Here is a 269,049-nt window from a genome sequence, read left to right on the forward strand (position 1 = left end):
TTAAGCCCTGCTTCCTGACCCCAAGCCCCCCAGACCAGCTCCAGGACCAAGTGGATACCTGCTCGACCAGAGGTCTTTGCTATAGCAGGAGCTCCTGCGTCAGCAGGGGTGGGCTAGTTGACCCTGAAGGTCCCTTCCAAGTCGCAAGAGTTGCTTTGGGAATGCAGGAGGATGCATCCGGCCAGGGGGCTGGAACAGGATTCCTGATGGGGAAATCTCCCGTGACCCTCTGCCCACAACGACCCTGTGAGGCAGAGCCCTTAGTCCAGGCCCCCCCCCAGTGCCAGGCCAGGCCCACCAGCAGAATCCGCCTGCCCCCCTCCCCTCAGGCTGCCAGCCCTGGGAGAAGGACCCCCTCCCAGGGGTTGCTGGCCAGGCAGCGAAGAGGGGAGGGGTTCCAGCTGCCTCTAGCAGGATCCGCACCAAGGGCAATTTCTCCAGGGGCACAGGGGGCACGGAAATCTTTCCGTTCCTTCTGCAACCAGAAGAAGAAGCTGAACTTTCAGGGTCAAAGAAAACGTTTTCAACCCCCCCCCCCAATCAGAAAAGAACGACATGTTTAGGGCCCTGCAAATTTAGTGCATTTTGCTTAAAGGGGGCGGGGGGGGGGGGTGCGAAGTATTCGAAGCTAGATCAGAAACCGCGGTGGGAGGCCCGGGGCGGCCCTGACGGGGGGGGGGGCTTTCGGGAGCGCGCTCGCCTCTCCCCTCCTGCCTGCGGCCTCTCTGCTGCCGTCGGGGGGGGCGGGGCCGCCGCTGCCTCACCTGGGGGCGGGGCCTCCCTGGGGGCGGGGCTCCTCACCTGCCAAACCCGACGGCCGCCTGGCTGGCCAGAAAAGTCCCGGGCGGCAGCGGCGGCGGCTGCTTCTTCTTCTTCTCGTGTCTCTTCGCTTCGCCTGCCTCGGAGGATGGCAACGCCGTGGGGGCTCTGCCTGCTGCTGCTGCTGCTGCAGGTAAGCCGGGAGGGGCGCTTGGTGCATGCTCAGAGGCACTCTTCTCTGCTGCCACTGCGCCCAGGCCGAGCTAACTGGCACACTCTCCCCTCGGGCTGCCTCGCGGGGAGTCTCCTTCTCCTCTTCCTCGCGGGGAGTCCTTTCCCGCCCCCCGAGGTCCGCTCGCCTGTCTGAGAGAGCCGTCCTTTCCCCGGGGCGGGGGGGGGGTCTTTGGCTCGGCCCCCCCTGGGGCGGCTGTGGAGGGTGGGGGTGGAGGGCCGTCGAGGTGGCCGCCTCCCCCCCCCGTGGTGTCCGAGGGCCAGAGAGGTTCAGGGGGGGGTGCGGCGGCCCCCGGCCTTCCCTTCCGTGGGGGGGGGGGGGGGGTCTCTCCAGGCAGGGCTTCCGTGGCGCCCCTGCAGGTGCAGGCTGGCTCCGTCCCGTCCGGGGAACGAAGGCTCCCCTCGCTGGAGGCGGGAATTGGGGCCTAGGGAGACCCCAGGCGCCCCCGAGAGGATCCCGGCCCGTCGGTTCCCAAGGCGCGGCTCGATGGGGCGGGGGAGGGAGGAGCTTTAGCCTGGCTGCTGCTGGGGGGGGGGGCTGCCCCCCCAGAGGCCCCTTGCCTGAGTGCTGCTTGCAGGGTGGGGCAGGCCCCATGGGGGGGAGGGGGGAAGAACTTGTGACCCTCATTCATCGGTTCTGGGGAGGGGTCAGCAAGTTTGGAAAGCTTTTCTGTCAAATACCAAGACGCTGGCTCCAGAGGGAGACTAGAGCCAGGCGGTGAATGCCTGTTGTCTACAACAGAACTGCCATGTTCCAAGGCAGTCTACCTGGCTGGTGGTGAAGATAGGCCAGGCCCTCATTGGAGGCCTTCTGGGGGCTGCGTTCGATGGTCTGAGCCAGACGGCTGCTCTTAACCTTCACTCCTCTCTTCCTTTGGGGGATGCCAGGCTGGAAGGTGGCTTTGTGAGGAGAGGGCCCCGTGCCAACCAGGCTTCAGCTCGGAGACGTACACCTTCACCGTGCGGGGACAGGAACTGAAGAGAGGCCAGAGGCTGGGAGAAGGTAAGAGGCGTTCCATTCCCGTCCTTCCGGCTTCCTCGGGGTGTTCTTCTAAAGCAGGGCGGCACGTTACTCTGGCCGGGCTCATTGATTTCCTGGAACTGGGATAAACTGCACCTGAGGCTGGAGGAAGCGTTCTGCAAAACCAGTGGGAGAGCAGAGCCCCTTCCCTGCCCCCAGTCATTCTACTGGAACTGCCAAACAAGCTCTGCTTTCGCACAAGATTCCTCCAGCCTGAGAAGAAAGCGCTTGGCTTAGACTGGGTTCCAGATCCCTGGCTGGTGGGTTCAGGTGGAAGAGGGCAAGTGACAACCTTCGGGGGGTCGGTCCCCTCTTGTAAAACAGGCACAGTAACAACTTGCTGATGCAAATGACTCTCCTGCAGAGCTCAGCAAGTGCAGATCCTCGATAGGGGGGATTCCTGGTTTGTGGGTTTGGGTTTCCTCCCACTCCCCCAAGGTGATTGGGTGCCAAGCCATGTGCATGCGCCGTAGCTATATGGAGGGACAGCCTGAAATTGAAATTGCGGAGGGCTGGTGACTCAGTGACAGAGCATCTGCTTGGGAAGCAGAAGGTCCCAGGTTCAATCCCCGGCATCTCCAACTAAAAAGGGTCCAGGCAAGTAGGCGTGGAAAATCTCAGCTTGAGACCCTGGAGAGCTGCTGCTAGTCTGAGTAGACAAGACTGACTTTGATGGACCAAAGAGGGTCTGATTCAGTAGAAGGCAGCTTCATATGTTCAGTTATTAGGGGAGGCATGGTGCCTCAGTAGTAGAGCATCTGCTTGGTAAGCAGAAGGTCCCAGGTTCAATCTCCAGCATCTCCAACTAAAAAGGGTCCAGGCAAATAGGCGTGGAAAACCTCAGCTTGAGACCCTGGAGAGCCTCTGCCAGTCTGAGTAGACAATACTGACTGTGATGGACCAAGGGGGGTCTGATTCAGTAGAAGGCAGCTTCATATGTTCATATGAAATGGGCTTTGACTTTGAATGCCAGGAAACATCACACAACCTAGGAGTGCCAAAGAAAAACCTCTTCTGCTTGGGAGAAATGGGGGCTCCTGAGAGGCCTGGAGCTTGAAGGGGCCGGGGGGGGGGCTTTTTCTGCCCCCTAAGAGGCCACTTGGCAGTTGGTTGTTCTTCCCAGGCGGACCCTCAGCTTCTCCTACCAGACGTTCAGCTCCTTCCAAGGCTGCCTCCCTCCAGCAGCTATGCAGGGTGGAGCCTGGGGGGGAGGGGAACCGGACTTGCTCCAGCTTGCAGCTGTCGGGCGTGTTGTTTGCATTTGGTGCGTTTGTGAACTTTGACAAGCTCCCTGCCTCCCAAGCGCCGGCCTCTGTTCTGCCTGCTTATCGCAGTTTCGCCGGAGGGGGGTGGGGAGGTGGCCCCAGTCACCTTGTGTCAATAAGCTTCGTGAATCATTGACTTGGTTTTACCTGGGCTTAGCATGGAATCTTGTTTTTGGTTCTGCTCTGAGCAGGGCTGAATGTTGACGGTTGCTCTTTTCTCGTTAAGTTATCCCAGAGGAAAGTTTGTCCTGGGGAGTCTTGATCTCCCAGGCAGGTCATGGACATGGGCATCACTGTGCTCTCTCTGGGCTGACCCAGTTAACATCAAAAGAGCCCTGCTGGGTCAGACCAGGGAGGGTCCATCTAGTCCAGCCTCCTGTCTCACTCAGTAGCCAACCAGTTCCTCTGGAGGGCCAACAATAGAGCATAGGAACCTAAGAAGAGCCCTCCTGGATCAGACCAGTAGGGTTCATCTTGTCCAGCCTCCTGTCTCAAACGATAGCCAACCCTGAGAAGAACAGCAGAAGAGCCCTGCTGGATCAGACCAGGGAGGGTCCATCTAGTCCAGCCTCCTGTCTCACACAGTGGCCAACCAGTTCCTCTGGAGGGCCAACAACAGGGCAGAGAGGCCGAGGCCTTCCCCTGAGAAGAATATCAGAAGAGCCCTGCTGGGTCAGACCAGTGAGGGTCCACCTAGTTCAGCCTCCTGTCTCACACAGTGGCCAACCAGTTCCTCTGGAGGGCCAACAACAGGGCAGAGAGGCTGAGGCCTTCCCCTGAGAAGAGCATCAGAAGAGCCCTGCTGGGTCAGACCAGTGAGGGTCCACCTAGTTCAGCCTCCTGTCTCACACAGTGGCCAACCAGTTCCTCTGGAGGGCCAACAACAGGGCAGAGAGGCTGAGGCCTTCCCCTGAGAAGAGCATCAGAAGAGCCCTGCTGGGTCAGACCAGTGAGGGTCCACCTAGTTCAGCCTCCTGTCTCACACAGTGGCCAACCAGTTCCTCTGGAGGGCCAACAACAGGGCAGAGAGGCTGAGGCCTTCCCCTGAGAAGAGCATCAGAAGAGCCCTGCTGGGTCAGACCAGTGAGGGTCCACCTAGTTCAGCCTCCTGTCTCACACAGTGGCCAACCAGTTCCTCTGGAGGGCCAACAACAGGGCAGAGAGGCCGAGGCCTTAATTAGAACATCAGAAGAGCCCTGTTGGATCAGACCAGTGAGGGTCCATCTAGTCCAGCCTCTTGTCTCACACAGGGGCCAACCAGTTCCTCTGGAGGTCCAACCACAGGGCAGAGAGGCCGAGGCCTTCATAAGAATATCAGAAGAGCCCTGCTGGATCAGACCAGGGAGGGGCCATCTAGTCCAGCCTCCTGCCTCACACAGGGCCAGCCAGTTTCTTTGGAGGCACAAGAACAGGGCAGAGAGGCCGAGGCCTTCCCCTGATGGTGCCTCCTGGCACTGGGATTCAGAGGATGAGTGCCTCTGAATGTGGAGGTTCCCCTCAGCCACCAGGGCTAACATAGAATCATAGAGTTGGAAGGGACCTCCAGGGTCATCTAGTCCAGCACCCTGTACGAAGTAGGGACTTCACAATCCCGCCCCCCACTTCCCCAGTGACTCCCTTCATGCCCAGAAGATGGCAAAAGGAAAAAACAACCTTCCAGGATCTCTGGCTAGAGTGGCCTGGAGAAAAATTGTTGCCTGACGCCAGAGTGGCCATCAGCATTTCCCTGGGCGTGTAAGAAAAGGCCACGAGAACTAAGCCCTGATGCAACCCCTCCTGCCCTCCTTCTCAGGATCTGCCTCATTCACAGATCGTGATAGACGTATCCTCCATTGATAGACTTATCCTCCATGAATCTATCTAATCCTCCCTTAAAGCTGTCTATGCTTGTGCCCATCACCACATCCTCTGGCAGTGAATTCCGTATTTTAATCACTCTCTGTGTAAAGTCCATCCTGAACTTACTGCACATTGGGTTTACTGGATGTCCTTGAGTGCTAGAAAAAGTTCTCTTTGTCAACTGTATAATTTTATAAACCTCTGTCAGGTCTCCTTAGTTGTCTCTTTTCTAAACTGACAAGTCCCTGGGCCTTCAGCCTTTCCTCACAGGGAAGATGCTCCACTCCCCCTATCATCATGGAGGCCCCTTCCTGTCCTTTCCCCAGCTTTGCAATGTCCATTTTGAGATATGGTGACCAGAACTGGACACAGGATTCCAAATGAGGCCGCACCAAAGATCTATACAGCGGCATTACAAAACTGGCTGTTTTGTTCTCAGTCCCTTTCCTCAGAACTCCTAACGCGGACTTTGCCTTTCTCACTACTGCAGCACTCTGGGTTGACACTTTCACCACAATGTCAAGATCGTTTTCCCTTTCAGTCTCAGCAAGTTCAGACCTCATTCGCCTAGACTTGGAGTTGGGATTTTTTTGTCCCATTGTGCATCACCTTACAGTTGGGGCTCTTTGCATTTTTATTTCACATAATAGTCATGGCAACATTTCATCACTAAATCACAAATAACAGGAACACGTCACAAAATAGCTGTCCTGACCCTGAGCCGAGGCTTCCCTAGCCCCTGTCTGGCAGGAGGGGGGCACCCTGTGACATCTCTTTGGGAGAGGCAGTGTGGAACCTGTGGGGCAAATGTGGGGGGGGGGGGGCTGTGGCCCAGGAGGTCTTGGGTTCAATACTTGGCATCTCCAGTTCAGAGGAGATCTTTCATCTTAAAATGTTTTTTATTGTTTTTATATGTTGTGCTCCATCCTGAGCCCTAAGGAGAACAGGGGGAATAGAAATATACTAAAATAAAGTTAAATTAAGGGCCAGCAGTGGGCACTGTGAAAGACCTGCACCGAGACCCTGGAGAGCGTCTGACTGTCAGAGTAGATCATAGGGCTGGCCTTGATGGATCCAGGGTCCGGTTTACTTCATGTGTTTTGTGGCAAGGCTGAATTATAGATTAGTCTGGGAAGTGGATCATACTGGAATTGTTTTCTTTAGTAGATTACAAAGGAATTAATGTTTAGGAGAGGGTTTTTTCCCCAACATAAACATTTTTATCTCACTTTTCAGTTTTCAAAACAATTGCCAAAACAGCTAACAACATCCTGTTAGAACTCAGAAGTCTACACAACAGTTAACAATTTTTAAAAAAAAAGTAGTAAAACTAATTTAAAATTTCAATAAATTTTAAAATGATGGAGGAGGAAGAAAGGTAAAAACTGCCTCTAGCCAACACATACACATTTTCCAAAAGGTTTCCCACCCTTTTTAAATGACAAAGTCTTTGCTGCTCAGTGGAGGCTATGAGCCGATTTCCCCAAGAAGGGGAAGCCTTCTGCAGCACGAGTTCCAAGCTGCCAGAGAACTTTCACTGGGTGAGTCCTAGAACAAAATAGGAGTCAATTGCACCTTTAAGACCAACGTAAAAGAGGACAGAATTGCAGGCCTGGAGAGATACTACAGCAGTTTAATGTGTGCAGATTCTGGAGCTGGCTGGCAAAAAAATGAATTAATAGTTAATGAAATAAGAAATTACAGGAATGCGCGAACCTGCCTACTATAGATTGTATGTTGTGATTTGAAAGTTCTGTTTAATTATTACAAGCTGGGTGAGAGACCTTTCTGGAATTAGGTGAATGTGCTATACGTTACTGAAAAGAGAAAGATCAGAAGCCCTGAAATATTTAGCATTTACCCTGTATCAACCCCAGAAATGACCTGTTTGTCTGTGTGCCTTGGGACCAAAAGCTTGTCAAGAATGCACAGTTCTTCAGTTTCTGGCAAGTACTAGGGACCTTCTCTGGAGCAGCCCATGTTGAAAGGGCAGGTGTCTCCACGCCCCCATCTTGCAAACTGGGTAGGCCGGAGAAGCAGGTGAAAGAAATGCGTTTCCCCCACGGTTAAAGTTGACTCAGATGCATGGGAAGAACTTTGCATGCACCCAGCATGTTTGGGAAGAACTTTGCATGCACCCACTTCTTAACTCTCCAAGTGATGTAGATTTCTCCTCGAGGCTAAAAGGCACACCTGTCCATTCTCTGGCTGGAGATGCTGGCTGCTCTTTACACTCCGTGCCAAACAGAAGTGAACTGGTGTCATTCCTGCCCGTGCCTCTCTAGATGGTTCTGGTGGGCAGCCCCACGCAGCCAGATCCCCTAGGCCTTGCAAGGCTCTTGGGAAGATGAAAAGGGAATGCCCCATTTGTGCCACGCTGGTAGTGGTGTAAGGTGGCATGCATGCCAACAGAATCCAGTGCTGGGTCAGGGAGAAGGGTGAGGGGAGGAATAGCGAATGCTTAAACATTTCTGTACTGTACAAAAAGGTGCTTCAGAGCCACAGAAGGAATGAAATGCAGTGTGAAGGGCTCAGCTAAAGGGGGTGCCTTCTGTGGCTCTCTGGGTATGGGGAGGGAGGGAGCCATCCTCGGGCAAGATGTCAGCGTGTGCTTCTCAGACTGGCCGTGTCTCCTTTATACTTAGCAAGGCAGAAACGATGACACTGTGTTTTCTATTCTGAAGCTGAAGTCAGGCTGCCAACTTTGTTCTGCCAGGGCTTCTGTGATTATAGAGGCACAGCTCCCCCCCCAACCTCTCCCCCCACTCTTGTCAGTTGTTGTCAGGTTGTGAAGAGAAATCCAGGAGTTGAAGATCATCCTGCTGGTACATGAAGTGACAGGAAAATCTTTGTCTCCTGAATTTCCTCTGGCCATGCATCCTTAAAAGGCACAGGAGCCCTTGAGGAAGAAAAGCTGGCAAAGCAAACCCAGCGTGTAGCGCAGGGGTATCAGACATGTAGCCCGGAAGCCAAATCAGGCCCCCAGAGGGCTCCTATCAGCTCCCTAAGCAACTGGCTGTCATCTGCTTCCTTCTCCCTATATCTTGCTTCCTTCTGCATAACAGCTTGCTTTGCCAGGCTTGCTCAATCGCACAGGAGCTACAGAGCAAAGCCTCTATTTTCTCCATTGGCTGAGGCTCCTCCCTTGGAGAGGAAGGGGGAGAGGCTGAGCTTGCTTTGCCAGGCTATCTCAATCACACAGCAGAGCTACTGAGCCAAGCCTCTCTTCCTTCTATTGGCTGAGGCTCCACCCCCTCTTGGTCCCCTGGGGAAGGGAGGAAAGAGCCAGAGCTTCCTTTGCCCAGTTCCCTGGATCCCATGGGAGAGATACAAAGAAAGCACCTTCAAGACCAACGAGTGCTAATGTTTTAAGCATGTTTTATTTTAAGGGTTTTTTAAAAAAATCTTTGTTTGTGTCCTTTGTAAAGTTTATATCTCTGCTACCTAATCTGGAGAGTTACCTAATCTCTGCTACCTAATCTGGAGAGTAACAAATGAGTTTGGTGTAGTGGTTAAGTGTGCGGACTCTTATCTGGGAGAACCGGGTTTGATTCCCCACTCCTCCACTTGCACCTGCTAGCATGGCCTTGGGTCAGCCATAGCCCTGGCAGAGGTTGTCCTTGAAAGGGCAGCTGCTGTGAGAGCCCTCTCCAGCCCCACCCACCTCACATGGTGTCTGTTGTGGGGGGGGGGGGGAAGGGAAAGGAGATTGTGAGCCGCTCTGAGACTCTTCGGAGTGGAGGGCGGGATATAAATCCAATATCTTCATCTACCTCACAGGGTGTCTGTTGTGGGGGAGGAAGGGAAAGGAGATTGTGAGCTGCTCTGAGTCTCTTCGGAGTGGAGGGCAGGATATAAATCCAATATCTTCATCTACCTCACAGGGTGTCTGTTGTGGGGGGGGGGAGGTAAAGGAGATTGTGAGCCGGTCTGAGACTCTTTGGCGTGGAGGGCGGGATATAAATCCAATATCTTCATCTACCTCACAGGGTATCTTTTGTGGGGGAGAAAGGGAAAGGAGATTGTGAGCTGCTCTGAGTCTCTTCAGAGTGGAGGGCGGGATATAAATCCAATATCTTCATCTACCTCACAGGGTGTCTGTTGTGGGGGAGGAAGATAAAGGAGATTGTGAGCTGCTCTGAGTCTCTTCGGAGTGGAGGGCGGGATATAAATCCAATATCTTCATCTACCTCACAGGGTGTCTGTTGTGGGGGAGGAAGATAAAGGAGATTGTGAGCTGCTCTGAGTCTCTTCGGAGTGGAGGGCGGGATATAAATCCAATATCTTCATCTACCTCTCAGGGTGTCTGTTGTGGGGGGAGAAGATAGAGGAGATTATGAGCTGCTCTGAGACTCTTCGGAGTGGAGGGTGGGATATAAATCCAATATCTTAAATAGGAACACACATGGCATGGCCCGGCCTAACATTTATGTCAGATCTGGCCCTCATAACAAAAGAGTTTGACACCCCTGGTGTAGCGCATATACCATTGGAGCCGCTTCCTGTGGTTACAGGAGTTGGGGTTCTCCAGTGTGGTTTAGGGCCCAGTGAAGGCCATGCTCCGTTTTGTCCCAAGGACCAGCAGAGCCACTGCCAGCCGGAGCCCTACAAGGGCTGCTTATTCCGAGGGCGTCGCCTTACTGAGCTGGCTGCAGGAGGTGGAGGATTGTGCAAATTTTGAATTACACAGAACTCTTCATCAAGCCAAGAAAGGACATGGTTGTGCTTATTGCAGCTCTTTGGTGTGCGTCAGACCACTCTTTCAGGTGTTTTTCGCCCAAAGAGGCCAGCTGGGCTCCTACCCGTGACACAATCCCTCTGTGTTGGCGACGATTCTTGGTCATTCTTGCATTGCAAAACCGGAGGAAAGCTGAGTCAGGTTGCCTTGAAGGGTGTGTGTGCATCCCATGCACTTGTGCCTCCTACGGGTGCATCTGGGGCCATGTCTGCTGCAACCCCTCTGAGGGACCTTGTGGCTGAGTCAGAGCTGCTGGTTTCGCAGGCCCAGGCTTGAAGGACTGACAGCATATGAACATCTGAAGCTGCCTTCTACTGAATCAGACCCTCTTTGGTCCATACAAGTCAGTCTTGTCTACTCAAAGTGGCAGTGGCTCTCCAGGGTCTCAAGCTGAGGTTTTTCATGCCTACTTGCCTGGATCCTTTTCAGTTGGAGATGCCAGGGATTGAACCTGGGACCTTCTGCTTACCAGATGCTCTACCACTGAGCCACCGTCCCTCCCCTAATAACATAACATATGAAGCTGCCTTCTACTGAATCAGACCCCCATGGGTCCATCAAAGTCAGTCTTGTCTACTCAGACTGGCAGCGGCTCTCCAGGGTCTCCAGCTGAGGTTTTGCACGCCTACTTGTCTGGACCCTTTTTTGTTGGAGATGCCGGGAGATTGAACCTGGGACCTTCTGCTTCCCAAGCAGATGCTCTACCACTGAGCCACCATCCCTCCCCTAAAGGTTTTGGGAGATCCATTGTTCATATGAGCATCTGAAGCTGCCTTCTACTGAATCAGACCCCCCCTCGGTCCATCAAAGTCAGTCTTGTCTGCTCAGACTTGCAGCGGCTCTCCAGGGTCTCAAGCTGAGGTTTTTCACACCTATTTGCCTGGACCCTTTTTAATTGGAGATGCCAGGGATTGAACCTGGGACCTTCTGCTTCCCAAGCAGATGCTCTACCACTGAGCCACTGCCCCTCCCACAACTTCGTTGTTGTGAAACAAAGCAGGAGTCAAGTAGCACCTTTAAGACCAACAAACTTCTATTCAGAATGTCAGCTTTCGAGTGCATGCACACTTCTTCAGATGAGGAATGAGGTACAGTAAGCAGAGCTGCATATAGCTGGTGGGGTTTAGAATGCAACGTGGTACAAAGTTCAAATCCAAGCGGGCAGACATGTTGGTCTGAAGCAGTTGAACAAAGCAGGAGTCAAGTGGCACCTTTAAGACCAACCTTTTTTTATTTCGAACGTAAGCTCATCTGATGAAGTGTGCTTAAGAGCACACGAAAGCTTACGTTCTAAATAAAAATTGGTTGGTCTTAAAGGTGCCACTTGACTCCTGCTTTGTTCAGAAGTTAAAATCCATTTGCAGAATAGTAAAATTAACAAATTCAGAAAACGTTTAATCTGTTGTTCTGAATTTGTTAATTTTACTATTCTGCTGTTGGATTTTGATTTTGTACCACTTTGCATTCTAAAGCCCACCAGCTTCCTGTATTTCATTCAGCCTCTGAAGAAGTCTGCATGCGCATGAAAGCTTACATTCTGAATAAAAGTTTGTTGGTCTTAAAGGTGTTACTTGACTCCTGCTTTGTTCTACTGCTTCAGACCAACATGGCTCCCCCTGGATCTATTTATATAGTTGTGAGTTCTCGCTATGGACTGCACAATGTCCAATGCTGTGTTTGTGCAGCATTGTGATGCCATTTGCCATCCCCTACAAGGCTTGAAATGCATGGAGCTGCTTCGCCTGCCTTTTCCACATGCTGTGGGGCACCCATAGTAGCCCCCCCCCTCTAAATGATCAAGAGATTTCAAGCTGGAGCCTGTTGCCCCCCCCCCCCCCCCAGGCTGGAGAATGGCTTAACAGAGTGGCCCTGAAGGCAGGGAAGGAAGGGTGGGGACCAAGGGTGGCTAATCTGCAGAGGAGATGCACTTCAAAGGCTTGCTGGGAGTGGAGGGGCCTGGCCTGTAATTATGGCAGTGGGACCGGCAGCTGGGAGGGGGGGTCCTAGCAGTGCATCTGCAGCTCTTAATACGAAGGGCACGCCAGCTGCTTTGGTCACCCAGTCAGAGAAAGACTGCTGCGTGTGGTGTGAAACCCCTTTCTGAAGGTGTGCTGGCTGGGAGTATGTGCGGACTGAAAGAACCAGGTTCGATTCCCCACTCCTCCGCTTACAGCTGCTGGAATGGCCTGGGGTTAGCCATAGCTACCGCAGGAATTGTCCTTGAAAGGGCAGCTGCTGTGAGAGCCCTCTCAGCCCCACCCACCTCACAGGGTATCTGTTGTAGGGAGAGAAGATATAGGAGATTGTAAACCGCTCTGAGTCTCTGTTTCAGAGAGAAGGGCGGGGTATAAATCTGCAGTCGTCGTCTGAAACTGAAACTCAGGGTTCTCTTCTCTCCCCCACAATCTTACTCCCAAGTAAATGCAGTGTTCCAATGGGCTAATGCCTCTTTGATGTCTGTTCATCTTATCTACAGCTTTGGGTGGAGCCCTCCTGTATTCAGCTGTAAAAACGAATTCCAAAGGAGAGAGTAAGAGACTGCACTCCTAGGACTTTCCCTTGGTTTTGTAGACAAACAGACATCATAGAGGCATTCACCCACTGGAATAGTGCATTTACTTTGGAGTAAGACTCTGTGGGGGAGAGAAGAGAACCTGAGTTTCAGTTTTCAGTAGCTGCATTTGAGGGAAGAAAGGCATGATTGGGTTTAATGAATGTTTATTTGCATTGCACTTCATAGAATATATGTACGCACTGAGTGTGTGAAAGTGTTGTTATTTTTCCGGTGATTATTATTGCAGTTTTTCCCACATGCATCAGAACCTGTTGTGTATTCTTATTACCACCTAGAGTTGGCAGCCCTAGGTGGAGGCAGCCACAAAATGGCTGCCGTGGCTTCCCTGCAATCACGCCGTGCAGATCCTTGGGCTGCTGCAGAAGCAAAGTTTTGAAAAATCTGAGCAGCCAGTCAGAATCCCTGCTGGCCCCACCCACTTTATAACAACACTGGACAGGCGCCAAGAAGGTTGTTGGCAGGAGTCAGCACACTGCGGGGGGGGGGCTGTTCTAGAGGAGAGGTTTTGACCTGGGGCCAAATCCTGCTGCTCTGAGTTCGAGGGCAGCACGAGGACACAGGCTGCTGGGCCGCCTTGGATTGTAGAGCAGGGGTTTCAGGGTCTTTCTTTGCCTGGGGCTTCGCTTGTGTTTTCCTGCTTGTGGCTTGAGAAAGGAGTGACTTGACTTATGACTCCAAAGCAGTGCTGGGAGTGCAACATGTCTGGTGCACAACTCTTCTGGAGTGGGTCATCTAGGATGGCAGCGCCACCTGCGCCAGGGCGGTGTTGCCACCCCCTCCCCCCAGTGTCTGGAACTTCCTCTGGAATGTGAGCCGGCTCTGCCTGTGTCCAGGGCTGTGTGGGAAAGGCTTCTGCCCAGCTTTCTGAGGTCGGAGTCCCCTGCATGCCAGCCCCTGTGGCTGCGCTGGCTGAAGTGAATTGTTCACTGTGCGAAACTACGTGACTGCCATCTGAATCAACTTTCAGGTGAAACTCTGGTTCTGCAAGCTTTTGAGACATGCTGAAACTCCCAGGTGATGTCACTGCTGAAAGAAAGAGCCTGCGTGAGATGCCCGAGGCGGAAGTGGAGCAGAGCCTGATGTGGCGAGGGAGGGAGGGAGGTGACCCATCCCGTTCTGCTTTCTCCTTCTTTGGACAGTGGTGTGTGTGTCGTGGCTACGGTTGCCAAGTCCAATTCAAGAAATATCTGGGGACTTTGGGGGTGGAGCCAGGAGCATAGTTGTGACAAGCATAACTGAACTCCAAAGGGAGTTCTGGCCATCACATTTAAAGGGACCCGCACACCTTTTAAATGCCTTCCCTCCATTGGAAATAATGAAGGATGTGGCACCTTCTTTGGGGGCTCATCAAATTGGACCCCCTGGTCCAATCCTTTTGAAACTCGGAGGGTGTTTTGGGGTGAAACACTGGATGCAATGCTGAAAATTTGGTGCCTCTACTTCAAACAACAGGCCCCCAAGAGCCTCAGATACCTATGGATCAATTCTTCATACTATGGGAATCTGTCTCCACAGGGAATAATGGAGTGCCCAGGAGCCATTTCCCTCCCCCCTCCCACTTTCTGATGACCCTGAAGTGGGGGAGGGCCTCCAAAATGGGGGATCCCCTGCCCCCACCTGGGGATTGGCAACCCTAGTTGGGCCTTCACGGAGAGTAGCATTTCATCCCAAGCAACACACCATTCCGAGGCAGCATCCAAAGAGTCCAGCTGATCGCTTTTGTTGGTGTCTCGTGCTCCTTTGCTTTGCCTTCAAACATGCTTTGACAAGTGTGGGAGGCAGGAGGAGGCAAGCTCCTGCCCGCTGGCTTTTTGCCGCCTTGTTTGCAAGCACATAGTTGGGGTTTCTGCGCTCTGGAAAGATGGCGTCTTCCTGGCTGCCGGAATGGCCCCCCTGCACCTGGGCCAGGCCTGCTTGGGGCCTCTGCATGCGGAAGTGGAGTCGGATTGGTGTTGCCACTCACGGGTGCCCCACCCAGGCTGGGGTGTGGGAGGATGACTCTCTGGGAAAGGCCCAAAAGGGCAGGAAGTATGATGCTCGAGGATGGCGCTGCCCATATTTGGTGTTGTGAGAAGGGTTGTTGGGTTCTTCCTGTGTCTCTGCAGTTGGGAGCAGAGATAAAGGCTTCTTGGGAACCAGCAAACAGCACATCATCTGTGTTCTCTCAGGATGCTGAAGCTTAATTTCTGTTGCTTCATTCTCCCTTCCCCTTTGCTCAGATATCCCAAGCATGATTAGTCATGTCAGCTCTCAGTGGTCCAAGGGAAGATCTTGCTGTGATGAGTGGGTGGACATGGGGTCCAAAGATTCTGTCCTGAGGTTAGGTCACTGCCTTTTCCTCACCCCAACAGGTGAAGGAACAGGGGGGCCAAGCAAATCCAGGGGTGGTTTGGGAAACTCGCATGTGAGAAGCAAGCATCTCTATAGTACTGAGAGCCAGTTTGGTGTCGTGGTTAAGTGTGCGGACTCTTATCTGGGAGAACTGGGTTTGATTCCCCACTCTTCCACTTGCAGCTGCTGGAATGGCCTTAGGTCAGCCTTAGTTCTCGCAGGAGCTGTCCTTGAAAGGGCAGCTTCTGTCAGAGCTCTCTCAGCCCCACCCATCTCACAGGGTGTCTATCTCCTGAGAGCCAGTTTGGTGTCGTGGTTAAGTGTGCGGACTCCTATCTGGGAGAACTGGGTTTGATTCCCCACTCCTCCACTTGCAGCTCCTGGAATGGCCTTGGGTCAGCCTTAGTTCTCGCAGGAGCTGTCCTTGAAAGGGCAGCTTCTGTCAGAGCTCTCTCAGCCCCACCCATCTCACAGGGTGTCTATCTCCTGAGAGCCAGTTTGGTGTCGTGGTTAAGTGAGCGGACTCTTATCTGGGAGAACTGGGTTTGATTCCCCACTCCTCCACTTGCAGCTCCTGGAATGGCCTTGGGTCAGCCATAGTGGTTAAGTGAGCGGACTCTTATCTGGGAGAACTGGGTTTGATTCCCCTCTCCTCCACTTGCAGCTGCTGCAATGGCCTTGGGTCAGCCTAAGTTCTCGCAGGAGCTGTCCTTGAAAGGGCAGCTTCTGTCAGAGCTCTCTCAGCCCCACCCATCTCACAGGGTGTCTGTCTCCTGAGAGCCAGTTTGGTGTTGTGGTTAAGTGAGCGGACTCTTATCTGGGAGAACCGGGTTTGATTCCCCACTCCTCCACTTGCAGCTGCTGGAATGGCCTTGGGTCAGCCAGAGCTCTTGCAGAGGTTGTCCTTGAAAGGGCAGCTGCTGTGAGAGCCCTCTCAGCCCCACCCACCTCACAGGGTGTCTCTTGTGGGGGGAGAAGATAGAGGAGATTGTAAGCCGCCTTGAAGTCTCTGATTCAGAGAGAAGGGTGGGGTATAAGTCTGCAGTCTTCTTCTTCTACTACTGCAAAGGATCATGAGGCACCTCTGTCTGGTGTGGAAAGACATGGCTCGTTGGGCCTTTTGGGTGTTGTGTACTCTTCAGGTTTTGAAGAGTACATGTGTCTTTGATGAGGCGGCTAAGGAATTTGGGGGCGAAGTGAGCCTACTGAAGGAGTCTCTTGCATGGGCCCCAGTGGCCTGAGGACTGCACAAAAGTGACCCTGAACATTCTGCTTTACGAAGTGGGGAGCTGGGATTTGATGTTGGCTGCATCTGCATTGATCTGTGATTGAATTCATTGTACTGTGGCTCCAGTTAAAACAGCATTGAGAGAAGACTGACAAAGGGTAAAACCAACGAAACGTAGGAAATCCAGGAAATACGGTCTTTTGAACTCTTTGCAAGAAGTTGTACAGAGCGACGCCCCTGTCTCCACCCAGATTCCGAACGGCAAGAAGCGGCTGAAGGCAGCGCACCTGAGACGTGACTTTAGAAAACAGTCTGGGGGAGTGTGGTGTGGGTGTGCGTTCTGTTATTTTGCTGTGTGAGTGCACTTAATGTTTGTTTACACACTTTTTGTGTGAGAGTGATAATTCAACCGGTGAGGTTTTGAAGGATACCGTATATTGTGCTTAATACGCCGGTACTTGTGCTATTGCATTACGGTTGACAGCCAGCTTGGCCTCCTTCATCCTTCATCTCTCCACCCCACTTGGGGTCACAATTGTTCCCCAAGTGGCAGCAGGGGAATCCCCTGTCTTGAGAACCCTGCCCTCACTTTGGAAGAATGGTCTAGCGGCCCTAGAAGCTGTTGCCTTGGCAGGCCCCATGCAGCTCCAGTGGGACTAGGAAGGACAGGCAGGGCTAATTTGTGGGCAACGGTTGAGGGGAAGGGGGGAGGCCAAGGCCCACTTGCTTGCATCTTCTCCCTTGGCGGGATGGCTGTTTGCAGCTCAACTCGAGCAACTGTCAGCAGTTTGCAGAGGAAAAATAGCCTCTGTCGGTGTGTGGTTGTGTGTTTTGAGGCGGTAGGCAAAGCCCTCCCCTGATTCTGCTGGCGGCGCTTGAAGAGGCAAACCAGTTGAGGCTTTGGACTCCCCCCACCCCCCAGTGCTGTCTGGGAAACTTGCAAAGAACCTCTTTCCTTTCTGCCCTATCCTGTAAATGAACTCCCTAGGTTCCCGCCTATGCAAAATCTTTAGTCAGTAACTCAAAGGCTAATGGGTCTTCTGTCCCCTGGAAGTGTGAGGGGAAACCCCGTAGAAAGTTCTGTGCACTTTATGTAAAGACTGTTCTTGTTAGTGTGGAGGGTTGTTCCAAATACAGATGTGGGGAGCAGAAATCTTGTTAAAACTACAGGCGGGGGGTGGGGGTGGGGGTGGGAATGGAAGATGTTCAGAGGTGTTGAATTCATTGGTTATGAGGGCCGGATCTGACATAGATGCCACTTTGTTGAGCTGGGCCTTGCATGCCGTTCAATGTAGCAGGAGGTGCCAGAGATATAAACTTTATAAAGGTGATTTCAGATGCTGAATGGCAGCAGCGGATGAATGTCAATAGTAGGCTTGACTGGATTAGGTGTGATCTGCCGAGGGGCAGTAGGCATGGAGATACCAGCGTTGGTAACGAAACAAGAAACCCAGGTCTCAGTTCCGTCCAGGAGGAAGCAAAGAATAAATGGTCATAAGTCTGACCTTATAAACCACAACATTCAGTTGCTGACCTGAGAGCAGAAGTGCTCTTACAAAGACTTTCAAAGGGAGATTAGAAAGAGACGTAGATGAATTGCGATTGATAATGAAGCTCAAGACAAGGCATCCTCCTGAACTGAACTGAACTGAGAGCTGGTTTTCCTCTCTCTTTACCAATATGTGCTATTAACATTTGGGTTCAGAAATCACTCCAGTCCCCAAGAAGTAAGGACCAGTCCAAGTGTTCTAATTCCAAATGGGGGCATGACATCACAAAAGTGATGTCACATCCTTGCTAGGCTCCACCCCCAAAGTCCCCAGGTATTCCCGGTGTTGGACCTGGCAACACTACAACCCCTCAAAGGGATAAGATACAAATATTTTATTGCAATCTGGTGTAGTGTGATTATTCTTGTTTCCACTTGTTTTTAATTTGGTTTAATTTGTTTTCCATGATTTATTTATTTATTGAAATCAATAGAGTGCATTTATTGAATGTTATGAACCACCAAGGCCGTCTAAAAATCTCATTAAGTAAATATTTTTTGAAGTTTCCATGTTTATCAGACTCTTCTCCCTGTGGCTCCCCCCCCCCCCCGCCCCTGCGAGTACGCTTCTGTTGATGCTTTCCCTTAGTTTCTAAGGGATGCCCTTGTCTATTTAAAAGGAAGAAACATTCCTCTTGTCAAGCTCCGACTGGCAGGGTGTCACCGCCAGGAAAACTCTGCAGTTGATAGATGCACCCTGCCTTTGTTCTTGGCTCCAGGTGGATTCCATGCAAAGTCCCTTCTGGGGTGGGTGGGGGCCTGACACAGTCTCTGCCCCGAGGAATTTGCCTCCCCCAGGTTGAGAGGTGGGGCAGGCAGGAGATGGAGAAGGGATGTGAACAGGGGCAGAATCTGCATTCATTCCAGGCATATGAATTCGGCTTGGTTTGGGGAGAGGCTGAGACCACCTCCTTGGACGGTTTGCTTTGGCCAGCCCAAAGGGCCAGTGGCATTCGCAGGGCAGAAAGGGGCTCTGAGGAGGATGGGCAGGTTGGGGAGCGCTGGTTCACTGAGCCCACTGTGGTCTCTTTTGGCTGGGAGTGGCTTGGCTGAGGTTCAAGGAGAGAAGGGCTTTTCCGACTGTGCTCCATGCAGTCCTTTTTTGCATGGGGGGCCTTCTGCATGTGAATCCAAGCCTTTGTCTGCCTGCTGGGAGAGTCAGGAAAATGGTGGGCTGGGCGGGGGGGAGCTGTTTCTTGCTGCCTCGCTTGTTGTGCCTTGGTTGCCGGTGCTCAGTGTGTGTTGTGTGTGTATGAGTGACACAGCTGGGGCTCCCAGAGAGCCTCCTCAAAGGGACAGGTGAGGACTGTGGATCTGCTGGGTCCTGCCTAGACATGGCTGAGTCAAAATGCGCATTCCCTTCAAAGTGGGCCAGCAGGAAGAACAGGCTGGGTGCTTCCTTCCCTCCCCCACAGGCGGAGTCCAGGCCGAGCCCTTCTCTGCTGCTGGCTTCTGGGGCCAGGGCTGTCTTCACCAGACTGTCCTCTCCCCACTCCGGGGGGTGGGGTGGGGGAGGGCAGTGCAGGAAAAGGCATGTTGTGCATGCTGGCCACCCCTGTGCTAGACTGAAAGTGTTTAGCCTTCCAGGTGCCAGAAAGAATCCTGTTTAGTTTTGCTGCAGGGATCTCCAGCCCTGGGGTTGTGGGGAGGCAAACAGGAGCTGCGTCCAGCTCTGTGCAGGAAGAATGCAGCGGAGAGGGGAATGCTACAGACCTCCCCAGGCTGAGCCCCCATTACTCTCCCCCAGGACAGTTGAGTCCAGACACCTTCCCCTGGATCAGACCTTGGTGCTGCTGACCTGTCGTGAGTGACGCTTCTGTGGCAGCCCCTGAGACAGCCAAGCCCTCCGTCGTTGTGCTGCGGATCAGGTAAAGCTGGGTCAGCAGAGTGGAACAAAAGGGCACGTTGGCCACACCCTGGAGACAGACTCTGTGGCTGCAGCGGCCAAACAGAAAGGCTGGAGGCAGAGCAGGATGCCAGGGGGGTCCAACTCATTTGTTATGAGGGCCGGATCTGACATAAAGGAGACCTTGTCGGGCTGGGCCACGCCAGGCCGGGTGTGTACCTAGTTAAGATTAGGAAGCCGAGATATAAAGGACACAAACATGACTAAAGATTTTTTTAAAAAACTTAAAATAAAACATGCTTAAAACATTAGCACTTTTCGGTTTTAAAGGAGCTTTCTTTGTATCTCTCCCATGGGATCCAGGGAACTGGGCAAAGGAAGCTCTGGCTCTTTCCCTCCTTCCCCAGGGGACCAGGTTTTGCTCTGAAACTCGTGCGATTGAGCAAGCCTTGCAAAACAAGTTGAGATGTGGAAGGAAGCAAGAGAGAGGGAGAAGGAAGCAGACAAGAGCCAGTTGTTTGGGGGCCTGAGAGGAGCCCTCCTGGGGCCTGGTTCGGCCCTCGGGCCACTTGTTTGACACCCCTGGGCTAGTCTGTCTGGCGCAGCGGTGAAGGACAAGAGTCCAGAGGCACCTTGGATGGGAGACCACCAAGAAAGCCCAGGGTCACTACGCAGAGGCAGGCAGAGGCAAACCTGGGCGGTCCAGGCTAGCCCTATCTTGTTGCTAAGCACTGGTTGCTACCTGGATGGGGAGAGCACACCAAGGAAGCCCAGGGTCATGAGGCAGGCAGCGGCCAGCCGCCTCTGAACGTCTCTTGCCTTGAAAACTCCATGGCCTGCCACCCTTCATCCTGCAGGTCCTTGCTGCTTTTGAGTCTGCCCGCCAGTGGCTGGGTTCAGTGTTGCTCACGTGCCAGTCTGTTTATAACCCACAGATGATGGGGAACAACTTCCTGAAGAGGAAGTGAAAGCCCAGCAGCTCTTGGTTGCACAACGCTGGCTGCCTGTGGGTTGCTCATCCCACCTCCGCCTTGTTTCCTTGAAGAGATACTGATCCTCTAGCTGCATCTGTTACGCAGCCCAGCCAGATCTCCCGGAGTGTGGTGTGTCTCTGGTGGTTTTGTTGCCCAACAGCCTGAACAAGCTTCCTCTCCCCCCGCCCCCCCCCCCCCCCAATATTTTGTCATCTTCTAAAGATGTTGCTGCTTGTGGCTTGTGCAAACTCGTCAATCAGAACAGCTCAGTGGCTGTGTGGGCTTTTGGCTTGGCATCGTTGCCCTAGCATCTCCAGTGGCACTTTGAAATGTAGGTGCGCTGAGTCTTCTGAACCTCACCTACCAGGAATGAGGCTGGGCTCCTTTCACATCTGGCCTTGGCTGCTTGGACAGCCAGAAGGACTGAACTCGGTTCTCCTTCTCCAGCACTGTGTGGATTGGCCAAGTGCCCTCTATTTATTCACTGCCACAGGAGGTGGCGGCAGCTACAAGCACAGGCAGCTTCAAGAGGGGCTTGGATAAACATCTGGAGCAGAGATCCATCAGTGACTCTTAGCCACAGTGTATTGTTGGAACTCTCTGTCTGGGGCAAATGATGCTCTGTATTCTTGGTGCTTTGTGAGGAGGGCAGTGGGAGGATTTCAAATGTCCTGGCCCCACTGATGGACCTCCTGAGGGCACTTGGGGGGGGGGGGGGTTGGCCACTGTGTGGCATAGAATGTTGGACTGGTGGGGCCACTGGCCTGATCCAACATGGCTTCTCTTATGTTCTTATGTCTGGGGCAGTGATGCTCTGTATTCTTGGTGCTTGGGAGGGGCAGCAGTGGGAGGGCTTCTAGTGTTCTGGCCCCACTGATGGACCTCCTGATGGCACCTGGGTTTTTATTTTGTTTTGTTTTTGGCCTCTGTGTGACACAGAGTGTTGGACTGGATGGGCCATTGGCCTGGCCCAACAGGACTTCTCTTGTGTTCTTATGTTTGGGGCAGTAATGCTCTGTATTTCTGGTGCTTGGGAGGGGCAACAATGTGAGGGCGTCTAGTGTCCTGGCCCCACTGGTGGACCTCCTGATGGCATCTGTGGTTTTATTTTGTTTTTGGCCTCTGTATGACAGAGTGTTGGAATGGATGGGCCACTGGCCTGATCCAACATGGCTTCTCTTATGTTCTTACGTGACACAGAGTGTTGGACTGGAGGGGCCACTGGCCTGATCCAACATGGCTTCTCTTATGTTCTTATGTGACACAGAGTGTTGGACTGCAGCGGCCACTGGCCTGATCCAACATGGCTTCTCTTATGTTCTTATGTGACACAGAGTGTTGGACTGGATGGGCCACTGGCCTGATCCAACAGGGCTTCTCTTATGTTCTTATGTGACACAGAGTGTTGGACTGGAGCGGACACTGGCCTGATCCAACAGGGCTTCTCTTCTGTTCTTCTGTGACACAGAGTGTTGGACTGGAGGGGCCATTGGCCTGATCCAACAGGGTTTCTCTTCTGTTCTTCTGTGACACAGAGTGTTGGACTGGATGGGCCATAGGCCTGATCCAACAGGGCTTCTCTTATGTTCTTATGTGACACAGAGTGTTGGACTGGAGGGGCCACTGGCCTGATCCTACAGGGCTTCTCTTATGTTCTTCTGTGACACAGAGTGTTGGACTGGATGGGCCACTGGCCTGATCCAACAGGGCTTCTCTTATGTTCTTCTGTGACACAGAGTGTTGGACTGGAGGGGCCACTGGCCTGATCCTACAGGGCTTCTCTTATGTTCTTCTGTGACACAGAGTGTTGGACTGGATGGGCCACTGGCCTGATCCAACAGGGCTTCTCTTATGTTCTTATGTGACACAGAGTGTTGGACTGGATGGGCCACTGGCCTGATCCAACAGGGCTTCTCTTATGTTCTTATGTGACACAGAGTGTTGGACTGGATGGGCCACTGGCCTGATCCAACAGGGCTTCTCTTATGTTCTTATGTGACACAGAGTGTTGGACTGGAGGGGCCACTGGCCTGATCCAACAGGGCTTCTCTTATGTTCTTCTGTGACACAGAGTGTTGGACTGGATGGGCCACTGGCCTGATCCAACAGGGCTTCTCTTATGTTCTCTAGGACCGCCTTCTGATGGCAAGGGTGACCAGCTGGCTGCCTCCTCCTTGCTCTTCCCATTTTTGATCCTACCTCCTGAGTGTTTCCACAAACTGAATTTTCACCTTCCCCGTCCCTTCCTAATCGGCTCCCAAGGGTCTGTTTGCCAGGAGTCAGGCGAGCACATACCTGCCTGCTGGTATGAAGTGTGTGCTTTGATGTAGGGCCTCCTGCCCTGGGAGCTGATGGTTCTGGCCTGGCTGATGCTGGAAACAGGGATGCTCAAGGAAAGGGCAGCCTGATCTGTAAGGCAATTCTGGGATGCCTGCCTGCTTCAGTTCTGCTCAAGGAGGAGGGAAATAGAAGCCCTCAGTGCCTGCCCCTGCCAGAGCTGAACATGCCACCAAGGCACCTGGTAGGGTTGCCAAGTCTGTGTTGGAAAATACCTTCAGGCTTTGGGGGTGGAGCTGGAAGAGGGCGGGGTTTGGGGAGGGAGGGGCCTCCAGTGCACTGGAGTCCACCCTTCCAAGCAGCCCTTTTCTCCAGGGGAGCTGAGCTCTGCCAGCTGGAAATGATCAGTTGTAAAAGCAGGAGATCTCCAGGTCCCCCCTGGAGGATGAGAAAAAACGTAGGCGGCTGTGAACATTTACCGTGCAAAGAGCAATTACAACTTGTGTAACAGCTGGATACAAGGATTACACACTCTCCACAAACATTATATCAGTCTTAATCGCACTCTGCAAAATATTGAGTATTTATGTTAACGGCGTTTAAAGGGAAAACACCACAATCAACTTTTTAACAACAATACTTCTAAGGGAAACATGCACGGTTTGCCAGGTTCAAACAGCAGTCACTTCTGTATGCAACATGCAAAGTTTGCAGTACACTCGACCAACAACATTTACATAGGTAAAATGGTTCTTCTGTTGGAACTGATTTCCTTATAATGCTATGAGCTTTGGTTCCAGAGACATAATCACGCGGTCAAAGAAGAAGACGTTCAAAACACGTGAAGATAAGAAAACCTAGGAAGCATGTTACCATGTTATTGAACCTATAGGTGTGAACAATCAACAGAAAAACCACCTTTGATTCATTCTTCTAAGCCTACGCCTTATTTAAGGACTTGTCTTTGTCGGTGGAGTATTCTGCAAACTTTGCATGTTGCATACAGAACTAACTGCTGTCTGAACCTGGCAAAACGTGCATGTTTTCCTTAGAAGTATTGTTGTCAAAAAGTTGATTGTGGTGTTTTCCCTTTAAATGCCGTTAACATAAATACTCAGTGTATTGCAGAGTGCGATTAAGACTGATATAATGTTTGTGAAGAGTGTGTAATCCTTGTATTCAGCTGTGCTACACAAGTTGCAATTGTTCTTTGCACAGTGATTTTTTCACAGCCTCCTACCTTTTTCTCAACCTCGGCTGTGTTTCCTTTGTTTAGTTGCCCACCTGGAGGCCGGCAAGCCTGGCCTTTGGCTGCTCCACTGATCCTCTGTACTTAGAGGAAAGGCCGAAGGCTTTTCCAAGCAGGGCTTAAAAGCTGCTCAAGGCCCCTGGCTGGCTGCTATCAATAGAAGGGCTGCCTCTGAGTTTCCTGCTGACCTTGGTTCTTGGGCTGATATTGACTAAAGGGTTGCTGCCTCAGGGGATGCTGGGCTGGGCCAGAGTGTGATGCCGCCTTCAGGCCCTCGGCCTCCCTTCCCGATGCCTGCTGTGTTCGAAGGACCTTCCTTCAGCTGGTTGAGCTGGCAGAGTCTGGGTCACAACATGGTGGCAGGAGGCTGCAGAGGCAGCTGGATGCAGGGCGGAGAGAGGAGCTTCTGAAGCAAGCGAGTGGCCTTTGGCCTGATGCAGAGAGCTTCAGTGGCAGCAAAAAAGAGAGATCTCCTCCGACTGTCCTGTGGCTGGAAAGCGGTGTTGGGGGGAGGGCCGTAGTTCCATGCACCCCCCCCCCCCCAATCTGCTCTGCGGGCCAAGGGAGCCACCACAGAGGAGGTTCAGGGCTGGAGGGAGAAAAACTTGTTGCTTGCCTGTTGAAGTAGGGCTCCCAATCGACAGGTGGGGCCTAGAGATCTCCAATTGATCTCCAGAGGACAGAGTTCAATTCCCCCGGAGAAAATGACTGCATTGGAAGGCGGACACCACGGCATCACTTCCTGCTGAGGTCCTGCCTTCACAAGAGCCAGTCTGGTGTCGTGGGTAAGTGTGTGGAGTCTTATCTGGGAGAACCGGGTTTGATTCCCCACTCGTCCACTTGTAGCTGCTGGAATGGCATTGGGTCAGCCAGAGCTCTCTTATCTGGGAGAACCGGGTTTGATTCCCCACTCGTCCACTTGTAGCTGCTGGAATGGCATTGGGTCAGCCATAGCTCTCTTATCTGGCAGAACCGGGTTTGATTCCCCACCCCTCCACTTTCAGCTGCTGGAATGGCCTTGGGTCAGCCAGAGCTCTCTTATCTGGGAGAACCAGGTTTGATTCCCCACTCCTCCACTTGCACCTGCTGGAATGGCCTTGGGTCAGCCACAGCTATCACAGGAGTTGTCCTTGAAAGGGCAGCTGCTGTGGGAGCCCTCTCTGCCCGCACCTACCTCACAGGGTGTCTGTTGTGGGGGGAGAAGATATAGGCGATTGTGAGCCACTCTGGTTCAGAGAGAAGGACAGGGTATAAATCTGCAGTCTTCTTCTTCTACAAACCCCGCCCTCCCCAGGCCCCACCCCCAAATCTCCAGGAATTTCCCAACCTGGAACTGGCAAATCTAAGGTCAGTCACCACTTATTTATTTATTACTGTCAATTTTTATACCACCCGTTCTCTGCAAGCAGGGCTCAGGGCGGTGTACCAACAACTCATTAAACAACATACTGCAGAAAATACAGCATTAACACTCACAGCAAAATTTCAACCAACAATCCAGTGTAAACAGACGGCGGTCAAAATTCCCCAGAAGCGGCAGCGCCTGGCAGAGGGAGGGAGGGAGGGAGCGCGCCAGCCAGGGATGGATCCCGCAACCAAACGCCTGGCGGAAGGAACATCTCTGCCTTGCAGGCGCTGCGGAGCATCAGGTCCCCCAGGGCACGGATGTGCTACTGGCAGAGAGTTCCCCCAGGGTGGGGCCAGGGTGCATAAGGCCCTGGCCGAGGACAGCTGCATATCTCTTGGGCCGGGGACCACAAGCAGGTGGAGGCAGAAGGGACTGATGTGCAACTGTGGCCTCAGAACAGAGAGAGCCTGGAAGTGAAGCGAGGTTTCTTCACAGCCATCTGCTGTTTGCATTGGCGAGGACAGGCAACAACACCAAAACTATGGCTGTGGGACATAAACGTCTGCTATTAAACACAAGCAACAAGGCTTTACTTCAGTAGGCCTCGGATTCAGCAGGAGCTCACAGGAGCACAGCTCCTGAACCTTTCTGAGGGTTCCGCCTCTTCCTCCCCACCTACCTTGTCCATTGAATAGTAGGTGCAGCTGCATAACAATCCCTCGATTAGGAGAGCAGGCAGACGGCCAGCCACCAGGGGCTTTGCCCCAGCAGCCCTCATTAACCTCTGGAGAAGCCCACGCCACCCTTTCTCCACTTCTTATGTGATTCTGGGTGGTGGGTGGCTTGCTGGCCTTTTGACTGGGTGGGGAGGGCAGCTCAGGAGAGCCCCAGGCGAGTGAGGCCTGCTTGGGCTGGCTGGCTCTCTAGCCAGCCCAAGCAGGCCTCACTCACCTGGGGCTCTCTTTCTTGTGTTGGGTCACCTTTGGCAAGTGGCGGGGGGGTGGCCCAAGAGTGTTTCTCGCTCACCTGGGGCTCTCCTATCTTGTGTCAGGTTGCTTTTGGATGTTGGGGGGGGGGCAGCATATGCTAATACGTTATGCTAATGAGCTCCACCACCCATTTTTCTACAAAACGACCCCTGTCAATTCACTAACTTACGCCAAGTGGGATATAGTCCATTGTAAGTAATATAAAAATATGGAAAATCTTATTGCTGTGTGAATGTTATGCTTAAAAGTTCATCTCAGGAATAGTTGCTAGTTGCACAGTGCAAGAGGAGCACAGGTGGCACAGCTGAGCGGAGCAGACGCCATGGAGGCCCCTGAGTTCAGAGACACAACTTGTGGCTCTCCTCCTCCCCCTGCCCCCCCCAAAGCTGTCTGCCAATAATGGCCACATCTGCAAAAAACCCAAAGCCGCTTCAAAGATGGGAGTTGTGTGGTTGGAGAGTCTGGGCCGAAATGTGCCTGTTTGCGTGAGGGCGCTTTAGGTGGAGTGCTGCTGCCCCCTGGTGGCAGCAGCAGTGGCGAGTTCCGATCCTGTAATCTCCCCTGCTGCTTCTTTCCTTGGCTCTTCTGACCTTTGCCCTCTACCCTCCTCCTCCTGCAGTGAGCTTCCAGAGCTGCACAGGAAGGACCCATGCCCCCTACGTGTTGGACGACAGCCACTTCGAGGTGCGTGGAGGCGTGGTCTCGGTCAAACGGCGCCTGCACCTCCATGGCCGTGAATGGAGCTTTGGCATCTTTGCCCCAGACTCGGCTGGCAAGCAGCACTCTGCCAGAGTTGTCATCAGAAGTCGCCACCATCACCACCTGCATCAGCACCACGCTCAGGAGGTAGGTGTGCCGGCTCCTGCTTGCCAGCTGGGCAGGGAGCCACTGGGCCCTGGAGCCTCCCCTGGGTCGCTGAGCCAGCTGTCGGCGTTGTTGTCTCTCCAGGAGCCCCACCACCAGCGGAGTCCAAGAGAAGTGCTGATCTTCCCGGAGGCTCGTCCTGGCCTGAAGCGGCAGAAGAGGGACTGGGTCATTCCCCCCATTAATTGTCCGGAGAATGAGAAGGGGCCCTTCCCCAAGCCACTGGTGCAGGTAAAACTCTGGGGCTTCTCTTCTCTCTGCCTCTTCCAGGAAAGGAAGGGGGGGAGGTGGTGATCCTGCCATATGGTGGCCATCTTGAGATGACGCCATCCTGAGCCGTGGGTTGGCAGTACCTTAAGTTGCAATTCTGGGTCTCCAGAAAACTCCATCAAACTCTTCCTGGCTTCCCACTGAGATCTTAAGGAGATAGGGCAAGATGGAGGTATTATAAACCATCCACTCTTCAGCTGAAGTCCAAATCCTTGGCAAGTGGGTGCTTGGGGGCAGGGAGGGTGAGTTCATCCCTCAGGGCAGTAGGACCCAGTACTTAAGAATGTCAGAAGAGCCCTGCTGGGTCAGACCAGGGAGGGTCCATCTAGTCCAGCCTCCTGTCTCACACAGGGGCCAACCAGTTCCTCTGGAGGGCCAACAACAGGGCAGAGAGGCCGAGGCCTTCATATGAACCTCAGAAGAGCCCTGCTGGATCAGACCAGGGAGGGTCCATCTAATCCAGCCTCCTGTCTCACACAGTGGCCAGCCAGTTCCTCTGGAGGGCCAACAACAGGGCAGAGAGGCCGAGGCCTTCCCCTGAGGAGAGCATCAGAAGAGCCCTGCTGGATCAGACCAGAGAGGGTCCATCTAGTCCAGCCTCCTGTCTCACACAGGGGCCAACCAGTTCCTCTGGAGGGCCAACAACAGGGCAGAGAGGCCGAGGCCTTCCCCTGAGGAGAGCATCAGAAGAGCCCTGCTGGATCAGACCAGAGAGGGTCCATCTAGTCCAGCCTCCTGTCTCACACAGGGGCCAACCAGTTCCTCTGGAGGGCCAACAACAGGGCAGAGAGGCCGAGGCCTTCCCCTGAGAAACACCTCAGAAGAGCCCTGCTGGGTCAGACCAGGGAGGGTCCATCTTGTCCAGCCTCCTGCCTCATCCCTGATGTTGCCTCCTGGCGCTTGAAATCAGAGGCTTAGTGCCTCTGCAAGTGGAGGTTCCCCTCGGTTGTCATGGCTAGGGACCACTGATAGACCTCCCCTTCATGAATCTATCTTATCCCTTTTCAAGCTGTTTGTTCCTGTGGCCCTCACTACATCCTTTGGCAGCAAATGCTACACTTTAACCATTGCCTGTAGTTCCAAGAGCCCCTGTGGAGTGGCTGAGTGGCTTTGAGGAACATGGGTTCTCCTTCATGTATTTATTTTAGTCCATTTATACTCAGCCCTTCCTTTGCACTAGGGGTTCCATAATGGCTTCCATCATTCTCCTGTTCTCCACGTCATCTTCACAACAGCCTTGTGCAGTAGGCTAGGCTGGGCGGGTGTGACTGGCCCAGGGCCTCCGTGGCAAAGTCGGGCTTCCAACTGGAGTCTCCCGGCTCCTAGTCCCACACTCTGAACAACTCTAAGCCACCATGTTGGCTTGCGGGGGCCTCTGTCCAGAACTGCGGGGCCATCACAAACAAGGCGGCACCCAGCATCAACTGTCTTCTAGTCTGGAAAAGGCCCCTTGAGAGCTGCTGACTGTCACTGTGCTTCTTTAGGGCCTCTGTTTGCTCTGCAGCTGCCCGTTCCGGCAGCTTTCTTGGAGGTTCAATAGGGCAGAAAGCTTAGCCTGGCACTCCCTTCATGCCATAGGGAGACTGGGCCCCCTTCTGAAGTCACCTTGACCTTCCCCACCTTAACTGACTCCCCATTTCTCACCAGATCAAATCCAATAAGGACAAAGAGACCACCGTTTTCTACAGCATCACCGGGCCAGGAGCGGACGCACCGCCTGTGGGCACCTTTATTGTGGAGAGAGCGACTGGCTGGCTGGAGGTGACCCGCCCGCTGGACAGAGAGGCCATCAACAAATACGTCGTGAGTCCCCTTGGCACAGGTGGCATGTGGGGCCCATAGTCCCACCTCCAGAGGCTGCCCTTGGCAGGGAGCAGGGAGCCTCCCTGGGGGTCTTTAGCTGCACCCCAGAGCCCCCGAGGTGAGCTCTGCTTGTCCCTCCCCTTTGTGGGCTTCCCTGAGCATCTCTTGCTGTGAGCATGGAAGTAGCAGGCAAGCATCTGGCTGCATCACCAGACAGGGCTCATGGGTTTGGTTTTTGTCCTGCCCTCCCTCAGGAATCAGAGTGCAGCAGAAGTTGTTTTCTCCCTCCCGCTTCCCGTTTATGCTCACAACCCCCTGGGGGAATTAGTTAGGTTGACACTGGATGGGGCTGATGCCAGGTTGCCTGGTGAGCCTCAGGGCCAAGGGGGTTTGAACCCACGTCCCTGCTTTCCATCCTCTGCTCCTTGAAAATATTTCCCACCTGGCAGCTTCCTGATGAGTGATGGTCATCACCTCCCCCCCCCCCCGCCCCAGCTCTTCTCCCACGCAGTCTCTGCCAACGGAGAAGCCGTGGAGGACCCCATGGAAGTGATCATCAAGGTGAGCGACCAGAACGACAACCGGCCCCAGTTCACCGAGCCCGTCTTCTATGGAGCAGTGCCAGAAGGAGCCACGCCAGGTAGGCCGAGGGGCGTCTGGGGGAAGGATGGCAGGCAGTGCCAGAGTGTTCTTCAGGAGGGTCTTCCTGACTTGGACATAGATGTAATGGAGGAAAGGGGGTCGGGTGGTACCAGCTGAGGCTTCCCAGCCAGGTGTGCAGCATTTCACAGCACCCTAAACACAGTGTTTCCAAGGCATGTGGCTCTGAAGTTGGGTCCCTGTAGGTGCTGAGCCAGAGAGAGGTGCGAACTGTGCACGGATCCTGCCTGGCTCAAGTTCACTCAAGGGCAGAAGGGTCTTTTGCTGCCGTCCTAGGCAGACTCGCTTCTGTGTCCTTGTTTGTGTGATCTGCTTATAGAATCATAGTTGGCTTGAAAGGTACCTCCAGGGCCATCTAGTCCAACCCCCTGCACAATGCAGGAACTTCACAAGTACTTTCTCATACACACCCAGTGGCTTCTGTTCCATGTCCAGAAGATGGCTAAAACCCTCCAGGATCTCTGGTCTAAGTGGCCTGGAAAAAATTTGCTGTCTGACCCCAAAGTGACCATCAGCATTTCCCTGGGCATGTAAGAAGGGGCCACGCGAACTAAGCATTGAGAGAGCCCTTCCTGCCCTCCTTCCCTTGATCTGCCTAAATTCACAGCATTTAATTTAATAATTAAGATAAATTATGCAGATGCCTTTCTTTGGAAGCTGAGATGTGACCCTTTGGATCTGTGTCCCCAGGGACCAACGTGGTGCAGGTCACGGCCACTGACGCAGACGACGATGTGGACTCCTACAACGGGGTCGTCTCCTATTCCATCCTGAGCCAAGACCCTCCACAGCCCCAGCCCCAAATGTTCACCATCAACAGGGATACGGGCATGATCAGCGTGGTCGTCTCTGGGCTGGACAGAGAGGTGAATGCCTGGCAAAAGTGTGTGTGTGTGTGTTTGCACATGTGGCGGGGGGGGGGGGGCTGTGCTGAGAGAGGGAGGGGCAGCCTTCTTCATCCGTAACTGTAATGAAATCTGGTGGGAAGGAATGAGGACCAAGGGCCCAACTGGGCACAGGATGGCTGCCTCTTACCTCGGCCCTTCAGGAGAGGCTGCAGTCCTGCACTCAGCGAAAGCTGCCTTCGGCTACATTCCTCACCCCTGGACTGTGGAAAGAATTTGAGACAAACAGAGAAGAGTCTGAGCTGCGTACTAGACTTAATACCCTTAAGAAGTTAATCCCCCCCCGGGATGTTACTCTATGGCAATTTACATTTTTTTTAATGGGGAGCTACTGTACTGAAGGTCATAGTGTAAGTTTCTGCTTCTTTATTTGGATGTTGTATTCTGTTGTTAGTTGTGGTCTTTGATTGTTGCAAGGAAGCCTGTCTGTGTATCTGAAGTTCAGTAGCCCTGGACTCCTGAAAGGATGTGGCCCTCAGCCAAGACGGCGGTGTCCTTCTCTTTCCTGGGGAGGCTCACCAACTCCCACAATGCCATGCATCTTTTTTGCTTGCAGCAAATCCCCAAATACACGCTGGTCCTCCAAGCTGCAGACATGGAGGGACAAGGCTTAACCACCACAGGGACAGCTGTGATCACTGTCAGTGACGCAAATGACAACCCTCCGATTTTCAAACCAACCACGGTAAAGTAGCTCCTCCTCTTCCCGCTTCCACCTGCATGGGCTGCTGCCCATTCCCCATGGATGCTGTTTACTCTCCCCCACCAGCCTGACCTTTTGGCTTGGTGACTCCAGCGGAAGATGTTGGAGAGCAGGGGGGAGACTATTATGGGCTGTACAGCCAGTCGAGGGGATGGTATTAGACACTTTCCCTTTGTGTTTCAGTATGATGTCACCGTGCCAGAGAATGCGGCAGGGCTCCTGGTTGCCAAACTGCATGTGGAAGACTTAGATCAAGAAAAGACTGATGCTTGGAAAGCCAGATACCAAATCGTCTCGGGGAATGAGGGAGGGAATTTCGATATCACTACCGATCCTCAAAGCAACGAGGGCCTCTTGAGAACAGCTAAGGTGAACAATAATAATACTTTTATTTATATCCCGCCCTCCCCGCCGGGGCAGGCTCAGGGCGGCTCACAACACATAGCTACAATGTACAATAAAAACCATACATGATCATTACAATTACAATTATATAAAATCATTAAATCATTAAAACAACTTGTATTAAAATGAACATTATGGTGCTATAACTTAGGTCTTCTATAAAATTCAGTGATTAAAATATATCACAAGGAGTCATAAGAACAGAAGAGAAGCCATGTTGGATCAGGCCAGTGGCCCATCCAGTCCAACACTCTGTGTCACATAAGAACATAAGAGAAGCCATGTTGGATCAGGCCAGTGGCCCCTCCAGTCCAACACTCTGTGTCACAGAAGAACATAAGAGAAGCCCTGTTGGATCAGGCCAGTGGCCCATCCAGTTCAACACTCTGTGTCACATAAGAACATAAGAGAAGCCATGTTGGATCAGGCCAGTGGCCCACCCAGTCGAACACTCTGTGTCACAGAAGAACATAAGAGAAGCCCTGTTGGATCAGGCCAGTGGCCCATCCAGTTCAACACTCTGTGTCACATAAGAACATAAGAGAAGCCCTGTTGGATCAGGCCAGTGGCCCATCCAGTCCAACACTCTGTGTCACATAAGAACATAAGAGAAGCCCTGTTGGATCAGGCCAGTGGCCCATCCAGTCCAACACTCTGTGTCACATAAGAACATAAGAGAAGCCCTGTTGGATCAGGCCAGTGGCCCATCCAGTCCAACACTGTGTCACATAAGAACATAAGAGAAGCCCTGTTGGATCAGGCCAGTGCCCCCTCCAGTCCAACACTCTGTGTCACAGAAGAACATAAGAGAAGCCCTGTTGGATCAGGCCAGTGGCCCATCCAGTCCAACACTCTGTGTCACAGAAGAACATAAGAGAAGCCCTGTTGGATCAGGCCAGTGCCCCCTCCAGTCCAACACTCTGTGTCACAGAAGAACATAAGAGAAGTCCTGTTTGATCAGGCCAGTGGTCCATTCGGTCCAACACAGTGGCCAAGAGCCAGGGGCATCAGGAGGTCCATCAGTGGGGCCAGAACACCAGAGGCCAGAACCTCCCACTGTAGCCCCCTCCCAAGCACCCAGAAGGGCCCTTCTCCCTTGGGCTTGCTGGTCTCCTCAGCTGTTTTGCCTTCAGGCTGGCACTTACCTGGTTGTTTCTGGAATCCCCTAATTGCTCTCCCCTGCCCCCCTGCCTTGTGTCCTCTCCAGGGCCTGGACTACGAGCAAAGAAATAAGTTTGTCCTCAAAGTCTCCGTGACAAACGTCGCCAGCTTCTCAGTGGCCCTGCCGACATCCACAGCCACCGTGACCGTCCATGTGGCAGATATAAACGAGGCCCCTGTCTTTGTGCCACCTGTAAAGGTTGTGCGGCACTCGGAAGATCTCCCTGTGGGACAGGTGGTGACCACCTACACAGCTCGGGATCCAGACACGGATATGAAGCAGACCATCCGGTATGGGGCGGGAGGGGCAGCAACGAGCCACGGGGGGGGGGGGAGCATGGTCCCGTCTGCCATCACCTTCTCCACAGGGGGTGGCTTCCAACCCAAGGCGGGGACAGTCCCACCTCTGCAGGAGAGCTGGTCAGGAAGCGACTTGGGCATGGGGGGACTTTGGAGGTGCCAGCAAGCCTAGCTACTGCTGCTCCGAGATGCTGCTGAAAGGCCCTGGCTCCGGACACCTCCTAGTAGGTGCCTCAGGAATAACAGAGCATCCACATGGCTTGTGCTGTTCACGGGTGCAGGGCAAAGCTGCCCTGGGTTGCACAGGCTGGAGAAGAGAAGCCAAGGCTGAAACATCTTGGGACAGGGAGCTCCAGGTGGATGCCTGCTGGCCTAAGCAGAGTGGCTGTCTCCTCCCCTCCCCTCCCCTCCGGGGCATCAGCTGTGGGGAAAGCTGGTGCTGACCCCCCTCCCTTCCGCCCACCTGGAGCACCGAAACCACCTGGCTTATGCAGAAGCAGCCCCACTCGGGAAAGCTGGGAGCTCCGTGTCTGGCTTGCAAAGAACGCTGAGGGTTTGATGCTCCTGCTGGCTGGAAGATCTCTGGCAACGGCCCCCGTTTCTCTTCCAGGTATTCCATCGGGAAAGACCCGGCCAAGTGGCTGATGATTAACCAGGACACTGGTGTCATAGAGACTAAAGCCGCTCTAGACAGGGAGTCATTCTATGTGAAGAACAACACTTATGAGGCCCTCATCTACGCCACTGACAATGGTAAGTGGGCAGTGCCAGCTTCCCCCTGGGCAGGAAGAGGATCGTGCTGGGGGCTCTTGGATGGTGCCCGGGCCCAGGACTCCGCTGCAGTGAGCTGGGCTCCAAACGGATCAGGGCTCCCTGGGCAGTGGATGAATGATTGGGCACTCCCCACCCTGCACCAAGAACGCGGAGCAACAGATGTTGATGGGGAGGGAGGGCTGAATACAAATGTGGCACCTGCTCGTTTTGCTGAACCATCTTGCCCTTTTCTCCCAGGGGAGCCATCGTCCACTGGCACAGGAACCCTGCTTTTGAACCTCGACGACGTGAATGACAACGCACCGGAGCCGGACCCGCGGAACTTCGAAATCTGCAACCGGAACCCAGTGGCCCAACGGCTGAACATTGTGGACAAGGATCTCCCTCCACACACCTTTTCAGCAGACCTGACGATGGGCGCGAGGGCCAACTGGACAGTCCAGATGGATGAGGGTAAGCTACGTTCTGTGGTACCCAGGGGGAAACATGTGCTCCTGTCCTGGAGGCAGGCATGGGATGTTTGCCCATTCCTTTCCGTCTTGCCTTAAAAGTCCTTTGTTCTTGTCAACCAACAAAATTTAATTCTGGGTACCAGCTTTCCTGTGCGTGCAGAATTAAACTTCGTTGGTCTTAAAGGTGCCACTGGACTCAGACTTTGTTTCCATCTGACAAGACACTCTTAAATGTGCAAGGGAGCTCTGACTCTGGAAACCTCTTTCCCCCAAAATCTTGATGGCCTCTCGGGTGCAACCGGACTGTCATCTAGGCCTGCTACCGCAGACCAGCACAGCAGATCACCCTCTGGAACTCTCTTGTGTTTGGTTTTCCTTTCCCCTGAAAACTTGTATCGACACGATGGCAAAATGCATCTCAGTATAGAACCTTGCATTGGTGGTTTCAGAAGAGCTTAATGCACGCCCTAACTTCCAGCCCCCTTGTTTCCCCTCCCCCGCTTTCCTCTTGCAGGTGGGGAGAGCCTGATCCTGAGGCTGACGAAGATGCTGGAGCCCGGGGAATACAGCATTCCTCTGCAGCTGAGTGACGGCTCAGGGCAGAAACAGACCACGACGGTCAAAGCCCAAGTGTGTGACTGTGAAGGGGAAGCCAAGAACTGTGAGCGGAGGGGATACATAGCCGGCGGCTTGGAGGTCCCAGCCATTCTGGGAATCCTCGGAGGCATCTTGGCCTTCTTGAGTGAGTACCACGCTGATCTCCCACTTGCCAGCCACAGGGGAAAACAGAGGAGCCCGTGGGGGGAGCGCAGTCTGACCGATTTGGGTCCGTCTGTAGGTGCTGTAGTTATGGAAGCCCGGAATGGAGCTTGGCGATCATTGTGATCCCGTGAGACTGCCCCCACCCACGTGGCACCTGTCAAGCATCGATATTTCCCAATAATCAGCCTTTTGTTATTGAATCAAAAGGTGCTTTATTGTAAAAAACTCCGTAGCTTTGCCAAGGACCGAATCCTTGAAAGTAATGACGTATACAGATTCAAATAGTTACTTTATAGGTTAACTTCAAAGGATAACATGCAGATGCAATTTGAGTCACGGGTTCAAAGGCTACTACATAGTATCTCTTTTATTGCTAAGGAATGCAGGCTAATGACAACATCTCCCTTTCTCACACTTTCTCTGAGAGCAGATAAGACCTGGCTGTGTGAATCTGGGGGAGAGGCACATTACACCGTTCACAGCAAGGCTAACCTAAACATCCTCGGGCCAGATCGATTTATTATGCACCCTTCGGTTGTAAAGGCGGGGGGGGGAGCAGGCCAGAGTGGTGTTCTGCTCTATGTCTTGTGGGCCTTCATGGCACACAGAAATATGCATGCCTGACAGCACCTCGGGTCACCAGCCCAAAGATTACTGCTGGTTCTCCCACCAAAGCCTGTGAGAAGGGCTGGTGCGCCATTGGCTGTTTTCCTGTGGCTGTCCCTGCACTGTGAAATGGGCTTCCCGAGAATGCGAGGAAGACCCTGACCCTGTGAAGCCAGAGGTTTGCGCTAGCCCAAGTGATAGCAGCTCCTTGCTCATTCTTATATGTACCTTCTGCCTGCGCTCTGTTGCCAGTACCTTTGAACTGATGTGACCCGCCCAGAGTGCCAATGATGGGGAGAAAAGCAGGCTGTGACGTGGTTGCCACTTTCAGGAAAGTCAGGGAAATTGGTCTGAGGTCAGGGAAATTTTGATTAAACTATACGCAAGCAGTGGATTTTTGACCTGCTACTGCAAGAGCAGAAGTAGCAGAATGCAAGTAAAACTTAATGATGTCCTTTCCCAGCTGCAAGAGCAGAAGTAGCAGAATACAAGTAAAACTTAATGATGTCCTTTCCCAGCTCCACCTTTTTCTCAGCTCCACCCGCCCCCCTCCCAAAAAAAACAGCCTAATGTGTTTGTTGAGCATGATTTCCAGGGTCTGCCTGTAGCATTTGCAAAGCAAGGCTAGTTTAAATGTTTAGCAATAGACAAACTTTAACCATCTAACTGTTTTCATCCCTACCTGCTAGTATTGCATTTATCTTACATATAAAAATGAGCATGTTTTTGGGTCATGCTTGTGCATGGAATGGACATTTTGTCTCCTGCTAAAACCCAGCACTGAGTTGCAAATGAGTTTTGCTACTGTTGGATTTCCGAGACAACTGGCACTTTCTACTCTGCACCATGCAAAGTAAATGTTGCGAATGTGATTGCCTGTTCCTGCTGGAGTTTACAGAGGCCAGCTCCCTCACCCTCTTTCCTGACTTCTCCCATGCATAAGGGCTGCAAAGGAGGGTTGGGACAAATGTCAGTCAGGGAAAGGAAAAATAAAATTTTAGTGGCAACCCTGTATGATCCCTTGAGACTGAGAGTTTTAGTTCCACCGGATGTCCAGGGGGTGTTGCTGTCGCTCTTTTGTTGCCTCTCTCACTCCCCTCCCCCCACCTTCTTGGGTCTACAGTCCTCCTCCTGCTGCTGCTGCTGTTTGTGAGGAAGAGGAAGGTGGTGAAGGAGCCGCTGCTGCCCCCAGACGATGACACCCGGGACAACGTCTATTACTACGACGAAGAAGGTGGTGGGGAAGAGGATCAGGTGAGCCTTGAGTGGCCGGCTCACTCCCCGAGGGGGGGGGCTACCTCTCTCCTTCCCCCTTGAAGCCTTGGGTGCCCTTTTCTCAAGCTGAGTCACACCTTCCTTGCCCTTTGCTTTTGTGCCTCATCTTGCCTCTGAACTCACCCTGGTGTGCCAGGCAGGCAGCCCCTCGTTGCGGCCAGGCCCACACTGGGTTACTTCCTCTGACCCAGGAAGTAAAATCACTTGGTCCAGAAAACAGTGAAATGTTTTTGAAGCATGGCTAAGGCCATGGGGCTTCAAGCTATGGTCCCTGCAAGGATGTTCCTTCTTCCCTGGAAACTCTTTGTTTTCCTGCCTGCTCCTCTCCACGGTCCTCTCAGCTGTGGGTCTTCTGCTCTCTGAATCTCTGCACACGAAAGCCAAGCTGAGCGATGGCCCCATGTCTCTTTGACTCTGCACAGGACTATGACATGAGCCAGCTGCACCGTGGCTTGGATGCTCGTCCCGAGATCACCCGCAATGATGTTGCCCCGACACTTATGCCAGCCCCGCAGTATCGCCCGCGCCCGGCCAATCCGGATGAGATAGGCAATTTCATTGACGAGGTGAGTGGCACAGAGAGCTGTCAGTCCAGCAACTCGTAATGGGATTGGCTCTTCTGAAGGCTTCCTGAAACCTGTTCACAGCTGGCTAGACGATGGACCATTTTTTTTCTTTTTCTGAGTAGTTTTCTTTATCAGAATTCCTATCAGCCAGGTCTGTTGGGGGCAATATTCCAGGGGCCAGTAAGATTGGGAGAGTTATGTGATTTGCTTTTGTAAGGCGTTTGGGGACCCCAGAGGGAATCGACCTCAGCACTCCCAGTAGCAGACAGCAGGGCTGGTGCAAGCGGGGAAGGGGTGGTGAGAGGGGAGGCTGGAAACTCTGGAAGCACCCACGTTGCACTGGCCCCAGAACAGCCCAGAGACTGCTCCTGCACCATTCTTCTGACAGTCCATCATTGGATTGGAGCGGAGCTGGAATTGGAAACTGCGTCATGATGAGTTTTGCCTTGAATTCTCCTTCCCTTAGTGAAGGAGGGTCACTGTGTTCCTCATCAGTTTATTCCGGCATTGTGTAAACTGAGTCATTGCTCCTTTTCCCTTCCACAGAACCTGAAGGCGGCAGACACAGACCCCACCGCACCCCCTTACGACTCCCTGCTGGTGTTTGACTATGAGGGCAGTGGGTCGGAGGCCGCCTCCCTCAGCTCCATCAACTCCTCCACTGGAGACCAGGACCAAGACTATGACTATCTCAACGACTGGGGGAACCGCTTCCGAAAGCTAGCGGACATGTACGGAGGAGGTGAAGAGGAGGACTAGGCATGGGTGGGCAGAGCTCCGTGTGCATGTTGCGGGGGAGAGAAAGAGAAAGCTCTCACAGGCATGGCCAGAGACCCAGATGTCCTCCACTTTCTAACAGCTGATGGATAATCAAAGACCAGCTTGTTCCATAAATTGCCAAGACACTGCAAACTTTCCTACCTTACCACACTGGTCCCTCTTGGGGTGGATTCAGGCAACCGCATTTTTTGATATGATATTTTAAATCAGCAGGTGGTGGTCATTTTCTTTTGAAAATACTAACTTGTGTTGTTGCCGCAGTCTCTTCCGTTTACGCTGTAAATAGGAAAAGAGCTCAAATGGAACGAGATTATAGGCACCTCAGGCACCGTTAAGTAGTTGTCTGAATCCATTCCTGTTTGCCAAAGACATGATTTTCTAAACGTTTTAAGCTCATCAGTCGTCTTGATCAACCCAAGACCCCACCCAGCCTGGGAACTTGTTGCCCCGGGAACAATCCCTGGAGCTGCATCATGGCCCATCTCAGCGCTTTCCTTTCATCTTGGATCCTGGTCCACCTTCCACTTAACCTCTTGGGATCCCACTACTCTGACACCACTCCTCAAAAAGGCAGCCTGAAAACTTGCAAAAACAAGTGTTTTGATGAGAACAAAGCATATGAAGGGAGAAAAGATTGGCGAAGAGGCTGGCTGGCTGGGGCTAATGATGCTGTTCTCTGATGCATAAAGTCAATAGTTGGGGATGTTTAGAGAGGTTGTGTTCTGCCAGTATGGCTTCAAGACCATCTAGTGACTGGAATTCCCAGGTAGGGGAAATGGTGTTATTGTGAACCCTTTGGGTGTTGCCTCCTGCTGATCCATTTAGCACTCTGGCCCTAAAGCAACATCCCAAGACAACAGTCGATCCTACATGCACTCAGCAATCCTGCAAAGCTATCAGATGTGGTGCCGACTGCAGAATGTAGCTGGCTTTTCATCTTTAAAACACAAAACACAAATGTTTTCGGTTCCTAAGACAAGCAACGCCTGCTGTCCTCTCAGAAGGGTGGGAGGGTGAGATTCTCTCACTCCCCACAGCTCTTTGCTATGACCAATAGAAGCACAACAGGCTATGCAGAGACTTACTTGGATAAAATGTTTCTTGCCAAAATCATAGTTTCTGGATGTAGAATTGGCTGGTAGGGGAGTGTCCATAATGGGAAGGACAGAGCTGGCTATTGCTATCCCCTAAAGGGGCCAGGTTTTAGAGGAAGCAGCTGGCAAGAAAGGTCTGAGGGGGAATTAGCCAATCGTACCCTTCCTGGGGAGGAAGCTCAGTGCCTGGGGGGGGGGAGTGTGGGAGGGTCCAGATTCACCTGGTTACAAGGGCTTGAATAGGTAACATCTACAATGCAATTGTGCCATTTTTCTTATGATGAAATTTCTGCCAAGAAATCTGTAATTATAGATGTCTCTTCTGGTGAAAATGCCAGTGATATGCTTTTGACTACTGTTAAGAGTTGAATGTTGATATAATTGCTGTCCATGTGATGGACGGGCTCTTTTTTTGCAATAATAAGTGGCTTTGCTGTTTTTTGATCTGTGTGTTTCATTGTTCTTTTTATATGCACAAAATTCAGAAGCCATACCGTGTAATGCCTTATTAAGCTGATGTGTTTTAAAGTATTTTAATAAAGTTTTTCTTTTTAAAAAGTGCCTTTTCCCATTCAATTATGGATGAATTTCTGCACTAAAAGGTTGCCTCTGTCAAGCATCTCCTGATCTGCTGCAAAGGGCATGGTTTAGTAGCAGCAGCTTTTGTCTGCCTGATCTGACAGAATTTGAAATTCTAATTTAATTCTGCCACCCTTTGTTCTCTGCGGTGGTTGTTTTCCCCCACATCAAAAGGGGGAGGGAGCCGACATGATCCAAGGTAGGGCTCTGGTCTGGGCAAGCCCTAAACCATGTTGGAACAAAACTATTGTAAGATGAGGACTGCTAAACAACTTACAAAAATGATGAACTTGCACCAAGGGGAGCTGGGGCCAATTATGATTTTAAGAACGTGCATAATTACATCTCACGCTGTACTTCTAACGGCCATTTGACCCTGCTCTCTCTCTGTCTTCCTGATGTAAAAGATCCACTCTTTATATCTGAAGGAGGCTCTAAACGACAAATGTGTCTGCTGGAAGAAGGACGCTCTAGGCACCTGTTCATTTTTGCTGTCTCAGACCTGCCATGGCTTCCTCTCCGGAACAAGATGTTTGCATCTATATGGAATGGGGTTCTCTGTACAAAGAATTTGGTAAATATGCAGTCAGTTTGCCAGTCCACTCTGGGGGCAGCTGGAAGGATTTGCAGCTGGAGAATGAAGGGAAGTTAAAATCCTTTCCTGCGAAAAGGCCAGCAAATCTTCTCCTGGCTCCCACCCCTCATGCACACACTAGGTTTTTTCATTTACACGATCTGAAGTTCCAAAGCAACCAATATTGGTGACTTACATAAGAACATAAGAGAACATAAGAGAAGCCATGTTAGATCCGGCCAATGGCCCATCCAGTCCAACATTCTGTGTCACACAGCGGCCAAATATATATATATATATATATACACACACACACACTGTGGCTAATAGCCACTGATGGACCTCTGCTCCATATTTTTATCTAAGCCCTTCTTGAAGGTGGCTATGCTTGTGGACGCCACCACCTCCTGTGGCAGTGAATTCCACATGTTAATCACCCTTTGGGTGAAGAAGTACTTCCTTTTATCCGTTTTAACCTGTCTGCTCAGCAATTTCATCGAATGCCCACGAGTTCTTGTATTGTGAGAAAGGGAGAAAAGTACTTCTTTCTCTACTTTCTCCATCCCATGCATTATCTTGTAAACTTCTATCATGTCACCCCTCAGTCGACGTTTCTCCAAGCTAAAGAGCCCTAAGCGTTTCAACCTTTCTTCATAGGGAAGGTGTTCCAGCCCTTTAATCATTTTAGTTGCCCTTTTCTGAACTTTCTCCAATGCTATAATATCCTTTTTGAGGTGCGGCGACCAGAACTGCACACAGTACTCCAAATGAGACCGCACCATCGATTTATACAGAGGCATTATGATACTGGCTGATTTGTTTTCAATTCCCTTCCTAATAATTCCCAGCATGGCGTTGGCCTTTTTTATTGCAAACGCACACTGTCTTGACATTTTCAGTGAATTATCTACCACGACCCCAAGATCTCTCTCTTGGTCAGTCTCTGCCAGTTCACACCCCATCAACTTGTATTTGTAGCTGGGATTCTTGGCCCCAATGTGCATTACTTTGCACTTGGCCACATTGAACCGCATCTGCCACGTTGACGCCCACTCACCCAGCCTCAACAGATCCCTTTGGAGTTCCTCACAATCTTCTCTGGTTCTCACCACCCTGAACAATTTAGTGTCATCCGCAAACTTGGCCACTTCACTGCTCACTCCCAACTCTAAATCATTTATGATTATTTATGAATTACACTTGTGTGACACATCATTCTATTTTATTTTATAGCAAGTTACCCCATAGCAACAGGCGCTTGCTTTGAGAATGTGTGCAATAAACCCAGAGGAAAAGTGGGACATAAATGTTGTAACAAGTGCTTTTCCCCCCAAAAATGCCAAAAGTGCTCACCACCACTTCAATGAGGTGAGGATCCCTGTCTGCTCTGACTGGTAGGGGCAGGTGGAGACCTTTCTCTTTATCCTCTACCTGCTCATTTTAACTGGGGATGCTGCAACTGAGCCTGGGATCTTTTGGCAACAGAGCAGCTGTTCAGAAGTAGCTGGCTGAGCCCAGCTAGAATGTTCTCCTGCTCTGAGCTCCCTCTTCCCCTTCCAGTAGTCCCCAAAAGGCAGCCTGCTGGGGTGCTCGGATGCTGTTGCTGTTCATAAAGAGGAGCTGCCTGTGGGGATTTTGTGGGGCCATGGAAAAAGCCTTTGAGGGATCTTTCACCTCCACACCCAGAAGCAGCACCTGTGGGCAGGAGGCGCCATCAAGATGTGAGGAACTTTTGTACACCTTTAAGTGCAGGGCCAACTTCTGTTTGCCCCCCAGATTCTGGAGGGATGGGCAGGCTCATGTGGGTATGTTGGTTGCTGTGTGTGTGTGAGAGAGAGGGAGAATACAGAGTTCTCCATCTACAAGCATTCTCTCTCGGATGGTGTGTGCACCAATCCAGCCCCTGGCCAGCATCCTCTGGGTGCTGGTGGCCACAGAACAAGCCCTGAAGGGTGAACGAAAGTCATGTCACTCCACCTGCACCCCCAACACTGGGTCTTTTGCCCTCCTCCCTGCCCACCTGCCAATTGGCTGGCTGCTGCCCCTGGGGCAGGATCTGGCTGGATGAGCAGGTCTGCTCCTGCTGCTTGGGGCACACACGGGGTTGCCAGCCTCCAGGTGGGGCCTAGAGATCTCCTGACTTTTACAACTGACCTCCAGCTGGCAGAGATCAGCTCCCCTGGAGAAAATGGCTGTTTTGGAGGGTGGACTCTCTGGCATTGGACCCTGCGGAGGCCCCTCCCCTCCCCAAACCCTGCCCTCTCCCGGATCCACCCCCCAGAGTCTTTTGCACCCCAGGCCTGGCAACCCTAGGCACAGATGGCTCATACTGTGTTGCCAACTCTGGGTTGGGGAATTCCTGGAGATCTGAGGACAGGGTTTGGAGAGGGGCAGGGTCCAATGCTAGAGAGTCCGGGGAAGTGATCTGTGTCATCTGTGATTCTGGGGGATTTCCACGCTCCACCTGGAGGATGGCAACTCCGGACTCTTGCTAGGTTGTCCTGATTGCCCAGGCCCTTCCTCCCACAAGTGAGGATGATGGTTGAGGCTGGCTTCCCAGTCCCTTTGCACGAGGGCAGCCCCGCTTATCTGGAGGTGCCTTCCAAGACCTCCCAGGGCTGCCTCCCTCCCACCATGCTGACCTTTTCAGCAGGATCCACTACAGAGGACTCGGTCCCCACTGAGATGGTCACAGAGTGTCCGCCTGGAACAAAACCTAATCCGATTTGTTATTTTTATTATTATGATTCTCTTCTTTAAAATTAAACTTTTAAAAACGATATACAAGTGCAGTCAAGTATTCACAAAATACTTAACCCTTTAAATCTTGCCTCCCCCCCAGACAAAAACCTATACTAACACATCTAAAATACCCTTCTCCTAGGATTAGGGAGATACAACAGGTAGATACAACAAGAAGCCAGGTGTCAGAGTCCTGTCAGGCCAGAAATCCCATGGTTACCTCTGCTACCCCTGGGCTTTGGAAACCAAACGAAAAATATTTTGATTGCAACTTTGTTAGCCCTCGCTAGGATTGTAATTGCTATAAAATGGGGAGACAACAGCTCACCTTCTTTATTATCCTGGCAAAATAGGGTGTGGGAATGTTTTGTCCATTGCAAAATTACCAGCTGTTATCTCATTCCAAACTTGCAAAATTATCAAGAAAAATTTACAGCAGTATGGTTTCCAGTAGTATCCTATTTGACTCAGCAGATCTAATAAGGTGAAATATCGGGACTTGCTATTCTTCTAATGCATTCCTTATTTACATCTTATCTGTAGCACATCTGGTTCTCTGTATTCTATTATCAACCCTTGTATTTGTCATTCCGTAAACTGTTTCAATGTATTGACATATTGTTGTGGTGTATGTTAAAATAAAGCTTATTTCAAAATTAAAATAAATAAATAAATAGCTCCATAATAAACATCCTACACAGAGAATACACACTGACAAGAGTTCAAGAGTGAGAAAGCATGTGGGAAACATGTTTGGAATAGGCTAGCATTCACCTCAGAGAGAGAAGGAAAATCTGTACGGTGAAGGGGAAATTCTCCAGGTCTAAAATCGAACATTTAAGGAGTTGCTCCTAATAGCGTGACTTGGACCTACTCTGCTCCTTCTTTATGTCTTTTAGGGTTGCCAAGTCCAATTCAAGAAATATCTGAGAACTTTGGGGGTGGAGCCAGAAGATATTGGGGGTGGAGCCAGGCATAACTGACAAGCATCATTGAACTCCAAAGGGAGTTCCGGCCATCACACTGAAAGGGGCCACTGCACACCTTTTCAATGCCTTCCCTCTATTGGAAATAATGAAGGATAGGGGCTCCTTCTTTGGGGCTCACAGAACTGGACCCCCTGGTTCAATCCTTTTGGAACTTGGAGGGTATTTTGGGGCGAGGCTCTGGATGCCATGCTAAAAATTTGGTGCCTCTGCCTCCAAAAACAGCCCCAGCCCTAGATACACACGGATCTATTCTCCATTATACCCTATGGGAATCGGTCTCCGTAGGGAATAATGGAGTGCCCAGCAAACACTTCCCTCCCCCCTCCCACTTTCTGATGAGCCTGAAGCAGGGGGGGGGAGGCCTCCAAACCGGGGGATCCCCCGCCCCCACCTGGGGATTGGCAACCCTTCCTTTGAAGAAGAAAATCTGCGCATTTGTCTGTACGGCAGGGTCTTTTGGAACACACAGAATCGCGCTGTACATTAATTTGTTTGCATTAACGGAATAATTTGGGTCTTAGGAGCAGCGCAGGTGCCCAGACAGCGCTTCCGGCGGCTGCGCCGACCTTCCCCTCATGGCGGCGCCCTTCGCTCCGCCTCCCCAAGATGGCGGCGGCCTCCGGGCCGGACCTCCCCAAGATGGCGGCGCCCTTCGCTCCGCCTCCCCAAGATGGCGGCGGCCTCCGGGCCGGACCTCCCCAAGATGGCGGGCGGCAGCGGCGGCGACGCGCCCAAGATGGCGGGCGGCGCTCCTGAGGGGAGACCAGGCGGCGCCATGGCCGAGGGGAGCGGGGCGCTGAGGCGGGCCACGGAGGCGCTGGAGCTGCTGCTGGGCAGAACCGGAGCCGCGGGTGAGAGGGGGGGCCCTGCGGAACTCACTGCCACGAGAAGGGCCGCCAGCGGCTTTGGGGGAGCCTGAGGCCCTTCTGCCTGGCCAGAGCGCTTCAGCGGCCGCCTTCCCGGGTTTGGGCCGGAGGAGATCCGGGGAACTGCAGGCCGCTCAGTCTGACTGTTGGTAGAAACCATTATCAAGGACAGAATGAGTAGGCACATTGATGAACACGGGTTATTGAGGAAGACTCAGCATGGGTTCTGCAAGGGAAGATCTTGCCTCACTAACCTGTTGCATTTCTTTGAGGGGGTGAACAAACATGTGGACAAAGGAGACCCGATAGATGTTGTTTACCTTGACTTCCAGAAAGCTTTTGATAAAGTTCCTCATCAAAGGCTCCTTAGAAAGCTGGAGAGTCATGGAGTAAAAGGACAGGCCCTCTTGTGGATCAAAAACTGGCTAATTAACAGGAAGCAGAGAGTGAGTATAAATGGGCAGTCTTCGCAGTGGAGGACGGTAAGCAGTGGGGTGCCGCAGGGCTCGGTACTGGGTCCCATGCTCTTTAAGTTGTTCATAAATGATTTAGAGTTGGGAGTGAGCAGTGAAGTGGCCAAGTTTGCGGATGACACTAAATTGTTCAGGGTGGTGAGAACCAGAGAGGATTGTGAGGAACTCCAAAGGGATCTGTTGAGGCTGGGTGAGTGGGCGTCAACGTGGCAGACGAGGTTCAATGTGGCCAAGTGCAAAGTAATGCACATTGGGGCCAAGAATCCCAGCTACAAATACAAGTTGATGGGGTGTGAACTGGCAGAGACTGACCAAGAGAGAGATCTCGGGGTCGTGGTAGATAACTCACTGAAAATGTCAAGACAGTGTGCAATTGAAAACAAATCAGCCGGTATCATAATGCCCCTGTATAAATCGATGGTGCGGTCTCATTTGGAGTACTGTGTGCAATTCTGGTCACCGCACCTCAAAAAGGATATTATAGCATTGGAAAAAGTGCAGAAAAGGGCAACTAGAATGATTAAAGGGTTGGAACACTTCCCGTATGAAGAATGGTTAAAACACTTGGGGCTCTTTAGCTTGGAGAAACATCGACTGTGGGGTGACATGATAGAGGTATACAAGATAATGCATGGGATGGAGAGGGTAGAGAAAGAAGTCCTTTTCTCCCTTTCTCACAATACAAGAACTCGTGGGCATTCAATGAAATTGCTGAGCAGTCAAGGTTAAAACGGATAAAAGGAAGTACTTCTTCACCCATAGGGTGATTAACATGTGGTTACTGCCACAGGAGGTGGCAGCTACAAGCATAGACAGCTTCAAGAGGGGATTGGATCAACATCTGGAGTAGAGGTCCATCAGTGGCTGTTAGCCACAGTGTGTGTATATATATATGTGTGTGTGTGTGTGTATATATATATATATGTATGTATAATTTTTTTGGCCACTGTGTGACACAGAGTGCTGGATTGCATGGGCCATTGGCCTGATCCAACATGGCTTCTCTTATGTTCGTATGTTCCCGCTTTGACAACGGATCTCCAGGTGGTAGAGATCTGCTCCCCTGGAGAAAGTGGCTCCTTTGGAGGCTGGACTCTAGGGCAGGGGTGTCAAACATCCAGTCCACCCCCGAGTCACTGGCTGTCACCTGCTTCCTTCTCCCTCTCTCTTGCTTCCTTCTGCATCACAGCTTGCTTTGCCAGGCTTGCTCAATTGCACAGGAGATACAGAACAAAGCCTCTGTTTTCTCAATTGGCTGAGGTTCCTGTCTTGGAAAGAAGAGCTTGTTTTTCCAGGCTCTCTCAATCGCACACCAAAGCTATTGAGCCAAGCCTCTCTTCCTTCTGTTGGCTGAGGCTCTTCTTCCCCCCTCCCCCACAGGCCTGTTGTTTTGGAGGGCCAACAAACAGGCCTTCCCCTCATGATGCCTCCTCGCACTGGCCGTTCCAAAGTGAACTGCCTCTGGAGGTGGAGGCTCCCTTTAGTCACCCCGACTAGTAGCCATGGATTGACCTCTTCTCCCTAAATGGGCCTCATCTGCTTTTAAAACTCTCTGTGCATAAGGCCATCAGCCCGTCTGTTGGCAGCAAATTCCACAATTTAATTAGTTGTTGATTCAAGAAGTACTTCCTTTTGTCCCTCCTGAATCTAGCAGACCCTCAAGGTCAGCATGTGCCCCTGAGTTCTGCCCTTATGGGAGAACCCCCTGCTCGCTTTCTCTGCCCCACGCCTTTCTCTTCTCCCCGTTTGCAAAACTGAAGAGTGTTCAGTCTGTGCTCATTTTGCCTCCGCATTAATTATCTTGCTTTACATCTTCTGCAATATCCAGTCCCACAGTGCTCCTCTTGAGGTGCAGCAACCAGAACTTTACACCGTATTCTAAAACTCTTTATAAGGGCATAACAACATGGGCCATTCTGTTTTCATTCCTAATAATCCCCAGTCTGGAGAACCCCTTTGAGACTACCTTGGAGTCGAACCCGTTTGACTAGATGCAAGCAAGGAGGGGGCTCAGTGACAAACTTTGAGCCCCTGAGTGGGCAGTGACACGGAAGGCAGAATGTGTGATGCTTGCAGCGATCTTTTCTGCCTTGTTTTCCTTTGCCCAGCCCCCCAACAAGCTCCATGGCCAAGTGGGGGCTTGAACATGGGGCTCGAGAGCCAGTTTGGTGTAGTGGTTAAGAGTGGAAGATTCTTAATTTGGAGAGCTGGGTTTGATTCCCCACTCCTCTACGTGCAGCTGCTGGGTGGTCTTGAGTCAGTCACAAGTTCTCTCTCCTCAGCCCCACCCACCTCACAGGGTGTCTGTTGTGGGGAGGGAAAGGGAAAGGCGATTGTAAGCTGCTTTGAGACTTTGAGAGAAGGGCGGGGTATGAATCTAGCCTCTTCTTCTCCCCAGTCCCAACCCATCTCTCACATCCCGGTGGTTTTCTGTCTAGGAACAGCTTCTGGCTCCCTGCAGGCTACCCAGAGTGCCGCACTGCTGGAATCCCTGAGCTCCCGTCTGGCTGCTTTGGAGGAGAAGTTCAGCCAGGACCCTCACTGGGGTGAGCTGCGCAGACTGAGAGCGGAGATCGGCAAGGATGTGGGGTGGGCTGCCCCTTGCCCGGATCCACCCTGGAGTTTCACTGCCCAAGTCTTGCTCCTACTGCTGTGTCTGAAGCGCTGCATGACTCTCTTAGCGGCTGGCTACTGCCCACCTCCGCCAGGCTCCAAGGTGGCTGAAGCGGCCCCCCCGCTGAGCCCCGACACCCTCAGCATCTCTCAGGAGAAAACTGTGCGGGCAGCACTGCAGCTGGTGGCCACCCTGGGCCTTTGCCCGTATCTTTTGCCAGGTGTTGGGCTTCCCTTGAGACACAGGACAGAGTTCAGCACGCTGGTTCAACATGTGGTCTCACCGGGCAGCACTTCTGGTGCCACACGCAGGCTACATGCCACTTGCACCGCCCTGCTAGAGATCGCACAGCACCCGTCTCTGGGCAGCATCCTTCTCACACGCCATCTTGGTGATCTCCTGGCGGGGCTGTGCCAGCTGGCCTTCGGTCCTACCAAGAGAAAGGGCGACCAAGCAAAGCTGCAGGAGGACTGGACGGTGAGTTCTTGCCCAGGCCTCCCCTCGAGGGGGTGCATCTCTCAGCCCCCGCAACCGCTCTGGAGTGGCTGAGTCCGAATGGGGCCTTCCGAATAGGGAGGGGGCTTTCTCCAACTGGAGAAGTTTATTTATTTATTTATTTATTTTATTACTTTCAATTTATATCCCACCCTCTCCGCAAGCGTACTCAGGGCGACTTACAACATCATAAAATACAATCAATCCAATAAAACATATAAAACCATAATTTACTTATATCAATTTTAAAACCATTCTATAGCGCTGTTTCAGTACAGTATAGGCGGTACTGAATTCTCGGCTGTGATCGCCAGCATTCTATAAGATGTCCGGTGGCAGCCCTTTTCCAGTCAAACAGCAAAGACCTGTTTAAACAGTTCGGTCTTACAGGCCCTGCGGAACGCAGACAAATCTCACAGGGCCCTTATGGTTTCTGGGAGGGTGTTCCAAAGTTCTGGTGCTGCCACCGAGAAAGCCCTGGATCTTGTTGTACATAGCCTGGCTTCTTTTGGGCCAGGGGCAGACAGCAGATTTTTTGTCCCTGATCGCAGTGCTCTCTGGGGGATATATGGGGAAAGGCGGTCCCGTAGATAGGCAGGTCCCTGACCATAAAGAAGTTGCACATGTTTTGTTTCTGGCAAGTGTTGCACACGTTGATTGTACTATATACATTTCGAACACTAATTACAAGTGAACGGGGAGAAGAAAACTTTCCTCCCCTGTCCTCAAGAGAGCTCCTTAATTGTGGAGATGGGCTTGCCCCTCTGTTGCCTAACCTGCTGAGGTGGCACATTCCAGCAATCATTTGCAAGTGGATTCTGTTGTTCCACACAGTAAAATCCAGTTCCAAAGTACATTATTCCGCATGTGTGGTGGTGCCCTTTAAGAACGCTGACCGGGGCTACCACATTTGCCCAGCTCGGTTCATAGAGTGAATCAGTTAACAATATTTTGACTGATTAAATGGGCAGCAGTTATTTCAGATATTCCTCATATTTATTTCTTATTCTTAAAAAATCTCCAGATGGCCGTGTAGAATCCTAGAGTTGGAAGGCACCTCCAGAGTCATCTAGTCCAACCCTCTGCACAAGGCAGGAAATTCACAAATACCTCCCCCGAGACATGCATCCCTTTCCTCGTAGGGCTTGGTCTCCAGACCCCTCATCATCTCCATCGTCCTCCTCTGGACACATTCCAGCTTGGCTAGATCCTTCTTAAAGCGTGGTGCCCAAAACTGAACACTCTAGGTGAGGTCTAACCAGAGCAGAGTAAAGCAATACCATCACTTTGTGTGATCGGGACACTATGCTTCTTTTCCTTCTCTTCCTTGTGACAGAGGCCGTCCCTTCGGGAGGAAAAAGGAAGAACGCCTCTTTTTCTATGACGCATTTGTGTGTTGTATTAAAAAAATCTTTTATTGTAGAACTGTTGTTTCTCTGTGCAAATTTAATCATAACTCAGTAGTCTGCAGTCTATTTAATTAGGTGCTGGCTGTGCTAAGAACATTGACTGGGATGACAAATGGGGGACTTAACTGAGTGCCACAGAAGCCTGGTCACTTTCAGAATTAGGGGACATGGTGGAGTTTGCAGAAGAGTGGCTGGAGTGAAAGGCAAGAGGGAGGGAGGGAGAGGGGAGGAGGAGGAGGAGGAGGAGGCAGACCTTGGTGACCAGAGACCAGCAGGGAAAGGGCTACAGGCAAACTGGATGTTTGTGCAGAGTTGGAGAAAAGAAGTGTGCCTTTAGTGTTGCCAGTCCTTGCCAACAGGGCGCTGAGGCAGTGTTGCAACCACAAAACATGGCCAGTGAGCACCTGACTGGTTGCGAAAGCATGCAGGCCAAGTGGCCCCCAGATGTTAGCTGGTTGAACAAAGCAAGAGTCAAGTTGCACCTTTAAGACCAACAAAGGTTACTCAGAATGTAAGCTTTCATGTGCTAGAAGCACACTTCATCAGACAATAGGATGGAATGGCAAGCAGTCCTAAATCTAGAGAAAGTGGGCAGTGAGTTAGTATGCAGAGTCATGGAAATGTTTTTTAGCAGATCCAAAGAATCACAAGTTGGGGTTTGGTGACTGCTAGTTTGGGTTGACTGGGCTAAAACAACAACGAAGGGTAATTAAGTTGGAATAGTAGATTGATGTCCATGTACTAAACCCGTTAAGTATCCTGGGTGTGAAGTACAATAAATGAGAGTCTGTTGTAATGTTAGCTCTTGGTTAAAATGAGGGCATAGAGTTAGCTGGTTGAGTCAGTGTAGATGCAGAGGCTGGTGCTGCCCGGGCATCAGGCAGATCTAGTGCCAATTGGAGGGCCAGGGTGGGATCCTGTAATTGGCCACCTAACTGTGTAAGGGGAGGCTGTGACGGGGAGCAGTGCAGTGGTCAGAAAGGAAGCGGCTGCTTTACCCTTTCTGTTCCTTCCATTCTCCTATTGAAAATCCAGATTTCCCCCCTGCAGAGGGGAAATCTGGGGGATCTGTATCTTTCCTCCATTGGGAGAAAAGCAGCTTGGGGAGGGTGGACAGATGGCATGGAGGGAAAGCGTTATTTGTTTTGCTACTGCAAATCTCAGTCGCTTTGCCTTTGAAGAAAATCAGTGTGATGCCAAAAGACCTGAACACAACTTCCTGGCAACCCTATGGTAGGTTGTGGCTAATGGCCAAGAGCCCACTCGAGGGAGCCAGAGCCCCCAAACAGGCTTGGCTGCCTTGCTTTGGTCTTGTGCAAACTATCCTCTCCCTGACAGAGACTTTTCTGTGGGACTTTTCAGGGCCTGACAGAAGAGGAGCGAACCTGCTGCAGAGAGGCGTTGCGGGGCCTTTTGGACCGGGTTTACCAGCCCCTGGTGGTTCGAGAGCTGCTGATTCTTCAAGGAGGATCCAAACAGGTACCAGGCTGCCATCGTGTTCTTCCCTGAGGAGGCCCCTGCCTCTGCTGCATTCTTGGGGAGCTGCTGCATTCCGTGTTGTTAAAGCACCTCAGGAGAGCAAGGAGGTTCACTTTTTACAGTAGGGAGTCAAAGGGTCTCTACTGGAAGACTGTGCTGGTGGGGATGAAAATCCCTTGCAGAGAGTTAGGTGTAAGACATAAGAGAAGCCATGTTGAATCAGGCCAATGGTCCATGCAGTCCAACACTTTGCATCTCATAGTGCCCCAAACCCAGGTGCCTTCAGGAGGGCCAGAATTCCAGAAGCCCTCCCACTGTGGGCCACCCAAGCACCAAGAAGACAAGAGTACCACTGCCCCAGGCAGAGTGTTCCCTCTAGATCAGGGGTGGCCAAATTGTAGCTGGGGAGCCACACGCCGCTCGTTCACACATATTGTGCAGCACTCAAAGCCCCCGCTGCTGGCCAGCTCGGAAAAGGCAGTGGTCTCTTTAAAACACTTCTCTCTCTTTTTTTTAATTTAAGTTTTATTAGCGTACAAAAAAAAAATTAAACAAGGACGGAGAATGCGGTTAAAGCGCTTAATGCATTATACAACTAACACATTCTTATTAATAATCAGTTTCACCTCAATATTGCTTTCGTTTTGTTCTCACTTACAAATCAAGTCTTCCGTATCCACTCAGATAACATTGTCCACTGTTTAAAACACTTCTTCAAGCCAAGCCAGCCAGCACTTTGGAGAATGCATTTAAAGTTAACTTGCTTTCTTTCCACATCTCCCTCCCTCATCTGATGTTTATTCTCTGTGGCTCTTCAAGTAAGCCAGCTTGGCAACCCGTGTAGCTGAGAGCCACTGATGGACTTTGCCTTTCTTGTTTGGGAGCCTCCTAATATCAAGAGAAGAGACCCTTGCAGGTCCTGATCTACCACACAAGCTGCGAGACGTCTCTGGCTGTCTCTTTCTTCATTCTGAAAGCTGTTAAATTCACTCTGTGTATCTTTTTCAGGCCTCTTATTCCAGTGGGCGTGAGGGTGAGCATCGCCTGGCTCCGGCTCCAGCCTGGCTCCGACGTCTCTGCGGGCAGCTGCTCTCCGAGAGGCTGATAAGGCCTGGGGGGGTTCAGGCTGTGATCCGTGGCATCCTGGAGGGAGCAGGAGGTGGGTAAGCTTACCGGTACCCTCGCCCACCCAGCTGCCCCTCCTCATCTGCTGGTAGGAGAGGAGAGGTGTTTGCTTCTCTCTGCCACTTGGGAGGTCTTGGGCAGTCCATGGCCTTTTTTCACCCAGAAGGATTTTTTTAGACAGCTCTGCGTCTCACTGGCAGAGATCACTAGAAGAAACCGGCTGTGCTGGTTCTGAATGGCAGGAGCTGTGGAGAGTGTAGGATGTTGCCTTTGCCTCTGTGGCTGTAGGAAGATGCCCAAGGAATTGCAGAACTGCATCTCAGGATTTCTGCCTGGTTCGGAGGGTTGTGGAGCTTGAGGTGCCACTGAAAGATGCCAAGTGGGCAGCCCTGTTGGTCCGAAGCAGTAGAACAAAAGTGGAGTCAAGTTTAAGACCAACAAAGTTTTATTCAGAACATAAGCTTTTGTGTGCTCCAAGCACACTTCATCAGACGAGGAATCCGGCACAGTGAGCAGAGCTTCATAGAGCTGGTGGGAAGCGGTTTAGAATGCAAAATGGTACAAATTTAAAGTCCAAAGACAGAATAGTAAAATTTGCTCAATTTGTTAATTTTACTGTTCTGTCATAGACTTTAAATTTGTACCATTTTGCATTCTAAACTGCTGTCTACCAGCTATATGTATTTCTGCTCACTGTACCTGATTCCTCGTCTGATGAAGTGTGCTTAGAGCACACGAAAGCTTTGTTGGTCTTAAAGGTGCCACTTGACTCCTACTTTGTTCTACTGAAAGATTCCCCTTGACTTGCTTTGGGTCAGCTGATGGGGAGGGGGCATTTGAGCCACCCACTTCCTGTCAGGGCTGTTTCCCCTTTGCCCAGAGGTTACTGGTGTGGGAGTGATCTGATAAGCACCCCTGTCCTCTTAGCCTGAAGATAAGAGGGAGTTGTTGGAGTGTGGAGGAAGTGGACAGACCTACCCCTGAGATCCTCATGTTGTAACATGCTCTCTCTGCTGCTTTCAAGCTGGGGCAGTGGGGGGCAGAGATGCCGAAGCAGCGGCAGCTGACTGGCGGAAGTGTGACTCAGTCGCCAGGATCCTGTCTTCTTGTCCTCAGCAGTCCCTGTCTTTGGAAGATTACTACCGGCAAGTGTGTCCCCAGGTATGCCCATCACTTCTCTCTGTGTGCAGACTGTTATCTGGCAGAACCAGGTTTGATTCCCCACTCCTTTACTTGCAGCTGCTGGAATGGCCTTGGGTCAGCCAGAGCTCTCTTATCTGGGAGATCTGGGTTTGATTCCCCACTCTTCCACTTGCAGCTGCTGGAATGGCCTTGGGTCAGCCAAAGCTCTCTTATCTGGGAGAACCGGGTTTGATTCCCCACTCCTCCACTTGCAGCTACTGGAATGGCCTTGGGTCAGCCAGAGCTCTCTTATCTGGGAGAACCGGGTTTGATTCCCCACTCCTCCACTTGCGCCTGCTGGGATGGCTTTGGGTCAGCCAGAGCTCTCTTATCTGGGAGAACCGGGTTTGATTCCCCCCTCCTCCACTTGCAGCTGCTGGAATGGTCTTGGGTCAGCCAGAGCTCTCTTATCTGGGAGAACCGGGTTTGATTTCCCCCTCCTCCACTTACACCTGCTGGAATGGCCTTGGGCCAGCCAGAGCTCTTGTACGAGTTGTCCTTGAAAGGGCAGCTTCTGGGAGAGCTCTCAGCCGCACCCACCTCACAGGGCGTCTTTTGTGGGGGGGGGGTAAAGGAGATTGTGACCGCTCTGAGACTCTGAGATTCAGAATATAGGGTGGGATATAAATCCAACATCATCTTCTTCTCTCCAACGGGCAGTGATTTGAGGTGCCTGCAAGGCAGGGGAAGGGCTGCTTCTGTTCTGCAGCCAGATGGGGAATTGGGTAGCCGCCTTGTGCAGTTCCAGCTTGGAGGAATGGCCTTTCCTTCTTATCCCGCATAAGGAAAGCGGGGTGCTGTACTTGGTTTCCCTCTCCTCCATGTTCTCCACACAATAGCCCTATGAGAGAGGTTTGGCTGCAGGAGAGTGACTGGCCCAAGTTCATCCAACCAAGGAAGGATTTGAGCCCTGGTTTGCCTCGCCCTTGTCTAACAACCTAAGCTCTACGCTACAGTGGCCTCTGGGAGGCTCATGGTGAAAAGAGTTGGGGGCTGGGCCTGCCTGCCAGACACATACTTTGCTTACTTGCTTGTGGGGAGCAAGGATTGCTGCTTGGAGACCAAAGAAGAAGGTTCTCTGGCTGAGCTGGGAGCTGGTTCTGTGCTCTGCAAGTGCTGCCAATGGGCTGTATCCTTCCAGCCTGTTTCACTAGTGAAAGTGTTTTTCTCTAGCCGAAAAAGTATTCTCCTGACAGGAGGGGGTGCAGTTTGCATCAAGCAGAAATTCTTGCTGTCCCTGAAAAAAAAACAGATTGTCAGGATCCAACCCATTGCATGAAATGAGTTGGTGGGCTAGTAAAAACCATTGGAGGCTGCTAATTGTTTCTTAAGAACAAGTCATGTCAGACTAACTTTATCTTCTTTTTTGAGAAAGTTACTACCTTACTGGATCATGGGAGTACTGTAGATATAGTTTATCTTGATTTCAGAAAGGCTTTTGATAAGGTTCCACATGTTATTCTTGTTGAGAAGTAAAATGTGGTTTGGATCCTGTTACCGTTAGGTGGATCTGTAACTGGTTGACAGATCGCACCCAAAGTGTGCTTGTGAATGGTTCCTCATCCTCTTGGAGAGGAGTGACAAGTGGAGTGCCTCAAGGGTCTGTGCTGGGACCTGTTTTCTTCAACATCTTTATAAATGATTTGGATGAAGGAATAGAGGGAATGCTTATTAAATTTGCAGATGATACTAAATTGGGAGGGGTCGCAAATAAAACAGAAGACAGAAACAGGATACGGGATGATCTTGACAGGCTGGAAGACTGGGCTGAAACAAATAAAATGAATTTTAACAGGGATCTTCATTTAGGTAGGACAAATCAAATGCATCATTAGAGGATGGGGGAGACTTGTCTTGGCAGTAGTTTGTGTGAAAAGGATCTAGCGGTCTTAGTAGATCATACACTGAACATGAGTCAACAGTGTGATGTAGTGACTAAAACGGGAAATGCAGTTTTGGGCTGTGTCAACAGAAGTGTCCAGATGACGCAAAGTGATGATATCGCTTTACTGTGCTCTGGTTAGACCTCACCTAGAGTATTGTGTTCAGTTTTGGGCACCACAATTTAAGAAGGATCTAGACAAGCTGGAATGTGTCCAGAGGAGGACGACAAAGATGGTGAGGGGTCTAAGAGACCAAGTCCTATGAAGAAAGGTTGAAGAAGCTGGGTATGTTTAGCCTGGAGAGGAGGTGGTTGAGAGGTGATAGGATCACCATCTTCAAGTACTTGAAGGGCTGTCATCTACAGGATGGGGTGGAATTGTTTTCTGTGGCCCTAGAAGGTAGGAACCGAACCAGTGGATTGAAATTAAATCAAAAGAGTTTCTGGCTCAACATTAGGAAGGACTTCCTGACTGTTAGAGCGGTTCCTCAGACGAACAGGCTTCCTCCTTGGGAGGTGGTGGGCTCTCCTTCCTTGGAGGTTTTTCAACAGAGGCTAGATGGCCATCTGACAGCAATGCTGATTGTGTGAACTTGGGCAGATCAAGGGAAGGAGGGCAGGATGGGTTGCATCGGTGCTTAGTTCCCGTGGCCCTTCCTTACATGCCCAGAGAAATGCTGATTCTCATTGGCAGAGTTTGGAGGCGCTGTCTGGGACAACGAAGGGGGCTTCTTGATGGTCACTGGTGCACAAATCCTCTTTCAGATTCTGCAGCTGCTTCTCATTCAGGATCAGCTCATCGCACGGCAGTTCCAGAGAGTTGCTGTCACAACGGCGCTCACCATGGCCAGAGAACACCCGCAGCAGGCCGAGAAGTATCTGCTGACCCCTCTGCTGGAACCGCTCCTGCGCTGCTTGGAAGGGGCAGGTAAGGGCTGCTCATCCTCCGGGAAAGGGACCACACCTGGGCTCTGGAGCTCTTTGTGCCGTCTTCATGTGCCGGGAACAGGGCTTTGTTCAAAAACCTTCTAATATGGCATGTTTTGCCTCGTGATTTTTTCATGTCTCCTTCCTATGTTGGGAGTTCTGCTGGCTCAGCCTTTTCTTAGCTGGTTTCTCAAGGACTAGTGTTTGCGATGGACTGTTCTGGTGGAAAAGTGTGTGTGTGTGCAGTGTGCTGTGAAGTTGCACCTGACTTATGGTGACTCTGTAGGATTTTCAAGGCAAGAGACGGACAGGGGTGGTTGGCCACTGCCTGCCTCAGCATAGCAGCCCTGGGCTTCCTTCCAAATACTAACCAGGGCTGACCCAACTTAGCTTCTGAGATGTGTTCTCATCCAGCCATCCTGGGCCAAACAGGTCAAGGGGACAGAAAATGGAATGGCCCACTAGTAAACTGCTCCCGGGTGGGGGGTTTCTTTCCCTCCTGAGGGCCTGGCTAGCTGAAGCCCAAGAGTTCTGACATCCTCCTGCTCTGTTCCCTTCAGAGCTGCCTCTGGAAGACCTACCAGCAGGGGCTGTGCTGGTGAAGGAGGAAGAGCTCACCGGGTGTGTGGAAAACGTCTTTAAGGTACAGAAGAAGATGATACTGGATTTATATCCCACCCTATACTCTGAATCTCAGAGCGGTCACAATCTCCTTTACCTTCCTCCGCCCCCCACCAACAGACACCCTGTGAGGAGGGTGGGGCTGAGAGGGCTCTCCCAGAAGCTGCCCTTTCAAAGACAACTCCTGCGGTTGCTCTGGCTGACCCAAGGCCATTCCAGCAGGTGCAAGTGGAGGAGTGGGGAATGAAACCTGGTTCTCCCTGATAAGAGTCTGCACACTTAACTACTACACCGAACTGGCTCTCAGCCTCTAACATCAGAGACCGCAGGCGGGGGAAGGACATGGAAGCACACGGAGCTGCCATAGTATGAGTTAGACCCTGGGTCTGTCCTGGTCAGTCTGGTCTGTTCCGACTAGCAGCCCCTCTCCAGGGTCTCGGGTGGAGCCTTTCGTGTCACTCAGCACCTGAGCCTTTTACCTGGAGAAGTCGGGGATTGAACTTGGGGCACTTTGTGTGCCAAGCAGATGCTCTCCCACTGAGCCACAGCTTTGGCTGTGATGTGGCATGTCAGGGCACTGGTGGCTCAGCATCTCCCTGTGAGCCCTCAGGTGCTCCAAGGTCTTGAAGACGCACCTGCCTGTGGGCCTGAGTCTCTCCTTCCAAACCAGGCATGTTGCCTTGGCTGTCTGGAGAGGCCTGGAAGCATTAGAGGCCCTTCCCGGGCTGCTTGTGCTGGCTTTCTATCCACGGAGGGCCCTCGGGCCAAATGTTGGGAGGGTACCCTGCTGCCAGTGCCTCTGCCTCGTGCTCTTCCCTGCTTGGGCTGAGACAGGCTTTCGTCTGGCCCCCTTCAGCAGGCCTGGGCCTAGGGTTTCTGGTGCCCCACGCCGCGCCCTGCACCAGCACGCCATTCTGTGCTCTTCTTGTATGTGCAAAATGCACAGGGCTCGATGACATCACCAGAAGTGATGTCATATGGGCTGCGTGCGCTTCATGTGAACACTCGGCCCGGTCCTCCCCCTCTTCAGACCACGACCAGCACAACCACGTTTAACTTTAAAAGGGGTAAATTCTCTGAGATGAGGAGGCATGTGAAGAGGAAACTGAAAGGAAAGGTAAATACAGTCAGAACCCTTGGGGAAGCTTGGAGGCTATTTAAAACTACAATCCTAGAAGCTCAGATAAAATATATACCACAAGTTAGGAAAGGCACAAACAGGTATAAGAAAAGGCCTGCATGGTTAACAAACAAAGTAATGGAAGCTGTAAAAGGTAAGGAGGACTCCTTTAAGCAGTGGAAAGCTAGTCCAAATGAGATTAATAAAAGGGAACACAGACTGTGGCAAATCAAATGCAAGACTGTGATCAGGCAGGCAAAAAGGGACTATGAGGAGCATATTGCAAAAAACGTAATGACCAACATTAAAAATTTCTTCAAATATATTAGAAGCAGGAAACCAGCCAGGGAGGCAGTGAGGCCCTTAGATGACCAAGGGGTAAAACGATTACTGAAGGAGGATAGGGAAATGGCTGAGAAACTGAATGCATTTTTTGTCTCCATCTTCACTGTGGAAGATGAGAAGTGTTTGCCCGCCCCAGAACCACTAATTTTGGAAGGGGTGTTGAAAGACCTGAGTCAGATTGAGGCGACAAGAGAGGAGGTCCTATAACTGATTGATGAATTGAAAACCAATAAGTCATGAGGTCCGGGTGGCATACATCCAAGAGTTCTGAAAGAACTCAAAGTTGAACTTGTGGATCTCCTGACAAAAATATGTAATCTTTCATTGAAATCTGCCTCCGTTCCTGAGGACTGGAAGGTAGCAAATGTCACCCCCATCTTTAAAAAAGGTTCCAGAGGAGATCCGGGAAATTACAGGCCAGTCAGTCTGACTTCAATACCTGAAAAGTTGGTAGAAACCATTATCAAGGACAGAATGAGTAGGCACACTGATGAACACAAGTTCTTGGGGAAGACTCAGCATGGGTTCTGTAAGGGAAGATCTTGCCTCACTAACCTGTTACAGTTCTTTGAGGGGGTGAACAAACATGTGGACAAAGGGGACCCAATAGATATTGTTTACCTTGACTTCCAGAAAGCTTTTGATAAAGTTCCTCATCAAAGGCTCCTTAGTAAGCTCGAGAGTCATTGAGTAAAAGGACGGGTCCTCTTGTGGATCAAAAACTGGCTAATTAATAGGAAGCAGAGGCTGATTATAAATGGGCAGTCTTCGCAATGGAGGACGGTAAGCAGTGGAGTGCTGCAGGGCTCGGTACTGGGTCCCATGCTCTTTAACTTATTCATTAATGATTTGGAGTTGGGAGTAAGCAGTGAAGTGGCCAAGTTTGCAGATGACACTAAATTGTTCAGGATGGTGAGAACCAGAGAGGATTGTGAGGCACTCCAAAGGGATCTGTTGAGGCTGGGTGAGTGGGCGTCAACGTAGCAGATGAGGTTCAGTGTGGTCAAGTGCAAAGTAATGCACATTGGGGCCAAGAATCCCAGCTACAAATACAAGTTGATGGTGTGTGAACTGGCAGAGACTGACCAAGAGAGAGATCTTGGGGTTGTAGATAACTCACTGAAAATGTCAAGACAGTGTGCGATTGCAATAAAAAAAGGCCAACGCCATGCTGGGAATTATTAGGAAGGGAATTGAAAACAAATGAGCCAGTATGATAATGCCCCTGTATAAATCGATGGTGCGGTCTCATTTGGAATACTGTGTGCAATTCTGGTGACTGCATCTCAAAAAGGATATTATAGCATTGGGAAAAGTCCAGAAAAGGGCAACTAGAATGATTAAAGGGTTGGAACACTTTCCCTATGAAGAAAGGTTGAAATGCTTGGGGCTCTTTAGCTTGGAGAAACGTCGACTGCGGGGTGACATGATGGAGGTTTACAAGATTATGCATGGGATGGAGAAAGTAGAGAAAGAAGTCCTTTTCTCCCTTTCTCACCGTACAAGAACTCGTGGGCATTCAATGAAATTGCTGAGCAGTCAGATTAAAACGGATAAAAGGAGGTACTTCTTCACGCAAAGGGTGATTAACCTGTGGAATTCACTGCCACAGGAGGTGGTGGTGGCTACAAGCATAGCCAGCTTCGAGGGGGTTGGATAAAAATATGGAGCAGAGGTCCATCAGTGGCTATTAGCCACAGTGTGTGTGTGTATTTGGCCACTGTGTGACACAGAGCGTTGGACTGCATGGGCCACTGGCCTGATCCAACATGGCTTCTCTTATGTTCAAAGGGAGCCAGGAAGATGGCCTCTTCCTAGCTCCCCCTGAAGAGGGAGAGGGATGGGCTGAGGGGTGGAGGCCGGGGCCCCAGAGCCCACCTCCCCCCCAAGAGCGACCCAAAGTTGCTCCTGCTGCTGCCCAGCAAGTGACGAGGTCGAGCTGCATTCAGGAGGGGCGGAGGCCGGGGCCCCGGAGGCTGCCTCCCTCCCCTCAAGAGCAGCTGAAAGTCGCTCCTGCTGCCACCCAGCAAGAGATGGCTGAGCCAGGTTTGGGTCGGCATGAGTGGGGAGGGGGCGCCTGCCCCTGCTGTGAAGTTGCGCCCTAGGTGGCCACCTACTTCACCGACTCCCACTCGCCGGCCCTGCCCTTCAGAAGTTGCCTTGCTTGCTTGGAAGCCAATGTGGCTCCTTTCCGTGGTGCTTTTGCCTTGGAGCTGAGTGCCGAGGATCATTGCTGCTGTGGTGTGTGTTCAGCTTTGCCTTCACGGGTGGACGCTGCCCTTCATGGTTTGCTCCGCTGGGAGTCATGCCTTGCCTTGAGTAGCACTGCTTGCCCAGCACTCTGGGATTTTAATCTCAGAAGAGGGGGCGGTGGGCTGGAAACCTTTCAAGTGGACTGATTTGCAAGCTTGCTTTCGGAAGCTGCTGGCTGGCAGCGCAGGGGAGATGGATGGCTCCTGTCTGGAGGAGGGGGGCTGTGGCTTAGTGGTGGAGAGTCTGCTTTGCATCCCGAAGGTCCCAGGTTCAATCCCTGGCAGCATCTCCCAAGGAAAAAGGACCAAGCAAGAGGTGCCTGATGGCCGGAAGAGCTGCTGCCGGCCCCTGATGGACGCTGGTCTGGTTTGGCATAAGGCGGCTGCGTGTGTTCAAGAGTGCCTGTTCTGCCTTCTGGCCCTGGGAACTGGGAGTGGGAAGGGAGAGGCAAGCAGACGCCACTCTCAGGCAGATCTTTGCCTGGCTAGTATCAGGGGGGGAGGGGAATGGTTATGTGCGGTAGGGAGAGGGTGCAACATTAGCAGCTCTCTGCAAAGCAAGAGCCCTTGACCAGAAGGGGCGTTAAGAAAACCTACCAAATCTTCCATGATAGAGCTGGTAGCTGTAAGGGCCCTTGCCCTTCTTTTAAGCATGAGGGGCGAGAGGATGGCCCTTCAGCAGCTGCCAGAACAGACAAGGCAGGTGGAAGCCAGTCCCGGGGGCAGCTGGGTGGCTGCAGAGTAGATCCCTTGCTAGGGGCTTCACCAGGGAGGGAGGGAGGGAGGCCGGTCCCCAGGGGCATGAGGCCATCTCAGGAAGATCTTCTTCCTCCCCCTTGTGGGATCTGCTTCCTGGCCCAGGGCATGGCTGCTGCTCTGTGTTCGCTGAAAGCCTCCTCTCCTGAGATGGGGCCTGCTGTGCTACTGGGAGACATGACCCTTGTGGCCTGGCAAGGGAGGGGCCTGTGGGCTTCCTGCTCTCCCCCTCGCTTCATACGTGTGCATTCTCGCCACTCTTCCCAGGTGTATCTTGCTGATCACGAGCCTTCGGCCATGTTGCTGGGCTCCTTGCAGCCAGCACTAGGAGCCATCTTCTCCCTCTGCTGCTTCACCAAGCAAAATGTGTCTTTCTTACGGTAAGGAGTCTGACTGGAAAGGGGGCGGGCTCTGCCGGTGAGTTCTTCTGATCGTAACTTTTTGGGGTGGCCTGGGAGGAACCTTCCTGCAGGGAGGTGCAGGACGTGGCTTGCAGCTGCTGCTGCTGAAAGTATCTTGTTTGGAGTGCGGTTTCTGCTTTGCAAGAAGCAGGGCAGTGCTTGGCTCTGGACAAAGGCAGACTGCCTACCCCAAGGAGCCGATTGGCGGTGCCTTCGTTGTGGCCGGGCCATGCTTGGGGGAAAAGAGCTCACTTGCTCCAGGGAAAGGAAGACTTGTTTAAGAAACAGGAGTACATGCATGCTGCGTAGTGCCCCTAAATGAGCTGGCAGGGAGGGGTTCCCAACCTTTTAGAGCAGGGGTGTCAGACATGCAGCCCAGGGGTCAAATCAGGCCCCCGAGCAACTGGCTGTCATCTGCTTCCTTCTCCCTCTCTCTTGCTTCCTTCTGCATAACAGCTTCCTTTGCAAGGATTGCTCAATCACGCAGCAGAGCTACTGAGGCAAGCCTCTCTTTCTTCTATTGGCTCAGGCTCCTCCCCCTCCTGGTCCTCTGGGGAAGGAAGGAGCCTTTAAGCTTAATGAGTGCTAATGTTTTAAGCATGTTTTAAGGTGTTTTTTAAAAAAAACAAAAACCTTTAATTACGTTTGTCTTTGTCCTTTATAAAGTTTATATCTCTGCTACCTGGCATTACATTTTATGACATTCATGGCCCAGCTCAACAAGGTCTCATTAACGTCAGATCCGGTCCTCCTAACAAATGAATTCGACATCCGTTTTAGAGCCTCTGGGGATCTTTGGAACTTTTAAGCAGCATTGTGGGTGCTTTCACAAAATGGCTGCTGCAGGTGGCGGAGCCACTCACAAAGCGGCTGCTGCAAAGGCGGAGCCACTCACAAAACGGCTGATGCAGGAGGCGGAGCCACTCACAAAATGCCTGCTGCAGGAGGCGGAGCCACTCACAAAGCGGCTGCTGCAGGAGGCGGAGCCACTCACAAAGCGGCTGATGCAGGAGGCGGAGCCACTCACAAAGCGGCTGCTGCAGGAGGCGGAGCCACTCACAAAACGGCTGCTGCAGGAGGCGGAGCCACTCACAAAGCGGCTGCTGCAGGAGGCGGAGCCACTCACAAAGCGGCTGATGCAGGAGGCGGAGCCACTCACAAAGCGGCTGCTGCAGGAGGCGGAGCCACTCACAAAGCGGCTGCTGCAGGAGGCGGAGCCACTCACAAAGCGGCTGCCGTGGCTCTCCTTCCATCACAGTGGGGATCCTTGTGCCATGGTGGCAGCTGCTGCTGAAGCATTGTTTTTTAAAAACAGCACAGCTGAGCAAAGCAGAAGCCTTGTGGGGCAGGAGGAACACCTGACCCTGCCCATGTCCTGAAGACACTTGGGGGGCACCAGGAGAGGTGTCAGCGGGTGCTGTGGCACCAACGGGCAGCTTGCTGGGAATCCCAGCCGAGTGTTTCTGCCCAGCCCGCAGGTGGCTCAGCAGTGCTGCCCTGTTCAGGTGCAGAGAAGAGCCAGAGTCCCGGAGCACCTCAAAGACTAACAAAATCTGTGGCAGGGGAGGAGCTTTTGTGCTGGGCAGTGCCTCTCGAAAGCTCCTCCCCGCCACACATGTTGTGAGTCTTCCATGTGCTCCTGGACTGGTTCTTTTCCTGTTGCTACAGACGGACCAGCAGGGCTCCTGATCTGGATGTGTTCAGATTTTTCTCTGCCGGCTGGTGTGGCTGACCCTTCCCTGTGGCTCTTCTCTTTTGCAGCGCCCCGTGCCAGGAGATCCTGCGGTGGTTCTTGGAGAAGCACAAGCGAGAGGCAGCGCTGTCCTTTCTGGAAGGCCTGGCGAGGCTGGGAGGGGGCATCCGCTTTCTCCACCCGCTTTGCCAGTTTCGAGCCGCCAGCGAAGGGGGTGCTGTGATCGCCGTCAGAGAGGCTGTCGGGTGAGGAGCCGAGTGAGGCTGGGTGATGCTGCAGCCAAAGGCCTTTGGGGGCATGAGCCTGAGTGGGGTAGGAGAGAGACTGGTGGACAGTACCCAGGTTTGAATCCCTTCTTTGACCACGGAAGCTCGCCAGGTGACCTGGGGCCCGTCACAAACTCTCAGTCCAGGAGAACCTTAGAGACCAACAAGATTTTGGGGGTCAATCTCTACTGGAGTGGCCAAACTTGCTTAATGTAAGAGCCACAAAGAATAAACGTCAGACGTTTGAGAGCCACAAAATGTCAGAGGTTTGAGAGCTGCGAAGAAGGGAGGGAGGGAGGGAGGAAAAGAGGAGGAGGGGAAAAGAAAGGAAATTTAACTTTAAATGCTTTCTCTAAGCTGCCACCTGGCTTGGCTTGGAGAAGTGCTGTAAAGAGACAAGTGCCTTCTCCAAGCCAGCTGATGGGGTGGTGGGGGCTTTGAGAGCCACACAATCTGTGTGGAAGAGCCACATGTGGCTTCCAAGCCACAGTCTGCCTATCCCTGATCTATACCTTATGACTAACAGCCACAGATGGACCTCTGCTCCATGTGTTTATCCAATCCCCGCTTGAAGCTAAGCTTTTAGCTGTCTCTACTTCCGGCCGCAGTGAAATCCATGTGTGAATGACTCTTTGGGCGAACAAGGACTTCCTTTGATCTGTCCTGAGCCTGCTGCTCATTCTCTTGGATGTCTGGCAACATACAAATGATTCTTCCGTTTGCCTTAGAATCACTCCTGATTTTTGACTCACGTTTCCCTACAGCATCTTTATTTCAGTATTTATTAGACCAGTATTACTACTTTGTAATTGAACTTTTTTTCTTCTTTACAATGCATCGCTTTACTTATATTTTGTGGTGGTCTTGGGGTTTGGGGCTTCAGTCTGAGCCAAGTACTTCAGCCCTTATCGGCTAACTACCAGAAGAACTGTTTTCTGGGATTCCCCTTGTAAGTATCCTGCCTTCCATGGTCTACTTCCTTATTACAAGGCCTGGAACGGCTGGAGGCTTTTCTCTTGCTCTCTGGCAAAGCTCCCTGGGCCCCTGCTGCATCCCAACATGCTGTCCTCAGACACTCCATTAGGGGGATGGTCTGCAGCCTGCCTGGCCCAAGAGACTGGCCTTTGCCTGGCCCAAGAGACTGGCCTTTGCCTGGCCCAAGAGACTGGCCTTTGCCTGGTCCAAGAGACTGGCCTTTGCCTGGCCTGGCTGTGGCTGTGGAGAGCCAGAGGCTTGGGCACCATGGGAGAGGGCCCTCGTTGCTTCCACAGATGGAGGCCAGCTGGGTTTCGGGCTGCTCTTGGAGCCCTTTACTTACTTGATGCAGAACTACTCCCTGTGGTATGCCGAAAGAGCCCCAACCCCACAAGTGGCTGGAGCACATATCTGCTCCTGGAGAGCTCTGCACAAGGCCACTCTGGCCTTTGCGTTTCCACTGGAAGGAGTGCATGGAGTTGCCACAGATGTTTCTCTTGTGACTGCGTGTCCAGTCCCTGTTTGGGTGGGAGGGAGTTGTCGCAACAGGGCAACTGTTGCTTTGGCAGGGCTTGGGGTTTGCTGCCGACAGGAGGGGCCACCTTGGGTTTGCAGGCTGGGAAGAGAGCCGGTTTGGTGTGGTGGTGAAGTGTGCAGACTCTTATCTGGGAGAACCGGGTTGGACTCCCCACTCCTCCACTTGCAGCTGCTGGAATGGCCTTGGGTCAGCCAGAGCTCTCTTATCTGGAAGAACCGGGTTTGATTCCCCACTCCTCCACTTGCACCTGCTGGAATGGCCTTGGGTCAGCCAGAGCTCTCTTATCTGGGAGAACCGGGTTTGATTCCCCACTCCTCCACTTGCAGCTGCTGGAATGGCCCTGGGTCAGCCAGAGCTCTCTTATCTGGGAGAACCAGGTTTGATTCCCCACTCCTCCACTTGCAGCTGCTGAAATGGCCTTGGGTCAGCCAGAGCTCTCTTATCTGGGAGAACCGGGTTTGATTCCCCACTCCTCCACTTGCACCTGCTGGAATGGCCTTGGGTCAGCCAGAGCTCTCTTATCTGGGAGAACCGGGTTTGACTCCCCACTCCTCCACTTGCACCTGCTGGAATGGTCTTGGGTCAGCCAGAGCTCTCTTATCTGGGAGAACTGGGTTTGATTCCCCACTCCTCCACTTGCACCTGCTGGAATGGCCTTGGGTCAGCCAGAGCTCTCACAGGAGGTGTCCTTGAAAGGGCAACTTCTGTCAGATCTCTCTCAGCCGCACACATCTCACAGGGTGTCTGTCTCCTGAGAGCCGGTTTGGTGTGGTGGTGAAGTGTGCAGGCTCTTATCTGGGAGAACTGGGTTTGACTCCCCACTCCTCCACTTGCACCTGCTGGAATGGCCTTGGGTCAGCCAGAGGTCTGGCAGAGGTTGTCCTTGAAAGGGCAGCTTCTGGGAGAGCTCTCTCAGCCCCACCCACCTTACAGGGTGTCTGTTGTGGGGGAAGAAGATATTTTTAAAAAGGTAGTCCCCTGTGCAAGCACTAGTCGTTTCTGACTCTGGGGTGACGTTGCTTTCACAACATTTTCATGGCAGACTTTTTTACAGGGTGGTTTGCCATTGCCTTCCCAGTCATCTACACTTCCCCACTAGCAAGCTGGGGACTCATTTTACTGACCTCGGAAGGATGGAAGTCTGTGTCAACCTGAGCCAGCTACCTGAACCCAGCTTCTGCCGGGATCGAACTCAGGTCTTGAGCAGAGAGTTCAGACTGCAGCTTTACCATTCTGCACCACGGGGCTTATATAGGAGACTGTAAGCCGTTCTGAGACTCTGATTCAGAGAGAAGGGCGGGGAATAAATGTGCGGTCTTCTTGTGGCTGGCTTCCCTCTCGGAGCAGCCTCTGTGGCAGGCAGCAGTGCCAGAGGGTTGTCTCTGTCCAGGTACAGGGCTGTGTGGTGTTTGGGCTGGCTTGTTGTGTAGCAGCCCAGTGACTTGCTCTCAGTGGATCAGAGGAGCCCTCTTTGGTCAGGCAGCAGCAAGGAAGGGAAGGGAAGGGGCACTCTGGATTGTGCCCCAGCCTCCCTCTGAGGAAAGCTTTTGCCTCTTGTCTTCCCAGGGATGATGAGGAAGAAGAGCTCTATCAGAAGGTTTCCTCGGAACAGTGGCAGCTGGAACAGCTGGTGGACTTGTTGTCTCTCTGCCAAGGCAGCGGCCTGGCTGGGGACCTCTTCCTCCATTGCTTGAAGGTAAGGCAACAGCACAGGAAGTGACAGAAAGTGTTTGTGGGGGGGGGGGGCAGGCAGGGTCGGCTTCCCCAGAAGCTGCTACTTAATCAGTGCAGACAGATGTGTCATTCGCAGCCCTGGATCTGATTTCCGCCCCCCACAAAGGCTCATTCCAGGATGCAGGGAGGTGGAACGATGCAATCCCAGGGGAAGGGCTTGGGGTCTGAGAGAGACAGCCTTTACGGATGGAGGAATCCGGGGAGAAGAAGCGTGAAATTGTTTGTTCCGATTCAGGAGCCCCCTCTCCCACATTTCTCAGGTGTGCGGATTCTTCTTTCATGAGGCTCCTTTGATGTGAAGAAATCTCACAGTGTAGAGCCCGGCTGGGTCTCAGAGGTGGCTGGTCCATTAAAATAGAAGAGACATTTGATTTCAGGGGCTTTCTTGCATGGCTATTGGTAAAGAAGAAGAAGACCGCAGATTTACACCCCGCCCTTCTCTCTGCGTCAGAGTCTCAGAGCAGCTTACAATCTCATCCTATGAGGTGGGTGCGGCTGAGAGAGCTCTTACAGAAGCTGCCCTTTCAAGGACAGCTCTGCGAGAGCTATGGCTGACCCAAGGCCATTCCAGCAGCTGCAAGTGGAGGAGGAAGAGAAGAAGACTGCAGATTTATACCCCGCCCTTCTCTCTGCATCAGAGGCTCAGAGCAGCTTACAATCTCGTTTATCTCCTTCCCCCACAACAGACACCCTGTGAGGTGGGTGCGGCTGAGAGAGCTCTTACAGAAGCTGCCCTTTCAAGGACAGCTCTGCAAGATCTATGGCTGACCCAAGGCCATTCCAGCAGCTGCAAGTGGAGGAGGAAGAGAAGAAGACTGCAGATTTATACCCCGCCCTTCTCTCTGCATCAGAGTCTCAGAGCAGCTTACAATCTCCTTTATCTCCTTCCCCCACAACAGACACCCTGTGAGGTGGGTGCGGCTGAGAGAGCTCTTACAGAAGCTGCCCTTTCAAGGACAGCTCTGCAAGATCTATGGCTGACCCAAGGCCATTCCAGCAGCTGCAAGTGGAGGAGGAAGAGAAGAAGACTGCAGATTTATACCCCGCCCTTCTCTCTGCATCAGAGTCTCAGAGCAGCTTACAATCTCCTTTATCTCCCTCCCCCACAACAGACACCCTGTGAGGTGGGTGGGGCTGTGAGGGCTCTCACAGCAGCTGCCCTTTCAAGGACAGCTCTGCTAGAGCTATGGCTGACCCAAGGCCATTCCAGCAGCTGCAAGTGGAAGAAGGGGGAATCAAGCCTGGTTCTCCCAGATAAGAGTCCACACACATAACCACCACACCAAACGGAGTGTTTGAAAACCTTGCCCCGATCCTAAGAATTGGTATGCCTGTGAGTTCACAGCAGGTAGCTGCAGGTGGGCAGCCCTGCTGGTCTGAAGCAGGAGAACAAAGTTTGAGCCCAGGGACACCTTGAAGACCGACAAAGTTTTATTCAAGGGACAAGCTTTTGCGTTCAGGCACACTTCTTCAGACACATTGAAATGGAAGTTACCAGTCCCATTGAGGGTGAGCAGCAAATTAGCATGTAACCTGATGCAGATGTTTAACATGTGCAAGGACCAAACAAGAATAGCAAGCTTAGTTTATGTGGTCACCATTTGTTTGGATTTAATTTCAGGTGGGAAACATAGTGAAGCAAATACCTCAGAATTGGCGATTGATGGGCAGCAGAATACTTAAGAACATAAGAGAAGCCATGTTGGATCAGGTTGATGGCCCATCCAGTCCAACATTCTGTGCCACACAGTGACCAGAAACCTGGTGCCATTCTGTGCCACCAGTAGGACCAGAACTCCAGAAGCCCCCCCACTGTTGCCCCCCCAGCACCAAGAGTGCAGAACATCACTACCTCAGACAGAGGGTTCCATCTATGCCTTGTGGCAGCCACTGATGGACCTCTGCTCCTTATGTTGATCTAGTCCCCTTTTGAAGCTAAGCTTGTAGCCACCACCACTTCACCAAGGGCAGCTGCTGTGAGAGTCCTCTCAGCCCCACCCTTCTCACAGGGTGTCTGTTGTGGGGGAGGGAGATAAAGGAGATCGTGAGCTGCTCTGAGACTCTTGAGTGGAGGGCGGAATATAAATCCAATGTCGTCGTCTTCTTGCAGCAATGAATTCCATGTGCTAATGACTCTTTGGGTGAAGAAGTACTTCCTTTTATCTGTTCTAAACCTACTGCTCATTAATTTCATTGAGTGCTCATGAGTTCTTGTTTTCTGAGAAAGGGAGAAGAGTACTTTTTTATCTTCTCTATCCCATGCATAATTTTGTAAATCTCTATCATGTCACCCCTCAGTTGGCATTTCTCCAAGCTCAAGAGCCCTAACCTCTTTAACCTTTCTTCATAGGGAAGGTGTTCCATTCCCTTAATAATTTTAGTTGCCCTATTTTTCCAATGTTTCCAATGCTATTACATCTTTTTTGAGGCACAATGACCAGAACTGTACACAGTATTTCAAATAAAGCCGCCCCGTTGGTTTAGATGTGGGCGTTATGATACTGGCTGATTTGTTTTCACTTCCCTTCCCAATAATTCCCAGCATAACCTTTGCCTTGTTTATTGCCATTGCACACTGAGTTGACATTTTCAGTGAGTTATCTGCCATGACCCAAGATCTCTCCCCTGGTCAGTTACTGCCAGTTTGGACCTCATTGGCGTATATTTATAGTTAGGATTTTTGGCTCCAACGTGCATTACTTTGCACTCACCCATGTTGAACCTCATTTGTCACGTTGACACCCACTCGCTCAGTCTTGACAGATCCCTCTGGAGTGCCTCACAGTCCTGTCTGGTTCTCACCACCCGAAACATCTTAGTGTCATCCAGAAACTTTGCCACTTCACTGCTTACTCCCAAGTCCAAGTCATTAATGAACAAGTTAGGAAGCCCTGGACCTAGCAGTGAGCCCATTGCTTGCCACCCGCCACTGTGAAAACTGTCCATTTAAAATAACTCTCTGTTTCCTATTAATTAACCAGAATTTTAATCCCCAAGAGGACTTGTCCTCTAGGCTTCCACCGCTTAAAGGAATCCTTCTTACCTTTACCGCTTCCGCTTCCAAGAATGCCTATTTGTATCTTTTCTAACCTGTGGTATATGTTTTATCTGAACTTCCAGTATTGCAGTTTGAAATCGTCTCCAAACTTCCCAAAGGGATTTGATCCTCCTTACCTTTCCTTTCAGTTTCTTCTTCACAGGCCGCTTAATTTTAGAGAAGTTCCCCCTTCTAAAGTTAAATGAACAAAGCAGGAGTCAAATTGCACCTTTAAGACCAACCAGGTTTTATTCAGAACGTACGCTTTCGTGTGCTCTCTAAGCACACTTCATCAGGCGAGGGGATCAGATATGCCTTTCAGTAGCATGTCAGCAGAGCATTCTGTTTGGGGGAGGGGGAGGAAGGGGGCCCAGGGAGGCCCTGATTGGTTGCTTGGCTCCAGAGCACCAGAAGAGCAGCCGGGATGAGAAAGAGTTAACCTTGGTTTCTCCTTGGGGCTGTTTTGACACCTGCCCTGTGTTTGAGATGTAATGAGGGGGGGTCTAGCTGTGAATCACCCCTCAGTGGGGAAGTCAGGCTTCCTGTTCTCCTTATCCTGTAATTACTTCCAGCCTTTTCTCCTGTCAGCAGCATATTAGCTGGGTTTTTTTACATAGTAAAAAGTCCTTTTTAAAAAAAATAAAAATATTATTAACGCCTGTGTGTTTGTGCGCATGTTGGTTGTTTGTATAATCTCCGTGCAGGAACAAAGCCAGACACAGAACATTCATGTGCATGCAGCTAGCAACACTCTTATGAGATAATCATCTTTGCTTCTTAATTAATTGTCCCAGACTGCTGGGATTGCTAAGTAAAAACATATTTACTTAATATTTCCAGACAGATTTCATTCTGAAAGCTGAACATATAAAACGTTTCACCAGAACCCCTTTCAAATCCTACCCAAATGTGCTGGTTTATCCCACCGCTGTTGCCCGTTCTGTATGGGAAAAGGAGCACAACCACAGGAAACGTCCCACTCATTCTTCTGCCGCTGTTTCTTCCTCCCTTCCTTGGCAGGAGTTGACGCATGTGGCAGGGCAAGGGGGTCCCAAGATGGAGTCTGTCTTGCCCTCTGACAAGAGTTCTCTGAACCTGGAGCAGTGCTGCAACCCTTCCCTCGAACCCCAAGAGAGAGAGCTGTGCGTGCTGCGCTTGGTGGCCATGTTGTGTGAGACCATCTCAGATGCGCTGTTCACGGACATTTCACAGGTACGTGGAGGCGTGGGCTCTTGGCCCACCCAGCGACTGGTAGTGAGCCTGCTCTGAGAGAAAGCACAAGTGAAAGAGCTCTCTGGGTGGCCCAGTGTTACCGGAAATGCTTGGGTCTCCCCTTTTGGATGGGGAAATTAGCAAGAGGGAGACTTAAGTATGATACAGAGGTCCGGTCTCATAAAGAAAAACTCCAGATCAAATATATTTATATAGTTTATTGGAAAATCATGTAAAAAGGTACATTCACGCACAGAAGCAGTGAAATGCACAGGAACTAGGAAGGATAGAGGTGATTGATAGGGATTTTCAGGGATTGTTGAAGGCAATACTATCCGTCCAGATGTGCAAAGGTCCATGGATCCATGAAGCAGAAGACATAAATGTGGAAAGTGGCCCAAAGAGTTTGGGGGTCCAAGTCTGCGGTAGGGTAAGATAAGACACACTGAACTGGCCTTATATTACCAAATTTGTGTCTCCAGGCAATGGTATAATGTGATCCATGACACAGAGGCCAGGTGACCTGTGACACTACATGACACTATTCCATGTGATCTCTGATGTCACAGAAGGGCCGGAAGGGGGAGAATTGAGTATTAATGGTTTAATCGATTGAGCTGTGATACCCTGAGGAGGAGTAAGTGTAGAAGACGAAGGGTTTGTCCAAGTGTCAGATGTTGCCATAGCAGTAAACAAAGGAAACGCTGAGTTGCAGTAAGGAGGCAAGGAGATGGCCACTTAATCAGTTGGCCGAGGATTCGGACAGAAACAATACTTACCGGTTGATCCCATAATAATCTCATCATTCAGTTGGGAGGAGGGAGTAGCCAGACCGGAGGGGTGGGGGGAGCCTGTGTTGCAAGCAGAGCCAGGTCCCTGCATGTTCCTCTGCTGTTTTGCACAGAGAGTGTTTCCTTGGCCGGATCTCTGACCAGAATCCATTTTGTTTCCTTAGCTTGGGAAGCAGCCGGGAGGGCCTTGCCTGCAGGATGGAGCGGAGGGGTGCCGAGGAGGGTGGCGAGGGCTGCCTGGGCTTCCAGCTTCCTTTGGATGCTGGGGGAGGGAAGATCTTGCTGCTTCAAGGCCTCCCACGGTCTCCTGGAGAGCAGGCATGTTGAGTGCACGGAGCCCTAATCCCTCCTGGCTTTGTCTTTCCCGTGGATAATTAGAGAGTTTGTTGAAAAGCTGAAGAAAGTCGAGGAAAGGAATTGTCATTGGGGTTGGGCACCTGTCAGAGTTTGTTTTCCAGCAGGTGGTTCTTGCGGTATATTTAGTTACCGAGCACTCCCTGATGCCGCTGCTTTGTCTGTCTTCCAGCGACGCAGGGGACTGGTGGGCAGGCCTGGCATGAGGTATCACTGGGACATCAGCTTTTCTCTCTGCTCCCCCCCACCCCTATTTGGGCCCCCTCAGAGGCAAGCGCATGGGGGCTTTGGGGAGAGTGGTGCCCCAGAGGTTGCTTGTTGGAGTTCAAGGGGAGCCACGCCTTGGGCACTGCTTCTGTGGGGTCATCCACATCCCTCTGAATGCCAAGCTGCAGGGAAAGGCTCATGCCTGCAGCATCCTGCTGGTGTGTGTGTGGGGTGGGGTGGGGGGGTGGGGAATGGCTTCCTGCAGGTCTCTGTCTGGCCCCTGCACGAGGCAGCCCGTTGAGCTGATCCAGCAGCAGGGCTGCTTTTAGGCTCTGCAGTCCTTCTGAGTTGAGTGCTGCTCCTGTCTGCCTGGTGCTGCCAACAGCCAGAGGTGCCTTGAGATCTTGGTTGCTGCCGCTCTGCCTCATTATCTGGCATTGTCCCCTGGAGCTTCAGGGTTGCTGCTGGTGCTCTCCAGCAGCTGTGGTTTGGAGCCTGTGGGCAGGGTCAGCTCCCTTCAGCCTCTTGTCTCCTTTCTGCAGGGGGCTGGATCCCTTGTCTCCTACTTGGCCAGGGAGCCCCTGGGTGGGTGGGTGGTTGTGGCCTGAGAGCTTGACTTTATTTCACAAAGTTTGGGGGAGGGGGAGGAAGGTCAAGATAAAAATGGAGGAGGGAATGACGGGTCTGGCTTGAAGGGAACCTCTGTCTTCCATGGCCATATGATCCCTCTGCATTCCAGTCGCTGGGGGGCAGCCTGTGAAAGAGGACTGTAGCCCCATCTGATGGGCCTTCAGGGTTGTCGGGCTGGCCACTGTGAGAAACAGAATCCTGCACTGGGAGGGTCACTGTCCTAATTCCTTGGGGCTGCTCTTAGGAATCAGGGTCTGGAGGTGAGTTGTAAATCCATGGCAAGGACAAAGCATCTCTTTTCTCCCCCAGGTCATGGGGTAGCAGCCTGTCATTTCTGGTAGGTGCATTGCACAGCGCCCCAGAAGCAGTCTGTGGTCTGCAAAATGACCCAGGCTCTTTGGGGAGTGTGGCTGAAACACCCCAGGATAATCTGTATCTTTGTCATCCTGAAATAAGAATCCTTCGTATTGAGTGCATGTGCCAGCCTTTGTGACTCTCTCTGGCATGCTTGGAAAAGCCTGCCTTGCATTGATCGCCAGGGGCTCTGTGTGGCCTGGCCAGATAATCTCTCTGTTTTTCTCTGCTCAGGTTGTGGAGTTTGTTGCAGCAACCCTGCAGCGGGCCTGTGTGAGCGGAGGCGTGGTGGAGGCCCAGACGCTGAGCATGGCCATGGGACTAGTGGCTGCCATCCTTGGAGGGGCTGTGCAGGTGAGCTGGGGACAGGAAGAGGGCGTTACTCCTAGATACGGCTGGGCATGCTCTGGAATTGGGGACTCTTGGCCTTTGTGACTTGATGCTGCCCCTTGCTGGCCACAAGCCCAGCTTCTTTCGAGAAGCCATGCCGTGAACACATGAAGCTGCCTGCTCTGAAATTAGACCATCAGTCTGTCAAGGTCAGCCTTGTTTACTCAGACTGGCAGGGACTCTCCAGGTCTTTCCCATCATCTCCTTCCTGGTCCTTTGAACTGGAGATGCCGGATCAGGCCCCCAGAGGGCTCATAGCCCTGTGAGCAGGTCTGCTTCCTTTCCCTCTCTCTTGCTTCCTTCTGCATCACATTTCGCTTTGTCAGGCCTGACCAATCATACAGGAACTACAAAGCCTCTATTTTCTCCATTGGTTGAGGCTCCTCAAGACAAACACATAGCCCTCGGTCTGCGTCATGGTGCTTTCACATGTTCTTGACCAGCACATGAAGCAACTCATGTACAGAAGCTTGCAATGCCCAGCCATTTCATACTTTCCTCAGGATCTTAGGCTCAAAACATTGACCATGAGATTTCTGTAATAAATGTCAATAAATCAGAAGTAGGTTTGCAACTTACGCAGATACACCCCTGAACAACACCTGAACAGCATACTCAGGATTGCTACTGCACAGAAATTGTCTCCAGATTTATGGCACACATGGCCCGGCCCGACATAACAAATGAGTTTGACACCTCTGCTCTTGGAGATTGAAGCGGAGACCTTCTGCAGGCCAAGTGGAGGCTCTTCCCCTGAGGCCCTCTGAGCCTCCAAGCAGTGGCTTCAGCAGGTGCCCCCCCTGGAGGACAGGTGGCAGCTTTCTTGGGGCACAGCAGCTGCCTAGATTTGTCCTCCTTCGGGAGGGGAGGGAGGGAGAGAACTTCATGGGGAGCAACCCTGCCATGTCAGGAGATGGGGGCAGCACCAGTACTAGGCTGGGACCAGCTGTGGGCATAAGACTGTGTCACACAGGTCGGGCCTTCTACTGGCTGCCACCACTCTGGTAAGGGTCTGCATGGAGGGCCCAACCACCCTTGTCTTCCTTATGAATAAATACCTCTTAACTGTGACCAAGGAGATGTGAAGACCCAAGGAGTATAACAACTACAGTTTATTTACAGTGCTCAAATAATGTGGGTAAAATAGTGAAATATATATACAGTAAAGGTTGGTGCAAATAAACAAAAGCCCTGGTGCATTTAACGCAGTTCCTGCTCTTAATAACCAACACTCACCCCCATGGGTAAGGGATCTTTCCCCTGCTGCAAGCTCTCCAGGCTACAGCCTGCCACCAGCTCAGCCCTCCAGGAAAAGAACACACCTTGCCTGGGCTTGGCCCTTTTATGTTCACCCCCCAGGCCCCACCCCTCTCTGGGCCAGTTTCCCTCCAAAACCTTGCCACCCAATCAGAGGGACATAGGGGATCCTGGGAAATGTAGGCTTTCCCCAGTACTCTCTAGGCCCAGGATCATGACAGACTGTGAGATCTCTCCTGGCCTATACTGTGAATAGGTCCTGTGCCCTTCAGGTCACTCATGAGACTGGCGTGGAGCTCAGTTCAAACCAGAGGGTGCTTTTGGGGTGCTCAGCTTCCCTCCGCTGCTGTGTGCCGGCTGCTGATTGGCTGGCTGTGGCTCCAGTCCTCGCCCAGAAGTCAGGCTGCTTGGGGCCAGCGTTGTGGGATTCTGCTGGGACGTGGGGGGTGCATGCGTGCAGTGGGCTCTTCTGAGGTTCCTTTGGTTTCTGACCACAACCGAACAGCAACAACAAAGAGGCTCCCAGGCCCCGCTGGCGTCCCCGTGGGTCAAGTCTCAGCTTGCAGGCTCGGGTCTCCTTCCTTCCTGCCCTGAGCTCGCTGCCAGCAAAACCTGCACAGTCGTCTGCTGATGTCTGATGTGGTTACCAGAAGAATCGTGTGGGAACTCCAGAGTGCTTCGTGCATAGAGTCGTCCCCCCCCCCCCAAGTGTGTGGTAGAAAGAAGCAGACGCTAAGGAAGACCAGTTGAAGGCCTGGGGGGTGGGTTGTTGTCCTTGGGGCAGCAGCAGCACTGGGGGGGTTGGGGGTCCCAGAGGTGTCTTTGAGCACTTGTAAAAGTGAAGCAGAAGTGTGGGGGAGGGAGGGTGACACTCCAGTAAGAGTGGGAAAGGAGCCACCAAATGTCTGAATTTCAGCAGCTGGCAGGAGGAGTGTCCAGGAGGCCTGAATCCCTGGAGGGGCTACATTGCTTTGTCACCCACGGCCTGAGGTGTGAGCAGAGAGCCCCCAGCAGTGGCCTCTCTCCTGGCAGGCCGTTGGTGAGGCCCAATCATACCCTCCCCACCCTTTGCACCTGCCAGCTTGGGGCATGATGTGTTATCTCCACTCTCAGATCAACATCCGCCCTTAACGGAAACCACAGCAAAGGCTCTTCCTCCTTGCTGCCCAGGGGGAGTTCTTGGGAGGAGCTCCGGCTCCCTCGGCCTCTGTGGTGCTACTGATGGGCTTTGGGGGTTCTCTCTCTCTCTGTCTCCTCCTCTAGTTGAAATCGGCTGACTTTGCGGCCTTGAAGCAGCTGGTGCCTCTGCTGGAGGAGGTCTCCCGTGTGCACCCGGAGCCCGTCATCCAGGAACTGGCCGCCGACCTGCGCATTACCATCTGCACCCATGGAGCCTTTTCCCCTGAGAGTGTCTGCTTGGCGGCTCGGAGCTCTCTGGGCAAGAGAGAGGCGAGGGAGGCAGCAGCTGATGTGGGCCCTGCAGAGAGACCCCAAGGCAAGGCGCCGGAGCCCACCGGGACTCTGTCCCAGACGCACCCAGAGGAGCGCAACGCAGCCACTGGCCCTGCTGCCACAGCTTCTGGAAAGCTGGACAGTCTCCCAGGCGCCCAGGCCCTGCGGGAGCTCCTCTTGGCAGTTTATGACTCGGACATTCCATCACGAGCCGCTGCCTTGCGCAGCCTTTCTCACTTGATCGAGCAGAGGGACCCCGAGGTGCTGAAGATCCGGGACAAGCTGCTCAAGGTAGAGAGGCAGAGAGGCCTGGGGCTCTGCTGGGCAGATGGTCCGTCTCCTCTCCACTGTGCCTCAGCCAGGCCAGCCCTAGACTGTCTGGCACTTCAGGCAAGGCTAACTTCTGGCACACACCCCCCCCCCCCGCACAGATAACGTCACCTAGTCACATGGGGGGCGCTCAATGTGGTGCCCCCACAAGGCCAGCACCCTCGGCAGTCAGCTAGTTTGCCTAGTGGCAGGGCCAGCCGTGGCCTCAGCCCCAGAAGCACCTGCAGCTCTGGGAACAGATTCCTAGCTCCTCAGGTGGCGCAGGGAAGATGGGTGAGGCAGAGTTCGCGGGTCAAGGGAGCCCCAGAGGTCTTCTGTCGCCTTGCAGAAAGGGGAGATGTTGCGGCCTTTGGTGGAGTGTGGATCCCTCTCCTCTCTCTCTTTTGGCTTTATTTTTTTCCTTTCCCACTTTGAGACTGAACTGGCTGGTATGCCGAGGCTCAGTTTCCAGGTCACTTGCATCGTCCGCTGCCTCTTGACTCAGGGAGCTGGTTCTCCTCCTGAATGAGAAAGCCTTGACCAAACCCTGCTGAATCCCCCTGCTTTGTCTTTCTCAGCCTCCACCGAAGCAACGGCTCCCTGCTGGCAAGGGCTCTGGTGCCCAGTGGCCTTTCTCATTAGCAGCAATGGGGCTTGTGGGTCCCAGGGGTGCACTCAAGGAAGTCTTAGAGGGGGCAGGGGGAGGATGCTGGCCCGGGGGAATGCAGCCAACCCATGCAAGCCTCTCAGAACGTGGTGATTCTTGGTCATTATTATTCTTGCAGGTATTTCTGGAAAGCTTGGACCACGAAGACTCCTTTGTCTATCTTTCGGCTATCCAAGGTAAGCAAGTTTGCCTTGAGATCAATGGAGAGTTAGAATCAGAAGTTGTTTGCTGTCTAGCCAGCCTCCTTAGGTGGCTGCTTGCAGGGAACACCGTCAAGACCCCAACAGTTCAGTGATCAGAAGCAGTCCATTACAAGAACAGCTGTTTATTGATACGTGACAGGTCAGAGCAAGACGGTCATTGTGAAAACTGGCTTTGGCCCCTTACTTATCGATCAGGCTTAGACTGTTACAAAATCAAACTTAAGGTGTGAAGCGAGCAGTCCCTCCCCCCAGAGTTCTTTCCCAGGCCTCTTGCAGGTGGGAGCGACCTTGGCCATCCCTGAGACGAGGCAGAAGGAATGCTTCACTTGTTGCATAGAGATAGGAGCAGTGCAGAGTGGAGACAGAGCAAAGTGAAAGTCCTCCTCTTGACAGACACCTTCCAGGGACGTGGTTTGGCTGGACAAGACTTGGGTCCCCTCCCACCCTTCTTGGGCCTCAGAGCACTGCTGGGATTCTGGCAGGAGTTGGTGGGCGTGGCCATAAAATGGCTGCCACCAGAGGCAGAGCTGACCTTCGGTCACACAGCAAAGGTGCTGTGGGGGCAGCTGCTGCCAAAGTAATGTTTTTAAACCTCTGCAGAGCCAACAAAATCTCCAGTGGTGAGTCAGAAGCCTTGCTGGCCGAAAGCCCCACCTGGCCTCTCCTGACATTTGGCTGGCACTCGTGGCCATTGCCATGTTTGGCAAGAAGATCAATAAATACAGGTCAGCCCCCCTGGATCCACCCCAGAAACAGGCAGCCTTGTGTGTTGAGGCCCAGAGCGGCTTGCAGTCCAGGGGCTCTTCCAGGCCAGGGCAATGCCCGTTCCCCAGCCCTGGCTGGGCACCCTGAAGGCTGGCCCAGGGAGAGCTGGCCGAAGACAGCAGGCAGGCGGCCTCAGCCAGGGTTGGCACCTGATGCTTTGGTTGGCCGTCTGGAGACTACAGCCGGTGTGCCTGGTCCCAAGGAGCACCTGCCCACGCAGCCGTGTTGGCACTCCCAAGGCCTTGCCTGCTTCCCTGCCCCTTGACAACCTGACTTCTGGAGGAACCACAGCTAAATCCTGAGACAAAGGAGGCCTTCTTTGGCTTTCATGGAGGAACTGCAAGGTGATCCATTATAAGCTGGGTAGATCTGCTGTGCAAACACCCAGTTGGCACCTGTGCCGCTCCAGAGGAGGAAGCTCCTGTCTGCCCGCTTACAGGCTGGGTAGCAGCACCACACAGCCCTCGGGCATCAAGTTGGAGCTGCTGCTGGCGGGGGCGGTGATGCAGGAAGGGCGCTGGGATGGAGGTCCTCGCAAGCAGCGAGTCTGTAAGCAAAGAGGGTCCTTCCAGGATTCCTTTGGGGCTCACCTTCTTGCTTCCAGGGAGGACAAATAAGTCCCAGAGTAGCCCCCAAACCCTTTGAAGCAGAGCAAGGGAGGTGGAGGAAAGGCCTGTGAATGGCCATTTCCCATTTTTTGGGAGGGGGGGCACCTTTGAGAATTGCTGGATAGCTGGGAGGCTCTGAAGGGCCCTGCTGGGCACGAACTGGGTCTGTGTACGTGACGGCCTGAATAGGAATACTGATCTTTGCGGAGCTGGAAAAAGTAGAGTTGGGCAACTCTTACAACGAGGGGGTTGGAGCACCTTCCCTGGGAGAGAAGGCTGGGGCTTTTCACACAAAGACAAGCAGCTGTCTTCTACTGGATCAGGCTCCCCCCCCCCGGGTCCATCACAGTCGGTTTTGTCTGCTCAGACTGGCAGTGGCTCTCCAGGGTCTCAGGCTGAGGTTTTCCACACCCTCTAATCCTCACTGGAGATGTCAGGGATTGAACCCTGGCCCTTCTGCATGCCAGGCAGATGCATGGTTAACAAACAAAGTAATGGAAGCTGTAAAAGGTAAGAAGGACTCCTTTAAGCGGTGGAAAACCAGTCCAAGTGAGATTAATAAAAGGGAACACAGGCAGTGGCAAATCAAATGCAAGACTGTGATCAGGCAGGCAAAAAGGGACTATGAGGAGCATACTGCAAAAAACATAAGGACCAACAATAAAAATTTCTTCAAATATATTAGAAGTAGGAAACCAGCCAGGGAAGCAGTGGGGCCCTTGGATGACCATGGGGTAAAAGGATTACTGAAGGAGGATGGGGAAATGGCTGAGAAGCTGAATGCATTTTTTGCCTCCGTCTTCACCGTGGAAGATGAGAAGTGTTTGCCCGCCCCAGAACCACTAATATTGGAAGGGGTGTTGAAAGACCTGAGTCAGATTGAGGTGACAAAAGAGGAGGTCCTACAACTAATAGACAAATTAAAAACTAATAAGTCACCGGGTCCGGATGGCATACATCCAAGAGTTCTGAAAGAACTCAAAGTTGAACTTGTGGATCTTCTAACAAAAATCTGTAATCTTTCATTGAAATCTGCCTCCGTTCCTGAGGACTGGAAGGTAGCAAATGTCACCCCCATCTTTAAAAAGGGTTCCAGAGGAGATCCGGGAAATTACAGGCCAGTCAGTCTGACTTCAATACCGGGAAAGTTGGTAGAAACCATTATCAAGGACAGAATGAGTAGGCACATTGATGAACACGGGTTATTGAGGAAGACTCAGCATGGGTTCTGCAAGGGAAGATCTTGCCTCACTAACCGGTTACATTTCTTTGAGGGGGTGAACAAACATGTGGACAAAGGAGACCCGATAGATGTTGTTTACCTTGACTTCCAGAAAGCTTTTGATAAAGTTCCTCATCAAAAGCTCCTTAGAAAGCTTGAGAGTCATGGAGTAAAAGGACAGGTCCTCTTGTGGATCAAAAACTGGCTGAGTAATAGGAAGCAGAGAGTGAGTATAAATGGGCAGTCTTCGCAGTGGAGGACGGTAAGCAGTGGGGTGCCGCAGGGCTCGGTACTGGGTCCCATCCTCTTTAACTTGTTCATAAATGATTTAGAGTTGGGAGTGAGCAGTGAAGTGGCCAAATTTGCGGATGACACTAAATTGTTCAGGGTGGTGAGAACCAGAGAGGATTGTGAGGAACTCCAAAGGGATCTGTTGAGGCTGGGTGAGTGGGCGTCAACGTGGCAGATGCGGTTCAATGTGGCCAAGTGCAAAGTAATGCACATTGGGGCCAAGAATCCCAGCTACAAATACAAGTTGATGGGGTGTGAACTGGCAGAGACAGACCAAGAGAGAGATCTTGGGGTCATGGTAGATAATTCACTGAAAATGTCAAGACAGTGTGCGTTTGCAATAAAAAAGGCCAACGCCATGCTGGGAATTATTAGGAAGGGAATTGAAAACAAATCAGCCAGTATCATAATGCCTCTGTATAAATCGATGGTGCGGTCTCATTTGGAGTACTGTGTGCAGTTCTGGTCGCCGCACCTCAAAAAGGATATTATAGCATTGGAGAAAGTTCAGAAAAGGGCAACTAAAATGATTAAAGGGCTGGAACACCTTCCCCATGAAGAAAGGTTGAAACGCTTAGGGCTCTTTAGCTTGGAGAAACGTCGACTGAGGGGTGACATGATAGAAGTTTACAAGATAATGCATGGGATGGAGAAAGTAGAGAAAGAAGTACTTTTCTCCCTTACTCACAATACAAGAACTCGTGGGCATTCGATGAAATTGCTGAGCAGACAGGTTAAAACGGATAAAAGGAAGTACTTCTTCACCCAAAGGGTGATTAACATGTGGAATTCACTGCCACAGGAGGTGGTGGCGTCCACAAGCATAGCCACCTTCAAGAAGGGGTTAGATAAAAATATGGAGCACAGGTCCATCAGTGGCTATTAGCCACAGTGTGTGTGTGTGTGTGTGATATATATATATATATATATATATATATATATATATATATATTTGGCCGCTGTGTGACACACAATGTTGGACTGGATGGGCCATTGGCCTGATCTAACATGGCTTCTCTTATGTTCTTATGCTCCACCACTGAGCCACCCCCCCCTTCAGTTTAGAAAAGAGACAACTAAGGGGAGGGACATGATTGAGGTTTATACAATTATGCAGTTGGCAAAGAGAGATTTTTCTCCCTCTTCCAAAATACTAGTGTCAGGGGCATCCAGTGAAGCTGATGGACCCGTAGATTCAGGCCAGATGAAAGGAGAGACTTCATAAAGAAAGGAGAATGTGGATTTATTGCTAGAGACTAGTGGTGTGGCCACAGGCATAGACAGCTTCTAAGGGAGGGAGGGGTAGACACATCTGTCAGTGGAGACAAAAGGGAACCTCCACCTTCAGGGACAGTAAATCCCAGTGACCGGAGGGGTGGCAACCTCGTGTTTGGGGGTGGGGAGAGGCCTTGGCTTCTACCCACTGCTTGTTTGGCCCTCCAGGCCACTGACCGGCCCTTGCGTGAGACAGGATGCTGGACCTGATCCAGCAAGGCTCTTGGCATGTTTTATTTTTATCCTGCTCTGAAGGTTCAGGGGTGGGTCATGAAGCTTTTAGAAAAAACAAAAAACAAGTTTATTTCAATAAACAGATTAACATTCAGGATCATAGTCAAAATAATAATCAAAATTATGATCCAACAAAGTCAGCCAGCCACCAATAAGCATCCAAATGAACCACAAGTACAAACAGTGCAAAATAAAATTAAAAACAAATTAATGCCAGACCAGTATATTATGTGCAGTTGAACCAAAATTCCCACAAGAAAAGTAATCCAGAAAAGACGACCACTTTGCTAAAATAGTTGACCTTCGATGTGGAGTATACCTCCCTTCTAAATTATGTGCAACTGTCCAAAACAAAATACTCCCAACGTTTGCTTAACCAGGCCACCAATGAAGGAGTCGAATTCTGTCTCCAGTGTAATGCAATAGCATGCTGAGCTGCATTGAGCAGCAAAGAAATCAACTCCTTTTTTAAATTCAGAAAGTCTAAAATCGATGAGGCTTCTTGCAAGGAGGGTGCGGGTTCCACAAGCAGGATGCTCAGCAGGTGATATCAACACCCAGGAACGTGGCAGTGCTGTGCTTCTCCCTTGCAGAGGTGTTGCTGCTGCACAGCTGTGCAAATGGCACCTCAGAAACCCCCCCCATCCAGCTGTGCCAGCAAGAAGCCCTGTGAGCTGACAGAAGGGAAGGGAGAGGAGAGGCAGCCGTGGCCTTTCAGAGCTTGCCCTGGCTGGAGTGAGTGAAGGGAGGCCATCTCTGTGTCCTCTGGGAGAAACACACCTCCCTTCCTGTCTTTTGCAAGTGGCTCCCACTTCATCTAGCAACAGATTATTCTTTTCCGGAGAAGGGAAGGGTGCAAAGTGCAAAGCTAGGCTTGCTCATGCTGCCCTCCTGGGCCCAGAGGCATCTGGGGCAGAGGTGAAGGCGGAGGAGGGAATGTCTTCTGCTTCTCTTTCTGTTTCTCTTCCTGCTCCAGGGTGAAGTGCCTTTTGTTTCCAGCAAGGAGCCAGTCTTGCTTGGGCACTTCCTGCCACTGACTCACTGCCCCGTGGCCAGAGCCCCCCCACCACGCAGTCCTTCCCTCCCTGCAAGCCAGAAAGGAGGAGCATCTCAGCTGCTCTCAGAAAATGGCGAGATTCTGGCCAGTCTGACAGTGCACAGCGAGCACTTGTGCTTCATGTTCAGTGCAGGAGGTGCCTCGCTCTTTGCTGGTTGTGCCCTGCACAAGCGGAGAAGGCTTCTCCATGCTGCTTTCTAGTGCCTGCGTGGCCCTTTGGCAGCCTGCGTTCAGGTCTGGGTGTACTTGAGCCAAATCGATCTGTGTGTCAGTCTCAAAAGGGGAATTCCATGTCAAGGAAGGACCTGGGGCTTGGAAAACGCCCTCGAGCTGAGGTTGATGTGATGGTGTGGCAGTTGTGCCCCCTCCTCTCTCCCTCCCAAGCACTCTGCTGCTCTGCCTCTTTTCCAGTGAGGAGCAAAAACAGCTTCCTTCATAAAGCCTGCCTCACTTTGGGCAAGGAGAGGGACGCAAAGCAGGCCCTGAGAGCTTCTCTCCATTCCCCTCTGTTTGTCACTCCCTTTCTGGCCAGCTGGCCTCTGCTTCTCCTGGAGAGACTGGAAAGGTGCTGGAGAAATGTGGACTGCGGGGTGACATGAGAGAGGTTGACAAGATGATGCCTGGGATGGAGAAAGTAGAGAAAGAAGTCCTTTTCTCCCTTTCTCACAATACAAGAACTCGTGGGCATTTAATGAAATTGCTGAGCAGTCGGGTTAGAACGGATAAAAGGAAGTCCTTCTTCACCCAAAGGGTGATTAACACATGGAATTCACTGCCACAGGAGGTGGTGGCGGCCACAAGCATAGCCAGCTTCAAGAGGGGTTTGGATAAAAATATGGAGCAGAGGGCCATCAGTGGCTATTAGCCACAGTGTGTGTGTATGCGTGTGTGTATGTATATATGTGTGTGTGTGTGTGTGTATATGTATGTATGTATATACACACACACATATTGGCCACTGTGTGATACAGTGTTGGACTAGATGGGCCATTGGCCTGATCCAACATGGCTTCTCTTATGTGACACAGAGTGTTGGACTGGAGGGGCCATTGGCCTGATCCAGCAGGGCTTCTCTTCTGTTCTTATGCGACACAGAGTGCTGGACTGGAGGGGCCATTGGCCTGATCCAACATGGCTTCTCTTATATTCTTCTGTGACACAGAGTTTTGGACTGGAGGGGCCATTGGCCTGATCCAACAGGGCTTCTCGTATGTTCTTATGAATTCAAGTTAATGACGTTTTCTACTGAGAAATATAGGATGAAGCCATTATAGAGTTAATGGCTTCATCCTCTTTCTTCTCCATAGGAAATATATTTGACTGCACCCAGTAAGAGGGTTCCAGCGCCTGCTGGTGCCTTGCAGTCAGTCTGGCAAACAATGCCTCTTTCTCTCGGCCTCCAGGTGTTGCCCTGCTGTCGGACGCTTTCCCTGAAGAGGTTCTGCCCTCCCTGCTGGCCCGGTATGAGGGCAGCCCCCAAGGCACAAGGGAAGCATGGCCAGTGGAGACCAGGATGAAAGTCGGGGAGGCGCTCATGCGCAGCACACGGGCTCTGGGTGAGTGCGTGGTTCCTTCCAAGGGCCTGGAGTCGAGCCGTTTCAACAGCGGGCCTCAGGGGGCGTATCGTGTCGAGGGCGTCCATTCCAGAGAGGATGTTCTGCCAGTACTGCGAGCCCTTGATTGGCATGTTCAGGGGGCCCAGCATTGCGAAAGACTGGCAGCTTCCCGTGGCAGGCCAGGGTGGTGTTGTGACTTCAGTGCTGGACGAGGATCCGGGAGGCCCTGCTTCAGTTCCCTGCTCTGCTGTAGAAGCTGGCTGGGTGACCCTAGGCTAGAAGCACTCACTCAGCCTAGCCTACCTCATTGGGGGGTAAAGCGGAGGAGAGGAGAGGAGAATGATTTGAGTTGCTTCCGGTCCCGTTGGAGGATACGCAGGGCAGAAGTGTGATGAAATATGAGGGGGTTGGAAGTGCCAAAGATGCCTTGAAGGAGGCTTCAGCTCCCCTCTTTGTTGGCAAAGAGTAGGAGGAGAAGGAGAAGAAGACGACCACCACCATAGATTTATACCCCGCCCTTCTCTCTGAATCAGAACCTCAGAGCAGCTTACAATCTCCTTTATCTTCTTCCCCCGCAACAGACACCCTGTGAGATGGGTGGGGATGAGAGGGCTCTCCCAGCAGCTGCCTTTCAAGGACACACCTATGAGAGCTCTAGCTGACCCAAGGCCATTCCAGCAGCTGCAAGTGGAGGAGTGGAGAATCCAACCCGGTTCTCCCAGATAAGAGAGCTCTGGCTGACCCAAGGCCATTCCAGCAGCTGCAAGTGGAGAAGTGGGGAATCCAATCCGGTTCTCCCAGTTAAGAGAGCTCTGGCTGACCCAAGGCCATTCCAGCAGCTGCAAGTGGAGGAGTGGGGAATCAACCCCGGTTCTCCCAGATAAGAGCTCTCGCTGACCCAAGGCCATTCCAGCAGCTGCAAGTGGAGGAGTGGGGAATCAAACCCGGTTCCCTCCAGATAAGAGAGCTCTTGCTGACCCAAGGCCATTCCAGCAGCTGCAAGTGGAGGAGTGGGGAATCAAACCCGGTTCTCCGAGATGAGAGAGCTCTGGCTGACCCAAGGTCATTCCAGCAGATGCAAGTGGAGGAGTGGGGAATCAACCCCGGTTCTCCCAGATAAGAGTCCGCACACTTAACCACTACACCAAACTGACTGTCCAACAGCTATTGGCAGCTGTCTCCCCCTGGCTCCAGCCCTGCTCTTTGGAAGGGGCAGGGCTGACACCCCCAAGTCCTCTCCTCCCCCCCCCCCCCATAGCATCCTCTCTGCTCCCCACACTTTGGGGGCACATGCGCATGTGCCAGATTGGAAACCTGCCATGTGATCGTGCCCTGGAGCCAGGCCAAAGGGAGGCTGGGCAGGAGTTCAGGAATGTGTCCCGGGAGCCTGTAGTTGGAGGGGTGTGGGTGCACCCCACTGCTTTCCCCTCGGCTCCATTTCCCATAATTTGGGGATTCAGGAATTGCCCCACTTGTTTCCAAAAGACGCCCTTTGCAGACTGAGTTGCGCAGCCGGAGCTTCCCAGGCACCTGTGGCTCGTCTGGGCAAGAGGGTGTCCAAGTGCTCCAGGGGTCTGCTCTTCTTTCAGCTCCCTCCCTCCTCCCACACGGCCCCATCCTGCCAAGCCAGAGTCCCTTTCCAGTGTTTCCTGGGCACTGAGCCCAGCGCCGGATGAGCAGCGTCTCCATCTGGGCACCCTGCTTGCCTGTTTGCAGGAAAAAAAGCCAATTTGCCCAGTTTTCCCTCTTCTAGTTTTGCGTGAGAAGAGTGCCCTGTGGCTTGGGTTTGTGGGGAAGGGTTGCTGGCTCCACAGGTGATGGTCAAGTGGGTAAGGAGCCCTACGGCAGAGCAGCGGCTGCGGGACTCTTGCCTTCAGAGCGACCCTCCCTGCGCCAGTCAGGGAAGGAACCCCAGGCTCTTTCTGTGCACTCACTGTCTGCCTTCAAGAGCACATTCCCCTGTGGATGAACATGGCTGGAGAGTGACCCACAAGCTGCCTTCAAAGGAAGCCTTGGAGGAACCCCTGATGCCCACGGCGTCTCCTCCACCACCGGAGGCCAAGCTGCACTGCAGCCCTGCAGTGTAGAGGCCGGGGGTGTCTTTTGGAAGCCTCTTCATGGCTGCCTCGTGCCCCCTTCCACTGCTGTTGAAGGAAAGACAGACAGACAGACTGATCTTTCTGATCAGAGAGCCAGTTTGGTGTAGTGGTGAAGTGTGCGGACTCTTATCTGGGAGAACCAGGTGTGATTCCCCACTCCTCCACTTGCAGCTGCTGCAATGGCCTTGGGTCAGCCATAGCTCTCTTATCTGGAAAAACCAGGTTTGATTCCCCAGTCCTCCACTTGCACCTGCTGGAATAGCCTTGGGTCAGCCACAGCTCTCTTATCTGGGAGAACCGGGTTTGATTCCCCACTCTTCCACTTGGAGCTGATGGAATGGCCTTGGGTCAGCCACAGCTCTCTTATCTGGGCGAACCAGGTTTGATTCCCCACTCCTCCACTTGCAGCTGCTGGAATGGCCTTGGGACAGCCAGAGCTCTCTTATCTGGGAGAACTGGTTTGGATTCCCCACTCCTCCACTTGCAGCTGCTGGAATGGCCTTGGGTCAGCCAGAGCTCTCTTATCTGGGAGAACTGGTTTGGATTCCCCACTCCTCCACTTGCAGCTGCTGGAATGGCCTTGGGTCAGCCAGAGCTCTGTTAACTGGGAGAACTGGGTTTGATTCCCCACTCCTCCACTCGCACCTGCTAGAATGGCCTTGGGACAACCGTGGCTCTGGCAGAGGTTGTCCTTGAAAGGGCAGGTGCTGTGAGAGCCCTCTCAGCCCCACCCACCTCACAAGGGTGTCTGTTGTGGGGGAGGAAGAGGTGATTGTAAGAGAGCCAGTTTGGTGTAGTGGTGGTGTGCAGACTCTTATCTGGGAGAACCAGGTTTGATTCCCCACTCCTCCACTTGCAGCTGCTGGAATGGCCTTGGGTCAGCCATAGCTTTGGCAGAGGTTGTCCTTGAAAGGGCAGCTGCTGTGAGAGCCCTCTCAGCCCCACCCACCTCACAAGGGTGTCTGTTGTGGGGGGAGAAGATATAGGAGATTGTAAGCTGCTCTGAGTCTCTGATTCAGAGAGAAGGGCGGGGTATAAATCTGCAATTCTTCTTCTTCTTCAAGGAGAACCAGTTTGGTGTATTGGTTATATGTGTGGACTCTTATCTGAGAGAACTGGGTTTGATTCCCCACTCCTCCACTTGCACCTGCTGGAATGGCCTTGGGTCAGCCATAGCTCTAACAGAACTTTTTCTTAAAAGGGCAGCCACTGTAAAAGCTCTCTCAGCCCCACCCACCTCACAGGGTGTCTGTTGTGGGGGAGGAAGAGAAAGGAGATTGTAAGCTGCTCTGAGTCTCTGATTCAGAGAGAAGGGCGGGGTATAAATCTGCAGTCTTCTTCTTTTCTACCCAAAATTTGGAGGGGGGGAGGGGAGCTCTGGGGTGACAAAGATGCGGCTTCTGGTGCTTGGCAGTCAATATGATCCCCCACCCCAATGCTGAAGCTTTTTCTTTCATGAGCTCCTGCCAGATCCTGTGTCACAGAGATGCCGCTCTGCCTGCTCACCGTGAGGGCTCTGGCCCAGCGAAGGTGGCAGCAAGGGCAGCCGCTGGAGCCCTGCCCTGCCCAAGCTGGTGCGGAGCCTTCGGGGCAGAGCCGAGGACACCAGTTCGTTGGGTTCCTCCAGCAAGAGCCTGCCTTTGTTCCTTGCCTCCCCAGGGAGGGGGGAGGGGGGTGAGCCTGTCCCATTCAAGTCACCTGCCTTGGGGGGGAGGGGGCTTTAACCCTCCATGTTCCAGTTCCCCCTCTACCCTACCTGTCTTTGCAGGTAAATTGCACACTTGGCTGCTCTTGCCAAACCACCATCCGCTGGCAAGCTCTGTGCTCTCAGGAGGGAACTGCTGCTGGCAGAGGGCCCTTGCTGCTCCTGCTGTGGGGAAGATAATAGCATAATTGCTCCCCTTTATCCCCCCTCCCTCCCCCCCATTTCCTGCTCCTCCCCTCCCCCAAAGCAGGAGTGCCTCTCAGAGTGGAGAGAGGAGGCTGGTGCTGTCTGGCCTTTCCTGCCCTGCAGTTGGGGGGCTCTGGGCAGCCTGGCTGCTTCCTCATTCTGCTGGGGGCTGGCGGGGGGGGGGGGGGGATGTGTGTGATGGCCCTGCCTGCCATGAGACAGGGGCTTTTGGGAGGGGGGGGGCTGAAGAAGCTCCTGGGCTTCGCTCCTGGGATGTGGGTTCTTGTGCTGCCACCACAGTCCCCAGTTTGGTGTAGTGGTTGAGTGCGTGGACTCTTATCTGAGAGAACCGGGTTTGATCCCCCACTCTTCCACTTGCAGCTGCTGGAATGGCCTTGGGTTAGCTCTTGCATGAGTTTTCCTTGAAAGGGCAGCTTCTGGGAGAGCTCTCTCAGTCCCACCCACCTCACAGGGTGTCTGTTGTGGGGTGGGGGCGGTGGGGAGAAAATATAGGAAATTGGAAGCCACTCTGAGTCTCTGATTTAGAGAGAAGGGCGGGGTATAAATTTGCAGTCTTCTTCTTTGCGGGCACTGGCTAATCTGTATATTTATGGATTAAATGAAACTATTTGTACCTTTCATACAGTTCCTCTCGATGGCTGTACTGAAGAACGTGCCCAAAACTCACTCCCCCCCCCCCCGCAGTCCCTGGGCTGGTTTGGCCCATTGAGCATTCAGGAGGTTGTCTGGATCTTCTTTCCATCCCTGTGTGCCCCATGGCAGAGCCCAGATTCCTGCTAAGGAGCTGGGAGGGGGGACTGCTTTGGTGTTCTTGGGCCCTTTCAGAACTTCAGGGCTCTGTCAGCAGCAAAAAACTGTCCTGGCCTTTTGGGATGAATGCCAAAGCCCGTGTGTGTGTGTGCGCTTTGTCTAATACCTCCCCCCCACATTCTGTTTTGTGGCCAGTGTCTGGGCTTTTGCTGTTGGCTGCCTTAGGAAGCAGCTGCTCCTCTTTGGGCAGCAGGATGCCAAAGGCAAGTCGAAATCTTGTCTTGACATGATAGAAGTTTACAAGATTATACATGGAGATAGATCCAAGTGGGCAGCCGTGTTGGTCTGAAGCAGTAGAACAAAGTAGGAGTCAAGTTTCACCTTTAAGACCAACAATGTTTTATTCAGAATGTCAGCTTTCGTGTGCTCCAAGCACACTTCATCAGACAAGGAATCAGGTACAGTGAGCAGAGCTACATAGAGCTGGTAGACAGTGGTTTAGAATGCAAAATGCTGCAAATTTAAGATCCAATGACAGAATAGTAAAATTAACAAATTGAGCAAACCTTTGATCTGGGTAACATGAGCTTGAGAAACCGATAAAACAGTAACATGTCAAATTGTGAGAATTATGCATGGGATAGAGAAGGCAGAGAAGGAAGTCCTTTTCTCTCTTTCTCACAATACGAGAACTTGTGGACACTCCATGAAATTGCTGAGCAGTCGAGTTAGAATGGATAAAAGGAAGTCCTTCTTCACCCAAAGAGTGATTAACACGTGGAATTCACTGCCACAGGAGGTGGTGGTGGCTACAAGCATAGCCAGCTTCAAGAGGGGATTGGATGAACATATGGAGCAGAGGTCCATCAGTGGCTGTTAGCTACAGTATTGTTGGAACTCTGTCTGGGGCAGTGATGCTCTGTATTCTTGGTGCTGGGGGGCACAGTGGGAGGGCTTCTAGTGGCCCCACTGATGGACCTCCTGATGGCACCTGGGTTTTTTGGCCACTGTGTGACACAGAGTGTTGGACTGGATGGACCACTGGCCTGATCCAACAGGGCTTCTCTTATGTTCTTATGTGACACAGAGTGTTGGACTGGAGGGGCCACTGGCCTGATCCAACATGGCTTCTCTTATGTTCTTATGTGACACAGAGTGATGGACTGGAGGGGCCACTGGCCTGGTCCAACATGGCTTCTCTTATGTTCTTATGTGACACAGAGTGAAGTATAAGCCATGTTCTTATGTGACACAGAGTGTTGGACCGGATGGGCCACTGGCCTGATCCAACATGGCTTCTCTTATGTTCTTCTGTGACACAGAGTGTTGGACCGGAAGGGCCATTGGCCTGATCCAACAGGGCTTCTCTTATGTTCTTATGTGACACAGAGTGTTGGACTGGAGGGGCCACTGGCCTGATCCAACATGGCTTCTCTTATGTTCTTATGTGACACAGAGTGTTGGACCGGAAGGGCCATTGGCCTGATCCAACATGGCTTCTCTTATGTTCTTATGTGACACAGAGTGTTGGACTGGAGGGGCCACTGGCCTGATCCAACATGGCTTCTCTTATGTTCTTATGTGACACAGAGTGTTGGACTGGAAGGGCCATTGGCCTGATCCAACATGGCTTCTCTTATGTTCTTATGTGACACAGAGTGTTGGACCGGATGGGCCACTGGCCTGATCCAACATGGCTTCTCTTATGTTCTTCTGTGACACAGTGTTGGACTGGAGGGGCCACTGGCCTGATCCAACAGGGCTTCTCTTATGTTCTTCTGTGACACAGAGTGTTGGACTGGAGGGGCCACTGGCCTGATCCAACAGGGCTTCTCTTATGTTCTTATGTGACACAGAGTGTTGGACTGAAGGGGCCATTGGCCTGATCCAACATGGCTTCTCTCCTGTTCTTATGTTCTTAATCTGTTGGAAGGGAGGGAGTCCTGCAGCTCTCCCCCTCTCCCAGTTGGATGTATTGTGGGGGCAGCTGGCACCTCTGGCCCAGCTGGCTGTGCTTTCCCGTAGCTGCCACCTCGTACCTGCTTGGGAAGACCCACACAGACCACCCATTGCAGAAAGGTTCACGTTTTCCCTGTGAGCTTCTTCATTCAATCTGCTTGTGCTTCTTTGCTCAGCTCCACGGCGGGGGGGCAAGTGGTGAGGGAACCGACTGTTCCTGCAGGGTGTGATCCACACCAAGTGGGAAGCAGGAACTCTGCTCCTGGGCAGGAGGTGTGCTGAGACCAGGCCGTGCATTTGAACCCCAGGCCCCGGAATAGAGTTGCCCTGGCCGCTTTCCTCAAAAAGGCAGCAGTGGCCTGAGTCGTGGTGGCTGTAATCGTGGAGGGCAACGTGGGACTTCTGCCATCCCTCTCAGGACCAACCCTGCTGTCCTTGACCAGCATCTCCCTCCCCAACCCTCTTCAGAGAGGAGCCACTGCCTCATTCATGGACAATTCTTGCTGCAACAAAAGGGAGGCCTGTCAGGCACCTCGGGACACCTTGTGGGGCTTGCTGTCATCGCCTCCTGTGGCTGCTGTTCCCGTGGCAACCTCTGTGAATCTTCCCCACCTGAGCAGAAGGACGATGGCTCAGTGGTAGAGCATCTGCTTGGTAAGCAGGTGGTCCCAGGTTCAATCCCCAGCATCTCCAACTAAAAAGGGTCCCAGTTAAATTGGTGTGAGAAACCTCAGCTTGAGACCCTGGAGAGCCACTGCCAGTCTGAGTGGACAATACTGACTTTGATGGACCGAGGGTCTGATTCAGTAGAAGGCAGCTTCAGATGTTCATAGTAACTCACAGCTTTGCGGAGGGATGGTGGCTCAGCGGTAGAGCATCTGCTTGGTAAGCAGAAGGTCCCAGGTTCAATCCCCGGCATCTCCAACTAAAAAGGGTCCAGGCAAGTAGGCATGGAAAACCTCAGCTGGAGACCTGGAGAGCTGCTGCCAGTCTGAGCAGACAACACTGACTTTGATAGACAGAGGGGAGTCTGAGTCAGTAGAAGGCAGCTTCATGTGAGCTGATCTCTGCATTTCCTCTCTCACAGCCTGTGCCAGGTCATGGGATGGCTTGGCTTCAAGTGTGTGAACTGCAGAGCCAAAGCAAGGTTGCGGCTGCATGCAGGCACAGTTGGGGGTGGGCTGCCATTCTGCACCCCTCCACCCCCCATTTCAGGCCAGGGGATGGAGGCGCTAGGAGCCCTTCCCATTCTGTTGACCTGCTTGGTGGGGGGGGGAGAAGGCCTCTGGGGTATTGTGCTTCAGGTGGGGGGAGACCGGTTGTGGCCCCAAGGCCATGGGAGGATTAGAATCCTGTCCTGAGCCCAGGTGATTGAGTGGGCGGCAGGAAGCCTGCCGTGTGGCCAGGGGCGGTGGAGCGCTTGCAGGAGCTGTTCAACGCAGCTGCCTGTCTGGCCAGAACAATTCTTCCAAGGAGCTCAGGACATACGTGGCTTTCCCATGTTTATCCTTGAAAACCGCCCTGTGAGGTAGACGAGTCTGAGAGGGGGTGACGTCAGGCAGCCCTGCAAGCTCCAGGGCAGAGTCCCTGTGGAATCCTGCTGCGTCTTGTGATCTTGTGGCAACAGGTTCCCAGCTGGTGGGCTCTGCTGACTGGGCCGGCTCTAGACTGTCTGGTGCCCTGGGCAAAGCTCACTTCTGGTGCATTTCCCACCCCCACCGATAACCAATTTTCAGAAACTTGAAATGCTCTGGCAAGTATTTCGATGGGAGAACTCCTTGGAATAACAAAGTTGGAAGGGCGGGGGGAACGGGAATGTGTGTGTGAAAATTAAAGCAAACTCCAGGAAGGTCACCTGAAGCAATGGGAAGCAGAACTACCTTCAGTCCTCTTATTCAGTGGGTTTACTCCCAGTGCTGCCAACCTCCTGGTGGGGCCTGGAGATCACCCAGAATTAAAACTGTTCTCTGGACTACAAAGGTCATTTCCCCTGGACAGAATGGCTTTTGGGGGGAGGGGGGGATGTGGACTTTACGTGCCACTGAGCTCCCTGCCCTCCTCAGGATCCACCCCAAATATCCAGGAATTGACCAGACAGAGTGATCAGCTCTATGAATTGAAGCCCGTATGTCACAGTTCTGCTGCCCAAATACAAGGATGACTGTATTGAAAGCATCTTGCCAGCCTCCCCCCGCCAACACACATGCACACACACAAGTCCTGTTCACAAGTTACAGTGAATACACATACAGGGTGTCTTGTTATTTAAATATTAAATATTTAAGTAAATTAAATATTGAGTCATCCTCTTGGTAGGAAGTTGTAGAACCAGCGTGGTGGAGCTGGAGCTGAATAAATGGCTTGCTAGAGAGACCGAGGAAGGAATGGGAAGGGGGGGGGGCTTAAAAGAGGAAATGCTCTTTCCCTGTGTGTATGTGGGGAGGGGAGCAGGTTTTACCTTGTGAATTACAAAAAACACAAAGAGCTTCAGATATGCAGCAGACAGGGAAAGTTCTGCAGTTAGCTGGGAACATTTACTTACCAGAATGTGTGTGTGCATGGCAGGGAAGCTTTTAGATATTATAGAATCAGAGTTGGAAGGAACCTCCAGGGTCATCTAGTCCAACCCCCTGCACAATGCAGGAAACATAAATACTTCCCCCTAAATTCACAGGATCTTAATTGCTGTCAGGTGGCCATCTAGCCTCTGTTTAAAAACCTCTGAGGAAGGAGAGCCCACCACCTCCCAAGGAGGAAGCCTGTTCCACTGAGAAATTGCTCTAAACTCACAAATACCTCCCCTTAAATTCACAGGATCTTCATTGCTGTCAGGCGGCCATCTAGCCTCTGTTTAAAAACTTCCAAGGAAGGAGAGCCCACCACCTCCTGAGGAAGCCTGTGGGAACTTAGAATTACAGAATTTAGAGTTGGAAAGGACCTTCAGGGTCATCTAGTCCAACCCCCTGCACAATGCAGGAAACTCACAAACACCTCCCCCTAATTTCACAGGATCTTCATTGCTGTCAGAGGGCCATCTAGCCTCTGTTTAAAAGCCTCCAAAGAAGGAGAGCCCACCACCTCTCAGGGAGGAAGCCTGTTCCACTGAGGAACTGCTCCAACTGTCAGGAAGTTCTTCCTCACGTTGAGCCGGAAACTCTTTTGATTTAATTTCAACCCATTGGTTCTGGTCCAACCTTCTGGGGCCACAGAAAACAATTCCGCACCATCCTCTCTAGGACAGCCCTTCAAGTACTTGAAGATGGTGATCTCTCACCTCTCAGCCGCCTCCTCTCCAGGCTAAACATACCCAGCTCCTTCAACCTTTCTTCATTGATATTGAAATGCTGCTAAAATGTATAAAGGCTCCCAGCTGCCTGGAGAGTCACAGCTGACAACAGGCAGCCGGCAGGTTCTGCTCCACAGGGTCCTAGTGCACCCTCTCTCCTGGTCCCCAGGAACGCCATGGCCAGCTAGACGTGGGGGAGCATGGCAGGCTCAGACAGGCGCCCAGCCCACAAGTGCTCTAAACGCAGCACCCAACCCACGAGTGGCTGGCCCTTTTCTTCTGTGCCAGGTGTAAGTGGCCCACCTGGAAGCTGGCTAGCTGGTGGGGTGTGCCTGCAGCTGGCCAAGGCTTGGCCGTGTCTCCCTCCTTCTCCCAATAGCTACTGAGCAACAGAATCCCCTGCAGGCTTGTGCACATTTTAAAAAATTGGTGAGGGCCATTTCCCATTTGTGGCGCCACTCGGCAGCGTGTATGACTGGAGTCCAGACCAGCCAACGAGCAGCCCATGGCTCTTCTCAACATGCAGCTGCCTGAGTGGAGGGGTGCAGCAGCGCAAGCGCAGGGGGAAGCCCAGCTAGGAGCGAAGCAGGCAGCCAGTGGCTGCAAACGAGGTCGCGGTCACACACATGTTGCTTCTCCCGCGATCAGTGATGGGCACCCAAATCAGCACCCCCTAGACATGGCAGCCGCCTAAAATGCCCAGTGAAAGGGCCGGCCCTGTCTGCTGAATGGCTGTGAGAGCAACACCCCAGAAGGACAGCACAAGTCCTGTTGCTGCCCCTTGTCTTGTGGTCTAGGGGAAGGACAGTGGCTCAGTGGTAGAGCACCTGCTTGGTAAGCAGAAGATCTTAGGTTCAACCCCCCGCATCTCCAACTAAGAAGGGTCCAGGCAAGTAGGCGTGAAAAACCTCAGCTTGAGACCCTGGAGAGCCGCTGCCAGTCTGAGTAGATAAGACTGACTTTGATGGACCAAAGAGGGTCTGATTCAGTATAAGGCAGCTTCATATGTTCAGTTATTAGGGGAGGCATGGTGCCTCAGTGGTAGAGCACCTGCTTGGTAAGCAGATGGTCCCAGGTTCAATCCCCGGCATCTCCAACTGAAAAGGGTCCAGGCAAGTAGGCGTGAAAAACCTCAGCTTGAGACCCTGGAGAGCCGCTGCCAGTCTGAGTAGATAAGACTGACTTTGATGGACCAAAGAGGGTCTGATTCAGTAGAAGGCAGCTTCATATGTTCAGTTATTAGGGGAGGCATGGTGCCTCAGTGGTAGAGCACCTGCTTGGTAAGCAGATGGTCCCAGGTTCAATCCCCGGCATCTCCAACTGAAAAGGGTCCAGGCAAGTAGGCGTGAAAAACCTCTGCTTGAGACCCTGGAGAGGCACTGCCAGTCTGAGTAGATAAGACTGACTTTGATGGACAGAGGGTCTGATTCAGTATAAGGTAGCTTCATAGGTTCAATCTTTGTGGGGGGACGGTGCCTCAGTGTCAGAGCATCTGCTTGGTAAGCAGACAGTCCCAGGTTCAATCCCTGGCATCTCCAACTAAAAAGGGTCCAGGCAAGTATTTATTTTTTTATCTTATTTTATTTTATTTATATCCCGCCCTACCCCACCGAAGTGGGCTCAGGGTGGCTCACAGCATAAAAGTTCTAACAATAAAATTCAGAATTAAAATACAATAGTAATTTACATAATTAAAACACTAATATATCAATACATCAATCCATGTCAGTGTGCTATCTATATGACTTCCTTCAGAGTATTTCAGTACCGGTCAGTTATAAGCCAACCGGAAGAGGACTGTCTTATCGGCCCTGCGGAACTGTCCAATATCCCGCAGGGCCCTGACCTCTTCCGGTAACTGGTTCCACCAGCAAGGGGCTGTGATTGAGAAGGCCCTGTCCCTGGTTGACTTCAACGGGGCCTCCTTTGGCCCGGGGATTACAAGCAGATTTCGAGAGCCAGTAGGCGTGAAAAACCTCTGCTTGAGACCCTGGAGAGCCACTGCTAGTCTGAGTAGATAAGACTAGCTTTGATGGACCCAGGGGGGTCTGATTCAGTAGAAGGCAACTTCATATGTTCATGTATGTCCCTGCTTGCTCCTTAAGGAAGCCCCACCAGCAGGTGGATCTGGTTCTTGTTGGTGGCAAGAGGTTCTTGTTGGGGCAAGAGGAACGTGGCTGCATTCTTTCCCTCCCCATTCTGCCTGATTCTGAGGACCACTGCGCCAGAGGAGGACGCAAGAGGATTACAGACAGCTGCAGGCTGCCGAAAGTGTATGGCAGAAAGCAGCTTCTCTGGTTGTGCTGTTCGGGTGGAAGGTGGAGGCAGAAGCGGGGCAGCTTCCTCTGCTCCGCAAGGTCATGGCCATTTTGGGCCTCCTCGTGTGGGCAGCGGGCAAACGTCAGGCCTGAATGGAGCAGACTCGGAGAGGCCAGTTGTGGGGCGGTGGGGGCTGGAGGGCGAGAGAACAGGGCTCCGTCTGACTTCCGCTCCCTGCTTGTCGGGAGCCGGTGAGCAGCGCTGCCCCTCCGGGGGAACTGGCGGGTGCTCTGTAGCAACTTGCTCCGTGGGAGAGAAACCGGCTCCAGAGTGGGTGAGAACCTGCTCCAGGGCCTGATCCGCCTTGCCCGACCGTTGGAGCACTTGGCGTGCGGCAGCTGCTCCCCTCGGAGGAGGGGGATGTGGGGGGGGGCTTGGGTGGAGGAGGTTCTGGACATGGGGGAAGGGTGTCCCCCACAGAGGGGTAAAGCTGCAGTATGCGGTCTGAACTCTGCTCACGACCTGAGTTTGATCCCAGCAGAAGCTGAGTTCAGGTAGCCGGTTCAGGGTTGACTCAGCCTTCCATCCTTCGGAGGCCGGTCAAATGAGCTCCCAGCTTGCTGGGGGGAAAGCCTAGAGGACTGGGGAAGGCAAGGGCAAACCACCTCATCAAAAGTCTGCCGTGAAAATGTCATGATGCGACATCACCCCAGAGTCAGAAACGACTGGTGCTTGCACAGGGAACCTTTCCTTTCCCTCCTTTCTTAAGAGCCTCGTGGCGCAGAGTGTTAAAGCTGCAGTACTGCAGTCCTAAGCTCTCCTCACGACCTGAGTTCGATTCCCAGCGGAAGCTGCGTTTTCAAGTAGCTGGCTCAAGGTTGACTCAGCCTTCCATCCTTCCGAGGTCAGTAAAATGAGTCCCCAGCTTGAAGGGGGGAAAGCGGAAATGACTGGGGAAGACAATGGCAAACCAGCCTGTAAAAAGTCTGCCGGGAAAATGACGTGATGCGATGTCACCCCAGAGTCGGAAACGACTGATACTTGCACATGAAGCTGCCCTCTACAGAAGTCCATCAAGGCCAGTGCCCTCGACTCCGATGGGCAGCTGCTCTCCAGGCCTCGGAAGGGCCTTCACATCACTCTTAAACTGGAGATGCTAAAACGGGAGGAGGGGGAGAAGTTTGGCTTATTTTAGCTGAGATGTCATCCTTTGGTCTCTCTCCAGTTTGGTGTAGTGGTTAAGTGTGCAGGCTCTTATCTGGGAGAACCGGGTTTGATTCCCCCCTCCTCCACTTGCACCTGCTGGAATGGCCTTGAGTCAGCCACAGCTCTCGTAGGAGTTGTCCTTGAAAGGGCAGCTGCTGTGAGAGCCCTCTCAGCCCCACCTACTGCACAGGGTGTCTGTTGTGGGGGAGGAAGATAAAGGAGATTGTAGGCCCCTCTGAGACTTTGATTCATAGAGAAGGGCAGGGTGTAAATCTGCAGTCTTCTCCTCTCTCTGCCTCAAGCATTACTTGGTTTCCAGCAATGGCTGCTAAGGTCACCAGACTAATGTGTGCATGCGTCCTTGTCCTACTGGCCCATGGGGATGCTGCCGCTCTGCAACATCTGCCAAAAAATGTGGGTTTTACACAGCAGTTATGTCTTGGGACTGGCGGACTGACAAACCAATAGTCCTGTCCTGGCAGGGAGATACATATATACAGTCAGTGGCTTATTTTCATTTGAAATCAGTGTTTGGCTGCTCAGGTACTTGCATAGCCTGCCCACAAATGGGGGTGTCAAATCTTGCAGTCAGTTCTTGTGATCATGCCTTCTATTTTAATTTGCTGCTTTGGGTTTTGTATGTGTATTTTAGTTGTCCTTTCAACTTTTTGTTACCGTGCATTTTGTATTACGCTTAATTTAATTTTCCAATTTATACCCCGCCCTATCCCGCAAGCTTGCGTTCTCATGGTTAGCTGCCTTGGTGCTCCTGTTCAAGCCAAAAGACGGCCAAAGCAGGTGACCCTGTGAAGGGTTAGTCACCGAGTGCTGTGAGCAAAGGTGACTTCTAAGTTGCTGCTGCTGCAGTCTGCTCCTCTCTGCTCAACACAATGCTGTTTCCTTCCCTGGAGTCTCCAGAGGCAGGCCAGCACTGTCTGACCCCACAGGGCAACTCCTGCTCGCTGAGTACTCTTCCCCCATTGGCTGGGCTGCAGTGCACCCCTTCCTCAAGAGGTTCTGTGTTGCCTGTCCAGAAGAACGTCCAGACACATTTTGGAGCCTCTCCTGCCTGGCCTGCGCTCTGCTTGGGGGAGGACTTGCAACCAACTAGGCCAGGGTCCCCCATTGTGGCACCTGCGGACACTTTTCCTGGCCCCCACCAAATGATTTTAGAAAGTGGGTGGGGCTTTTGCTTAGCAGGACTTCTGATTGGCTGTTGAAGTAAGGAAAGGCACAAACAGGTATAAGAAAAGGCCTGCATGGTTAACAAACAAAGTAATGGAAGCTGTAAAAGGTAAGAAGGACTCCCTTAAGCAGTGGAAAGCTAGTCCAAATGAGATTAATAAAAGGGAACACAGGATGTGGCAAATCAAATGCAAGACTGTGATCAGGTGGGCAAAAAGGGACTATGAGGAGCATATTGCAAAAAACATAAAGACCAACAATAAAAATTTCTTCAAATATATTAGAAGCAGGAAGCCAGCCAGGGAGGCTGTGGGGCCCTTGGATGACCAAGGGATAAAAGGATTACTGAAGGAGGATAGGGAAATGGCTGAGAAGCTGAATGCATTTTTTGCCTCCGTCCTCACTGTGGAAGATGAGAAGTGTTTGCCTGTTCCAGAACCATTTATTTTGGAAGGGGTGTTGAAAGACCTGAGTCAGATTGAGGCGACAAGAGAGGAGGTCCTACAACTGATCGACGAATTAAAAACTAATGTCACCAGGTCCGGATGGCATACATCCAAGAGTTCTGAAAGAACTCAAAGTTGAACTTGTGGATCTCCTGACAAAAATATGTAATCTTTCATTGAAATCTGCCTCCGTTCCTGAGGACTGGAAGGTAGCTAATGTCACCCCCATCTTTTAAAAGGGTTCCAGAGGAGATCTGGGAAATTAGAGGCCGGTCAGTCTGACTTCAATACTGGGAAAGTTGGTAGAAAGCATTATCAAGGACAGAATGAGTAGGCACATTGATGAACACGGGTTATTGAGGAAGACTCAGCATGGGTTCTGTAAGGGAAGATCTTGCCTCACTAACCTGTTACAGTTCTTTGAGGGGGTGAACAAACATGTGGACAAAGGGGACCCAATAGAGGTTGTTTACCTTGACTTCCAGAAAGCTTTTGATAAAGTTCCTCATCAAAGTCTTCTTAGAAAGCTGGAGAGTCATGGAGTAAAAGGACAGGTCCTCTTGTGGATCAAAAACTGGCTAATTAATAGGAAGCAGAAAGTGAGTATAAATGGGCAGTCTTTGCAGTGGAAGACGGTAAGCAGTGGGGTGCCGCAGGGCTCAGTACTGGGTCCCATGCTCTTTAACTTGTTCATAAATGATTTGGAGTTGGGAGTGAGCAGTGAAGTGGCCAAGTTTGCAGATGACACTAAATTGTTCAGGGTAGTGAGAACCAGAGAGAATTGTGAGGCACCCCAAAGGGATCTGTTGAGGCTGGGTGAGTGGGCGTCAACATGGCAGATGAGGTTCAATGTGGCCAAGTGCAAAGTAATGCACATTGGGGCCAAGAATCCCAGCTACAAATACAAGTTGATGGCGTGTGAACTGGCAGAGACTAAGCAAGAGAGAGTTCTCCCTAAGAGGCGGAGGACATCTTGGGGTGTTTCCCACCGTCCAATCAGGGAGGCAGGATCAAAAATCTTCCTCTTCCTGTTGCTGTGGGAACCACCCTCTTGCTCAGTTCATTTCCTGCCTCGACAGGGAGAGCAAGTTTCCAGGATAGGCTCCTATCCCTTTTTCCCTATTCTTACTCTTAACTTACAAAAGAAAATAATAATAACACCTTCCTCTTCTTCTTATATTTAACCCTTCTACCTCCTACCTTCATTTCACCTCTCTTGAAGAATTTTCCTTTTACCTCAACTCTGAGGGAAGGGAGCGCTGAACAGGCTCAGGCCCCTTTAAGGGACAGCCGCGGCGCGAAGAAAAGGCGCGATGCAACGCCGTCCCAGGGACGACTTTATGGATGATCCCGACTTCGATGCCTGGCATGGGGCTGAAGAACGGGGATCCTCCGGAGCCGGCATGACCCACGGGCTTGCGGCGGCTACCGGCAACGTGCCCTGTAGGGGCGGGCCGCCGGCGAGCGGCAGAAAGCGGCGCTGGTCGTCCTCGGCCACAGAAGAAGCGCGCGCTGCGTTCTCTTCCCCCGTCGGCCATTTTGAAGCGCGAAAAACAGCGCGAAGCGGGCCCGGGCAGCGGCAACCCTTTGCTGAGCAGCAAGGGCTTCCAGAGGCCAACCTCCAGCCAGGAGACTCCAATCACGGCCTCCAAGAGAACGCACAGACATCTCAGCCCCTGGTGGGGCAGGGTAACGTACCCTCAATGGGAACTTCTTCTTCTTTTACATTTGATTTTTTAGAATGCATTAAGCAAACAGTAGACAGTGCAGTCAGAGCTGCAACTCTTAAAAGACCTTATGCTGCGAGCTTTGTCTCTTCCTCCAGGTCTCCCTCCCCAAAGAGGTCCAAAAGCTGTACCTGGCGCAGCAAAGCTCAGAAAAAGACCCTAGCAAGTGAATGTGCAGGGAGAGCGGGATCACCTGAAGTGGATCACTCTGAGGATTCTGGGAGGGAGGACCGGGAGGAGGGCGAGTTTATCTCAGATGAAGAAATAGAATGCAGTGCAGACCCAGAGCCTTCTTTAAGATTTTTTAAAGCAGAGGAGTATCAACCACTCCTAGCCAAGGTACTGGCAGCCTTAGACCTCTATGAATCACCTGAAGAGCAGGAGGCTAGTTGTCCCCTAGCAAATCCTAAGAACAAACCTAAGGGGAACACAGAGTTCTTCCCTCGGTACCGTGACACGGATAAGGTTTTTCCTTTTCCTGAGTTTTTTGAACGCCAGTTGAAGGCGGAGTGGGCCAAACCCAATTCTAATCGCCAGGTGCCAGGTTCCCTTAAAAAATTGTATGCATTGCCTTCTTTTGCAAATGACATGCTGCAGGTACCGCTGGTTGATGCGCCAGTGTCTGCCCTGCAGTCACAAGGACTCTTGTCGGAGGACGGACATGGATCGGTTCGAGACAGCTGGGACAGAAAGATCGACCTAGCGCTGAAAAGAAACCATGAGGCCACGGCCTTGGCAATTAAGGCAGCGGCTACAAACTCTATCGTGTCTCGTGCAGCAATCGTTTGGGTTCGACGCTTAACCCAACTACTTCCCAACACAGATAGGAGGATCCTCGAGGGCACCAATAGACTTCTGAGAGCGGCTGAGTTTTCTGCGGATGCTTCTTTGGATACTCTTACCTTCGCCGCCAGAGCAATGGCGTCATCGGCAGTAGCGAGAAGGGGGCTGTGGCTTCGGGCCTGGCCGGCAGACATTCATTCCAAATCAATAGTGTCTTCCTATCCCTTCCAAGGTGAGAAGCTGTTTGGAGACGCTCTGGACAAGATACTCGTGGAGACACGTGATAAAAAGAAGGCTATGCCTAAGTACCTCAGACGTCCAGAAAGGAAGGGCTTCGGCTCCAGTTCCTTTCGAGCTTCAAACAACAACAACTCCAAGCCAAAACAGGACTATCGAAAGTCACCCTGGGGGCAGCCCAGACAAGGGTTTCGCAAGAACTTCGGTAACCAGAGATTCCAGAGGCACCAGTCCGACAGATCGAATAAGCCAGACAGGGACTCTAAGCCCAATAAGGCCTGACTGGACTTCCATTCCCGTTGGGGGTCGCCTTCTTCATTTCCAGCAGATCTGGGCGACTTCACTAGCCGACTCTTGGACTTTAGAAATTGTCTCCCAGGGATACGCCATAGAGTTTCAAAGAACCCCTCCAAATCGTTTTCTTGTATCCCCTCTTCGTTCAGATCCAACCAGGAGAGACATCACTTTCAAGGCAATTCATCACCTATTGGAATGCGCAGCGATAGAACCAGTTCCACAGAATCAGAGATGTCAAGGTGTCTATTCGATTTTTTTTACGGTTCCCAAGAAAAACGGGGACTGGAGAGCAATCCTGGATTTGAAATTTCTGAACAGGGCGATCAAACTCCGTCACTTTCGTATGGAGTCCCTCAAGTCCATAACGGAAGCTCTCCATCGTCAGGACTACATGACATCTCTAGATTTGACAGAAGCATATCTGCACATACCGATTCTTCTGGCACATCGCAAGTTTCTGCGTTTCTGCGTGAACGGGTCGCACTTCCAATTCAGGGCTCTACCATTCGGCCTAGCGACAGCACCCAGGGTGTTCACCAAAGTACTGGTGAACATAATAGCTCTGCTCAGACAACAGGGGATACATGTACACCCGTACCTCGACGACCTGTTAATAAGGTCATCGTCCAGGAGGAGTGCCCTACAAGATGTACAACACACCATCAGTTGTCTGCAACAACACGGTTTTCTGGTCAACCTCTCCAAGAGTCATTTGCGCCCGACTCAGAGGCTGGAGCATCTGGGTATGGTCATAGACACGAACCGGAACGCCCTCTTCCTACCAGAGGACAAGGTGCTGAGAACCAAGACTATGGTAAATCAGGTGATCAAGGAAAGTTCATCATCCCTCCAGTCCCTGGCAAGACTCATGGGGCTGTTGGTCTCGAATCTCGAGGCGGTCCAGTGGGGACGATTCCATACCAGGTCATTGCAGATGTTTTTACGACCTTACCAGCTCCAGATTATGGAAAAGCGTACCCTGTCTCTGACAGTACCTCTAGAAGTGAAGAAGAGTCTAAGATGGTGGACAATAGATACCAACCTACGGCAAGGGAAGATCTTCTGGGTGGAGAAGGAGATGCAGATCTTCTCAGACGCCAGCCTTTCAGGTTGGGGGGCGACCCTCGACGAGAAGCCCACGCAGGGTCAGTGGTCCACCAGGGAAGCAAAGCTCCCGATCAACCTATTGGAGCTCCGGGCCATTCGATTAGCACTACTCCACTTCCAGGACCAGATCATCGGTCAACATGTCTTAATCCGGACAGACAACATAGCGGCCAAAGCATATTTGAACAACCAAGGGGGATCCAGGTCCTCAGCTCTGTACAAGGAGGCCGTGAAGTTGTTCAGCTGGGCGGAAGACCATGTGAAATCAATCAGAGCAGAGCACATTCAGGGAATCTGCAACATCAAGGCGGACTGGCTCAGCAGAGAGAGCATTCAATCCGGGGAGTGGTCGCTCAACAAATTGTTGTTTCAGAAAATAGTGGATCACTTCGGTCTACCGATCCTGGACCTCTTTGCATCAGGTCAAAATCACCAACTTCCAAGATTCTTCACAAGATTCTTCCACAGCCAGGCAGAGTCCACAGACGCTCTAACATCCCCGTGGCCTCAAGGTCTTCTCTACGCCTTTCCTCCGATACCTGTCATTCCAAAACTGCTCAGAAGAGTCAAGCTTCTGAGAGCCGAGATTTTGCTGGTTGCTCCCTGGTGGCCGCGACGTCCGTGGTTCTCCTCAATTCACCAGATGTCGACAACAGAACCACTCCACCTGCCTGTGTGGCCAGACGCGCTATTACAGGGACCGGTGTGGCACCCACATCCCGACTGGCTGCGATTGACCGCGTGGAGGTTGAGAGGAGATCGTTGCTAAATCTGGGATATTCAACAGAGGTAGCTAGCACTATCTTAGCATCCAGAAAAGACTCCACCACACGTATATATAACGCCTCATGGAAAGCCTTCCACAGATGGTGTCGGAGAAAGGGGGTGGACCCTTTACAGCCTTCTATTCCGAAGATCTTGCAATTCCTCCAGGATGGCTTACGCACAGGTCTTAAACCGGCCACCCTTAGACGTCAGCTGGCAGCACTTTCATCAGTACTTCACCAGGTGGAGGGGTACAAGTTGTCAGCTCACCCTCATATTCGCCGTTTCCTAAGAGGAGCCTCACTAACATCTCCTCCTCAATCTCATCGTTTTCCTACGTGGCGACTAAATCCAGTGCTGTCAGCCTTAACCAACCCCCCATTCGAGCCTTTAATGTCGGTTCCTTTGAGGATGCTGCGTATGAAGGTCATCTTTCTGGTGGCAATAACATCGGCCAGAAGAGTTTCCGAACTCGGGGCTCTATCCGTCAAGCGGGAACTATGTGTATTTCACAAAGATAAGGTGGTCCTCTACACAGACCCCACCTTCCAGCCGAAGGTTTCCTCTAAATTTCATAAAAGCCAGGAAATCAACTTACCATCGTTTTGCCCGAATCCCAAACATCACAAGGAGAAGGTATGGCATACACTGGATGTGCGTAGAGCACTAAAGGTCTATCTGGCCAGAACTGAACAGATTCTCCAGTCAGAGTCCATGTTCATCAATATAACATCGCCCAGACTGGGCCAGAAAATGTCCAAAGCGGCAATAAGTTATGCCATCAAACAATGCATAGCAGAGGCTTATAAAGCGTTGCATCTCAAAGTGCCCGAGGGGATTACCGCTCATTCAACAAGAAGTGCAGCAACCAACGCCGCACTTGAGAAGAACGCTTCGGTCGAAGAAGTTTGCAAAGCAGCCACGTGGTCATCTGTCTCCACATTTGTCAGACATTACAAGATCAACACTTATGCCTCTGCGGACGCAGCCTTTGGCAGACGGATATTGCAGCACGTGCTGCCCGATTAGGGCGATCCCTCCCTGACTAACACTGCTCTGGGAGCACCCAAGATGTCCTCCGCCTCTTAGGGAGAACGACCCTTGGCACTTACCGTGAGGGGTCCTTCTCCTAAGAGGATAGGAGGACATCTTGCCCTCCCGTCTATCGCCCTATCTGTGGATTGTTATATCTCTCTTTTCCTTCTGGCTAGCACCAAATTTCCAATGTTTATTAGGTCAAGTACTACGACCTGTCTTTTTCTCTTTATACCAGTTGTTTTTTCACAGCAATATCCTTTGGATTAAAGTTGCAGTTTTGAGGTTTATATATAGGTTAAGTTATTCATACTGCTGCTCGGAGTCACCCGAACTGAGCAAGAGGGTGGTTCCCACAGCAACAGGAAGAGGAAGATTTTTGATCCTGCCTCCCTGATTGGACGGTGGGAAACACCCCAAGATGTCCTCCTATCCTCTTAGGAGAAGGACCCCTCACGGTAAGTGCCAAGGGTCGATCTTGGGGTCGTGGTAGATAACTCACTGAAAATGTCAAGACAGTGTGCGATTGCAATAAAAAAGGCCAACGCCATGCTGGGAATTATTAGGAAGGGAATTGAAAACAAATCAGCCAGTATGATAATGCCCCTGTATAAATCGATGTTGCGGTCTCATTTGGAATACTGTGTGCAATTCTGGTCACCACACCTCAAAAAGGATATTATAGCATTGGAGAAAGTCCAGAAAAGGGCAACTAGAATGATTAAAGGTTTGGAACACTTTCCCTATGAAGAAAGGTTAAAACGCTTGGGGCTCTTTAGCTTGGAGAAATGTCGACTGCGGGGTGACACAATAGAGGTTTACAAGATTATGCATGTGATGGAGAAGGTAGAGAAAGAAGTCCTTTTCTCCCTTTCTCACAATACAAGAACTTGTGGGCATTCGATGAAATTGCTAAGCAGTCAGGTTAGAACGGATAAAAGGAGGTACTTCTTCACCCAAAGGGTGATTAACGTGTGGAATTCACTGCCACAGGAGGTGGTAGTAGCTGCAAACATAGCCAAATTCAAGAGGGGGTTAGATAAAAATATGGAGCAGAGGTCCATCAGTGGCTATTAGCCACAGTGTGTATATATATGTGTGTTTTTGTGTGTGTATATATATATATATATAAATTTTGGCCCCTGTGTGACACAGAGTGTTGGACTGGATGGGCCATTGGCCTGATCCAATATGGCTTCTCTTTTGTTCTTATTAAGATTTGATTGGCTGCTTAGGTTTATAAATCTAGCTGCCCCCGCAACACTAGGATCTTGAGTGTATGACTGCAGCAAAGCTGTGGTGGCCATTTTGTGGCTGGCTCTGCCTCCTGGAGCAGCCATTTTGTGGCTGTCCTTCCTAGGCTGTGACAGAACGCCCCTTGGCTGGAACAGGCTGGGGCCCCTATCTGATCTCGGCCTTCCTCTCTCTCTTTCCCTCTCTTGCAGGAGACTTGGTTTTCTCCTATCGAGATCGTTTGGTTCACGTTTTCCTGCGAGGAGCCAGAGATCCTGATGTCTCCCTCCGAGCCAGCAGCCTGTCCAACCTAGGAGAGCTGTGCCAGATCCTTCGCTTTCAGCTGGGCTCTGTGATCCATGAGGTACAGATCCGAGCCAGGTGCTCCCAGTCTCAGGGCTGCTGCAGCTGGGGTTGGGCTCCTGGCTGGGCTCCCTAAGGGAGGGATGGTGGCTCAGTGGTCAAGCATCTGCTTGGTAAGCAAAAGGTCCCAAGTTCAATTCCCGGCATCTCCGACTAAAAAGTGTCCAGGCAAGTAGGGGTGAAAAACCTCCGCTGGAGACCCTCGAGAAAGAGCCGCTGCCAGTCTAAGTGGACAAGACTGACTTGGATGGATCGAGGGTCTTACTCATGAGGCAGCTTCATATGTCCTCCTCCCATTTGGAAATCTGGAGCCTCTGAAGCAAAGCAAAGCCATGATTCAGGGTTTCCTTGGAGGCACCTCAATTTTGGGAGTCTCTGTTCCTTCTCTTTATATCCTGCATTTCTCGTTGTGGATTGAGACCGATTACACAATGCAAAAAACAACAGAATCAGACAAGGCATCAAGTAGTGCAGAAAATGGAATAATAAAAGTAGCAAGAGCAAGACAGTACATACGCTGAATAGTGGATTAGATTACAGCCCTCTTGCCTTTACCGAAATGCCATCCTGAACACTTCTGTTCTGCATGATCTGTGGAATGAGAGAACAGGGCAGAAGAATTCCTGACCTTTTCAAAAAGGCAGGCCATTCCGCTTGTGGACCTACACCAGAGGACGTGTACGGGCAGCCATTCATCCTCCTATTTGCAGGGTCTTCTCTGTATGGCCCCCAAGAATCCCTCATGCTGAGTTTTCGCAGGAGACCTACGGGGCCCTGCGTGCTGCCACAGTTTTCCATCTCTATTATTTTCCCCATCGATCAGACCTACAACACTGACCATGTCCTGAGGGGGCCCCCTCTCCCTTTCTTTTTTGGGGGAGCTGAGGTATGGCTTTGGCTGAGCAGACACTTCTGGCCTGAAAGCCTGTGTTCCCTTTGCCTGCGTGAGTCTAGTGATGCACTTGGGTGCTATGGAGATGGGTGCTATGGAGACACGCATCCCCCAGGCAAGGGCACCTTGGTGCTGGCAGGCAGCTCAGTTTTGTGGGCTTCTGCGTGGAGGTGTTGGAGTGGGGGCTGTTGTGGCATCTGCAGGCAGCCCTGGGTTTGGGGAGCAGAGTCAGGCTTTCCGTTCCAGGGTCTTGCTAGGGCGCAGCTGCTCTGTCCAGGGCTGGAGTCTGCTCTGTCCGTTGGACTTCACGCTTTCATTCCTGTGCCTGGGGTTTGCTAACATGAAAGGACTCCTGTCCTGCTAGCTGCCTGTTCATGGTTGCGGGCAGAGTCGAGTCGGCTTGTATGCATTCATTCCCTCTGAGAGATGCGCCTCTGGCTACACCAAAGGGTGTCTGAATGCAGGAGCCTTCTGAAGTCTGTGTGGCCCTTGAGGGTGGTTGTGCCTTGCCATGTACGCGCATCCTGGGATTCATGCAGCGGAGGGGCAGACCTACCCTGCCCTGCTGGTGGCAGAAGGGAGCCAGAAGCAGCCCAGCTTGCATTGTGTCCCTCCCGGGTTTCAAGGGCCTGCTGCTTGCCTCAGGAGCCAGTGTGGTGCAGTGGTTAGGAGGAGGAGGAGGAGAACCGGGTTTGATTCCCCACACCTCCATTTGCAGCTGCTGGGATGGCCTTGGGTCAGCCATAACCCTCGCAGAGCTGTCCTTGAAAGTGCTGCTCTCTCAGCCCCACCTTCCTCACAGGGTGTCTGTTGTGGAGCAAGAACATAAAGGAGATTGTGAGCCGCTTTGAGACTCATTCAGAGAGAAAGGCGGGGTATAAATCTGCAATTCTCCTCCTCCTGCTGCTCTGCTGGTGCAAGAGGTGTGAATGCCACCCTTGTGAAGAGTGGGCCTCAAGAGCTGTGGGCCTCTTTCCCCCTAAAGACACCCCCCTTCTCCTGCCCCACTGGCTTGGTGCAGAACTGCAGTCGCTTGTGTGTGAAGGCAGCTGCGGGTGGGGGGGGGAAGCTTCTGGCTCTGCAGCAGGCCCGGAGCCAGCTGAGTCAGCAGCAGCTGCTGCAGTAGCTGCAGAGGGGGAGGGAAGAGGAGGGGGAGCCGGAGAATGGATGCCCTGGTGGGAGGTGGCAGCGGCAGAGTTTGCAGGGGGGCAGAAGAGGCCCCCCTCCCCAGAAGCAAACCTGCAGGAGCGGTTCCCACTAGCTGGCCGTGGCTGAGAGGGGGACAAGACATTCCCCGTGCGGCTTTTGTGCCTGATTCTGCACTGGAGCATGACGCGAGCAGGCAGTGGTTCTGACTTCTTCAGTGTCCTTCCCGTTCTCTGGGCTGTGCTCACACAGAGCTTCACGGTGCCAGGGACCCCCGCAGAAGGGCAGCCTGTTCTGCCTCCACTGACAGGGCCCTCCTCCCCTCTCTCCCTCTGCCCGGCAGGTGACCTTGTGTTTGGCAGCCATCGTGAAGTGCGACCGCCAGGCAGAAGTGCGGAGAGCAGCAGTCCATGTGGTGGTGCTTCTGCTGCGTGGGCTCGGTGAGAGCGCCACAGAGGTGAGGCTTTCTCCTTTACGCCCAGCAGAAGAGAGTGGCCTCCTTGCTCCGACTGCAGACATCTGGCCCTCTTCTCCCCAGGGCAGTGCTCTCTCTCTCTGGGAGCCGGCCCTGTCCTGCCCTGCCGGTGCTGTGCCCATGCAGTGTCTTCCCAGCAGGACCTAAAAGGGAACTGCTGCAGGAACCAGCCAAGGCCTTCTGGACAGCACGAGCTCGGCTTGGGATTGTGGCCGTTGACTCATCGCCTCCAGAAGCGCCTCCCCAAGAGATCTTCCTCCGGTGGTTACTGCAGGCAGTAAGAGGCCAGGTGTGGCCCAGTTGGTGCCCTTTCAAGGTGAACTGCCCGGGCAAGGCCGAAGAGATGGCTGCTAGCTGGGGTTTCTCTCTGGCTCCGCTTCAGGCTCTGTGGAGGGAGGTGGAGGGGGCACAGCGGGAGGTGCAGAACTTCTTTTGAGGCCCGGGAAATATTTCCGGGCTGTTTTTAAGGGGAAAAGACACGCTAAGCGATTCTGAGCATCTGCTGGGCAAGGATGATCTTATTGGGGTTCAAGGCACCTGCCCAGAGAACCTCTGACTCCGTGACGCAACGGCTGCTTCAGCAGAACTTGTGGAACTGAAACCTTCACTGGCAAGAAGGCTTCTTGGATGCTTCTTCTCATTGGTTCTCAACAGGCCGTGGGGAGGGGGGGTGGCGGGGAAGAGATCATTTGCATGTCTGGAAGGGTTTGTCAGCTCTCTGAAGATGCAGCCACCATTCTCTGCCCCCCCCCAGCAATTCTGCTGCTGTGGCCATCCTTGCCTGCATGGGTTTTGCTGCCCAAAGTTTGTAGGCGCCTTTGTCTTCTGCTTCATCCTCTTGCCAAGGAGAGTCAGTTTGGTGTAGTGGTGAAGTGAGTGGACTCTTATCTGGGAGAGCCGGGTTTGATTCCCCACTCCTCCAATTGCACCTGCTGGCATGGCCTTGGGTCAGCCATCGCTCCCGCTGGAGTTGTCCTTGAAAGGGCAGCTGCTGTGAGAGCCCTCTCAGCCCCACCCACCTCACAGGGTGTCTGTTGTCGGGGAAGAAGATAAAGGAGATTGTAAAGCCAGTTTGGTGCAGTGGTTAAGTGTGCGGACTCTTATCTGGGAGAGCCGGGTTTGATTCCCCACTCCTCCACTTGCAGCTGCTGGAATGGCCTTGGGTCAGCCATAGCTCCCGCTGGAGTTGTCCTTGAAAGGGCAGCTGCTGTGAGAGCCCTCTCAGCCCCACCCACCTCACAGGGTGTCTGTTGTGGGGGAGGAAAGGAAAGGAGATTGTGAGCCGCTCTGAGACTCTTCGGAGTGGAGGGCGGGATATAAATCCAATATCTTCATCTACCTCACAGGGTGTCTGTTGTGGGGGAGGAAAGGAAAGGAGATTATGAGCCGCTCTGAGACTCTTCGGAGTGGAGGGCGGGATATAAATCCAATATCTTCATCTACCTCACAGGGTGTCTGTTGTGGGGGAGGAAAGGAAAGGAGCTTGTGAGCCGCTCTGAGAGTCTTCGGAGTGGAGGGCGGGATATAAATCCAATATCTTCATCTACCTCACAGGGTGTCTGTTGTGGGGGAGGAAGGGAAAGGAGATTGTGAGTCGCTCTGAGACTCTTCAGAGTGGAGGGCGGGATATAAATCCAATATCTTCATCTACCTCACAGGGTGTCTGTTGTGGGAGAGGAAGGTAAAGGAGATTGTGAGCCGCTGTGAGAGTCTTCGGAGTGGAGGGCAGAGTATAAATCCAATATCTTCATCTACCTCACAGGGGGTCTGTTGTGGGGGAGGAAAGGAAAGGAGATTGTGAGCCGCTCTGAGACTCTTCGGAGTGGAGGGCAGGATATAAATCCAATATCTTCATCTACCTCACAGGGTGTCTGTTGTGGGGGAGGAAGGGAAAGGAGATTGGGAGCCGCTCTGAGACTCTTCGGAGTGGAGGGCGGGATATAAATCCAATATCTTCATCTACCTCACAGGGTGTCTGTTGTGGGGGAGGAAGGGAAAGGTGATTGTGAGTCGCTCTGAGACTCTTCAGAGTGGAGGGCGGGATATAAATCCAATATCTTCATCTACCTCACAGGGTGTCTGTTGTGGGAGAGGAAGGTAAAGGAGATTGTGAGCCGCTGTGAGAGTCTTCGGAGTGGAGGGCAGAGTATAAATCCAATATCTTCATCTACCTCACAGGGGGTCTGTTGTGGGGGAGGAAAGGAAAGGAGATTGTGAGCCGCTCTGAGACTCTTTGGAGTGGAGGGCGGGATATAAATCCAATATCTTCATCTACCTCACAGGGTGTCTGTTGTGGGGGAGGAAGGGAAAGGAGATTGGGAGCCGCTCTGAGACTCTTCGGAGTGGAGGGCGGGGTATATATCCAATATCCAAGGGGGGAAGCTTGGAAGAAAGCCAAGACAGGAGGCTCATGCCAGGCTGTGCCCAGCTCCTCCTGGCACTTGCTTACCCATTCCTGGGTAGTCCACCCTGAGTCCAAGCAAGAGAGGTGGACCATCAAGGGTGTCAAGAAAGACAGTTTGGGGCCTGGTCGTAAGAGGGCACATGCGGGCAGCCCTGCCAGCGGCAGCAGTAGCAGCACCCCTCTCACACCAGGTTCTTTGCCAGCGCTTCATCCCCTTCAGCACCAGCAGCAGAAGAGACCCTGCTCCTCTGGAAGCCCCGAGGGTCTGGCTGTGAAAAATGCAACAGCGGAGCTTTGCCCCTGTCCCCTCCTCTGTTGCCACACTGCCCCTTTTGCTGGGGCTGCTGCAGCGCCTCGCTTTCTGCAGGAGCGGCACAGGGGCCTCTGGGGTCTTCAAGCGCTTTCTCTGGGCTTCCCGGTCCCCAGGTGTGTGTAGCTGTGGGGAGAAGGAGTGACCCAGGCGTAAGGCAGCTGGAGAAGTCATACCCTCCCTTGGTGGGGCTTTGGCAGGGTCGCTAACTGCTGTAGATGAGGGAGGGGTTGAGAGCAAATGGATCCCCTGCGCTGGCCCTTGTCCCCGTCTCCGATAACTCCCCCCCCCCCTCATCTGGATCCATCCCATTCCAACCCTGAAGCCCCGGACTGGCCCCGGGAACTCCTCCATGCCTCCCTCCTTGCAAGAGAGGGCTTTCTTCAGGCTCCAGGGGGTGCTGGTGGCCTCAGGGCTGCCTCAGACTCTGCCTCTCTGGAACTGGAGCTCCTGGGGTGGGGGTGGGGGAGATCAGCCTCCTGCCCTCTTCTGAAATGAGCACACTTTAGAGAGCCTGCTTGTCCTAAGAAGCAGAGCTCAGAAACGGACCAGGCGTCTCTTTGCAGAAGGAGCTGATGGAGGGTGTGAGGAGGAGGAAGCCCCACCGATCTCTCCCCTCCCCTCCCCTCGGAGCCCTGCCTTTTGTCTTACCACTGGGAGGGAGGGAGGGAGGGCCATCTGCAATCAGAGATGCCTCCGATCCTGGGAGCGCTTCCCAGAGAAGCTTTTGAGATGCCTGGTGGCCCCACTGGGAAGGGGCAGCTGTTGGCCCTGGCTGCTTTGAGGGGGGGCTGGGAAGACAAAGCCCCCCCGCCCTTCAGCCTCTGGCTGTCCAGTCCCTGGGAGAGGACGGTGCAGAAACTGCCGCGGAGGTGCGATGGAGCTACAGCCGCCTGGTAGCCCCGGCCCAAAGTTTTGCCAGGGGGGGCTTGGTCCTCCCCTCCTGATCCCCGCCTTGCCTCCCTAGGTGCTCCGGGACGTTCTGCTGGAGCTGTACCGCCTGCTGAAGTTTGTGGCGCGGGGTGAGCGAGACGAGGTCACCGTGCTGCAGGCGCAGCTGGCGCTGGAGGAGCTGGACGCCATCGTCAGGCGGTTCCTGTTTCCCCCTCAGTCCCTGGAGAAAAAGATTGTGGTTCTGCCCTAGGGAGGAGAGTGGGGAGGCTAGGAGCCCTTCTGGTCACCACCTTGGCCCCCGACTCGGCCAAGGGCTGCAGGCTGAGGCTCCCGTGGGGAGGGGGAGGGCTGGCGGCCCTGGGTTGAAGAGGGCAACGGAGAGGCTGCTTCTGGGGTGCAGCAATAAAGGTGGAAAACTTCTTTGTGGCCTCCCTGTGTCTCTGGCTGTCCCGGTGGGGGCAGGAAGCCCTCCTGGCTGGGGCGGGAGGCAGTGCGGCCCAGTGGGTGGAGGCGTGTGGCCGGGCCATGGTGCTTGGAGGCCTGGCTGGCTGGCCGGCTTCTGGGGCTTCTCTTTGCCCCACCAGAAGGAGCTGGGAGGGGTCTTCTTGGGCTGTGGCTCTCTGGGGTGGGGGCTTCTGGCTCAGAGCCTCCCTGGGGGTGGGGGGGAGAGAGGCAGGAGGCAGGCCTCTGTCTGAGGCCAGGAGCCGCTCGGAGGCCCCTCCGGCAAGAGCTTTGGGGGTGGGGGGGCTGGGCACCAGCGGCGCTCCCCCCTCTCCCCTCCCGTTGCAGCCGCTGGAAGGAAGAGCGTGCTGGGGCTGCTTCCCTGCCTGCCTTCCCCGGCTGCGCTGCGCCTCGGAGGGGGGGGGGGCGCATTGTCTTGGGCTGGCGGGGCCGGGCTGCGGCCTCCTCCTCCTCCTCCCCTGCCGCGGCCGTGCATGGCAAGCGCTGCCTGGCCTGCGACGCGGCCCTAAGCAGCCCGCAAGCCTCGCCGGGGCCCGGCCCCCGCCGCCCAAGGTAAGCCCCGCACAAGGGCCGGCCGCCTGCCCACCCCGCCCCGACGGCAGCCGCCCGGGGACAAGGGGGGGGGGCTCAGCCGGCCCGGGGGGGGGGGGAGGCGGGTCACGGCGGCCCAGACTGGCTGGCCGCTTCCTCCGCAGGGGGGGGGGGATCCCGAGGAAGTGTCTGCTCTGGAGGCGGCACTGGGGGGGGCGACACACACAGGCTCTGCTCCGCCGGAGCTGGGCGGGGGGGGGGGGGTTGGGGGGCCAGGGCTGCTTTTCTCCCTTGAGACACCGACTCGCCGCCTCCTGCCTGCCACTGAAGCCCGACGGCCTCTCCGGGGGGAGAAAGGGAGGCTCCGGGCGATCTGGGGCCCCCGCAGCCCCTCCCGGCCTCCTTCCCCGCCGGTCCGGTTCCGCGCAGAGCGCTCCAAGAGGCCCCCGACGTGGCGTCCCGCGCCCGGCCCGCTGCCCCCTGGTCTGGGGCTCCGGCCTTGGCCTCTGGGGCGACGTCCCTTTGAAGGAGGGGGAGGGGCGGCCTGGGCATTCGTGCAGGCAGCACCCGGGGGCGGGGGGGGGGGTCAGGCGGAGAGAGGGGGGCCAAAGGGGCCGCCGGGCCACCCGCCCCGATCTGCTGGGAAGAGGGAGGAGGGGCGGGATCCCAGGCCAGGAGCGCCTTCCAGACCAAGGGGGGGGCGGGTGGGTGGGAATTCAAGGGAGCCGCCTGGCCTCAGGCCCCAGAACTCTGGCGCTCCGGGACTCGAACCCAGCTCTCCTGCGGCAGGCCCCTGACACTTGACGCCCAGCCGGACTGGAGCAGCAGCGCCCGCAACAAGCCGGCGCTCCCGGGCACAGGCGGCCTCCTTGGGCAGGGCCACGAAGCGCAGCAAACACCCAGTCCCCCCAAGGCCGTCGAACTTGAGTCGGGGGCATGAGAAGGAGACGGCCGGCCGGCCGGGCCAGTGGCTGCCCGCTCCCCATGGAGCCGCCTCGGGTGTGCAGCGGAGCTGGGGCGGAGGGAGGCGGCGGGGCACCAGAGCCCCGTGCGCGCCTGTGGCGGCGGCCCTTCCCTTCCCTTCCCTTCCCTCGCTCCCTCCTCCCGCTCTGGCCCGCCCCGGGCTGCTGCTGCTGCCGCTGCTGAGACTCGCCGGCGCAGAGAGGAGCCGGCCGGCGGCCGTTCATCTTTTATTCAGCCGCTGCCGGCATGGAAAATCCGCGCCGGGGAACTTGAGCGCCCGGCCCCCCCCCCCGCCCCGCCCCGCCAGGCTCCTGGCCTCGCCCAAGGGGAGCCCCCCCCCCCCCCCGCTACCCGCGGTCCTTACCTGCCGGCCGCCGCGCGCTCAGGTGCTGGGGGGCGGGTCCCCGGCCTGTGCGCCCCTGGCCTGCTGGCTCCTCCCCTCGTGGCGGGGGGCTCCCCTCCCTCCCCTCCCCGTCGGGGCTGGGCTGGGCTGGGGCCTTAAAAGCGCCGCGGCGTCCAGCGGAGCCAGCCAGCCAGCCAGCGGGACGGCGCGGCGCGGGGAGTGCGAGCTGCGGGGCGGCGGCGGCGGCGGCGTCGAGGGGGTGTCTCCGTGGGCTGCTTCTCGTTCTCGTTGCAGATGCCCGGCGGGGGGCGCGTGGCGGCGGGGCTGCGGGCGGCGGGGACGAGCCTCTTCGCGGGGGCGGTGCTGGGCGGGCTGGCGGCGGCCTACGTGACGGGCTACCAGTTCATCCACACGGAGCAGCACTACCTGTCCTTCGGGCTGTACGGCGCGGCGCTGGGCCTGCACCTGGGCCTCCAGAGCCTCTTCGCCTGCCTCGAGCACCGCCGCATGCGCCGCCCGCCGCCCCCCGCCCGCCCCCGCCGCCGCCGCCCCTCGGTGGCCCTGTGCATCGCCGCCTTCCAGGAGGACCCCCACTACCTGCGCCAGTGCCTGCGCTCCGTGCGCCGCCTCGCCTGCCCGGGCCTCCGCGTGCTGCTGGTGGTGGACGGCAACGGGCCCGGCGACGCCTACATGCGCGACATCTTCCACGAGGTGCTCGCCCCCGACGCCGACGCCTCCTACCTGTGGGCCGGCAACTTCCACGCGCCCGCCCCGGGCCACGAGGAGGCCGCCCGCGCCGTGCGCCACGTCCATGCCCTGGTGCGCCGCCAGCCCTACGCCTGCATCCTGCAGCGCTGGGGCGGCAAGCGCGAGGTCATGTACACCGCCTTCCGCGCCCTCGGGGACTCCGTCGACTACGTGCAGGTCAGTGGCCGCCCGACGGGGTCCCTGCAGCCCTCGGGCTCTGGGGCGCACCTGCCGCCCGCTGGGAGTCTTCAGCCTGGGGGTGTGGAGATGCTGCCCCGGGGCTGTGCGGTGGGAGGGGGCCTCGCCCTGGCTTGCTGGGCCCAGGGGAATCCCGGCTCCCTGCTGGACTCACTCCCCGCCATGGGCTGCCTGGGGCTGATTCCCAGGAGGGAGTCCTTCTTCTTGGGGGGGCAGGGCAGGGCAGGCAGCCTCTCCTTCACCTGTGGGCAGCACAGGTGTCCGATGGGGAAGGGACCTCCGGCTCTTGTCCCCGCATTGTCTGGACTTGTTCCCTCAGGAGGGAGGGACACCACTGGCGCGAGCTGAGACGGTGTCTCCCTCCCCGTGTCCCCGGCAGGTGTGTGACTCTGACACGGTCCTGGACCCGGCCTGCACGATGGAGATGCTGAGCATCCTGGAGGAGGACCCCCACGTGGGCGGAGTCGGTGGAGACGTGCAGGTGAGGCTGGAGAAAGGTGCCGCTGAGGTCTGCAGGAGCAGCTCTTGGGCATCGGAAGGGCTGAGAGGGGAATGGAGAGGGGATATGGAATCCTAGAATCATTGCGTGGGAAGGGACCTCTAGGGTCATCTAGTCCAACCTCTTGCACAATGCAGGAAACCCAGAAATACCTCCCCCTAAATTGACAGCATCCTCATTGCTGTCAGGTGGCCATCTAGCCTCTGTTGAAAAACCTCCAAGGAAGGAGAGCCCCCCACCTCCCCAGGAGGAAGCCTGTTAGAATCATAGAGGGAAGGGACCTCCAGGGTCATCTAGTGCAACCCCCTGCACAATGCAGGAAACCCACAAGTACCTACCCAAAATTCACAGGATCCTCATTGTTGTCAGATAGCCATCTAGCCTCTGTTGAAAAACCTCCAAGGAAGGAGAGCCCACCACCTCCTGGATATTTATATTTTATTATTAACTGACAAGTAACCAACAATAATGAATACAGACAAACAGAAAATACAAATTTTAACAAAATGGAGATAGGGGATACGGTAAAACTCCCTGTAAACCTTTTTACATACAACTTCACAATCTTAAGTAAATATAAACCTTAATATCAGAAAATAAATTGCTACCTCTCCCTTAGCGTATATATATCATCTCCTATTTTGGCAACCTTCTTTTATCTCTCTCAATTTTAGCAACTCAACCCTTTGTTAACCACTCAGAAAATAAATTCCAATATTCATCAACATACTTTTTAGGTTTAGTTCTTAAGCCTGTTCCACGGTCAGGAAGTTCTTCCAAATGTTGAGCCAGAAACTCTTTTGAGTTAATTTCAACCCATTGGTTCTGGTCCGACCTTCTGGGGCCACAGAAAACCATTCCACACCATCCTCTATGTGATCCCCATCTTCAAGTCCTTGAAGGGCTGCTATCCCACAGAGGATGGGGCAGAGTTGTTTTCTGTGGCCCCAGAAGGCAGGATCAGAACCAACAGGTTGAAATTACATCAAAAGAGTTTCTGGCTCAACATTAGGAAGAACTTCCTGACAGTTAGAGCGGTTCATCAGAAGAATGGGCTTCCTCGGGAGGTGGTGGGCTCTCCTTCCTTGGAGCTTTTTGAACAGAGGCTGGATGGCCACCTGACAGCAATGAAGAGCCTGTGAATTTAGGGGGAGGTGTTCGTGAGTTTAGAGCGGTTCCTCAGTGGAACAGGCTTCCTCCTCGGGAGGTGGTGGGCTCTCCTTCCTCTGAGGTTTTTCAACAGAGGCTAGATGGCCACCTGACAGCAATGAAGAGCCTGTGAATTTAGGGGGAGGGGTTTGTGAGTTCCCTGCATTGTGCAGGGGCTGGACTAGATGGCCCTAGAGGTCCCTTCCCACTTGGATTCTCCAACTCTATGGCGCATGCAGAGGCCCTGCTCCAAGCAGCCTCCTCTCCTCCCTGCAGATCCTGAACAAGTACGACTCGTGGATCTCCTTCCTGAGCAGCGTGCGCTACTGGATGGCCTTCAACGTGGAGCGGGCCTGCCAGTCGTACTTCGGCTGCGTCCAGTGCATCAGCGGCCCCCTGGGCATGTACCGCAACGCCCTGCTGCAGCACTTCCTGGAGGACTGGTACAACCAGACCTTCTTGGGCAGCAAGTGCAGCTTTGGGGATGACCGGCACCTCACCAACCGGGTCCTGAGCTTGGGCTACCGGACCAAGTACACGGCCCGCTCCAAGTGCCTGACGGAGACGCCCACCAGCTACCTGCGCTGGCTCAACCAGCAGACCCGCTGGAGCAAGTCCTACTTCCGGGAGTGGCTCTACAACGCCCTGTGGTTCCACAAGCACCACCTCTGGATGACCTACGAGTCGGTGGTGACCGGCTTCTTCCCCTTCTTCCTCATCGCCACGGTCGTCCAGCTCTTCTACCGCGGGCGGGTGTGGAACATCCTCCTCTTCCTACTGACCGTCCAGCTGGTGGGCATCCTCAAGGCCACCTACGCCTGCTTCCTGCGCGGCAACGCCGAGATGATCTTCATGTCGCTCTACTCCCTGCTGTACATGTCCAGCCTGCTGCCCGCCAAGATGTTCGCCATTGCCACCATCACCAAGGCCGGCTGGGGCACCTCCGGGCGCAAGACCATCGTGGTCAACTTCATCGGCCTCATCCCGGTCTCCATCTGGGTGGCCGTGCTGCTGGGCGGGCTGGCCTACACCGCCTACTGCCAGGACCTCTTTACCGACACGGAGCTGGCCTTCCTTATCTCAGGAGCCATCCTGTATGCCTGCTACTGGGTGGCGCTGCTCACCCTCTACCTGGCGGTCGTGGCCCGGCGCTGCAGCAAGCCCCAGGAGCAGTACAGCTTGGCCTTCATGGAGGTGTGAGAGGAGGGAGGGGGGGCTGCTGGCAGGGCTTCCCTGCCTCGGGGAGGGGCTCCAGGAGGGCTGGTCCTTCCTGCCCCCCCAGGAAGCATGCTGGTGTGCTTGGAAGCCTGAAGGTCAGAAGGCGGTCTCCGCTTCCTTGCCCCTGTTGGGCAGCTGGCTGGCCAGTGTGTGAAACAGGATGCTGGACCTAACAGACCGTTGGTCTGACCCAGCGGGGCTCTTCTAACCCTGACTTCTTTCTGGCCTTGCTCCAGAAAAAGGGAACGGAGAAATCAGGCCGGTGCTTGGGAAAACATGGGTCTAGCAGTAGCGATCCCTCTATGCAAACACCCCAACCCCCAGGCCAACCCCAACCCAGCCAGGGCAAGACGGGGCCACCTCTAGGGGGCGCCAGGAGCCTCCCTCCCTTTCCTAGCACAATAACGTCCTTCTGGTGGCCTGTTGAGGCCAGGGCCCTTCTGCCCCTCTCAGCCTCTCTGCCCGGTCCAGGGCCAGCTCAGGGATCTGCTCTCCCCCAAAATGGCTGTGAGCAACACAGGAAGCCTCTTTCTGCTCACACAACAGGACGAGCTTCAGGGGAAGGGCTGAGCCCTTGTACCTTCTGCTGGTGGTTCAGCTGCAGGGAAGCAGGCCCAGAGAGGCTGGGGGCACAGAGCAGCAGCAGAAGATAATATGGGATTTATATCCTGCCCTCCACTCTGAATCTCAAGCGGCTCACAGTCTCCTTTGCCTTCCTCCCCGCTACAACAGACACCCTGTGAGCTGGGTGGGGCTGAGAGAGCCAGTTTGGTGTAGTGGTTAAGTGCGCAGACTATTATCTGGGAGAACCAGGTTTGATTCCCCACTCCTCCACTTGCAGCTGCTGGAATGGCCTTGGGTCAGCCAGAGCTCTTGCAGAACTGTCCTTGAAAGGGCAGCTGCTGTGAGAGCCCTGTCAGCCCCACCCACCTCACAGGGTGTCTGTTGTGGGGGAGGAAGGTAAAGGAGATTGTAAGCCACTCTGAGTTTCATAGTGGAGGGCAGGATATAAATCCAATATCATCATCAGCTCTTACAGCAGCTGCCCATTCAAGGACAACGTCTGCCAGAGTTATGGCTGACCCAAGGCCATTCCAGCAAGTGGAGGAGTGGAGAATCAAACTCGCTTCTCCCACATAAGAGTCTACATACATAACCACTACACTCAACTGGCTCTCTCAGCCCCACCCACCTCAAAGGGTGTCTGTTGTGGGGGGGGGGGGAGGTAAAGGAGACCGAGTTTCAGAGTGGAGGGCGGGATATAAATCCAATACCGCCATCAGCTCTTAAAGCAGCTGTTCTTTCAAGAGCAACTCCTACGAGAGCTCTGGCTGACCCAAGGCCATTCCAGCAGCTGCAAGTGGAGGAGTGGGGAATCAAACCCAGTTCTCCCAGATAAGAGAGCTCTGGCTGACCCAAGGCCAGTCCAGCAGCTGCAAGTGGAGGAGTGGGGAATCAAACCCGCTTCTCCCACATAAGAGTCTGTGCGCTTAATCAGGACACCAAGCTGGGATCTCCTGGTGGCTAAAGGGTATTTCCCAATCCCCCAAATACAGAAAAGACTCGGAAGTTGAACCCAGAATGGCCCAGTGGGATTGCTGGTAGGGCTCCTGATGTGATGTGTGAATTTGATTAACAACTGCTGCAATGGAGTAGCTGAAGAGTTTGGCAAGTGGGCACCCGGTTTCTTCCTTGCCACACATCTACTGAGGAGGAGAGGAGGGGAGGCAGCGTGGCAACCAGGCTTTTCCTGCCTCCAAGGACAAATTTAATGCTGTGGGTAGGCGGGTGCTGTTTCCCATCTCTCTCCGGTCCCTGCTCAGCATGGGGCCTTCCGGTGCTTCTCCCACAGACAGCCCCTCAGTGCTGTTCCCCGTGGCTGCACCACTTTGGATGGAGGGGTGCTGCAGCTGCTGGGCTTTTGAAAGGCATTCCAGGGGCTCTTCCAGGAAGGGACGCCTCTGGCACCAAGCCTTCATGTCGCCCGCTTTTTGGCTTTCTGCTGACAGGGCTGGCATGCTAATCTAGTCCGCTTATTTCCCCTGGGGGGACAGGATATCTTCCGTGGAATCAGATATTTGGTGCAAAGATTGGGTTCCTGCTAATCCCAACCTTCAGCCTGACAGGAGGTGGGTGGGGGGAGAAAGTTTCTAAACTTCCCCTTTCCCTGCAAGGCTAGTGCCCCCCCCCCCCATTTTGAAAGAGCTCTAGAGAGCCATGTGGCCCTTGGTCTTCTGCCTGGGCTCTCATTCCTCGTGGCAGAAACAGAATTCCAAAGTCAAAGATTGGTGGTTCCAACTAAGGTACGCAGATGAAACATTTGGGACATTAATGTTGGTGTAATTTTATAGGTGTGCGAGCTTTAAGTTCTTAGTGCTGAATGTGCTCAGGATTTTTTTATGCTCCAGATTTAGGGCTTTTGCGCTTTCCAAGGAATGCAACTTACAGCTGTCTTGGAGTTCACTACTTGTGTCCCATGGCACGTTGACTGCAGCTTCCCTGCATTTGTTTCTTTCCTTCTCCAGTCACATTTTCAGATTGTGTCTGTGGAGGGAGGGGAAGAGAAATCCATGGGCTGGTCCTGTGCAATTCAAAGGGGTGGTGTGCCCCCCCCAAGTTTCTGTACTTCTGTCCCCCCTCCCCCATTTGGAAGTGCCCTCCAGTATGGCAGGTCTGAGCTGGGAGCAACTCCCATGGAGTGAAAAAAGCCCTGCTGTGGGCTGCTGCAGACAGAGGGCGTCATTCCTCCATTTTGCTGCTCAACCCAAGAGGCTGCAACTGGCAGCTACAATTAGACACTCTTTGAACACACACACAATTGGGCAACTTCCCTCCACTGCATTTCTCTTGCTTTAAAAAACCCAACACCAGCAACCAAATAACCTCAGGCATTCTAGAAAGTCCGCAGTTCTGTAGGTGGCACAAATTGTGCACAATTGGTGGGTTTGCATTTTTTGCTTAAAATACGGAATTGGGAGAGAAGCTGTCGGGGAGGAGGAGGGGGAGGACTGGGACGTGTTCAAATTCAAATTGCCATCTGGGAGCTGTGACAGAAACCCTGCCCCGCCACCCCACCTCAGGATTCCATCAGTGGCACACGTGTTGCAGTCTGGTATCCTGTACCTTATTTTCCTGCCTCTTCTTGAGGGTCTAGCAAGCTGAAGATTCTTTGAGATCAAAGGTCTGAGCGATTGACTTGACCACCACTTTCCCCCTCTTTAGGTGAAAGCTGTCAATATCACATCTTTTGATCCTGCCCACATCCTGAAATTTCTCAGAAGAGGCCCAGGATAGGACAGCCAGAGGGCAGCCTGGTTTGAGCCAAGTCAGGCCACAGCCCATCCTACTAGCTCAGGATCATTCCTCCAGAGGCTGTGCTCCCCGCTCCCACCCCTCCGTTGCTAGCAGGGGCAGAAATGACTCCAAGAAAGAAGGCTCCCTCCACCTAAACGCAGCCAGAGCCATCCAGTCAACCTTCTCCTACCTCAGGGAATGCCTGCACAAGCTGGAAAGTTCAGATGTCCCTTCTCCCATAGAATCTCTTAGCAAAAGTTGGTTTCTTTTGAGAGCCTGCAGCTCAGGCCAGTGGTACTCAGACCTTAGGCTGCCAGGCAGGGGGAAATGGCCAGAGCTGCTCTGTGCCCTGCAGCCATCTGGACAAATCCCACTGGTCATTTTGAAGGCAGGTCCCTCTCCCACCAGACTGAATGGTGCACACTCGAGAAGCTGCGTGTATGCATGGGCACATGCATGCCAGAGCAGGTGCATTTGACAGCTCTTGTAGCCAGCCCGCCTGCCCGCCCCCCAGCACTGTGACACAAGGTGGGACTCCCACCCGCATTCCTTTTCCCGGCTGCACTTCCTTCCCCCTCGCAACCGCCTGGAAATGCTGCTTTTGCTGCTGCTTCCTCTGCAGCCTGTGCTGGTCCCAGGCACGAGAAGGGCGGGGCTGAAGCCCGGGGACCAGAACTCCCTCTTTCTTCTACACTGAGCCATTCAGGTTTCTCTTATTTAAGACAGGATTTGTAGGGATTTTTGTACTCTTCAGCAATGACATTGAAATGGTTTGTAAACGTATTTATTTTTTACCTTTTCACATTTTTTGAAAATGTCAAAGCTTGTTTTTTTACTCTGAGTTTGTTACAATAAAAAAATACCTTGTCAGGCCAGCTGTGTTTGAGTCCTTTGAAGCACCTCCCCTATCCAGAACAGAGAGCAGCCAGGGCTGTTGGGAAGAAGATGAAGGGTGAAGAAGATGCCAACAGGAGTTCGGGGGGAGAGGAGAGAAGCTGTGCTGCCAGCTGGTTCCCTCCTTGCCAAAGACAGCACAGAGCAATGGACTCCAGCATCCTCCTGCATTTCTCATGAAAGGAGCAGGAAAGCAGGACAAATAGAGCTGTCTTAGCCCAGTCCAAGCCAAGAGAATCGGTTCCCCAGCAGTTCCTTGGGATGCTTCAGAGGTTTAGGCCCTGCTTGGTGGCCACATGAGGCCCTAAGAGGATGGCCTCTAGATAACAGGCCGGGTGCAACTTTGTCAAGACAAGAATTGTCTCCACTTTGCCAAAGAGGCAGTCAAACGCAGGCAAACAATCTGCAGTGTTAAGGCTCCAGAGCGGGTCCTCTGGCCGCCAGTCTCTTCAAGCCAAGTGCCTCAGGGTGCTGGAGGCTCTGTCCTGGGGAGCCTAATCTCTGGGTGAGAGGAGCCATCATGGGGGGGGGGGGGCTGTGAGGGCAGGGATTCTCTTGGACAGCACGGCAGGGCAGCCTCCTCAGGCCTTCTTGGGCAGGTTGGTGATGATGGGCTTTGGGCGGGTCTTGAAGAGCAGTTTCTTCTTGATGAGGGCCACGGCTGAGTAATGGCTGGAGGCAGGGGGAGCCTCACTTGCAGCGCCTGCCTTGGTCAGGACAGCCAAAGGTTTCTCCAGCCGCACCACCTTCCCATAGAGGATATGGTGGCCCACCAGCAGCACTGGGGTGCCCTGCAAGGAAAGAGGCAGGGTGGAGAAGAAGAGATTGGATTTATACCCCACCCTTCAGTACCCAAAGGAGTCTCAGAGCGGCTTACAATCTCCTTTCCCTTCCTTTCCCCACAAGAGACACCCTATGAGGCAAGTGGGGCTGAGAGAGCTCTGACAGAACTGCTCTTGAGCAGAACAGCTCTGAGAGAACTTGTGACTGACCCAGGACTGCCCAGCAGCTGTAGGTGGAGGAGGAGTGTGGAATCGAATCCAGTCATCCCAGATGAGAGTCCACCCAACTGGGTGTGGAGGCCCAGGGCTGGCTGGCCGAGCCCTCATGCCCAGTGAAGGCTGGGTGGTGGCGGAGGAGGACAGGCTGCTGGGAAGGGTGGGCTCACCTGGCGGGTGAAGTGGAGGTCCCCCAGCAGGCGTCCCGCCAGGCCGGCCCCGTTCCGGGCCTCCACCTCGCCCTGCAGCTCCAGCAGCAGCCACTCGGCCAGGTCTCCATCGCTCGCCCTGCAAGGCAAGGTAAGGCAAGGCAGGGTCAGGCCAGCGGGAAGACTTGCCCCCCACATGCCCTTTTTAAAAAAATAAAAATTATTTTATTTAGAATATATTTCTGATACATTAAAGCAATCAAGAGAATAGAGTAACCTGGAACAAATTAAAGCATACCACAGATACAACAAATAACAGATAACATTTTACAATTGGTAAATGTGGATAATAGTATAAATGCTTTTACAAAAAACAAACAAAGAATTTACATTAATAACTAGCTGATACATCAAAGATATAAGTAAGCACTAATTCCAACTGGAGATCACAAAAGGTAAGTAGACCACAAATCTGTTCTAATAAATAGAACAAGAAAAATTATAACGTAATTAAGGATTGTGGTACAATTCCATTCTCTTCCATATAAGCTATCACAGGAAACCATTTTACATCAAAAGAGCTTCGATCAGCACAATTTTGAGACATTTCCAATCTGCTAGTAATTTCTTCAAGCATCAAGAGATTCCAAACTTTTTTTGGGTGCCCAAGTGCCAGGTATGAGCTCTTTTCATCCTTCCATTTTGCAGCTAAAGCCATCTTTGCAGTTATTAGTAGGGTGGTGATAAGTTTTCTAGTTGCGCTTGGGATGTCCTCAACAGCCCAGAAATCTAGAAATATGATTTCTGGTTTTAGGGGGAATCTTATAACCAATTATGGTCTGAATTTCGTTTAGAACATCCAGAACGTCTTAATTACTGGGCAGGTCAACACCACACCCTTCCCAGCCCGTGCACTTCACAAACAGCACATGAGACTGTGCTATATTGCACATCCATCTGTGTACAATATAGGAAGTACTTCTTCACCCAAAGGGTGATTAACACATGGAATTCACTGCCACAGAAGGTGGTGGCAGCTACAGGCATAGCCAGCTTCAAGAGGGGATTCGATAAGCATCTGGAGCAGAGGTCCATCAGTGGCTATTAGCCGCAGGGTATTGTTGGAACGCTCTGTCTGGGGCAGTGATGCTCTGTATTCCGGGAGCTTGGAATACACTGATGGAACTCCTGATGGCACCTGGGTTTTTGCTCACTGTGTGACAGAGTGCTGGATTGGAGGGGCCACTGGCCTGATCCAACATGGCTTCTCTTATGTTCTTATGTCTGGAGCAGAGATGTTCTGTATTCTTGGTGCTGGGGGGGGGGGGGGGCTTCTAGCATCCTGGCCCTACTGATGGACCTCCTGATGGCACCTGGGTTTTGGCCAGTGTGTAACACAAAGTGTTGGACTGGAGGGGCCACTGGCCTGATCCAACATGGCTTCTCTGGTGTTCTTATGTCTGGGACAAGTGATGCTCTGTATTCTTGGTGCTTGGGAGGGCACAGTGGGAGGGCTTCTAGTGTCCTGGCCCCACTGATGGACCTCCTGATGGCGCCTTTTTTTTTGGCCACTGTGTGACACAGAGTGTTGGGCTGGATGGGCCACTGACCTGACCCAACATGGCTTCTCTTATGTCCTTATGTCTGGGGCAGGGATGCTCTGTATTCTGGGTGCTTGGGGGGGGGGCAACAGTGGGAGGGGTTCTGGTGTCCTGGCCCCACCGATGGACCTCCTGATGGCACCTGGGTTTTGGCCCCTGTGTGACCCAGAGTGTTGGACTGGATGGGCCATTGGCCTGATCCAACAGGGCTTCTCTTATGTTCTTCGGTGACACAGAGTGTTGGACTGGATGGGCCATTGGCCTGATCCAACAGGGCTTCTCTTATGTTCTTCTGTGACACAGAGTGTTGGACTGGAGGGGGCACTGGCCTGATCCAACAGGGCTTCTCTTATGTTCTTATGTGACACAGAGTGTTGGACTGGAGGGGCCACTGGCCTGATCCAACAGGGCTTCTCTTATGTTCTTATGTGACACAAAGTGTTGGACTGGAGGGGCCATTGGCCTGATCCAACAGGGCTTCTCTTATGTTCTTATGTGACACAGAGTGTTGGACTGGATGGGCCAGTGGCCTGATCCAACAGGGCTTCTCTTATGTTCTTATGTGACACAGAGTGTTGGACTGGAGGGGCCAACGGCCTGATCCAACAGGGCTTCTCTTATGTTCTTATGTGACACAGAGTGTTGGACTGGAGGGGGCACTGGCCTGATCCAACAGGGCTTCTCTTATGCTCTTATGTGACACAGAGTGTTGGACTGGAGGGGCCATTGGCCTGATCCAACATGGCTTCTCTTATGTTCTTATGTGACACAGAGTGTTGGACTGGAGGGGCCACTGGCCTGATCCAACAGGGCTTCTCTTATGCTCTTATGTGACACAGAGTGTTGGACTGGATGGGCCAGTGGCCTGATCCAACAGGGCTTCTCTTATGTTCTTATGTGACACAGAGTGTTGGACTGGAGGGGCCAACGGCCTGATCCAGCAGGGCTTCTCTTATGTTCTTATGTGACACAGAGTGTTGGCCTGGAGGGGCCACTGGCCTGATCTAACAGGGCTTCTCTTATGTTCTTCTGTGACACAGAGTGTTGGACTGGAGGGGCCACTGGCCTGATCTAACAGGGCTTCTCTTATGTTCTTATGTGACACAGAGTGTTGGACTGGAAGGGCCACTGGCCTGATCCAACAGGGCTTCTCTTATGTTCTTATGTGACACAGAGTGTTGGACTGGAGGGGCCATTGGCCTGATCCAACAGGGCTTCTCTTATGTTCTTCTGTGACACAGAGTGTTGGACTGGAGGGGCCACTGGCCTGATCTAACAGGGCTTCTCTTATGTTCTTCTGTGACACAGAGTGTTGGACTGGAGGGGCCACTGGCCTGATCTAACAGGGCTTCTCTTATGTTCTTATGTGACACAGAGTGTTGGACTGGAAGGGCCACTGGCCTGATCCAACAGGGCTTCTCTTATGTTCTTATGTGACACAGAGTGTTGGACTGGAGGGGCCATTGGCCTGATCCAACAGGGCTTCTCTTATGTTCTTCTGTGACACAGAGTGTTGGACTGGAGGGGCCACTGGCCTGATCTAACAGGGCTTCTCTTATGTTCTTCTGTGACACAGAGTGTTGGACTGGAGGGGCCACTGGCCTGATCTAACAGGGCTTCTCTTATGTTCTTATGTGACACAGAGTGTTGGACTGGAAGGGCCACTGGCCTGATCCAACAGGGCTTCTCTTATGTTCTTATGTGACACAGAGTGTTGGACTGGAGGGGCCATTGGCCTGATCCAACAGGGCTTCTCTTATGTTCTTATGTGACACAGAGTGTTGGCCTGGAGGGGCCACTGGCCTGATCTAACAGGGCTTCTCTTATGTTCTTCTGTGACACAGAGTGTTGGACTGGAGGGGCCACTGGCCTGATCTAACAGGGCTTCTCTTATGTTCTTATGTGACACAGAGTGTTGGACTGGAAGGGCCACTGGCCTGATCCAACAGGGCTTCTCTTATGTTCTTATGTGACACAGAGTGTTGGACTGGAGGGGCCATTGGCCTGATCCAACAGGGCTTCTCTTATGTTCTTCTGTGACACAGAGTGTTGGACTGGAGGGGCCACTGGCCTGATCTAACAGGGCTTCTCTTATGTTCTTCTGTGACACAGAGTGTTGGACTGGAGGGGCCACTGGCCTGATCTAACAGGGCTTCTCTTATGTTCTTCTGTGACACAGAGTGTTGGACTGGAGGGGCCACTGGCCTGATCCAACAGGGCTTCTCTTATGTTCTTATGTGACACAGAGTGTTGGACTGGAAGGGCCACTGGCCTGATCCAACAGGGCTTCTCTTATGTTCTTATGTGACACAGAGTGTTGGACTGGAGGGGCCATTGGCCTGATCCAACAGGGCTTCTCTTATGTTCTTCTGTGACACAGAGTGTTGGACTGGAGGGGCCACTGGCCTGATCTAACAGGGCTTCTCTTATGTTCTTCTGTGACACAGAGTGTTGGACTGGAGGGGCCACTGGCCTGATCTAACAGGGCTTCTCTTATGTTCTTATGTGACACAGAGTGTTGGACTGGAAGGGCCACTGGCCTGATCCAACAGGGCTTCTCTTATGTTCTTATGTGACACAGAGTGTTGGACTGGAGGGGCCATTGGCCTGATCCAACAGGGCTTCTCTTATGTTCTTATGTGACACAGAGTGTTGGCCTGGAGGGGCCACTGGCCTGATCTAACAGGGCTTCTCTTATGTTCTTCTGTGACACAGAGTGTTGGACTGGAGGGGCCACTGGCCTGATCTAACAGGGCTTCTCTTATGTTCTTATGTGACACAGAGTGTTGGACTGGAAGGGCCACTGGCCTGATCCAACAGGGCTTCTCTTATGTTCTTATGTGACACAGAGTGTTGGACTGGAGGGGCCATTGGCCTGATCCAACAGGGCTTCTCTTATGTTCTTCTGTGACACAGAGTGTTGGACTGGAGGGGCCACTGGCCTGATCTAACAGGGCTTCTCTTATGTTCTTCTGTGACACAGAGTGTTGGACTGGAGGGGCCACTGGCCTGATCTAACAGGGCTTCTCTTATGTTCTTATGTGACACAGAGTGTTGGACTGGAGGGGCCACTGGCCTGATCCAACAGGGCTTCTCTTATGTTCTTATGTGACACAGAGTGTTGGACTGGATGGGCCACTGGCCTGATCCAACAGGGCTTCTCTTATGTTCTTCTGTGACACAGAGTGTTGGACTGGAGGGGCCACTGGCCTGATCCAACAGGGCTTCTCTTATGTTCTTATGTGACACAGAGTGTTGGACTGGATGGGCCACTGGCCTGATCCAACAGGGCTTCTCTTATGTTCTTCTGTGACACAGAGTGTTGGACTGGAGGGGCCACTGGCCTGATCCAACAGGGCTTCTCTTATGTTCTTATGTGACACAGAGTGTTGGACTGGAGGGGCCACTGGCCTGATCTAACAGGGCTTCTCTTATGTTCTTATGTGACACAGAGTGTTGGACTGGAGGGGCCACTGGCCTGATCCAACAGGGCTTCTCTTATGTTCTTATGTGACCCAGAGTGTTGGACTGGAGGGGCCATTGGCCTGATCCAACATGGCTTCTCTTATGTGACACAGAGTGTTGGACTGGATGGGCCATTGGCCTGATCCAACATGGCTTTTCTTATGTTCTTATGTGACACAGAGTGTTGGACTGGAGGGGCCATTGGCCTGATCCAACAGGGCTTCTCTGATGTTGTTATGTCTGGGGCAGGGATGCTCTGTCTTCTTGGTGCTTGTGGGGGGGCAAAGTGGGAGGGCTTCTGGAGTTCTAGCCCCACCGATGGCCCTCCTGATGGCACCCGGGTTTTGGCCCCTGTGTGACCCAGAGTGTGGGACGGGAGGGGCCACTGTCCTGATTTAACATGTCTGGGCAAGTGATGCCACCGACGTGGCCCAGCGTGGCTTCTGGCTTAGTCGGTCCAGCCCCCTCCCTTCCCGGCCTCTCACCTGCAGAGCCGCAGCTGCACCATGGCCACGGAGGAGGAGGAGAAAGCCGGGCCGCCGGAACCTCCCGTGAGCCCGCCGAGTGACACCCGAACTTCCCGCCACTCCGCTGCCACCACTTCCGCCCCTCCCGGAAGTCCCGCCCCCTGGCTTCCGCTTCCGGGGCAGGCGGCGGGCGCACGTGTGAGAGTCCGAGCCCGAGGTGGGGGCGCTTCTGCTTCGCGGCGGCCAGGGCAGGGGCGGGGGCCACCTCCCGGCGGGAGCTCCCGGGGGGAGGGGCTGCTCTTGCTGGGCCGAGGAGAGTCCGGGTGGCTCCGCGGGGGGTCCCGCAAGGGGAGCGAAGCGGGGGGAAGGGGCAGTGGCGGACTGGGTCTAAAAATACTGGAGATAAAGAACTGCTGTTATATTTTCAAGCTATGAAAAGGTCATCAACATTTCGAACATATTTTTAAGGGGGGGCACTTCATCGGGGACCCTGGCGGGGGAGCCCTTCCCGCGGGGCCCTGACGAAGATGCCCCCTCCGGTTTGGTGTAGTGGTGAAGAGTGCGGACTCGTTGTCTGGAGGAACCGGGTTTGATCCCCCACTCCTCCACGTGCACCTGCTGGAATGGCCTTGGGTTAGCCATAGTTTTTTCAAGTGTTGTCCTTGAAAGGGCAGCTGGTGTGAGAGCTCTCTCAGCCCCACCTCCCTCACAAGGTGTCTGTTGTGGGGGGGGGGGAGATAGAGATTGTGAGCCGCTCTGAGACGCTGAGATTCAGAGTGAGGGGTGGGGCATAAATCCAATATTTTCTTCTCCTCCTCTCTCTCACACTTCCTCGCAGGGCTGCTGCTGCTGTCGCCATGGGGGAGTTCCAGGTGCACCGTGTGCGGCTCTTTAACTTCCTGCCAGCCGGGATCCGCTGCCTAGCTGCTCACTCCTCCAGCTGCCTGGCCGTCGGCCACATCGATGGCTCTGTTGAGATATACAATCTGCAAGCAAACAGCTTCCAGGAAAAGGTACCACTTCTTTCCCCCACATAGGCAGACACACTTCCCCGGACTTTGCTGTTCCCCTGGGTGGACGCCACACTGCGCCCTTCCCCCCCAGCAGCCCTATCCTGGTTTGTGGGCAACACCGACTCTTTCTTTCCCTGGAGAAGATGATGCTTCTTATCAGAGGGGATTGACAAAGGGGGAAAAGCTGTCACAGACTGTTCTCCCTGTCAAAGATGGAAAGCCCCTGAATTGCTTTCCTGACGTTCAGGGCTCCCTGGCCCATGTACAGCAGACTGGCAATGTTCCCTCAGTGGTGTTCTGGAAGAGCCCTGCCCTCAGACTAGCAAGTTCTGTTGAAGACTTCCCATCTTGCATCTTCCCCCATTTGTTCATTTTCCTCAGGTTATTCCAGGCCATGAGATGAAGATCCCGGAGTCTCTCTGCTGGGCTGGAGAAAATCGGCTCTTTGGCGCAGGCCTCAGTGGAGAGATCATTGAATATGACTTGGAGAAGCTGTGTGTCAAATATACATTGGATGCCTTTGGAGGTCCTCTTTGGAGCATGGTGGCTGATCCAACTGGGACTCAGTTAGCGGTGAGTGCCTCTTGTCCCACCCCCTTAGCAAAAGATGCCTCCTGAGCAGGGCATAAGCAGCTGTGGTCTGTTGTCCACCGGATGTCCTGCAGGTGACTGTGAGGAGGCAGAAGAAGCCTGGCTCCCAGCTCTGCTTTGGAAAGGCTTGTGATTGGTGAGCAGCAGGTGCTTTTGTGACTGCTCCCTAGGAACTGTCTCCACTTGTAGCGATGGCATCCTCCCCTCCCCCGTGCCGTTTGGTAGAGGGGAGAAAGCTGATTCGTGTTCTCTTTCGTACAGGTTGGATGTGAGGATGGATCCATTAAGCTCTTCCATGTCTTACCAGAAAGGATCCAGTTTGAGAGGAGTTTGGATCGGCAAAAAGGTTGTGTATAGGGGTACGGGTGGACAACTGGACCAATAGCCAGTGTTGTTACTGCGGCCATCCAGCTGACCAGAGAAGGCCTACATGCAGGGCTGCAGAGGTCCAAACCATCTCTGGTTATTTGTCTCTAGCAACGGGCACCAGAGACGCCTTGCATCCTGGAGGCTCCACTTCGTCTTCTAATCTAACTGATCATAGAATCACAGAGCTGAAAGGGGCCATACTGGCCATCTAGTTCAATCGCCTGCTGAATGCGGGATCAGCCTAGGGGGCAGTATTCCTCAGTGGGCTTCCCCAGGCTTTTGTTGTTGTTGTTCCTTTTTGCAGTTACCTGGCCTAGTGGTTATCCCTGCACTCGCAGTGGAGTTCTTCAAGTTAATTTGTTTGAAGATAGACCTTTTTTTGATCCTTTATAATTTTGCAGCCCGCATATGTAATCGAATGTGCTAATTTTCAGTATTACAGAAACATGAAAAAAAAACTCTTTTCCCTTTTTTTCTCTTAATCTTTTCCTCTCATATCTTGTCTATAATGTTATAAACCTCTATCATGTTTTCTTTTAGTTATCTTGCCCCTAAACTGTACATTTTAGGGATTTCCTTCATACAGAAGTTTTTGTCAATTTCTATGGTATTTTGTCTTTTTTTTTGCCCCCTTTCCAGCCCTGTGGTTCCTCTTTGGAGGTGGAATGACTCAAGCTGTACACATAGAACCACAGAGTTGGAAAGGACCTCCTGGGTTATCTAGCCCAGTCCATCTTGGGAAAGATATTGCACTGCTGGAAAAGCTGCAGAAAGGGGCATCCAGTTCAAAGGACTCCAGAACACAAGGGGGAGAGTCTGCCATTGTCCTGGCCACTTCCCTCTTGGGAGCTGCTTTGAAAAAGAGTGTGTGGAAAAATATTTTGCATGGGGTGCACGTAGGTGCCAGGGCTTCAGAGCGGCTCTGTGTGCTTTGAGGTTCGCTGGCCCACAAGAAGAGACTGTGCTCATTGGGGCTGTTTGAAGCTCCTAGAGGGGCCTCTCTCACTCCACCAGTCTTGCCTCTAAGAGTTTCATCTTGCCTGCAGGCCGCATCGTGTCCCTCTTCTGGCACGCCTCCGGGGCCAAGATTGCTGCTGGCTCCATTGATGTCATCCGGGTTTTTAATGTCCAGTCAGGTGAGTCAGAATCAGGATGGCTAGAGCTGCCATGGATGGCCAGGGAAATGGGGTGGGAGAGGAGAATCCCCATGGGTCAAGTTTACGTCCTTTAGTTTGGGAACTGAAGCTAGAGACCTCCTCTCCCTTTGTGGTCCACTGTGATCTTTAACACCCAAGGGTGGCAGTTCTGGTCTGTGTTGGCACAGGTCCAGCTGGCACAACAGGTCACAGATGTGGGCGTTCTGGGTGGCTGCACTGTGGCCATGTGCTTCCTCCCTTAGCGGTTTATCAGAATCCGGGAAGGAGCATTTTGCTTGAGCAGGCCACCAAAGAGGATCCATACAGATTACTCTCAGACAACAGATGCATTTCTGCTTGCTGATGATGGTGTTTGGATAGGTCATGTTGGCAATCCCCTTGTCTTTCCTTCTCCCTCTGTAAAGGGTCTGCTGCCTTAGAACTGGTTATGTCGGTGGGAAGAAAGACCATGCAGGCTCTTTGCTTCTGTCCTGCCAGGTCCTGGGGGTCCACATTGCTCTTTTCCCCCTTGCAGTCTCTGTTGTCTTGTTTGCAGGCCGTGCAGTCCATCGGCTTCTTGTGGACAGACGCCTGACAGGCGCCCACAACCGGGAGTGCGTAGTGTGGAGTGTGGTCTTCCTGTCAGACGGCACCATAGTCAGTGCGGATTCCTCCGGGAGGGTGCAGTTCTGGGATTCGGAGATGGAGACGCTGCTCCAGACGTCTGTTGTCAGCAGCTCTGCCGTGCTGTCCTTGGCTGCCTCTGAGGTAGGGGACTGGAACCCCGAAGGCTTTAGCCAAGGGGTGGGGATATGCATTGAAGCTGGAGAAAGAAGAACAACAACATGAGGAGCTCCTGATGCATCCTGTGGGAGGACTGACGTACAGGGTGGTATATTGATAGTTTTCTTACTCACAAGTCGTTCCATGAACCAGTGGAGTAGTCAGGTGAGCCATGGGGGGAAATGCCAGAACATTCTTCCCCAAGGTAGAACTGCTTGCTGCCGAATAAACCTGTGGAGCCAGACTGCAGGGGGCACTTTCAACCAAGTCCAGGGGTTTGTATGAGCACAGTCCCTCCAGAGGGAAACGGGGGTGGGACAGGCCTGTTGGTTGCAGTGGGCAAAAGCACTCCTGTTAGGCAGTGGCCTCTTTGGAGGGGCAGCAAAAGCAGGAAGACAACGTTTTGGGGTCTGGCCTGATATCCTTGTTGGGGCAGCTGACAGTCTGCTGCAGGCAACCCGGTGACAGAGTGAGATGGACCTTCGCTCTCCTGCAGGGAGCTGTGTGTCGGGTGTTGTGTGACTTGAACATAAAACTAAACGTGGTGTTTTCTTGCAGCAGTCGCACCTCCTCTGTCTACACTGCTCGGTGCTGCCTGCCCAGCTGGCTCACCCTAGGTGCCCTAAGTGACCCTCGTGTTCTTCCTCCTTCCCTTTGCAGGCAGAAGACAGCCTTGTAGTTGGCACATCGGAGGGGGCTGTGTACCAGTTCCAGCTGCTTCCAGTGAAGGCGGGCAGTGCCAATCGCCAGTGGGTGCGGACAAAGCCATTCCAGTACCACACGCATGATGTGAGGGCTGTGGCACACACGGCCACAGCGCTCATCAGCGGAGGTAGAGTGCAGCAGGGAAATTCTCTCTCCCGCCTGTGGTGGGGGCGCTCATCTGCAGTGACGTGGCCTGGTTTGACATATGGCTGCCACCTTCTCCTCCTCCTCCAGGATTAGATGGGCAGCTGGTGATCCGGCCACTCATGGAGAAAGTGGAGTTCCGGAGCTACGAAGCCGCTGTTCGGAAAGTCACCTTCCCCCATGTGAGTCGCTGGGCTGGAGCCCTGCAGCTGCTTGTGCCACAAGTTGTGCTAGTCCCCCCCTTCCCCCAGAAGGATGCAGACCCATTTTGTGCTGGGGAAGGAAGGCTGCTCTCCTGCTCTGACGCTGCGCCTTTCTGCTTTGCAGAGGCGCCTTGTCTCGTGTGCCAGGAAAGCCCGTCTCCTCCTCTTCCAGTACCCACAACATCTGGAGCTCTGGAGACTTGGGGCCACCAATGCCACAGGTGAGAGCAAATGGTGTGGTCCAAAGCTTTTTAGGCACACATGCCCTTGGGCAGCATCTTGCCCAGGTGGAACCTTCTCTGTCTCTCTAGCTGGGGGGGTTGTCAAGGAGGTGCAGAAGGGATTTGGGCCCACTCTGGCTCATGGGCAAATTTTGCTCTTGCTGTCTGTCCTGAGTCCCCAGCCTCTGGGCCCTGGCTCAGTGTGTCTAGCTACTCTTGTTTCTTGCTCCAGGAAGAGACGGGGAAGTCTTGCCAGTGTCCAGCCCCCCTGAGCACCTGCTCCAGCTCAAGAACAAGGTGAGGGCATCGGCTAGGAAGGTGCTGGTGTGTTTCAGTTCTTGCCTTGCCTCCTCTCTGGTGACTGGATGGGCAACAAGCAAATGCCCAGTTAAAACGTGTCCCATTTGTTAGTACCAGGCCCAAATTCCCTTGCATCCAGGGGGCTGCAGTAATCCACAGTGGTCCTGAAAGAGGCTGAGTTCCCCACAGTTGTGGGCTTGGCTGCTGCAAAGATTTGGGCTGCTTCCCCCTGGCCGGGGGATGAAGCCCTTGTTTGCTTCACCCCTCTTCTCTCGCCAGGGCCCTGAGCACATCCGCAGCAGCTGTGTCTCTGCCTACGGCACCTGGATCGCCTACTCCACGGCTTCCCGACTGTGCCTCTACAGGGCCCAGCTGTCTGGCGAGCACTTTGCCCTCCAGCGGGTGAGTGGTGGGGAGCAGGGGTTGGGCCTCTGGAGCCAGGGGGCAGCCGTGCTGACCCTGCCTCATCTCCCTGAAGGTTCCCAAGGTGCCAAAGGTAGCTCGTGGAGCACACCAGCTTCTGTTCTCTGTGGACTCGACTCGGCTGTTTGTGGCGTCGGATCGGGGCTCTGTGCACATCCTCAAGCTCTTGCAGTCGGGATCCTGCAAACATCTGTACACCCTGCAGCCCAGCTCAGGTGAGAGCACCTTTTTCTCTCAGTGGGGGGAGGGGGGGCTATTCTGGTTAGTACATTAAAAAAACAAGAACCAATAAGAATTTTAGTGCTCTAAAAAGCAAACAAACAAGAAGGAACTGTTCATCCCGGGACGTCAGGCTTGGCAGAGGTGGTTTTATTCACTGCCACAGGAGGTGTGGTGGCTGCAAGCACAGACAGCTTCAAGAGGGGATTGGATAAGCATCTGGAGCAGAGGTCCATCAGTGGCTATTAGCCACAAGGTATAGATGCGACTCTCTCTGAGGCAGTGGTGCTCTGTATTCTTGGTGCTTGGGGAGGGGGGAAACAGGGGGAGGGCTTCTAGTGTCCTGGCCCCACTGATGGACCTCCTGATGGCCCCTGGTTTTTTTTTGGCCTCTGTGTGATGCAGACTGTTGGACTGGATGGGCCATTGGCCTGATCCAACAGGGCTTCTCTTCTGTTCTTATGTCTGGGGCAGTGATGCTCTGTATTCTTGGTGCTTGGGGGGCACAGTGGGAGGGCTTCTAGCCCCACTGACGGACGGATCTCCTGATGGCACTTGGGTTTTTTGGCCACTGTGTTGGACTGGAGGGGCCATTGGCCTGATCCAACAGGGCTTCTTTGATGTTCTTATGTGATACAGAGTGTTGGACTGGGTGGGCCACTGGCCTGATCCAACAGGGCTGATCCACTGGCCTGATCCAACAGGGTTTGGTGTAGTGGTTAAGTGTGCGGACTCTTATCTGGGAGAACCGGGTTTGATTCCCCACTCCTCCACTTGCGCCTGCTGGCATGGCCTTGGGTCAGCCAGAGCTCTGGCAGAGGTTATCCTTGAAAGGGCAGCTGCTGTGAGAGCCCTCTCCAGCCCCACCCACCTCACAGGGTGTCTGTTGTGGGGGAGGAAGATAAAGGAGATTGTGAGCCGCTCTGAGACTCTTCGGAGTGGAGGGCGGGATATAAATCCAATATCTTCTTCTTCTTCTTATGTTTTTATTCTCCCAACTGACCTGCGAGGTTGGTTAAGCGGATTGTGTGTGGCTACCGCTAAGTCACTCCTTCAGCTTTATGGCTGTGGGAGGATTTGAACCCAGCTGTTTGCACATTTCACCGGATGTGGTGGCAGCTTGTTTGTTCTTGGTGAGCCTCCTTAACGCTGTGGCAAAGAGACCTCTGTCTGCTGCCCATAAGCCAGCCATGCCGGTGGTCCCAACTCAATGAGCGCCGAGTGTGTTATCTGTAAGGAATGGGGCCATATTCTTGTCTCCTGATGCCTTCGCCTCGTTCAGTCGTTGGAAGAGTCCCAGGGACAGTTTTCTGGCGCCCTTTCCAAGAGCAGAGCTGACCTCCCTCCCTCCCTCCCCTTGATGCACTGGCTCCATGAACTTGCTTTCTGGGACAGCTTCATTCCTGGCTCCTGTTTCCTGCCCCTGCAGAGTCCCCGGAAGCTGCTGTCTTGCTGGCTGTGAGTGCTGATGACAGGTGGTTGGCTGTTGCGAGTGGAGGCGGGACAGTCAATGTCTACAACCTGCAAAGAGCCAAGGTGAGCCCAGCCCTCCCCTCGCAGAGGCAGGAGGACCTTGCTTGTGGGGCCGCCCAGCAAGGGAGGGCGGGAGCTGGCTGAGTTCAGGCTGGCCAGTTCGCTGTCTGCTCTTGATAACGCCTCTCTTTGTCCGTCCAGCCTCACTGCGTCCTGCCTGCATACAACTGCCCCGTGACTGCCCTGGCTATTCATCCAGTGACCAACAACCTCGTCGTTGCCCATTCAGACCAGCAGGTGAAGCCTCCTGTGTTTTGGTGTGCTGGAGGGGATGTTCTGTGCTGCCCCTCCCCCCCTGCTCTTCTGATCCCCCCTCGCTGGTTGCCCAAGAATCGCCAGCTGCCGCTCTTGCCTTTCACACAAACGCAGAATGCTTTGTCCTCAGTCATCCCCACTTCTGCCTTTGTCAAAGGGTCTCTTCGACACGTTCAGCGTCTGCAGTGCAGCTGAGCAGAGGGGCACCCCTTCTCTCTTTTCCAGGTGCTTGAGTTCAGCATCCTGGACAAAGCGTACACGCCCTGGAGCCGCAAGGTGCAGCAGCAGGGGCTGCACTGCGACTGGCTGGAGCGGGACACGCCCATCACTCACATCGCTTTCCCCCCCAAGCAGGATGACCAGGTGCTGCTGCATGACACTCACATGCTCTGCCTTCTGGACAAGTCCCTGGTGAGTGGGGGAAGGTGGGCGGGCCTCCTCATGCAGTCCCTGCAGAAGAGAAGCCCTGTTGGGTCAGGCCAGTGGCCCCTCCAGTCCAACACTCTGTGTCACAGAAGAACATAAGAGAAGCCATATTGGATCAGGCCAATGGACCCTCCAGTCCAACACTCTGTGTCACATAAGAGAAGCCCTGTAGGATCAGGCCAGTGGCCCCTCCAGTCCAACACTCTGTGTCACATAAGAACATAAGAGAAGCCCTGTTGGATCAGGCCAATGGCCCCTCCAGTCCAACACTCTGTGTCACAGAAGAACATAAGAGAAGCCCTGTTGGATCAGGCCAGTGGCCCATCCAGTCCAACACTCTGTGTCACATAAGAGAAGCCCTGTTGGCTCAGGCCAGTGGCCCCTCCAGTCCAACACTCTGTGTCACATAAGAGAAGCCCTGTTGGCTCAGGCCAGTGGCCCATCCAGTCCAACACTCTGTGTCACATAAGAACATAAGAGAAGCCCTGTTGGATCAGGCCAGTGGCCCATCCAGTCCAACACTCTGTGTCACATAAGAACATAAGAGAAGCCCTGTTGGATCAGGCCAGTGGCCCATCCAGTCCAACACTCTGTGTCACATAAGAGAAGCCCTGTTGGCTCAGGCCAGTGGCCCCTCCAGTCCCAACACTCTGTGTCACATAAGAACATAAGAGAAGCCATGTTGGATCAGGCCAATGGCCCCTCCAGTCCAACACTCTGTGTCACATAAGAACATAAGAGAAGCCCTATTGGATCAGGCCAATGGCCCCTCCAGTCCAACACTCTGTGTCACATAAGAACATAAGAGAAGCCATGTTGGATCAGGCCAGTGGCCCATCCAGTCCAACACTCTGTGTCACATAAGAACATTAGAGAAGCCCTGTTGGCTCAGGCCAGTGGCCCATCCAGTCCAACACTCTGTGTCACATAAGAACATAAGAGAAGCCATGTTGGATCAGGCCAATGGCCCCTCCAGTCCCAACACTCTGTGTCACATAAGAACATAAGAGAAGCCATGTTGGATCAGGCCAATGGCCCCTCCAGTCTAACACTCTGTGTCACATAAGAACATAAGAGAAGCCCTGTTGGATCAGGCCAATGGCTCCTCCAGTCCAACACTCTGTGTCACATAAGAGAAGCCCTGTTGGATCAGGCCAGTGGCCCCTCCAGTCCAACACTCTGTGTCACATAAGAGAAGCCCTGTTGGATCAGGCCAGTGGCCCCTCCAGTCCAACACTCTGTGTCACATAAGAGAAGCCCTGTTGGCTCAGGCCAGTGGCCCCTCCAGTCCAACACTCTGTGTCACATAAGAGAAGCCCTGTTGGCTCAGGCCAGTGGCCCATCCAGTCCAACACTCTGTGTCACATAAGAACATAAGAGAAGCCATGTTGGATCAGGCCAATGGCCCCTCCAGTCTAACACTCTGTGTCACATAAGAACATAAGAGAAGCCCTGTTGGATCAGGCCAATGGCTCCTCCAGTCCAACACTCTGTGTCACATAAGAGAAGCCCTGTTGGATCAGGCCAGTGGCCCCTCCAGTCCAACACTCTGTGTCACATAAGAGAAGCCCTGTTGGCTCAGGCCAGTGGCCCCTCCAGTCCAACACTCTGTGTCACATAAGAGAAGCCCTGTTGGCTCAGGCCAGTGGCCCATCCAGTCCAACACTCTGTGTCACAAAGGTGCCAAAAAACCCAGGTGCCATCAGGAGGTCCATCAGTGGGGCCAGGACATAAGAAGCCCTCCCACTGTTGCCTCCCCCCCCAGCACCAAAAATACAGAGCATCACTTGCCCCAGACAGAGAGTTCTGTCTATACCTTGTGGCTGATAGCCACTAATGGACCTATGCTCCAGATGTTTAGCCAATCCATAAGAACATAAGAGAAGCCATGTTGTATCAGGCCAGTGGCCCCTCCAGTCCAACACTCTGTGTCACACAGTGGCCAGAAAACCCCAGGTGCCATCAGGAGGTCCACCAGTGGGGCTAGAAGCAGAAGACCACAAGGCTACTGATGCAGGATGGCGTGGGGCTAGGCCCTTCCTACCCCAACAGAGTCCCATGCCAGACTACGACCAGAGCGTGTGTGCTGCTCCCTCAAAGGGAAAGAGTGATGCTCAGAAACGTGGATTTCTCCCCCCCTTGGGAATGGCTGTGGCTCAGAGGCAGAGCATCTGCTTGCCATGGTGAGGATCTGCCTGAGACCCTGGGGAGCTGCTGCCAGTTTCGAGTAGACAGTACTGACTGATTCAGTACGAGGTGGCGTCACATATTCCTGGACATTCACAACAAAGGCAAATGCCATTTGGGGCTGTATCCACAGAAGCATAGTGTCCAGATCACGTGATGTGATGGTATCGCTTTGCTCTGCTCTGATAAGACCTCACCTGGAATATTGTGCTCAGTTTTGGTCACCACATTTTGAGAAGGATATAGACAAGCTGGAACGGGCCTAGAAGAGGGCGACAAAGATGGTGAGGGGTCTGGAGACAAAGTCCTATGAGGAAAGGTTGAAGGAGCTGGGGATGTTTTAAGTACTTGAAGGGCTGTCTTAGAGAAGATGGTGTGGAATTGTTCTCTGTGGCCCCCGAAGGTGGGACCAGAACCAATGGGTTGAAATTAAAAGAGTTTCCAGCTCAACATTAGGAAGAACTTCCTGACCGCTAGAGCAATTCCTCAGTGGAACAGGCTTCCTCCTTGGGAGGGGGTGGGCTCTCCTTCCTCGGAGGTTTTTAAACAGAGGCTAGAGGGCCACCTGACAGCAATGAGGATCCTGTGAATTTAGGGGGAGGTGTTTGGGAGATCCCTGCATTGTGCAGGGGGTTGGACTGGATGACCCTGGAGGTCCCTTCCAGCTCTATGATGTAGCTGCTGGAAAACATCTCTCCTCTCCAGCCACTACCGGAAGACACGGCCGTTTTGTGCAACCAGCCATCGTTGAAGCAGCTGTCTGAGAAGGCCCGACATGGCAGTGCCCACGCCTTCAAGATCTGCAAGAAGTATCAGGTGGGCCCATCTGCGTGGCAGAGAGCGGGTGGGAATTTGGTGGGCACCTCGGGCTGGCCCGGTACCGCCAGCGGCCTGGCTTCCAGCTTGGCCTGCTGGAGTTGCCAGCAGCCTCCCTGGGGAATGGCAGTGAGGCCAGCCCCTGCAGCCCAAAGGCCGCTGCCAGCTTCTTGCCCTTTCCCTGCAGCCGCTGTTGTTTGTGGACCTGCTGGAGGAGAACTCCTTGGTGGTGGTGGAGCGGCCGATGATGGACATCAAAGCCCAGCTGCCCCCACCCGTCTACCAGAAGAAGTTTGGCACGTAAAGGAGCTCCCCGGCCATGGCCGCATGGGGTGTGAGGGCGGTCTCTGCTGCAGAAGGGCAGCCAGCCAAGCCACCTCTGGGCCTTCCAGGCTGCAGGAGGCCGGGGTAGCTGAAATCCGAAGCAGGTGAAGCCAGATGTCCTCGGACCCTGCCCGAGTCCAGCTCCCCTTCCTCTCCCCCTCGGCTCCATTTGCTTCTTTCTCCTGACGATTCTCAGACGCTGGAGACTGGCCACAATCAAGGCTGGGAAGAAATCTCACAGGGGCCTGAGGCTTCTGGCTTCCTTTGAGGCAGAATGGTCAGTGGCCTCTAGAGGGTTGAAGACTGCAGGGGCTGGCTCTCTTGGGCGGGAACTGATGCTTTGGAGTGCTGGAGCGACCCACAGCCAATGGGGTGTTGTGTGCTGAGATCCAAGCCGGCTTCTAAATGCAGTCTTCAAACGCCCCCCAGGGCTGTGGTGGCAGACGGGTGCCAGCCCTTTCATTCCAGCGGAGAAGGGGCTGCCCCTCACCTTAGGTTGCTGTTCTCTGTTCCTCCGGTGGTGGCGGGCATGTTGCAAAGTTTTCCAGACTCCTACAGCAGGAGAATTCTGCAGCTTTGAAAAAAATGCCACCTTCTGATGGGGGTGGGGGAGGATGAAGAGAAGCGGGCAAAGTAGCTTGAGCAGTTGCCTGCTGGCACCTTTGTGGAGATGGAAATCCAAGTGGGAGAACTGGGCTGAACCTGGAACATGTCGACTTCCATCCAGCTGTGAGCCTCCCACCCATCAGAGTCTCTGCGAAGGTCCTAATCGACTGCATCCCAGACTCGTGGCACAGATACAGCGCTATTGATTTTTGGCTAACTTAAGATGGACTTCTAAGGCTGTTGTGAAAGTAAAGTGTTGCTTCTCTTAATGTCTTGAATTTTTTGAGCCTTGAATTGAAAGAATATAACACTTTTAAAATTAAAATTTTTGAAGTCATTTAACAGAATCCCCGAAGGTCAAAAGGGAAAAAAGTGTTGCTATTGGCTAATTTTAGGTGCTTTTGTCTATTGATAAATGCACCTTTGGGGGCACTGCTTCTGATGATTTGCAAAACGTAATGGTCAGCACTGTTAGCTAACCGGTTTTTTACTGTGTGTTCACTTCCCGCTTGTCTGATGTTAGTCAGTGGAGTCCCCATTTCACAGGCTGAAAACCCAAGCTGCCTCTAGCTGGAGCGCGAATGTCAGCTGGACTTGGGTGATCAGTGCCAAGAGCAGATGTTCACGGAGGCATCGCAGGAGGGGTTTCTGCCAAGAGACACGTCTAGCCTGTGGGCTGCCTCTAAGATCTGGCTGGCCCGCCTGGCAGCGCGAAGGGAGGGCACTCTGATTTAAAAAGTTTTATTGATTTATAATTATACGTACCATATATCATAACATTACATCAGTATACTTTACATTACATCCTGATTCATAATCCTTTAGAAAGAAAACCAAAAATCGTTTAAAAAAACAGAACAAAGGTAGTTATTACACTTATAACACTTACTAAACTTATGCCGTCATTCCACCATTTATAATTTATTTACCCTATTATAAATTATTCTTCCAATTTAAACCTATTACTAATATTGCTATTGCTCATTCTTTACTCCTTTCTGAATCCAATCATATAATTTGGCCCATTTTTCTGTGGCTGATTGTTTTGTTTTCCCACTCACTAATGCTGAGAGTATATCTAGTTCTGCAACTTGGAAGACTTTTCCTACTAATTCTTCCGTCTTTGGAGTTTTTTCCAGTCTCCAATATTTTGCATACAATATCCTGGCGGCTGTTACAACATGGGTCACCCCATGTACATTTTTTCCCCCACTTCTTTCTTAACTAAACTTAATAAAAAGATTCCAGGTTTGAACAGAATTGCCGTTTTAAGCACTGCTTGAAGGAGTTCATGGACTAGCCCAGTATGTTTTCACCCTACACATCCACCACAAATGATAAAACGTACCTATGTTGGAATCACATTTCCAACATTTTGGCAATACACCTGTATATATCTTGGCTAGCCACACTGGTGTGCTGTATCATCTGTGGAACATCTTGAATAAGTTTTCTCTATAATCCACCGATTTGGATATCTTACAGTTAACCTGCCACAGTTGTGCCCATTGTTCCAAGCTCTATATTTTGTTCCAAATTTTGTGACCATTTTATCATCCTTTAATGGTCTCATCCTCTAATTTCATTTGCATAAGATAATTATGAAAAAAATTTATGAGCTTACTTTCCTTGCCTGTTAACAGTTTATCAAAATCAAAGTTCTCTTTATAAAAACCAATTACTTTTTATTAAATGTTGCTTTAATCTGCGTTGCTAGCCACCAATCCATTTTTACACCTTTGTTTCCTAGCTCTTCAATCGGTTTTAGAGTATCAGCATGGTTTAATAAGCCTTGATATCTCAAAATCTTAGACTTTAGAAGAAATTGTGGTTGAATAGATGCCTTGGTGGAAGAAAGCCATATTGGGGTCTTACTATATATATTCTTTTTTATCTTTTCCCAACAGACCAGTAATGATTTACGTATCAGATGATTACTAAAGTATTTGTGTCCTTTGAGGTTATACCACGTTTGCGTGCCACCCTGCTTTAAGATCCTATCCCTCTATTGCTAACTTTCTTTTGTTCTCCAGTCTCACCCATGCACGCAACCAAACCAGCGCATTTGCCAAGGGAGGGCACTTGACGTATACCCAGAGGCCCCTCCTGTTCCAGGCCTGGGCACCTCGTTCCAGAGGGACATGGATCTGCTGCAGAAGAGCTACGATTCCATTCCATGAGCACCTGAGAGGCTCACAAGACTTGCCTTCCCTGAAAACCTTGTGGGTTTCCTTAAAGCACGAGGGGATTCCTGTCTAGGCCTAGGGACTGGCACTGAACCCTTTGGGGCCAGCTGTGTGGGGTGCACAGCTGTCTCCTCTGGCCAGAGGCTGCTTCTCTGTCCCTGAGTCAGGCAAGAGGAGAGAAGGACCAGGTCTTCCTGCGGCTGAGGGCCTCTCCAATTCATGGGAAGCTGAGGGTTACTCTGTGCGTCTCCTTTTGCTTAAGGAAGCTGTCCTCAGCAGGCCGGGGTCATTGCTGCTTACTGCTGCCACTCAGGGTAAAAATAGCAGGCCTCTGCCCAGGGAGGAGCTGTGAAGGCCTGCTGGTGCTCCTCAGAGCAGGCCAGGCCTTGGCTCCCCTTCTAGGGACCTGGGCCCCAATGGATCCTGTGGGGCTGGGGCTGGACCCCACCCTGCTGTCTGAGGCAGAGCGAAGGAGATGCAGCTTGACAAGAGATCTGTGCTTTGGAGAGCTGTTTGTGTGCTCATTTCACTCCCTCGTCTGTGGTGGCAGCACAAGAAGTGGGGCCCACCGTTTTGGGAGAGGTAGCCCTAAGCCTGGTTGCCTCACTTAAGGGGGGGGGCCTTTCCTGGCCCGCTCTTGTAAAGCAGGGGTGCCCCCTGCGGCTCTTCAAGCCCCCCTCCCCCATCTTATAAAAGGCAGTTGTCTGTTTAAATCACTTCTCCAAGCCAGCCAGCAGCTTGGCAAATGCACTTGAAGTTAAAGTTGCTTTCTGTCTACCTCTCCTTCCTCCCTTCTTCCTTCTGACAGCAATGAAGCTCCTGTGAATTTAGGGGGAAGTACTTGTGAGCGTCCTGCCTTGTGCAGGGGGTTGGACTAGATGGCCCTGGAGGGGGGGTCCCTCAAAAGAGCTGCTCATGTCGTGTTTGTGGCTCTCTAGCAGGGGCCATTTATTCCGTGGCTCTTGCGCTAAGCGAGTCGTGGGCCAAGCGGGGGGAGGCCGGCAGGGGGCGCGCGCGGGCGAGGGAGTGTCGGGGCGGCGTGGGCCGGCCTTTGTGGGCTGGGCTGGGCTGGGCTGGGGCGGCCGGCGGCGGCGTCGTCGGGGCTGGCGATGGCGGCGGCGGTGTGGACGCGTCGGGCGGGCCAGGTGGGGCCGGTGGAGGTGCTGGTGCGGGAGCGCTGGGTGCGGGCGCTGGCCGAGCTGAGCGGGGAGGCGCTGACCCTCACCTCGGAGCCGCCGCCCAACGGGCTCCTGCCCTCCCGCTCCCCGCCGGGCTCTCCTCCTCCTGCTGCTGCTGCGGGGCCGGGGGTGCGGCGGGTGCGCGTGGTGAAGGCGGAGGCGGGCGGGCTGGGCATCAGCATCAAGGGCGGCCGCGAGAACCGCATGCCCGTCCTCATCTCGCGCATCTTCCCCGGGCTGGCGGCGGAGCGCTGCGGCGCCCTCCGCCTCGGCGACGCCATCCTGGCCGTCAACGGCACCGACCTCCGCGACGCCACCCACGACCAGGCCGTGCAGGCCCTCAAGCGCGCCGGCAGGGAGGTCCTCCTCGAAGGTAGGCGAGGCGAGGCGAGGGCGGCTGCTGCCGGGTGGACGGGGCGGGCTCCCCGGGGCGCTGCACGGGGGACTTGAGAGGAGAGCCAGTTTAGGGGCGGGGAGGGGCTGCTCGTCCTGGGGTGCGTGGATCCAGCCCTCTGTGGACTCCGCAGCAGCCCCACCCGGGGCTCCCTAGCCTAGAAGGTGGGGCAGGTGCTGCAGATTTTGTAGGGGCGCCGCCCCTGTGCCCCCCCCCCCCCGTTGGCTGCAGCCCTGCCTCAGACCAGCCGGATTCAGCCTTTGCTCTTGTGCTGTGAGGGTGTTTGTGGCCCTTTCCCTTCTCCAGCCTCCTACAGGTATGCCCAGGTCCCCTGGCCTGGCACCAGAGAGCTCCCCCTTCTGGAGCTCCTTGGGGGGCCCAGGGACCCTGGCATGGTGGGGCAGAGAAGATGCATCTAAACGCAGCACCCTCCAGGACTGACTTGTCCAGCGGCATTTTGAAGCAGTAGGCTGGGCTCAGAAAGTTTCAGACCAGAAACAACACAAGAAGGGTTTTGCTTTGAGCAGGGCTGTGCTGCCAGCTTGTTTCTAGGCCTCCACCCAGCACTGGCCCAGCTCGAGGGGGAACCCCTCCTTCTGCACGCGGTCAGTGCTTTGCTTTCCCTCAGCCCGGGGCCCAAAGTGCGCATGACTGTGGGGTGTGGATTGAGCGAATGACGCCAGGCCATACAGCCTGCCAGAGTTCCTGCTCCCCCTGGCAGGTGGGCAGCGTGAAGCACAAAGTCCTGGGGGGCTCCCTGCTCTGTTTGTCTCCTTGCAAGGAGGTTTCCAGCCTGTCCTCCTCCCAGCAGAGAGCAGAATTTGCAGACAACGGCTAGAGTTGTGCAGCAGGCTGGATGTTCCATCCAAAGGGAAGGAGGAGAGAAAAGTTTCTGGGAGCGCTACAGAGGCCCTTGTGCCATTTTAAGAGGCTACGAACTACTGAAATTCTACCTGCCGCCTGATAAAGAGCTGCACTAATTCACATCCCATCTTCCTCCTCACAGCTGGGACTCAAAGTGGCTTCGATCTCGTTCTCCCCTCCTCTGTTTTCTTGCACAGGCCACCCCTGTGAGGTTGGCCAGGCTGACAGTTTGTGATGGGCACGGGGTGACACAGCCCACTTTCATGGTAGAGGTGGGGATTTGTCCCTCGCTATCCTAGAAATCCAAAAATCCTTTCTCCTGGAAGTCTCTGTTGGGCAGCTGTCCAACTCCGTTTCTTCCTAGTGGAGTTCGGCCAGGGGAGGGGGAGGCTTTTCTGGGAAAGAGCTGATAATCCAGCTGCCTTGGCTTGGAGGGAGTTGGGGAAAGTTCAGCTGCCGGAGGGGTTTGGAAGCTTTGATTAAAGGTTTGGAAGACTTTCCCTATGAAGAAAGGTTAAAATGCTTGGGGCTCTTTGGCTTGGAGAAACGTCGACTGCAGGGTGACATGATAGAGGTTTACAAGATTATGCATGGGATGGAGAAAGTAGAGAAAGAAGTCCTTTTCTCCCTTTCTCGCAATACAAGAACTCGTGGGCATTCGATGAAATTGCTGAGCAGACAGGTTAAAACGGATAAAAGGAAGTACTTCTTCACCCAAAGGGTGATTAATATGTGGAATTCATTGCCACAGGAGGTGGTGGCGGCCACAAGTATAGCCACCTTCAAGAGGGGCTTAGATAAAAATATGGAGCAGACGTCCATCGGTGGCTATTAGTCACAGTGTGTGTGTGTGTGTGTGTATACTTTGGCCACTGTGTGACACAGAGTGTTGGACTGGATGGGCCACTGGCCTGATCCAGCATGGCTTCTCTCATATTCTTATGTCTGGGGCAGTGATGCTCTATATTCTTGGTGCTTGGGGGGGGCACAGTGGGAGAGCTTCTCATTTCCTGGCCCCACTGGTGGACCTTCTGATGGCACCTGGGGTTTTTGGCCACTATGTGATACAGAGTGTTGGGCTGGATGGGCTATTGGCCTGATCCAACAGAGCTTCTCTGATGTAACACAGAGTGTTGGATTGGAGGGGCCACTGGCCTGATCCAACAGGGCTTCTCTTATGTTCTTCTGTGACACAGAGTGTTGGACTGGAGGGGCCATTGGCCTGATCCAACAGGGCTTCTCTTATGTTCTTATGTGACACAGTGTTGGATGGGAGGGGCCATTGGCCTGATCCAACAGGGCTTCTCTGATGTTCTGTGACACAGAGTGTTGGACTGGAGGGGCCATTAGCCTGATCCAACAGGGCTTCTCTTATGTTCTTCTGTGACACAGAGTGTTGGACTGAAGGGGCCACTGGCCTGATCCAACAGGGCTTCTCTTGTGTTCTTATGTGACACAGAGTGTTGGACTGGAGGGGCCATTGGACTGATCCAACAGGGCTTCTCTGATGTTCTTCTGTGACACAGAGTGTTGGACTGGAGGGGCCATTGGCCTGATCCAACAGGGCTTCTCTGATGTTCTTCTGTGACACAGAGTGTTGGACTGGAGGGGCCATTAGCCTGATCCAACAGGGCTTCTCTTATGTTCTTCTGTGACACAGAGTGTTGGGCTGGATGGGCTATTGGCCTGATCCAACAGAGCTTCTCTGATGTAACACAGAGTGTTGGATTGGAGGGGCCACTGGCCTGATCCAACAGGGCTTCTCTTATGTTCTTCTGTGACACAGAGTGTTAGACTGGAGGGGCCACTGGCCTGATCCAACAGGGCTTCTCTTATGTTCTTCTGTGACACAGAGTGTTGGACTGGAGGGGCCACTGGCCTGATCCAACAGGGCTTCTCTTATGTTCTTATGTGACACAGAGTGTTGGACTGGAGGGGCCACTGGCCTGATCCAACAGGGCTTCTCTGATGTTCTTCTGTGACACAGAGTGTTGGACTGGAGGGGCCATTGGCTTCTCTTAGGTTCTTATGAAGCTGCATGGCTGTTGTGCTTTGCCACACCTTCTTGCCTGGCCCGACTGGCCTGGGATGGGAACAGCTCCTCTGAGTCAAGCGGCGCTCAGTTCTGGGCTGGGACTCCTTGTGGTCTCTGGCCCTGGTCCTAACGCGAGGGGGCTGGGTTTGAATAACTTCATTTGTTCTTAGTGGAATTGCGCACCAGCAAGAGAGGGGCTCTCCAGGCAGGAGGCAGGGCTGTGTCTGTACCTCTTGTGCATGCCAAGGGGTCCAGGCTTTTCCCTGTGCTCAGGGAAAGGGCGGGCTGGGCAGGGCACCAGCTGTGCCTAGGGCTGAGGTGGCTGCTCCGAAGGGTATCTCCCTGCATCTGCTTCCCCCACTGTCCCCCCATTTCCCCTGCCTTTCTCTTTTTGGTTCAGCCTGGCTTAACGAGGTGCCAAGAATGCCACGCACACCTGGCCCGCAGCCCCGGCTCGGGGGGCCGTCCTTCTGGGATGCCTTTGCAAGCCCTTATTGCTCGGTCAGTCTCAGGGGAGCTCCTAGCTCTTTTTGGCCTTCAGAGCAGGGTCTGCTTCTTGCATCCAGATCCACTTCCGGGGCAGTTCTCCTCCTGGGGTTGTCCACTCAGACTGGCAGAGGCCTTCCACATCACCTACTACTACCTGATCTGTTCAACTGGTGGACGTGCCGGGGATTGAACCTGGGACCTCCTGCATGCCAAGCAGAGGCCCTACCGCCCAGCCACGGCCCTTCTTCCAGGAGTGTTGGCTCGGTTCATACTTGGGGAGGTGGACAGTAGCAAAGCAACATTTCTGGCCTTGTGAACATCATGCTGTTCCCTGTGAGGCGATGCCCCAGCCTTGGCCGCTTTCTCTGCTGCTTGGAAGAGCAGAGCTGTTTTTCCTGCCTTTCTCTGGCTCGGGAGCTGTGGGGGGGATCTGCCTTTGCCCTGGAGGATCAAGAAAGGAGCATTTAACTTCGGAGACCTTGTGTTCAGGAGCAGCTTTGGGCTTGCATCTGGTGGCCAGCTGTGCAGCAGGGAGGAAGCCTCACCCGAGGGCTGCCCTTTGCCCCTCCCAGGCCCATCATCCTGACCAGCCTTTGTGTTCAGCTGCCTCCCCCAGGAGAGGGACAGATTAAAGCGCAGGGAGAGGAGAGTAATCCCCAGATCAGTGCTCCTCCTGCCTCTCGGAGGCTAATCTTAAGCGCTGGCATTGGCATTTCTGCTGTTGGGTTGGCTGTGAAGCCAGCCGGCGATCAGGAGGGAGGCTTTGGTTAACTGGATCAGGGCTCGCTCCCTGGCCTCTTGCCCGGGCGGCTTGTGGATGCAGCCAGAGTGGAGCCCCGGGGCTTACCTGAGGCGCTGAGCAGGCCTGCGTCAGGGAGCGCAGAGGGAGGCCTCTGGGCTGTGAACGCCCACTTTGAGCCCTTTGTCCCGCCAGGTGAAGTTTCAGGAGAAAAGAAGATGGTGGCTGTGAGCGGGGCGGGACTCTCAGAGGCCTCCTGAAACCTGTGGGGCATGATAGCCTGATGTGGGGGTGGGAGAGTTGGTGGGGGGCTTTTGAAAGGGGGCAGGGTGGATCTGTCACTTTTTCTTCGCATTGTCCAGACTGCTAGATCCAAGCAGGCAGCCGTGTTGGTCTGAAGTAGTCGGACAAAATAGGAGTCAATTGCACCTTTAAGACCAACTTAGTTTTATTGAGAACGTAAGCTTTCGTGTGCTCTTAAGCACACTTCATCAGACGAGGAATGCAGCACAGTGAGCAAAACCATACATGAATACATACATACATACAAAGCTATGTATGGCTTTGCTCACTGTGCTGCATTCCTCGTCTGATGAAGCGTGCTTAAGAGCACACGAAAGATTACATTTCTAAATAAAAATGGGTCGGTCTTGACTCCTGCTTTGTTCAATTGTCCAGGCTGAGGGAGTTCTCAGGGAGAGAGGTGTGTGTGTGTGTTTGGGGGGGGGGGTTGTCAGCTGGGCACACCATTTGTGGAGACAGTAGGGAAGCCCCCCCCCCCCCAATTTGGCGGCCCCAAAGCCTTCAACCTCTGAACAAAGACAGGGAGGACTGGCCGCATCCTGTTTTCCCTCAGCCGTGGCCTTTGTCTATTGTGTCTGGCAGAGGCTGCTCTTTCGCGGCCCCCAGGAGTGGCGTCTCCCAGCGCCTTGGCATGAATGAGCCACTTGTGGGTTTCCATTCACTGTGAGTAAACAGTTCTGCTCCTGTGGCTGTTTGCTTTGTGGCTGAATGGAGGGCCAGTGGCTGGCTGTCTTTGGGCACCTGCTGCTGGAGTTGAACTCGAGCCCTTGCCAGGAGGCCGCCTGCTTCTTCAGACTGTTTGCTGGAGCGTCTCTGCAGAGCACCAGCACCCCTCGGAAGGAGAGCGCACGAGGAGGGAGCGAGGGGGTGTTCAAGGGCTCCTTCCAGTCTCTTGCCTTTTAGGGCTAAAAACCAGTTTGTGCTTGGCTCTGGGAGTGTTTAAGACACACGAGAAGGAGGCAGACTTCTGGGCTGTTCATAAGGCCACAGCGAGGGGCCCTCTCTCCAGGGCAGGTGGGGTTCTGTCCTTCTCTGCCCTGGTTGCATCCAGGCTGGAGCCCCGGCAGGGGTGTGAACTGCTCTTGTGCTGCTCCTTGAAGCACCGCAGGCTGCTGTTGATGAATGGAGGGGGGGTAGTGTGGTGTAGTTCTCCCTCCCCCCCCACCACTCCTTTGGCTAGCTTTATCCTTCGGTGGCTGTGATGTGACTGGTTGGTGTGTTAGCATGGCAGTTGTATGTGCAGGAGCTCTGCTAAACGGTGGCCAGTTACCTTGGCCTGAGAGCAGAAACCACCAAAGCTGGCCTCCCCCTCCTCCCAAGGTGGGCTGGCCAAGGCTGCAGGGAGGAGCTGGGGGGGGGGCTTGCTGGGTCAGTGCTGAGTCCTTTGGCCACTGCTAGCACATGTGGGACCAGGACTGTATGGATGGGATGTGTGCAGGCCTTGAAAAGCGCATTGCCAGCAGCTAGTTTGGACACATTCTGCAACTAAAGATAATTCCGGGGGTGAGGGGCAGCTGCTGGCCTAGAGGTCTGTTGCTGGAAGTGTGCTGTGTTTAGGAACAGGATACAGTTGGGGGCTGAAGGTACCACCCCTTGGCTTGGAGCAAACGTCAGAGGCATGTCGGACTCTAGGAAGGAGTGGACTCACACCTGGCTTCTTGTCCCAAACCCATTGCTGCTGAACACACGCACAAGCGGATCAGAGCTGATTCAGGCTTCAGGGGTGGTACCTTTCTGGGCCATGGATGTGTTTTCTGCATAGGAATGTAAGAAAAGCCTTGCTAGATCACAGCAGTGAAGGTCCATCTAGTCCAGCATCCTGGTTACACAGTAGCCAATCCGTTGCCCTGGAAGATGCGAAGGGGCCAAGGCTTTCCCCTGATGTTGCCCCCACCCAGTGTGCAGAGGTTTGCTGCTTCTGAGTAGGCCTTCACAAAGCTACCCTATTTTAAAGCATTTGTGGCCATCACTACAGGTAGTGGTAGCGAATCCCACACTTTAATTACTCATTAAATAACTATTTAGAATCGTAACGTTGGAAGGGATCTCCAGGGTCATCTAGTCCAACCCCCTGCACAATGCAGGAAACTCACAATTTCCCCACCACCACCACCACACACACCCCAGTGACACCTGCCCCATGCCCAGAAAATTTCTTTTTGTCTATCCCAAATCTGTTGTTCAACTTCATTGCATGCACTGGAGTGCTAGCATTATGAGAGAAGGATAAAAGGTTATCTCTAGCCACTTTCTCTATCCTATGTGTAAAATTCTAAACCTCTGTCCTGTCCCCCTGTGAGCCATCTGTTTTTCTAAGCCAAGGAGTCTCAGATACGAAAGGAGCTCCAAACACGTCGTTTTCTTGTTTGCCACTTTTTGCGCTTTCCCCCACTCAGCAGTGTCCTTGGTGAGATGAGTTGAGCAGAACTGCATGTTATGTTCCAAATGATGCTGCACCATAGCTTTGTACAAGGGCAGTGATGATATTGCACATTTTATTTCCTAATAAAATTCCTAGCATGAAAGTAGTTTGCCCTTTTTTCACATCTGCCACATACCTGATAAGCACTTCCATCTCAATGTCTCTTTCACTTCCATCCCAGCCTCTTCAGACTCCATCAGTGAACATGTGAGGTCAGAATATTTTGTTCCAGCAAGTGTCAGTGTGTGTGGAGGGCGTAAACCTTTGGTGGTCTTGCTCTTTTCTGGCTTGATTGGGCAAAAGGAATCTGCACTGTAGGTGCAGAATGACCTGGGGGGGATTTATTTTGGGTTCAGTTCAGCTCTTTAATGTCTGCATGAGGCGGCTGAATGAGATTGTCCAGAGTTTTGTGGTTGGGTGTTGATGACACCCAGCTCTAGAATTGAACAGGTGCTCTGAGGCTGTGGTCAAGGCGGTTAAGGCAGAGCAAACTGAAGCTGAATCCAGATAAGAGAGCAGTTCCGCTGGTTGGAAATGCTGATATTCTGGAAAGACTGAATCTACTTGGCTTGGATGGAGTAATGTTGACTTTTTCAGAGCAGGTGAAGAGCTTGTGGGTTTGGAAAGCAGGTGCAGATGATGGCCAGAAATGCCATCTGTCAGCTGCATCTGATTGGCCAACTTTCTCATTGCCTTAGACTAAGTTGGTCACCGATCCATGCTTGTGTAATCTCTTGGTTGGATTACTGCAACATGGTCTACGTGGGGTTGCCCTTGAAGACAACCCCGAAACTACAACTAGTCCAGAATGCAGCAGCCCGGCTGTTGTCAGGGGCAAGCTGCCAGGAGTGTGTTAACCCATTTTGAAACAGCTGCATTGGCTGCAAGCCTGTTTCCAAGTTAAATTCAAGGAGCTGGTTGTGAGCTTGAAATCCCCTCGCAATCCGGGACCCACATATTTGAAGGACTGTCTCCCTGTGCGCCAACTGCAGTCATCAAACCGCCATCTCTTGGCCATCCACCCCCCCCCCCCCCATTCTTACACAGCAGTTTTTGGTACTTAAAGCTGTTTACAAGGAAGTGATGTCTGTTTGATCCTCCTTGTCCACATGCCTTATCAACCTGCTTGAAGAATTCTAGCCTTTTACAGAAGCCATGCTGATTTTCCCTCAGCAGGTGTTGTCCCTCATTGTGCTTAATGATTCTGTCTAATAAATTTCTGCTCATTCACCTGGGACAGATGTGTTAGGCTAGCTGGCCTTTAATTCTCTGGATCCCTTCTGGACCCCTTTTTAAAGACCAAGGTGACATTTGGTGCTTCCCAGTCACCCAGCACAGAGGCTGATTTTGATGACACGGCTTGGCTCCAACCATGAAGTGAAGAAAAGTTAAGAGCCTGTAAATTTTCTTAAGCGGAATGGCAGATTTCACTGGTTGGTCCCACTTAGAAATTCTGTCCTGGGATGTCAGGGGACCTTCATGGGCAATATAGCTGGGGGGGGGGCCTACAGGGGGAATAAGTAAAAACAGCTTCTGATTAAGTTTTCCTAACGTGCTTGGGTCCAGGACACTGCTTCATAGACCAACATGTTCACATTTGATTTCCCCAAACTCTATTTATTTATTTAGATTTTTTTGACCACCCGTCCCCACTCAAGGGTGGGGAATATAATATAAAACAAGTTAAAACCATAAAAATACACTATTGAAACATCTGAAAACAATATTCATTTTAAGGAGCAAGATGGTAATGTCAGCCTTCAGTTGTGGAGGGGAGGCGGGGGCCAGTCAGATGCAAAAACCATCTGCCCTCAACCCAAGGCCTGGGGGAACAGCTCTGCCTTACATGCCCTATGAAACGTTAACAAATCAGATGGCATGGAGGTCGCTTGGCAGAGAGTTCCACCAGGCTGGGGCCAGGGCAGAGAAGGGTGTGGCCCTGGTTGATTGAGTCCAGCCAGATCTCTTTTGGGCCGGGGACCCCCAGACAGTTTTTATCTGCTGATCTTAATGCCCTTCATGGAGAGGAGGTCCTGAAGAAATGTGGGTCCCCCCGTGACTGTTAAGGGCTTTAAAGATGAGCACAAAACCTTGAATTTAGTCCAGTGCTCCACTGGCAACTGATGCAGTTTGCGCAGCACTGGAGGTTTATGTGCCCTGCCAGGGGACTCCGTATGGAACAGCGCTGCCACGTTTTGTACCAGATGGCTCCAACTCTGGGACAGTTTCAAGGGAAGCCCTATTTAAAGCGAGTTACAGTAATCCGGCCTGGAGGTGACCATTGCATGATTACTGTGGCCAGGTCAGGGCCAGCTGGAGAAGCGCCTGCCATCCAGAGCTCCTGGTTCTCCATTTCCTGGTCAACCTAGAAGCTCATCTCGGCAGCACAGTTTCACCCAGTTCTTTGGCTCCAGTATGGGGGGGTGGCTCACCTCATGTTGCCTGCCGTGCAAACTGACCCCAGAAGTCCATGCAGTTTCTCTGCCACCTCCCTGGCCTCTGGTAGTCCTTTTGTTTCTGGTTTTCTGCTCTCAATGTATTTGAAGAAACGCCTGTCATCTCGGATGAGATAACAAAGGTCAGGAGGATGGACACGTTGATGCAGCCGCCCCAGACGGAACAGAGAGGGCTGAAGTGGGTCCGTGGCTTCCGCCCTGGGGAAGGTCATGCCTCCAAATTCAGGTTGAAAGCCGATCCCAGTTATTTCAAATTTGTGCCCATAGCTTAAGAGGGATCATTTTCCACTTGCCAAGGAAAACGGAGGAGGCATTTCCTTTGGACAGATCTGCTCCGGAGGTAGGCCAGAGGACAGCTTGTTATGGAACTGGGGAGGGAGGGGTGGCATGGGGGGGGGAATTGCCCAGCTAGCAGGGTCCAGGGTTTCCGTAGAAGCTCAGTCTAGCCACAGGCACTATCAAGCCCTCCGCACCGCCTTTTTTGCCTCCGGGCAGCTTCCAAGGTTTCTTGCCTACCCCTCTCTTCTGATTCTGGGACGTGGCCATCTCTGTGTGAGAAATGTGCTGGTCAGGGTTGGTTTCAGAGAGGAGGCCTGCTGGTCTGCAGGAGAACAGCCAGAGGTTTGAGTCACCTTCAAGGCCAATAAGCGTTCTAGGGGGTGTCGGCTCCCTTTGGCAGGCAGAAGTAGTTCTGGAATGAGGCATTGGGGAGGCCTTGGGAATGCCCTCGACGGGCCAGAGGGTGATTGGATGTAGCGATGGCCACAGGAATAAACAGGATGTAGCAATGGCCACAGGAATAAACAGCTTTAAAGAGGGATTAGAGAGAGGATAACTCTAGCAGTGGCTACTAGCCTTGGTGATTAAAGGGAACCTCTGCATTCAGAGTGTTAAAGCTGCAGTACTGCAGTCCTAAGCTCTGCTCACGAGCTGAGTTCGATCCCCGGCGGAAGCCGGGTTTTCAGATAGCCGGCTCGAGGTTGACTCAGTCTTCCATCCTTCCGAGGTCGGTCAAATGACTCCCCAGCTTGCTGGGGAAAAGTAGATGACTGGGGAAGGCCATTACAAACCACCCTGTGAAAAGTCTGCCGGGAAAATGTTGTGAAAGCAGCATCACGCTAGAGCCGGAAACGACTGGTGCTTGCACAGGGGACCTTTCCTTTCCTCCGCATTCAGAGGCAGCCAACCTCTGGCCCCCAGAGCCAGGAGGCAAGATCAGGGGAAGGCCTTGGCTTCTGTGCCCTGTTGCTGGCCCTGCAGAGGGGAGAGGGAGCAGAGCAGGGCCTGCTTTTTTGGAAGCGGTGAAGTGTGTGCCCTTCCCAGGGCCTCTGCTGCCAGCCTCTGGCCTTGGGAAGTCACTTCTGTGTTCTCTCTGCCATGTCTGGCTTGAGGGCTCCATCAAGCCACATTCAGGGCACTGTGAAAATGCTGCATATCCTGTACTTCAGGGTAGCCTTTGTGATGCTGCTGCTGCCCCTCCTTGGGCTTCCGGCAGTGATGTGCGTGGTGCGAGCTATCTTCTGGAATGGGGAAGGACGGCTGCCTCTCTGCGGGAGTCTTGCCTGCAGCTCTGTAAACCACCAGACTCTCTCCTCCAGCGGAGGCCTGGCAACCTCCTTCTGTGGGCAAGCCCTTTGCTGGTGCCTGCAGCCCCAGGGAGATTGGCAGGTGCAGTGTTCAAGGGCACTGAGGAGGTCGGGGTGCGGAAGGGGTCCGTGCCTTGGCAGGGCAGCTCCCGCCTCCCTGGGGTCTTGGTGCCATCACGGCTGAGGGGTGCCTGGCACCATTTGCCTTCCTAGGAGCCAGGTACGTACAGGGCCAGGCAAGCTGGAGGAGTGGGGCCTGGGGTGTGGACTTCCGGCTCTGAGTACGAATGTTCCCCAGCTCCTGCAAAAGAGGAGAAATCCCAGTGTGGACAGTGCTGCGAATCCTGCAACACTGCAGTGTCAGGGAGAACTAGCGGCTTCTGGATTCCCAGGCCTTGAGGCTGCTGGGCAGACTGGGGAAGTGGGGTTGGAATTGTTCCCTCCCTTCCATCCACAGTGGCTACACCTTGGCTTGGAGGCTGGAAGAGGGCTCAGCCAGCTTGCTAGAGTGCCCTTCTGGGCCTGTTCCCGAGGAGGTGCTGCAGTCGTGGCTGCCCAGCTGTCTTGGGAAGGCCTGTTGTGGCTCAGTGGAAGAGGCTCTGCTTGGCCTGCAGGATGTTGCAACGGACCAGGCGGTGGGTGATGGGAAAGGCCTCTGCCTTAGACCCTGGAGAGCTGCGGCCAATCAGAGCATGGACTGTGGCTCAGTGGCAGAGCCTCTGCTTGGCATGCAGAAGTTCCCAGTTCAATCTTAGTCACCTCCCGTTCAGGGGACCAGGTAGAAGGAAATGGGAAAGACCCTTGTGTGCCTAAAACCCTGGAGAGCGGCTGCTGGTCTTGAGTATGCAAGATTGAGCAAGGCGGGTCGGAATCAGTCTAAGGCAACTTCATGTGGTCCTGCCAAGCTTGAAATTCTGGCTGGGCTGTCTTGGGGAGGGGCTGCCTGCCTTGTGGGGGGGAATCCCCCCAGAGAAAAGCCAGTGCCCTCCTTGCAAGGCCTATGGAGGTGAAAGGCCTCCTGGGAGAGATTCTGTAGGGCTCTCTGCCAGGGCTGGCACCCAGCTGCCACCGCCCTCGCCTCAGGGAGAGGAGGTCCTCATTCTGTCCCCCCATGGCCCAGGCCGGGCGGGCGTGGGGATGCCTCCCTCCCTGCCAGCCCCTTTCCTTTCCTCCTCCTCCTCCTCTCTCCCTGCAGCTGGCCTTGGAGCGGGAAAGGCCGGAGAGGGTGAGGCTCCAGCTGGCCCCAAACCAGCCGGTCCTGTCCTATCCTGTCCCTTCCCTTCCCCTCTGTGGTGTTTTCAGCGGGGGAAGAGTTCTCTTTCCTGTGAAGCATCCAGTTCCAGCGGAGAGGCCTTTTTCCTGTGGAATAAACCTGTTGGCCAGGAGACAAACAGAAAAGGACACGAGCAGCTCTGGCTCAACGGGCCCGGGCTGAGTTTCAGCAGCTGGCAGGGAAGGGGGGGATTTGCAGCAGAACAGTTAGAGTTGGGCCTTGGAGAGCCACAGAACTTTCAGGGCTTGAGCTTCCGAGTGTCTGTGGAGAAGCTCTGTGCTCTTGCCCCCCCCCCCCCGGGTCCCCCCTGCTTTGTGCTGAAGCAGGGCTGCCCGGTCCAAGTCAAAAAATATCTGGGGGGGTTGGGGGTGGAGCCAGGAGCAAGGTCGGGACAAGCAGAACTGAACTCCAAAGGGAGTTCTGGTCGTCACATTGAAAGGGACCGCACACCTTTTAAATGCCTTCCCTCCATTTGGAAATAATGAAGGATGGGGCACCTTCTTTTGAGGCTCATAGAATTGGACCCTCTGGTCCAATCTTATTGAAGCTTGGAATATGTTTTGGGGAGAAGCACTGGATGCCATGCTGCAAATTTGGTTCCTCTACCTAAAAAAGCAGCCCCTCCAGAACCCCAGATACCCATGGATTAATTCTCCATTATACCCTATGGCAATTGGTCTCAGTAAGGAATAATGGAGTGCCCAGCAGGCATTTCCACCCCCACCCCCGCTTTCTGATGACCCTGAAGCAGGGGGAGGGCCTCCAGTCGGGGAATCCCCTGCCCCCACCTGGGGATTGGCAACCACATGCTGAAGGTGTCGTTGACCACAGCAGTGCCCCCTCAGCTTATGGTTTCCTCTGTGGCGTCTTCTGGCTGCTGGGCCTTTGGGGGCCTTTACGATGTTGGGGAATCTTTATTTTTATTTTAATTTTAGTATATTGCATTTATATCCCGCCCTCCCCTGGTGGGCCGGAGCGGAATCTGCCTAATTATTGCTGATGCAGGGACTGCCCCCCCATGCACCCCAACGCCTGTCTCCTCCTTTCCTAGTGAAATACATGCAGGAGGCGACCCCCTACATCAAGAAGCTGTCCCTCGTCTCGGACCTGCCGTGGGAGGGGTCGGCTCCCCAGTCGCCCAGCCTCAGCAGCAGCGAGGATTCCGGCTCCCCCAAACACGGCAGCCCCGCCAAGGACCGCAGAGTCATCCCCTTGAAAATGTGCTACGCTGCGCGCAACCTGAGCATGCCCGATCTGGAGGGCAGGTGAGCCAGAACTCAGGGGGAAGAGGGGGGGGGGGTGCAGCTTGCTGAGGACTAGCAGCGTGGCCACCCTGCCAACTGGGACAAGGAAGGGTCTGGGGAAAGAAATCCAACCCCCTGCAGTTCAGCCTGGCAGCCTCGTTGTGTCTTGTCCAGGCAAAGACAAGCCCTTTGCATTGGCGAGGATTATGTCGCTTGGGGGCACAGTCTAGGTTGGGAGGGGGGATAGGAGCGGGGGGGGGAGGGCTGTGGGAGTTGCATGGCCAGAGCTGGATTAACAGTTAGTTAACACAAGTAGGCACTGGCCTGTGGGCCCCCAGGCCTTTAAGGACCCCAGGCCAGCTCCCCCCCCCCAAGTGTCCCCCCTGCTTGCAGCCCTCCCAGCCACTGAGCCGCTCTTTGCCTGACTTGCCTGGTGCGGCTGCTGCTGGCGCTGTTGCCAAGTTTGCCTCGCTCTGCCTCTCCCCCGCAGCTTTTGAGAAGGGGCCTGCAGGCTGCAGCGGGGGCCTTGGGTGGTGAGGTGGGGGCTCAGTCTCTGAAATAATTTGCGAGGGGCCCCCCAAGATTTTGACTGCCTAGAGGCCTCCAAGGGTTTAATCCGGCACTGTGTGTGGCCAGAGAACTTGGGTGGCGGAAACTTCTCCTCTCAGGCCCATAGTGGGGAGGACAGCTGTGCCCCGGGCTAGGCAGACTGTAGAGGACGCAGGGAAGAGGGCTCTGTGGTCAGCCCTGAAGGCAGCTGAAGAGCTCCAGGCCTTACCGGAAGTCAGCTGAGGGGGAAGCAAGGGGGTCCTGAGGAGCTTCCAAGACCCAGACTGTGGGTCCTGCTCTGCTGGGGTTGTTGTTCAAAGGGGAATAGGACCTCCATTGCTGAAGGCAGCGTGCCTCCGATGGCCAGGTATCCCGGGGGAATGCCACTCTTGTGTTACATCTCCAGCTTTTAGATCCAAGCGGGCAGCCGTGTTGGTCTGAAGCAGTAGAACCAAGTAAGAGACAAGTGGCACCTTGAAGACCAACAGAGTTTTCTTCAGAATGTATTTATTTATTTTACATTATATTTATATCCCGCCTATTCTATGCAGACTCAAGGCGGCTAACAACATAAAATACAGAACAAACAGTGCAGATGACTGGGGAAGGTAGATCCAAGTGGGCAGCCGTGTTGCTCTGAAGCAGTAGAACCAAGTAGGAGTCAAGATGCACTTTTAAGACCAACAAAGTTTTATTCAGAACGCAAGCTTTCGTGTGCTCTAAGCACACTTCATCAGATGAGGAATCAGGTTCAATGAGCAGAGCTACATATAGCTGGTAGGCAGTGGTTTAGAATGCAAAAAGGTACACATTTAAGATCCAATGGCAGAATAGTAAAATTAACAAATTGAGCAAACCTTTGATCCGGGTAGCATGAGCATGAGAAACTAATAAAACAGTAACATGTCAAAATGTGAGGATGTCTGCTAATCACTCTATTGTATAAGCCTGGGCCAAAGTGAGGGCATTTCTTTCTCAGGAGTTCTTCCCATCCAACTAATTTACCTTTTAACATGTAACCTTTGAACAGGGGGCACCTGGGTTAAATGTTACCTTTTAACATTTAACCCAGCCAACGCCATGCTGGGAATTATTAGGAAGGGAATTGAAAACAAATCAGCCAGTATCATAATGCCCCTGTATAAATCGATGGTGCGGCCTCATTTGGAGTACTGTGTGCAATTCTGGTCACCACACCTCAAAAAGGATATTATAGCATTGGAAAAAGTGCAGAAAAGGGCAACTAGAATGATTAAAGGGTTGGAACACTTTCCGTATGAAGAAAGGTTAAAACACTTGGGCTCTTTAGCTTGGAGAAATGTCAACTGCGGGGTGACATGATAGAGGTTTACAAGATAATGCATGGGATGGAGAAAATAGAGAAAGAAGTCCTTTTCTCCCTTTCTCACAATACAAGAACTCGTGGGCATTCAATGAAATTGCTGAGCAGTTGGGTTAGAATGCATAAAAGGAAGTACTTCTTCACCCAAAGGGTGATTAGCATGTGGAATTCACTGCCACAGGACGTGGTGGCGGCTACAAGAGGGGTTTGGATAAAAATGGAGCAGAGGTCCATCAGTGGCTATTAGTCACAGCATATTATTGGAACTGTCTGGGGCAGTGATGCTCTGTATTCTTGGTGCTGGGGGGGGGCAAAGTGGAAGGGCTTCTAGCCCCACTTATGAACCTCCTTTTTTTTGGCCACTGTGTGACACAGAGTGTTGGACTGGATAGGCCATTGGCCTGATCCAACATGGCTTCTCTTATGTTCTTATGTAACATACATATAGTTTGCCATTAGAAGAAAAATACATTAAAATATAGCGGAAGATGGGTTTAGTGTATCTAATGAGATAATTATATTACTAGCCTGTCATTGGATTTTAAATTTGTATTATTTTGCATTCTAAACCAGTGCCTACCAGCTGTGTGCAGCTCTGCTCACTGTACCTGATTCCTCGCCTGAAGAAGTGTGCATGCACACGCAAAAACTGACATTCTGAATAAAACTTTGTTGGTCTTAAAGGTGCAATTGGACTCCATTTCCGGCGGCTTTTGCAAGGGCATCTCGGAGGAGGGCAGCGGCCCAGAGAGGTCCTCACCCAGGCTGCCGGCAGCTCGTGGCCAGCAGCCCCCCTTTGGGAGTTCGGCCTGTGCTTGCTTGCTTTGGGCGTGCCCAGGATGTGAGCCTCATCCGCCGCTGGCAGCTTTCCTTCCACGAGGAGGAGATGCAGTTTGGCCCCCAGCCAGCCCTGGACAAGCTGCAGAGAGAGGAAGCACCGATTCCCCCTCTGGGTGTCGAGTTTCAGCGGCTGAAGGAGAGGGGGGAGCAGCAGGCTCTGCGGGCCCCGGAAGAGCGAGGGGGCAGGCTGACCTCGGAGCTTCGTGCAGAGCAGTATCTGGGCCAAGGAAAGGGGGCTCTGCCCGGTGAGGTCCCCCCCCCCCCGCCTGAACCACAACCGCAGACTCAGCTCCCTCCTCTCTTGCCTTGGCTGGGCAGGGCCCCACGGCTGGGGGCTGTAGCTCAGTGCAGCCTGGCCGAGACTCAAGGGATGATCTTGGCTGTGGTTTGGATTGCAGGGGCAGGACTGGCTGGCAGCATTGCACAGCCAAGGTACAGGAGCAGGGGTGAAGCCCCTGAGGCTGGCTGAGCTTCTGCTTGGCATAACCCAGGCAGGGGGAGGGGGAAGGCCCAGCCCCTGAGCTGTTGCCTGGCACGTTCAGTGGGGAGCTGCTTGGTGCATTCCTTCCGCTTGTTCAGGCGCCCAGTGCTCACGAAGCAGGAAGAGGGTGCTGGCGGATGACCAGAGAGGGCAGGGCTTGCCTTGCTGGGCTCGGCTTGAACCGGGCAGCACATGAGTCCTACTCTGTAGGTCCCAGCTGGAGCCGTGGTGTCTCCAAGCATTGCTTTCCAGGTGGCTTCTCCCCTCTGTGGCTTGGTCAGGACTGTTGGGCAGCCACGAGGCTCTCTGTCCTGCCTGAGGGGGCACAGCTTCTGGCAGTGACTTGCTGCACAGGGGTGGAGGTTTCGGCACCCTCCCAGGGCGGCTGCTCCAATCTCCGGTTCGTGGTCTCACTGCACATGCTCAGTGGCAGCCAAATCGTGGTGGTCGCTAGTGACCCTTTCAGGGGGTAGCAGCCCAGCGATGTGGCGAAGATGCAGGGCTTTCTTTAAAATTCCTTTGCATATTAGGCCACACCCCCTTATGTAGCCAATCCTCCTGGAGCTTTCAGGGCTCTTTGTACAGGGCCTACTGGAAACTCCAGGAGGATTGGCTACATCTAGGGTTGCCAATCCCCAGGTGGGGGTAGGAGATCCCCCAGTTTGGAGTCCCTTCCCCCCGCTTCAGGGTCATCAGAAGCGGGGGGGAAGGGAAATGTCTGCTGGGCACTCCGCTATATACAATGGAGATCGATTCCCTTAGGGTTTAATGGAGAATTGATCCATGGGTATCTGGGGCACTAAAGGGACTGTTTTTTCTGAGGTAGAGGAACCAAATTTGCAGCGTAGCACCCAGTGCCTCCCCCCAGAATACTCACCACTTTTCAAAAGGATTGGACCAGGGGGTCCAATTCTGTGAGCCCCCAAAGAAGGTGCTCCTGTCCTTCATTATTTCCATTTAAAAGGTGCGCGGTCCCTTTAAATGTGATGGCCAGAACTCCCTTTGGAGTCCAATTGTGCTTCTCACACCCTGGCTCCACCCCCAAAGTCCCCAAATATTTCTGAAGTCAGACCTGGCAACCCTAGCTACAACAGGGGTGTGTGGCCTAATATGCAAAGGAGTTCCTGCTACCCCCCCCCCCCAAAAAAAAAAGCCCTGTGAAGATGCATCCCACTGGGTTGGGAGCTGAGGCCCGGCTGCTGACTCCTCCGGCCCTGTCGGCTTGCCTCATGAAGCATCCCCGTCCTCCCGAGAGCGACAACCAGGCTCCAGGGTGCCGCGTCCTGCTGCCTGTGGCTTGATCCTCTGTGCTGGCCAGCCTCTCCGGCCCCCGTCTGAGCGCAGCGCCCTCTGCCCTTCCTTCCCTGCAGGTTGATAGAGCTGCATTCCCCTGACAGCAGGAACACTCTGATCCTCCGCTGCAAGGACTCGGCCACGGCACATTCCTGGTTCTTGGCCCTCCACACCAACATCATGGCTCTCCTCCCACAGGTCCTGGCCGAGCTCAACGCCATGCTGGCTGCTGGCAACACTCCGGGGAGCGGCAGGGAGGTCAAACACGTGGCGTGGCTAGCCGAGCAGGTAGGCAGGGGTGGGGGGCCCAGGCTGGCCTGGGGGGAGCCGCTGGAGGCAGAAGTGCTGTTTGGAAGGCCTGTCGCTGACTTGGTGTAGTGGTGAAGTGCGCGGTCTCTTATCTGGGAGAACGGGTTTGATTCCCCTCTCTTCCTCCACTTGCACCTGCTGGAATGGCCTTGGGTCAGCCAGAGCTCTTGCAAGAGATGTCCTTGAAAGGGCAGCTGTAAGAGCTCTCTCAGCCCCACCTACCTCACAGGATGTCTGTTTTGGGGGAGGAAGATAGTGATTGTGAGCCACTCTGAGATTCAGAGTGAAGGGTGGGGTATAAATCCAATATCTTCTTCTTCTCCTCCCCTCTCTCGCACAATCCAGTCTCCTCCTCCTGCTCCTCTTCTTCTTCTTCTTCACTGCTGTTTCCTGGAATAGGCATCTGGGGTGGGGGGGCTCAGTGGCAGCATCTCTGTTTGAAACTCAAAATCCCAGGTTCAGTCCCGGCAGCATCTCCGGTTGAAAGGGCCAGATAGCAGGTGGAGGAGAGGGGCTGCCAGGCTGGGTAGAGCAGGCTGACCCTGTTGGGCCGAGGAGGGTCTGCTTCAGTAGGAAGCAGCGTCCTGTGTGCTTCTTGGTGACCAGTGGGAGCTTGCGGCCATTTGGGGGAGAGCGGAGCCTGGGGGGAGATGTGTGGCTCCTCCAGGGCTGCCTTTGCTGTGTGCGCTCGGCCTGAAGTCCTGAGCTGGCCTTCCTTGCAGGCCTGTCTTCCTCATCCTCTCAAGCGCTCCCAGTCGCAGCCCAGGACGCCTCTCCTGCTTGCTGCCAGCCCACAGCGGAGCGGCTGCCCAGGCATCCCTTGGGTTGCAGAAGGAGGCGGGTTGTTCTCTGTTTGCATTTGCAAAATGACGATGATAATCAGGAACACACAGGAGCACAGTTCCTGCTGGCTTGGTGTCAAGGGGTGTGGCCTAATATGCAAATAAGTTCCTGTTGGGCTTTTCCTACAGAAAGCCCTGTGTGAAACAATGGTGATGTCAGGGGTGTGTGGCCTAATATGCAAATGAGTTCCTGCTGGGCTTTTTCTGCAAAAAAAAGCCCTGATGATGATACTGGATTTATATCCCTTTCTCCTCTCTGAATCTCTGAGTCTCAGAGCAGCTCACAATCTCCTCTCCCTTCGTCCCCCACAACAGACACCCTGTGAGGTGGGTGGGGCTGAGAGGACTCTCACAGCAGCTGCCCTTTCAAGGACAATTTCTGCCAGAGCTCTGGCTGACCCAAGGCCATTCCAGCAGGTGCAAGTGGAGGAGTGGGGAATCAAGCCCGGTTTCTCCCAGATAAGAGTCCACACACTTAACCACTACACCAAACGGGCTCTCTATGGTCCACTATGAAGGCAAAGAGTCTTTTTCAGGGCTTTATTTGTAGAAAAAGCCCGGCAGGAACCTTTTTGCTTATTAGGCCACACCCCCTGACATCACCATTGTTTCACGCAGGGCTTTTTGTAGGAAAAGCCCAACAGGAACTTATTTGCATATCAGGCCACCCGCTCTGACACCAAGCCAGCTGGAACTGCGTTCCTGCTCAAAAAAGGGCCTGGTCTTTTTCAGGTGCTTCAGGCAGGATTCTTCCAATCTGCGCTGGGTTTTTCATTCCGCGAAGGTGGGGGAGAGGCTCCATCCCTTCCCTTTTTGGCCGGGGCTGACTCTTCAGAGCTCTGTGGAAGAGCCGAAGAGGCAGAGACATGCAGCCAGGGCCGAGATTCAGGGGATGATCTTGGCTGTGGTTTGGGTTGCAGGGGTTCCCCTGTGGGGGCCGTGCATTTTTCAGAGCAGAAGTCATACTTGGTCGTGAGGTGGAGCAGCGGGGGGGGGGGGGGGGTGTGTTCTGAGGAGAGAAGCCAACTGACTCGGCTGGCTTTTCATACAGCAAATGCGGAGCTTCTAGGGCAGGATGCAAGAAGCCCTTGATGCCCCCTCCTGGGGAGAGGAGGTACTGCAGAGAGCACCCCTGGCAAAACCCATTCCCCACTGGTTCCACGGAGCCAGTTTGGTGCAGTGGTTAAGTGTGCAGACTCTTATCTGAGAGAACTGGGTTTGATTCCCCCACTCCCCCACTTGCAGCTGCTGGCATGGCCTTGGGTCAGCCGTAGCTCCCGTAGGAGTTATCCTTGAAAGGGCAGTTGCTGTGAGAGCCCTCTCAGCCCCACCTACTCACAGGGTGTCTGTAGTGGGGGGGAGGTACAGGAGATTGTGACTGCTCTGAGATTCAGAGTATAGGGTGGGATATAAATCCAGTATCTTCTTCTTTTTCTTGATATGTTCGGGCTGTGTTTTCACACCGGCAGCTTCAGCTGCGTTCCATTCTTTGCAGACGGGCCCTCAGTGTTTGGGTCGTTGCTGAGCTGTTCTTATTGCTCCGCATCTCCCCTGTGTTGAGCAGGCAGGCCCAGCGGTATCCTGTTGCCAGGCTTTGGGGAAGGTCACAGAGCAGAGCAGGAACTAGGTGACTCCTGAGGTTGGCCATCTCCCCCCACCCCAGTTCTTTCCAGGCTGCTCGTTGCTTCTGGAGGCAGCGCCCCCCCCCAACACACACACACCTTTCTGTTTTCCCCTTGGCTCCTGGTAGGCCCGGCTGGACGGAGGGAGGCAGCTGTGGCAGCCGGTTCTCGTGGCCGTGACAGAGAAGGACCTGCTGATGTACGACTGCATGCCATGGACCAGGGAGGCCTGGGCAGCTCCCTGCCACAACTACCCGCTGCTTGCCACCAGGTAGGAGTGGGGAGGCAAAGGGGGGCTCAGGCCATCAGTAGGAAGGACCCCTCCCAGCTCTGGTTCACGGGCTGCACCCGAGGCCTCGGCAACCGACACAACAGCTCCTTTGGCTGGATTCCTGGAGGGGAGGGGGCTGAGCTTGATGCGCATTGCAGAACAGTGTTTCTGGATTCAGGCAGGCTGTCCTTTGGCCGAGGGATGCTGAGGAGAGCCAGTTTGGTGTAGTGGCTAAGTGCACAGACTCTTATCTGAGAACCGGGTTTGATTCCCCACTCCTCCACTTGCAGCTGCTGGAATGGCCTTGGGTCAGCCAGAGCTCTCTTATCTGGAAGAACCGGGTTTGATTCCCCACTCCTCCACTTGCAGCTGCTGGAATGGCCTTGGGTCAGCCAGAGCTCTCTTATCTGGGAGAACCAGGTTTGATTCCCCACTCCTCCACTTGCAGCTGCTGGAATGGCCTTGGGTCAGCCATAGCTCTGGCACAGGTTGTCCTTGAAAGGGCAGCTTCTGTGAGAGTTCTCTCAGCCCCACCCACCTCACAGGGTGTCTGTTGTGGGGGGAGAAGATAAAGGAGATTGTAGGCCGCTCTGAGATTCAGAGTATAGGGCGGGATATAAGTACAGTTCTTCTTCTCGTCCTTGAAGCACCAGAAGGGCCACTGGACTCTTTGCCTGGGATCCTCCAGAGGGGCGTTTGGGGCCTTGTAGGGCTCTCACGACAGGGGTCAGTGTGGCAAACGGGTCCTGCTGTAGCTGCCCTCCCAGCTGTTGGGAAAACACACAATAAAAAGAGAAGGCTGTGTGATGAACACCAAAAACACCAAACCCAGCACTGGGTACACAGCCTTACGTGCTGCAGAAAACTTATAGACCACTCATTGTTCTCACAGTAGATCATTGATATATTTTTGTGCTGTCTCTGTGAAAATATTAAAATGGTCCATAAAAAGCACTCGTTGTGACATAACAATTCTTAAAGGCACATACAAATGATGACACACAACTTTTGGACTAAGGCATCAGCTTTGCAAGCTTAAGGGATATTTTGAAATGTACACTTCGTTGTGTGTCATCATTTGTATGTGCCTTTAAGAATTGTTACGTCACAACGAGTGCTTTTTATGCACCGTTTCAATATTTTCACAGAGACAGCACGAAGCATAAAAATATATCAATGATCTATTATGAGAACAATGAGTGGTCTGTAAGTTTTCTGCAGCACGTAAGGCTGTGTACTCAGTGCTGGGTTTGGTGTTTTTGGCCCTCCTGGCTGTGGCTTTCCATTGGGCCAGGGCTGCCTTTGGTGGCGGGAGGGCTGGGGGGTCTTCTAGGGCCCTGGAGGAGCAGCGGTTGTGAGGGGCTCCGGTTGTGAGGCAGCCGCAGGGCTCGGAGACCAGGCTGGGTGCATCATGCAGGCCTCACCATCTAGCCTGCCTTGCCCTGGGGCTTGAGGGGTGCTCCTTGGGCACAGAGAGGTTTGTTTGGGCAGTGCCATCTGGCACAAGTCCTGCTGGTGGCGCTGAGTTCTCAAGTTCTGTGGGCCTGCTGCAGAGAATTCCTCTCTTTCTTGCCCAGGGCTGAGCTGCAGAGAGGCTTCCAGCGGTACCCCCCGGGCTTGTTCTTGGACAGCCACTGGCTGGGGTGGGAGGGCAGCCTCCCTCCCTGAGTAACGGCTGGGAGCCCCGAGTGATGGGCTTGTGAGCCGTGCCTGTCGACACAGCTCATGCAGGGGAGGCTGGGCTGGCGTCACTGGCTGGAAGCCTCCCGTCCGAGCCCCAGAGGGGAGGGGCAGCTCTGCACCTGGACCCAATTAGGCGTTCTCCATGCCTCCTTCCAGCCAAAATCCTTGGAAAAGCCGCTTGGGAGCCAAGTCGCTCACGCCCCCGTTCCAGCAGCTTCGTGTCTCTGAGCCTGGCCAAATGTTCCTGCCCCATCTTGAGGGACAGATCCTGAATAGCATTCCAGCCTGAGAGAAGAAAGGGTTTCTAGGGTGCCCCTCTGCCTGCCAGTGGTCTGCAGCCCTTGCTAGCAAGCCTGGCACCCTTGCCCCAAGCAGTTGGGCTGGTTGGCACGTGTCATTTCCTCTTGGCAGGCTGGTCCATTCAGGTGCTGGGCAGAGGTCGCCCTGCATTGGATCCGATCTCACGTTTGCCACGAGGATGGGGACTCAGCAGGGCATCGAGATGCACGTGTTCCGTGCAGAGACGCACCGGGATCTCTCCTCCTGGACCCGAGTCCTGGTGCAAGGCTGCCATTCGGCTGCAGAGCTGGTCAAGGAGGTGTCTTTGGGTACGTCACCAGCAGCCCCTCTTCTCTGTTGCGCTCGGGGGGGGGGGGGAGTACTCATGTATCCAAGGTGGGGCTGCTGCATCTTTTTTTGGGTTAGGGTTAACGGGAGCTGGAACACCTGGGAGGAGGCCATAAGAACATAAAAGAATGTAAGAGAAGCCATGTTGGATCAGGCCAATGGCCCATCCAGTCCAACACTCTGCGTCACACAGTGGCCAAAAAACCCCCAAGTGCCATCAGGAGGTCCACCAGTGGGGCCAGGACACTAGAAGTCCTCCCACTATGCCTCCCCAAGCACCAAGAATACAGAGCATCACTGCCCCAGACAAAAGAATGTAAGAGAAGCCATGTTGGATCAGGCCAATGGCCCATCCAGTCCAACACTCTGTGTCACACAGTGGCCAAAAAACCCTAAAGTGCCATCAGTGGGGCCAGGACACTAGAAGCCCTCATACTGTGCCCCCCCAAGCACCAAGAATACAGAGCATCACTGCCCCAGACAAAAGAATGTAAGAGAAGCCATGTTGGATCAGGCCAATGGCCCATCCAGTCCAACACTCTGTGTCACACAGTGGCCAAAAAACCCTAAAGTGCCATCAGTGGGGCCAGGACACTAGAAGCCCTCACACTGTGCCCCCCCCAAGCACCAAGAATACAGAGCATCACTGCCCCAGACAAAAGAATGTAAGAGAAGCCATGTTGTATCAGGCCAGTGGCCCATCCAGTCCAACACTCTGTGTCACACAGTGGCCAAACAACCCCAAAGTGCCATCAGTGGGGCCAGGACACTAGAAGCCCTCACACTGTGCCCCCCCAAGCACCAAGAATACAGAGCATCACTGCCCCAGACAAAAGAATGTAAGAGAAGCCATGTTGGATCAGGCCAATGGCCCATCCATTCCAACACTCTGCGTCACACAGTGGCCAAAAAAACCCCAAGTGCCATCAGGAGGTCCATCAGTGGGGCCAGGTTACTAGCAGCCCTCCCACCGTGCCCCCCCCAAGCACCAAGAATACAGAGCATCACTGCCCAGGACAAAAGAATGTAAGAGAAGCCATGTTGGATCAGGCCAATGGCCCATCCAGTACAACACTCTGCGTCACACAGTGGCCAAAAAAACCCCAAGTGCCATCAGGAGGTCCACCAGTGGGGCCAGGACACTAGAAGTCCTCCCACTATGCTTCCCCAAGCACCAAGAATACAGAGCATCACTGCCCCAGACAAAAGAATGTAAGAGAAGCCATGTTGGATCAGGCCAATGGCCCATCCAGTCCAACACTCTGTGTCACACAGTGGCCAAAAAACCCCAAAGTGCCATCAGTGGGGCCAGGACACTAGAAGCCCACACACTGTGCCCCCCCAAGCACCAAGAATACAGAGCATCACTGCCCCAGACAAAAGAATGTAAGAGAAGCCATGTTGGATCAGGCCAATGGCCCATCCAGTCCAACACTCTGTGTCACACAGTGGCCAAAAAACCCTAAAGTGCCATCAGTGGGGCCAGGACACTAGAAGCCCTCACACTGTGCCCCCCCCAAGCACCAAGAATACAGAGCATCACTGCCCCAGACAAAAGAATGTAAGAGAAGCCATGTTGGATCAGGCCAGTGGCCCATCCATTCCAACACTCTGCGTCACACAGTGGCCAAAAAAACCCCAAGTGCCATCAGGAGGTCCATCAGTGGGGCCAGGTTACTAGCAGCCCTCCCACTGTGCCCCCCCAAGCACCAAGAATACAGAGCATCACTGCCCAGGACAAAAGAATGTAAGAGAAGCCATGTTGGATCAGGCCAATGGCCCATCCAGTACAACACTCTGCGTCACACAGTGGCCAAAAAAAACCCCAAGTGCCATCAGGAGGTCCACCAGTGGGGCCAGGACACTAGAAGTCCTCCCACTATGCTTCCCCAAGCACCAAGAATACAGAGCATCACTGCCCCAGACAAAAGAATGTAAGAGAAGCCATGTTGGATCAGGCCAATGGCCCATCCAGTCCAACACTCTGTGTCACACAGTGGCCAAAAAACCCCAAAGTGTCATCAGTGGGGCCAGGACACTAGAAGCCCTCACACTGTGCCCCCCCAAGCACCAAGAATACAGAGCATCACTGCCCCAGACAAAAGAATGTAAGAGAAGCCATGTTGGATCAGGCCAATGGCCCATCCAGTCCAACACTCTGTGTCACACAGTGGCCAAAAAACCCTAAAGTGCCATCAGTGGAGCCAGGACACTAGAAGCCCTCACACTGTGCCCCCCCCCAAGCACCAAGAATACAGAGCATCACTGCCCCAGACAAAAGAATGTAAGAGAAGCCATGTTGGATCAGGCCAATGGCCCATCCAGTCCAACACTCTGTGTCACACAGTGGCCAAAAAACCCCAAAGTGCCATCAGTGGGGCCAGGACACTAGAAGCCCTCACACTGTGCCCCCCCAAGCACCAAGAATACAGAGCATCACTGCCCCAGACAAAAGAATGTAAGAGAAGCCATGTTGTATCAGGCCAGTGGCCCATCCAGTCCAACACTCTGTGCCACACAGTGGCCAAACAACCCCAAAGTGCCATCAGTGGGGCCAGGACACTAGAAGCCCTCACACTGTGCCCCCCCAAGCACCAAGAATACAGAGCATCACTGCCCCAGACAAAAGAATGTAAGAGAAGCCATGTTGGATCAGGCCAATGGCCCATCCATTCCAACACTCTGCGTCACACAGTGGCCAAAAAAACCCCAAGTGCCATCAGGAGGTCCATCAGTGGGGCCAGGTTACTAGCAGCCCTCCCACTGTCTCCCCCCAAGCACCAAGAATACAGAGCATCACTGCCCAGGACAAAAGAATGTAAGAGAAGCCATGTTGGATCAGGCCAATGGCCCATCCAGTACAAAACTCTGTGTCACACAGTGGCCAAAAAACCCCAAGTGCTATCAGCCGGTCCACCAGTGGGGCCAGGACGCTAGAAATCCTCCCACTGTGCCCCCCCCCACAAGCACCAAGAATACAGAACATCACTTGCCCCAGACAGAGAGTCCTGTCTATACTTTGTGGCTGATAGCCACTGATGGACCTCTGCTCCAGATGTTTAGCCAATCCCTAAGAACAAAAGAGAAGCCATGTCGGATCAGGCCAATGGCCCATCCAGTCCAACACTCTGTGTCACACAGTGGCCAAGAAAAAACCAGGTGCCATCAGGAGGTCCCCCAGTGGGGGCAGGACACTAGAAGCCCTCCCACTGCTTCCCTTCCCAACCACCCAGAGCACCACTGCCCCAGACAGAGTTCCAACAATACACTGTGGCTAATAGCCACTGATGGACCTCTGCTCCATGTGTTGATCCAGTCCTCTCTTGAAGCTGGCTATGCCTGCAGCCCTGGTTCTGATGCTTTCACAGGCTCCACAGTGGAGCCACGTTGTCCAGAGGCTGGCTGGCAGGTGCTTCCTCCAGCTGGGCTGTCTCCTGGCAGCTCCAAGAGCCGGACTTGAGCCCTGCAGACAGATGGTAAAGCTGCAGGCGCTTTTATGGAGCTCCTTCCTGTGGCTCAGGGGCTCCCTCTAGTGTCTGGCAGAGAAGGACAGCCGTCCGTTCCCTTGGCGGGATATGCGCAGGTGGAGATTGCTGCCCCCCAGAGCCCTCCCCTCTGGGAGTTCAGAGGCTTCCCAGGCAGCTGGTGGAGAGCAAGGCCTGCAGTGCCCTGCTGAGACCTCCAAGGGCTGCAGTGAAGGCAGGCCACCCACAAGGTGCACGATTGTAGTTTTTATCACAAGACACAATAGAAATCTTATAATTATAAAATGCCTTTTTCAAAAGACTTTGAGTAGCTGTAGAAATTTCTGTAGTTAAAGATAAAAGGCATAAGTGAGAAGCAAGTTACGTGACTTCTGAGTATGCATGCATTCTGAACCTCTTAAAGAAAAGGGGGAGATGACTGAGAGGGGAATAGAATCCCCATCTTCAAGTCCTTCAAGGGCTGTCCTATAGAGGAGGGTGTGGAATTGTTCTCTGTGGCCTCAGAAGATAGGGCCAGAACCAGTGGGTTGAAATTAAAAGAGTTTCTGGCTAAACATTAGGAGGAACTTCCTTGACCATTAGAGCAGTTCCTCAGTGGAACAGGCTTCCTCCTTGGGAGGTGGTGGGCTCTCCTTCTTTGGGGGTTTCTAAAGAGAGGCTAGATGGCCATCTGACAGCAATGTGGATCCTGTGAATTAGGCAGATCCTGAGAAGGAGGGCAGGAAGGGCTGCATCGGGGCTTAGTTCTCATGACCCCCTCTTACCCAGGGAAATTGGGGTCAGTCAGCAATTTTCCTCCAGGCCAGTTTGGCCAGGGATCCTGGAGGGTTTTTTTGCTATCTTCTGGGTGTGGAGCCTGCAGAGGTCACTGGGGGTGTTGAGGGGGGGCAAGTACTTGTGAATTTCCTGCATTGTGCAGGGGGTTGGACTAGATGGCCCTGGAGGTCCCTTCCCATCTCTATGATTCTAAGCCACCTTAAAACTAATCACACCAGTGGAACTGAGGGTGGCCTCTTTTGCTGACCAGTTTGAACAGTGAAATTGGTGCCAAGCAGTTTGAGTCAATGGGCAGCATACTTTCTATCATTACATCCTTACGCTATTTCTATTTGGTCTTGCTATAAACCTGGCACTGTTGTTTTGCTTTCTTGTTCCCTGCCTGCTCTGTCCCTTGGGCTCCTCTGACTCCCCCGCAAGCTGTCCCTCACCTGAGTAGAAGGTCAAGCCGAGCTGCTTCCGCCTGCTGGGAGGTTCCTCTCACGTGACGGCTCTTTCTTTCGGTTGCAGGCTGCGTCTTGAATAGCCAGGAGGTCCATCTCCGAGTCCACTATGAAAATGGCTTCACCATCTCCAGAGAGGAGGGAGGCTCTGCCAGCGTCCTTTTCCGCTACCCGTATGAGAAGCTAAAAATGTCAGCAGATGATGGCATCAAGAACCTCTACTTGGATTTTGGGGGTCCTGAGGGGGAGCTGGTAAGTAGCAGATCAGGGTTGGAGGCAGGACTTGCAACTGGTTGAGCAAATGTCTTCCCCCCCATAAGCTGCCCCTCTGTGTTCAGGAGATAGCTGCCCTGGCCTTCCCATTTCTCCTGCTGGATCCCAGGCGCCCCAGACTGGCTGCCCCAGGAGCTCCCAGGCAGTATTTCATTTGTAAAGGTTTAACGAGGCAAACCTGCCTCTGTGTGTGTGTGTGCGTGCCATTTTTAACAACCCCCACCAGCAAGTCTGGATCTGCCCTCTCCTCAAAGCCACGTGCCTGGCTACGCACAGCTCAGGGCTGGGAAAGTGGCTAGTGGCCCCGATTCTCTTCCAGCCCATGAACTTCCTTGCTGCTGTCAGAAGAAACTGTGAGGGCCTCCTAGAACCGTTGACAGATTGATATATTTATTTAAGCATTCCTCCTTGCCTTACAGTTCAAAACGGTTTACAATAATAGTTTAAAATTTTCCAGCTTAAAACCAAATGCCAAATCTCTCTCCTCCTCCTTCAGAGATGGCTGCCAGTTCAAGCCCCCCCTCCCCCCCCCCGGCAAACAGGCCAGGCTTCCTGACAGTCTCCAAGGAGCGGGCCCACCCCCACCTCTTCAGGGAGCCCCTCTCCCAGAGATGGAGCCCCAGGGCGGAGGGGGAGGGTTCTGGCATCCCGCCTGTTCTGGCTTTGTTGTGCCCGGCCGTGTGCTGTTTCCTCTGCAGACGCTGGAGCTGCCCTCGTGCCCCAAGCCCATCGTCTTCGTCCTGCACACCTTCTTGTCGGCCAAAGTGACCCGCATGGGGCTGCTGGGGTAGGAGCCGAAGGCCGCCCAGAGTGCCCCCACGGCTCTGCCTTTCTGAGGTCCCCTCCCTGCATTGGTGCCTTGCCCTGGACTTGCTGCCCACGGGGCGCTTTGCCTGCCAGAGAGCTGTGGCCCTGGCAGTGACTGCTGCTCTTGCTAGACTCGCCTTCCCGGGAGAGAAGCGGCTGCAAAGGAGGACGACGGTGGCAGCGACACCCCGGGCGGGGGGGCCTGCTCTTGATCCCCGTGGTGGCCGGCTGTGAGAAGGCAGGTGCGAAGAGGAAGCCCGCGGCATCGTGAAGCCATTTCTTCTGCTGCTTGCCAACTGTGCCTTTTGGTGGAGGAGGCGGAGACGAGAAGCTGCTCGGCTGCCTGGACTCCACGGGGGGGGGGGGGGGGTCGTGGTCCCGGCCCCTCCCTCACAACTCTGGTCTGCCTCTCCTGTGGGGGGAGGGAGAAGCTGCAGAGAGCAGTGTTCCTGGCCACTTGGGGTGGGGTTTCACTTAACCGTGGAGGGCAGGGTGGGTCAGAACTGCCCCCTCCCTTCCTTGCGCTCTGAGGGATGGATCAGTGGTGGGGGGGCAGTGTTGTGGGGCTTTAGCGCTGGCCCCTTAGGGTGTCCGGAGAGCAGAGTTTCCTTGGGAGGCTTCTCACTCCCCCCAGGTTTGGGTTTTGTGAAGCCCAGGCAGAGTCAGTCCTAGGCGTGGGAGGGGGGGGCTTCCAGAGGGCACAGGTGGACTGACCCTGCTGCCTGCGTTGGTTTGGGGGGCGTTGCCAGGCACCCTCATCCACGTGGGTTCCGTCTTAGTGGGGAAAGAGATGGCACCCACCCTCTGGTAGCTTCTCTGGGCCTCTTGCAGCCGCAGGTCTTGGGCATGGCTAGGCAGTCCCTTCAGGTCCTGAGTCCTCTGTGCTTCTGATGCAAAAGGGCTTTCTTTCCCTGGGAACTGGCAGTCCCGCGAAGGGCCCAGAGCTCTCCAAGCAGTTGGCCTTTCTCACTGGTCACCTCAGCTGGCAGCGCAAAGCCTTAAGCCGAGAGACTCTCTCTCTCTTTTTCTTCAGGGAGGGGGCTGTGGGGGGAGGGGGTTCTGTGGCAGTCTCTTGAGTTTTCAACTCACCCTGGGAAGCCTCTCCCACCCCCTCGGGGTTGTGCTCTTCCACCAGATGTAGGGCCCTCCCTTTCAGGCCCCATCTTGGCTGCTTCGGGGTGGGACTGCGGATGCTGGGAGCAAATGGCCCCCTGCCTTTGGGCCCACAGGATGCTGCCTGTTCTGGGCCAGCAGGAGGCCCACTGGGTGCTACGAGCGCATTGGCCACAATGAGAGGGGCACCGGGGGGGGGGGGGGGTTTGAAGAGTGCAGACTTCTTTCTCGGGGGAACTGTGAGCTCCGACCAACTGACTTGGCTGTGACTGGCTAGCCCAAAGTGCCTTCCCCTGGCAGCTCGGGTGGGCTCCTTCTGGCCTGCTGCCAGGGGTCTGGGCATCGCAGGAGAGAGGCCTCCTTCCCAGACTGCGGTTCCTGGGGGGCTTCAGGCTGCAGAGTCTCCCGCACCAGCTGCAGACTGGAATAATCCTGCACTCTAAAGGAGAAGCTTGCTTACCAGGACGGGGAGAGAGCGGGCAGGGGAGAAGAAATGTCTCAGAGGTGCAAGTGAGATGGCCACAAGCGGGGCCCGGAGATCTCCCAGAACTACAACTGATCTCCCAACAGCAGAGATCAGGTCCCCTGGAGAAAATGGACGCTTTGGAGGAAGGACTCCGTGGCTTTGCCACCCCCCTGAGGCCTCTCACCAAACCCAAGGCTTCACTCCCCCACCCCAGTCTCCAGGGATTTCCCAGGTGGAGCCGGGACCCCTGGCGTGGCAGCCGTGGACCAAATTCCAGAGGCAGGGAGCCTTCAGGTGCTGACGGAGTTGCTGGCGCTTCTGAAAGGCAGCTTCCTCTGTGGTGGGAGGGGAGGAGGTTGCTGGCCGGAGAAGCGGGCAGAAGTCTGGCGGGTGCATCCTGCCTCGTTGCTGTCCCAGGCTTGGTGCCGCAGAGGAGGAAGGGGGGCAGCCAGCAGCGCCTGATTTCCCCGGCCCCCAGAGGGCAGGGCTGGTGGGGGCTTTGGGCAGTGGAGCAAGCTGTGGGCAGGAAAGAGCTAGCAGATGTTTTCCAGATGGCTCCAGCTGCTTTCTTTCCCAAAATGTGGCCTAAGAGAAGGTCTGTGTTTTCAGCCAGACTGTTTTTGACACTAGTGGGAGTTCCTTTTTTTGGCGCTGCCACCAGTGTCCGTGAGACCCCTCCCCCCCGTTCAGAGGGCCGGCTCTTGCCCACCTGTCAGAGCATCTCCCATGGAGATGTTCCCTGCGCCCCTCTTCCGACAGCTTCCCCACAGTCTCTCTGCATCACCAGATGGCTGCTTTGGGTGTTTTGAGAACATCAGCAGTTGACATAACCGCTGTCGTATCAGAACAGGCTGCCGGCTCCTCTGAATTCTGAGTTCACCTTTAAAAAAGAAAAGAGTATCTTTTTTTCTTACACTCCCAGTGAAGTGCTGATGGCCATTTTGGGGTCAGGCAGCGATTTTTCTCCAGGCCAGTTTGGCCAGGGATCCTGGAGGCTCTTCTGTCATCTTCTGGGTGTGGGGCAGGGGTCAGTGGGGGTATGTGGGGAGAGGTATTTGTGAGTTTCCTGCATTGAGCAGGGGGTTGGACTAGATGATCCTGGAGGTCCCTTCCAACTCTAGGATTTTATGGTTTTTTCATTGCAGAGATATAAGGGGAAAGGCATAGCTCTACCACAATAAGGACTAGAGAGAGTTTTTTTTAAAAGTGAAAGCTGGGTATTTCAAGGAACTTGGGATGTGCAATGATACAGAACAGCCTGATGTAGTCACATCTCAGAAGGTGAGTCCTTCGATGAGACCACCATGGAAGTTGATGACCAGCCGCCTCTGCTTCTCCCTTTCCTTGAAAGCCCCTTGCTGGAGTGGCAGCACTGTATGCGCAGAGGAACTAGTTGATTGTTGCGCCCCTTAGAGGTAGGTCAGCTACTAACTTGCTACTAACAGTGGCAGGAGGGAACTGGCGGCTGGCTTGGGATTGGAAGGAAAGTGATAATGATGTCAGGGAGGGGGGGGGGCTGATACCAGTTTTGGGAAAGATGGCAGCAAGCTGAGGGAAAACCCAGAAAGCGGGTGATTTGGGTGGGATGTCATATGGGTGCTGAAACCTGCCCAACGAGCAAAACCCCCATGTGGAAGCAGTTGAGGGGCTGCTTAAAACCCACAGGAAGCCAGAGCTCAGCAAGCAGGTTTTCATATCCCCCCCCCCCCAAAAAAAAGAACCACAGCACTTCGTATCCAGCTCAGTTCTTCTGCGCCCGGGAGGGGTCCACCCGCATGGAGGGAGGGGTCTCCACCGGCCTTGGCCTCTCACAGTGGGCAGCAGAGAGGAGGAGACGAGATGGCTGCCAGAATGTCACCCAGCTCTGGGCCTAGATGGTTTTTTTCTAGGAATCCCACCTGCATGCTGGCTGGCTTTTGGCACTGGGGCCTGGCAGGTTCCGGGAAGAGCAGGGAGAGACACCACCCTCCCCCCCCCCCCCCCCCCGCCTATGTGCTGCTTGGTTTTCTTTGTTCTGGGACTGGAGTGGGTCTGTTCCGGGGGTCTCCTCTGCTTCTAGAATTGAATGTTAGGAGTTTACAGTTTGGGCAAAGGCAGCTTCCCAGGCCCAAGGTGCCAAAGATAAGATTTCCTTGTAGGATCTCTTGGAGAAACTTGCACAGAAACCACTACAAAGCAATCGTCTGTCTTGCTGTGCAAGGTCTGTGTGCGTGTGTCATGTGGGTGTGCGCCGTTTGATATAACCTGATCTTTCCTCTTCAGGCACAGTTAGTAATACTGCCACAAGCAATCTCAAATGTACAACCAACTTTATTTTTGTATTCTTTGTAAATGCTATTTATACAACAGTGACTTTTTTTCCTGAGGTTTTTAAATCTCAAACGTCGAGTCTCCAGGTTACCACCCTCCAGATAAGCCAAGCCATGATGTCTGGGCACTTTTAGAAGGAGTGGAAGTCTTAAGTCTTTGTGAGCTCTTCATGGAAAGCTCTTCACATGCTAGAGATGCGTTGACAACCTTCACCCTCTGAGATACATGTTAACTGCATAGTATTGTACATTACAATGGGAAGGCGATTCGTGGCAAGTGTCGCCTTTATGGTGTGTACAATAAAGGTGTTAAGGCCTTGAGTGTGAATTCTTCTGGCTTGTGTTTGTGGGGATAGTAAAATGGGGACACCACAAAAACAGCAGAGCCTCCCTAGTTTATTTCCTTCACTTATATATCCGAGGGGTGGGCAAACTTGCTTAAATCTAAGAGCAACATAGAATAAATGTCAGATCTTTAAGAGCTGCAAGACAGGAAGTCAAATTTGAGAACTGCAAGACGGAGGGAGAAAAATAGATGGGGAGAGGTGGAAAGAAAGCAACTTTAAATACATTCTCCAAGCTGGAGAAGTGATTTAAAGCAACAGATGCCTTCTTCCAAGCTGGCCAATGGGGTGGCGGGGGCTTCAAGAACCACAGTTTGGCCACCATTGCACTACACCCAGCATGGCTCCCAAGCTGCAGTTTGGCCACCCGACCTAGAAACTGCAAGTGACTTGACCGCAGCCTGAGAGGATGGGTCATCAGAGAAGGAGATGATGAAGAAGAAGATATTGGATTTCTATCCCGCCCTCCACTCCGAAGAGTCTCAGAGCGGCTCACAATCTCCTTTACCTTCCCTCCACTACAACAGACACCCTGTGAGGTAGATGAAGATATTGGATTTATATCCCTCCCTCCACTCTGAAGAGTCTCAGAGTGGCTCACAATCTCCTTTCTCTTCCCCCCCTACAACAGACACCCTGTGAGGTGGGTGGGGCTGGAGAGGGCTCTCACAGCACCTGCCCTTTCCAGGACAACCTCTGCCAGAGCTATGGCTGACCCAAGGCCATTCCAGCAGGTGCAAGTGGAGGAGTGGGGAATCAAACCCAGTTCTCCCAGGTAAGAGTCCGCACACTTAACCACTACACCAAACTGGCTCTCCGCCAATGTTGCTTTTTGGGGTGAGGGCACCAAGCATGGCACCACTGCTGGACGTATTCCACAGCTGAGTCCTCCAGAGAGATCTGCTGGCTTGGCAGTGCGCTCCAGGTTGACTCTGCTCTTAGCTGGGGAGGTCTCTGTGGAAGCAGAACGAGGAAGGATGCCACTTGAGGGGTCCACCCACTGTGTGCACTTCTGCTAGCAAGACCCTCTGGAGAAGGCGACAGAAGCAAACAACCTATAGAGAGATGAGGCTGTCCTGACCAAGCGGGAACAAAATGGGCCGAGCTTGACAGAAGGAGCAAAACTAATCCTCTACATTGAGGATAGAAGTAGAAACCTAAATTAAGCACCAACCACCTGCAGCAGAAAGACCAACAGGGCAGTGATCCGGGTGGGATGCAAACCACGGCATCAAGTGCCAGGAGGCCCCAAGACCCTGAATTGGTTGATCACAATATGTTAATTCCTCATGTGGCTGCTGTTTTGGGCAGGGAGAGGGTAGCTGTTTGGGGATCTATGTCATTGCTGGCTGCCGCAAGGGCTCTCCGTGCTAACCACAAAAGCCACCATTTCTGCTTTCTTAGGTCACCAGGAAACAGCTGTCTGTGCTCTCTTCCACGGCCATGTCTCCTGAGGTGCCAGCTGTGGCTACCTGCTGCCCCAAAGGAGAGGGGGTGGGGGCCCTTCTGGGAAAGATTGGAGTGTTGAGGTGGTGCAGGAATGATGGGGCTGCTTTTGAGCACACACCCCTTCGCCTCCTGCAGGGCCAGCCGGAACATCTGCAGTGAATGAGCCTGCCAAGAAGTATTTCAGCCTGAGCCCCCCTGGAAAGGGGCATTGCCCACTCCATGCCTCCCTTGGGAAGGCTGACTGGCCAGTGCCCCCTCTCTGGGCCACTGCTGGAGGCCTCTGATGCAGGCAGAGAAGCCCACCCCAGCAGACTTGGAGGGGCTGTTCCTCTGAGCCTGGCTCCCCTCTGAGCCAGCGGGGGACTACTGGGCCACTGCATAGGTTGCCAGCTCTGGGGATGGGAAATGCCTGGAGATTTGGGCTGAAGCCTAGGAAGGGGAGGGTTTGGAGAGTGGAGGGGAGGGGAGAGACAGTGGGGTCTAAAAATGCTAGAAAGCCTACTTTCCAAACTAGGTATTTCCCAGGGGAGCAGATCTCTGCAGTCTGGAGAGTATTTTTATTTACTTTCATTTATGTCCCCCACCCTTCTCCTGCCACGCTGTTATGTGACCACTCATAGAATTGTAGTTGGAAGGGACCTCCGGGGTCATCTAGTCCAACCCCCTGCACAATGCAGGGAACTCACAAACACCTCCCCCTAAATTCACAGGATCTGCATTGCTGTCAGATGGCCATCTAGCCTCTGTTTTTCAACAAAGCTGCCTTCTGGATTGAAGCTGCTTTCTCCAGGATCAGTCCAGTCCAGTCAATACTGCCTCCTCAGATGGGCAACAGCAGCTCTCCAAGGCGTCAAGCAGAAAACAGCCTTTTGTGCCACCTACCACGCGATGCTGCTGGGGAACAAAGTTGGGGCCTTCTGCACGCTAGGCAGGTGCTGCAGCCAGGATTTTAAAGGGGGGGGGCATGTAAAAATGTCAGAGACTGCCATGACTCGGGGCATCTGACTTTCCCACCCACCCAGGCCTGCAGCTACAGTGGGGCCTGGGGGGTCAGGCCACTCCATTCAACCCCCCCTTCTATCTATATGGGCCCCGCTGCTGGGGGGCCTCCAAGCTGCCCCCTTTGCTCACTGTCATTTGCCACCGCTCTGAGCAGGTGCAGCCTTGGTGTACTGTAGGGGCTTCAGATTGGCATGGGGGGGGGGGGAGAAGCCTACTTGTGGCCACCTGGAAGGTTATTGAGTTCGACAAACGGGGGGGGGGGAGAAGCAGAGCAAGTGTTCAGGGCCAAACTGGGCGGCCGCCTGGACTCCTCCCCGCCCCACAACGAAGAGGGCCCCACCAAACATGAAGTCCTGGTAGGGTTGCCAAGTCCAATTCAAGAAGTATCTGGGGACTTTGGGGGTGGAGCCAAGAGACATTAGGGGTGGAGCCAAAAACAAGGGTGTGACAAGCATCATTGAGCTCCCAAGGGAGTTCTGGCCCTCACATTTAAAGGGACAGCACCTTTTCAGTTCCTTCCTTCCATAGGAAATAATGAAGGATAGGGGCACCTTCTTTTGGGGCTCATAGAATTGGACCCCCTGGTCCAATCCTTTTGAAACTTGGAGGGTATTTTGGGGAGAGGCACTAGATGCTATACTGAAAATGTGGTGCCTCTACCCCCAAAAACAGCCCCCCCCCAGAGCCCCAGATACCCGCGGATCAATTCTCCATGATTTCTATGGGAATAAATCTCCCTAGGGAATAGCAGAGTTCCCAGCAGACATTTCCCTCCCCCCCCCCTGCCTCCAAACTGGGGGATCCCCCGCCCCCACCTGGGGATTGGCAGCCCGAAGTCCCGGCTGGGGGCGGCCGCTTGTGGGGCAAAAGGGCAGGGCTCTCCCGCTCGGCCTCCTCCGCCTCCGCCTCCGCCTGCTGGCTGTTCGCGGCGCGGCCTGCAGGGGGCCTGCTCGGCCTCTCCTCCTCCTCCCCGCCCGGCCCGGCCCGGCCCGAAGCCTCAGCAGCCCCGGCGGGCCGAGGAGATGCGGCGATGACGACGTCGGCCCTGCAGGTGCGCCCGGGACGGCGGGGAGCGGAGGGAGGGAGGGAGGGAGGGCGGCCGCCGGGCCTCGCTGCCACCCCGCCAGGCCGCCTTACGCCAGGCCCCGGCTTTGCGGCCTACTGGGCCTCCGGGGAGGGAGGGAGGGAGCTGCCTGCGCCGGCCGCCTGCCCCCCCCCCCTCCCGGCCTCCTGGCGGGCCCGGCCTCGGAAGAACGAGGAGACCCTCCTGCGGGCGGCGGGAGGGAGGAGGCAGGGAGACCCCCAGGCCGGGCTCTGCGAAGGCCGCAGGGGCTGCCCACGTGGGGGGGGGGGGGCTCGACGGACCTCCTGACGGCGCCTGGGTATTTTGGCCCCTGTGGGACACGCAGTGCTGGCCGGGAGGAGCCGCTGGCCTCACCCAGCAGGGCTCTCTTATCACCTTATGTCTGGGGCAGGGATGCTCTGCATTCTGGGTGCTTGAAGGGGAAGGGGGCACACTGGGAGGGCTTCTAGTCTCCTGCCCCCACTGGTGGACCTCCTGATGGCCCCTGGGCTTTTTGGCCACGGTGTGACACAGAGTGTTGGACTGGATGGGCCATTGGTCTGATCCAAAATGGCTTCTTTTATGTTCTTATGGGACACAGAGTGTTGGACTGGAGGGGCCACTGGCCTGCTCCAACAGGGCTCCTCTTATGTTCTTATGGGACACAGAGTGTTGGACTGGAGGGGCCACTGGCCTGCTCCAACAGGGCTTCTCTTATGTTCTTATGTGACACAGAGTGTTGGACTGGAGGGGCCACTGGCCTGCTCCAACAGGGCTCCTCTTATGTTCTTATGGGACACAGAGTGTTGGACTGGAGGGGCCACTGGCCTGCTCCAACAGGGCTTCTCTTATGTTCTTATGTGACACAGAGTGTTGGACTGGAGGGGCCACTGGCCTGCTCCAACAGGGCTCCTCTTATGTTCTTATGTGACACAGAGTGTTGGACTGGAGGGGCCACTGGCCTGCTCCAACAGGGCTCCTCTTATGTTCTTATGTGACACAGAGTGTTGGACTGGAGGGGCCACTGGCCTGCTCCAACAGGGCTCCTCTTATGTTCTTATGGGACACAGAGTGTTGGACTGGAGGGGCCACTGGCCTGCTCCAACAGGGCTTCTCTTATGTTCTTATGTGACACAGAGTGTTGGACTGGAGGGGCCACTGGCCTGCTCCAACAGGGCTCCTCTTATGTTCTTATGTGACACAGAGTGTTGGACTGGAGGGGCCACTGGCCTGATCCAACAGGGCTCCTCTTATGTTCTTATGTGACACAGAGTGTTGGACTGGAGGGGCCACTGGCCTGATCCAACAGGGCTCCTCTTATGTTCTTATGTGACACAGAGTGTTGGACTGGAGGGGCCACTGGCCTGCTCCAACAGGGCTTCTCTTATGTTCTTATGGGACACAGAGTGTTGGACTGGAGGGGCCACTGGCCTGCTCCAACAGGGCTCCTCTTATGTTCTTATGTGACACAGAGTGTTGGACTGGAGGGGCCACTGGCCTGCTCCAACAGGGCTCCTCTTATGTTCTTATGGGACACAGAGTGTTGGACTGGAGGGGCCACTGGCCTGCTCCAACAGGGCTTCTCTTATGTTCTTATGTGACACAGAGTGTTGGACTGGAGGGGCCACTGGCCTGCTCCAACAGGGCTCCTCTTATGTTCTTATGTGACACAGAGTGTTGGACTGGAGGGGCCACTGGCCTGATCCAACAGGGCTCCTCTTATGTTCTTATGTGACACAGAGTGTTGGACTGGAGGGGCCACTGGCCTGATCCAACAGGGCTCCTCTTATGTTCTTATGTGACACAGAGTGTTGGACTGGAGGGGCCACTGGCCTGCTCCAACAGGGCTCCTCTTATGTTCTTATGTGACACAGAGTGTTGGACTGGAGGGGCCACTGGCCTGCTCCAACAGGGCTCCTCTTATGTTCTTATGTGACACAGAGTGTTGGACTGGAGGGGCCACTGGCCTGCTCCAACAGGGCTTCTCTTATGTTCTTATGTGACACAGAGTGTTGGACTGGAGGGGCCACTGGCCTGCTCCAACAGGGCTCCTCTTATGTTCTTATGTGACACAGAGTGTTGGACTGGAGGGGCCACTGGCCTGATCCAACAGGGCTCCTCTTATGTTCTTATGTGACACAGAGTGTTGGACTGGAGGGGCCACTGGCCTGATCCAACAGGGCTCCTCTTATGTTCTTATGTGACACAGAGTGTTGGACTGGAGGGGCCACTGGCCTGATCCAACAGGGCTCCTCTTATGTTCTTATGTGACACAGAGTGTTGGACTGGAGGGGCCACTGGCCTGCTCCAACAGGGCTCCTCTTATGTTCTTATGTGACACAGAGTGTTGGACTGGAGGGGCCACTGGCCTGATCCAACAGGGCTTCTCTTATGTTCTTATGTGACACAGAGTGTTGGACTGGAGGGGCCACTGGCCTGATCCAACAGGGCTCCTCTTATGTTCTTATGTGACACAGAGTGTTGGACTGGAGGGGCCACTGGCCTGATCCAACAGGGCTTCTCTTATGTTCTTATGTGACACAGAGTGTTGGACTGGACGGGCCATTGAACTGATCCAACAGGGCTTCTCTTATGTTCTTATGTGACACAGAGTGTTGGACTGGAGGGGCCACTGGCCTGCTCCAACAGGGCTCCTCTTATGTTCTTATGTGACACAGAGTGTTGGACTGGAGGGGCCACTGGCCTGCTCCAACAGGGCTCCTCTTATGTTCTTATGTGACACAGAGTGTTGGACTGGAGGGGCCACTGGCCTGCTCCAACAGGGCTCCTCTTATGTTCTTATGGGACACAGAGTGTTGGACTGGAGGGGCCACTGGCCTGCTCCAACAGGGCTTCTCTTATGTTCTTATGTGACACAGAGTGTTGGACTGGAGGGGCCACTGGCCTGCTCCAACAGGGCTCCTCTTATGTTCTTATGTGACACAGAGTGTTGGACTGGAGGGGCCACTGGCCTGATCCAACAGGGCTCCTCTTATGTTCTTATGTGACACAGAGTGTTGGACTGGAGGGGCCACTGGCCTGATCCAACAGGGCTCCTCTTATGTTCTTATGTGACACAGAGTGTTGGACTGGAGGGGCCACTGGCCTGCTCCAACAGGGCTCCTCTTATGTTCTTATGTGACACAGAGTGTTGGACTGGAGGGGCCACTGGCCTGATCCAACAGGGCTTCTCTTATGTTCTTATGTGACACAGAGTGTTGGACTGGAGGGGCCACTGGCCTGATCCAACAGGGCTCCTCTTATGTTCTTATGTGACACAGAGTGTTGGACTGGAGGGGCCACTGGCCTGATCCAACAGGGCTTCTCTTATGTTCTTATGTGACACAGAGTGTTGGACTGGACGGGCCATTGAACTGATCCAACAGGGCTTCTCTTATGTTCTTATGTGACACAGAGTGTTGGACTGGAGGGGCCACTGGCCTGCTCCAACAGGGCTCCTCTTATGTTCTTATGTGACACAGAGTGTTGGACTGGAGGGGCCACTGGCCTGCTCCAACAGGGCTCCTCTTATGTTCTTATGTGACACAGAGTGTTGGACTGGAGGGGCCACTGGCCTGCTCCAACAGGGCTCCTCTTATGTTCTTATGGGACACAGAGTGTTGGACTGGAGGGGCCACTGGCCTGCTCCAACAGGGCTTCTCTTATGTTCTTATGTGACACAGAGTGTTGGACTGGAGGGGCCACTGGCCTGCTCCAACAGGGCTCCTCTTATGTTCTTATGTGACACAGAGTGTTGGACTGGAGGGGCCACTGGCCTGATCCAACAGGGCTCCTCTTATGTTCTTATGTGACACAGAGTGTTGGACTGGAGGGGCCACTGGCCTGATCCAACAGGGCTCCTCTTATGTTCTTATGTGACACAGAGTGTTGGACTGGAGGGGCCACTGGCCTGATCCAACAGGGCTCCTCTTATGTTCTTATGTGACACAGAGTGTTGGACTGGAGGGGCCACTGGCCTGCTCCAACAGGGCTCCTCTTATGTTCTTATGTGACACAGAGTGTTGGACTGGAGGGGCCACTGGCCCGATCCAACAGGGCTTCTCTTATGTTCTTATGTGACACAGAGTGTTGGACTGGAGGGGCCACTGGCCTGATCCAACAGGGCTCCTCTTATGTTCTTATGTGACACAGAGTGTTGGACTGGAGGGGCCACTGGCCTGATCCAACAGGGCTTCTCTTATGTTCTTATGTGACACAGAGTGTTGGACTGGACGGGCCATTGAACTGATCCAACAGGGCTTCTCTTATGTTCTTATGTGACACAGAGTGTTGGACTGGAGGGGCCACTGGCCTGCTCCAACAGGGCTCCTCTTATGTTCTTATGTGACACAGAGTGTTGGACTGGAGGGGCCACTGGCCTGATCCAACAGGGCTCCTCTTATGTTCTTATGTGACACAGAGTGTTGGACTGGAGGGGCCACTGGCCTGATCCAACAGGGCTTCTCTTATGTTCTTATGTGACACAGAGTGTTGGACTGGACGGGCCATTGAACTGATCCAACAGGGCTTCTCTTATGTTCTTATGTGACACAGAGTGTTGGACTGGAGGGGCCACTGGCCTGCTCCAACAGGGCTTCTCTTATGTTCTTATGTGACACAGAGTGTTGGACTGGAGGGGCCACTGGCCTGATCCAACAGGGCTCCTCTTATGTTCTTATGTGACACAGAGTGTTGGACTGGAGGGGCCACTGGCCTGATCCAACAGGGCTTCTCTTATGTTCTTATGTGACACAGAGTGTTGGACTGGACGGGCCATTGAACTGATCCAAAATGGCTCCTCTTATGTTCTTATGTGACACAGAGTGTTGGACTGGAGGGGCCACTGGCCTGCTCCAACAGGGCTCCTCTTATGTTCTTATGTGACACAGAGTGTTGGACTGGAGGGGCCACTGGCCTGATCCAACAGGGCTCCTCTTATGTTCTTATGTGACACAGAGTGTTGGACTGGAGGGGCCACTGGCCTGATCCAACAGGGCTCCTCTTATGTTCTTATGTGACACAGAGTGTTGGACTGGAGGGGCCACTGGCCTGCTCCAACAGGGCTCCTCTTATGTTCTTATGTGACACAGAGTGTTGGACTGGAGGGGCCACTGGCCTGATCCAACAGGGCTTCTCTTATGTTCTTATGTGACACAGAGTGTTGGACTGGAGGGGCCACTGGCCTGATCCAACAGGGCTCCTCTTATGTTCTTATGTGACACAGAGTGTTGGACTGGAGGGGCCACTGGCCTGATCCAACAGGGCTTCTCTTATGTTCTTATGTGACACAGAGTGTTGGACTGGACGGGCCATTGAACTGATCCAACAGGGCTTCTCTTATGTTCTTATGTGACACAGAGTGTTGGACTGGATGGGTCACTGGCCTGATGCAACATGGCTTCTCTTATGTTCTTATGTGACACAGAGTGTTGGACTGGAGGGGCCACTGGCCTGATGCAACATGGCTTCTCTTATGTTCTTATTTCTGGGGCAAGTGAAGCTCTGTATTCTTGGTGCTGGGGGGGGCACAGTGGGAGGGCTTCTATTGTCCTGGCCCCAATGATGGACCTCCTGATGGCACCAGGGTTTTTTGGCCACTGTGTGACACAGAGTGTTGGAGTGGATGGGCCATTGGCCTGATCCAACATGGCTTCTCTGATGTTCTTATGTCTGGGGCACATGACGCTCTATATTCTGGGTGCTTTGGGGGCACAGTGGGAGGGCTTCTAGTGTCCTGGCCCCACTGGTGGACCTCCTGATGGCACCTGGACTTTTTGGCCACTTTATGACACAGAGTGTTGAACTGGATGCGCCACTGGCCTGGTCCAACATGGCTTCTCTTTTGTTCTTATGTCTGAGGCAAGTGAAGCTCTCTATTCTAGGTGCTTGAGAGGGGCACAGTGGGAGGGCTTCTAGTGTCCTGGCCGCACTGATGGACCTCCTGATGGCATCTGAGCTTTTTGGCCACTTTGTGACACAGAGTGTTGGACTGGATGGGCCACTGGCCTTATCCAACAGGGCTTCTCTGATGTTCTTATGTCTGGGGCAGAGATGCTGTCTTCTTGGTGTTTGGGAGGGCACAGTGGGAGGGCTTCTAGTGTCCTGGCCCCACCGATGGACCTCCTGATGGTACCTGGGTTTTTGGCCCCTGTGTGACACAATGTTGGGCTGGATGGGCCATTGGCCTGATCCAACATGGCTTCTCTGATGTTCTTATGTCTGGGGCACATGACGCTCTATATTCTGGGTGCTTTGGGGGCACAGTGGGAGGGCTTCTAGTGTCCTGGCCGCACTGATGGACCTCCTGATGGCATCTGAGCTTTTTGGCCACTTTGTGACACAGAGTGTTGGACTGGATGGGCCACTGGCCTTATCCAACAGGGCTTCTCTGATGTTCTTATGTCTGGGGCAGAGATGCTGTCTTCTTGGTGTTTGGGAGGGCACAGTGGGAGGGCTTCTAGTGTCCTGGCCCCACCGATGGACCTCCTGATGGTACCTGGGTTTTTGGCCCCTGTGTGACACAATGTTGGGCTGGATGGGCCATTGGCCTGATCCAACATGGCTTCTCTGATGTTCTTATGTCTGGGGCACATGACGCTCTATATTCTGGGTGCTTTGGGGGCACAGTGGGAGGGCTTCTAGTGTCCTGGCCGCACTGATGGACCTCCTGATGGCATCTGAGCTTTTTGGCCACTTTGTGACACAGAGTGTTGGACTGGATGGGCCACTGGCCTTATCCAACAGGGCTTCTCTGATGTTCTTATGTCTGGGGCAGAGATGCTGTCTTCTTGGTGTTTGGGAGGGCACAGTGGGAGGGCTTCTAGTGTCCTGGCCCCACTGATGGACCTCCTGATGCCACCTGGTTTTTTGGCCCCTGTGTGACACAATGTTGGGCTGGATGGGCCATTGGCCTGATCCAACAGGGCTTCTCTTATGTTCTTATGTCTGGGGCAGTTATGCTCTGTATTCTGGGTGCTTGGGGGGCATAGTGGGAGGGCTTCTAGTGTCCTGGCCCCACTGATGGACTTCCTGATGGCACATGGCTTCTCTTATGTTCTTATGGATTAGCTTAACATCTGGATCAGTGGCTATCAGCCATAAGGTATAGACCGAACTCTCTGTCTGGGGCAAGTGATGCTCTGTTTTTTTGGTGCTTTGGGGGGGGCAACAGTGGGAGGGCTTCTAATGTCCTGGCCCCACTTGTGGACCTTCTTATGGCACCTGGTTTTTTTTGGCCACTTTGTGACACAGTGTGTTGGACTGGAGAGGCCATTGGCCTGATCCAACAGGGCTTCTCTTGTGTTCTTATGTTCTCATGAAGAGACCTTTGCTTCCATTCCAGAAAGCGATTGATTTGGTGACCAGGGCGACTGAGGAAGACAAAGCCAAGAACTATGAGGAGGCCCTGCGGCTGTACCAGCATGCGGTGGAGTACTTCTTGCATGCCATCAAGTGTGAGTTGGCCTTAGAGGGGGGCAGGCAGGCCTGGCTGGGATTCCCCCTGGAGGCGGGAGAGGCTGCTGGCATACCCCCTGGACCGGCTCTGCCTTCCCTGCTGTGGGATGAGCAGAAACCACTTCCTGGTTTGTAGCATCCATGGGACTTCTGGGCAGGGCTAATGCTGACAGGCACCTACAGGGGAGGGGCTCTTGGCCCTTTGGGCTGGCGAGGGGCATCTGCTGTGGGCACAAGATTCCTGGCAGTTCTTCTCCTCTGCTTGGCTGGAGAAAAGCTTCTTCACCCACACCCGTTTGCCCTCATAGATGACGCTCACAGCGACAAGGCCAAGGAGAGCATCCGAGCGAAATGCGCACAGTACCTGGACCGGGCTGAGAAGCTGAAGGACTATCTGCGGAACAAGGAGAAGCAGAGCAAGAAGCCGGTCAAAGAAGCCCAGAATGACAGCAAGGGGTAAGGGGGGGGGGGGGGAGGCAGGACAGGACAGTCCACAGAGATGCATCTCATTAGAGGCCTCCTGGCAGCAGTACTGATGCTGTGGATTCAGACCACACATGACAGGGAGGGTTGTATCAGCGCTTCGTTCTCGTGGCCCCTTCTTACAGGCCCAGGGGAATGCTGATCTGGTCACCACTTTGGGATCAGGCAGCAGTTTTTCTATGAGCCAGTTTAGCCAGGGATCCTGGAGAGTTTTTATTATTATTAGTCATCTTCTTGGCATGGCACAGGGGTCACTGGGAGTGTGTGGAGGGAGGTATTTGTGAACTTGTGATTCTATGGCGTGCCCTCTTCTCTGAGGCCTAGGGAAAGGCAAAGAGGCCCTCCTGGCCCAGCCTTTTTGCATAGAGCAAGGTGTTTTCCCCTCGCCTCGCTATCTGAGGTGGAGCCTGTGGGGGTCACAGCTCAGAAGCTGGGCAGCATGTAGCTGGCTAGGGAAGATTTTTCTTAGTTGGAGTTGGAAGGGACCTCCAGGATCATCTAGTCTAGTCCAACCCCCTGCACAGTGCAGGAACTTCACAAATACCTCCCTCCCACACACCTTTCCTGCTGTCCTCATGATTTGTCTAATTCAAAGAATTAACATTGCTGTCAGATAATCATCTAGCCTCTGTTTAAAAACCTCCAAGGAAGGAGAGCCCATCACCTCCCAAGGAGGAAGCCTGTTCCACTGAGGAACCGCTCTAACGGTCAGGAAGTTCTTCCTTATGTTGAGTTGGAAACTCTTTTGATTTGATTTCAATCTGTTCATTCTGGTCCGACCTCCTTGGGCAACAGAAAACAATTCTGCACCATCCTCTACATCAGAGGTCCCCAACCTTTTTGGCACCAGGGACCGGTTTCGTGGAAGACAGTTTTTCCATGGACCGGGGAAGGGGGTGGAGATGGTTTCAGGATGATACAATTGTGCACTTTATTTCTATTATGACATTGCAATATATAATGAAATAATTATACAATGCATGGCCCAGCTGCTCCATGGCCTGGAGGTTGGGGACCCCTGCGCTACATGACAGCCTTTCAGGTGAGCAGATCACTTCTCAGTCGTCTCCTCTCTAAGCTAAACCTATCCAGCTCCTTCAGCCTTTCCTCGTATTTACAGGGAGGAAATCTGCCTTGCCTTGACCCTCCCCAAGAGCGGTGCAATGAATGATACAAATCAAACAACTTACTTAGATGGACTTGAGTTGCTTCAGCATCCATCGGGTCTCTTAGGCTCAGTCTTCTCTTTCATGCTCTGATCTGCCACTGCCATGGTGTTTTTGTTTCAGTTTTTATAAACACACTTTCTCCCCTTCTTTTTATTTATTGCTGAACTTCTGGTTTTCCTTGTTCTGTTGGGGTCTTTTAAAAAAAAATCCCCAGATTCCAACTCCAGCGAAGCACTCTGATTTCTAGGCCTTCCAGAAGACCCATATGGCCAGCCCTTGCCTTGAGTCTTACCTGGTTTCCTAAGGCTCAGTCTGTTACTGCTCAGCCTGACACAACTGCTTCCAGGGCCTTTCCTAGGCCTGTAAAACTGAGGTTTGAACCTGGCCACATCTTCTTGCTTTATCAGGCAGTACCCTGAAGATAGGAATCAGTCCCTTCTGATAAGAACGTAAGAAGAGTCCTGCTGGTTGGCCAATCTAGTCCAGCCTCCTGCCTCATTCAGTGGCCAATCAGTTCCTCTGGAGGGCCCACAACAGGGCAGAGAGGCCAAGGCCTTCCCCTGAGAAGAACTTCAGGAGAGCCCTGCTGGATCAGACCAGTGAGGGTGCATGTAGTCCATCTCCTGCCTCACACAGTGGCCAGCCAGTTCCTCTGGAGGGCCAACAACAGGGCAGAGAGGCCGAGGCCTTCCCCCAATGTTGCCTTCTGGCTCTGGGATTCAGAGGCCTAGTGCTCGGAACGTGAAGGTCCCCCTTAGTCAACATAGCTAGTAGTCTTATCCTCCGTGAATCTCTCTCCTCCCTTTTAAAAACTTTATTTTGTCACCATCACCACACCCTCTGGCAGTGAATTTTACATTTCAGTCATTCCTCATGTATAGAACTAGTTCCTTTTGTCTGTTCTGACCCTACCGGCCATCAAGTTAATTGGATGTCCTCAAGTTCTAGTATTTTGGGAGAGAGAAAAATTTCTCTTTGTCAGCTCTCCTCACTAAACATAATTTTACAAGTCTCTTATCATATCCCCCCCTCCCCATCATGAAGCCCTTCCCAAGAAGATAAACGATCAATGTCGAAACTGGCGTTTGTGGGCACTGAGACTGCGCAGTCCACCTTTTAAGAGGGGAGGCTGGGGGACTCGGTTTCCTTCCTCGAGTGACCTGGAGCAGCTCTGTGAACTGCTGGATTGAGCCCCCTCCCTTTCCAGCTGTTGCTGTTGTGTGGCTGATTCTGCCCTGGAGCTGAGCCCCTCACGTTCGTGGTTGAGACCTGGTTATTAAAAAAACAAAGCTGTGGAGAATTGCTCACCAATTCCTGCTTTTGGCTGCAATTGTAGGCAGAGGTTCTGTTCTCTCCATGTGCAGGCCGCAGTCAGTCTGGGCGGGGCTCTCCGTGGCTCAGGAGCCCATTCCCCCCCCCCCCGACTACTGGGGCTGCTCCCTCCCGCCTGACCAGGTGCCTCCCTCTGCAGGAGCGACAGTGACAGCGAAGGAGACAATCCGGAGAAGAAGAAACTGCAGGAGCAGCTGATGGGTGAGGCTTGGGCTTGGGGGGAGCACCTCCTGCCAGCTTCTGGAAGTGAGAGGCTGCTGCCTGGGGTGGGGTGAGCAGGGAGCGGCTCTCATGGGGCTCACTGCCTTCCCGCCACAGGGGCCATTGTGATGGAGAAGCCCAATGTGCGGTGGAATGACGTGGCTGGCCTGGAGGGGGCCAAGGAGGCCCTGAAAGAAGCTGTCATTTTGCCCATCAAGTTTCCTCACCTGTTCACAGGTAAGGCCCCCAGGGGTCCCCTCTGCAGTCCTCTGGCCACATGGGGTATTGTGAAGGGGGCTGAGGCTGCGTCTCCTTCTTGTCCTCCAGGTAAGCGCACTCCGTGGCGAGGGATCCTCCTTTTCGGCCCTCCTGGCACAGGGAAGTCCTACTTGGCCAAAGCCGTGGCGACTGAGGCCAGCAACTCCACCTTCTTCTCCATCTCCTCTTCGGACCTGATGTCCAAGTGGCTGGGGGAGAGTGAAAAGTGAGTGGACGGGCTGAGGCAGAGGACTGGGCTCGGCGAGTGGGATGGAACCAAGAGAGGAGAGGAAGAGACCTGTGCAGGCCAGGCCAGGCCTCCCTTTGCCTTTCTGGCCTGGGGCTGCCCTGCCCTTCCTCCGTGTGCCTGGCCTTGAGCCTCCCCTCTTCTGCCTCCGCTTCAGGCTGGTGAAGAACCTCTTTGAGCTGGCTCGGCAGCACAAGCCTTCCATCATCTTCATAGACGAGGTGGACTCCCTGTGCGGCTCCCGCAATGAGAACGAGAGCGAAGCCGCCCGCAGGATCAAGACGGAGTTTCTAGTGCAGATGCAGGGTGCGTAGCAGGCAGGCCCACCCGCACAGGGGCAGAGCAGTGTGCCAGGAGAGCACTTGGGAGGCCTGCTCAGGTCAGGACAGGAGGCGACTGGCAGTGGCTGCAGGCAGGCACGGGTGGTGATTGGTGCCTTTCCTTCCCGGCAGGTGTTGGGAATAACAACGATGGCATCTTGGTCTTGGGGGCCACCAACATTCCCTGGGTCCTGGATGCTGCTATTCGCAGAAGGTGAGCAAGCCAGGTGCTCTTGCAGTGGCCGTTGGCTGGGCCCTCTGCACCCCTCTCCCCTGGCACCAGGAGCTTGGGGTGGGCAGGTGGCTGTGCCAGAGGACCATTGCAATTGTGTCCGTAGATTTGAGAAGCGCATTTACATCCCCCTGCCTGAGGAGCCGGCCCGGGCCCAGATGTTTAAGCTCCACCTGGGGAACACCCCTCACAGCCTTGCAGAAGCCGACATCCACAAGCTGGCCTGCAAGACCGACGGCTACTCTGGCGCCGACATCAGCATCATCGTGCGCGATGCCCTCATGCAGCCGGTCCGCAAGGTGCAGTCGGCCACGCACTTCAAGAAGGTGAGGGCAGCGCTTGCTGCAAGCGTCAGGGCAGGAGGTAGCTGCTGCTGCTGCCACCCCTTGGCCTGCTGTTTCTCTCCCTTCGTGTTCACACAACTTGTTAGGCGGGTTTCCCCCTGGGCCTGCTCAGCCACTAAGAGGGAGCCCAGAGGAAAAGACCCGTGTAGGTCCCTTACAAAGAGCAGAGGTTATTCTGACCTTGTGGAGGCATCCAGGATTAGATTCCTGGAGGTTGTGGGTTAATTGGGGAGAGGGGAGTGCCTTCCTCCCTGCAGCCTGGGGGAGGGGGTTCCTTCCAGAGCCCCTCGTGATGGGGATGCCTGGCAGCCCTCGTCCTCCTCACGACTTTAGTGCACATTTTTGCCACTGCCTCTGTCCTCCTGGGAGGCTGGCTGGCTTGCTTGCCCACCTCATGGACGCCTCTGGCCCTTGCAGGTTTGTGGGCCTTCCCGCACGACTCCTGGTGGGATTGTGGAGGACCTGCTGACCCCGTGTTCCCCCGGAGACCCTGGTGCTATTGAAATGACGTGGATGGAGGTGCCTGGCGACAAGCTTATGGAGCCCGTCGTGTGCATGGTGAGCCAGGGAGAGAACATCTTCGCTGTCCATGGACGGGGGGGGGGGGGGAGGAGGAGAGCCAAACACCACCCATGCCAAGTGGCTGGTTCACAGCCATGTTTTTCACAAATCTTGTGTACTCCTTGCTAGCCGTATTTCCATAAGCCATTGTTTGGAAACAGCACTATTCCATGGTAGGGTGGGGTGTTGAGTTTTGTATCGCCATGGCTGACAGACACGTGCCTCCACCCGTCAACCCCCTCCCAGTCTCTGACCCTCTCCCTTCTCGTCCCCCAGTCGGACATGCTGCGTTCTCTGGCCACGACCCGTCCCACCGTCAACGCGGAGGACCTTCTGAAGGTGAAGAAATTCACAGAAGACTTTGGCCAGGAGGGCTGAAGCTTTTTGCAGGGGCAACAGCGGGGGGCGGGGGGGTGTCGGCCCCAGGCCCGAGTGTAGGAAGCCTTTTCTGCCGATGGCGGGCAGTGCCAAGCAGAGGGGAGCACCCAGCTTGTACTGCGCCCGTCTGCACTTTGGGCCCCTGTTCAGCTGTGGAGCAAAGAGGAGGGAGGCACCATGCGGAAGACTAGACCCGGTCCTGCCTGACTCTTCCTTCCGGGCCTCGGGCTTTTTCTCTTCTCTTGCTCAGTCTCTTTTTAATTTATGCTGCTTGGTTCTGTTTCTGTTAAGTAAAAACCATCCCAAAGCTCTGCCGTGCCCCCTAGTCCTTTTCCTGAGGCCCCTTTTGGGCTGGTACTTTATCCCCCCCCGCCCCAAGAAGAGGACTGGACTGGGGTGGGGAGCAGGCTGTTGCTGCCTGCTGGGAATGCTGTGCTGTGCGGTTTGCACTGGACTTGTCAGCCCATCTGCCCCTTTCCCCCTGTGGCTGGGGCAGCTGGAGCAGACCATGATGGCCACCCTGCTTCAGAGTGCTGCCTTAGTGGCACTAAGGGAAATGCTCCGCGGGGAAGCCTGCAGCCCTGCTCCAGGAAGCTCCACCGGCTCCTCCAAGGAAAGCGGCCAGGCTGGGAATGCAGTGTAAGATGCAGAGCCCGGAGGGGTCCTTCTTTTGCCAGGCCCACCAGTTGCAGGTTTGGGGGAATCCCCGCCCTGTGTGGCTTCTCAGCCTTCTCATGTTTGGATCTTCTGCAAGCCAAGGAGCCCCCGGGTGCCTTCGTCTCCCACCTGGGGCGGGGGAAGAGGAGGGTTGTCCTGTCCTGCTCCCCACTGTGGCCTTCTGCCGTAACTGACTGGCGAGTGGCATTCCCCAGGCAACATTCTGTTGGATGGCTGCTGCCTTGTCCTGTAGTTGCCCAGCTGCTCTCAGGCTGGACTGGCTCTAGTCTGCATTCTTAAGGGGGGGGGGCTGAGGGAAGCCCCTGCTGACTGGTTGGGGGAACCAGGGGCTGCGTCCGCAGAGCCACCTTTCCCTTTCTTGGCCCATGTACATAATTTTAGTTGATCCTTGTGTGGGAAAAGGGACAGTGTGTGGGGGAAATAAAACGTTGACAACAGTGGTGTTTGGTTTGGGGTTTTTTTTGTATATTCAGCTTACTGCTTAACTAGGACAGAACCCACCAAATGCACAGGCCCTCCTCCTCCTCCTCCTCCTCCTGGTTTCAAAACCTCACGCCTTCTCCTGATGCTTCGTTCCTTACGAGGTGCTTGTAATGCAAGACTCTGCAGAGGTGGTGGAGAGGGCAGGGGGTGCATGCGGAGCAGCCTGGGTCTAACTCCTGCAGGTTTCAGCCTCCCCCCAGGCAACCAGAGCCTGCCAGCAACCACAGAACAGCTAAGACCAACTGCTGCCACGCTGCAATCTGTCTGTGGCTCCCCTGCAAGAAGTCACTGCCACTTTGCTGAGGCCCTGTGCAAAGGTTTCAGGGCTTGGTGGGCTCACCCTCTTGCAGCAGCTGGAGGCAAAGCACCCCCCTCCCTGCCTGCCCGTCACTCCTTCAGCTCCTCCCAGTGCACGTTGGTGAAACTCCTGCTGTCCATCTTGTCGATGTACAGGATGCCCTGCAGGTGGTCCATCTCGTGTTGCACGATGCGGGCGGCCCAGCCAGTCGCCTCCCAGGCTGTCTCCTCGCCGGCTTCATTCAGGCCTGTGAAGGAGAGACATGGCGCTGCCATCACTGGCAAGTCCAAGAAATATTTGGAGACTTTGGGGGTGGAGCCAGGAGACTTTGGGGGTGGGGCCAAGATCAAGGCTGTGACAAGCATCATTGAACTCCAAAGGGAGTTCTGACCATCACCTTCCTTCCTTCCATAGGAAATAATGAAGGATAGGGGCACCTTCTTTTGGGACTCATAGAATTGGACCCCCTGGTCCAATCTTTTTGAAACTGGAAAGGTATTTTGGGGAGAGGCACTAGATGCTATACTGAAAATTTGGTGCCTCTACCCCCAAAAACAGCCCCTGTGGAGCCCCAGACACCCGCAGATCAATTCTCCATGATTTTCTATGGGAATAAATCTCCCTAGGGAATAACAGAGTTCCCAGCAGAGACTTCCCTCCCCCCCCCCCTTTCTGAGGACCCTGAAGCGGGGGGAGGGCCTCCCAACCGGGGGATCCCCTGCCCCACCTGGGGATTGGCAACCCTACTGGCAAGCGGGGCGAGCCAGGCCCCTGCAGCGCATCGGGGCGAGGGACCTACCTGCGACGTGGACGGCCCGGTAGCGGGGCACGTAGGCGGAGAAGCCGCGGAGGCTGCAGCAGCCCTCGGGGAAGGCGAGCAGGCGGGCGTCGAGGACGCGGAGGGCCGGGTTGACGAAGACGCGCAGCGGGAAGGGCTGCATGAGGCGGCGCTGGCGCTCGGCGGCCGGGGTCTGCAGCCAGAGGCGCTCGGGCAGCTCGGCCACGAAGACCTGCAGCGGCACGCCCAGCTGCGGCGCGCTCAGCCCCACGCAGCCCTCGCGCCGCAGCCGCCGCACCAGCGCCGCGATCAGCGCCTGCACCTCCGCGCTGCGCACCCGCCCCGACGCCACCGGCGCCGCCACCCCGCGCAGCACCGGGTCGCCCACCTGGCACACCCGCCGCTGCGCCGCCCCCGCCGCCGGCCCCGGCACCACCAGCCGCCGCAAGTACTGCCAGTAGCTCCGCTGCTTCTCCGGCTGCGCCGAGCACCGCGACGCCCCCCGACGGCACCGCCACGAGGCCGCCACGGCGCCCCCCAGCAGCAGCGCCCGCCCCGGCCCCGCCATGCCCCCGCTCCGACGGAAGGAAGGAAGGAGGCGCCACCACCCGCCAGACCCCGCGCCCGCCCGCCCGCCGGGAAACGTCCTTCTTCGCCGAGGCCCTCTAGCGCCGGGAGGCCACCTCGCAGGAGCCCCTGCTCCCCGCGGCCAGAACCAGGGGAGAGAGGCTGCAACCAGCCCCTCCCCTCAAGCCAGCAATTTCCCTCTTGGGCGCCATTCAAAAGCCTCGGTGGCCGCAAGGGACAATACGAGGGGGGCTGCTTGTAAATCCTGAGTAAGGCCAATGCACCCCACCTCCCCACAGTCCTGCAAGGGAGACTGCATCTGTCACTTAATTGGCAAAGGAGGCTTGTCGGGTATTAATTCCCTGCTGATGGGGAGGGGGGTGGAGTAGGGCTACCAGCTCCAAGCTGGGGAGCTCCTGGAGATTTGGGAGTGGAGGCTGGGGAGGACACCGCCCTGAGGGGAGTACAATGCCATACAATGCCTCAAAGCATCCATTTTCTCCAGGGGAACTTTCCTCCCTACTCTGGAGATGAGCTGTAATCCCCAGGTGCTCCCTGGAGGCTGGCACCCCTAGCCCCGTTATTGCAGGAGGAAGCCTGCGAGCCTTCTGCCACACACCCACTTCCTGTGCTTTTCACATAGTGACACATTTGGGGACTTGTCAAAATAATTTTGTTTTTACTTTGTGAACCACACGGACCTGGCTTCATCTTCATCCAATCCAACTGCCTTCTCCTACTCCAGGTATATTTAGAATATGCCACAATGTTTTCAGCAGGCTGCTTCTCCCCACCTTCCTTCCCCAGGCCTGATCCACTTGCTCTTGCTTTGCCGCCACTTATGCCGTTTCCTTTCTCCTGCCGGCACTCTGAAATGACCCCTCCAGCCACCCACAGCAGACTCCCGTGCTGGTGCCTGGCTGAGATTAGGCCATAACTTCCGCAGAGTGAACAGACAAAGGGAAAGTGACAAGAAAAATCTAAGCCTGAAGAGGAAAGGATAGCCATGGGTGATAGACTTGCCCATCCACCCCCCAGTTAACACCAGGCATCCGCAAACAACGATTTTGAAGTTTATTCAGAATCTGGTCCGCCTCTTTCTAACATGTTCACCAAGATCAGTTCTGTCCTCCATTTGCACAAGCACACGGCAGCCCTATACACAACTTGTTCTTTCCAGTAGTTTCCCTGCATGTCCAAAGGGAGCCCAGAAATACAAGTCAGAAGCGAGTCCTGGCCCCAGCTGGCCAAGCTCCCCAGAGCTCCTCTCTGCAGGCAGGCACCAAAAGCAGGAGCAGTTCCAGGAGGACTATTCCGGGGCAGGAGGGATTGTGACTTCCTCGTCATCCCGAGAGTCTTGGCCGCTGTCTTCTGTTTCTGAAACAGGAACTGGGGAGCTGTGTGAGGCTTCCTGTGCCAATGCAGGAAGCTCTAAGACCAGTGGAGACGCCGGGCTTTCTTGAGGCAGCCCTTTCTCCTTGTCTAGGAGGCAGACTGTCTCTTTGTCAGGCAAGATTGGGGCCAGGAGCTCCTGAATGATGTGCTCATTCACACAGCCAAAGTTCCCATATTTCTGCAACTGAGTAGGGGGAACACCTAGTAGGAAGAGAGAAAAGGCAAAGACTAGAAACCCGAAGTCATGCATTAGAGCAAACAATCGGGACTCAAACTATTCAAAGCTGCTTCCACTAAGCACTCAAACTGCAAAATACAAAACTCCCTCCCATGAGAGATTCCCCATCCAGCACTGACTAGGACCCTTGCCCTACTCTATAATGAGTATAGTCAGCAGGTTGCATCTAACTGCAACACAGCAAGATTTTGCAGGGTGACTAAAAAGCCCCTCCTTCCTCCCCCCCCCCCCCCCCCGCACACGCAAAAGCAGCCATACCCAGGGTCTGTGCAATCTGGGCTGGTGGAAAGAGCAGCTGGAGGCACCGGTTGAGATAGGGCACCAAATCTTCTAGAAAAGTCATGCAGAGCTGAGCAAACAATTCCTGCTCTCGACTGCTGAAAGCCATCTCCTCTGCCCGGTGGAAAGCCAGGATGATTTTGGTTGCCTGCAGAAAAAGGATTGGAAACATTTACCTTAAGTTGCAGAGGAGGTGGACAAATTCCGTCTTGGGACACCAAGCCCAGCTCATGGCTCCAGCCAGCACATCCATAGTAACTGGAGCTGCAATCCTGAGAATGTTTTCCCAGACATAAGCCCCAGACTCACTTATGAGCAGACCTCCTTAGGATTTCTCCCAGGGTGGCTGAAACCATTTGCTCCTCCCCCCCACCCCCTGCCAGACAGAACTGGAGCAAAGCGACAGACGCTGCTTCCCACCCACCCGCAGAAAAGGCTAGATGAATCCAAGGAGCCCAGCCTGCCTTCCATTCTGCCTCCAAGACCCTGGGAGTCTCTTCCCCCCCCACTTGAGGCCCAAGAGAAACACAGCCTCACCTGGCGTAGTGCATCCTCCATGGCTGCTGCCACCTCTTGAGCCAGAGCCACTGGGCAGCAGAGACGCAGGTCGTTGAAGGCCACAAGGATGTTGTTGAGGAAGCAGGCGAGGGGGGGGAAGTCCAGAAGCACCATGGGGGGTTGCAGCGTAGCTGGCTGGGCAGTTGGCATTGCCACAGGGATTGTGCTGCCCAAGGCGGCAGGCGCAGAGATCAGTGTGTAGGAGTTCATTTCTTCCTGGAATTTGTTCACAGCCTCCTGCACAGCTTTCTGAAAGGTCTGCAGTGCCGCTTGCTGGAAAATGGGGGCCAGCTGACCCCGGAAGTCTGCCCCCACACGACTGAAGGAAAGGCCAAAGTACATGCACTGGCCCAGGAGGGAATCCAGCCGACCACCCACTCCACGCTGCAAGTCCTGCTCGAGGACCTGCAGGAACTGAGAGACCTTCTGCAAAACCCACCCGTGGAAGATGGCGCTTTCGTTGAGGGCCTCCTGCCCAGAGGGAGGCACGAGGGGCTCCTCGTCGGCAAAAATGGCCCGGTACTGCGTGATGATGTCGAAGAGGTGGACGCGGCATGCCTCAATGGTCTTGGTGATGTGCACATAGGGGCTGTCGTCGGGGATCGCAGCGAGGATGGAGCGCAGCCAGATGTCCCGGGACTGCAGGAAGGTGATGCGCAACTCAGCCTCTGTGAAAACATCCATGCAGCGCAAGTAACCAATGAGCCGCAAGCAGGCTGGCAGCTGGATGTTAGTGCGCAGCTGCTGGATCAGCTGGGTCAGCATGAGCTGTGTTGACTGGCGCACCTCTGCCACTATGCCCTGCGGAGAAGAAAGGTAACAATTTACGGGCCTCGTTTTGGGCAGGAGCTCACGGGAGCAGAGCTCTGGAACCTCTACATTTTATTGTGCTCTTACTTTCCTACATACCCCCCCACCCGGTGGGCTCCATTGTTCAAACCCCCGGTGAGAATTTTGCTGATCTCTAAGATTGGACAAGGTAGATGCTGAGCTGATACAATTTAGTGCACCTTCCAGTGATGTCAGGGGTGTGTGGTATATACAAATGAGTTGTGCTCAGGGCTTTTTTTGTAGCAGGAACTCCTTTGCATATTAAGCCACACACCCTTGATGTAGCCAATCCTCCAAGAGCCTTATTAGAAGGTCTACTGTAAACTGTTGGAGAATTGTCTACATCAAGGGTGTGTAGCTTAATATGCAAAAGAGTTCCTGCTACAAAAAAAAGGCCTGGTGGTGCCAATGAGATCTGGCTCCTCCTTTTCTATGAAATGACCCCAACAAACATCTACTCAGCATGGCACAGCCCCTGGCAGACTTCTCTGGCCAGTGCGGAATCAGCTTTTACTCCAGTTTCTGGGGTGAGCAAAACACAGAAGCTCTCAGCAGCTAAAGCTATAGTATGCCAATTAATTTTAAACTTACAGCTCTTACTTAAGCATCTAAAACACGTATTGCTAAGATCTTACTAACAAACATCTAATTCTGCATTTTTTCACTAATTCCCAGCAGTCAGTGGGGGGACATATGAACATCTGAAGCTGCCTTCTACTGAATCAGACCCTCCTGGGTCCATCAAGTCAGTCTTGTCTTCTCAGACTGGCAGCGGCTCTCCAGGGTCTCAAGCTGAGGTTTTCCACACCCTTTTTAGTTGGAGATGCCGGGGATTGAACCTGGGACCTTCTGCTTACCAAGCAGATGCTCTACCACTGAGCCACCACGCCTCCCCTAATATGAACATCTGAAGCTGCCTTCTACTGAATCAGACCCCCCTCGGTCCATGCAAGTCAGTCTTGTCTACTCAGACTGGCAGCGGCTCTCCAGGGTCTCAAGCTGAGGTTTTTAACATCTATTTGCCTGGACCCTTTTTAGTGGAGACGCCGGGGATTGAACCCGGGACCTCCTGCTTACCCAGCAGATGCTCTACCACTGAGCCAGCGTCCCTCCCAACAACCAGCTAGTCATTGCCAAGGCTAGCGCGCTCTGCTGTCAGGGCACCTGGATGACAGGGATGTCAGCATGCTTCTTCTCCAGACGGCGGACGTAGGCCACCAGCCCCAGGGCCTCCTCGTGGTAGCTGTTCCGCACGCAGGTGTCCATCAGCTGCGGGATCTCCAGCACCTCCAGGATCTCGGTGTGGCGGTTGAGGGTGAGGCTGTTCATGTGGCGGCTCTGGGCGATGTGCTCGGCTTCGCGGGAGAAGGTGCTGCGGGCAGAGAGAGGAGGCGGTCAGGGAGGGAGGGCGGGAGGGAAGGCAGCAGGGCGCCCCGGGCTCCCCTCCCCTCCCCGCACCGGCAGGTCTCTGCGAAGGGCGCGAGGCGTCCGCGGAGCCGGTCGAGGCCCTCCTCGATGCCGGCGAAGCCTCGGCGGGTCCCGGCGGTGCACTCTGCGGAGCGGATGAAGGTCTTGTAGTGCGCGAAGGCCAAGGCCCGCGTCTGCGCCCCGAGCTGCGCCCGCTCCTCCGCCAGCCGCCCGGGCTCCCTCCGCAGCGCCTCCAGGCCCAGCCCCGACAGCTCCGCCAGGTAGGCCGGCAGCTCCGCGTCCCCCGACGGCGCCGGCGCCCCCCGGAACAGCCAGGCCAGCAGGCTCGCCTCCTCCGCCATCGCGCCTCGACGTGGAACCGGAAGGGGTCGCTCCGGGCGGGACTTCCGGCCTCCGGGCAAGCGGCGCTCGAGCCCTCAACTCGCTGGTTCGCTCGGGCGGCGGAAGTGGCGGCTGCCCAAAGTCGCCGGAACTGCCGGCCCCGGTTGCCGTTGCGTGGCCGGACTGAGTTGGCGGTGCAGCAGCTTCCGGCTTCCCTCTGCGGGGCGCGTGGAGACGGGGCGATGCGGCCGCTGACGGAGGAGGAGACCCGCGCGCTCTTCGAGAAGCTCGCCCGATAGTAAGCCTGACAGCCAGGGTGGCCAGACTGGGGAAGCCCCCGGCGCCGCAACGGCCCGCTTGGGGAAGCCATGTCAGTCACTTCGCCAAGCCTGCTAGCGGCTTGGACTTAAAGTTGCTTGCTTTCTACCTCCCCCTCCCCCACCTATTTGCTTCCCTCCCTTCCTGTCTCCCGGCTCTCATGCATCTGACGCTCGTGTCTTGCGGCTCTTAGACATCTGTTTATTTTATGCGGCTCTTGTATTATGCGAGTTTGACCACCCCAGTAGGAAGCCAAGTGGGGCCAGGCTGGGCAGCCTCCCTCCCCTTACTTTTTCCTTCCTTTCTCCGGGGCCTTGACGGGTCTCTCTCCTTTTCTATCTCTCTCCAGCGTGGGCGAGAACCTGCAGCTGCTGGTGGACCGACCCGATGGCGCCTATTGCTTCCGCCTGCACAAGGACCGCGTCTATTATCTCAGGTGGGTGCTGGCAGTGCGCGCTCCCTCTTCACCCTCAGGGCTCCCTGGACAAGGCAGCGTCAGGACTCCTCTCAGCAGCCAGCCCTGCTTTGGGTTTGGCGTCCTCCAACCGCTCTCCTCTCCCCCCCCCCCCGCACGCACTGCGCACTGCACATAAGAACATAAGAGAAGCTATGCTGGATCAGGCCATTCGGTCTAACACTCTGGGTCACACAGTGGCCAAGAAAATCAGGCAACATCAGGAGGTCCATCAGTGGGGCCAGGACTCCTAGCCCTCCCACTGTGCCTCCACCCCAAGCACCAAGAATATAGAGCATTACTGCCCCAAACAGAGAGTTCCAACAATACGCTGTGGCTAAGAGCCACTGATGGACCTCTGCTCCAGATGCTTATCCAATCCCCTCTTGGAGCTGTCTGTGCTTGCAGCCGCCGCCCCCTCCTGTGGCAGTGAATTCCATGCGTTAATCACCCTTTGGGTGAAGGAGGACTTCCTTTTCTCCGTTCTAAGCTGACTGCAATGTAAGCAATTTCATGGCATGCCCTTGCGAGGTCTGTTGATGCAGGACTTTGGCTGGGGCTTCCCTTGGCTCCCAAGGCGCTACCCCCGGGCCCTGGCTCAGGACTTGCGGGTGAATTCTGTGTCGTTTCTGTTGCTTAGTGAGAAGATCCTGAAGCTTGCCACCAGCATCCCCCGGGAAAACCTGGTGGCCCTGGGCACCTGTTTTGGCAAGTTCACTAAGACCCAGAAGTTCCGGCTGCACGTCACGGCCCTGGATTACCTTGCCCCCTATGCCAAGGTAAAGACCTCGAGAGACTTCTTAGTTAGGGAAGTCTGTTATTTATATGAAAGAAGGTATTTTGCCCACCATCAGTTGAGGGGTGTGAGATGGAAGATCAAACAATAACAATAATAATAATTCAGAGATCAATCCCACCTTTGCCTTACTTAGCTTGGAGATGCGGTAGCTGATTCTTTTTGATTGTATTAAATTAAGGCAAGCATGGGAGGGTTTGAACCAACTAGTGACACAGTAAATCCCCTCCCTCCAAACTGTCTGTGCCTACATCCAAATCCAGTTCTCCCAGATAAGAGTCCACGCACTTAATCACTACACCAAACTGTGCCTGATACACATCCATGTTTTTCTCTTCCACAGTACAAAGTGTGGGTAAAGCCTGGCGCAGAGCAGTCCTTCCTTTATGGGAACCACATACTGAAATCTGGCTTGGGGCGGATTACCGAGAGCACAGCCCAGTACCAGGGAGTGGTGGTGTACTCCATGGCTGATGTGCCCCTGGTGAGTGATGATGGGTGGGTAATTCTTTGTATTTGGGTGGATGAGGAGTGTCTTACTGTCTGCCTTGCTTTGACTTTCCAAGGGCTTTGGAGTAGCAGCGAAGTCCACACAGGAGTGCCGGAAGGTAGACCCCATGGCCATTGTTGTCTTTCATCAAGCTGACATCGGGGAGTACATCCGCCATGAGGAGACACTGACTTAGACGAAGGGGCAGGAGGCCTCAAGGACTTTTTGTCTGGGGTGGGAATCAGACTGACTGGCATTGCCAACCAATCCCTCCCTTTTCCCCTGAATATCTTGACTGGCCTGTTTGCAGTATTGGACAGGGAGAAACTGGTTGCAAATATTGTCTGCTTGGTATAATGAGAACTGTGCCTGCCTGGAGGTGAGAAAGTTGCTGTTGGTCTAACTTCTGTGAAGTAAAACTCTGTTTTATACGCTGTCTTTTTCCTATGATAGTTAGGAAGCTGATTTCAATGTTCTTTTCCTTGGTGAAGAGCCAGTCAGAACATTCCTCTATTCTGCATTTACTGCAGCCATATTTGTGTGCCTGTAGAAAGGCTGCCTGTAAGAGCCCAGGTACTGGAGGGCCATGTGGGTGCACATACTGCGTCTTTATTTGTAACTACTAGATCAGTTTGGGTTTCACCAAAAGTAATGCCACATAACATGCGAGAGTTCAGCCTGCTGGTCGTCTTGCTGCTTAAGCGAAGGTCTAGCAGAGCGGCTTCTTGGCAGGCTGTGTAGCAAAGAGACGCTTGAGGAAGTACAGCTGAAGAACCCCGGAGAGAATGATGGCCAGAGTCTGGGCCACTGACCACCAGGTCACATAGTTGTAGTTGGCTTGGACGAGGAAGTAATCCACCCCCCTCCTCATTCGAGCAAAGTTATAGAAGCGCCACATGTGGAAGACCTGGCCCATCACCTTCCGGGTACTCTCCTACAACAGAGCAGGAGCTTATTAGTTTTGACTCCCAACCCTCACCAGTTCTGTTTTCACAGAGACCAAGCTTAGGCTATGAGCCACACACTACCCATAGACAGGCACCTCTCTTGTGATCCCTCCCCTTCCGAGTGGGGGCTGTGTGTGTTCATTTATCTAACATTTCCCCGCACTCTGTTGACTTTTAAGTAGCTGTTTCTGGCATAATCCCTATTGTTGAGTTTGGAGTTTAAGATCATTACCTCAATTGCCTCCAACGTATCATTGAATCTTTTCCTCTCGAGTTCAGGTGTTTTTTGTAAGTCGAAGCCCTCATAGAAGACCCCAAAGTTCAGATAAACTTGCACGGAGCCAAAGTGATTGTATCGATTGCTCAGGCACAACTGGTAAAAACCTGCATGAGAGAGTTAGAATTGGACTGTGCTTGAGGTTGCAGATTAGCACTGCTACTTGTCCCCATTGAGCTACAATGCTGCTATCTCCTAATATGCAAAAGGCCAGATTGGAACTCTGCTCCACATTTTCTGAGACTCCTTAAGCCTTCTGCCACTCAGTCAAGGATACAAGATGATTGTGACTTGAATAAGAAGCAGACGTGAGTGGCTGGGGGGGAGGAGAACATGATTGGAATTAGTGCAAAGTGAAAACATTCTACAGCACTTGTAAGTTCTTTAAAGTCACTCTTGCAGTTTTGAGGGTTAGCTGACTCACAGCTGAGTGAGCCTGTGTGGAGTCATAGAATCATAGAGTTGGAAGGGACTTCTAGGGTCATCTAGTCCAACCCCCTGCACAATGCAGGAGACTCACCAACACCTCCCCCTCAATTCGCAGGATCTTCATTGCTGTCAGATGGCCATCTAGCCTCTGCTTAAAAATCTCCAAGTCCAACAGCCTTTGAGGGAGGAGGGAATTTGGCTATAGCAGGGGTGGCCAAACGTAGCTCGGATGTTTTTTGCCTACAACTCCCATCAGCCCCAGCCATTGGCCATGCTGGCTGGGGCTGATGGGAATTGTAGGTAAAAAAAACATCTGGCGAGCTACAGTTGGCCACCCCTGGGCTATAGGGCAAAGGCACACCACCTGTCTCCTTGGTTGGGAAGTTGATCTGCCCTCGCATGTCCTGGGAGGTGCCGAGATGAAGGCCATTGGGATCGTTTGCAGAAGCCAGGATGTGTCTGTCGTGGCCCAGCCCTGAGGTCCACTGCACCTGCGGCCAAGAGGCAGAGAACAAGGTTTCCTTTCTGGCACAGTTGCTGCTGCTGCAATTCACCTGCCAGTTTATTCTATTTCTGCCTGGAGCAACTCCAGCTGCCTGTTCCTTAGAAAAATGCTCCTTTGCTGCCTGGCCAGGTTGTGGTCCAAGAAGGCCGATTTAGCCCTACTTCTCTTGCAATAGGATGGAGGTGCAGAGACAAGAGTTGCCAGCAGAGCAAGGGGGAGCCGGCAGACGGTTAACCCCACACAAAAACCTTGGAGGGTGACCAAGACAGCCTGTGGTTTCTGGCTCACATTCTCCAAAGTTTACCCCTTTGATTCCAATGTGAGGGGTGGCAGATTCCAGCTTCTGCCCAACATCGGCTTCCAAGCAGTCTTTGCCTCATATCTACTTGTTCATCTTTAGAGCAAGCTGAAATGGTCATCCCCCCCTTCCCCATGCAGGGATGTTTTGTGGCAGCATGAACAGCTCAGGTAGCCCTGAGCCATGTTTGTGCAAACAGGAGCCCAGCAGACACTTCTAAGTTGATGCTGCCTCCAGTCCTGTGGCTGAACAATGAAAGGAGATTCCTGCTGCATTTAGTTTTCCTTAAAACCCAGGATAGCTTACAGTGAAGAATGATACAAAGCATAAAAGTGTGAGTCACTGTATTTCTAGTGAAATATAGCGACTCACCTTTCTTATACATTGCTTAATTTTTGTAAAGTGGATCACAACATTTATTAGCGGTGGTCAGAAGAGAGAAGCCATGTTGGAACAGGCCAATGGCCCATCCAGTCCAACGCTCTGTGTCACACAGTGGCCAAAAAACCCAGGTGGCATCAGGAAGTCCATCAGTGGGGCCAGGACACTAGAAGCCCTCCCACTGTCCCCCACCCCCAAGAACCAAGAATAAAGAGCATCACTGCCCCAGTCATAAGAGAAGCCATGCTGGATCAGGCCAATGGCCCATCCAGTCCAACACTGCCACAAAGTGACCAAAAAAACCCCAGGTGCTGTCAGGAGGTCCATCAGTGTAGCCAGGACACTAGAAGCCCTTCCAGTGTGCCCCTCCCCAAGCACCAAGAAGACAGAGCATTGCTGCCCCATGGAAACTGGCTGTTTTTGCCAAGGCAGCAATGAGTACAGGGCAAAAACATGTAGCAAACTGGCCTCCCTGGACCCAAACCACCCCCCGACCTTCACCTGCTACTTTCCCAAGGAAGCAGCTGTTGGCATTGGGTGTGTCAAGCGTGTACCTGGTAGTTCAGTGCAACAAAGGAGCATTCTTTAATGGGCACTATGCTTTTCTAACCCACCTCACCAGTTCGTCCCTCGCCATTCCCTATGGCAGAAGCCGCGGAGCAGACCCAAGGGGGGGGGGCTTAGTATTCTTGGCCTTTGCTGCCCACCTCCTCCCTGGGCACCCACCTCATAGCTGAAGAAGAAATAGCCGCTCTGGTGCGCAAACTGCCAGAAACACTCAATGCCACCGGCGGGGATCACGATAGCAAAGTCATAGCGATCTGCTCCACCAAAGAGAGGCTGGTCGCTGGAGCTACTCAGCGGCTCAGTCTTGCGAGCACCGGCAAGATCTAGCCCAGCCAACAGCCCCACAATTGTGGCTACAGGGAGCAGAGGAAGCATGTTGGCACCCAGCTGGCATCAGGGCTGGAGTGGAGCAGCAGGGCAGTGGGAGCCTGGTGTGCCAGGGTGGGATCAATCATTAACTCCCCTGCTCGCTCACTCACTCAGTGTTTGCTTTGCTTGGTGTTGGAGGAAGGCTGGGAGAGTGGGACACCTTAAGGACAAGCCAGCGACTGATTGTGGAGCTTTTCACGACCTTGTGTTTACATGGCCAGGCACCACAAGCCACACGCCCCTCCCCGCTGCTGCTGCATTCCCATGTGCTGTTTGCCTTCCCAGCCCCTGCAGCGCCACACTTCCTCCCTCGTCCTTCAGGAGGCCCCAAAAGAAGGAATCGAGCTTGCCTGCAGCTGCTGCTGAAGGACACTGCCAGCCCCTCTGCCGGGATGAGGGAGGGGGCAGAGTATGTAAAAGACTTGAGGATCACAGCAGCAAGATTAGAAGGCTGTCCCAGCAGCCCTGTGAGCTTCAAGTGCGATCCTACTGCCTCAGTCCTTCCTAAACTAATATCTGCTGATCACTTTCTTAGGGTCAGGAAGATTCATATTGTAAAGCAGGGGTGTCAAACATGCAGCCCATGGGCCAGATCAGGCCGCAAGCAATTCACTGTCATTGCTTCCTTCTCTCTCTCTTCCTTCTGCATCACAGCTTTGCCAGGTTTGCTCAATCACATAGGAGTTACAGAGCAAAACCTCTATTTTTTCCTTTGGCTGACCAGCACATGTATAAAAACTCACAATGCCCAGCTGTTTCATGCTTTCCTCTGGGTCTGTAATGAATGTCAATAAATTAACAGTAGGTTTGTAACTTATAGACATGCACCTGAACAGCATACTCAAGATTGCTACAGTACAAACATTGTCGCCAGGTTTTGATGCAGTAATTCAGAGCAAGAGGTGTTAGTTATCAGAAACCGATAAATAAAATATTGCAAGAGTTCTAATCTTTTAAGCATCTTTTAAGTTTTAAAAATATTTTAAATTGTGTTTGCGCCCTTTATAACATTTATATCCCCATTGCCTGGCATTATATTTTATGACACCCATGGCCTGGCCCGACAAAGTTAATTTATGTTGGATACGGCCCTCATAACAAATGAGTTTGACACCCCTGTTAATGTAAGGGGTCCGTAGTTGCACAAAGCCCTCTTTGAGGGGCTTCTCCCACTCTTCCTGGATTCTGGAGAACGCTGCAGCAGAGCAAAGCAGGATTGCCAACATAACTGCACGCCATAACACCAAGAGCTGCTTTCGTCCATCATTCAGACAGAATTTACTGGATACATTCTCTCCTCCCCCCCCCACCTCCAATTCGCCAATTAAATTCCACCCCAGCGGATGGCCAATATTCCATCAGCACTGCATGACATCAGTCTTGGCCTCTCCTACAAAAGCAGAACAATGCACGTTGGTTGCAGAGTCCCTCTACGGCTGGATAGCAGAGCCTCTTGTAATCCTCATGGATTTGGGCAGTTGTTCATAATGTCCTTTGGAAAAAGAGCCAGGAATTCCAAGTCAAAACTAGAAAAACTAATTTATTTTCTAAAAAGTACTGCATCCAAATTCTAATTTTATTTTCTAAAAAGTACTGCATCCCTTCTCCATACTTCTTTATGCCTTCCCGGATCCACTCTGTTTCTTCTGCAGTCCACTTCTACAAAACAAAGGCAGAGAAAGCAGGGAATTCCAAGTTGAAACTAGAAAAACTAATTTATTTTCTAAAAAGTACTGTAACCAAATTCCAACACTCTCCAACTGCTGATTCTACCAGCCTATCTTTGTTAAATTTAATAGGTTTTAACAAGAAGAATTTGGGAGACCCCATCTTTCCTCCAGAGGCAACTTCGAGCCCCGCACTGCAGTTCACTGAAAAGTGAAGTTATGGCTGGAGAAATCTGCCCTTCTGCCAGCCCCAGAGAACCACCACAGACTGGTTGACAGAGGACAAGGGAAGTGGTCACAATCCTGGCCATAATGGGTGCTGTTTCCACGCCCAGAGGCCTGAGCCTGGTCTTCCTGCAATGCTGAATGGCTGCCACATCTTCCACCCGAGGGCACTGGCCTTGCAGAGGAAGCTGTGCTGCGCCACCTCCCGGCCACACGGCCTTAAAGCGCACGTGGTAACCTCAGCAGCTCCCCCAGAGTTCAATTGAGCCCCAGCTTCTTCATAGTCCGCCAGCGGTCCTTGATCATCACTGGAGTCCGTTTCCTAAAGCGGTATGCTTTGAAAATGGCTTTCCAGTTCCCTTCTCCATACTTCTTTACGCCTTCCCGGATCCACTCTGTTTCTTCTGCAGTCCACTTCTACAAAACAAAGGCAGAGAAAGCAGGGAAGTTCTCCCAGGAGTGCAGCCCTTCTGCCCAGGGCCATCTTATTCTGTTCCCAAAGCTACAGTGGCCTGGCCTGGACTCTCCTGCCGCATTTACAGAGTGCAAGCTGGGAAATTTGCAGCTCATATTTCACTGACTCCAGGGAACCGCTCTCCCCACCCCCCACCCCACTGGGTACTTTTCAGCAGTACTAAGATGAGATCTAGCGCCCCCCATAAGACCTTGGAGGAATTAATGTTATGGTCAAGAATCATCCTCCGTGGAGGCTTCTCAGAAACTGCACTTTTGGACTGACTGCCTTCGTCAACAGGGGTTCACTGGACTGCACAGGCGGAAGGGGGGGGAGAACTGCCAGGGAGTCGGCCCTTTTGGAGGGGCATTTTGCCAAAAGCAAGGCCTGCTGCTCACCAGTTTGGGCTGGGTCAGTGGTGTCCCCCAGTTACCTGCTTTTTTGCTCCAGACGTGACAGAAGTGTTGGTGCTCTCTCCTCCTGAAGACACTGCAAAGACAAACCCAATTAGCCGCTCTGGAACAAATCACCTTTCCCTTCTGCAAGACACCGGAGAGACTGACCCCCACTGCATGGGCTTCCCAGCAAGGGGGGGAACAACTAAAACATTTCTCAGATGGCCTCTCTCACAAACTATCTGGTATTTTCCTGCACAAGCAACTGAAAAGACTGTCCATCTCTAAGCAGCCACTGGTAAGGATTTCTCTGCCACACCTCATCTCGAAAATCCCCCCCCCCTCACTTGGTCCAGACAGGCAACTGGCCATGGCCACAAGACCGCCAGTGGTCTTGTATGAGATGGCAGCACTCTGCTCTTCCTACACCTGCTGTTATCCTGGGCAGTGAGTTACTCAAGACAGCTCCCCATCTCCGACACTCAGATACAGGCAACCGTGTGCTTCTTCCACTGGACTCTCCCTGGGAAGCTTTCCCTGAGGGGTCTGGGTAGCACCCAGCAGAGGCACTCAAGGGGCCACACTCACTGTGGTCAAAAAGATCCTCCTCCTCGCTCCAGGTGTCCTTCTCCTCTCGCCAGGACCTCCATCTTCGCTTGGGCAGCCTGAATTCAACAGAGGGGCAGAAGTTGCATGTCGCAGCTCTGACTCAGGAACATGACATCACTCTGCTTATTTGGCTTATCTCCTGCTGTTTCTAGTGCCCGGGGGGGGGGGTGTGTGTGTGGCACTGCAGCTCTGCCATTCCCCTCCCCCCACCCCTGCAGCACAAGGCTCCTGTGTTTATACAGCCATATTGGGTTGGGGGGTAGAGGACGGGAGGAAGCTGTGTTAAATAGGACTTCTTTGGTAAGGGCTGGCAGAGAGAGATGACCAAAAAGCTGCCACACACATCCCCTCTGGCAACGTTCCTTTCAGCCAGCACTCACTGTTCAGACTAATCCATCCGCTTTGTCGATTTCTAGCCTGCTAAGTTTCACCTGGCTCTGCCCCAAAGAGTATCTCCTCATCTCTCCCCACGGGCTGTCTACCTGGCCCTTCCCCCATCACACCCCATGAGCAGAGCAGAAGGAGGTGCTGCTGGCAAATGGGGCAGCATCAGTGCTTAGTGTTCTGTAGCATTTGTTCCCAAGTGCTCAACGGGGACTCCTGGGACTCTCACAGCATTCCTTACCAGAGGCCAACACCATCCACATTTCATAGCTCCCAAGAACTTCTCGCTCACCCAGCCCATGCTACTAACGGCTAGAACACGCCAGCTCCCCAGCACAGAACCCACCCCGCACCTTGGAAGTTGGGGGGCTCTGTGGCGAGGTGGGTGTTTCGGGGTCTGCAGGCTGGGCAACAGGAGTCCCCGGAGGCTCCGCTGACACTTCTGGACTGGCGCACGAGTCACAGGCGCACGCTGCGTCACACCCCTGGACCAGCCGGCTGATGGTCACCAAACAGCGAGTCTTCTGGAATGAGGGAGAAGTGCCAGGAGCTGCTGCCGCCGCCTCCTCTTCCTCCCTCTGGCGCTTTGCTCGGTGGGGCACCGGAGTCTGCTTGGGCCAAGCCCAGTCCGTCTCATCCAGCTTAGAAAAGGCCGCATCAGCATCTGTAGAGTCATGCAGGGCCTTGAATGCTTCTCTCAGAGCTGACAGACTGTGGAAGGCTGGCCTCTTGGGGGAGCACCTGCAAAAACACAGCCTCAGCAGGAGGGAAGGAGGCAAAGCTGCCCCGAGCCCGTCAGGGGAGGGCAGGATATAAATATAATACAATAATAAATAAAGGCATGGTCTCCCTCCTCATCAGTGAGCGAGGCTGCTGTGCCTGTCGCCTGTGCACAAGAAGCTACCTGAAGGCGGACGCCTTTCCCTCTGCAAGAGCCTCTCATTAAACTGAACAGCAGTTCTGTGAACTACAGGGACTTCTTGGGCAAGAGGAGAAAGGTTTGGAGCTGCACAGAGCCCTTCCTCAGACAGAATGGGAAGGAAGACGAGGGCTCTGGAGCACAGCAGTGCAGGGAAGTCGGGACGTTCTGTCGCTTTACAGGCTCGTCTCACAAATCTTCTTCAGCTCCTCTAAGACCAAAGTCTTGTTGCATTCCTTTGGCTCCTGAGACACCCACAGCTCTTTCTGATGCCCGGGAGCCCCATTTCCTTTCACAAGGGGTTTCATGAAGGCTACATCCACTGTGGCCGGACCTGCCTGTCCCGCATTGGTCTTGTCAGCCACCAGCAAGCCTGCAGCAGACGTGGACTACTGCACCTTTCTTAAATCTTCGTTCGCGAAGTCAAGCCGAGAGAGACATCCAAGAACAAGGGTGGCGAATTCAAATCTATCTCATTCAAACCACCAAGACTAAAAGGGTGGGTTTTCGTACGATTCAATCAACATATTTTCCAAAGAAACAGGCAAACAAATGAGCTGTAACAATTAAAATTTCAGCTTGAACCCCAAACGCAGCCTTTTTACCTAACTGGAGGGGGGAGAGTATACCCCTGTCACACTTACTGCCTGAGAAGAACCTTCACAGGGGAGAAACTGCAAGGCCCGTGCTGGAAGCACCCCGCATTTGCTCTGGCTTTTAAAATTTATATCCCACTTTCTTCACTTGAAGTGGCTTACAAATAATTAATAAATATAAAATGCAATCATAAAAACATGACCACCACATGCATGTATTTTGTATCGGGAGGTGGTGGGCTCTCCTTCCTTGGAGGTTTTTAAACAGAGGCTGGATGGCCATCTGACAGCGATGAAGATCCTGTGAATTCAGGGGGAGGTGTTTGTGAGTTTCCTGCATTGTGCAGGGGGTTGGACTAGATGACCCTGGAGATCCCTTCCAACTCTATGATTTGCAGTTCTCCTTCCTCCGTGCAGGTCTAGAATCAGCCTCACACTCCCCACAGAAGCCCACCCCTGGAACTACTGCGACAAGACCCAAACCCCTCAACTCCAAATGGTGTCCGGAAGGGGGAGAGACCCTCAACAGCACGGAAAATGGGTTATGGCGTTTCTGCAGAGTGAATGTCTAGTCTGGATATGAATCACCTGAGGGTTGGCATGGAGCGGCATCAGAAGGGCCTTTATTAACAAAATTCTCAGATGTGATGATTTCTGCCTCGGCCAGTGCCTGGCTGCAGCCGAGCCCTTTCAGAAATTGCACCCTTTGCCTCCCTGCATTGCCAGGAAGTTTTTAGAAATGCATCACACCTGTAGCAAAGCACAGTGGAGACTCACTCCACTGGTGGCCAAAATTAAATTTCTTGATGACAGAGGTCCCTGTGCGTGCCAATCACTAGTTCAATGGCGACTTTATGGACTGGATAATAAGTACTTATTAGCCGCCATTCTACCATACAGGCAGGGGTGGAATTCTAGCAGGAGCTCCTTTGCATATTAGGCCACACACCCCTGATGTAGTCAATCCTCCAAGAGCTTACAATGAAGAGCCTTGTAAGTTCTTGAAGGATTGGTTACATCAGGGGTGTGTGGCCTAATATGCAAAGGCGCTCCTGCTAGAACACACCCCTGCATACAGGACATCATGAAATACATAAAAAGCGCAAATTACAATCAAGAATTTAATGGTGCCAGCAGGTAGAAGAACTACAGCTTCTCAAATACCATCATGAATAAAACCATCTCCAGCTGTCACCTAAAGGCAGGCACCCCCCTCCCTGGGGAGGCTGTTCCAGAACTGTGGGGCTGCCACTGAAAAGGCCCTCTTTTGTGTACCACCTGATGAACATATGAAGCTGCCTTATACTGAATCAGACCCTCGGTCCATCAAAGTCAGTATTGTCTTCTCAGACTGGCAGCGGCTCTCCAGGGTCTCAAGCTGAGGTCTTTCACACCTATTTGCCTGGACACTTTTTTGGAGATGCCAGGGATTGAACCTGGGACCTTCTGCTTCCCAAGCAGATGCTCTACCACTGAGCCACCGTCCCTCCCCAATAAGCTTCTTTGGTCGACAGGACAGCTAAGAGGGCCTCTCCCTGTGCTGTTAGTTCCCAGGCAGGAATATATGGGAGAAGAGAGTCCTTCAGCCATGTAGGTCTTTAGAGGTCAAAACCAACACCTTGAGCTGGGCTTGAGCGGATCAGAAGCAAGTGTGATATTGGGGCCACGTGATCTTGATAACTGGCCATTCCAAACTAGCTGCAGCCTGCATGCACTTTTCAATGGTAGCCCCAAGTAGAGTGAATTGCAGTAGTCCAGTCTCCATGTAATTAAGGCCAGGAATAGGTGCAGCTGGCACATCTGCTGACCCACCAGCCACCCGGTCTCCTATAATGCGACTGCTGCATCTAGCAACATCCCCAAGCTGCAAACGAGGCTTTTCAAGGGGAGCACAGCCCCATCCAAGGGGGGATCTGAAATCCCTGGTCTGCCTTTTCTACCGACCCGGAGAACTCTGCATCTTCCTAGGACTGAACGCCACCTGCCCACTACCGACTCCAAGCCCTGCTTTAGAACCTCAACAGCTCCCTCAGAATGAGGTGGAAAAGAAAGATGGAGCTCGGTATCTTCTGCGCATGGGTGACACCGCAGGACAGACCTCCTGATGGCCTCTCCTAGCAGCGCCAAACAGCAGAGGGGATAAGACTGACCCTTCAGGCCAGCGCCAGAGCAGGAATCCCCAACACTACCTTCTGGGACTGACCTCCCACACAGGAGGTGAACTCCCAAAGCGCAGTGCCCTTAATCCTGGTGCTGAGAAGCCACTGAGAGATCCAGCGGAAGCAGCAGGGACAAAGTCCCCCGTCTAGTTCTCAGCAGAGGCCATTTGCAAAGGTGACCAGAGCAGTCTCTGGCCCAAATCCTGACCTAGGCTGAAATGGGACCAGAAAGTCATCTCTTCCAAGGGCCCTGGCAGCTGAGAAGCAGCCACCCACTCAAGCATCTTGCCCAGGAAGAGAAGACTGGCCAGAAAGTCTCCAGCATGGCAGGGCTCAGGGAAGGTTTCCCCCGGAACAGATCTCTCATCCCTGCCTTCTCCAGCACAGCTCCTGCTCTCCAGGAAGAGTTCACCACTCCCTTCACCCGCTCACTCAGTTCCCCTCTGGGCAGCTTTTATCAACCAGGAGGACAAAGGCTGAGAACACAGGTGGCTCACCTCTCCAAGGATCCTGTCTACCCCAAGCTGGACAGCATCCGTATCAACCGGACAAACAGATGCCAAAGGCAGGATCATCTGAATGGGCATCCTGCCAGCATCTAAGCCAGAGTGGCTCCAGCTGATACTGCAAGGCAGCCCATTCTTTTTAAAGCAGGTGGATGAAACGCTCCATCCTGGCTGCTAAAGATGAGGCTCAGCCCCAGCCAGAAGCCCCAGCTTCCGGGAGTGGGGAAAACCCTCCCTGGACTGACTGACAAGGTGCCTGTTGCCACGTGGGCAGGTAGGATGATGAGAACGACAACCTGCCCTGAGCTCTGGGAGTGTTAAGGGCACCAAGAGAACCAGCACATGACTTGCCATCCGCAGTCTAGCAGGGCCAGCCCACGCTCTCTCTCTCTCTCCCCTACACACAGACATGACCCCTCCCCAAGCCCCTTGGGGCTCTGCTGCCTCAGCTGCAAATGGGGTGAGGGTGCTGATGCAGAGATGACACTTCCAGCTTCCTAACATCTTCTGAGAATGGCAGCGTTGTGAGTGGGGAAACGACCAGGAGCCCAAGAGCAGTGGCAGCCTTGTATTCCTGACCCCCATGCTGTTCTGCTGCCGCAGGTGGTCACTTACCTGCCCGCAGTCTCGGGGGTCCCCAGGGCAGGGGGAGGCTCCTCCCTGCTGGCAGCTCTGGGGGGCTCCGCTCGCTCACTGACTGCTCTCTCCTCTTCCACAGGGGGCAGCAGTCTCATGTCCCCGTCACTGGCCACCACCGCAGCCTCTGGCCTTCTTTCCTCCACACCTGTAGCCTCACCCTCCTTTGTGGGCTTGGTCAAACCCTCACTGGATCTTCTTGTGGATTGGTCCTTCTTTGTTTCTGCTGACCCAGCCACTTCCTCCGGGTCCTCTGAAGCCACCGTCTCCTCGCTGGCCGCCCCCAAAGGACTGAGCCCTGGGGCCTCCGTATCAGTCAGCTTCTTTCTTGCCATCTTAAACAGAGGACAGACAGACTCACAGGAAAAGCTCTCCTTGTTCACTTGTTTTCTAACTGTGCACACCTGCCCTATGCAGTCTCTGGCCGAGGGGTCAGCAGGCAGGCACCCTGGCCCATTGGGAAACATCTCCTGCCCAGGCCCATCACCTGGAAATGTTTATAGGGGGACAAATGAGTACAGTGGTGGCAAGCACATCATTATTGATTTACTTTATTATGAATGAGCTAAGATGGAGTGCCAAGTCTCTACAAGGGATAACAATTGATTTGATGTTTACCGCCCTTCCTGTAGAACAGGCTCAGGGCGGGTGACATCATAAAAACAACAATAAAAAACCCCAATTTAAAATATATAAAATCTAAAACTACAAAGTGACAATAGAGACTAAAATGGCAGGTTCTGCCTCCCAGCCGTGGCCTCTTGTCCAGGCCCAGCAGGTCTTGCAGCCCTGGGATGGAATGAAGGGGGAGGCCGGCAGCAAGTGACGCCCGCTGCCTCAGCTGAAAGCCTGGCGAAAGAGCTCTGTTTCACAGGCCCTGCGGAACTGGAGCAGATCCCACAGGGCCTGGAACTCCAGGGGGAGCTCCTTCCACCAGGCAGGGGCCAGATGGACGTCTCTGGGGCTGGGTTTCACCAGAAGTTGTTGGGTCGCTGATCATAAAGACCTCCGGGGCTCATGCAGGGAGAGGCGGCCTTGTAGGTATGCCGGCTTTAAATGTCAGTTCCAAGACCTTGAACTGGATTCAGTACTTAATTGGTACCCAGTGCAGTTCACACAGCACAAGATGGATCCATGCCCATAGACGAAGAAGATTAAACAATAAGCCATTCTGTATAAAACCAAATACCCCCCTTCCTTTATTTACACATGAGGAGCCAAGTCTTGCGAACGCACAAAGATCCCCACCCCCATATTGTCCCATTTCCACTTTCCCGTGTGCCAAACGGGAAAGGACCAGGCAGGAGGTGATGTGAAAAACCTCTCTCTGCCTGAGACCCCAGAGAGCCACTACCGGTCCGAGTAGACAAGACTGATTTGGATGCTGCACAACATGTTTGATTCAGTATAAGGCAGGTTCGTGTATGTCCAAGCTGTCAGTGCTGAGCCCAGCAAACACAGAGGAGCACAAGGGGGCTTACATCGAGGAGGAAGGGCTCAGAGCCATCCAGGCAGTCTTCCAAACAGAGGAGAACTTCTTGCTGGAAGGCCTTGAAGGAGAAGTTCCAGACTGTCGGATGAGAGAAGTTCTTCTCTCGGACGATGCTCTGCAAAGCCCATCTTGTCTTCTAGGCAAAGGAAACAGAGTGGACTTAGTGCAGCAGATGGGTGGAGAAAGACATTTCCACTGCCTGGAGAATCTGGAACTCAGAACTCCAGCGCACCTCCCCACTCACTTCTCAAAGGTCTCAGAGTGTTAGTGATGGAGAGATGTGGAGCACAAGCCAAGCCAGAATGTACAATTTATGGACTTGTGGCTCTCTCAGCAAAGGAGGCATAAAATTCTAAGCTTTGAACTTCAGGGAAAAAGCCATAGGGGGAAAACTGTATTTTCCTGGCAAAAAATGAAATGAAATTGGGGGGCGGGGTATATATGTAATACTTTCCTATGAAACACTCACCTGGATGCTTGGGTCCTTCGACAGATGTGTCTTCAGAAGTCTGTTGGCTTTTTCAAATTCTTGGTTCTTAACACAGGCAATAACAGCCTACAGAAATAAGAAAAGAACAGTGAGCATTTTAATGAGCCCAAAAGATCTGTTTCTTATGACTTTCCTCCAGACTGTCAGGCTCTGTTCATTGATGTTATTGCTAATTGCTGATTACCAACCATATTGATATATGCTCACTAACAAGTAGCTATAGGACAGTAGAGGGGGGGGATAAAGTAGAGAGTAGCTTCCCAGGCATATCAAAGGTTGTTGGGCCTGCTTTGAAGTAAAGGGTGGCTGCCAAATTCTCACCTCCTCCCCGGAGGCAGCAAGGACACTGCCGCCGGAAAAGATAAGGGGGGAGCTGTGTGGAACTTTCACATGCAAAAACAGCCTTTGTTTTGGGAACTGGGGTGTAGATGCTATTGCTTTGATGTAAGATGTTAAATACAAATGATTCGAACTGCTTGCTATCAGTTCCAATGGCTATCATGCTGGAGTAACTTTGGAGTATACAATAAATGCAACTTTGTTTTAAGTAACAAGTCTGCTCATTTGGAAACTTCAATGAACCTTCGCTGACAGACCAGACCTCCGAGGGCCATCCCTCCAAGGTCAACTCTTGGCATCCATCCGGAAGGAGAGCTGAGGAGACACCTGCCTCAGCCCTGAGGCATAAGATCAACTTTAATCCATGGAGTTCACTGCAGGTCTCAGTGTTAAGACCGTTATGAGAAATCCAACTCTGAGGAGTTAAGCCAAAGCTTATTATTTACATGTTGTCACTGGCTCCTCTGAAGTTAACTGGCAAAAAAACCCTGGGAGTTCCTACCCGGTTTATCCAAGATTGGAGGATTAGAATGTCTTTTTCTCAGGGAAAAGATAGCTTTAAAAACTAATGTTTTGCAGGCCACTACCCTTAGTTCATGTGAGCTGCTCTTGCTGCTCTCTCGACATGCCACAAATAACTAAGCACACCAGAGTTTAGTTCTTACAAATCCAGGGAAATGCTGTTCACCACTCTGGGGCGAGGAAGCAATTTTCTCCAGGCCAGTTTGGTCAGAGATCCTTTTTTTTTCCTGGGGGTGGGGTTTGCCATCTGGGCATGGAGCAGGGGTAACTGGGGGGAGGTATTTTGAATTCCCTGCATTGTGCAGGGGGTTAGACTAGATGTCCCTTCAAACGCTATAATTCTTACAGCTTCCTTTATTTTTCTTCTGAGGTTCTCTATGACTTTTGCATCCAGCTGGCGTTCACGTTTCATGGTCTCCAGGAAAAGAAGTGCGCTTTCAAAAGGCATCTCCTCCGCCCCTGAATCAGTAGTCCAGTCTACAATACACAGAAAGAATTCCGGTTGTCGCTAAAATGCAAATTTCTGTCTAATATAGCATCTTCTTCTACGCATGCCCCTTCCATAGCAAATAAAGCATCCATCCTGCAAGCAGAATTCTGTGCACATAAGACCTCTCACAGGCAAAGAAAAAGGCAACTCACAGGCTAGATGCCTCAGACAGTATCAATCATTGCATTGGAAAGCCTTTGTTTCAACTGAAAATTTTTATATTGAACAGGGAAGCACCTCTCTTCCCCACCTCCTCCTCTCCTGGGTACTTCTCCCTCTTGCTTCCAATTGTCCTTTTCTCTCTTTGAGCTACTGCAGGGTTCGGGGGGGGGGGGGGAGGGCAGGCAGAAAGAGGATTGGATTGGCTTCCAGCGAGCTCAGTGTCTGCCAGCACCACAAGCCACCTCCCCACTCCTCAAAATAGCCCAGGGGCCTCCTCCCAAGAACAAGGCATCTCAGCAGCCCAATATCAAGCTGAACTCACTCTCTTCAAGTCGGGACAGAAGCTGGACAATTCGTAGCTGAAGATGAATGCCTTGTTCCAGAGCCAAGGGCCGCACAAGCACAGCTGGAGGAACAGAAGACAGGTGGTTAGTCAGGCGGTCATAAAGCCAGCATACAGCCCAGGTGGCTGAGCAGGGAAGCACACTTTCCTCTTCACACACTGCCTACAGCTCCACTTTTCCAGCCCATGAAGTGTGAATGCTACCCCACTGCTGTCTTCAGGTCACTCAGAAACCCTGTGTCAAATGCTACCCCTCTCAAACAGTGAAAACACACAGATGTATATGCCAGCAAAGAGAGATACCCTGGTGGGATATATACAGCTGGGCAGCTTTTGAAAGCGCACTCAAAAGATGCTCTGTTGTCTTCCAACAGTTTGCTGCCAAGAATGGTTGTGAAAGATGGATACAAGAGCTGTTTGGAGCTGGACTTCCGGGGTAGGAAAATGCCGAGCTGAGCTGCTTCTCATAAAGGGAGCAGGCTGGAACTTCTGTTCGGGGTAGTGGAGGGCAATTTAATGCCTACTGCCTACTTTTCTCAGTCAGAGATTAGTCCAAGATATGCACAGAAAACTTTGAGATTTACCTTGGCTAAAAGGGAGTCCCGGGGGGGGGGGCTCCTTTGAGGCTTTGAGGGGTCTCCGGAGAAGAGTTGCATTTTCATCATCTGCAGAAGTTTACAGAGTCATTTATTTGACATAAGCTCGACAGAATCCTAACCTTCTTGGACATTACTAAACATCTAAAGCTATACAAGACCGGTATGGATCAGGATAATTTGCAGAAAAGGTACAGATTACTATCTTTCATTCCAGGACTATTTAAAGTTAAACAGAATAAATTCAGAAGGTGGGGAATGGAAATCTAGAAAGCTTGAAAGAAGAAGGGATGAAGAGGTGAAATTTGGACTTTTTAAATTTAAAGGACAGTGCTAAAAAGTGAGAAGGAATTTATTGTTTGGTCTACTTGCGGTTTTGAAAAAAGAGCACCATCGTCACAGACCTGCAGCATACACAGTCAATACAGGAAGTACGTCAAGTATCGTGAGATCTCTCTACCAGCGAAAACGGGTTTTGGTGGCAAGTAAAGCAGGAAGCATCACATGAATAGGATTATAATACCACAGAAAAACATCGGCGGCCATTACAAGGAGGTCAAAATTAAAATAATATTTTTAAGGTGTTCAGGACATTAAAAATTGTTGGAAATGGGGGGCGGAGCGTCGCGAGTTAATGGCGGACGCAACCTAAGCTAGCTCCGATCTCCTCCTTCCTCAAAACCTTCAGAAATCAACGAAACAAACTCTAATGCCTACAAAAACAAAAGGAAAAGCCGTCCGAAGCAAACAGAAGCAAGCTCCGAAAAAGAAAACTTTGGTGTCGGCTTTCTTCTTGCCTGAAAACGCTTTAAAGGTGGGTGACTCGACCGCGTGCTCCCCAGACGGCCCTAATATGGCGCCCACTCCGACCTCTCCCAGGCCTGCTGACGCTGCTCAGTCTGATAGCGAAGCAGAAAGACCAATCACTAAAAAAGACCTAGATCTATTAAAAATGGACATCCACAAGTATTTTAATGAAGCCATTATAGATCATATTAAGCCACTGAAAGAAAAGATTGGGGAGCTCACAGAAGACCTCAATACGACTGCAAACATAGCTGAACGCTCAGCAGAGCTAGGCTTGTCGTTAAAAAGGGAAGTCACCACCTTAAAAGAAAATGAGCATAAATTGCAAAACAGACTGGCAACCTTGGAACATAAATGGCGTGCCCTAAATATTAAGCTTCGCGGATTTGATGAGAAAGCGGAAGAGAAAAAGGACTTGCTGCTTTTTGTGGCAGACTGGCTGAGGGAGACATTTTCCCTTCCCGACAACGTGGCTGCTAGTATAGTTCGAGTTCAAAGACTGGGCGCCATTTCCTCGCAACGGCGCAATTTTACTAGAGACATTCTAGTCCAATTTACTAACTCTCGACTGAAAGACCTTATACTCCAAAAATCAAGGCAAATGGATGCTATCGTATACAGGGGGAAAAAAATTTTGCTCCTGCTTGATCTTTCGCCAGAATCACTTGAGAAAAGGAGAAAGCTAAAGATCGTTTCCAGCAAGCTGCATGAGAGCAACCTTAGGTTCAGATGGAGCCCGACTTCGGATCTCCTGTTGTTTAAAAATGGCGCCTTTTACAAGATCCATGATGCACAGTCAGGAATCACAGCGTTGAATGCTCTTGCCATCAAATACTCAGAAGAAGAAGAAAAAGAGCTACGAAAGAACTTTGAAGCGCCTGTAGACAACCAGCCATCTGAAGATGCGGTTTAAATCTCTGCAACTCTACATAAACTCCATTGGAGCTAACAAAAAGTTAATTTGCCTCAATAGCCCCGTTGGGCTTTTATCTTACAAAAACTGTTATAAAACTGTTATGCCAATGTTAACCTTGAGAACTCTGCTTTACTAAGCTCAGCAGAAGAACTGATTGCTAGGGTAATGCATCATTTAACAAACAGAGATGTAAAACATACATGCTAACTAACAAAATCAATGAGCCCAAGCAATCCTGTTGGGGGGGGGGGGTTTACCTGTGTGAAATCATTTTGAATTTGTTATGCAACTGTTAACCCATAGAAAGCTGTTTTACAAGTCTCGTTAATAGAGCTGCTTGTAAGGGAAATGTTTTCATAGACATACCTACATTGCCTTAAAACTTCTGATGAGGCCTTTTTCTTTTGAACTAATGGAATTTTTTGACCGTTAACATTTATTGTGCTTTTCCTCACTAGCTCCACAGGAGAGGTTATGCAACTAACTTTTATTTCCAGATCTGGCAACAGCACTCTTGCCTTCAATATCCATACAGCAACTAATGGTGCAAAGCACGCATATTAAGGCTAAGTTCATCTCTTCATGGTTTCTAAGGTTGATATTTATATTACCCAGATGTTAGAGTTTTTAAGGCTTAATAAATGAGGATGGGGGAGGAAGGTTAAAGTATTTGTGCTTTACTTGTAGCTTTTGCCCTCTTGGTAGGGATTTGAGAGTTTCAAATAAGGGAAACCTAAAGGGGTTTTTTCCCTAGCTCCCTAGTTACTGGGTAGCTGTGAAACTTCACCCAAGAATTGGGTGCGAGTGAGTAGAATATAGTTGTTTTGTTCTTTATTGGCGGGTGGATTGGCATTCCCCCCCTTTCCTTCTTTTTTTCTTTTCTTTTCTTTTTTTTTCTTGTCTTTTCCTTATTAATTTAACTCTGCTATTTCCTCGACTTAGTTACCAGCTCTTATAAAATAGCAATTCACATTAGGATTGATCTAGTTTGCATTAGTGAAACAACACCTTAAGTCTCCTGGTAAAGTGTACTAAACCTCACGCTTAATGCCTATAATGTCTAAAAGTCTGAAACTGTTAACTTGGAACTGCAGAGGGTTTAAACACCCAATTAAGCGCTCTCGCATTTCTAACTTTCTAGCAAGGCAGCGACCGCATGTGGTCTGCCTGCAAGAAACTCATGTGAAGAAACAAGCCCCTTTCGGGTTGCGCTCTAAATGGTTCAATCAGATCTATCATGCGCCAGGCTCATCTAAAGCAAGAGGGGTGGCAATCCTATTTTCTAAAGACACTGTTTTTGATTTGCATGATACCAAATCAGATCCCAAAGGACGATATATTTTTGTTAAAGGTACTTTGAATGGTAAACCCATAACGGTTGTTTCTATTTATGCACCCAACAGCAGCCAATTGTCCTTTTTGAGAGAGACCTTCGCTGAGCTGATGGATTTCAAGCATGGTGAGCTTATTGTTGGAGGTGATCTTAACTACATCGCAGATCTGAACCTCGATAAGACAGGGGGTAAGAAGCCCAAAAAGAGACACACTAAAGAAACAGGCCTAAACAACCTCTTGCAATCCTTAAATCTAATAGACGCCTGGAGGGCATTACACCAAAAAGCAAGAGATTACACTTACTTCTCACACGTGCATAACGTATACTCCAGGATTGACTACATTTTAACTTCCCCAGCTCTCTTAGCTTGTATCCATGATGTTGAAATCGGTTCCCGGACCATCTCAGACCACTCATGGGTAGCAGCTAATTTCATGATGCAAGAGCTAAATAGCAAAGGGCAGACCTGGACTTTGAATAAACTCTTGTTGACGAAAGACAGCATTTGCGATAGGGTAGATAAACAGATTCAAGAATACTTTCAATTCAATGACAACTGCGGAGTTGCACAAAACGTAGTATGGGATGCCTTCAAGGCTGTTCTTAGAGGCAACTTAATCTCTTTGGCTGCATTCTGCCACAGAAACAGAAATAAAGATATTTTGGAACTTAGATCCAAAATCACTGAATTGGAAACAAAACATAAGAAATTTGGAGGAAAGAAAACCCTTAAAAAACTAACTATGGAAAGAAATAAATTAGACCTAATTGAAACCTCAGACGTCCAAAAAAATCTACTATATTTGAAACAACGCTATGTTACTAAAACAGCAAAATCCCTGAGATCATTAAAATTTAGACTCCAGCAAAATAAGGCAAACTCTCAAATCCATTCTATTAAATCGCCTCAAGGCAATTTGCACGTCATACCCCAGGAAATTACTAAAGTTTTCCAAGACTACTACTCCACCCTGTATAGTACAGCTATAGAGGCAGATTTGGACTTCAAAAAGTATTTGAGGGACATGAAATTCGACCGGAAACTGTCAACTAACGATGCTGAGTTCATGGATAGGCCTATTTCAGAAATAGAAGTTCGTGAAGCGCTCTCCTCAATCAAAAACAACAAGGCGGTTGGTAATGATGGATTTCCTATCGAATTTTATAAAAGGTTTGGTTCTAGTTTGCTACCCCCTTTAACGAAAACATGTAATTTGGCAATGTCAGAAGGTACTATACCTGAGACTTGGAAAGACTCAAAAATGATAGTTATTCATAAGGAAGGGAGGGACAAACAAGACCCTAAATCTTTTCGACCAATTTCGCTCCTAAATCATGACTTTAAAATTTTTTCCACAGTGCTGGCCCGCAGACTAAACAAAATTATCAATGCATATGTCCATCCGGATCAGGCAGGATTCATTCCTGGCCGGTCCATTGCCGATAACATCAGGAGAACACTCAATCTAATTCATTTCGGTAAATCAACACAAACAACTTCTCTTATTGCTTCGTTAGACGCCGAGAAGGCCTTTGATAGGTTGGAAATTAAATATTTGAAAGCAGTGCTGGAACAAATGGGCTTTGGGGAAAAATTTCTAAACTCAATAGCTGCCATTTATAATCAACCGAAAACACAAATTAGTATTAACACCCTCAAATCTGAAGTAATCACTTTATCTAGAGGTACGCGACAGGGTTGCCCCTTGTCTCCGATCCTATTTGCCCTCTCACTAGAGCCTTTAGCTCACCTAATACGGATGGACCCCGAAATTGAAGGTATAAGAGTTGCTGGAGTAACCCATAAAATTAGTCTGTTTGCAGATGACGCGGTCATATACTTAAGCAATCCATTAAAATCTTTAACTAAATTAATGCAAACAATAGACACCTTTGGAAAATTTTCTGGCCTTGCTATTAACATATCTAAATCAGAAATCTTTCCAATTTATGTTCCTGCTGAGGTGCGCCGGGACATTATGCTTACCTTCCCCTTTAAATGGGTCGATAAAGCCTGGCGACATTTGGGGGTCCAAATTCCTATAGACCTAGCCAACTTGATTAGTGCAAATTATGGGCAACTCTTTAAAAAGGTTAAATTAGATCTACAGTCCTGGGCAAAACTTCAACTCAACCTGCTGGAGAAAATTGATTTATTAAAAACTTTTGTGATGCCTAAATTTCTTTTCTTATTTCAAAACATTCCTGTAGATATCCCAAGAGGTGAAATGAAAATGTGGCAAAAAAGCTTTTCCCTGTTTCTGTGGCAGAATAAAAAACCAAGAATAGCATATCATCTTCTGGCCAAACCTAGTGCCAAGGGAGGTCTAGGTGCGCCAATCTTAGAAAAATATCACCTGGCGGCCCAGCTGCGGAACATCCTAATATATTCTAAGAAAAGCTGTGACCTACCCTGGCTGCAAATAGAGGCAGCAAGTGTTCTTCCTGCTCATCTCAATGAATTTGTATGGGTTAGCGAAACGGATAGGAAAAAAACCAGCTTAGCTAACCCCTTCCTACGCTACACACTACAACTCTGGGACAAGTATAGATCTGTAGTGACTCAGCCATCAACCCCGATTATGTCTTTCTTGGGGCAACCCTGGTTCCCACCAGGCATGCCCAAAGAAAACTTCCAAACCTGGAGAAAAGGAAAAATTATGAGAATTACTGACATTAGCGCCAAAGGTAAATTATATACGCGTGAGCAGCTCAAGACCAAATTCAAAGTCGAAATCCCTTGGTTTGAGTATCATCAGATACATGATACTCTAAACAATGTGATCCCTGTGATGCTACCAGTTAATCAGTTGAATGCCTTCGAGAAATTAATACATGATGAAAATACGACAATGAGAGGTGTAATTGCAAAAATATACTTTTTATTAAATCAAAAAAATTGGGCACACCCTACATCACAGCAAAATGCATGGGCTAAGGACTGTAGCACACACCTGACTGAGGAACAGTGGCATACAATTTGGACTTCATCTTTATGTAAATCTAGATGCGTTAATTTTAAATTGCAGCAATACAAAATAATCTCGAGATGGTATCTGACTCCACAAATGCTAAGCCATGCACAGAAAAACATCAGCTCCCTCTGTTGGAAAGGTTGTGGGACTTCTGGCTCCTTCCTCCATTGTTGGTGGTCGTGTCAAAAAGTGCAGACATTCTGGAATAGTATAATTACCAAAATTGAAGCAATTGTACAGGAAACCATCCCTCATACCCCTGATTTTGTCCTTCTTAATTTGTGGCCGAAAACAGCCTACTCCAAATTGAAATCAGAACTCATCTCACTCTTGCTCTTAGCAGGAAAACTGCTGCTTGCAAAACTTTGGAAGAGCACTAAGATACCTTCAATAACTCGCTGGTTTCAAAAGGTGTGGGAACTTATAATACAAGATAAGATTGCCTCTCAACTCATCGCGGGGGACAACCCCAGATTAGGGGGAAATTTTGTGGAAAGATGGTTTCCTTTTTTAGACTTTATAAACAAAAACACATCCAAGAAGTATGCAATGCCGAAAAAGTTCCTGGACTTTGTTTTATACTGAAACTTGGCTTGCACAGACTGGGCCTGCTTGAAATTGCTTAGGCAACTGCTTAGGGACACGACCATGTTTATAAGTATAGATGTCAATGTATAAATGTAGATTCATGGTTAAATGCAAACATATGAATATGTATGCTGGTTATTATCATATATTTATCACTCCTTTATTTATTTTTGTATTTATTTATCTATTTACTTTTTCTTTTACTTGGTTCTAAAAGTTTGGTTGTTACACCTTTGTCGACATATGCATGGAAGCTGTGTTTGAGCTAATCACTTGTGTTTGTATAAGAAATGTTATTATCGTTCTTTTTCTTATAAAATAAAAATTTTAAGTTTAAAAAAAAAAATTGTTGGAAATAATTGAGGTGGTGATGAAAAGATAAATACTATTGGACATTATTGTTAATAATAGATTTTAGAAGCTTTTAAAGGAAAAAATAAATTTTTTTAAAAGGGAAGTAGAAAGTCGCAACCGTCATTTTGAAAGAAATAAAAACTTTAAAAATTAATATCTCGGCCTAGGAGGCTCTGAGGACGGCGAAATTAGGCTTGTTGAAAAAAGCAAGCTCTAATCTTTTGAACCTGATAGTTAAATTTTAAATTGGTTAGAACAAAATTTTCGGTGTTTTTAAATGTCAGAGCATAAGCAAACCCGTACAAGGGCTACTTCTCTGGAGAAAATGCAGGAACAATTAGAGGCAATGGAGGCTAGAATGATGAAATGTATGAAAGAGATGATAACTGCCTCTAAGAAAGAAATTATAGAAGAGATTAAAAAAGATATTGAGGATCTCAGAAATGAGACTGAGGAAACTTCTAAGAAAGTGCAGGAGGTAGAAGGGAGAATGAAAGTACATGATTCCACCTCGTTGAAAATACAAGAAAAAGTGGCAATCCATGACGGCAAATTGATGGAGACTCAGATATGTCTGAGAGGAGTACCTGAAAAGGAAGAAAGTGACTTGAAAGAATATATAATAAAGATAATTGCAGAATTTTTGGAGGAAAATCCTGAAGAGACTAAAAATATGTATGACTATATGTATAGAGTGAATTCATTCTATGCCAAAAAAAAATAATCTACCAAGAGATGTGGTCATAAGATATATGACAAAGGAAATGGTGGGAAAGATCATGAACAAAAATTTTGAAAAGACATTGATAGTGGGAGGCAGTAGAGTAAGAATAATGAAGGAGTTACCAAGGCAAGTGATAAATGACAGAAGAACATACAAAAAACTGACAGAGAAATTACGGGACAATGAAATGAGGTATAGATGGATAATACCTGAAGGTCTGAGCTTTGAACTTCAGGGAAAAAGAATTACAATTACAAATGAACAGGAACTGCGTAGATTTTATGAAGAACATAAAGAATTTGCACCATGATGGATTACAAATTATCATCTTGGAATGTAAATGGACTAAATTCACCACAAAAAAGAAGGGCAACATTTCTTTGGATTAAAAAGCAAAATTGTAATATAGTTTGTCTACAAGAAGTATATATAAAACAGAAGGATAATAAATTTTTATGGAATAAACAATTGGGATTAGAATTTCATTCCCTGGCTGAGCAGAAGAAAAGGGGAGTGATTTTTTATGTTAAACAGGAATTAGATCCGAAATTAGTACTTAAAGATAAAAATGGAAGATTTGTAGCAGTAGAAATAATGTTGAATGGAAAAAAAATTGTTATTGGGACTGTATGCACCAAATGGAGTGAAGGATGTATTTTTAAGGATATTACACAACAACTTGATGAATTGACATATGATCAAGTTTTGATAATGGGGGACTTTAATGGAACAATTCAGAATGCATCTGGATAAAAAAAAATAATAAAGAAGGAAAACTGCCAAAATCTTTTTTTGAATTGGTTAAACAAGAAAATCTGGAAGATATATGGAGGAAATTTAATCCTGAAGCACAGGACTATACCTTTTTTTCAGCAAGACATAATTCTTTTTCTAGAATTGACATGTTGTGGGGCACTAAAGATTTGGGCCTTATAACAAAGAAAATTGAGATTTTGCCTAAAATAGGAGCTGATCATAACCCAATAATGTGGATTACAAATTCGTTGAAAAAAATCAAGAAGATGGAGATTAAATGAAGATTTATTACAGAATAAAGAAATAGTGACATCTCTAGAAAACGAGACCAAAGCTTTCTTCCAAATAAACGACAGAGAGGATACTGAATTCCAGACGGTGTGGGGTGCCTATAAGGCAGTAATGAGAGGAATATTGATAACATTGAACAATAAAGATAAAAGGGTAAAAGATAAACAGATGTTGGACATCCAAAATGAAATAAAGAAAAAAGTGAACTAAGGAAAAGGCCAGGGAAAATGAAAATGAGGGAGATTACAATATTACAAACACAAATGAGACATTTGTTAAATAAAGAACTGGAATGGAATTTGAAAAAATTACAGCAAAAGTCTTCTGGGGGAGCAAATAAACCTGGAAAATACCTAGCCTGGCAATTGAAAAAAAAAGAGAGAAAGTAAAATTATTAGTAAGATTGTGGCTGATAGAAGAGAAATGGTGGATCAAGAAGGAATAAAAAGAGAATTTTAAATATTATGCTAAACTATTTAAGGGTGTTAAAATAAAGAAAGAAAAGATGGAACTGTATTTACAAAATATTAAAACAGCTTCCTTAACAGAAAATATGAAAGAAGTCTTGAATGCGCCAATTGAAAGAACAGAGATTGAAGCAGCGATCAATGCAATGAAAATTGGAAAGGCACCTGGGCCAGATGGATATACAGCTAAGCTCTTTAAAACCTTTAAAGAGGAACTAATACCGAAACTCCAAAAATTGATGAACATGGTAAAATTAAAAGGTAAAATACCAAATACATGGAAGGAAGCAGTGATTTCATTAATTACAAAAGAAGATAGAGATGTCACGAATGTAAAAAATTATAGACCGATTTCATTATTGAATAATGACTATAAAATATACACAAGAATACTGGCAGAACGACTTAAGCAATATTTGATAAACTTTATAAAGGAAGATCAAGCGGGGTTTCTCCCCAAAAGACAGATAAGAGACAATATTAGGACTGTTGTAAATATTGTAGAATATTATGAAAGACATCCAGAAAAGGAAGTAGCATTATTCTTTGTGGATGCAGAGAAAGCATTTGATAATCTAAACTGGGACTTTATGTTTGCAGTTATGGAGAAAATGGAGTTGGGAGAAGACTTTGATGATAAAAGCAATATATACTGAACAACGTGCAAGGCTATGTATAAATGCAGACCTTACAGAAGATATGATAATTAGTAAAGGTACAAGACAAGGGTGTCCGCTCTCTCCACTGTTGTTTATAATGACCCTTGAAATCTTGCTGATGCAAATTCAAGAAGACAAAGAAATAGAAGGATTAAAAATAAAAGGATTTATTTATAAATACAGAGCATCTGCAGATGATATAATGTTTATAAATGAAAATCCCACTCAAGTAACACCTTTGCTGTTAGCTAAAATACAAGAATATGAAGAACTGGCGGGATTTTATATAAAGAAAAATCAAAAATTTTCTGTAAAAATATGCAAGTAAGTAAACAAAAGGAGTTACAAAAGCTAACAGGTTGTGAAGTTACTTCGAAGGCAAAATATTTGGGTGTGGAGATATTGTTTTTTTAAAAAATAATTATGAGAAGCTACAGCGTAAAATGGATGAAGACATGATAAAATGGAATAAACTTAATTTGTCATTGCTGGGAAGAATAGCTGCAATTAAAATGAATATTTTACCAAGAATAATGTATTTATTTCAAACTATTCCAATTGTGAAGGACAGCAAACAGTTTAAGAGATGGCAGAGGAAGATCTCAGAATTTGTGTGGGCTGGGAAGAAACCAAGGATTAAAATGAAAATTTTAACAGATGCAAAAGAGAGAGGAGGATTCCAATTACCAGATGTAAAACTATATCATGAAGCAGTCTGCTTAGTGTGGATAAAAGAATGGGTGATGCTATTAAACAGAAAACTTTTGGCGTTGGAAGGTCATGGAAATAAATTCGGCTGGCACGCTTATATGTACTATGGGAAAAAAAGGATGGATGTTTTTTCTCTCACCATTATACAAGAAATAATTTGTTGAATACGTGGATGAAATATAAGAAATATGGTGATGAGAGAAAACCATTATGGATAGTGCCAGCAGAAGTGATAAAAATAACAGCTGAAGTGGATGAAGAAAAGTGGTTGTCATATAATCAGCTATTAAAAATACAAGGCGGTAAAATAGAGCTGAAAACTGCGAAAGAGTTGAATAATAAATATGACTGGTTTCAAATGCAACAAATAAAGAGCTTGGTGGAAAAAAGACATCAAAACTGAAGGAATAAGAAAAGAACAAACAGAAATGGAAATAGTTCTGCTTGGAGATAATGAAAAATTAATTTCAAAATTATATAAACTGTTTTTGAAATGGTCTACAGAAGATGAAGTAGTGAAATCTCAAATGATTAAGTGGGCAATTAATGTAAATAAAGAAATACAGATGGAAACTTGGGAATATCTTTGGAAGAATTCTATAAAGCTTTCAACACGTCATAGTATTAAAGAGAACTGTTTTAAAATGATGTATAAGAACATAAGAGAAGCCATGTTGGATCAGGCCAATGGCCCATCCAGTCCAACACTCTGTGTCACACAGTGGCCAAAAAATTTATATATATACATACACACACACACACTGTGGCTAATAGCCACTGATGGACCTCTGCTACATATTTTTATCTAAACCCCTCTTGAAGGTGGCCATGCTTGTAGCCGCCACCACCTCCTGTGGCAGTGAATTCCACATGTTAATCACCCTTTGGGTGAAGTACTTCCTTTTATCCGTTTTAACCTGTCTGCTCAGCAATTTCATCGAATGCCCACGAGTTCTTGTATTGTGAGAAAGCGAGAAAAGTACCTCCTTCTCTACTTTCTCCATCCCATGCATTATCTTGTAAACCTCTATCATGTCACCCCGCAGTCGACGTTTCTCCAAGCTAAAGAGTCCCAAGCGTTGTATAGATGGTATATAAATCCTAAAAAGTTGGCAGAGATGAACAATAAGATGCCAGATAGATGTTGGAAATGTAAAAAACATGAAGGTTCTTTTTACCATATGTGGTGGACTTGTGAAAGAGCAAAAAAGTATTGGCAGATGATTCAACAAGAAATATCTAGGATCTTGGGATATGAAATCAAGAAAGTTGCAGAGATTTTTCTGTTGGGATTATATATGGAAAAATTTCCAAAAGAACTATAGTTTGGTACTTGCTCTCAGCTGCTTGGACATTGTATGCGCAGTTGTGGAAGCAAGAGAGAATACCAGAGAAATGGGATTGGATTTTAAAAGTTATAACATGGAGTGAAATGGACAAATTGACAAGTATTGTAAGAGACTATGATCTAGAAACTTTTAAGTTTGAGTGGAAGACATTTAGAAATTATATAGAAAAAGAGTGGAAAATAAAAGGACATTGGAGAATTTTTGATAATGATTAAGTCTTAAAAGAAAGAAAACTAGAAATTTTTGTTCTATTAGTGGTACCTTTAAATATTAGTATTTTAAGTCTACAACACCGGCGGGGGTCAAGTAACGGGGGTTAGAAAAGTAATATATGGGATAGACAAAAAGAAGTAATTTATAACGCGAAGAACTGATTGTTACTGGAATAAAATTGTTTTAAAAAACAAGAGCTGCTTGGAGCCAAGAGTGGGACATCCCCGGCGGTGTGAGAAGCGTTCTGCATTCTGGGAGGCAATTCCAGTCTGTCTAGTGCACTTTTCCTTTGCAGCCTCACCCGCGCCCCTCCCGGCGCAACACCAGACCCCCCTAGGCAGGGCAGCCGCTGCCGCCCACCCAGCCCCGGAGGAGGAGAGGAGAGGAGAGGAGCCGGCCAGTCCCGCCGGGCATCAGCAGCAGAGCAGAGCAGAGCAGTTCCCTGCCCAGGAGGGGCCTGGAGATCTCCCGCTTTGACCGCTGACCTCCCCTGGAGAAAGAGCCATGCCGAGGCCCCGCCCCTCCCTCCCAGGCCCCGCCCCCAAGGCCTCCCGGCCTCCCCCGCCCAGACCTGGCACCCTCCCTCCCTCCCTCCCGCGCACCGTTGAGGATGTCGCGCAGCTGCCGGAAGTCCTGGCTGCGGCCGGCGCGGTAGGCCTGGACGGCCCGGTGGGCGTAGAAGAGGACGACCCAGCGGCCCACCGCCTCCTCCAGCGCCCGCTCCCGCGCCTCCGCCATCGCCGCCCCCCGCCGGCCCCCGCCGCCGCCCCGCAGCGCCTTCCCTCGCCCGCGCGCCATTCCCGCCCGGAAGTCGCGCCTCACAGCACCGGAAGTGGCCGCCAGGGGGCATTTCGCAGGCGCGGCCCGGCTGGTGCGGTCCGGCGGTGTCACGCGTGCCTCTCGCCTCCGTTCCGCACCGAGGGGGCGCCAGGGCGGGTGGGCGGAGTCTTCTGGCGAGCCTCTCCTGAGCTTCCCGGCTGAGCGCGCTCCCGCTCGCCCTCACGCGCTGTCTGGGGGGCCCGCTAAAGAAGGGGTGTCGAACAGGCAGTTTGGGGGCCGAATCAGGCCCATCCTACCAGGCCCTTGAACAACTGGCTCTTGTCTGCTTCCTTCTGCAAGGCTTGCTAAATCACAAGCAGAGCTATTGAGCTAAGCCTCTCTTCCTTCTGTTGGCTGAGGCTCCCCCAATTCCTTGGAGGAGGAAGGAAAGAGCCAGAGCTTCCTTTGCCCAGTTCCCTCGATCCCATAGGAGAGATACAAAGAAAGCATCTTTAAGACTAATGAGTGCTAACGTTTTAAGCATGTTTAAAGCTTTTTTAAAAACATATCTTTAATTGTGTTTGTGTCCTTTATAATATTTCTGCTACCTAATCTTAAATTGATACACGGCCCAACCTGACATGGCCCAGCCCAACAAGGTCTCATTTATGTTAGATCCGGCCCTCATAACAAAGAGCTCTCGTCTTCTGAGTTTTCGGCCTGTGGAGAAGCGATGTTGCCTGCAGCGCCATCCCTGCCTGCACAGAAGTTAGCCCTGCTGTGTTCAGGGGTGGGGGGTCATTCCTCCCAGTGAAAAGTGTTTGCTGGATGCAGAGTCGGGGGTTTGCACAGGGGTGCTGTCTGTTGCAATTCATCCCCTTGTTTCCTTGTATCCGGCCCTCTGAAACAAATTGGAGTTTGTTCATTCTGTGAAGGAAACAGGCTTATTGTCCGCTTCCAATGCTCCTCCCCCCATTATTTGCACACAGGGACAAAACTGAAGGCTTCCCATTTACAAAGACGTCCAACAGGTCTTCCGACGTGGTGCTAGAATCCTTCTAGTCTGCGGGCAAAGAAGAAACTTCTGTTGGTTGATGCTCCTCAATTCTGTTGCTCTCTGGACTGGACTACACTTCCCAAGATGATAAATCCAAGTGGACAGCCGTGTTAGTCTGAATCAGTAGAACAAAGTAGGACCTTTAAGACCAACAAAGTTTTATTTAGAATGTAATCACACAAGGAAGTGTGCTTAGAGCACACGAAAGCTTACATTCTGAACAAAACTTTGTTGGTCTTAAAGATGCAACTTGACTCCTACTTCCCAAGATGCTCACAGAAAAAAAACGATGGGGTGTAAAGGAACATGGAAAGGGGGAAAAGGCAGTTACTATAGGAAAATAGAGCCCATTTGGGAAAGGGTGGGCTATAAATTGAAATGAATAAAGAAATATTTGTGTTTCAAACTGTGGTCACTCACTGAAACTCCACTGTGAGGCTAACCCACTTCTGTCCCTTTCAGTGACCTGAATTTCAGGCCCCAGCCCCTGAGTGGTGACATTTGGATTCCTCAAGATGAGGAGCTGTGTTTGTCTTTCGCAGTAGAAAAGAGCCAAAGTCCTGGAGCACCCTAAAGACTAACAGAATTTGTGGCTGCAGGGGAGGAGCTTTCAGGAGTCACCTCTCATGGTACTTCTCACTTCTTCATGTACAGCTAGAATGTGAGTCCATCTGTTCTATATATTGGAAAGTGGAGTGAGATCAGATGTCAAGTGCTGGTGAATGACAATAACAGGTGTGATTGTATTAGGTGTGGCGATACAAGCATTGATAATGAGGCAGGAAACCTAGGTCTTGATTAAGTCCTGGTGGATGTATTTGCTTGCCATGAGTTGGAAGGGGGCAAAAACCTGTCCCTGAGATTACCTGCAATTTCAGGCAGGCTTTTTAAAGAGCCAAGCAGATGCAGCAATTCCTGGGCAGGTTCTTCCTCCATCTGCCTCCCAGAGCTGCTCTGCGTCAAGAATCCAGCTTTCCAAGCCTCCACCCTGCTGGGCTTCTCGGCCTTTTGGGCATTTGCAACACCACATCAACCAAAACAAAGGTGGGTGGGCTATGCCATGAGCACAGCCCTATTGGTGGTGGGAGGGAGGGGTTCAACGTCTTCAGAGAGCTGGCAGGTACCCTGAAGTGCACAAGTGCTCTCTGCCTGATTTTTTTTTGGCTTGTGGAAATGCATGACTGCTTCTTGGGTCTATGTTGCCTTGTGGAGGCAGCCCTGCACAAAGCCTACTGTGTTTGCAGGCAAATGTGTTTCTCTTGCACTGCACCTAGCATTTTGCTCCACAGGGTTCGGTGATCACCTCCCTGCAGCTCCAATTGTGTCCAGGAGAGAGCGACCAAGCATAGGTTTCCAGGGCAGATTCCTTTCTCTGTAGGTGAAGGGCTCTGCTGGACCCATGGAAAGCAGCAGCATCAGGTCTGGCAGATCCTGTTTAGCGGAGAGGAGGGGTCTCAGCACGGTACAGTGCCACAGAGTCTGCCCTTCGCTGTTGCCGTTTTCTCCAGGAGAGGTTGTTTCTGCCAGCTGGAGATCAGTTGCAGAATTGGGAGGTCTCCGGGCCCCACCTGGAGGCTGGCAACCATAACTGGGTTCTGGAATGTGTGTGCACAAGAGAGATATTTGGGTTGTGCAAATGTTAATGAGGAAATGGAATACTCTTATAGTTCTGACCCCCGCCCCCAATCTCACAAAGAGTGTTGAGCTGGAAAAGGTGCAGACAAAGGATCAAAGGGTTTGGGGCTTTTAGTTTAGGGGGGAAAGGCATGAAAGGGGTTTATAAAACTGCAATATAAAATGACAGCTGCCCTCTCGGAAAGCGTCACTTTGTGAATGGGCGGTAGAGTCCGTAGAGACTCATGGATGTGCAGGATGGGTGTAGCTGGTGAGGGAAAGTGCTGTCGTGTTGCAGCAACTTATGGTGACCCTGCAGGATTTTCAAGGCCAGAGACGTTTGGAGGGGGTTGGCCCTTGCCTGCCTCTCCCTTGGTGGCCTCCCATCCAAGGACTAACCAGAGCTGACCCTGCTGAGCGAGATTTGGCTGGCCTGAGCCATCCACCCATGAGTGTGGGTTTGGCCACTTATTCCAAAGGCTTTAGAACAGGGGTGTCAAACATGCAGCCCAGGGGCCGAATCAGACCCCAGAGGGCTCCTATCAGCCCCCCCCCCCCGAGCAACTGGCTGTCATCTGCTTCCTTCTGCCTCTCTCTTGCTTCCTTCTGCTTCACAGCTTGCTTTGCCAGGCTTGCTCAATCACACAGGAGCTACACAGCAAAACCTCTGTTTTCTCCATTGGCTGCAGCTCCTCCCTTGGGGGGGAAGGCAGAGCTTGTTTTTCCAGGCTCTCAATCACACAGCAGAGCTATTGAGCCAAGCCTCTCTTCCTTCTATTGGCTGAGGCTCCTCCCCCTCCTGGTCCCCTGGGGAAGGAAGGAAAGAGCCAGAGCTTCCTTTGCCCAGTTCCCTGAATCCCCTTGGAGAAATACAAAGAAAGCACATTTAAGACCGAGTGCTAACGTTTTAAGCATATTTTACATTTTTTTTACATATATACATACATTGTGTTTGTGTCCTTTATAAAGTTTATATCTCTGCTACTTAATCTCATTAATGTCAGATCCGGCCCTCATAACAAATGAGTTTGACACCCCTGCTTTAGAAGGGCATTACATTCCTGGAGGACAGCCCTCCCCCCCAGTGGCTGTCAGCTAAACAGAGCTTCTGTGCTCTGCTTGTTGGGGAGGGGGCTTAACCAGAGGGAAGAGTTGCCTTCATAGCCACAGGTGAGCTCTCCTGCAGGATTCCCGGGGCGTGTGGCTGTCCTCGGTTGGAAACAGGATGGTGGCCTCACCTTGGCCTGCTCCAGCATAAGCATTCCCCCCCCCCTTCCACACACACACCAATTTCTTGTCTCTTTGAGCTGCTGGGCCAGGCAGCATGGACTAATCCTGCATGACGCTGAAATGATCCTATAAGAATGTGAAACTAATCTTGTATGGGATCAGCCAGGGTCCTGGGAAACAGAGGCAAATTCCGCCAGCATCCCAGAAGGAGCCCTCTCTCCTCCCACCCCGCCCCCTGCCCCAGGAGCCCTTGTGGGAGTCGGTTCTTCAGGGGCCTCTTGGCCTGGCCGGCAGGACACTCCCCATTCCAGGGCTCACGGGGGCAGGAGGAAAAACAATCCAAACTGCAGCTTGCCAAATGGAAAAACGATAACGCCGGTTGGGGGAAACGGTGCTGACAGAAGCCTGAATGCCCAGGATGTGCCACTCCCACCCACCCCGCCCCGCAGGGCCTATCGCTGGCGAGAGTCTCCCTCAGTCCCCACTTCTGTCCAGCAAAGAGCGGGAGCCCACTGGCCCACCGGAGCAAAATTCCCACTGAGTAAACCAAGCTGGTGGAAAAGATCCCCGGGGAGCTGAGTTTTGCTCAGCCAGGAGAGCCAAGAAGGTCTGAGTGGCTGAGGCTGGTTGACAGGAAGTGGGAGCTCGGAGGGCAGCTGGAGATAGCCAGAGTGCCGCTTATTGGTTTTAGGGGCTTCAGGTGGGCCGCTGAGGCGAAGGGGATCCAAAGCGACATTCCTTAAACAATCCTCTTGTGTGCCTTGGGAGGGAGGAAAGGACCCCTCGCAGCTGGCGGGGCAGAGCACTGGGTTTGCTTTGTTTTATTGTTTGTTGTTGCAATAAATATTATTTTTATGTTTCAGTCGGGGCTTTTTTTGTAGCAGGAACTCCTTTGCATATTAGGCTGCCCCACACAATGGAGCTGATCCTCCTGGAGTTTACAGTCGGCCCTGTAAGAAGAACCCTGCAAGCTCTTGCTTTTTTTTGGTATCTGCTTGTCCTGCCATCACTTCAGCACAGAGATGACATTTCCCTGTTGGTGATTTTGATTGTCTTGATTGCAAAGAAGAGGTTGAAATAGGTGGACACTGAATGGTGGGCAACAGTCAGCATCGGAGAGAGAGGGCACCTGAAACAAGTCCTTAAAGCACAAAAGGCCTCCGACAACGTGTTGTGGAACACCCACCATCACAAGGCAGCCAGTTGGGGTGCTGTGGGAAGTCCTCAGCCACGGGGCCACTGCTGCAAAGGCCTGGTGCTGTGTGGCAGCTAGCACTGTGGCCACATCCTGGGCTGGCCACCAGCAGGGGATGGGAGGTTGGGGTTGCTGGCTCCCCGTTGGGAAACTCCTGGAGATTTGGGGATGGAGGTCAGGGACAATGCCAGAGAGTCCACCCTCCAAAGCAGCCATTTTCTCCAGAGCAACTGATCTCTAGTCTGAAGGTGAGCTGTAATTCCAGGGGATCCCCAGGCCCCACCTGGAGGTTGGCATCGGATTGGCAGCCCACCTCCATTCCTCAGGGTGTGGATGACATAGCCGGGATTACTGAGCAAGGCAGCCTTGCGAAAGGCAGAGGATACACGATGTAAACAAATTCCTGAAGATGGAGCTCACGGAAACAAGAAGTGCCTGTTTGGGGAGCCCAGGTGGGCGTGGGAGTGAGTCACTGTGGCGTGGGCTGCCTTGGATGGGGGCCTGCAGGAGTGTGGGGCAGAAAGGCCACCCCAGACGATCCCTCCTCAGGGCTGGGCCTGGGCCCGACTTAGGGTTGCCAGGTCTGTCTTGGGAAATACCTGGAGACTTTGGGGGTGGATCTGGGGGAGGGAAGGGTTTGAGGAGGGTCTCAGTGGATTGCTCTCAGCTTTCCACAATTAAGGATTCATCTACACATCAGTCTCCAATTTGGACATATTTGCTTCAGTGTATCCCCCTCCCCACCCCCCGATAATAAAATCCAAACAAGTGGAGATCATATAAACTTAGCTTCTTATTCCTGTTTGGTTCTTGCATCTGTTAAAACATCTTCCTTATGCTGTATGCTTATCTACTGCTCACCCTCAACATATACGTACGGACTGTTAACTTCCATTTCATTGTATCTGAAGAAGTGCATGTGTGTATACAGAAGCTCCTGTCTTGAATAAAACTTTGTTGGTGACTCAAACTTTGTTCTGCTGCTTCAGACCAAAATGGCCACCTGCCTGAATTGATGCTGAGGAAGGTGCACACTTTGTTCCCCACATCTGCCCAGGGCCTGGAGCAAGGGAGAGAAGAAGGGAGAGAAGTCACGGGGCCCACACCTCCGGCTAGCCTTGTCGTTCTCCAGTTGCGCCACATGATCAGTAGGAAGCCGAATGTCATCACCCAACTCTCTCTTGGCGCCTCTTCAAAAGGAAGGGGAGCAGGCGGGACCTCTCTTGGGGTGTCATCATCACCTCTGCTTTCTCTAGGCCAAGAACAACAGAGGCCAGGAAGAAGCACATTACAGCCCTGCTTGGGCTTTTTGTCCTGCCACCCTGATTTATGAGCCTCGTGCCTCAATTAGAGATGAAAGAAAACATTCCCGGGGCCAAGACTTGTGCATGTCTGACTTTCCGCATGGCTTACAGAGAAAGGAGAAGGAAGCAGCTCCCCTCCCCAAGAGGGACAATTGCAAGAAGGGCCATGCTGGCTGCCAGTGGGCAGCCATGTTGGTCCAAAGCAGGAGAATGGAGACCAGTGGCATCTTGAAGAGCAACCAAGTATGAGCTCTTGTGTGCACACACACTTCCTCAGATACAATGTAATGGAATTTATCAGTCCATACGTATAGAGCAGAGGATGAAGCGCAAATTAGCCTACAATATAATGCAGATGTTTTAACAGATGCAAACAGGAATAACAAGCTAAGTTTATAAGGTCATCATTGTTTGGATTTAATTGGGGGGAGGGAGAATAGTGGAAGGAATAAATGTATCAAAACTAGAGCTAGATGTGTTAATGTATCATTCTTAATTGCGGAGTGCTAAGAGTAATTGACAGAGACCTTGTTGTTGTGCTCTGTCTGCCTCTTCACAAGCATGAACAGCATCCTTTTCTCTGAGGTGGGGTGATCTGTAGTGCAGTGTAAGGTCTCCCCTGATACCAGACCAGAAAAATGCATTTCAACATACCATTCTAATATTCATTGCATTACAATAATTGTTTTAATCCGCTATTCCAAATAAGAAATGCACTACAATAAAGATGACGTACAGCCCTTCTTGGCAAGAATACAGACATAAGCACTGAATTAATTTAGCGTTATATAGTGAGGTAAGGAACCGGTATCCCTGTTAAATCCTGAGGGTGGGTGGTTTTGTGTGTTGTAATTCAGCAATTCCTCTATTTTGTTCCTTTGCAATAAATATAGCTACTTTGAGCACCCCCATTGAATGTCCTGGAAGGCGGAAGCGTTCTACAGGTTTCTCGGTCTTGTAATTCTTGATGTCAGATTTGTGTCCATTGATCCCTTGGCGTGGGGTTTGCCCTGTGAAGAGAACTGAAGGCCCAGATTATCCAGTTGCTGTCTTGGGGTCTAGTTTATTCTCCGTGTCGATCTAGCCACTATGAGGGCTGGATGGCTCAGGCTAGAGGGCTTGAATCAAAGCTCCGAAGCGAAGCGGGGTCATCCCTGTTGAGTGCTGCGACGGGGACCCCCAAGGAAGCCCAGGGTTGCCGTGCAGAGGCAGGCGACGACCAGCCACCCTGTTAGTCTCTTGCCTTGAAAACACTACAGGGTCACCCTAAGTCAGCTGAGACTTGGTGGCAGCAGTTAATAGCACTAAGTTAACCAAAAATAGAAATGTTTGGAAACGTTTGCTGCATTTTTTAAAATCAAGAGATTGTCTGTCTAGGTCAGGGGTGTCAAACATGTGGCCCAGGGGCCAAATCAGGCCCCTCGAGTGCTCCTATCAGGCCCTTGAGTAACTAGCTCTTGTCTGCTTCCTTCTCCCTCTCTTTTGCTTCCTTCTGCATCTCAGCTTGCTTTACAAGGCTTGCTCAATCGCACAGGAGCTGCAGAACAAAACCTCAATTTCCTCCATTGGTTGAGGCTCCTCCCCCTCCTGGTCCCCTGGGGAGGGAGAGAAAGAGCCAGAGCTTCCTTTGCCCAGTTCCCTGGATCCCATGGCAGAAATACAAAGAAAGCACCTTTAAGACCAAAAAGTGCTAATGTTTTAAGAATGTTTTATTTTAAGGTGTTGGGTTTTTAAAAAATCTTTAGTCGTGTTTGTTTGCGTCCTTTAAAAAGTTTATATCTCTGCTACCTAATCTTAACACATGGCCCAGCCCAACAAGGTCTCGCTTATGTCAGATCCGGCCCTCATAACAAATGAGTTTGACACCCCTGCTCTAGGTGGTGGGTATGCGCACACACATACCATTAAACAGACCCTAGAAGGACTGGCTTGGCACTTATTTCGTTTTTGCTTTGTACACATTGGACCCATCTGGACTACAGGAGCTTGGTAGCTGTGGTATCATGTATGGGGACCAGGATTCTTCAGGAGTTAGAATTCCTCCCCTGAACGTGTAGTCTGAAAAGCAGGCAAGAAAACTGCACCGCCCTGCCACCCAAAACCAGGGGCTTTGCCTCATCTTCCAGCAAACAGCTGAATTGCTGCAATGAAAGGAATAGATCTATCCTGCCTACATTTTTTCGTTTGATTACTCCAGATAAGCTGGAGCCACTGTGCAGATATGGAGGTACTGTGACTTTGTGTCTCTGGCCTGCCGTTATCTCTACCCACTCCAACCCTTTGTGGCTTTACAGTAAATATATGAAGAGGCTGCTGGACTTGCCTCCAGCTCATGTGGCGAAACTAGTTGGACAGGGGAAAAAGAGAAAAATTCACATTTCCTGTGAAAATGATGGCTTCTCCCCTCCCCTCCCCAGCCTGAAAATATTTCTTGTGACTGAATAAACAGAGGACAGGAAAGCAAGAATGTCGCTAGGGGATATTCAGGCAAAAAGGCATGCACACCACTTTTCGGTCTGAGTGTTTTGGGCTCCTTTCCTGAGGAAAGAATCCAAAGGGGGGGGGGGATCACGTGAAGCTTTGAAGAGTCACACTTCCTAAATGTCCATTACATGTGGAAACTTCTGTCCCTTTCCTCCTCTCACATGCATGGTTTATTGATGTTAACATGTGAACCCGAAACACAATTTTCCACTGCAGCACCTGCCATGACCCAGAATGCTCCAAAGTGCTTGGAAATTAGCAGGGCTCACATGATTTCCTGGCTCATGCGCTACGTGGCTCATGATGGGGACTCTTTACGTACATTATGTATAGTCTATCTTTCTCAATGGGACTCCAGGTGGATCACATAGAATAAATCAGTACAATTACCTGAGTGGGCCCTCCAGAAGACAACACAATAGGATTTGATTCGTAGAGATCTGGAAAACCAGCCAGAGGTGAAGCCCAGCATAAGTATTAATGTGGCATGATAGACTAAAGCAAAAATTGCCTTGCAGGAGCCCACTCACAGCAGCACAAACAATACAGAGTGGTGCAGTTGGCAGCCCCTGGCCCCAAGCTTCTTGCAGAGCCACGTAGCTGCAAAGCAGCTGGGGAAGCGGGCCTGAGAGTCCTGCAGTGCCTTGCTTGGGGGAGCCCGAGAGGACACAGGATTGAGCCTCCCTGCCGTGCCATTATTCCTAGCATCCGCACCATGGAACTCTGGTGGCACTGCAATGGTTATAGATCAAGTCTGTAGCAGTAGAAAAGAGCCAGAGTCCAGCAGCACCTTTGAGACTCTCAGAATCTGTGGCAGGGGATGAACTTCCATGAGTCACCGCCAATTTCTTCAGAGAGAAGTGAGCAATGATTCTCAAAAGCTCATCCCCCGCCATAGATTTTGTCAGTCTTGAAGGAGCTGGACTCTTGCTCTTTTCGGTTCCTCCTAAGTGCACTGTTCCTCATTGGAGCAGGCTTCCTCCTTGGGAGGTGGTGGGCTCTCCTTCTTCGGAGGTTTTAAAGAGAGGCTAGAGGGCCAGCTGACAGCATGGCTGATTTTGAGAACTTGGGCAGATCATGAGGAGGAGGGCAGGAAGGGCTACATCAGTGCTTAGTTCTCAATGGCCCTTTCTTACCCACCCAGGGAATGCTATTCATCACTTGGGGGTCAGTCATCAATTTTTCTCCAGGCCAGTTTGGCACAGGATCCTGGAGGTTTTTGCCATCTGGGCTCGGGGATGTATGTGTGGGTGTGGGGGGGAGGTATTTGTGAGTTTCCTGCATTGTGGAGGGGGTTGGACTAGATAACCCCGGAGCTCCCTTCCAACTCTATGACTGTCTGCAGTGGTTACAGCAGGAGGCCACTCCCCTCCCTACCCCAGGGAATGCCAAGTGCGGGGCGGAAGCAGCGGCCCAAGAGAGCTGGCCTGCCCTGGTCTTTGGGTCACCTGGGCAGCCTGAAGTGGGGGTGGTTTCACTTCCACACAGTCTGGTTCGGGGGGCCCTTCTGTTGTGTTTCTCCTGGGAGGTGGGGGGTGGGTAGGGTTGCCAAGTCCAATTCAAGAAATATCTGGGACTTTGGGGTTGGGGCCAGGAAACAGTGGGGGTAGAGCAGTGTTGTGACAAACATAAACTCCAAAGGGAGCCCTTGCCATCACATTCACAAATAAATAAATTTAAAGGGACTGTACACCTTTTAAATGCCTTCCCTCCACTGGAAACAATGAAGGATGGAGGCACCTTCTTTGGGGGCTCATAGAATTAGATGCCATGGCCCAATCTTTTTGAAACTTGGAGGGTATTTTGGGGAGAGGCACCGGATGCTATGCGGAAAATTCGGTGCCTCTACCTCAAAAAACAGGCCACCCCCAGATACCTAAAGCAATTTTCCATTATATCCTATGGGAACCGGTCTCCATAGGGAATAATGGAGTTCCCGGCAGACATTTCCCTCCCCCCCCCTTAAGGGAGGGAGGGCCTCCAAACCGGGGGATCCCCCGTCCCCACCTGGGGACTGGCAGCCCTCAAGGGCGGGTCTCTCGGGCCAGGAGGAGGGAGGCAGCTGCTTGCTGGCTTCGGGGGCTTCCGCGCCTTCTTCCAGCTTGGGGCTCCCGGCAGAGCAGCACAGCCTTCCTGGGTGGCAGGAGCCCAGTGGCGGGGGGTTCCGCAGGCGCTCAAGGACAGGCAGCCATTCAACAGGAGAGGCCCCTCTCCTTCCCTGTGGGAGGCGGCCTCCCCTGCCTCCCGATAGGCCCATGCCCGGGATGCCGACGTTTGATTGGCCGCGGCCGCGAGGCCGGCTCCACTCCCATTGGACGCGCCCTCGACCCCGGCCTCCTATTGGCCGGCTGCAGGTGGCGGGGTGGGGGCGTGGCCTAGGTACGGGGCCCGCGGGCGGCCGAGACTCCTCGGTTGGCGAAGCGGGCGGATGATGGGGACGGAGCAGCGCTGCGGCGGGGGCCCCTTCTTCACCCTGGCCGAGGTGGCCAAGCGCAACACCGAGAAGGAGACGTGGCTCGTCATCCACGGGCGCGTCTACGACGTCACCCGCTTCCTGAACGAGGTGGGGCGGCGGGGAGGGGCGGGGCGGGGAGGCTGCCCCTGCACGTGGTGGGCTTGCCAATCCCCAGGCGGGGGCGGGGGACCCCCGGTTTGGAGGCCCTGCCCGCCCCCCGCTTCAGGGTCATCAGGGAGGGAACTGTCTGCTGGGAACGCCGTTATTCCCTATAGAGATAGATTCCCGTAGGGAATAATGGAGAATTGATCCCCACGTATCTGGGGCTCGGTGGGGGGGGGGGATATTTTTTGAGGTAGAGGCACCAAATCTTCAGCATAGCATCCAATGCCTCTCCTCAAAACACCCTCCAAGTTTCAAAAGGATTGGACTAGGGGGTCCAATTCTATGAGCCCCCAAAGAAAATACCCCTATCCTTCATTATTTCTAATGGAAGGAAAGCATTTAAAAGGTGTGCGGTCCCTTTAAATGTGATGCCCAGGACTCCCTTTGGAGATCAGTTGTGCTTGTCACAACCTTGCTCCTGGCTCCACTTCCAAAGTCCCAGATATATCTTGAATTGGACTTGGCAATCCTGTGCTTACCTTCTACAGTTAAAGTTAAAATGCCGTCCTACAACAAAACACAAAGACAGTACCCGACATCAGGGCAAGCAGTCTGCCAGGAAGCCGGACACAAAGCTGGAATGTACCTCAAGGGTCATCTAGTCCAACCGCCTGCACAATGCAGGAAATTCCCAAATACCCCCCTTCCCCAGTGACATCTGCTGTATGCCTTGAGGCCCTCCAGGATCCCTGAGCCAGCCTGGCCTGGAGAAAAATTGCTTCCTGACCCCAAAATGGCGATCAGCATTCCCCTGTGTGTGTAAGCACTGATGCAACCCTTCCTGCCCGCTCTCTTGACCTGCCTAAGTTCACAGAATCAGCATTGCTGTCAGATGGCCATCTAGTCTCTGTTTAAAAACCTCCAAGGAGGAAGCCTGAGGAACTGCCCTAATGGTCAAGAAGTTCTTCCTAATGCAGGGGTGTCAAACTCATTTGTTATGAGGGCCAGATCTGACATAAATAAGACCTTGTTGGGCCGGGCTGGGCTATATTAGGCCAGGCCATGTGTGTACCTATTTAAGATTAGGTAGCAGAGATAAAAACCTTTTAAAGGACACAGACAAACATGACTAAAGATTTTTTTAAAAAACTTAAAACATGCTTAAAACATTAGCACTTGTGGGTCACAAAGGTGCTTTCTTTGTATCTCTCCCATGGGATCCAGGGAACTGGGCAAAGGAAACTCTGGCTCTTTCCCTCCCTCCTCAGGGGAGCAAGAGGAGGAGGAGCCTCAACCAGTGGAGAAAATCTAGGCCTTGCTCTGTAGCTCCTGTGTGATTGAGCAAGACTTGTAAAACAAGCTGAGATGCAGAAGGAAGCAAGCGAGAGGTAGAAGGAAGCAGACAAGAGCCAGTTGCTTGGGGGCCTGATAGGAGCCCTCCGGGGGGGCCTGATTCAGCTCCTGGGCCGCATGTTTGACACCTCTATCCTAATGTTTAGCCAAAAACCATTAGGGCATGGTGGAGATTTCAGAGCAAGGGGAGGATAGACTGTGCTTTGCAGGCAGGAGCTTCCATGTCAGGGCTCTGGCAGCCAGGCTGGAAAGGAGGTATAGCCAAGGCTGGCCCACCTGAACTAGGTGGTCACCTAGAGTGCCAGGCTTTAAGGGACACTAGATGAGATGGAAGTGTATTTCTCTATTTACAAATACATGAATATGTTTCCTCCTAAGAAACAAAAGTTCGTTCTAGACTTTTCATTTTTCTCTGTTGAAAGCATGCAGAGGTGTGTGTGCCAGATTCGTAGCTTCAGGCCTGAGTTGGCTGTCAGTCAGAGCAGAAAGGAGCAGCCACAGCAGCCAGGCCCTCTGTCATTACAGGAAGATCTTTCATCTGGTTAGGCCTTCTGGATGAGTGCTACTTGTGTGGGAACTTGGAAGTTGCACTTAATTTCTTTCCCAGAAGGGTGAGAAATATGAGTTGAGTAACAGAACAGGTTTTTTTTTTAAGCCCGCAAACCTGATTGTATCAAGACACAAAATAAGAAAATGTTCTCAGCTTTGGGCACAGTTGAAAGTTCATTATTATGATTACATATTATTGCTAGTGTACCTTTACATGGTGACTGTAGCCATGAAATTAAAAGACGTTTGCTCCTTGGGAGGACAGCTATGGCAAACCTGGGCAGTATAATAAAAAGTAGAGACATCACCCTGCCAACAAAAGTCCGTATAGTCAAAGCGATGGTATTCCCAGTAGTAATGTATGGCTGTGAGAGCTGGACCATAAGGAAGGCCGAGCGCAGAAGAACAGATGCTTTTGAGATGTGGTGCTGGAGAAGATTCTTGAGAGTCCCTTGGACTGCAAGAAGATGTGGGGAGGGATGGTGGCTCAGTGGTAGAGCATCTGCTTGGGAAGCAGAAGATCCCAGGTTCAATCCCTGGCATCTCCCAAAAAAGGGTCCAGGCAAATAGGTGTGAAAAACCTCAGCTTGAGACCCTGGAGAGCCGCTGCCAGTCTGAGAAGACAATACTGACTTTGATGGACCAAAGGTCTGATTCAGTATAAGGCAGCTTCATATGTAAAATCCAATCAGTCAGTCCTAAGGGAAATCAACCCAGACTGTTCCCTGGAAGGTCAGATGCTGAAGCTGAAGTTCAAATACTTTGGCCACCAAATGAGAAGGGAGCGCTCCCTGGAGAAGATCCTGATGTTAGGAAAGACAGAAGGCAAAAGAAGAAGGGGACAGCAAAAGATGAGATGGCTGGACAGTGTTACTGATGTAATAAACACGAATGTGAGCAGACTTCGGAGGATGGTGAAAGACAGGAGGGCCTGGCGTGACTTGGTCCATGGGATTGCAAAGAGTCAGACTCAACTGTGTGACTGAACAATAACAACAACCTTTACATTCCCTTCCAGGGCAGATAGCAAACCTCATGTAGGTGCCAAACCGTCATTAATATCAAGTATTAACATTATCCTCACACTTGCCATTGATTGCAATGATAAAAACAAGTTCCAGGATGGCCCCACAAATTCAAAGAACCTCACAGACTGGCCTTAATAATAATAATAACAATAATAATAATAATAGACTGCAGATTTATACCCTGCCCTTCTCTCTGAATAAGTGACTCAGAGCGGCTTACAATCTCCTGTATGGCTTCCCACAGTTTTCTGTCTACTTGCCTACTTGGGCCTCTTCTGTAAACTAAATATTCCCATATCCTGGGGCCACTGCTGCAAAGGCCTTGCTGCCCTTAATTTGTGGTTGTTAGAGGAGTGTAAGGAGGCCTTTCTGACTCAGGCTGGCTCGTTGGGATAGAGGCACTCACAAATGACCCTTTGGCTTCTCATCTTCGCACCAAAGTGGGGACACATTCGGCCGGGTCTTCGGACTCTGCACTGGCTTCCAGTGATATACCGAGTCCGGTACAAGGTGCTGGTTATTACCTTTAAAGCCCTATATGGCCTGGGACCTGCCTACCTGAAGGACCGTCTCTCCCCACATGTTCCCCAGAGAATACTGAGGTCGGGAGCACAAAATCTCCTCACTATCCCTGGGCCAAAAGAAGCCCGCTTGAAATCCACCAGAGAAAGGGCTTTCTCCGTTATGGCCCCTACATGGTGGAATCAGCTGCCGGAGGAGGTGAGGGCCCTGCGGGACCTTGTTCAGTTCCGCAGGGGCTGTAAGACGACCCTCTTCCGGCTAGCCTACACCTAGCTAAGATGAGAACTCAATGTAGCTTGGCCAGACGTCTGTTCTATATGTAATTGGAATGTTTACTGGTTTTTAAGGTTTTAACTGTTTTAAATGTTTAATTGTTTATATATTTTAAATTGCTTAATTTTTATGTTTGACCAATTTCTGGAAGCCGCCCTGAGCCACTTGTGGGAAGGGCGGGATACAAATAATGAATAAATAAATAAAAATAAATAAATAAATAGAGAACCCTTCCAGATGCCTCACAGTCGAGGTCCTGCTGCAGGTGGTCAGGGCCACCGCCCACACCCTCCCTCAGATCCCTTGTCCTCACCGGGGCATTTGCTCAGGGAGTATCCTTTCGGCATGATCATTGACTGGGCTGTAGGGCAAAGGGTAAGAGGCCTTCTGACCTGCATTCTGCTCCAGGCCTACCTTGCCCTTCAGACAAACCTCTGAAAAATCTTATCATGCATTGAGGGGTGTATTTCTATTCCTAGCCAAATTCCAATTATTTGAAGTAACAAAAACCATGCTTTAAACCTAAGATATTCAGAAACATACCCTTGCATGAATTTTAAAGGAAAGCATCTAAAATTAACACTCTAAGGTTTTTCTGTTACCTTGAGAAATTTTTTTACCACCTGAACATATCACTCCCAGGAAGAAAAAGATTACCATGTGATGAAGATAGAGCCAGAGGAATTAGCTGTGTTGCTGCAAAATAGTATAGAGTCCAGCAGCACCTTTAAGATGTGAATTATAGATGTGAGTGCCATATAAATGCAAAGCAGTTGCAAAAGTCACAAAAAAGGTGCATTTACATGGTTCCTGCATCCACTTCCCCCTCCCCTCACCAGCTATATATCACTGGCCAGTTTCTACATACCTTTCATGCATCTGATGAAGAGAGCTGTCTCTCTCGAAAGCTTATGCTACAATAAAAATGTGTTAGTCTTGGAGGTTCTACTGGACTCTTCGCTATTTTACATGTGATGAAGGGGTGCTTTCGCTCCAGAGCATCTTAAAAGGTTTTCTTGCAGCATTATTTTAGGGGGGAAAACTCATGGATTATTTTTTTACCCTAACACGTTAACATGGGCTGGGGTAGAAAAGCTACCCCATTGACAAAATGTATATTTTTCAGCGGCTGTTCTCTGCCCCTGGTGCTTTTTCAGCTTACTGACAGTAAACTGGAAGTAGTCGGCGTCTGTACTTCGGGAGTGTGGGTTGCTACTGTCCTTCCCAAGAGGGAAATGTTTTTCTGTATTCTGCCCACCAAAAGCACAGGTGCAGGGCAGCTAATTCACCTGTGGTTATGGGAGGCTGAGTTTTATGACCTGCCCCTCAAGGCCTCGGGTCTCAGCAAACTTGCCAGAGTTCTAGGTCAAGAGAATTGATCTTGTGCAGCTTCTTTCAAGGTCTGCCTTTGACTTCAGCGTGCGCAAAGGAGTTGCTTGCAGATGGACTTGCTCAAACTCTTGTTTGTACCTTGCCCAGGCTCTCCACACCCTTTCCTGGGGCAAAATTTGAAACCTGCCAAAGGGGAAGCTGCTGACGTCAGTGTGAGATGACTCTTTGGCCTCTGCCCTTTGCTGGTCCTTGGAGGAGTGTTGTCTTGGGGGCAGAATAAACCCCAGGGCCCCTTGCATCTTGCAAAAGGTGCTCCGGGGCAGGTTTTGTGCTCTCTGACCTCAGAACGCCCCATGTGCAGCCGCAGTCTTGTTAGAAGCTGATGGCACCCAGCAGGAGGGGGAGGGGAAGGGCAGGGTGCCTCAGAGACAGCTGGCAGCAGGAAGTTCCACCAAGTGCAAATGATGAGAGGCTGTTCAGGGTCCAGCTTTCTGACAAGCCTGAGCCTAACCTGCAGGGCAACAATTCCCTTGAGCTGCTTTGTCCCAGGAGCCAGCCTGGCACTGCCGTGTGCACAGCTCCCGCATTCCGCTCTCGGGGGCGGGGGGGGGGGCGGGGTGTGCTTTAATGCCAGGGGGCACTTTGGGACATGCAGACTGAGCTGGGAAATCTCGCCCGTGATTCTTTTCAGCATCCTGGCGGAGAGGAGGTTCTGCTGGAGCAGGCTGGCCGAGACGCCACGGAGTCCTTTGAAGATGTGGGCCACTCGGCGGATGCCCAGGAGATGCTCACTCAGTACCTCATTGGAGAGGTCCATCCGGTGAGGCCCCACAGGGAGCACAAGCTTGGGATGGCTTTGGTGTGCAGTCACTCACGGCAGCTCCATAGGGGGGCTCAAGGCAAGAGGCATTCTTGGGTGGCTGGCCGTTGCCTGCCTCTGCGTAGCAGCCCTGGGCTTCCTTGGTCATCTCGCTGCCAGATACTACCCAGGATGGCCCTGCAGAGATTGTGAGATCTGGTGAGATTAGGCTAGCCTTAAGGTTCATATAGAATCATAGAGTTGGAAAAAGTCTCTGGGGTCATCTAGTCCAACCCTATGCAGGGAACTCACAAACCCCTCCCCCTAAATTCACAGGATCCGCATTGCTGTCAGGTGGCCATCCAGCCTCTGTTCAAAAGCCTCCAAGGAAGGAGAGCCCACCACCTCCCAAGGAGGAAGCCTGTTCCACTGAGGAACGGCTCTGACAGTCAGGAAGTTCTTCCTAATGTTGAGCCAGAAACTCTTCTGATTTAATTTCAACCCATTGGTTCTGGTCCTGCCAGAACCAATATAGTAGGATTATTTCTCTTTGGAAGATTGGTTTAGGACAGGAGTTCCAGTTGTGGCCCATTTGGAAGATGCTCTGTGACTCTGGGCAGAAAGGAGGCACAAACGTTCTATCCTACTCTCGTTAGAAGACTTTGGAGGGAAGCCTGGCCAGGAATGAAGCTGCCGCACCAAAGTATTCGCAGCTCTTGGGAAGGAGAGGAGAAGGATGTCTGGCTGGGCAAGTAGGGCAGGCTTTTCCATGGAGATTCCCCTCTGGCGAGGTTAACAGCCTCTCCTTTCCCCTTCTCTCCACAGTCTGACTGCAAACCTGGGAGCTCCAAGGTAAGACAGGACCGTGTTCTTCCTGGAAGTCAAACAATCGGTGGCTGGTCAGCAGCGCTTTGTGTCCTGGTATCCCGCCCTCTGTCCCCTTCTCTCTGGCTGCTCCTGGCCCTTGTCTCCCTGCAGCCAGGCAGGAGGAAGCACTCTGGGTGAAAGGTGGTGTTTGTCTTTGCCGGAGGAGGAGCTGGGGGCTCCTCCTTTGTCAGGCTGCTGCTTGCAGCTGGAGGGCGGTGGGGGCTGCTCAGGCCTGGGCCACCTAGGATTTCTCCACCCCCGTCTCCTGCTCAGTGGCCAGGGTGGCAAGTGCAGCCTCAGCTGTGCTTAGCAGTGCCCAGAGGTTCAGTCATTGACAGGGTGTGGATTAGAACTGTGGCTCCCAACTGAGAGAGGCAGGAAAGCTGTAGGTAGGACATGGGGTTTGCCTACCAGTTACTAATAATTTACTCTCCCTGGGTGCCTTTAAGCGACTTAAAGCAATGGAAGCTATTCCCAATGACACTACAGTCCTTAAAGCTTTCCATAAGTGATAAATGTTAACAACAGAGATGCCTGTAAGTGTCCCAGTGGCCTTTTTGTTTCTGTCATGGTGGGGCCCATCCAGGCTCTTTGACAGAGTGGTCGGTGGGGCTGCAGATAAAAAGGCTGAGACTCACTGGGTTGCAATTTTTCTCCAAACAAGCTCAAAGCACTGTTGTGGACTGAGCAGGAGGCCCCAGCCGGTAGCTTATATAGAACATGGCCTGAGAACACCCGCTTTGGATTGTGCCCATGGGGCCCATGGTGAGGGTGTAGTTAGGAGCGGCCTGTGCCTTCCTGCGAGAACTGGCTCCTTCCCTCCCGGTGTGCAAGAGGATGGTCTTGACAGGCTGTGATTTATGCCGCCCTGAGGTGGAAAAGAGCCTGGACAATATTTGTCCTTCAGACATGAAAGCACACGGACAGAACCACCCAGTTCTAAACTTCCGCTGCAGCAGAGGTGGCCCCGTACCACCCATTGGCCTGACTCGTTTACTGTAGCAAATGGACGAGAGCCATTGTGTAGGTGGGCAGTTCCTGTCCCCAGATCAAAGTCTTGTATGTCCTTCGCAACAGTGAATGTTTCACAAACATCAATGGCATGAATATTCCAGGCATCTCTGCTTCCCCTTCCCCAGGACTCTCTGGTGCCCAGACGGGATTTTGGCTGAGGAGGGAGAAGGGCAGGGGTCACAGGTGACGGGAGCCGGAAGGAAACCAGGCACAAATGCCTGTGGAAAGAGGCCCAGGCCTCAGTTTGCTTCCATGGCTGATGGCTGAAGAGAGGCTTGGGCACTGGACAAGAAGCTGCCCAGCAGAGTGGGTCGCCTCCAGCTTCCCTCGTTTCCTCTGTGCCACTGAAGGGAGTCTCTGTTTCCTCCTCCTCCCTTTCAGCCTCCCTGCTGTGTGGTTTGTGTCAGAATTTCCTGGACCAGTTCCTATAGCAACCATTTTCAGTAGTGGAACCAGGACCCTGCTAAATAAACACAGTCTGTCGCTTTGTGAACCTCAGTTGGTCCCCGTGTTGGCAGCCCTCAAGACAACCCCTCTCAAGCCTGTCTTTGTTTTGTGTCTTTTCTTCCTCTGCTAGGCTAACTGAAGGGTTGCTTTTGCATGCTCACCTCCTCCCTAGCTGCTTGCTCAGTGGTGGCTTTTTCCCTGGCTCTGCGGGCTCAGCGAAAGCAACCTCTGTGAGTCTCAAGAACTAATCGCCTAATCTTCCTCCCAGGGCAAATGGATGCGGGCTCTGGAATGTTTGCTCAGGCTGTTTTCTAAGAAAATCCTGGTAGCTGCAGAAGCCTCTTAGCAAAAGCTACTGTCAGCTGAGGGCCCCCCCAGCCTCCCCTTTGCCATCCCGTGCCGTTGGTTGTGTTCCTCCCCGTCTCCCTCTGAGCCAATGGCTGGAAGGCTGGCCGGCCAGCAGGGAAGGAGTGAGTGTGGGGCACTTCTGCAGAGGCAGTTTCTAGCAGTCTTCCTGTGGCCAGGAGAAGGGGCAGTTGGGTCGGCTGGTTTTGCAAGGGCAGATAGCTCTTCTGAGGCCAGTGGGGTGTTCCTTTAAATACTTGTATCCCTCTTTTCTTTCACACTGGCCATGCAAAGCAGCTTACAAAGTAAAATGCGCATAAGCCACAGAATTTAAACAAAAAATTGACAACCCCAACCCGATGAAATGCCCAGCAGGTGATGACGACGGGGGCTGGTTCTGTTGGTGTGGGTCTCCTAGGACCACTGGCTCTGGACAGGCTAGGCAAGGGAGGACTAAGGTGTGATTCAGCAGCCTTAGATCTTCCAGTGGTCTCCTCCCTTTGCAAGAGGAATTGTGCAGAAGAGTCCTCGTGAGAAGCACAGGCTACCAGCCAGAGCGGGTGACGAGGCTGTGTGGCCCAAGTGCTCTGCCCTGCACTTTGCTGGGAAGGAAGGAAGGAGGAAGGAAGAAGGAAGGAAGGAGGGGGGAGGGAGGAAGGGAGGGGGGAGGGAGGAGGAAGGAGGGAAGGAAGGAAGGAGGAAGAAGGAAGGAAGGAGGGGGGAGGGAGGAAGGGAGGCAGGCAGGAGGGAAGGAAGGAAGGAAGGGAGGGAGGCAGGCAGGAGGGAAGGAAGGAAGGAGGGAAGGAAGCTCCAGGAGGGAAATCCCAGGAGCTGAGCTTTGTTTTCTCTCTTACGAGTCACCAGTTTAGGACTTTGTTTTGTTGTTGCAGAAGCAGCAGGAGGAGTCCTTGTGGGCTGTTGAGTCAGGGCGTGGTGGCATGCCTGTGAAAGCACCCCCTCCCCTGCGGGACTGCTGGATAATGACAGTCAAAGGTTTTTACTCTGCAGCTTCAGAAGTGAAGCTGCAATTCTTGGCAGAAGCGGAGTCCTCTCTCTCTCCCTCCCTCCTAATATTTGCTGTTGAGTGGGGGTGGCAGAGGACGAGCCGTACAGCAGAGCAGCTTTGCTGACCTGGAGGTCTCTTTCCTGCCTGCTTTCCTTTCTCTAGACCTGCCTGCAGCCTTGGGACATTGAGGGTTAGGCGGCTTCTGTAGGGTGGGATTTCCACTTCACCCCAGCCAGCTCAGTGGTTTGCAGATGAACTTCTCAAGAGCTGCCCTTGCCTAAATGGCTGCCAAAGGTCCTGGAGCGTGGATGCTTCCACTGAAAGGCTCCGCTGCTGCTGTCTCCACTGTTGCTTGCCAGGGGAGCCTTCATCTGCTGGGGGCTGCCACCACCGGCTCCTGCTGGGTCTAAGCTCACTGCATCTCCTTCCCAGAAGTTGCTGGTTCTGAAGACTGAGCCACTAGAAGGGATCCAGTGTTCAAGCCTGCAGTTCTGGAGCTCCTGAGAGCATCCTGTGGGCTTGCTGCAGGGGCTGGCAGGAGAGGGCTCCTCTGTGCTGCTGCTGGCAGGACCTCTCTCTTTCCTTGAAGGCCTGCAGGTCTGCCTGGCAAGCGGCAGGAGGCAGGCCGGATCAGCCAGAGAGTGGGAGGCTGGGCCAAGGATTGAGGCTGAGGGTGTGGCTGCCAGGAGCGAGCCCCTTCCAATACAGAGGACCAGGCGGTGCAGCAAAGCCCCTTCAAAGACCCCCCCCCCCCAAGTCTGTCCTGCCAGGCCAGGGTGGGAGTCCTCAGGCCTTGGGCCTGTGGAGAGGATAAAATGGGGGAAGGGAGAGCTGGGCACACCGCCCCCCCCAGCCTCCTTGGAGGAAGGGCAGAGAGAAGTGCACAAGAGAGAGTGAACCCCCCCTCCCCTGCCCTCCGGAGTGGACTGCTGTTTTCCTTGCGCAGGAGCTGGATGCAGAGCCTGGCCCTCTGGCTGACTGTCTCTCTCTCTCTCCCCTGCTGTCTGCTGATGTCCATCTCCTGTGATGAATTGCCAAACAAAAATGCAGCTCTTGCTTCACTGCCCTTCTGGAGACAGCCCTTCCTGTCTTGGGCCTTCACTCGTTGGTGTTTGCTAAGAGGCTTGCTGGCTTTCAAAGGCAACTCTGTCTCTGGGCTCCTGGGCCTGGCTGGGCGGCGGGGGTAGGGGGAACATAAGAACATAAGAGAAGCCATGTTGGATCAGGCCAACGGCCCATCAAGTCCAACACTCTGTGTCACACAGTGGCAAAAAATGTTATATACACACATACACTGTGGCTAATAGCCACTGATGGACCTGTGCTCCATATTTTTATCTAAACCCCTCTTGAAGGTGGCTATACTTGTGGCCGCCACCACCTCCTGTGGCAGTGAATTCCACACGTTAATCACCCTTTGGGTGAAGAAGTACTTCCTTTTATCTGTCCTAACCTGTCTGCTCAGCAATTTCATCGAATGCCCACGAGTTCTTGTATTGTGAGAAAGGGAGAAAAGTACTTCTTTCTCTACTTTCTCCATTCCATGCATTATCTTGTAAACCTCTATCATGTCACCCCGCAGTCGACGTTTCTCCAAGCTAAAGAGTCCCAAGCGTTTCAACCTTTCTTCATAGGGAAAGTGCTCCAGCCCTTTAATCATTCTAGTTGCCCTTCTCTGCACCTTCTCTAAAGCTATAATATCCTTTTTGAGGTGCGGCGACCAGAACTGCACACAGTACTCCAAATGAGACCGCACCATCGATTTATACAGGGGCATTATGATACTGGCTGATTTGTTTTCAATTCCCTTCCTAATAATTCCCAGCATGGCATTGGCCTTTTTTATTGCAAACGCACACTGTCTTGACACTTTCAGTGACACTTGACACTTTGCCGTGCCTTCCTTCCTTTGGGCTGTGTGTCAAGGGCCACTCGGTAGGCCCTCCTGCGGACTTTGGCTGGCTGGCTAGCGCTTGCCGGTCCTTGACCACAGACATTTGCAGCACTCTGAGCTCCTGTTTGGAAATAATCTTGTCAAACTTCCCAGGAGCTTCTAGTCTTGCAATTTAATTTTTCTTTCTGCCAGTACAGATGTCACCTGGCTGCTTCCTTTTGATCGCAGCATTGTTGTAGAATAGGGCAGGCTAGGGACTCACCTGGAGCCGCTGAGGTGCCGTTTTATGGCCAAGAGGGACGGAGAGGCAAGATCCGCAGAGCACACACAGGCCAGACAACCACCTTGGGCTTGGGGGTTTCTTGGTGCTTCCTGTGTTCTTGTCTGTCCTGTGACACAATGAGTAGAAAGAGGTCCCTCCCGCCTGATCCCTTCATAAAACCTCCCGTTCTGAAAACCTTTCCTTGAAGCTGGCCCGGAAGAACTCCAGCACAGAAAAGGCCTGGATCTCCCCACTTCCTTTCCCCCACAAATGGCGGCCATGTTTATAGTCCAGTCATGGAGCAGAGCCCGGGGAGCAAAGGACATCTGCCTCTTTGTTCTAGTGTCACAGCTGTTTTCCTGTCAGCACCTGTCTTGGGGAGCCTTGGGAGACCCAGATTCGAGTCCCCACTCAGCCAGGGAAGCTGGCTGGGTGACTTTGGGCCAGTTGCTCTCTCACAGCCCCACTTTCTATGAGGATGAAAAAGAAGGGAAGAGAATCTTGTAAACCATTTTGGTCCCCCGCTGAAGTCAATAATTTTTTTTAAATGATCTAAATTTGGGGCACTGAAGATTAAAAAGTTTCCATTTCATCCTTCTTGGCTCAGATCTGGAGGAATAGGCAACCCCCCCCCCCCATCTTTCCCTGCCTGAGGAGGAGAATTTGCCATCTTTGTTGCAAGAGAATAAAAGCCAGCTGGGCTGGACTCCGGCACAAAGCAGCCTCATGAAAGAAGGGCTGCAAAGGGCTGGGCCCTTTTGGCTGAGGTGCTGGCTTTCCGTCCCCCTCTGGACTCCCCAGGGAAGAGAGCTCTTGACTGAGGCCCACAGCCTGGCAGCACTGGGTGGGGGGAGGGAGGCTGCCCAGTGAAGCTGATGGGGGCAGCAGGAAAGGAAACGCAACTTTATGTGGAGAGTAATTAAAATGTGGGATGTAGTGATGAGCGCAGGCAGAAACTGCTTTGAAAGCAGATCAGACAGATTCATGGAGGACAAGGCTATCAATGGCGAGCAGGAACCTCCACGTGCAGAGGCAGTCAGTCTCCAAATCCCAGAGCCAAGAGGCACCATCAGGAGAAGGCTTCAGCCTCTCTGCCCTTTGGTTGGCCCTCCAGAGGAACTGGCTGGACTAGATGAACCCTCCCTGGTCTGGCCCAGCAGGGCTCTTCTGATGTTCTTAGGGGAAGGCCTCAACAGCTCTGCCCTGTTGTTGGCCCTCCAGAGGAACCGGTTGACCCCTGTGAGACAGGAGGCTGGACTAGAGGGACCCTCACTGGTCTGATCCAGCAGGGCTCTTCTGATGTTCTTCTCAGGGGAAGGCCTCAACCTCTCTGCCCTGTTGTTGGCCCTCCAGAGGAACCGGTTGACCCCTGTGAGACAGGAGGCTGGACTAGAGGGACCCTCACTGGTCTGATCCAGCAGGGCTCTTCTGATGTTCTTCTCAGGGGAAGGCCTCAACCTCTCTGCCCTGCTGTTGGCCCTCCAGAGGAACTAGTTGGCCACTGAATGAGGCAGGAGGCTGGACTAGATGGACCCTCACTGGTCTGATCTAGCAGGGCTCTTCTGATGTTCTTCTCGGGGGAAGGCTTCAGCCTCTCTGCCCTGTTGTTGGCCCTCCAGAGGAACTAGTTGGCCACTGTGTGAGACAGGAGGCTGGACTAGATGGACCCTCACTGGTCTGATCTAGCAGGGCTCTTCTGATGTTCTTCTCGGGGGAAGGCTTCAGCCTCTCTGCCCTGTTGTTGGCCCTCCAGAGGAACTAGTTGGCCACTGTGTGAGACAGGAGGCTGGACTAGATGGACCCTCCCTGGTCTGACCCAGCAGGGCTCTTCTGAGGTTCTTCTCAGGGGAAGGCCTCAGCCTCTCTGCCCTGTTGTCCCTCCAGAGGAACTGGTTGGCCACTGGGTAAGACAGGAGGCTGGACTAGATGGACCCTCACTGGTCTGATCTAGCAGGGCTCTTCTGATGTTCTTCTCGGGGGAAGGCTTCAGCCTCTCTGCCCTGTTGTTGGCCCTCCAGAGGAACTAGTTGGCCACTGAATGAGGCAGGAGGCTGGACTAGATGGACCCTCACTGGTCTGATCCAGCAGGGCTCTTCTGATGTTCTTCTCAGGGGAAGGCCTCGGCCTCTATTCCCTGTTACTGGCCCTCCAGAGGAACTGGTTGGCCACTGTGTGAGACAGGAGGCTGAACAAGATGGACCCTCGCTGGTCTGATCTAGCAGGGCCCTTCTGATGTTCTTATGCCTGTGAAACAGAGTCTCCTGGAGGAGAGCTGTGCCCATCTGGCCACTGGCTCGAAGGTTCAGCCTGCAAGCAGCTTCTCTGCCAGGCGGCTGCTGTGGTGGCTTGGCCCTCGTGAGGGGCAGCCTCATCACAGAGGCAAAAAAGTCCATCCCTCGTCCTTGTCTGACAGGCCAGCCTAAGGCTGTGGAACTCGATGGGCTTCTGTGCCCTGTGAGCCTCAGCCCGTGCAGGTGGGGGCCCCCTCCGAGATGTTCTTCTGACCTGTCAGAGCTAAAGGTGTAAAGTGCTGGGAAGCCCCCGCTCAGTGGCAAGTGGGCCTCCTGAGAGGCAGCAAAGCCAGAACCCCCCCCCCCTCCCCAGCTGGGTGGGTGAGAGCCAGTTTGGTGTAGTGGTTAAGTGTGCGGACTCTTACCTGGGAGAACTGGGTTTGATTCCCCACTCCTCCACTTGCACCTGCTGGCATGGCCTTGGGTCAGCCAGAGCTCTGGCAGAGGTTGTCCTTGAAAGGGTGGTTGAAAGAGCCAGTTTGGTGTAGTGGTTAAGTGTGCGGACTCTTATCTGGGAGAACCGGGTTTGATTCCCCACTCCTCCATTTGCACCTGCTAGCATGGCCTTGGGTCAGCCATAGCTCTGGCAGAGGTTGTCCTTGAAAGCGCAGCTGCAGGGAGAGCCCTCTCCAGCCCCACCCACCTCACAGGGTGTCTGTTGTGGGGGAGGAAGGGAAAGGAGATTGTGAGCCGCTCTGAGACTCTTCGGAGTGGAGGGCGGGATATAAATCCAATATCATCATCATCATCATCTTCTTCTTCTTCTTCTTCTTCTTCTTCTTCTCCTCCTCCTCCTCCTCCTCCTCTTGAAGGGCTGCTGAGGGGTGACTGCGGAGGAGGGGGGGGGTGATCCTGGGGAGGAAGCTGGGGACAGACAGACCTGAGCAAAGGGGCCTGCCTGCAGCAAAGAAGGCGGGGGGGGGGGCTGTTTTCTGGGCCTTCTGGTGGACTGAAGTTGGGATTAATGTCTGCTATTAAAACTGAGATTAGGGTTTTGTTTTGTGTCTTCTCAGGTTCCAGGGAAACCGACATCAAACGAGTCCAGGTATTTTATCTTGCTTATCTAGGAGTGAGCAAGCCCACCAAGGCAGCCCCAAGAGTTTTTGTGAAAGCAACCTTGGATTCCCCTCCCCCTCTTTGCACTGGGGGCTGTGAAGTGGCCACCCGTCCGTCTGTCAGAGGGCGGGGTGGGGGGCTCAGCAGCTGTGTCAGATGTGGAGACTGGGAGGCTCATGGAGCCAGAGGGCGCTTCTTGGGGGGGGGGCTTCCTGGAGGGCTGGTCCTCCTTTCGAGGCCACCGACTGCACGTTGCAGGGGCCTATGGGGCCTGGCCCCCTGACAGTTTGGTGGGGCTACCCCTGGACTGCCCCTCCCATGCCATTTAAGGAGTCCACAAATCAGCTGACCAGTGGGGTCCAAATCAGGAGCCAGCACCAGCCCCCCCCCCGGTGGCCCCTAGTTATGGGGCTGGGGGACTGCATCTGCCTCCCCTCTCCTGCTGGAGAAGCTTTTCTGACAGATTATGTAGCTATTGGGGGGGGGGGGTTCATCCCACTCCCTCTCCCGTGCCGCTGTCTGCATGCCGCCTGCAACCTCAAGAGAAATCTTTGCAGGGCTGAAAGAGGCTTCTCTGGAACAACGAATGTGGGAAACCTCAGTGTGCCTTTCCCTGGATCCAAGCTGACGTCTGCAGCCAGCGGCCCTGTCGCTTGAGCCCCAGTGGGGATGATTCCACCATCAAGTGTGTTGGAACTCCCTGTGCGAGAGACCACTCCGCACATCTCCACCTACAGACATTCTGAGCAGTCACAGCTGGAGGGGGGGAAGCTTTTGATGCATCTCTGAGGCCTGGTTGGGGGTGGGGGTCGAGCCGGCTCCAGCTGCCAGGCGGACGATCCCTGGAGAGTTTGTGGCCAGTGGCTCCTCTCTACAGTCTTGCAAACCGGAGCTTTCCTCTTCAGGGTTAACTGGTCCTTTCTTGTTCCCTCAGTGTGTGGGCGGTCTGGCTGATCCCCATCGTGGGTGCCTTGGTCCTGGGCTTAATGTACCGCTATTACGTGATGGACGGGAGGTCGTCTTGATGTGGGATCTTGCTCAGCCTTGCCAATTGGGAAGCAGCTGGCCTTTCCAAGGAGTGCAGTTCTGCTACGTTCTGGCGACCATCCACCTTCCAGCTCTTGTCCGTCACTAGTCAGCCTCACCGTCCAGGTGCCTGCAAAGCTGAGCTGGGATCTGGGAGGGCCCCACCACACTGCTGCTGCTGCCTCAGGGGAACCCACAGCTGCCAGCCATCCCTCCGTGACGATCTCCATCCCTCGTCATCAGCTTTGCAAGTGGTTTTTCATTGAGCAGCAGCTTCTGGCTTGTGTTGGTGGGCACCTGTGACCCATGTCACCCTGTCCCATTTGACCTAAGAGAAGGGATGACATGCAGTCAGCATTCCTGTCTAGAATGAGACCAGCACGAGAAATGGTTCCACCAGCGCAGCTGGGCAGCATGACCAGAACAGCAGTGCCCCACTTGCGTCAGAATGTTTCTCTGTGGTCTCTTTGTTTTTGAAATGGTTAAACGTTCGTGTTTTCCTGGCTTCTGGTTTGCCTTTTTAATGTCTTCCTACCTGCTCTGTAATAAAAAAGCTCCCTAAGTACTCTGTCTCAGCCATCTTTCTTTTTCGGTGGGTAATCAGGAACTCGCTACTGCTGGGCTTTTCTGATGTTCTTATGAAGGCCTCAGCCTTGCCAATCGAGAAGCAGCTGGCCTTTCCAAGGAGTGCAGTTCTGCTACGTTCTGGCGCCCATCCACCTTCCAGCTCTTGTTTGTCACTAAATACTCGTCCATCACTAAGTACTCTGTCTCAGCCGTCTTTTTCGGTGGGTAATCAGGAACTTGCTACTGCTGGGCTCTTCTGATGTTCTCTGCCCTGTTGTTGACCCTCCAGAGGAACTGGCTGGCCACTGGGTGAGACAGGAGGCTGAACTAGGTGGACCCTCCCTGGTCTAACCCAGCAGGGCTCTTCTGATGTTCTTATGAAGGCCTCAGCCTCTCTGCCCTGTTGTTGGCCCTCCAGAGGAACTGGTTGGCCACTGTGTGAGGCAGGAGGCTGGACTAGGTGGACCCTCCCTGATCTGACCCAGCAGGGCTCTTCTGATGTTCTTATGAAGGCCTCAGCCTCTCTGCCCTGTTGTAAGCCCTTCAGGGGAACTGGCTGGCCACTGGGTGAGACAGGAGGCTGGACTAGGTGGACCCTCCCTGGTCTTAACCCAGCAGGGCTTTTCTGATGTTCTTATGAAGGCCTCAGCCTCTGCCCTGTGGTTGGCCCTCCAGAGGAACTGGTTGGCCACTGTGTGAGACAAGAGGCTGGACTGGATGGACTGTGTGAGACAAGAGGCTGGACTGGTCTGATCCAGCAGGGCTGTTCTGATGTTCTTCTCAGGGGAAGGCCTTGGCCTCTCTGCCCTGTTGTTGGCCCTCCAGAGGAACTGGTTGGCCACTGTGTGAGACAGGAGGCTGGACTAGATGGACCCTCCCTGGTCTGATCCAGCAGGGTTCTTCTGAAGTTCTTATGAAGGCCTCAGCCTCTCTGCCCTGTTGTTGACCATCCAGAGGAACTGGTTGGCCACTGTAATCCAGGAGGCTGGATTAGATGGACCCTCACTGGCACTGTTCCTTCTAAACTGAGTTAGTGTGAGCTAGCTCACAGTTTTTTAGCCTCCAGCTCACACATTTTTGTCTCAGCTCAGGTAAAATGGCCCTAGAGCAAACTAATTTGTGCAGTAGCTCACAGCTTTAATCCCAGTAGCTCACAAAGTAGAATTTTTTGCTCACAAGACTACACAATTTAGAGGGAACATTGCTCACTGTTCTAATCTAGCAGGGCTCTCCTGTGTTTGCTATTGTGCCAGCCCCAAGCAGTGTAACCAAACAGCACAAAGTGGGGATTGCAATATAATTCTGAATTTGAACCCAGGGTATTAACCAGAGGGGTTTTCATAAAAGCAAAGCTATCTTCTGAAGTTTTCCTGTGCCCTTGTTTGGTGAGTTCTTGGAGAAAGAACTACAGCTTCTTGAAGGGAACTTGAAATGTGTAGAATGAATTCAGAAACTGTTGAGATGAACAGCTTTGTCTTCAGATGGTAGTAATTTGGACTGTAGTTTGGGGGTACGGAATGGCTGCATAGAATATGATTTTGAGCTCTGCCTTTGTAACCTTTTGCATTGCACAAAAGCAGGAGTTGGGATTGCCTTCTGTTTTGCATTTCGCCAGCCATGTCTGAGACAAGCCAACTTCAAAAAAATAATCTCATCTGTTGCAAAGCTATGGAGATAGATTCAAGTGGGTCTGAAGGAACGGAGCAAAGTTTGAATGCTTCTACCCAGAGTTCAGCTTTGTTGGTCTTAAAGGTGCCTCTCGGCTCAAGCTTTGTTCCCCACCCCCCTTTCTAGCTTGGTCATTCACTGCAATCAGGACCTGTTTTCTCAAAGCCGGTTGATCTGGAATGTTTTGGAAGGAGTCAAGGAAGCTGATACTCTGGGTCAGGTTTCTTCAAAATGTGGCTTCCTGGTGGTGTTTAGCCAGCAGCTGGCTTTCCTGCATGTGCCTGGGGGGCTGAAAGGCCTTGGGGACTCCTGTGCAAAAATGCAGGCGGCAAGCAGGTGGGTGGGGGACTCTTGGGAGGCAGCTGGATTGCAGGCTGAGACCTGCTCCCCTGTGCTTCTTGGGCTGGGCTGATAAGAGGCCAAGGGGCATGTGTGTCTCTGCCTCTCGCTCCCTCTGGAAAGCCAAGGGTCAGAGCTGGTTGTCTTGGCAACTGATCCATCCACAATGCAGGTTATGGTGGGGAACGCAGAGGAAATGGCCTGCTGCTGAGAGAGGGGCGGCTTGTGCAAACTCTCTGCAGTGAAAAGGCAGGTGAAATGAAACTCCCCGGAGGTTCCTGCTCAAAACAAAATCCCCAGCAGTTATTTCATGCCTGTCTCCTGCTGCCATAGTGAATCCCCTCCATAATGAATCCTGCCCCCACAAAACCCCAAGGGACTGAAGCCCATTACAAATCTAGCTTCCGCTCCTTTGAGACCTGCCAAGGATGTAGGCAGATGCACCCCTTCATACCAAGTTCAAACGGGCGTAAAAGCCAGGTTGGCTTCCTGTCCATCCCCCCCCCCCCCAGGAAGGCAGAGCGGCTAGTCTGCTGCTGGAACGATACTGCCCAAGCAACCAACGCTTTACCTGGGGGAGGGGAGGGGAGGGTGTCTCTTTTCCAGTGGTTTGTTCTGTAGTAGCTGCTTTGTAAGAATATATCTGGCCAAGAGAGAAAGGAGGAAGAGCCTTGCTTTATGGTGGGCATTATAGGAATACGTTGGCGCTCCTATCAGATATGTGACCTGTCATCACTGCCTGCTTCAATCGAAGCAGTGCTGGAGGGGGGGCTATCTTTCCCCATTTGTGAACCAAATGCCCACTAAAGGGGAGCAGGAGGGTAACTGCAGGGTGAGCTTAGGGAGAAGGAGATAGGGAGGGTGGCAGGGGCCTGTGCCTCTGGATGCCAGCTGCTAGGGGCCAGGGGAGTGGGCTGCTGTCTTCCTGGCTCGCTAGGGGCTTCCGCAGAGACATCTCCTTGGCCCCTGAGAAATGCGATGCTGGAGCAGACTGACCATTGGTCTCGCCCAGCAGTGTTTCCTCTGGGTCTGCTCTCTTCCTCGGTCCTCTGGGGCAAAAGGGCTCCCTAAAGGCGAATTGCAAAGACTGCCCCTCTGCTGGCTCCCACCCCTTCAGAGCCTCAGGGGTCTCATTGCCATTGCCCCCCCCCCTTTCTCCCTGAGCTGGGCAGTCTTTTGCCACGGTTTGTGGGTCTTGGGTCCAGCCTCTCTTGGAGTGCTGCCTCCAGCAAGGGAAGGACGGGGCAGTGGGCCAAGGACGCCCGCCACTTGGGGGAGATGAGCTGGGACTGCAGGGACAGAAAAGAGCCAGAGGCCAGGAGCACCCTGAAGAGCAGCAAAAGTTCCCCTGCGTGGCGGAGAAGAAGCCTCAGGCCACTTCTGCATTGGGAAAAGTCCAGAAAAAGGCAACTAGAATGATTAAAGGTTTGGAACACCTTCCCTATGAAGAAAGGTTGAAACGCTCGGGGCTCTTTAGCTTGGAGAAACGTCAACTGCAGGGTGACGTGATAGAGGTTTACAAGATTATGCATGGGACGGAGAAAGTAGAGAAAGAGGTACTTTTCTCCCTTTCTCACAATACGAGAACTTGTGGGCATTCGATGAAATTGCTGAGCAGTCGGGTTAGAACGGATAGAAGGAAGTCCTTCTTCACCCAAAGGGTGATTAACGTGTGGAATTCTCTGAAGGGGCCCAGGCAGAGGTCTTCCAGACAGGCCTGTAGTTAACGGGGCCCATGGGGCCTGCCCCCCCCCCAGTCTTGGGGAGCCCTCATCCCTGGACTGCTACTGCCGCCTCCCATGCCATTTAAAGGGTCCACAAATCAGCTGATCGGTGGGTCAAAATCACCTAGGAGGGGAGGCAGGGGCCAGGCACTAGCCTTGTGCATAATTAAAGCCCCCCCCCTGCCCCTAGCTATGAGGCTGCTTCCAGATCACCCCCAACCTAATCCCTTTTGCTGGAGATGCAGGGGATCTAACCTGGGGCGTTCTGCCGCTGAGCCACAGCCTTTCCCCCATGTGCCCCTGCAGGTGCATGCAAATACCACCGGGGAAGAAGGCCTGTGCTGGAAGCCAGCCACCTCCCCCCTGCTCTGTGCTCTTGAAACAGACCTGGCTCCAGTTGCTCTGCTGATAAGGCCCACCCCCACCTCGCCCCACAGCAGGCCCTCCCTGTACTGCTGGGAAGGGGCCTTCCCTAGGAGATGCCAAACTCCCCGCAAGCAGAAAGCCAGCAGAAGGAGCAGGCCCTGGGTTCTTTCTGGTGGAAGCCCCTCGGAAGAGGCAGGTAGGGTTGCCAACTTCAGGTGTGGAAATCCCAGGAGATTGGGGAGGGGCGAGCCCAGG

At 52.7% G+C, this 269,049-nt stretch overlaps 12 protein-coding genes across 14 annotated transcripts; 8 read left to right on the top strand and 4 right to left on the bottom strand.

Annotated features, from left to right (window-relative positions):
* Nucleotides 1-837: 837 nt before the first annotated feature.
* On the top strand, nucleotides 838-40,157 carry LOC132582814 (B-cadherin-like). Its single transcript, XM_060254536.1, has 16 exons — nucleotides 838-952; nucleotides 1,879-1,993; nucleotides 26,839-27,130; nucleotides 27,194-27,314; nucleotides 29,001-29,156; nucleotides 29,652-29,796; nucleotides 30,507-30,682; nucleotides 31,278-31,406; nucleotides 31,608-31,793; nucleotides 33,037-33,281; nucleotides 33,901-34,043; nucleotides 34,302-34,517; nucleotides 35,031-35,258; nucleotides 37,008-37,138; nucleotides 37,582-37,725; nucleotides 38,272-40,157. Exons 1-16 carry the CDS (start codon nucleotides 908-910, stop codon nucleotides 38,482-38,484), a joined length of 2,685 nt encoding a protein of 894 aa, XP_060110519.1. The 5' UTR covers nucleotides 838-907; the 3' UTR covers nucleotides 38,485-40,157.
* A 5,101-nt stretch (nucleotides 40,158-45,258) lies between these two features.
* TANGO6 (transport and golgi organization 6 homolog) lies at nucleotides 45,259-114,697 on the top strand. The gene is made up of 18 exons (XM_060254153.1): nucleotides 45,259-45,334; nucleotides 48,261-48,913; nucleotides 51,703-51,819; nucleotides 52,828-52,978; nucleotides 53,969-54,105; nucleotides 56,774-56,936; nucleotides 57,496-57,578; nucleotides 62,297-62,409; nucleotides 64,192-64,368; nucleotides 67,469-67,598; nucleotides 71,694-71,885; nucleotides 74,456-74,575; nucleotides 77,132-77,611; nucleotides 78,415-78,472; nucleotides 85,355-85,507; nucleotides 108,006-108,157; nucleotides 110,538-110,651; nucleotides 114,351-114,697. Exons 1-18 carry the CDS (start codon nucleotides 45,259-45,261, stop codon nucleotides 114,525-114,527), a joined length of 3,246 nt encoding a protein of 1,081 aa, XP_060110136.1. The 3' UTR covers nucleotides 114,528-114,697.
* A 2,173-nt stretch (nucleotides 114,698-116,870) lies between these two features.
* Nucleotides 116,871-120,438, top strand: HAS3 (hyaluronan synthase 3). Its single transcript, XM_060253874.1, has 3 exons — nucleotides 116,871-117,500; nucleotides 117,901-118,002; nucleotides 119,446-120,438. Exons 1-3 carry the CDS (start codon nucleotides 116,871-116,873, stop codon nucleotides 120,367-120,369), a joined length of 1,656 nt encoding a protein of 551 aa, XP_060109857.1. The 3' UTR covers nucleotides 120,370-120,438.
* Nucleotides 120,439-124,449: 4,011 nt separating this feature from the next.
* Nucleotides 124,450-131,419, bottom strand: CHTF8 (chromosome transmission fidelity factor 8). Its single transcript, XM_060254092.1, has 3 exons — nucleotides 131,274-131,419; nucleotides 125,744-125,861; nucleotides 124,450-125,366 (listed from the first exon to the last, which is right to left on the bottom strand). The coding sequence occupies exons 1-3, from the start codon at nucleotides 131,294-131,296 to the stop codon at nucleotides 125,157-125,159; spliced, it is 351 nt and encodes a 116-aa protein (XP_060110075.1). The 5' UTR covers nucleotides 131,297-131,419; the 3' UTR covers nucleotides 124,450-125,156.
* Nucleotides 131,420-132,092: 673 nt separating this feature from the next.
* On the top strand, nucleotides 132,093-143,851 carry UTP4 (UTP4 small subunit processome component). The gene is made up of 16 exons (XM_060254093.1): nucleotides 132,093-132,268; nucleotides 132,650-132,841; nucleotides 133,121-133,205; nucleotides 134,275-134,364; nucleotides 134,921-135,132; nucleotides 135,808-135,979; nucleotides 136,087-136,178; nucleotides 136,324-136,420; nucleotides 136,653-136,717; nucleotides 137,000-137,122; nucleotides 137,199-137,358; nucleotides 138,792-138,898; nucleotides 139,037-139,132; nucleotides 139,376-139,561; nucleotides 142,469-142,579; nucleotides 142,767-143,851. The coding sequence occupies exons 1-16, from the start codon at nucleotides 132,113-132,115 to the stop codon at nucleotides 142,881-142,883; spliced, it is 2,061 nt and encodes a 686-aa protein (XP_060110076.1). The 5' UTR covers nucleotides 132,093-132,112; the 3' UTR covers nucleotides 142,884-143,851.
* Nucleotides 143,852-146,111: 2,260 nt separating this feature from the next.
* Nucleotides 146,112-176,505, top strand: SNTB2 (syntrophin beta 2). The gene is made up of 8 exons (XM_060253875.1): nucleotides 146,112-146,277; nucleotides 146,668-147,246; nucleotides 160,486-160,699; nucleotides 165,261-165,471; nucleotides 168,085-168,227; nucleotides 170,322-170,518; nucleotides 175,310-175,494; nucleotides 176,214-176,505. The coding sequence occupies exons 1-8, from the start codon at nucleotides 146,112-146,114 to the stop codon at nucleotides 176,304-176,306; spliced, it is 1,788 nt and encodes a 595-aa protein (XP_060109858.1). The 3' UTR covers nucleotides 176,307-176,505.
* Nucleotides 147,258-207,391, top strand: NIP7 (nucleolar pre-rRNA processing protein NIP7). 3 transcript variants are annotated; one of them, XM_060254412.1, is made up of 6 exons: nucleotides 147,258-147,264; nucleotides 205,141-205,200; nucleotides 205,570-205,656; nucleotides 206,315-206,453; nucleotides 206,814-206,954; nucleotides 207,037-207,391. In XM_060254412.1, the coding sequence occupies exons 2-6, from the start codon at nucleotides 205,145-205,147 to the stop codon at nucleotides 207,154-207,156; spliced, it is 543 nt and encodes a 180-aa protein (XP_060110395.1). In that variant the 5' UTR covers nucleotides 147,258-147,264; nucleotides 205,141-205,144; the 3' UTR covers nucleotides 207,157-207,391. The 3 variants fall into 3 exon arrangements, with proteins under 3 accessions (XP_060110395.1, XP_060110396.1, XP_060110394.1); XM_060254413.1 differs by lacking the exon at nucleotides 147,258-147,264 and having other exon boundaries at nucleotides 205,014-205,200; XM_060254411.1 differs by lacking the exon at nucleotides 147,258-147,264 and having other exon boundaries at nucleotides 205,075-205,200; nucleotides 206,814-207,391.
* On the top strand, nucleotides 183,988-198,163 carry VPS4A (vacuolar protein sorting 4 homolog A). The gene is made up of 11 exons (XM_060254410.1): nucleotides 183,988-184,056; nucleotides 191,411-191,522; nucleotides 191,832-191,979; nucleotides 194,647-194,708; nucleotides 194,826-194,945; nucleotides 195,036-195,192; nucleotides 195,371-195,519; nucleotides 195,666-195,747; nucleotides 195,872-196,091; nucleotides 196,527-196,667; nucleotides 196,947-198,163. Exons 1-11 carry the CDS (start codon nucleotides 184,036-184,038, stop codon nucleotides 197,046-197,048), a joined length of 1,314 nt encoding a protein of 437 aa, XP_060110393.1. The 5' UTR covers nucleotides 183,988-184,035; the 3' UTR covers nucleotides 197,049-198,163.
* Nucleotides 198,172-204,922, bottom strand: COG8 (component of oligomeric golgi complex 8). Its single transcript, XM_060253876.1, has 7 exons — nucleotides 204,612-204,922; nucleotides 204,318-204,525; nucleotides 202,302-203,123; nucleotides 201,744-201,912; nucleotides 201,163-201,448; nucleotides 199,307-199,860; nucleotides 198,172-198,754 (listed from the first exon to the last, which is right to left on the bottom strand). Exons 1-7 carry the CDS (start codon nucleotides 204,920-204,922, stop codon nucleotides 198,597-198,599), a joined length of 2,508 nt encoding a protein of 835 aa, XP_060109859.1. The 3' UTR covers nucleotides 198,172-198,596.
* A 236-nt stretch (nucleotides 207,392-207,627) lies between the features above and the next one.
* Nucleotides 207,628-210,770, bottom strand: TMED6 (transmembrane p24 trafficking protein 6). Its single transcript, XM_060254012.1, has 4 exons — nucleotides 210,524-210,770; nucleotides 208,978-209,104; nucleotides 208,140-208,291; nucleotides 207,628-207,894 (listed from the first exon to the last, which is right to left on the bottom strand). The coding sequence occupies exons 1-4, from the start codon at nucleotides 210,737-210,739 to the stop codon at nucleotides 207,670-207,672; spliced, it is 720 nt and encodes a 239-aa protein (XP_060109995.1). The 5' UTR covers nucleotides 210,740-210,770; the 3' UTR covers nucleotides 207,628-207,669.
* A 1,483-nt stretch (nucleotides 210,771-212,253) lies between these two features.
* On the bottom strand, nucleotides 212,254-236,628 carry TERF2 (telomeric repeat binding factor 2). Its single transcript, XM_060253904.1, is given in 11 exon segments — nucleotides 212,254-213,042; nucleotides 213,513-213,568; nucleotides 214,063-214,139; nucleotides 214,821-214,840; nucleotides 214,842-215,208; nucleotides 219,263-219,618; nucleotides 220,765-220,911; nucleotides 221,245-221,331; nucleotides 222,473-222,603; nucleotides 223,101-223,184; nucleotides 236,466-236,628. Coding segments are annotated over 11 exon segments (1,620 nt in total). The 5' UTR covers nucleotides 236,602-236,628; the 3' UTR covers nucleotides 212,254-212,883.
* Nucleotides 236,629-247,895: 11,267 nt separating this feature from the next.
* On the top strand, nucleotides 247,896-264,695 carry LOC132582217 (cytochrome b5 type B). The gene is made up of 5 exons (XM_060253745.1): nucleotides 247,896-248,069; nucleotides 253,815-253,943; nucleotides 254,748-254,774; nucleotides 263,062-263,093; nucleotides 264,039-264,695. Exons 1-5 carry the CDS (start codon nucleotides 247,935-247,937, stop codon nucleotides 264,127-264,129), a joined length of 414 nt encoding a protein of 137 aa, XP_060109728.1. The 5' UTR covers nucleotides 247,896-247,934; the 3' UTR covers nucleotides 264,130-264,695.
* The last annotated feature ends 4,354 nt before the right edge of the window (nucleotides 264,696-269,049 follow it).

This window comes from Heteronotia binoei, chromosome 14, assembly GCF_032191835.1.
Source record: "Heteronotia binoei isolate CCM8104 ecotype False Entrance Well chromosome 14, APGP_CSIRO_Hbin_v1, whole genome shotgun sequence".
Taxonomy (NCBI): domain Eukaryota; kingdom Metazoa; phylum Chordata; class Lepidosauria; order Squamata; family Gekkonidae; genus Heteronotia; species Heteronotia binoei.

Excerpts from the sequence above, each read along its gene's own strand:
- LOC132582814 (XM_060254536.1), top strand. The coding sequence starts at position 908 with ATGGCAACGCCGTGGGGGCTCTGCCTGCTGCTGCTGCTGCTGCAG. Across the intron at positions 31,794-33,036 it reads GCCTCTTGAGAACAGCTAAG|GGCCTGGACTACGAGCAAAG; the intron begins GTGAACAATAAT and ends TGTCCTCTCCAG. Across the intron at positions 34,518-35,030 it reads GACAGTCCAGATGGATGAGG|GTGGGGAGAGCCTGATCCTG; the intron begins GTAAGCTACGTT and ends TTCCTCTTGCAG.
- TANGO6 (XM_060254153.1), top strand. The coding sequence starts at position 45,259 with ATGGCCGAGGGGAGCGGGGCGCTGAGGCGGGCCACGGAGGCGCTGGAG. Across the intron at positions 54,106-56,773 it reads ACCGGCAAGTGTGTCCCCAG|ATTCTGCAGCTGCTTCTCAT; the intron begins GTATGCCCATCA and ends ATCCTCTTTCAG. Across the intron at positions 57,579-62,296 it reads GTGTGGAAAACGTCTTTAAG|GTGTATCTTGCTGATCACGA; the intron begins GTACAGAAGAAG and ends CACTCTTCCCAG.
- HAS3 (XM_060253874.1), top strand. The coding sequence starts at position 116,871 with ATGCCCGGCGGGGGGCGCGTGGCGGCGGGGCTGCGGGCGGCGGGGACG. Across the intron at positions 117,501-117,900 it reads ACTCCGTCGACTACGTGCAG|GTGTGTGACTCTGACACGGT; the intron begins GTCAGTGGCCGC and ends TGTCCCCGGCAG. Across the intron at positions 118,003-119,445 it reads GAGTCGGTGGAGACGTGCAG|ATCCTGAACAAGTACGACTC; the intron begins GTGAGGCTGGAG and ends TCCTCCCTGCAG.
- CHTF8 (XM_060254092.1), bottom strand. The coding sequence starts at position 131,296 with ATGGTGCAGCTGCGGCTCTGCAG. Across the intron at positions 125,862-131,273 it reads GTGCAGCTGCGGCTCTGCAG|GGCGAGCGATGGAGACCTGG; the intron begins GTGAGAGGCCGG and ends CTTGCCTTGCAG. Across the intron at positions 125,367-125,743 it reads ACCTCCACTTCACCCGCCAG|GGCACCCCAGTGCTGCTGGT; the intron begins GTGAGCCCACCC and ends CTTTCCTTGCAG.
- UTP4 (XM_060254093.1), top strand. The coding sequence starts at position 132,113 with ATGGGGGAGTTCCAGGTGCACCGTGTGCGGCTCTTTAACTTCCTGCCA. Across the intron at positions 136,718-136,999 it reads TGCTCCAGCTCAAGAACAAG|GGCCCTGAGCACATCCGCAG; the intron begins GTGAGGGCATCG and ends TTCTCTCGCCAG. Across the intron at positions 142,580-142,766 it reads AGATCTGCAAGAAGTATCAG|CCGCTGTTGTTTGTGGACCT; the intron begins GTGGGCCCATCT and ends CTTTCCCTGCAG.
- SNTB2 (XM_060253875.1), top strand. The coding sequence starts at position 146,112 with ATGGATCCTGTGGGGCTGGGGCTGGACCCCACCCTGCTGTCTGAGGCA. Across the intron at positions 146,278-146,667 it reads GGCCCACCGTTTTGGGAGAG|CGAGTCGTGGGCCAAGCGGG; the intron begins GTAGCCCTAAGC and ends TCTTGCGCTAAG. Across the intron at positions 168,228-170,321 it reads TACCCGCTGCTTGCCACCAG|GCTGGTCCATTCAGGTGCTG; the intron begins GTAGGAGTGGGG and ends TCCTCTTGGCAG.
- VPS4A (XM_060254410.1), top strand. The coding sequence starts at position 184,036 with ATGACGACGTCGGCCCTGCAG. Across the intron at positions 191,980-194,646 it reads GCCCAGAATGACAGCAAGGG|GAGCGACAGTGACAGCGAAG; the intron begins GTAAGGGGGGGG and ends CTCCCTCTGCAG. Across the intron at positions 195,193-195,370 it reads TGGCTGGGGGAGAGTGAAAA|GCTGGTGAAGAACCTCTTTG; the intron begins GTGAGTGGACGG and ends CCTCCGCTTCAG.
- COG8 (XM_060253876.1), bottom strand. The coding sequence starts at position 204,922 with ATGGCGGAGGAGGCGAGCCTGCTGGCCTGGCTGTTCCGGGGGGCGCCG. Across the intron at positions 203,124-204,317 it reads CTGACATCCCTGTCATCCAG|GGCATAGTGGCAGAGGTGCG; the intron begins GTGCCCTGACAG and ends TCTTCTCCGCAG. Across the intron at positions 201,449-201,743 it reads CCAGATTGCACAGACCCTGG|GTGTTCCCCCTACTCAGTTG; the intron begins GTATGGCTGCTT and ends TCTTCCTACTAG.
- NIP7 (XM_060254411.1), top strand. The coding sequence starts at position 205,145 with ATGCGGCCGCTGACGGAGGAGGAGACCCGCGCGCTCTTCGAGAAGCTC. Across the intron at positions 205,657-206,314 it reads GACCGCGTCTATTATCTCAG|TGAGAAGATCCTGAAGCTTG; the intron begins GTGGGTGCTGGC and ends TCTGTTGCTTAG. Across the intron at positions 206,454-206,813 it reads ACCTTGCCCCCTATGCCAAG|TACAAAGTGTGGGTAAAGCC; the intron begins GTAAAGACCTCG and ends TCTCTTCCACAG.
- TMED6 (XM_060254012.1), bottom strand. The coding sequence starts at position 210,739 with ATGCTTCCTCTGCTCCCTGTAGCCACAATTGTGGGGCTGTTGGCTGGG. Across the intron at positions 209,105-210,523 it reads ATTTCTTCTTCAGCTATGAG|GTGCAGTGGACCTCAGGGCT; the intron begins GTGGGTGCCCAG and ends TCTTGGCCGCAG. Across the intron at positions 208,292-208,977 it reads CTTCCCAACCAAGGAGACAG|GTTTTTACCAGTTGTGCCTG; the intron begins GTGGTGTGCCTT and ends TCTCTCATGCAG.
- LOC132582217 (XM_060253745.1), top strand. The coding sequence starts at position 247,935 with ATGATGGGGACGGAGCAGCGCTGCGGCGGGGGCCCCTTCTTCACCCTG. Across the intron at positions 254,775-263,061 it reads GCAAACCTGGGAGCTCCAAG|GTTCCAGGGAAACCGACATC; the intron begins GTAAGACAGGAC and ends GTGTCTTCTCAG. Across the intron at positions 263,094-264,038 it reads CCGACATCAAACGAGTCCAG|TGTGTGGGCGGTCTGGCTGA; the intron begins GTATTTTATCTT and ends TTGTTCCCTCAG.